This window comes from Ranitomeya variabilis, chromosome 5 (genome assembly GCF_051348905.1).
Source record: "Ranitomeya variabilis isolate aRanVar5 chromosome 5, aRanVar5.hap1, whole genome shotgun sequence".
NCBI classification, from domain to species: domain Eukaryota; kingdom Metazoa; phylum Chordata; class Amphibia; order Anura; family Dendrobatidae; genus Ranitomeya; species Ranitomeya variabilis.
The window spans coordinates 136603643-136892000 of record NC_135236.1 but is presented as its reverse complement, the minus strand read 5'-3'; the positions used below and the strand labels follow the sequence as shown (position 1 = coordinate 136892000).

Below are 288358 nucleotides of genomic sequence, written 5' to 3'. Positions count from 1 at the left end.
GGGAGCAAGACGCGTTTCGAACGCTCACTTGCGTTCTTTATCACAGAAGCTGGAACAACTTTTTTTTCCTTAAGCTGGAGAAATACCAGGGCCTCAAAGGAGAACTGGAGAAGATGTGGAAGGTGAAGGCAACAGTGATTCCAGTGGTGATAGGAGCACTTGGAGCAGTGACCCCTAAGTTGGAAAAAGAGCAACATCTGAGCTCTGTGTCCAGAAAAGTGCAATGCTCGGAACAACTAAGATCCTGCGCAGAACCCTCAACTCCCAGGCCTCTGTTACAGGACCCGAGAATGAGAAAGGACAACGAAGACCACCCCTATTGGGGGCGAGAAGGAAGTATATATATATATATATATATATATATATATATATAAACTCACACATCATATATATGCATGCATTTAATTTAGCTGCTAGGACTTAGCTACATCAAGTTGGAAATACAATGAAACAATAAAGTATAGTAAACAGTCGTCTCATTAATTATCTTAAGACACCTGATAAATGAAGTCGCTTGTTTTCCTTTGTGCGTGTCTTTCTCAATATGTATGGCTGCTATTTTCCCCACTGGGGACAAACTGTTACCCAATTAGCTACTATCTCTCTGGAGGCAATGGTGCTTATTGTAAAATTTCTAAGGATAAATATTTAAAAGGTCTAATAAGAGCTTTCACCTGATTATCTCAAACCTATTATTAGTGTATTGTACCTTTGCTCTTCTGTAGGGGAAATAGGCGCATGCCCGGGTATTTTGCTTTTGTATGGATTTTTTCTGCATCAGGAATTAAAGAATAATGAGTAGGGAATTAGATTTTTTTTTCTAGAAGATTGCTGTCATTGGCCTTGTGCCTCGCCCCTTTAATTTTCCACATGATATGATTTATGAGATGCAAATTTATTTAGTGTTAAAGAAGAGTCTTGGCAGAGGAATTCTCACAACACGCTGCTCATTAATCATCCCCGACAATGAGTGAGAGAGACTCAGGTACACAGTATCCTTTACTTAATTATAGCTTAGTGCCGATAAAGGCTGAGAAGGAGGATGACGGAATTGCTACAAGAATTTAATAGTCTCCTTCCATAAACTCTTTCTTTTCCTAATTTCCTACTTGCACATTTTTGTCTAATGTCATTAATCCACGTGCTTAGCAGTGTGTTCTCGGCTCTCCTGTTATTAAATAGGTCACGGATACAGATAATATATTTTTTTGTTTCTAAAAATAAAACAATTCTGGGATAAAGTGTGGCAGGAGTTATTTTTTTATCAAAAGGTGGGAAAAATATTCTTGCAAAGTCCTCTTTTTATTCTCTTGAACAATAGTGTACCAAATAGTCTGGAGAGCACGAATTATGTTCATCCTGAATGTACATAGGGAAAATAATCACGTTAGTGTTATGTAACACCATCAACTGTTTAATTAGAAAATGAAGAAACTTTCTTCCATGGAGCTGAAGCGAAAAAAAGTATTGTGTATAGTTACATGGAAAGCTCCTTAAAATCAGATCCGGCCAATGGCTCATGTCCCCTATGTTACATAATGACTCGTCTGCTGTAAGGGATATTTTAAAATATTAGTTGGATATATATAAATATAAATTAGCTCCTGGTTCCATTATTACTCAATGTCTGGATACATGCACACATGTCTACACAGCTTCCTTTTGATTTGGTTTAATCATTCTTTGGTGGAGTCGTACTTGGCACCAAACATCTATCTGGTACAAGCCAAAAAAAAACAATTATTAGGGTAGCGTCAACCATATAGATTCTGTCATAGGACATAAGGAGGATGATCCATAATCCTTTCCGATATCCAATGAAAATAAAAATGTCAACAGCATCTTAGATAGAAAAAATGGATTAATCTCTTTGATCACAGATACCGGGCAGACCGTAACGTTTCGACCCTACTGAGTAGATGAGCCTTTTTCAAGCTTTAAGGCTTGACCCATCTATGTTCTCTGGATCTGTGATGAAGTAATAAAGAGGAATCTCTTATAGGATTTTGGTACACACCTGTCTGTTCATACGAATTGAGAAGAAAAATGGACAAAGTTTCAAAACTTATGAAAAAGTAATATCGAAGCAAAAAAATGCAGTGTGAAGTGTGTGACAACTGCTCTTGGCCGTTACTAGACAGGTATGCTCAATGACGGGACTACACCTAAATGTGAAACATCTGAAAGTAGAATTTGGGAGTCATATATCATGGGACCTAAAAATTAATAAATAAAGGATTCATATGTATATTGATGACATGACCTAATAGCTTTATTCTATGTAGAACCCTACTGCTGTGTTAAATTGTGTAACATCTTGAGCCGTATTTTTTTCCCCCTGATCACATTCTGGCTGAACTCAGTCTCAACTTGGACAAAATGTGAACAAATCAGTCAATCAGCAACCACTGATTGACTGCAGCATTCATGTGATGCCCCTGCCAGATGTTGATCCCAGTAGAATGAGGAGTGACACCGGCTACAGGGGAGTTTGCATCAGTTTGGAAGGTTTCGGGTTTTGTCTTACCCAGCTGGTCCATTAATAAGAGGTTGTGTAGCAGTGGATAAGCCTTTTAAATTAATTTATAGTAACTGCCAAACTACCATATGTGATCTTGGTACAGTGATATAGGATCTAGTTTTGGCTTCCATAAATGTGCCACTTTATAGTTTTTGTTCTTTTTCTTTGGAAATGCCACAGTCCAGTAACTGAAAGGTTAATTTGATATATGCATAGGTAAGTGATGACTATGCAATCAGGCAGGAATAGGCCTGTTACAGTGTTGTTTTCTGAAAAATGGAAACAAATGGTAAAGATCAGTGAGATCAACAGAGGGAATATGTATTGGATGACAATGTGTAGAGGATAACATAGGGGCAGACAGATAAAAGATGATAAGAGCATGGTAACTGTAGTATGTTGAGAATTGTTTTTTAGCTTAAAACTGTAAGGGACTCACATACTTTGCACATTCAAGAGCTGACAATTTTTTTCATTTTTTCATCATCATATTCCAAAAGCTAGAACATTTTTCACCAATGTAGCTACATAATTGCATGGCTTGTGCTATTTTGGGATATCTATAAATTATTAATTACATTTTATACATTTTTGGGAGAGTTCAAAAAATAAGAGCAGTTTTGCAATTTTTGGGGTTTAAGAAATAAGTGTCACTGCGGCCACTTAATCTTGGTGCTTAAAGCTGCATATACTAACGCATTGTTTGCCCATGTGTGTGATATAATGGAGTGACAATAGAAAAAGGGGGTGATATGTGCTAAATGCACATAGAGTCTGTGTCACGAGGGTGTCACGTCCCCTTGGAATATCCGGTGTTAGATGGTCACGTCGTGTAATGAATTGCAGGTATTTTTTAGAGATGGTTGGATTTGTGTCCCCTATTAAATGGATTTAGTTTCCTCTGGTGCTGAAGAGGTTTAACAACCCTATCTATGCTGATCAGAAACATGCAGCTCCATTTGAGCTGCTTCTTATCTGGTCATTACCTCTTCCTATAAAAAAACTAGTCAGATTTTCTTGTCCCTGCCTGTGAACGTTTTGTCTTCCTTTGCTGTGGGCTAAAGCTAAGTGGTTGGAGTAGAGTTGTTGTAGTAGAATTCTGTGGTTTTCTGTAATATGTGTGTGTTTATCTACTGGTCCCTGCTCCATTTAGTTTATTCCTCTGTCACTATCCTTCTCCTTATTGTTGGTTAGTGCTTCTGTATGACAGAGGTTTTCTGTTATCCCTGTTTTGTCTGCATCTTTTTACCTCGCATTTCTGTCCTATGCCTCATGGGATGGGGAGGGGACAGATCAGGGTTTATCAAGAGCATAGTAAGATCGGAGACTCAGGCCTCTCTATCTTCAAGAGACCCCTGGGACAGGGAGAGTTAGGATTCCAGTTCCAGGGACAGTTTGAGGCCCCTCCTTCCTTAAAGACCGTCACAGCGTGACAGTCTGTTGGTGAACGTCATAATGGTATAGGTAGTAAAATGGATTGATATTCACCAAAGGAGACCATTCACGCTACTAACATAGGAATGACTCATATTCACAGGTAGGCGTCCATTATCTGTTATTTATTATTATTATTATTATTTATATAGCACCATTAATTCCATAGTGCTGTACATTAGATGGGGTTACATCAAAATACAAATATAACTTACAGTAAACGAAACTAACAATGACAGACTGGTACAGAGGAAAGAGGACCCTGCCCTTGCGGGCTTACATTCTACAGGATTATGGGGAAGGAGACAATAGGTTGAGGGTTGCAGTAGCTCCGATGGTGTTGAGGTGGCCGTGTGGTCATTACAGGTTGCAAGCTTTTTTGAAGAGATGGGTTTTGAGGTTCCATCTGAAGGATCCAAATGTGGTGGATAACCGGACGTGTTGGGGCACAGAATTCCAGAGGATGGGGGATATTTGGGAGAAGTCTGGGAGGCAATTGGGTGAGGAGCGAATAAGTGTGGAGGAGAGAAGGAAGTCTTGGGAGGATCGGAGATTACGTGAGGGAAGATATTGAGAGATTAATTTGGAAATATATGGAGGAAAAAGGTTATGGATGGCTTTGTAGGTCAGTGTTAGTAGTTTAGACTGGTTACGCTGGGAAATTGGGAGCCAGTGAAGGGATTTGCAAAGAGGGGAAGCAGGAGTGTAGCGAGGAGAGAGAGATTAATTAGTTGGGCAGCAGAGTTAAGGACGGACTGGAGGGGTGCAATAGTGTTAGAAGGTAGGCCACAAAGGAGGATGTTGCAGTAGTCGAGATGAAAGATGATTAGGGCATGCACAAGCATTTTGGTAGAGTGAGGGTTGAGGAAAGGACGGATTCTGGAAATATTTTGGAGCTGGAGGCGACAGGAGGTGGCGAGAGCTTGGATGTGCGGTTTGAAGGACAGGGCAGAGTCAAGGGTTACTCCCAGGCAGCAGATTACCGGGACAGGGGAAAGTGTGAATTCATTTATTGTAATAGATAGATCAGATAGGGAAGGTGTGCGAGATGGAGGAAAGATAATTAGTTCAGATTTGTCCACATTGAGTTTGAGGAAGCAAGAGGAAAAGAAGGAAGATATGGCTGATAGACACTCTGGGATTACCTATAACTTTATAGTGTTCACCAACGGATTCTAAGTGCAATTAGTGCATATCACCTTTTTCTTTTGTCGACTTTTGGGGTTTGCATTGTAGATTTCAACTTTACGAAATTTACTGCACAGTATAGATGATATGTTCAATTTATTTCTTAAGTGTTTACTGGTAACATTTTGGGGGAAATACAATTTTTCGATCACCTTTTATTCCATTCTTTGTGGTATGGGATAAAAAAAACAGGTTAAATAGCATTATTAGTTTATAGGTTGGATCAATACTGACATGAAGTTACTAGTTATGTTCTCCTGAGATCAACCCCACGCATATGTGGTGCAGGAACTGGGAATGGAGGGCGGAAAAAATAAACATGCACTAGTTATGTTGACTGACTGATGACTAAAATAAAAAAAAGGATCACATACAAAGAAACATAGGTACTAGTGATGAGCAAATGTGCTCAGATAAGGTGTTAGACACGTGGTTAGCACACAAGTGTCTTCGGCGTGCTCGAAAAATATGTTCGAGTCCCCGTGCCTGCATGTCTCATGGCTTTTAGACAGCAGCAACAAGCCAAGGGTGCACTGAGCCCTTGTGCTTGATTTGAATAGTCATTTTGTGCTGACAGACTCCCTTTAAATTAAGAACTGATTGGTTGATTATATAAAAAAATAATGTAAAAGTTAAATATATTTAAGATATAATTCCTATATAATGTATGGACAAAATCACTATTCAACTCAAGTTGGAGTTGTGATTATAAAGCTGTAAAAATAAATAGAATTAATTTATATTCCTCTTGACATATAAACCCTAATGTCATCATATTATATTACAGTCATCTTTATGCATAAAGAGCATAGAAAGAAGGGATATAATCAATAAATATATACCAGTTGTCAGTAACCCGTGGCTCCTGTGACTCCAAGGTACGTTTCGCCCAATGGCTTTCTTAGTTTCAACAAGTTTTTATTTTTATTTTCAAGATAAATCCAGAAAGCTTTACAACAAAATCCCACGCAGGGGAATATACTTGAATATTATCAAATTCCAGAATAACTTTAATGGTATTTAAACAATACAAATAAACACATAGACAAAGACACGTAAATGGAAAGAACAAGAAGGAAGGGGGGGGAAGTAAGAGATCCATAACTGCATCATGGTGGTACCGATCAAACAATCAATGGTCAGGTATAAGGAGCAAGTCCAATAGAAACCATCGGATATTAGGTTAGCCTCATAGGGATAATGCTAAAATTTGATCAAGATTACTGTTAGGATTCCTTTCAATCCATGGTCTCCACACTTTATAACATGACTCCCAGGAGTCCTCTCTTGTAGCTTGTATTCGTTCACATAGCATGATACTGTTCATCTTGTCAATTACTGGGGAGATAGATAGGGTAGCTGTTTTCCATTTCGCTGCAATGTGCAGCTTAGCAGCAAGAAATAGTTGATTAACTAAATTATGTAGCTTGTTGGAGAAGCCCGGATATCTGGCCCCCAGCAGGAACACTGTTATTTCTAACTGGATCGCTCCACCATACAGCTCTTCTACAATAGATTTGATTTTTGACCAAAAGGCGGACACAACCGGGCAATCCCACCACGTATGCCTCAGATCTCCCAGAGCGCCACATCCTCTGAAACACCGATCCGATATGTTGGAGAAGATAGCATGTAGCCTGCTCGGGACCAGATATGTTCTATGTAGAAGTTTGATAGACGTCTCAACTATAGAAGTCTGGAGACTGCCCTTAGTGAGGGAGCAACAACATTTTTGCCAATCTAATGGGGACATTATCTTATTAAAGTCATTTTCCCACTGTATCATATATTTAAGTTTTACATCTTCTGGTATTGCATTTAGGTTCGAATAGATTAAAGAGATAGCTCCCCCGCCCAGTGGATCACTTAAACATATTTGTTCATAACCTGATGGGCGGTGGGTGGTGTCATGTCCCAGTATCTGTTCAGCAAAATGAAAAATTTGGATGATACGCAATATTTCAGAGCTTGGTGGAGAGTATTTTTGGATGAACTCATGCTTAGTGAGTAGAGTGTTAAATGGTGAGGTAAGCTGTTTGAGGGTAATTAAACCTCTAGATGTCCACCAACTGAAAGGGCAAGGATCAAACCCTGGGGAGAAAGCCGGATTGTGAAAAATATGTGTCATTAAGGAGGACCTGGATTGCAGGGAGTGTTTAAATCTCTCCTTCCTCCACAGCATCAGGGAGTGTGCTGTAAAAGGGGCTGATTTATGAATCCCTTTCGGGAGTCTCTGCAGCGTCCACATGAGGCCAGGAAGGGTAAATGGGGAAAGGAGGTGTGATTCGAGATTCACCCATCTGGGTGTGCTGTGTTTGTCAGCATTAGCACCTATTAGCTGGGCTAGTTGGGCCGCTCTATAATATAAGATGAAGTTGGGTAGGGACAGACCCCCCCGTCTCCTGTTGATAAACATAGTCTTAAGCCTTATTCTAGGCTTCTTCCCCTGCCATATGAATTTAGAAATCGTGTTGTGGATATCTAGCAACGTTTTGGCGGGGAGAGGAATGGGCAAGGATCGAAAAACATACAGAAATCGTGGTAAGGAAACCATCTTAATGGCGTGGAGTCTACCCAACCAGGATAAGGGCATGGATGACCATCTAGTAAGGTCCGATTTGAGGTTAGAGATTAAGGGAGCATAGTTCCATTTAAATAAAGTCGACCTATGGGAAGTTAAATTTATACCGAGATAGGTTAAGTATTGCTCATTTCTGGTAAATTTGAATTGCGCTGTTATGTTGTTTTGTGTGTCCCTGGGAGTGTTAATAAACAGGGCTTCAGATTTATCTACGTTAATCTTGAGGCCTGAGACCAATTCAAATTCATGGAGAGCGACAAAAAGATTTGGGAGTGTAATTATGGGATTGACTAAGGACAAAAGCAGATCATCTGCAAAAAGGCTAGCCTTGTAGTGGTCACCTCTAATTGTAGGTCCATTAATGTTAGGGTTGGTTCTGATAGCTTCCGCCAATGGCTCCATGGCTAGGGCGAATAGAGCTGGGGAAAGTGGGCATCCTTGCCTGGTGCCACGTTGGATGTTAATAGGGGTAGGCTGGTTTGAGGGTAACTTTAGGTAGGCCATGGGGCGGTCATACAGGAGTTTAAGGCAGGAGGTGAAACCACTCGGAAAGCCAAACTTCGCAAGGACTTCGAACAAGTACAACCACGACACCGAGTCAAAAGCCTTCTCTATATCGAGTGCTAACAAGAGTAGGGGCTGTTTGGAGTGGTTAGCTAAATGTATTAAATTAAGGTTCCTCCTAATATTGTCTGGGCCCTGTCTTCTGGGAATGAACCCCACTTGATCCCGGTGAATTAGGGTAGGCAGTATTTTATTTATTCTGGCCGTGATTATAGATGTAAAAATGTTTAAGTCTATGTTTAGTAGTGAAATAGGCCTGTAGTTTTTGAGGTAAAGGTGATCTTTCTTCGGTTTTGGAATCACAGTGACGTGGGCAACGTAAAATTCAGATGGCATTTGGGCTCCATTTAGTAAAGCGTTACAGAAGCTTTGTATATGAGGTATAAGTATGCTGTCAAATTTTTTATAATACTGCGCTGTGAGCCCATCAGGGCCTGGAGCCTTATTTTTTTTTTAATTTTTGATCGTTGTTTTTATTTCTTCAGAGTCGATTGGAGCTTGAAGATGTGCTATATCAGAATTTGGGACTTTAGGTAACCTCAGGTCTTTGAGGAAATTCTGGATGCGAGTTGGAGAAGGAGGCCGTGGGAGGGAGTAAAGATTTTGATAAAATTGGTGAAACGTTTTATATATTGCATCAGGATGGGCAGTGATACGGCCTGAAGAATCTTTAATGTGGGGGATATTATTCAGGAGCTCTCTACTCTTAAGTTTACGGGCCAACATGCTGCTTGGTTTGTTTGCATATTTGTGAAAAGTAGATTTAGTCCAACCAGGGCTCTTTCTGATCTATTTGTTAGAATGGTATTGACCTGTAATTTAGTTTCACGAATTTTCTTAATTAGATAAAGTGAGGGGAGGTTTTGGTTTGCCTGTTCTAATTTTGAGAGTTTATTTTCTAATTGTGATTGTAGCTCGGTCCTTTGCTTTTTTTTGCTAGAGGCAATTTTAATTAGGGTCCCTGTTATAAATTTTTTGTGTGCCATCCACACATTTCCCGGGGACATCTCTTCAGTATTGTTGGTTTGGAAATATAGATTCAGCTCGTCCTTTATGGTAGACAAAACCGATGGGTCTACTAGTAGGGATTCATTCAGTCTCCACCTGAAGAGTCTAGAAGAGGTAATGGCAAAGTTAAATGCAGATAGGACAGCATCGTGGTCTGACCAAGACAATACTATACGTCGGGAGAACAAAACCGAAGGGAGTGTTCTGGAGGACGTGAGATGTAGGTCAATTTTGGAATAGGATTTTTGTGCAGGTGAAAAGTATGTATATCCCCTCTGAGGGCCATTTTGCTCTCGCCAGATATCGGCCAGACATGGGGGATGGGGAAGGAGGGGGAATTACAAAAAAAAAAAAAAGGAGGGGTAGGGAAAAGGGAATTGAATAATGCATTAGTAGGTAATACAACTGTAAATAGACCGAACATTAACTGCTAGGTAGTTAATCTAAATTCAGAGCAGGGCAAAGTTAACAACAGGCCCCATAAACATAACCTAGAGAAACATGAATGATTTTGGGGATATCAAATTTTGAGTTATGCAGATCAGGTAATCTGAGTGTCTTGACTTCTTGTTCTGGGATGGGTTGTCCATTCCCTTGTTGGCCTGGGTTTTCTTTGCGGAAGCGAGGGATGTGGAAGCGAGGGAGTCTCTGAAGATAGTGGAAAACTAGCCTTTACCAAGGCCTGGGTTCCTTCCTCTAGTGACCGGCAGGTATAGAGCTGAGACTTGAAAGTGAAGATAAGAGCGAATGGAAAACCCCACTTGTATTTAACCTGAGCCTCTTGTAGGGAGGTAGTAATTGGCCTGAGGGCCCTTCTTCTGGCCAATGTAGTGGGCGCAATGTCTGCATAAATGTGCACCGAGTCTGGTAGGCCAGGTAAGATAGGTTGGTTTCTAGCCGCCAGCATGATCTGATCACGGGTCTCCTCATAGTGCATCTTTAGTATTACATCTCTGGGCATAGCATTAGATCTTGGCTTACCCAGTGCCCTGTGTATTCTTGTAATATGGAGAAGGGCCGGGTCTAGGTCAGGTAGAAGGGCTGCAAAAAGGGCTGCTGCTGTATCTTTAAGGGCAACCACATGTTCAGGAAGTCCTCTAATTGGAATGTTGCTTCTTCTGGACCTGTTCTCATAATCCTCACATCTCAATTCCAACTCAGTAATACGGTCAGTATGCCGCTTGAGAGTCTCCTGATCTTCCTCCAGCGCGTCAGAGACAACATCCATTTTTTCCTCCAAGTTATTTGTGCGCTGTGCCAGGTCTTGCAACTGGGATGAGATACCCGGCATGGCGGTGGTAAGCTCCTCTCTAAAGGTTTCTTGCAAGGACCTCGTGAGGGCAGCCGTTGAAATCATTGCTTCAGAGCTTGGGGAAGCATCTTCCCGCTCTGCGCCCCCATTACCCTGAGTTGCAGAAGCAGACGGAGGGTTAGTTGCTGCAGCCATTTTGGAGGGGGTGCCGTTCATAAGGAGGTCTGAAATGGTGCGGCCCGTCGGCTGTGCTGCGCCCCCCTTTTTTGGCATTACTGATTGCCCTGCTCTTAGAGTCAGACTGTCCCCGGGAGGGGAATATTTACAATGTTTCGGTCGCTGGAAAGGGTTGAATGGGGTCCGTCGGGTAGCAGAGCTCAGCACAACATGACTGTCATTGCCGTACTCTGCACATGCGCCCCGTCAATAAAGTTTCATCTACTTGCTGATTTCACTTAGTTGCAAGATGAGCCACATGCAGAGGGAGGCCGCATGGGCTGGAAGCTAATGATACTGCTTTTAGTGTGTTCAATCCCGGCTACAACGTCTACTACTTTCTGCTGAATTGAAGTGCCTCGTACTCAGGGCAGCAGTAGGCAATGGGGCAGCAAGAGATAAGGCACAAGTGTAGACTGCCCGCCCAATGGCTTTCTTAAGTGCTATTTATGCACTTTACTTTTAGACATTTTTTGTCTATTAAACCTTTACACCTTACTAACACCATTTGTAAGGGATTCCTTTTACATTTAATCATGTTTTTGGTCAGTTTTCCCAATAGTGATGATAATGCTTAACCTTATTTTCATGTTTTTAATATTGTTATTTAATAAAATTATATTTTTATTCCTTGATTCTTTTTCACATATTTTGTGTAGGTTTGTTACTATTTGTTTGTGAAAATCCTAAACTAATGTTGTTTCATTATAGTGAGTTTGTCTCACATAGGTTGTTTTGATTATTTGAAAAATGTTTGATCAAAATAATCTGATTTAAAAAAAAATTGATAGACCATTGCCAGAATTTTGAGCCAAATGTTTTGCATTGGTAAAAGGTCTGGGCTGCAGGCGGCCGATTTATCAGCAGAACTCTCCTGTGATTCCATGCTGTTGTGATGGATGCAGTATGTGGTTTATCTTGCCATGTAAATTATAAAAAGCCTTCCCTAAAATAGGCATTGTCTAGATGGGAGCATATGTTGATCTATAATGTCTATACACTGTTCAGAATTGAGAGTCCTCAATGGTTGATACCTTTTAATGGCTAACTGAAAAGATGGTAACAAATTGCAAGCTTTCGAGACTACTCCGGTCCATTCATCAGGCATAGACTAATACAAATTCTGAAGAATCACATATTTATGCACAACACAGCACAGAAATAATGCCATAGATAAGACAGGTGACGTGAAGCAAAACTACCATTATAAACAGTTATGTCCATAAATATTGGAGCAGTTCAAAAATAAGAGTCATGGTCAGCTGCAGCCGCAGATGCGTCCCAGCCCATAGACGCCCCCAAGCCGACCAACCTCAGAAGGCATGGGGCGCGCATCCTCCGGGGACGAAATATGGACCCTTTGTACCTCAGAGGGGGACCCGGGCCTACCTGAACTAGGGGAGGGCAGAGACCGGGGTTCCGTGGCAGCTGAGCATGTGGACAAGGAACGAGAGACGTAGGACTTGATTACACCGCACAACTTCAGGTATAGAGAAAGTAAAGTTTACTAAAGTAAAGTCACACAGTACATAAACAAAACATGATGATGTCAGGCTCCCGATTCCACACCTCCAGAAGGGAACCACCCAGTGGACCCCAAGGCACCAACGGATCACCGAGGCACACATAGGCGGGACATCATGACCCAAGCAGGACATCAGGGTACAGGCAAGACATCAGGATACAGACAGGACATCAGGACATCTGGACTCAGGAAAGGCCTCAGGACATCAGGACACAGGCAGGGCATCAGGACACACGAATACTGGATAGACATCTGGGACACTGGCGTGGCAGCCCAGGTCATCGGCTGGGACACTGGCGTGGCAGCCCAGGGCATCAGTTACATCAGGATATCAGACATGGCGGGAGGACATCAGGACATCAGGGAACAGACAGGATAGCAGGACATCAGGGTCCATGAGGTCATCAAGACACAGGCAGGACATCAGGGTACAGACAGGACATCTGGACCCAGGGTCACCGGCAGACATCAGACAGGAGTCGTTCGGGTCTGGACATCTGACACGACCTACAGGCACCACCAGTCATCAGGCTCCAAGCTCCAGACAGCGGTCATCAGGCTCCAGACTGCGGTTGTCAGGCTCCGGGCATCGGACCTAGGAAGGAACTCAAGCGTGATGGTGCAAGAACCGCCATACTGGACGTGAGCCAGACGGGGTTAACACCGCATGGTAGTCAGAGCACAAGGTAGTAGATGCTCAGCAGAAACACCGGTTTCAAGAGACTCAAAGTCACTGGGAGTGAGGCTCCAGATGCAGAGGGATTCCAGGACCATAATCACAGCAGACACAGTTCAGACAGGTTCAGGTACAGGACAGGTACAGGATCAAGGATTCAGGCCTGGATATACCGCCTCCAGGACAGGCGCCAGAACAGGACAAAACAGGAGTCAAGGCAAGGACTTTGGTACCAAAACATAGACAGGATAGGTGCAGAAACACAAACACACATAGCAAAGTTCAGGAGCTTTGTGAGTAGCTTAGGCCCCGCCCATAGGGCAAGGGAACTTTATATAAGAGCTGCCCCTCAGCAATTGGCTGGGGACAGCATTTCAAGTACACATCCTAACCCTGATAAAAGCAGGGGAGGTGTGGCCGTGCACACCCTTAGCACACACAGAAACCATTACAGCACAATCAGTGCAGGAGCTGTGGCTTAGGGCACCAGGCTGTGACTGCAAGCACTGATCCACGTGGAAAGTCATGCACCAGCTGCAAATGACCTCACAACCCGCGGACAGCATCACAGCAGCAACCAGGGACCGCACATGCGGATGGTCCTACAGCAGAAAAGACCTAACCACCATGTACGGCTGCGCAGCAGAGCAGGGAACTGAGAAGGCTCCATCCAGGTAACGGCCAACAGTTTCCCAGCTCAAATTAGGGGAAAAAGAGTTAAGGGTTAAAGCAAACATATGCATTGTCATTGCCGAAAACCAGAAACAGACAGAACGGCATGACAATAAGGAGTGTGAATATTTTCTTGTCCTCTGATGGGGTCTAGTTCTGTTATGATGACCCCACATGGTCTGAGAAGCAAAATCCATAGTTCCTTAGTTGATGTAAAAAGACATAAATCCATGCGACACATTCATTCCTGCACTGAGTGTGTCAAAGGTCATCATCAACTTATATTCACAAATTCTTCTGTCTCTTTGAGATTTTAAGTTACCTTTTAACCCCTAAAGCCCCGAGGGTGGTTTGCACGTTAATGACCGGGCCAATTTTTACAATTCTGACCACTGTCCCTTTATGAGGTTATAACTCTGGAACGCTTCAACGGATCTTGGCGATTCTGGCATTCTTTTCTCATGACATATTGTACTTCATGTTAGTGGTAAAATTTATTCGATATAACTTGCGTTTATTTGAGAAAAAAACGCAAATTTGGCGAAAATTTTGAAAATTTCGCAATTTTCCAACTTTGAATTTTTATGCCCTTAAATCACAGAAATATGTCACGCAAAATACTTAATAAGTAACATTTCCCACATGTCTACTTTACATCAGCACAATTTTGGAACCAAAATTTTTTTTTGTTAGGGAGTTATAAGGGTTAAAATTTGACCAGCAATTTCTCATTTTTACAACATCATTTTTTTTAGGGACCACATCTCATTTGAAGTCATTTTGAGGGGTCTATATGATAGAAAGTACCCAAGTGTGACACCATTCTAAAAACTGCACCCCTCAAGGTGCTCAAAACCACATTCAAGAAGTTTATTAACCCTTCAGGTGTTTCACAGGAATTTTTGGAATGTTTAAATAAAAATGAACATTTAACTTTTTTTCACACAAAATTTATTTCAGCTCCAATTTGTTTTATTTTACCAAGGGTAACAGGAGAAAATGGACCCCCACAGTTGTTGTACAATTTGTCCTAAGTACGCCGATACCCCATATGTGGGGGTAAACCACTGTTTGGGCGCATGGCAGAGCTCGGAATGAAAGGAGCGCCATTTGACTTTTCAATGCAAAATTGACTGGAATTGAGATGGGATGCCATGTTGCGTTTGGAGAGCCCCTGATGTGCCTAAACATTGAAACCCCCCACAAGTGACACCATTTTGGAAAGTAGACCCCCTAAGGAACTTATCTAGATGTGTGGTGACTGAGCACTTGTACTCACCAAGTGCTTCACAGAAGTTTATAATGCAGAGCCGTAAAAATAAAAAATCATATTTTTTCACAAAAATGATCTTTTCGCCCCCAATTTTTTATTTTCCCAAGGGTAAGAGAAGAAATTAGACAACAAAAGTTGTTGTGCAATTTGTCTTGAGTATGCTGATACCCCATATGTGGGTGTAAACCATTGTTTGGGCGCATGGCAGAGCTCGGAAGGGAAGGAGCGCCATTTGACTTTTCAATGCAAAATTGACTGGAATTGAGATGGGACGCCATGTTGCATTTGGAGAGCCCCTGATGTGCCTAAACATTGAAACCCCCCACAAGTGACACCATTTTGGAAAGTAAACCCCTTAAGGAACTTATCTAGATGTGTGGTGAGCACTTTGACCCAACAAGTCCTTCACAGAAGTTTATAGTGTCGAGCCGTAAAAATAAAAAATCATATTTTTTCACAAAAATGATCTTTTCGCCCCCAATTTTTTATTTTCCCAAGGGTAAGAGAAGAAATTAGACCACAAAAGTTGTTGTGCAATTTGTCCTGAGTACGACGATACCCCATATGTGGGGTTAAACCACTGTTTGGGCGCATAGCAGAGCTCGGAAGTGAAGGAGCGCCATTTTACTTTTCAATGCAAAATTGACTGGAATTAAGATGGGACGTCATGTTGCGTTTGGAGAGCCCCTGATGTGCCTAAACATTAAAACCCCCCACAAGTGACACCATTTTGGAAAGTAGACCCCCTATGGAACTTATCTAGATGTGTTTTGAGAGCTTTGAACCCCCAAGTGTTTCACTACAGTTTATAACGCAGAACCGTGAAAATAAAAATTCCTTTTTTTTCACAAAAATGATTTTTTAGCCCCCAGTTTTGTAATTTCACAAGGGTAACAGGATAAATTGGACCCCAAAAGTTGTTGTCCAATTTGTCCTGAGTACGCTGATGCCCCATATGTGGGGGGGAACCACTGTTTGGGTGCATGGCAGAGCTCGGAAGGGAAGGAGACCCATTTGGAATACAGACTTAGATGGATTGGTCTGCAGGCGTCACGTTGCATTTGCAGAGCCCCTGATGTACCCAAACAGTACAAACCCCCCCACAAGTGACCCCATATTGGAAACTAGACCTCCCAAGGAACTTATCTAGATGTGTTGTGAGAACTTTGAACCCCCAAGTGTTCCACTACAGTTTATAACGCAGAGCCATGAAAATTAAAAAAAAAAAAATTTCTCAGAAAAATTATTTTTTAGCCGACAGTTTTCTATTTTCACAAGGGTAACAGGATAAATTGGACCCCAAAAGTTGTTGTCCAATTTGTCCTGAGTACGCTGATACCCCATATGTGGGGGTAACCACTGTTTGGGCGCATGGCAGAGCTCGGAAGGGAAGGAGCGCCATTTGGAAAGCAGACTTAGATGGATTGGTCTGCAGGCGTCACATTGTATTTGCAGAGCCCCTGATGTACCCAAACAGTAGAAACCCCCACAAGTGACCCCATATTGGAAACTACACCTCCCAAGGAACTTTATCTAGATGTGTTTTGAGAACTTTGAACCCCCAAGTGTTTCACTACAGTTTACAACGCAGAGCCGTGAAAATAAAAAAATCTTATTTTTCCCACAAAAATGATTTTTAGCCCCCCATATTTTTATTTTCCCAAGGATAAAAAGAGAACTTGGACCCCAAAAGTTGTCCAATTTGTCTCGAGTACGCTGATACCCCATATGTTGGGGTAAACCCCTTTTTGGGTGCACGGGAGAGCTCGGAAGGGAAGGAGCACTGTTTTACTTTTTCAACGCAGAATTGGCTGGAATTGAGATCGGACACCATGTCGCGTTTGGAGAGCCCCTGATGTGTCTGATCAGTGGAAACTCCCCAATTCTTCCTGAAAACGTAATCCAACAACACCCCTAACCCTAATCCCAACGGTAACCCTAACCACACCCCTAACCCTGACACACCCCTAATTCTAATCCCAACCCTAATCCCAACCGTAAATGTAATCCAAACCCTAACCCTAACTTTAGCCCCAACCCTAACCCTAACTTTAGCCCCAACCCTAACCCTAACTTTAGCGCCAACCCTAGCCCCAACCCTAACCCTAGCCCTAACCCAAACCCTAGCCCCAACCCTAACCCTAGCCCTAACCCTAGCCCTAACCCTAACCCTAGCCCTAACCCTAACCCTAGCCCTAACCCTAGCCCTAGCCCTAACCCTAACCCTAGCCCCAACCCTAACCCTAGCCCTAACCCTAGCCCTAACCCTAGCCCTAACCCTAACCCTAGCCCTAATGGGAAAATGGAAATAAATACATTTTTTTTATTTTATTATTTTTCCCTAACTAAGGGGGTGATGAAGGGGGGTTTCATTTACTTTTATAGCGTTTTTTAGATCGGATTTTTATGATTGGCAGCTGTCACACACTAAAAGACGCTTTTTTATAGCAAAAAAGTTTTTGCGTCTCCACATTTTGAGACCTATAATTTTTCCATATTTTGGTCCACAGAGTCATGTGAGGTCTTGTTTTTTGCGGGACGAGTTGACGTTTTTATTGGTAACATTTTCAGACACGTGACTGTTTTTGATCACTTTTTATTCCGATTTTTGTGAGGCAGAATGACCAAAAACCAGCTATTCATGAATTTCTTTTGGGGGAGGCGTTTATACCATTCCACGTTTGGTAAAATTGATAAAGCAGTTTTATTCAACGGGTCAGTACGATTACAGCGATACCTCATTTATATCATTTTTTTATGTTTTGGCGCTTTTATACGATAAAAGCTATTTTATAGAAAAAATAATTATTTTGGCATCGCTTTATTCTGAGGACTATAACGGTTTTATTTTTTTGCTTATGATGCTGTGTGGTGGCTCGTTTTTTGCGGGACAAGATGACGTTTTCAGCGGTACCATGGTTATTTATATCCGTCTTTTTGATCGTGTGTTATTCCACTTTTTGTTTGGCGATATGATAATAAAGCGTTGTTTTTTGGCTCGTTTTTTTTTTTTTCTTACGGTGTTCACTGAAGGGGTTAACTAGTGGGACAGTTTTATAGATTGGGTCGTTACGGACGCGGCGATACTAAATATGTGTACTTTTATTGTTTTTTTTTCTTTTTAGATAAAGAAATGTATTTATGGGAATAATATTTATTTATTTTTCTTTATTTAGGAATTTTATTTATTTTAATTTTTTTTTACACATGTGGAAATTTTTTTTTTTACTTTTTTACTTTGTCCCAGGGGGCGACATCACAGATCGCCGATCTTACAGTTTGCATAGCACTCTGTGAGATCGGCGATCTCACTCATCGCTGCAGGCTTACAGAGCTGCAGCCTGCTCCTGACCCGGAAGTACTCCCTGCAGGACCCGGATGCAGCCCCGCGGCCATTTTAGATCCGGGGACTGCAGGGAGAAGACGCTCGGTACAAGGTGAGTACATTCCCTTGTACCGATCGTCTCAGGGAAGCCCGCAGGGAGCCCCCTCCCTGCGCGATGCTTCCCTGTACCGCCGGCACACTGCGATCATGTTTGTGTCCGTGACCGCTCCTGGCACATGGTGCCGGATGTCAGCTGCGATAGTCAGCTGACACCCGGCCGCGCTCCCCCCGTGAGCGCGGCCGATCGCTATGACGTACTATCCCGTCGGTGGGAATTAAGGCCCACCCCACCTCGACGGTATAGTACGTCATATGGGATTAAGGGGTTAATACAAGTAATTTGATGTCCATGATGCTATGATTGGGGAGACAAACGTGTATTGCCACAGGTAGATCCATTCTTTTATCTCTTATTGTATGGCTTGTAAGCTGGTATCCTTTTGTAGTAAAGGTTGTAATTTCCGTGCAGCTTCCCTTAGCATCTCAAGATAAAGATCCCCAGTTCACATCAGGACTACAAGATACCAGGTACTTTCAGCTGCATCACATCTAATGTGGTGTACTTAATTATATGTACTAAATGTCCAACTGGGGGTCTGTATGTGGGGGAGACATGGCAAAAGCTTAGAACAAGAATGAATGAAGAATGAATTCTCATCGCCATACAATAAGAGAAAAAAGAATGGATCTACCTGTGGCAATACAATTTTGTCTCCCCAATCATAGCATTATGGACATGAAATTACTTGTATTAAAAGGTAACTTCAAATCTCAAAGAGACAAAAGAATTTGGGAATATACCGTATATACTCGAGTATAAGCCGACCCGAGTATAAGCCCCCTAATTTTGCCACAAAAAGCTGGGAAAACTTATTGACTCGAGTATAAGCCTAGGGTAGGAAATGCAGCAGCTACCGGTAAATTTCAAAAATAAAAATAGATATATAAATGCGCCATACAATTCATTATTGCCCCATAGATGCTCCATACAATTCATTATTGCCCCATAGATGCTCCATACAATTCATTATTGCCCTATAGATGCTCCATACAATTCATTATTGCCCCATAGATGCTCCATACAGTTCATTATTGCCCCATAGATGCTCCATACAATTCATTATTGCCCCATAGATGCTCCATACAATTCATTATTGTCCCATAGATGCTCCATATAATGTGCCATACAATTCATTATTGCCCCATAGATGCTCCATACAATTCATTATTGCCCCATAGATGCTCCAAATAAAACTGTGCCACATTTAATGCTGCTGCTGCTGTAATAAAAAAAAAAAGTGACATACTCACCTCTCTTGCTGCCCGCTGCTCCTCGGCGTCCCATCTCTCCGCACTGACTGTTCAGGCAGAGGGTGGCACGCACACTAGTACGTCATCGCGCCCTCTGACCTCAACAGTCACAGCAAGAGGATGGGAAGACAGAGCGGCGCCCGGCGTGTGGAACGAGGGAAGGTAAATATGAAATACTTACCTGCACCGGCGCAGTCCCTGGCTCCTTCTCCTGGACAGATGGTCTCCGGGCACGGCAGCTTCTAACTCTGTCAGCGGTCACTAGTACCGCTCATTACAAGGAATGAATATGCGGCTCCACCCCTATGGGGGTGGAGTCCATATTCATTACTTTAATGAGCGGTACCATGTGACCACTGAACAGAGGAAGAGCTGCAGCACCCGAAGACCGTGGGACATGCGGGGACCATGTCAGGAACGCCAGGAGTAGGTGAGTATGTGACAGCCTCTCTCCCCCTCACCCGCCGCCGACCATGACTCGAGTATAAGCCGAGAGGGGCACTTTCAGCCCAAAAATTTGGGCTGAAAATCTCGGCTTATACTCGAGTATATACGGTAAGTTGATGATGACCTTTGACACACTCAGTGCAGGAATGAATGTGTTGCATGGATTTGTCTTTTTACATCAACTAAAGAACTAAGGAATTTGCTTCTCAGACCATGTGGGGTCATCATAACAGAACCAGACCCCAATCAGAGGACAAGAAAACATTCACACTCCTTATCTTTGAACTGCTCCAATATTTATATTTAACTGTTTATGGTAGTTCTGCTTCACGTCACCTGTCTTATCTATGGCATTATTTCTGTGCTGTGTTGTGCATACATATGTGATTCTTCAGAATTTATATTAGTCTATGCCTGATGAAGAGGCTGGAGTAGTCTCGAAAGCTTGCAATTTGTTACCATCTTTTCAGTTAGCCGTTAAAAGGTATCAACCCCTGAGGACTCTCAATTCTAAATATTTTTCTATCCATTGGCTAACATCGTACCAAGATATGCATCTTTTCTGTATACACTGTTCAGCATTGATATTGCCTTTCAAGGTGTGTAAGCTGCCCTTGCTATAGGCACTAATGCAGCCCCATTCTATCACAGATGCAGGAACTGTGTGCTAATAACAAGCTGGGTGGTCCCTTTACTATTGAGATTGCAGGACACAGCATTCAAGGTTTCTATTAAATATCTGAGACTTTAAAAAAGGCATGTAGTTGCTAACAGAGGCAACTACCTGCCTGTTGTACCTGGCACTGGTCATTGACAGCTCCTGCCAGAGATTCACCTACTCCCTGTCAACAGAGCAGCAGTTTCTCTTCCTGTTGTTAGTAGTTGTAGGACTACTTGTGTCATGCTGATTGACAGCTGGCTACCTCCAATTAGGTAGTGGAATTCAGCTGTCAATCAACATGACACCAATAGTCCCACCCTGTCAACAGGAAGGGAAACGGCAGCTCTGTTGACAGGAGGTAGCTGAATCTCTGGTAGGAGCAATCAATGACTGGCGTCAGGTAAACAGACAAGTAGTTGCCTCTGTTAGCAACTGCAAGTCTTTTTTCCTAAAGTCCCAGATATCCTCTTTAAGAATTTAAAATTTTGATGCACCTGACCACAGACAGTTTTCCATTTTGCCACAGTTAAATGAACCTTGGCCCAGAGAAGATGGCAGTGTTTCTGGATTATGTAAATATTTGGATAATTCTTTGCATAATAAAGCTATAACTTGCATTTGTGGATTGCACAAAGAAATGTGATCACAGGCAATTATTTATGGAATGGAAGATGGTGGAATATTCAAAATATTTGCTATTTTTCATTGAGGAACATTTGTCTTAAATTGTTTCACAATTTTTAGATGCAGTTGTTCACAAATTGCTGAAATGCTGACCATCTTTGCTTCTGAGAGAATCTGCCTCTCTAACATGCTCTTCTTATACATAGTCATGTGACTTAGCAGAAAATTGACCCTCCAGCTTTGTTCCCTCCATTCCATTTTTCCAGCCTTTTCTTAACCCTACCTTAATTTGTTTGATATTTGTTACCGTCATCAATTTCTAAATGAGATAAAAGGGTTTTGCACTACTATCATTTAATTTTCTATTTTTTTTTTATTACCTAAGCTGTTTTTGTGATCACAAATGAGAAAAGAATATCATTGGTGGGGGCAGGACTAACTTTCAATGAGTGACAGCAGTCTGAGCACACATGCCCATGTGACCCCCCAGGGGCCTGATGAATCATATCTCTTTATCAGGTAATCACAATGCACACAACATGTTCACACTCCAGGCCACAAGGGGAGCTTTTGATCCTATTGATAGGTGACTCCCCTATATATATTGTGGTTTGGAGGGAAAGTGAGTTAGTTCCTGTCAGAGAGAGACAGAGGAGAGAGCAGACCAGACCAACATAGAGTGTCAGAAGGTCTGAAGGGGCCCTGTAGTCTGAAGTACTACAGCCCCTGAAGAATGAGACAGTTGTAGCGCCCCCACTGTCGCAGGGCTGAGGGGTACCCGGTACCGGGCCTCTAAGTCTCTGTTCTGGGGTTGTCACGGTGGCTAGACCCGGTCCGTGACCCTGCTGAGGGGCGTACAATAAAGGTGGAGGGAATGGTGTGCGTGATGGTGATGATGTTGTGGTGGTGCGGTGCAGGTTGCAGTAAATAATGAGGACACCAGGTTGCAGTCTCTTTACCTCTTTACTGAAGGCTTCAGGATCCTCAATCCGGAATACGGTTAACCGGGCTGCGCAAGCCTGGCCGGTCCGATGGCACCTCCAGAGTTCCCTTTGCAGGTGGAAATCTGTGCCTACCTTCTAGCGCTTGTGTGTTGTAGTCCTTCCCTGCTAAGCACCACGGGATAGTCCTCACAACTGTTGTGTCTGTTTCTCGTGTTCCCTCACAACTCGATTCTGATGTTCTTCCACGTCCCCCAGATCTTATGGTTAGGACGCACCCGTATGACGGGGAGGCTCGGAGCTCTTCCGGGACTCTAGCATCGCCCCACTCCTGTTGTTACCCCCCTGTGTCTTCCTAGGTCAATTGGGTGAGACAGCCCGCCTATAACTGACTGTCCTGCCGTAGGTTTGAAGTTTGGCCTGGAGCTCTATACTTCCTCGGTGTTCCGGCCACCGGTTATGCGCCTCAATAGGATGTTGCCTCGTCTTACAGCACGACTCCTACTGGTATTCTCCTTGTTGCGTTGATCTCGTTTCTCACTCAGCACAATGAACCTCGCTTCTTATCCTTTCTTGGGGTACCGCCGCTATATCGTGCAGGCGCAGTCCCGTAACGTTCTTCTCTGTTTGCTAGGCCTCTGCCAGGATCCCACCCCTGGCAGGGACCCCTCTGAATCTTCCCCTACAACATCCTCTCCCACAAGATGTTGCCTGGTTCCAACCCAGTCAGCTTCTGTCTAACTTTCTGCCTAACCCCCAGTTTTACCAGATTGTGAGGAGTGGCCTAATACATAGAACCCTTAGCTCCCCCTGGAGGCCAGACTGTGAAGTATATTGGTGACTGTGATACCTGGTCAGGAGATCTTCTTCAGTGCCATCAGACGTACCATAGCCCCCCTTAGCGGCGGAGCTCCAGTACTGCAACGACCAGGACTCTGGGGCGCTGCACATACAGAAGGAAAGAACATCGTTCAGAGAGCGTGCAGGAGAGCAAAGCACAGGAGAGTGATATGAGGGGAGACCAGCTGCCAACAAGCTGCCTCCCTCTGAAGCGCAGATAACCGGTAGCCGGAATACCGAGGTTGTAAGGGACTCTAAGACTTACAGCAGAGACCGGCAGGACAGCTGAACTGCAAGTTACCTGTCTGCCTTAATACCCAGGAGGCACAGTGAAGCATAGAGCCCGGGTCATGATAAAGATCCTGTAAAAAGGCTCGAGTCACCTGTCATACGGGTTTGTGTCCTATCCTATATAGGGGACAGAGAAGAACTGTGAGGACCTTATCAGAAACCATAGGCAGTAAGGGACTACAACACCACCACGCTAGAGGAAGGCTTTTAACTCCACCTGGTAAAGGGGGAACTCTGGATTTGCTTCCAAGCCGGCTGGACCCTGCCTGTACCTGTGATTTGGTGCCCTGGACTGCGGTTGCCGGAAGCCTACAGTAAACCAGGTGAAGAAACTGCACACCTGTGTCCTTGTCCTCGTTCTTTACTGCACCATTCACCATCCTCATCTATACACCGGGAGCCCTGGGGACATACTTCACCTGTGGGAAGTTATACCATCTAGCTGCCTTAACATCACCCCAGTGGACCCCTCTATGCAGCGTCGGTCCCCACTGACCGAATGCCACAGGTGGTGTCATGAACAAACTCTTTTCACCAAACCACTTTAAAGACTTTCCCCTTTTACATGGGTGCCCAGGGCCACGGACCAGGTCGCTGCCACCATGACATCCCCCTGTGAGTACCGGACCCGGTGCCGAGTACCCCACGGCCCTGGTGGGCGACTCATTTTGGCATCACAAACAGGATGGACCAACCCTGAGAATCGGGTCATGTGCGCCTAAAAGATTGTGTTGTGCTGAGAGACTGTTACTTGTGAATTGCCGCTAAAACTGCCGCCATTATAGCGCCACAAGGAGCACTGGAAAAGAAAAGTGTGCCATCGTGGGCGGGAACTAACTGCGTGGCACGATAATAATGGCTGCCCTCTCCAAATACTTCTGCCCTCTGCGGACTTGCCCATCAGCCAGCGAGATCCGCCTCCTGATCCTGAATGGCGGAAGAGAGAGGAAAAAGAGGCTCTGCCCCCACAGGAGAGAGAGGGAACAAGCGAGCAAAGGAATATAGAGGACGAGATAGCTCATGGCCCAGACACAGAGCGTGAGGTGGAAGCCGAGGACTCCCCCAGCCGCCAGGATGGAAGCCGCCGCGAGCCGTCACCAGAAGTCCTGGAGTTCCTGCAAGCAGAGGTGGAAGAACTCACCGACCAACTCCTGTGGATGCAGCAGAGCACTGTGACCAGGTGGAAGGCAGCACTGGGAGTGAAACTGCAGGAGCAGCGTCCCATCTGGCGGCCCCTGATTCCAGCGGAGGAGACCTGCACTGGAGACACCGAAGCGGCAGGTAAGGAAACTGACCCTGCCCTGGTAGCTGAGGAACTCCTAGAGGGCGCGATAGCCTCACCACCATGCTTTGGATCCAGACGGATTCAGATCCTGAGGGAATGGGACCAGGCCATGAGGATGGATAGCCACATGAGAGCCCCGATCCAGCCCACCAGTATGGCAGGCGAAATATACGCTGAAAAAACAGTGTACCGCTGGGTGAACCCTGGGACAGATCTAATGGGGTTCCTTGGGGCAGAGAGGAGGAAAGGAGAAGTTATGGAGGTCCTCAACTGGGAAGAATACTAGCAGCAGCTGGCCTATGAGTGGGAGAAGGATAAGACGTACCAGGCCAGGCGCAAAGAGTTTGATGAAAAAGATCTGCACGCTAAACCTCAGGCCCGCAAGGACAAACAGACATACCAGGCCCTGCTGAGGCAGGGCACTGTAGTGGCCTTCAAGCTGAAAAGAGGATGGGGGTTCATCAAAGAGCCAGACCTGTACGCTGAGGTATTTGTCAACCGGAAGGATGTAGAATCGCACCTGATGGAGGGACACCCGGACAGGGATCTGTATCCAGGGTACACTGTGACTTACACCCGACATTTTGGTGACAAGGGATGGTATGCCTTAAACGTAAAGAAACGTAGAGACTCTGCTCATAATTTAAAGGGTACCAGACCTAAAATACCAGCAGCGCCACCTAGTGCCCAAGTGGTAACAACTACAACCTTAACTGTGTCCCCAACTTCAAAAGCCATCACTACAACAGTGTGCACAATGACAACCACTGAGACTGTAGCGGCTGTTGTGAATTTGGATTCTGGGCTCCCCCGGTGGCCGCTTGTGGAATTGGATTTGTCATCCTCTTTCCTGTTTCACCTGGTTCCATCAGTAGGGGGTGTCGCTATTTAAGCTCATTTCTCTGGTGGTTTCTTGCCGGTCAACAATGTTATCTGATGCCTCTCAGTGCTTGTTCCTGCTTCTAGACAACTACTAGATAAGTTGGACTTTTGTCCATGTTTCATTTTGCCTATTTGTTCCAGTTCACAGCTGAAGTTTTGTTACTGTGTCTGGAAAGCTCTCGTTGATCAGGGATTGCTACTCTGGCGTTATGAGTTAATGCCAGAGTTTAAGGTAATCTCTGGATGGTGTTTTGTTAGTGTTTTTCTGCTGACCATGAAAGTATACTATCTGTCTTCTGCTATCTAGTAAGCGGACCTCAAATTTGCTAAGACTATTTTCCTGCTGCGTTTGTTGTTTCATCTGAACTCACCGTCATTATATGTGGGGGGCTACTGTCTTCTTTGGAATATTTCTCTAGAGGTGAGCCAGGTCTTATATTTCCCTCTGCTAGCTATTTAGGTCTTAGGCCAGAGCTGGGCATCTAGCTATAAATAGGAAATGCTACCTGGCTATTTCTAGTTGCGCGGCAGGCTTAGTTCATGGTCAGTATAGTTCCATCTTCCGAGAGCTTGTCCCTCTATAGGCTTGCTATGATCTCTGCCTGCAGAGATCATGACAGTTTGACCGGCCAGTAAAGTGTTAAAGACCCAGGTTGAGAAAGGAGAGTTATAAGAAGTCTGCTGGAATTTTTTTTTTTTTTTCCTCCAGTTTGCCTTGCTGCAGTCTTTTTTCTCTCTCTCCTCCTAATCTCTGTATGGCTCTGTGTGCACCTGACAATAATGGATCTTCAGAGTGTAACTGCGGGTTTGAATAATCTCATCATGAAAGTACAAAATTTACAAGATTTTGTGGTACATGCTCCGGTATCTGAGCCGAGAATTCCTTTGCCGGAGTTCTTCACAGGGAATAGAGCTAGCTTCCAGAATTTCCGAAATAATTGTAAGCTTTATTTGTCCCTGAAGTCTCGTTCAGCTGGAGACCCTGCTCAGCAGGTTAGGATTGTGATTTCCTTGCTCAGGGGTGACCCTCAAGATTGGGCCTTCTCATTGCCAGCAGGGGATCCTGCGTTGCGCGATGTGGATGCGTTTTTTCTGGCCTTGGGCTTGCTTTATGAGGAACCTCATTTGGAACTTCAGGCAGAAAAAACTTTGATGGCACTATCTCAGGGGCAAGACGAAGCTGAAGTTTACTGCCAAAAATTCCGTAAATGGTCTGTGCTTACTCAGTGGAATGAGTGCGCCTTGGCGGCAACTTTCAGAGAAGGCCTCTCTGATGCCGTTAAGGATGTTATGGTGGGGTTCCCTGTGCCTGCAGGTCTGAATGAGTCCATGACAATGGCTATTCAGATTGATAGGCGTCTGCGGGAGCGCAAACCGGTGCACCATCTGGCGGTGTCTTTGGAAAAGACGCCAGAAAGTATGCAGTGTGATAGAATTCTGTCCAGGAGCGAGCGACAGAATTTTAGACGGAAGAATGGATTGTGCTTCTATTGTGGGGATTCTACTCATGTTATATCAGCATGCTCTAGGCGTACAAAGAAGCTTGATAAGTCTGTTTCCATTGGCACCATTCAGTCTAAGTTTATTTTGTCTGTAACCCTGATTTGCTCTTTGTCATCCATTGCCACGGACGCCTATGTTGACTCTGGCGCCGCTCTGAGTCTTATGGATTGGTCCTTTGCCAATCGTTGTGGTTTTGATTTAGAGCCTTTGGAGACTCTTATTCCTCTGAAGGGGATTGACTCCACCCCATTGGCTAATAATAAACCACAATACTGGACACAAGTAACCATGCGTATCAATCCGGATCACCAGGAGATTATTCGTTTCCTGGTGCTGTATAATTTACATGACGATTTGGTACTGGGATTGCCATGGTTGCAGTCTCACAACCCAGTCTTGGACTGGAGAGCAATGTCTGTGTTGAGCTGGGGATGTAAGGGTATTCATGGGGACTTACCTTTGGTTTCTATTTCGTCGTCCATTCCCTCTGAAGTCCCTGAGTTCCTCTCTGATTATCAAGACGTCTTTGACGAACCCAAGCTTGGGTCGTTACCTCCGCACCGTGAGTGCGATTGTGCCATAGATTTGATACCGGGTTGCAAATATCCAAAGGGTCGTTTGTTTAATCTGTCTGTGCCGGAACATGCTGCTATGCGGGAATATATAAAGGAGTCTTTGGAAAAGGGACATATTCGTCCATCTTCTTCTCCCTTGGGAGCTGGGTTTTTCTTTGTCTCAAAAAAGGACGGCTCTTTGAGACCATGTATTGATTATCGGCTTCTGAATAAGATCACTGTTAAGTATCAATACCCATTGCCATTGCTTACTGATTTGTTTGCTCGTATAGAGGGTGCTAAGTGGTTCTCTAAAATTGATCTTCGTGGGGCGTATAATTTGGTGCGGATCAGGCAGGGGGATGAGTGGAAGACCGCATTTAATACGCCCGAGGGCCACTTTGAGTATTTGGTCATGCCTTTTGGTCTTTCTAATGCCCCTTCAGTTTTCCAGTCTTTTATGCATGATATTTTCCGCGATTTTCTGGATAAATTTATGATAATATATCTGGATGATATTCTGATTTTTTCTGATGACTGGGACTCTCATGTCCAGCAGGTCAGGAGAGTTTTTCAGGTTCTGCGGTCTAATTCTTTATGTGTGAAGGGGTCTAAGTGCGTTTTTGGGGTCCAGAAAATTTCCTTTTTAGGGTATATTTTTTCTCCCTCTTCCATTGAGATGGATCCCGTCAAGGTGCAAGCTATTTGTGACTGGACTCAGCCCTCCTCTCTTAAGGGTCTTCAGAGATTTTTGGGCTTTGCCAACTTTTACCGCCGATTTATTGCTGGTTTTTCGGATGTCGTTAAACCACTGACTGATTTGACCAGACAAGGCGCTGATGTTGCTAATTGGTCCCCTCATGCTGTAAAGGCCTTTCAGGAGCTTAAGCACCGTTTTGCCTCTGCCCCTGTGTTGCGTCAGCCTGATGTGAATCTGCCTTTTCAGGTTGAGGTTGACGCTTCGGAGATCGGAGCTGGGGCAGTGTTGTCGCAGAAAGGTTCCGACTGCTCCGTCATTAGGCCTTGTGCCTTCTTTTCTCGCACATTTTCGCCCGCAGAGCGGAATTATGATGTTGGGAATCGGGAGCTTTTGGCCATGAAGTGGGCGTTTGAGGAGTGGCGCCATTGGCTAGAGGGGGCTAAGCATCAGGTGGTGGTATTGACTGACCACAAAAATTTGATTTATCTTGAGACTGCCAGGCGCCTGAATCCTAGACAGGCGCGCTGGTCTTTATTTTTTTCTCGCTTTAATTTTGTGGTGTCATACCTACCGGGTTCTAAGAATGTTAAGGCAGATGCCCTTTCTAGGAGTTTTGACCCGGACTCTCCTGGTAATTCTGAACCCACAGGTATCCTTAGGGAGGGAGTAATTTTGTCGGCCGTTTCTCCTGATCTGCGGCGGTCCTTGCAAGAGTTTCAGGCGGATAGACCGGATCGTTGTCCGCCTGATAGACTGTTTGTTCCGGATGATTGGACCAGTAGAGTCATCTCTGAGGTACATTCTTCTGCATTGGCAGGTCATCCCGGAATTTTTGGTACCAGGGATTTGGTGGCAAGATCCTTCTGGTGGCCTTCCCTGTCACGAGATGTGCGAGTCTTTGTGCAGTCATGTGACATTTGTGCTCGGGCCAAGTCTTGTAGTTCTCGGGCTAGCGGACTGCTGTTGCCCTTGCCTATTCCTAAGAGGCCTTGGACACACATCTCGATGGATTTTATTTCAGATCTGCCTGTTTCCCAGAAGATGTCTGTCATCTGGGTGGTCTGTGACCGTTTCTCTAAAATGGTCCATTTGGTTCCTCTGCCCAAGTTGCCTTCTTCTTCTGAGTTGGTTCCTCTGTTTTTTCAGAATGTTGTCCGATTGCACGGTATTCCTGAGAATATTGTTTCTGACAGAGGTACCCAATTTGTGTCTAGATTTTGGCGGGCATTCTGTGCTAGGATGGGCATAGATTTGTCTTTTTCATCTGCTTTTCACCCTCAGACTAATGGCCAGACCGAGCGGACTAATCAGACCCTGGAGACATATCTGAGGTGTTTTGTCTCTGCTGACCAGGATGATTGGGTTGCTTTTTTGCCATTGGCAGAGTTCGCCCTCAATAATCGGGCCAGCTCTTCCACCTTGGTGTCCCCGTTTTTCTGTAATTCGGGGTTTCACCCTCGATTTTCCTCCGGTCAGGTGGAATCCTCGGATTGTCCTGGAGTGGATGCGGTGGTGGAGAGATTGCATCACATCTGGGGGCAGGTTATGGACAATTTGAAGTTGTCCCAGGAGAAGACTCAGCGTTTTGCCAACCGTCATCGTCGTGTTGGTTCTCGGCTTTGTGTTGGAGATTTGGTGTGGTTGTCTTCTCGTTTTGTCCCTATGAGGGTCTCTTCTCCTAAGTTTAAACCTCGGTTCATCGGCCCTTATAGAATATTGGAGATTCTTAATCCTGTTTCTTTCCGTTTGGACCTCCCTGCGTCCTTTTCCATTCATAACGTTTTTCATCGGTCGTTATTGCGCAGGTATGAGGTACCTGTTGTACCTTCAGTTGAGCCTCCTGCTCCGGTGTTGGTTGAGGGTGAGTTGGAGTACGTTGTGGAGAAAATTTTGGACTCTCGTGTTTCCAGACGGAGACTCCAGTATCTGGTCAACTGGAAGGGTTACGGCCAGGAGGATAATTCTTGGGTCAATGCATCTGATGTTCATGCTTCTGATCTTGTTCGTGCCTTCCATAGGGCTCATCCTGGTCGCCCTGGTGGATCTGGTGAGGGTTCGGTGCCCCCTCCTTGAGGGGGGGGTACTGTTGTGAATTTGGATTCTGGGCTCCCCCGGTGGCCGCTTGTGGAATTGGATTTGTCATCCTCTTTCCTGTTTCACCTGGTTCCATCAGTAGGGGGTGTCGCTATTTAAGCTCATTTCTCTGGTGGTTTCTTGCCGGTCAACAATGTTATCTGATGCCTCTCAGTGCTTGTTCCTGCTTCTAGACAACTACTAGATAAGTTGGACTTTTGTCCATGTTTCATTTTGCCTATTTGTTCCAGTTCACAGCTGAAGTTTTGTTACTGTGTCTGGAAAGCTCTCGTTGATCAGGGATTGCTACTCTGGCGTTATGAGTTAATGCCAGAGTTTAAGGTAATCTCTGGATGGTGTTTTGTTAGTGTTTTTCTGCTGACCATGAAAGTATACTATCTGTCTTCTGCTATCTAGTAAGCGGACCTCAAATTTGCTAAGACTATTTTCCTGCTGCGTTTGTTGTTTCATCTGAACTCACCGTCATTATATGTGGGGGGCTACTGTCTTCTTTGGAATATTTCTCTAGAGGTGAGCCAGGTCTTATATTTCCCTCTGCTAGCTATTTAGGTCTTAGGCCAGAGCTGGGCATCTAGCTATAAATAGGAAATGCTACCTGGCTATTTCTAGTTGCGCGGCAGGCTTAGTTCATGGTCAGTATAGTTCCATCTTCCGAGAGCTTGTCCCTCTATAGGCTTGCTATGATCTCTGCCTGCAGAGATCATGACAAGCGGCCACAGCACCAGTTGCCATGCGTACCCAGGCCACGCAAACCCCTATTGCAGGACATGACTTTACTGTACATGAGTACATGACACATGATGTCTACCTGTCACCAGGCGTAACCTTGACCCATGATCTTCCCAGGCCAGGAAGCAATCAACCCCAAGTGTTACCATGGAGACAGCCCAAGTAAATTAAAACAAGAAAATGACTGAATAAGTAAACCGTTTAAGAGTTTTGTTTAACCTGGCAAAGGTTTTGCACTAAGGAGTTCAATTGTTTAAAGGGATCATTTGTTTAAAGACAGTGAGATCATGAACAGTGAGTGATCCAAAAACTTTCCATTGTACATAGTTGGCAGCTATTTAGGTGCTTCCTACTAGTTTTACAAAGAAGCTTCAATGAAACTGTTTGTAATATTGTTGTGAAAGTTGCCTTGTTTTACAGAGACCTGAAGAAAAACCCGTTTGGCGCGGCAGGATTCTGGGTCTAGATACACACCTTGAAGCTCGCCCAAGTCCTACGTTGGGGGTTCATGACGGGTCTCTCGCTTCATTGTTGCTGTTTAAATGATTGACTTGAATGATAAATTGCACTTTTGAAAATGCAACCTCAGTTGATATAGTTGACTAGATGGTGGCCCGATTCTAACGCATCGGGTATTCTAGAATATGCATGTCCACGTAGTATATTGTGCGCAGCCAAGTAGTATATTGGCCAGCCACGTAGTATATTGCCCAGTCACATAGTATATTGCCCAGCCACGTAGTATATTGCCCAGTCACGTAGTATATTGCCCAGCCACGTAGTATATTGCCCAGTCACATAGTATATTAACCAGCCACGTAGTATATTGCCCAGTCACGTAGTATATTGCCCAGCCACGTAGTATACTGCCCAGCCACGTAGTATATTGCCCAGCCACGTAGTATACTGCCCAGCCACGTAGTATATTGCCCAGCCACGTAGTATATTGCCCAGTCACGTAGTATATTGCCCAGCCACGTAGTATACTGCCCAGCCACGTAATATATTGCCCATCCACGTAGTATATTGCCCAGCCACGTAGTATATTGCCAGCCACGTAGTATATTGCCCAGCCACATAGTATATTGCCCAGTCACGTAGTATATTGGCCAGCCACGTAGTATATTGCCCAGGCACATAGTATATTGCACAGCCATGTAGAATATTGCACAGCGACGGAGTATACAGCACAGAGCCACGTAGTATACAGACTTAAAATAACAAATAAACATATACTCACCTTCCGAAGGCCCGTTGAAGTCCTGGCCCTATGTGCGGTGCACGCGGCAGCTTCCGCTCCCAGGGTTGGTATGAGCGCAGGACCTGTGATGACGTCGCGGTCACATGACCGTGACGTCATGGCAGGTCCTTCTCGCATACCATCCTTGGCACTGGAACCTGCCGCTTGCATGGAGCGGTCACCGGAGCGTCGCGAGGAGCGGGAAAGGCGCCGGAAGGTGAGTATATAATGAGTTTGTTGTTTTTTTTATTATTTTTAACATTAGATTTTTTTACTATTGATGCTGCATAGGCAGCATCAATAGTAAAAATTTGGTCACACAGGGTTAATAGCAGCGTTAATGGAGTGCGTTACACCGCGGCATAACGGTCCGTTAGCGCTGCCATTAACCCTGTGTGAGCACTGACTGGAGGGGATTATGGAGCTGGCACTGACTGCGGAGAGGAAGGAGCGGCCATTTTGGTGCCAGACTGTGCCCGTCGCTGATTGGTTGTTGGCTGTTTTGCCGCGACCAATCAGCGAGTTGGATTTCCGTGACAGACAGAGGCCGCGACCAATGAATATCCGTGACAGACAGAAGGACAGACAGAAGGACAGACAGAAAGACGAAATACCCCTTAGACAATTATATAGTAGATAAGGAGATATGCAGAAGAAAGCATAGTAAAATGTTGAATTGGTTGCACTTTGTTTAATAAAGTGATAATATTTGATATAGTCAGAATAGATAGGAAACGTACTCAGAAAGTACTAATGACTTGAAAAATATTTGCACCCTTAAAAGGAATGTTGACTTGTTGCACTCTATGAAAGTGATAATGCTTAATGGTATTAAAGCAGAAAATACTAGTGAGAGATAGTGACTAAGAAGGAAGCCGAAACTTTGCACTTTGACGAAAATGTTTATTGTTGCTAGAATGTGTCAGATAGTCAGAAGAGCTAATGTTTGTCTTTGCACTTGATTAAAAATAAAGATAGTATACGTGTAAGGGTAGTCGCCGTTACATAGCATTAAAAGGTTATTTATATATTTATGTAAATATGTTTTTGCAACGTTCAAGCATCAATTACTCCCATAAAGGGAAGCTCCAGTTTGCATTAATTAACCAGTTTTACATGTTTACAGCATTTAAAAATTTGTATGTCTTTTTGCTAATTTATATTGTTGTTCTACTTTTCCCAGTCCGGGAGTACTGGATTTAATGGGGGGGGGGGGAAGTGATATGCCCCAAGGTCCTGGTCATCACAGTGACATTGCTTTCCTCACGGGGAGAGTGATGTTACGCTTGGAAGCGATGAAGCATATTTCTTTATCAGGTAATCACAATGCACACAACATGTTCACACTCCAGGCCACAAGAGGGAGCTTTTGATCCTATTCCTAGGTGACTCCCCTATATATATTGTGGTTTGGAGGGAAAGTGAGTTAGTTCCTGTCAGAGAGTGACAGAGAAGAGAGCAGACTGACATAGATTGTCAGAAGGTCTGAAGGAACAGTGAGTGTGCAGGAGAGCAAAGCACAGGAGAGTGATATCAGGGGAGACCAGCTGCGAACAAGCTGCCTCCCTCTGAAGTGCAGATAACCGGTAGCCAGAATACCGAGGTTGTAAGGGACTCTAAGACTTACAGCAGAGAACGGCAGGACAGCTGAACTGCAAGTTACCTGTCCGCCTTAATACCCAGGAGGCACAGTGATGCATAGAGCCCGGGTCATGATAGAGATCCTGTAAAAAGGCTTGAGTCACCTGTCATACGGGTTTGTGTCCTATCCTATATGGGGGACAGAGAAGACTTGTGAGGACCTTATCAGAAGCCATAGGCAGTAAGGGACTACAACACCACCGTGCTAGAGGAAGGCTTTTAACTCCACCTGGTAAAGGGGAACTTTGGATTTGCTTCCAAGCCGGCTGGACCCTGCCAGTACCTGTGATCTGGAGCCCTGGACTGCAGTTGCCGGAAGCCTACAGTAAACCAGGTTAATAGACTGAACACCTGTGTCCTAGTCCTTTACTGCACCGTTCACCATCCTCATCTATACACCGGGAGCCCTGGGGACATACTTCACCTGTGGGAAGTTATACCATCTAGCTGCCATAACATCACCCCAGTGAACCCCTCTAAGCAGCGTCGGTCCCCACTGACCGAATTCCACAGGTGGTGTCACAAACAAACTCTATTCACCAAACCCCTTTAAAGACTTTCCTCTTTTACATGGGCGCCCAGGGCCACGGACTGGGTTGCTGCCTCCGAGACATCCTCCTGTGTGAGTACCAGACCCGGTGTCGAGTACCCCACGGCCCTGGCGGGTGACTCACCCATATCACAGATTTCACTCTGCTCTGCTTGGACCTTGCTGAAGCTTTGGAGTGACATTCTTCAGTTGACAAGTGCGTCTTGTTATTAGAAAGCAACTCATAATGCTTTTCAGCTGAAGGGTCTGGCACTTCAAAGCATCAGAAGGGTCCAAGCAGAGTAGGAAAGAGAAGGCTGATGTGAGCTTTCTCATGTGTGGTTCAGACTACGTCTGCTGATTCTTTGGAGAACTAGTCCTGTGTGGTCAGACGGCTGTCCCTTATTGAAAGGTAATAAAAGGAGGGTACGGGGAAGAGGAGAGTCAGCTCCCTGGTTCCGTGGAATGCAGGGAGATCAATTGAAGTCCTCACACGGAGCTGCCTGGAGTCAGATGCAGGAATACAAGGCAAAAATGGAGATGTCCAGCGAGGTAGCAGGTAAACTGTCGTACAGGTAAACTTTTATTGGAACATTAAAACAGTAGCGGTGACTCTGGAGAGTAACCAAACCAATGCGTTTTAGCTAGATAGCCTTACCTATCTAGTTGAAACGCGTTAGTTTGTGTTCTCTCCAGAGACACCTGCTACCTCGCTGGACATCTTCTTTCTTCACTTTATTCAAAGGTAGCCCTGCCCCCACTAATGATGTGCGCCTCTCCTTTTGCCCGATTTCACAGAAGCAGCTCAAGTAAAAAATAAAAAAAAGTATATTAGAAAACTGATTGTTGGGAAGACTTAGGACATATGAACGGATGTTAAATAATATACTAATAATATTGTAAACCCCCTTTAATGTTTTCAAATCAAATAGAAAAATGTCTAAGTTTTACCTTTTGATCTGTGTTTTCTGTCAATTTTTGAATAAAATATGGCTATAAGAGATTTCCAGATCAATTGCATTGTTATTTTTGTTACATTTAACACAGCATCCCAATATTTTTTGGAATTGGGGTGGTACATTTGTTACTAAAACCCAATGTCAGCATTAGTCCGTGTCCCAACAGCTCCACTTCCAACTTGTGGTCATCTGTCAGTATGTCTTCTGTGTTGTGTGTTGGGGGTTGGCTGAATGCTCATTTTGGTAGTTAAGCCAGCCCTTTTCCATACAACACTGATGACGCTAAAATTGTAACGTCGATGAAGATATGGTAATACAAGTATATTAGTAAGTTACATAAGTAAACCCCCCCAAAAAAGTGTAGAAACATGAAGTAAAACAATACATTTTGCAGGGAATGGTCATATATTGCTCTAAGTCATCTTATTGTTTTAAACATAGAACTTAATGAGCAAATTGTCACTGTGGCAAAAGTGTGATACGTGTTGTCTTATCATAGACTAACCCCCCTCGATTGGAGGTGGCTTCCAGTACTTTCAGCAACCGGGCAATTTCGTGCAGAGTACCTCTCCGTTCTGGGTCATAAAAGAGGTTCCAAGATAAAGAGGTAAAAAAAGTACATCATATATATATATATATATATATATATATATATATATATTTTTTACATCCTAAACATGATATTTTATCAAAGCAGTTGTAGGTCAACGCAACTCTACTGCTCGACCTATGGTCTGCAAGTTTTTCACTATCAGGGCTGGATAAAAATGCCTTATGACTCAGTTTATGGGAACAATTTGAACGTAGTAACACCAATAGTCATACTATGTAATAAAACACAATAAAAGGTAGAAAATATAAAGTTATTCAATATTTTCCATCTCAAGACTCCGCCTCCTAGCCACAGGTGTTATAATTGAAACAGGTCCATTATACCTCCACAAAGAAAGAGATTGTTGTCTAAGAAGAGGTTTTCATAGGTACCCATTCAGATGGAGACATTTATTCTCAGCGAGGAAAGGAAAGTGTAGGACCTGGTATAAGAGAGATGCCGTAAAGGTACACATAAAATTGGCCATTTTTATGCGCTAAACGCTCTCATTTTTCATATTTCTAGTGTAGTAATGCAGTTAAATTTTCGTGTTTCATGTTTGCATGTTTCAGCGCTGCAGTGTGCTGCCTTATTTGCTTTACCATCATTTTATAGACATTCATCTTGGCTAACACATAAAATTGACTTGCAACTATTTAACACATGATTAGTTATGGAGATTCTTGTCATGTCACTGCATTGTTACTGTTTTGCTTATAAAAGTCTTAATTTGAATTTTTATTATATTGTTAAAGGGAACTTGTCACCCCTTTTTTTCGATTTGAGATAAAAATATGGTTCAATTGTGCGCCTGAGCTCTGCTTTACAGCAATACCTTTCATATCCCCCAATTCCCAACCATTGCTGGGAATTGGGGGATACGAAAGGTACTGCTGTAAAGCAGAGCTCAGGCACAATTGAACCATATTTTGATCTCAAATCGACAAAAAGGGGTGACAGGTTCCCTTTAATATTTTGAAAATCCACCTTTGGCTTTCAACACTGCCTGAATCCTTCTGGGCATGCCCTTACTCAGTTTCAAGCATGTCTTCCCCGAAATCTAATCCCAGGTCTCTTTTACACGTTTTCAAAGTTGGTGCATACTGGTGGACTCACTTGGGTATGTATACTACATTTTCTGCAACTCTACCTACAAGTGTTCAATTGGGTTGAGGTCTGAGGACTATGGGGGACAATCCAGCATATTTACTTCATTGTTACTGAGCCATTTCTTTGTCATTCTTGTTATATGCTTCGGGTCATTGTCCTGCTGAAACACTATGTTGTTCTCTTCATACTCATAGTACTCAAGTGTACGAAGTAATTCGTCTTGTAGCATACTCACATATAGTTCAGTATTGAGACCACCATCTATCCTGGTCAAGTACTCAACACCTTTAGCTGTGAAACAAGCCCATATCAACAGGTTTCCTCCAATGACCTTGACAGTCCCTTCAATTTGTCCATCCGTTAGCCCCTTTTTCTCTTGTTCATTCCAGACCCATTTACACCCATCAAAGCCTAGTCTATTGACTTTCATCTCATTGCTCCAAATCACCCGTTTCCAATCTTCTACTGTCCACTTTTCGTACTTTTTTGCAAACTCGAGCCAACATTTCTTATGATGATATTGGAGTCAAGGCTTCTTCAGTTTTTTTTGGGTCCACCATCCCAGATTTGTGTAATCTGCATTGCATGTTGCTTGCATGAACTTTTGTGATCTTACTTTTACGAAGCATACGAGCCACCTCCACCGCCATTTCTGTTGTGCCAGAACTGAAAGACCTTGGGATGAGCCTACTTGTTGACTCTAATATTTTTCCTGGACATATACCATTTGGCTTTTGAATGAATGAACTTCATTTCATATTCGTCCAACTGTCATGGCAATCACATGATGCAGTTTGGCAAATGTCTTGGCTGAGAGACCACTATTGATGAGCTGGATGATGCTGTTTCTCTTTTCATGGGAAATCTTCTTCATGGCTGCTCCTCGATTTCAACCCATGACCTTTCGCTTGTGAATCAACCTAATAACACACTGAACTATAAAGAATCCCAGAGTGTCTATCAGCCATATCCTCCTTCTTCTCCTCTTGCTTCCTCAAGCTCAATGTGGACAAATCTGAACTAATTCTCTTTCCTCCATCTCACATATCTTCCCTACCTGATCTATCTATCAAAATAAATGAAATCACACTTTCCCCTGTCCCCAAAATCCGCTGCCTTGGAGTAACTGTGGATTCTGCCCTGTCCTTCAAACCGCACATCCAAGCTCTCGCCACCTCCTGTCACCTCCAGCTCAAAAATATTTCCAGAATCCGTCCTTTCCTCAACCCTCACTCTACCAAAATGCTTGTGCATGCCCTAATCATCTCCCGCCCGACTACTGCAACATCCTCCTCTGTGGCCTACCTTCTAACACTCTCGCACCCCTCCAGTCAGACCTTAACTCTGCTGCCCGACTAATTAATCTCTCTCCTCGCTACACACCTGCTTCACCTCTTTGCAAATCCCTTCACTGGCTCCCAATTTCCCAGCATATACAGTTTAAACTACTAACACTGACCTACAAAGCCGTCCATAACCTTTCTCCTCCGTATATTTCCAAACTAATCTCTCAATATCTTCCCTCATGTAATCTCCGGTCCTCCCAAGACCTCCTTCTCTCCTCCACGCTTATTCGCTCCTCACCCAATCGCCTCCAAGACTTCTCCCAAATATCCCCCATCCTCTGGAATTCTGTGCCCCAACACGTCCGGTTATCCACCACATTTGGATCCTTCAAAAGAAACCTGAAAACCCATCTCTTCAAAGAAGCTAACAACCTGTAATGATCACACAGCCACCTCAACACCATCGGAGCTACTGCAACACCGACCTCCTGTCTCCTTCCTCATTGTCCTGTAGAATGTAAGCCCACAAGGGCAGGGTCCTCTTCCCTCTGTATCAGTCTATCATTGTTTGTTTTGTTTACTGTGAGTGATATTTGTATTTTGATGTAACCCCTTCTCATGTACAGCACCATGGAATTAATGGTGCTATATAAATAAATAAATAATAATAATAATGATGATGGTATTCTCAAGTTCAAAGCATTAATGGATAGTAAGAAAGGAGCCTGAAATTCAAAAGTTCTAAACATTGTTACCCTTTTGCTTGTCAGTGTAAGTCAAAATCTTTATAGGAAAACATATTGTGCACAAATGAGACCAAGATAAAACTATTTGGTAAACCACATCAGTCTACTGTTTGCCGAAAATGGAATGAGGCTTACAAAGAAAAAACACACCTATAGTCAAATATGGTGGAGATTCAACAATGTTTTGCTGCCTCTGCCACTGGATGCCTTGACTGTATGCAACGACGGCGACGATCCATTTGGGTGTCTGCCCTATCAACTTTCCAGACTATATACATAGACTCACTACTCCAGATAAACTGAATTGCTCTGAGGAAGGTCCAAAACTGGATCGAAAACGTTCAGCAATTGATCTGTTTGTCAGGATGTGAAATAGTCTTATCCTTCTTCATAAACCATTGAGTGCCAAGTTTTTCTACACATTAACTGTATGCAAGACATGAAATCTGAAGATTACCAAAAGATTTTGGGTCGCAGTGTAGTGTCATCCTAGGTGATGGGTCTTCTAGCAGAACAATGACCCCAGACAAACTTCAAGAAGCACCCAGAAATTGATGTAAACAAAGCACTTGAGAGTTCTGAAGTGGTCCCATTGACCACCTGTGGAGAGATCTTAAAACTGCTGTTGGGAGAAGGCACCCTTCAAATATGACAGTGGTCCAAAACTCCACTTGGGATCTGTAAGAAGCTTGTTGATTGTTATAGGAAGTGATTTATTGCAGTTATTTATTCCAAAGGGCGTGTAACCAAATTTTAAGAGTGGCAAAAATGTTGTCTGACCCATTTTTGAGGTTTTATGTGTAATTATGTCCAATTTGTCTTTTTTTCTTCTCTTTGTTTGTGTTATTCCAATACACACAAAGGAAATAAACACGTGTATAACAAAACATGTGTAATTGGAATAATTTTCTGGGAGAAATATTTAAAAACGTCACCCTCAACATTCACAATTGTTATGGCACTAGGAACCCCCAAAAACTTATATACCATGTGATATCTAGTGCAGGGCATTGAAGGAACAGAGTATCACTTCTATTATTGGTGGACTTCCTGCACAAATTGAGGTAGGCAAAGTTCACATGTACAGTAATCATCTGTTAGAACAGATCCAGCAGTAATCTGTTGTCAAAAAAGTTGTGCCAACACAACTTATTTTGTTGCTTTTAAAAAAAAATTATTTTAGCTGGATCTGTTTTTTTTTTAACATTGAAGTCTATGGAAAAGGGATCCATTAATCAGCCATTCATTTTTCTTTCAATTGAAAAAGATCTTTTTCTGCTTACTGGATCAGTTTTAAATGGAAAATAACAGAAGTCTAATGTCAAGTTATTGCCAATGACAACGAGCGGCTACCCTATTCCTCGAGCTATGGAAACCCTAGACTATCCCTGTCCCCCGGATTTCTCCTGATGGTGGAGACACTGGGGTCTCGTACCTTGCTATGCTCCTATAATAACACTTATCTGTTCCCTCCCCCATCCAGGGAGGTATGAGGCAGAAGTGTATAGGATAACATAAACCAGTCAGACAGGCGTAAACAGACAGGGATAAAAGAAAACTACAAACATACAAATACACTCACAAAACAACCAAGTGGGAAACAGGGGAGGTGTATGTGCGACAAACCAAATGGAATAGGATAGGGAGAAAAATGCACAAACCAACTACACGCAGAAATCTCCTGAAAATCACTCCAAACACCTGCTACTAACACTGAACTTCTCTTTTAGCTCCAAACCAAGAAGTAGGAAAATTATCACTGAAAAAGAAGGAAGCCAGGAGGTGGGTTTTTAAACCTTCAGGGAGTAACAAACTCAGAATAGCTGACACAATAAAGACAGACAACTCCAGGAGTCCAACTAAGCAGCCACAGAACAATGAAGGCCTGATCTACTAATAGGACGGTGGAGCCGTTCTAACTACCGTCACTGGACACTGTGATCCTCCAACCCCACTCTGTCACGCTATCCCTGTGACATCTATTTAACGGATCCATTTTCCATACACTTCAATGTTAAAAAAAATGGATCTGGCTTCAATCAGTTTTTTAAAAACAAACAAAAATGTTGTCTGCACAACTTTTTTGCTAACGGGTTGCAGCTGGATCTGTGATAATGGATGATTACTGGAAATATGAACATGGCCTTAGTAAAATTTAGTTCTTAGAGCACAGTAGTCTTCGGGTGGGTTCACACTTATGTTGGAGCCTCAGGAGCCATTTCTTGCAAGAGCTTTATACAATAATAAAAACAGAAAAACTGAACTCTGAAAGCCGGTTTCATTGGTAGCCAAACATGTAATATGTAAGGCTGAAAAAAAAGAGCAAAACACACTTGTTCAAGGTCTTGTGGCCATTTAGATAGCACTGACTCTCAACATATATTCTGTAAGTGTTGTAACTGTAATAAAACACATTTACAGAATACTGCCTGATCCTATACAACTCATAATGTTTTTACACCTATATTTACTGCCATATTGTGGAAAGGATACATAAAACAATAGTATTTTGCTTTATTGAGTGCCAGTGCTGTATAAGTAAATTGCCTTTTATAACGTGCAAAACAGAACATATATTGCCGACATCTTAGAAATGTCCTAAAGTGTTTTCCTTCCTTCCATTAAAACACTTGATTAAAAAAGAGCAACTGTTCACCAATCCACAGGAAACCCTAAGAAGCAGGTTTTGAGTTTTCGGAACCAAAAGAATCTCAAGTATGTTATGCATACAAATGTTTAATGACCATCTGGGGTGAGACGAATGTATGAAGGCTTTGAATGAGGTGCCCCCATGAAACTGTGAAATGAATTGCATTCCATGGATGGATAATGTAAATACCGATGGCATCTCAGACTTCTTGTAGACAGCACGTAGCAGAAATATACTGTCTTGTGGGAGACAGGCTTCTGCCCATAAAAGAAAGACAAATATTTCCTGAACGACAAGTACCGTAAATGTACTGGAAATTATGAGATGCATCACATTTGATTTTTTTTAAGTATCTAGTTAGGTTTTACTTCATTCCTGCAGATCTTAGCAAGTCATGACATGTTTCAGTGGCTTTATCAAGGAAAAAAAATTGATGAACTTTTTGACATCTGAATGTGGAATTTAGAGTTTTTGTTGAGAACAAATGCACAAATCTAATTAAAAAGAGGAGAAAATTAAATGTAATCATAAGACAGTAAATTGGTTTTAAGCACAGTTTTTTTTTCAAATAACCAATATTTGTGTTAAATAGTAAAATTAACTTAAATTAACTCACCATACAAATCCAGTGTTTGTTCTGCGCCAGACTAATTTTTAAAAGATTAAAATAGTTCTAAAGGTTGTATTCTATATATATATACACAATATACTTTATTACTAGGTACATCGCTATTGCTCTTTTTCCCTATACGGATGATGGTCACTGTGACAGCCTTTGGGGTATGCATTAGTTTACAGGCATCCAATTCCCTGACATATATTGGTGCTATGTGAATATTATTTGGATTGGGTGCCAAATACTTTATAGGACTTAAAGCGGATTTTTTAAATTTAAATTTCCTTGTGTATAGTACTCCATTTTTTGGTGTTTACATGTACTGTATATTGCCCAGCCACGTAGTATATTGCCCAGTTACGTAGTATATTGCCCAGTGTCATAGTATATTGCCCAGCCACGTAGTATATTGCCCAGTTAAGTAGTATATTGCCCAGTGACGTAGTATACAGCACAGAGCCGCGTAGTATATTGCACAGCGACGTAGTATACAGCACAGAGCCACGTAGTATATTGCCCAGCCACGTAGTATATTGGCCAGTCAGGTAGTATATTGCCCAGCTACGTAGTATATTGCCCAGCCACGTATGTCACAGGTTAAAAAATAAAAAATAAACATATACTCACCTTCCGAGGGCCCATTGTAGTACTGTCGCCTGTGTGCGGTGCACTCGGCAGCTTCCGGTCCCAGGGTTGGTATGAGCGCAGGACCTGCGAAGATGTCGTGGTCACATGACTGTGATGTCATGGCAGGTCCTTCTCGCGCAGGGGCGCAGGACTTGTGATGACGTCGCGGTCACATGACCGTGACATCATGGCAGGTCCTTCTCGCATACCATCCTTGCCACCGAAACCAGATGCTTGGATGGAGCGGTCACCGGAGCGCCGCGAGGAGCGGGAAAGGCGGCGGAAGGTGAGTATATAATGATTTTTTTATTTTTTTTATTTTTTTTAACATTAGATGTTTTTACTATTGACGCTGCATAGGCAACATCAATAGTAAAAACTTGGTCACACAGGGTTAATAGCGGCGGTAACGGAGTGAGTTACCCGCGGCATAACGCGGTCCGTTACCGCTGGCATTAACCCAGTGTGAGCGGTCACTGCGGGGAGTATTGAGCTGGCGCTGGGCACTGACTGCAGGGGAGTAGGGAGGGACTAATCGGACTGTGGCCATCGCTGATTGGTCGCGGCAGCAATGATAGGCAGCTGGCAAGACCAATCAGCGACTTGGATTCCATGACAGACAGAGGCCACAACCAATGAATATCCGGGACAGACAGACAGACGGAAGTACCCCTTAGACAATTATATAGTAGATATACTAGATGGTAGCCTGATTCTAACGCATCAGCTATTCTAGAATATGTGCGTAGTTTATTTATGAAGATTTTAGAATAATACAATGAATACACAGAATTCGGCTAGCCGGGTGCGACCAATTAGCGAAGCATGTTTCAAATCCCACGCCAATTCGTGGCTGAAGTGCGCCTGTTGCTGATTGTTCGCGGCCGGCCACGTAGTATATAGCAGCCCACATAGCATATAACACAGCCATGTAGTATATAACACAGCTCATGTAGTATATTGTTATGATCCTTAGTGGTTGAGGATCACAAATTACTCCAGCTAAGTAACAAACATAGGACAAGCTCTAGGGAGGTGGTAAACTGAACTAACCGCAAAACTGAACCTATCCAAACACACTAGAGGTAGCCGGTGAACGTGCCTAAAAATCCTAGACGTCTCGAGCCAGCCTGAGGAACTAACTACCCCTAGAGAGAAAGAAAGACCTCTCTTGCCTCCAGAGAAATAATCCCCAAAGATATAGAAGCCCCCAACATGTAATAACGGTGAGGTAAGAGGAAGGCACATACACAGGGGTGAAAACAGATTCAGCAAATGAGGCCCACTAATACTAGATAGCAGAAAATAGAAAAGGGGTCTGTGCGGTCAGTAAAAAACCTTTACAAAATATCCACACTGAGATTTCAAGAACCCCCGCACCAACTAACGGCGTGGGGGGAGAAACTCAGTCCCCCAGAGCAACCAGCAAGCGAGGAGATCACATTTTAGCAAGCTGGACAAGAAACATGATGAATGCTGATAATCAAAAAATGAACAAACAAAAACTTAGCTTGTCTTGGAGAGACTGGGAGCAAGGTAGTCACAAGGAATCTGAAGAGCACTGAATACATTGATAGCAGGCAAGGAACTGAGTATCCAGGTGAGCTAAATAGGAAACCAACCAAGGATAACGAACCAGCTGATGCAGCCAACCTGCAGAAAGACAACACTACACAGTACCGCTTCTGACCACTAGAGGGAGCCCAAAAATAGAGTTCACAACAGTATATAACAGCCCAGGCAGCTATATAACACAGCCCACGTAGTGTATAACACAGCCCACGTAGTGTATAACATAGCCACGTAGTATATAACACAGCCCACGTAGTATATTGCACAGCCACGTAGTATATAGCACAGCCCACGTAGTATATTGCACAGCCCACATAGTATATTGCACAGCCATGTAGTATATTGCACAGCCACGTAGTATATTGCACAGCCACATAGTATATTACACAGCCACGTAGTATATTACACAGCCATGTAGTATATTACACAGCCCACGTAGTATATAGCACAGCGACATAGTATATAACACAGTCCATGCAGTATATAACACAGTGTCAGGACTCTGAACATTTTGATTACCTTTTGTGCATTACTGCCCTTTTCCAAGATGGCGTCTTTGGTCTTATGTGCACTGTGTCTTCCTGCTATATAACTCCACCCCAGCTTTTAGTCTGTGCTAGAGTATTGTGCCTTGCATCCAGCTCCTGACGACTCCCTGGCTTTGCACCTGCATCTGCACCTGCTCCTGTGAACCTGTGTGGAGATCCTGCTACTCAGCTCTGAGTTTCTGCTGCATACATCGGTTTCCATGGCTGCTTGTGTTTGTTTCCATCTGCATTTGCTGGACATGTAAGCTGTTGCTGCTCTGCTTAAACCTGAGACTTTTACCCAGGCCTCCCTGGTTGTGCTAAGATATTATTTGAACTGCCTTATAAGCATATCTATCCGTGTTTGGACTACCAAGAACTTATTCGTGTCAAGTATCCTCAAGAATAATTGTGCTTCATAGACTTTCTGCATGATTGCATTATCCTCTGAAGTTTCCTATAGACTGTTAAGCTGCGTTTAATATTTACACCAAGTGTTGTGGACTTGAGTTTCTCTCTGCACCTGTTTGAATCACAGTGTGATAATATAGATTTTACCACTTATAAAACTGTGTCCTGTAGTTGTATTGTTCCATGCAAAGAGTCTCCTGAGTTATCCCTTATAATCTTTACAGGATACTCTAGCCTCAAAAGAGGAGACTTCTGGAACAATGACTGCAGAAAGCAGACTAGAGCAGGTGTTCTCCATAATTAGATCACTGCAGAAAGATGTGGAAGGTCTGCAAAAGAAGTTTGGAAGCTTTGAACACAATCAACAAGTGTTTGGACAAACTTTGGAGGACTTAAGCACCCGCATGGCAGCCCAGGAAAACAAACTTGCTGGCATAGAGTCCCAGTATGGACGGGCTTTTCAGGACATAAGCACGCAAATGGCTGCACAAGCGACTTTACCATCTGGGCAACCGCCACCAGCTAGCCCACCTAAGTTGCCCCCATTCAGATTTAATGGTGATCGCGACCATTTTCGTGGCTTTGTGAATCAATGTATGCTATATTTTGATGTGCATGCTGACCATTTTCCTAATGATAGATCCAAAGTATTGTGTGTAATAATGCTGCTGACCGCACGAGCGCTCGCCTGGGCGAATCCGATGATTGAGTCTCGTGACCCACGGTTAAATAATTTGGACGATTTTTTTGGCCGCTATGGCATTAATGTTTGTTGACCCTAATCGCCGTGCAACTGCTGAATCTGCTTAATTGTCTTTACGCCAGGCTAAACATTCTGTTATTGAGTATGCTACTGAATTCAGGAGATTAGCGGTAGATACTAATTGGGACAGTTATGCACAATTACCTATTTTTAAAAGGGGTCTGTCTAGCATTGTAAAGGATGAATTAGCTCGCTCTGAATCACCACAAGAGCTAGAAACATTTATACAGCATTGTGTGCGCATTGACATTCGCCTTACTGAGCGTAGGCAGGAGAAATTTGCTGCATATAACCATATTTCTAACTTTTCCCTTCCTTCCAAAGAGCCTGCAGGTAAAACATCTCGAGAGGTAGAGGAGGTGCCCATGCAAATTGATTCTGTTCAGAGCATCGCCTTCGAGAAAGTCTTTGTTTCTACTGCGGCCAGTCTGACCACTTTCTAATCACCTGTCCCAAGTGTCCCAAGCGGCCTAACAAGGTGCTAGCAGCAGTAGGGGAGTATAACAACTATGATGATGAATCTGACATCTCTGAATGTAGCCTGCCTTTAAACGCTGTATTCCATTCACTTTCTATGACTTCACCAGCCAAGGAGCTAAATGAAAAGAACTCTCACTTTTCTCTCCCTATTAAGATCCTGTGTACAGGACAGTGGATTTCCAGTGCAGCTATGATTGACTCTGGTGCAGGTGGCAATTTTATGGATATCGCATTTGCCAAGGAACATGGTATTGAAATTCCAATTACCATGGAAACAGTGGATGGGTCACCTTTAATCTCCGGGCCTGTGGATCAGGAGACCGCACCCCTTGAGATTTTGTTGGAGCCTAATCATCAGGAGCAACTCTCTTTCTTCTTAATTTCTTCTCCTCATTTTCCTGTGATTTTAGGCATCCCTTGGCTGCGTTCTCAGAATCCAACTATCAACTGGGAGACCAAGGAGATTATCTTTCCAACAAGGAGCAACTCAGCAGTAACTGAAGCTGTCCCCGAGTCCACAGCTACGGAACCACAGGTACAGGTATTTACTTTACCTTCAGCATATAAAGAGTTCTGACATCTGTGACAAGAAGAATGCAGATCAGCTTCCTCCACACAGGCATTATGACTGTCCCATTGAGTTGCTTCCTGGGGCAGCTATTCCTTTTGGTAATGTATATCCTTTGGCGGCACCTGAGCTTCAAGCCTTAAAGGAGTATATTGATGAAAATCTGGCCAAAGGCTTCATACGTCCTTCATCTTCACCAGCAGGGGCACCTATATTTTTTGTAAAGAAGAAGGATGGGTCCCTGAGACCCTGTGTGGACTATCGAGAGCTCAATAAGGTAACCGTACGGAATCGTTACCCTTTGCCTCTGATTCCCGAATTACTGGAAAGAGTCCGCCATGCTAAGGTGTTCTCTAAACTGGATCTTCGTGGGGCTTATAATTTGGTGCGTATTCGTCCAGGGGATGAGTGGAAGACAGCATTCCGATGCCGGTATGGACACTTTGAATATCTCGTGATGCCCTTTGGGCTTTGTAATGCCCCTGCAACGTTTCAACACCTTGCTAATGACATTTTCAGAGATTTGTTGGACCGGTTTGTGGTGATCTATTTGGACGATATTCTAATCTTTTCTGACTCTCTACAGGAACATGAAGAACATGTCAAAGCTGTTTTAAGACGTCTGAAAGAGAACCATCTGTATATTAAGCCGGAGAAATGCGAGTTCCATCGTTCTGAGATACAGTTCTTAGGTTATATCATCTCTCCCCAGGGGCTGAACATGGAATCTGGTAAGATTCAGGCTATCCTTGACTGGCCGGTACCCAAGAACGTTAAGGAGATGCAGCGTTTTATTGGTTTTGCAAATTTCTACAGACGTTTTATTTGAAATTTTTCTGATATTGTCCGTCCCATTACTTCCTTGACAAAGAAGGAAAAGCCCTTTAAGTGGTCATCACAGGCTCAAGAAGCTTTTGATCGGCTTAAGATCTGTTTCCCCTCAGCACCGCTGTTGATACACCCAGATCCAACACTTTCTTTCATTGTGGAGGTGGACGCTTCTGATAATGCCTTGGGGGCTATTCTCTCCCAAAGAACTGGAGAGAAGGGTCTGCTACATCCTTGTGCTTTCTTTTCCCGTAGACTAACCTCAGCAGAGAAGAATTATGATGTGGGAGACAAGGAATTGCTGGCTATTATTGCGGCTTTCAAGGAATGGAGGCATCATCTGCAAGGAGCTGCACAACAGATCGTAGTGCTTACTGACCATCGCAATTTAGAGTTCCTCAGATCTGCTAAATGTCTTTCTCCTCGTCAGGCTCGTTGGAATTTATTTTTAAATCAATTTAATTTTGTTATCTCGTACCGTCCAGGTTCTCATAATGGGAAGGCTGATGCTTTATCCCGAATCTATGCTGCGGATTCCATACCTGGAGCCCCATCCAAGACCATTCTATCTGATGCCAATTTCATCGGAGTTATCCACGATCAGGACTTGTGGAAAAAGTGCAGGGAGGCTTATGACGGTGATGTATTTATGGCCAACCCACCTGTTGATATTAATCTTGTCTTTAATGGTGGCATGTGGTTCAGAGATCGACGTATCTACGTCCTTGAGGCCGTCCATCTGCAGATTCTCAATTTGGTACATGGCTCCAAGTTGGCTGGTCACAGGGGGGTACAGAAGACACAAGAGTTCCTAAGCCGATTTTTCTGGTGGTCAACTTGCCTGAAGGATACTAAGGACTATGTTCTGTCTTGCGAGGTATGTGCTCGTTATAAGACTCCTCGTGTGGCACCTACGGGTCTCCTGCAACCATTACCTGTTCCGTCCCGCCCTTGGGGGGCTATATCAATGGACTTTATTGTGGAGCTGCCTACATTGGGGGGCATGAATACGATCATGGTAGTAGTTGATCGCCTGACTAAAGCCGCTCATTTTGTTCCATGCACCGGCCTCCCCTCAGCTAAGGATACAGTGAGCTTGGTTATTCAGAATGTCTTCCGGCTGCATGGGGTCCCGGATGAGATCATCTCTGACCGTGGTGTACAGTTCACTTCAAGATTCTGGAAGGGGTTTTGCTCTGCACTCAATATTAATGTCTGTCTCTCTTCCGCTTACCATCCCCAGACAAATGGTCAGACTGAGCGTACCAACCAGATGTTGGAACAATATCTAAGATGCTATGTTAGCTATCTCCAAGATGATTGGTTGGAATTACTGCCGTTAGCCGAATTTTCATACAACAATTCTCAGAGCGCCTCCACTAAGTTCACTCCTTTCTTTGCCAATCTGGGTTATCATCCGTGTATCTTACCTAGGTCTCCGATTAATTCTCCGGTTCCAGCAGTTGAGGAAAGGCTGACTGAGATGAGGCAAAATCTGGAGGTTCTGAAGGAATCCCTGACCATGGCTCAAGAACGTTATAAGAGATCGGCTGATAGATTCCGTAAACCTGCACCCATGTTCAAGGTAGGAGATTCCGTGTGATTATCAACTAAGAATCTGAAGTTAAACGTTCCTTCACAAAAACTTGGACAGAAATTCATTGGCCCTTTCAAGATCAACGGTATTGTGAGCTCTGTGGCCTGCCGTCTGAAGCTGCCTAGGACTATGAAGGTACACGCAGTTTTTCATGTATCTTTACTAAAGCCTGTATCTCCTAATACCTTCCAGGGACATGTTGTGCCACCTCCGCAGCCTGTGGTGATTGATGGGCAAGAACAATTTGTGGTGGAGGAAATTATTGATTCCAGGATTCGCAGGAATCGGCTCCAATATCTTATAAGATGGCAGGGATATCCCCCTGAGGAAGACTCTTGGGAACCTGTGGAAAACATCAATGCCCAACAGAAGATCTCTCGTTTTCATCAAAGATTCCCTGAGAAACCAGGTCCAGGAACATCCTGAGGCCGCTTCTAAGGAGGGAGTAATGTCAGGACTCTGAACATTTTGATTACCTTTTGTGCATTACTGCCCTTTTCCAAGATGGCGTCTTTGGTCTTATGTGCACTGTGTCTTCCTGCTATATAACTCCACCCCAGCCTTTAGTCTGTGCTAGAGTATTCTGCCTTGCACCCAGCTCCTGACGACTCCCTGGCTTTGCACCTGCACCTGCACCTGCTCCTGTGAACCTGTGTGGAGATCCTGCTACTCAGCTCTGAGTTTCTGCTGCATACATCGGTTTCCATGGCTGCTTGTGTTTGTTTCCATCTGCATTTGCTGGACATGTAAGCTGTTGCTGCTCTGCTTAAACCTGAGACTTTTACCCAGGCCTCCCTGGTTGTGCTAAGATATTATTTGAACTGCCTTATAAGCATATCTATCCGTGTTTGGACTACCAAGAACTTATTCGTGTCAAGTATCCTCAAGAATAATTGTGCTTCATAGACTTTCTGCATGATTGCATTATCCTCTGAAGTTTCCTATAGACTGTTAAGCTGCATTTAATATTTACACCAAGTGTTGTGGACTTGAGTTTCTCTCTGCACCTGTTTGAATCACCGTGTGATAATATAGATTTTACCACTTATAAAACTGTGTCCTGTAGTTGTCTTGTTCCATGCAAAGAGTCTCCTGAGTTATCCCTTATAATCTTTACACACAGCCACGTAGTCCCACATAGTATATAGCACAGCCAAGTAGTATATAGCACTGCCACATAGTATATTGCACAGCCACGTAGTATATTGTACAGCCACATAGTATATTGCACAGTCCACGTAGTATATAACACAGCCAACATAGTATATAACACAGCCATGTAGTGTATTACACAGCCCACATAGTATGTAGCACAACCACATAGTATATTGCACAGCCGACGCAGTATATAACACAGCCCATGCAGTATACTACAGCCACGTAATATATTACACAGCCCACATAGTATATTGCACAGCCGACATAGTATATAGCACAGCGACCTAGTATATAACACAGCCCATGCAGTATATAACACAGCCCACGTAGTCCCTTGTAGTATATAGCACAGCCAAGTAGTATATTTCACAGCCACATAGTATATTGCACAGCCATGTAGCATAGTGCACAGTCCTCGTAGTATAAAGCACAGCCCACACAGTATATAGCACAGCCACGTAGTATATAGCACAGCCCACACAGTATATAGCACAGCCACGTAGTATATAACACAGCCCACGCAGTATATTATACAGCCACATAGTATATTACATAGCCAATGTAGTATATAGCACAGCCACATATTATTTTGCACAGCCGACAAAGTATATAACACAGCCCACGCAGTATATAACACTGCCCACGTAGTATATAACACAGCCCAGAATTAAACTAATGCAAAAATTCCCCCCATCCATACTGAGGTCAGGGCATGGATCCCAATTGTACATGAAATGTTATGATCCAGACTGGCACCAAAACTGGCACCTGAAACCGAACCGGCATCTGAAACTGTGCAGGGCAAAAACTGATGTGCCAAACATATGTTAAAGGTCCCATTGCTTAATATATATATGTTTAAGACCTTTTCCGTCAAGAGGCTGTTTTATGATTTTTTTTCTGTCTGTGTGCCTGCTGTAATGCAAATCTTTGGAACTGCTATTTTCAGAGCAGAACATAGTACCTAATTAGTAAAAGAAAATCATGGATGTTGGCCCTTTCTAGATCTACTATCTCCTTTCACTGTATCTTGGCTGCATTTTTTTAGCGACTTACAAGTTATATGTATACAATTTGCTAAACTCTCAGGGTATTATTATTATACATTTTTACAGCGCCATTTATTCCTTGGAGCTTTACATGTGAATACGGGGCAAATATAGACAAATACATTAAACATGAGCTAAAAACAAGGCACACAGGTACATAAGGAGGGAGGACCCTGCCCGCGAGGGCTCACAGTCTGCAGGGGATGGGTGAGGATACACTAGGAGAGGGTAGAGCTGGTTGTGCGGCGGTTCAGTAGGTTGAAGTTCCAGACTATGGGGGAAGCACGGGAGAAGCCTTGAATGCAGTTGTGGGAAGAAGAGATGAGAGGGGAGTAGAAAGGGAGGTCTTGAGAGGATCGGAGGTTGCGTGCAGGTAGGTACCAGGAGACCATGTCACAGATGTATGGAGGAGATAGGTTGTGGATGGCTTTGTATGTCATTGTTAGGGTTTTGAACTGGAGTCTCTGGGTGATAGGAAGCCAGTGAAGGGCTTGGCATAGGGGAGAGGCTGGGGAATAGCAGAAAGACAGGTAGATTAGTCGGGCAGCAGAGTGTAGGATGGATTGGAGTGGTGCCAGAGTGCTAGAGGGGAGTCCAGAGAGTAGGAGGTTGCAGTAGTCAAGGCGGGAGATGATAAGGGCATGCACTAGTGTTTTTGTGGTGTCGCGATCAAGAAATGCGCGGATCCGGGAAATATTTTTGAGTTTGAGACGGCAGGAGGAGGCAAGGGCTTGGATATGTGGCTTGAAAGAGAGGGCAGAGTCAAGAATCACCCCAAGGCACCAGGCATGTGGGACTGGGGAAAGTGAGCAGCAATTGACATAGATGGATAGGTCTGGTGGAGGGGTAGAGTGAGATGGGGGAAAGATGATGAATTCTCTTTTGTCCATGTTCAGTTTCAGAAAGCGAGCAGAAAAGAAGGCTGAAATAGCAGAGACAGAGCAGGATTTTGGTAAGGAGGTGAGGTCAGGTCCGGATAGGTAGATCTGCGTGTCATCGGCGTAAAGATGGTACTGCATACCGTGGGATTCTATGAGCTGTCCAAGGATGAAGGAGTAGATGGAGAAGAGTAGGGGTCCTAGAATGGAGCCTTGAGGAACACCGACTGACAAGGGGCAAAGTGAGGAGGTGGTGTGGGAGAGGGAGACACTGAATGTTCGGTCTGTCAGATATGATGAGATCCAGGATAGGGCCAAGTCTGTGATGCCAAGAGATGAGAGGATCTGTAGCAGAAGGGAGTGGTCCACAGTGTCGAAGGCAGAAGACAGGTCCAGGAGAAGGAGGACAGAGTAGAGTCGCTTACTCCTGGTACTTAGTAGGTCATTGGTGACTTTAGTTAGGGCAGTTAGGGAAGTTTCGGTTGAGTGATGGGGGTATTGTATACATCTGGAGAAAATGGATAGATACGCCAATGTTCAAAGTGTAAAATTTAAGACATGTAATACCACTTTCCAAAATATCTCGAAACAGCCCCAAAACAGCCGGAAATTCCCCCAAACGTCTACTTTTTGCTAAGCCTAGTTCAAAGGATTGCTTAGGTAAAACCAAGACTGTTGGCAAATATATTACACCATATTTTGCATCCAAGAATCCTGTAGTAAAGATTTTAAATTGGGCACTGGTCTAGGAAAAAGGCTAGGGGAGGACTGTACTTTTCTGCTCTCGGGATGATATTGAGAAATAGAGGTCTATTGTACCATAAAATTCAGTGTAAAAAAGATAAATCTACATAGAGGAATCATACAAACAATGACTAGGGCAGACATGCAAAAATAAGAGTCAACTGTAGTGCACCAAGTATGTCCAAGAGAGAATCAAAATTAATTAATTAATTAATTGTCTTGCAGAAAATTGTCATACAAACTATATTTTATTAAGAGGAGCCAATTTAATATAATAAATCACATACAGTTTACATAAATATAAAAAAGGGTTAATGGAGTAATCAAAGCTCATTTTTCATCATAGCATACGACAAGGTTTGATCATCACCAGAGACTTCTTAATACCCAAGACAATCATTTAAGCCCAACAAGTGTCAATATCAGTCCATGGAGAGCAATAAACCTAATGAAACTATCCATACTATGGGAAAATAATATACACCAAAGCAATGGAAGAAGAGTAGTACATGAATACTGAGACAGAGCAAAAAAAAATGAGGCAGCATACCTGTGATTTTAGGGTGATTTAATAGCCCATTGTAAGTTTTGCTTAAAAAAATGTGAACCTTTCTCAAACAGCAAACAAGTGTATTAAGGCCCCGTCTCACATAGCGAGATCGCTAGCGAGATCGCTGCTGAGTCACAAGTTTTGTGACGCAACAGCGACCTCCATAGCGATCTCGCTATGTGTGACACGTACCAGCGATCAGGCCCCTGCTGCGAGATCGCTGGTCGTGTCGGAATGGCCTGGACCTTTTTTTGGTCGTTGAGGCCCCGCTGACATCGCTGAATCGGTGTGTGTGACACCGATCCAGCGATGTCTTCACTGGTAACCAGGGTAAACATCGGGTTACTAAGCGCAGGGCCGCGCTTAGTAACCCGATGTTTACCCTGGTTACCAGCGTAAATGTAAAAAAAAACAAACCGTACATACTCACCGTCTGATGTCCGTCAGGTCCCTTGCCGTCTGCTTCCTGCTCTGACTGAGTGCCGCCGTACAGTGAGAGCGCAGCGGTGACGTCACTGCTGTGCTCTCACTGTACGGCGGCAGTCAGAGCAGGAAGCAGACGGCAAGGGACCTGGACACCGAAAGGCGAGTATGTACTGTTTGTTTTTTTTTGGTAACCAGGGTAAACATCGGGTTACTAAGCGCGGCCCTGCGCTTAGTAACCCGATGTTTACCCTGGTTACCCGGGTGCTGCAGGGGGACTTCGGCATCGTTGAAGACAGTTTCAACGATGCCGAAGTCGTTCCCCTGATCGTTGGTCGCTGGGGAGAGCGGTCTGTGTGACAGCTCCCCAGCGACCACACAGCGACTTACCAACGATCACGGCCAGGTCGTATCGCTGGTCGTGATCGTTGGTAAATCGCTTAGTGAGACGGGGCCTTAAGTCACATCTTATAGGGGAAGAAATTATAATTATTATTTAAAGATGACACATTTCCTTTGTATTTTAGGCAAACCAAAAATATTTATTTCATCTTAAATTTGCTTAACTGTTCACAATATTAGTAATTTTGGCCAGGGGTGCCCAAACTTTTACATGCCACTGTAGATAGATAGATAGATAGATAGATAGATAGATAGATAGATAGATAGATAGATAGATAGATAGACATATAAATAGATATTTTGTTAGGAATCGGATCATAAAAGGGACAAACCATGTTTAATATCTTGATAAAAACACTGGTGAGTAACCCATAAATCGGGGAGGATGAGGTTTAAGGGATATACAGCTGCTGGTAGAGAAAATGGAACTATGTGCTGGTCCATTGAAATATATAAAAATAGAGATATATGTCCACTACCTCGCTAAGGCAGATAAACTATATTAGTAAAAGATGGCTGAAAGTAAAGGCTCTTTGTGGTGCCAATAACTGCCATAGATATTGTGTGTATACAAGAGTAGCTGTTCACGATTGGCTTCACACCAACGCATAAAGTATGTGTGTTGTAATTAGTGTAGATGCTATACTTATAATAATACAGGTCTGGGGTGTTTTTCCCATGATGGGGTAAAAATTAAAACTCAGATAAGGTAGGCACATAAAAAATGAAGGAGCGTGGATATAACATAGGCTAATTAAATAATTACAATAATTTATACAACCTCCGTATAGCCATTAAGTAATGTGCAATGTCTATAATTCATGTATGCACCAGAATGATAGTCCAAGTAGACTGAAGGTGCCCCATACTAATGACTCTGCATATGCAACAAATAAAAACTAATCAATACAATTCTTTGAATTGTTAACATTTTTCTCACTGCAGAATATCAGCATAATTTTCCTAGTCTATGCTTTTTAGCCAGGTGACAATGAGATACATCTTCCACGAACAGAGTGGGAGTTGTGTTTGGCAATGGCACACCTAAGAATATTGGATTTTCTTTCGATGTTCTTAGGTGGGCTGCTAAACAAACCATCCACTCTGTTCTTTGAGGATCAACCTCTTTGCCACACTGCTAATGCCCAAAATTGGCAGATAAAAAAGAAATCTAGAAGCTTCTATGGGCTAGCCACCTACAGCATGCCTGGGATTGCTTGATCATGCAAGATGATGTTCATGAAAACCTGTTTCCCGTGGAGAGCTTTTTAAAGCTTTTGCTTTGATTGTTCATCCTTTCATGGGTGAAGATAACAGAACTCATTGATTCCATGCCCGACCTGGTTCAGACTATGAAAAATCAAGTAGTGGAATAACTAAGTTTTAATATATTTATTTGGCATTTGTATCACATGGATACTATGAAAGAAAATAATGGCCCAGATTAATTATTCCCTTTCCTCCTGTTTTTTGTCTAGTTTTGCGACATGTTTGTTTGCACTCAATTTATTATTCTATTTGAACAATTTGCACCATTTTTTTAAGTCTATTTCATGCAGTATGTGCTTGCCTGTTTTTTTTTTCTGCTTTCTAGATGGAGTTTAGCGATTCCGGATGTTTTAGCCCTGATTCACTAATTGCGACTTTATAAAAAGATGCCAAATTTGGTCTATCATTATTCCATCTCCAGCCCCCTCCATATCGTTTCATGCATGTTTTTCAAAAGTTGCATCTTTTTGCGACATTTTGAAAAACATGCACAAAAATGGTTAGTGGCAGGAAAGAAGCTCTTCTTTGACTTTGTGCCAAATTCATGAACTGCTTGCGCCAATTTGATAAGTTTGGAACAATAAACAGCAGCAAATATACTGCAAGACAAGCAAAAAAGAAAAGTGACATTTTTAGAAAAAGTACATAATGAATCAGGACCAATGCCTGAAAATAGGGGTGTATTTTTAAAAATTATTATTTATGTAAGATTTATGCAAGGTTTGTGAACGAGTGTTTTTTGTGTTACTCTTCTCGAATTGTATATTATAAGGAAAAGTACTTTGATCATTGTTGTAGTTTTCAACTACTGTTTTTCTTGTAAAATTCTCTTCTCTTTAATAAAAATTATATTTACCCACAAAAATTATTATTTAAACCATGATTGAGCATCTGTCACGATTCCTAGAGTGTACCCTCTGGGCAGGCATACCAACCCACCCTGAGCAAAGCTGACCTTGTGAGACCGACCCCTATACAGGGAGTGTCAGGGGCAGGCCCAGAGGGGTAGAGTACCACGACAGCTGGTACCAGGGGGCTGGCTAGTAGGAGGCGGAGGAGGCAAAGAGAAACCGTAGGCAGACAAGGGACACAGAGGAACGGAGCTAGGGACTACAGAAAAACAGAACATGGAGGTGGGAAGCAGAGACGGAGGAGCGGAGTCTGAGGAACCGAGGCCAGAGGAGACTGGACCGGAACCAAGACCACCAAAGCCCAGGAGAAGACGAGCGCTGTAAGAGAGGAAGGTAGAGCTGGGATTAGGTCAGAGCCGAGAATGCACAGAGGAGCAAAACGATAGACAAGGGGATTGCAGGAAGCACACTGGGTTTTGGAGAGAGCAGAGTGGGAGCACAGTGGGAGCAGAAGTGAGCAGAGCGCGCATCGGTACCTGAGTTATAAAGAAGCACCCATAGTGGTACCAAGACTGGCCCCAAGACAGACGCTAGCACAATAATCAGGCGCTTCCTCATGCAGGAAGCAGCCTGATATACCTGTACTCGCCAACACGCAAGGAGAGCACTTCCGGGTCAGGATCTTCTGGCAGCACAAAGCGCTGTGGAAGCGGCTTAAGCTGCCCAGTGCGCGTGTGCGGGCGGCGAGGCTGAGAAGCAGGAAGTACAGGAGAGACGCTAGCTAGGAGGCCCCTAGTCAGCGGCACGCCGGGGAGAGAGGTGAGTATGACGGGACCGGGGTATTGGTGCCGTAACAGCGTCACGTTAAGGCCACATTGACACATTCAGTATTTGGTCAGTTTTTTTTTCCTCAGTATTTATAAGCTAAGATCAGGAGCGGAATAATCAGAGGAAAAGTATAATAGAAACACGTCACCACTCTTGTCTTTATCACCCACTTCTAATTTTGGCTTACAGATACTGAAGTAAAATACTGACCAAATACTGAATGTGTGAACGTGGCTTAAGAGAAAAGCTTTTGATCTACAGTTATTGTGAGAGCTCAGAGTATAGTGTTTTACAGGACTCAGGGAGCACTATTTACTTGTACACTGTGTTCCAAATTATTATGCAAATTGGATTTAAGTGTCTTAAAGATTTAATTGTTTTGTTTTTCAAATAAACTCGTGGATGGTATTGTGTCTCAGAGCTCAATGAATCACTGAAATCAATCTTAAACACATGTGATAATTAGTTTTCCAGGTGATTCTAATTAAAGGAAAACTGCTCAAAAATGATGTTCCACATTATTATGCAGGTCACAGGTTTCAAGCAATATGGGAAATAAAAAGGATCTCTCTGCTGCTGAAAAGCGTTAAATAGTGCAATGCCTTGGACAAGGTATGAAAAAATTAGATATTTCACGAAACCTTAAGAGTGATCATCATACTCTGATGAGATTTGTGACTGAAACAGAGCACAGACAGAGTTCATGCAAATAAAAGCATAATGAGGAAGTTTTCTGGCAGACAAATTCATTGGATTAAGAGAGCAGTTGCCAAAATACAATTACAAAGCAGCAAACAGTTATTTGAAGCTGCTGGTGTGTCTGGAGTCCCTAGAACCTCAAGGTGTAGGATCCTTCAAAGGCTTGCTGTGGTGCATAAACCTACTATTCAGCCACTCCTAAACAGTGTTCACAAGCAGAAACGGTTGCAGTGGGCCCAGACATACATGAAGACTAATTTTCAAGCAGTCTTGTTTACTGATGAGTGTCGAGCAACTCTGGACGGTCCAGATGGATGGAGTAGTGGATGGTTGTTGGATGGCCACCATGTCCCAACAAGGCTGCGACGTCAGCAAGGAGGTGGAGGAGTCATGTTTTGGGCCGGAATCATGGAGAAACAGCTGGTAGGGCCCTTTAAGGTTCCTGAAGGTGTGAAAATGACCTCTGCAAAGTATATAGAGTTTCTGACTGACAACTTTCTTCCATGGTATAAAAAGCAGAAATGTGCCTTCAGGAACAAAATCATCTTCATGCATGACAATGAATACCTCTGAGTAATTGGCTGCTATGGGCATAAAAGGAGATAAACTCATGGTGTGGCCACCATCTTCCACTGACCTCAGCCCTATAGAGAACCTTTGGAGTATCATCAAACAAAAGATCTATGAGGGTGGGAGGCAGTTCACATCAAAACAGCAGCTCTGGGAGGCTATTCTGACTTCATGCAAAGAAATACAAGCAGAAACTCTCCATAAACTCACAAGTTCAATGGATGCAGGAATTGTGAAGGTGATATCAATGAAGGGCTCCTATGTTAACATGTAACTTGGCCTGTTAGGAGGTTTTGGAGTTAAATAGCTTTTTTGTTCCGTGAATGTGACCTCCTAATGCTGCAAATTCCACAAATGAGCATTTTCAGTTCTTTAAACCATATCAAATGTTTAGAAATACTGTACCAGTTATGACTTGTATTGTTCAAGATTATTGTACTTGTTTTTATTATGTATACCCCTCCTCACTTGTAAAGCGCCATGGAATAAATGGCGCTATAACAATAAATAATAATAATAATAATAATAATAAATACTACTGTGCCTAATAATTTGGAACAGTGCATTTTGAGTTTTTATTCATTTTGGAGATTATACTGTTATCATTGGGAGGTTTCTTCAATAAAATTCGATGTATAATCTAACGGGTGATGACTTTTATTAGACTGACTGTCATTTGCACTGACCATTTAGGAAAATCCGAGAAAAATGTCATTTGCATAATAATTTGGAACATAGTGTAAAGGCAAAAAAACAAGTATTAAACTCTAGGAAAACCTGAGATACATGATGTTTGCTACCATAAAGCCCACATATATAGATGTCATAGGCGATACACTGGAGCTCTTGTGACCAGAGGAAAAAAAACAATATCTACATGGTTCTTAAAAAGAAAAAGTAGAAGCAGAGCAAGAGAATTTAATAAACTACAAAAAAAGGTGAAAAACCCATAGGCCACTTAGTGTGGCTAATAGTATAGTAACATAGTTAGGCTGGTTTCACATTTGCGGATGGAGGTGCTGCGGAGGGCAGATCTTCACAGAGGACGTACACAGCCCTCTGCAGCACCTCCATCCGCAAATGTGAAAACCAGCCGTAGCAAGGCCGAAAAAAGACATTTGTCCATCCAGTTCAGCCTACACTCCGTCAGAATAAATCCCCAGATCTGTGTCAATCTAAAGAACCTAATAACTGAAAGATACTATATTGTTACGCTCCAGGAGGAAATCCAGGCCTCTCTTGAACTCCTCGACTGAGTTCGCCATCACCACCTCCTCAGGCAAGGAATTCCAGATTCTCACTGCCCTAACAGTAAAGAAAAGAATCCTCTTCTATGTTGGTGGAAAAACCTTCTCTCCTCCAGATGCAGAGAATGCCCCCTGTGACCGTCACATTCCTTGGTATAAACAGATCCCCGGAGAGATATTTGTATTGTCCCGTTATATATTTATACATGGTTATTAGATCGTCCCTCAGTTGTCTTTTTTCTAGACTAAATAATCCTAATTTTGCTGATCTCTCTGGGTATTGTAGTTCCCCCATCCCCTTTATTAATTTTGTTGCCCTCCTTTGTACTCGCTCTAGTTCTATTATATCCTTCCTGAGCACTGGTGCCCAAAACTATACACAGTACTCCATGTGCGGTCTAACCAGGGATTTTTACAGAGGCAGTATAATGTTCTCATCATGTGTATCCAGACCTCTTTTAATGCATCCCATGATCCTGTTTGCCTCGGCAGCCGCTGCCTGACACTGGCTGCTCCAGGTAAGTTTATCATTAACTAGGATCCCCAATTCCTTCTCCATGTCAGATTTACCCAGTGGTTTTCAGTCTTCTTCCCATGTTTATAACCTTGCATTTTTTGTTGTTAAACCGCATCTGCCACCTTTCGGCCCAAATTTCCAACTTATCCAGATCCGTCTATAGCAGAATACTATCTTCTCATGTATTGACTGCTTTACATAGTTTTGTATCATCTGCAAATATTGATATTTTACTGTGTAAACCTTCTACCAGATCGTTAATAAATATGTTGAAGAGAATAGGTCCCAACACGGACCCCTGCGGTACCCCACTGGTCACAGCGACCCAGTTAGAGAATATACCATTTATAACCACCCTCTGCTTTCTATCACTAAGCCAGTTGCTTACCCATTCACACACATTTTCCCCCAGACCCAGCACTCTCATTTTGTGTACTAACCTCTTTTGTGGCACGGTATCAAACGCTTTGGAAAAATCAAGATACAGCGCCCCACTTTCAGTTTTTGAATTTCCACCAAAAAACCCAATAAATTTAATTCAACTTCACAATTGTGTTCCACTTGCTGTTGATTCTTCACCAAAAATTTACATTTGGTATCTTTATGTTTGAAGCATGATATGTGGGAAAAGGTTGAAAAGTTCCAGGGCGCCGAATACTTTCGCAAGGAACTGTATGCCATGTCCAATGACTCACCTTGGTCCTAGCTTTCATCTAACCATGTCTCGGTTATTCCCACTATGTCATAGATACCTGTAGATATTTCTGCTTCTAGTTCTTCCATCTTGTTTGTCAGGCTTCTGGCATTTGTGAGCATGCATTTTAGAGGATTTTGTTTTGTTCCAATCTCCTCCCTGTGGATTGTTTTGGAAATTTTCTTACCTCCCTTCCCAGTATGTTGTCTTGGGTCTTCTTTGCAGCACCTCATATTCTTCATAAGAATATTTTCTGGCTTTATGCTCAAGTCTAATGTTTTTCTTCCCGTCCCCTCTTCTTCTGGTTTAATGCCCTCCTGATGAGTGTAGCGAGTCTTCTGGCAAATGTGTGTTTCCCAGGCTTGTTGAGGTGTAGTCCGTCTCTGGCGAGGAGTCCGTCGTACAGGTAGTTTACACCGTGGTCCAGGAATCCAAATTCTTGTTGACTGCACCATCGTCTTAGCCAGTTGTTTGCATCAAGAATCATGTTCCATCTCCTGGTGCCATGCCCATCTACTGGAAGGATAGAAGAAAAAACCTGTGCATCCAGTTCCTTTACTTTTTTCCCTAACTCTTCAAAGTCTTAAGTGATCATGTAGACGATGGGAGGTTTGTGTAGCAGAGATGGCTGCTCTCTGTGATGTAACCCAGAGTATTTTCTCTAGTGCATGAAAGCACTACGAGGTTCATTTGTTCCATCTGGGACCGGGTAACGGGTAGCTGTGAGAGATGGGCGGGTATAGCTAGCCACATACCTCACCTCTGAGTGTGGTTACAGCCTATATAATGGAGGCTGGTGTTTGTCACATAGTCTGTATGTTGGGAGGGAGAAGGCCTATTGTGTGTTTGGCTCCAGACCGAGCCTGAATACTGGACGCTACCCCAGCCTGTGTGCCTACAGGCCTGGCGGAGCAGAGCCCTGCTGTGGACATTTTGTATTTTGTTTGCCTGAGTTAAAGGCTATTTGTTTTCTGTTTGGCTTCTGGGTTTATGAAGTAATAAACCCACATGAACTTTTAAAGTAACAAGCTTCCTGATTTCCTCCTGTCGCACCCAAGTGAGTAAAACCCCTACAGCCACGTTCAGTATTTGGTCAGTATTTTGCCTCAGTATTTGTAAGCTAAAATCAGGAGTGGATGATAAATCCAGATGTGGTGACATATTTCTATTATACTTTTCCTCTGATTGTTCCACTCCTGATTATGGCTTACAAATACTGATACAAAATACTGACCAAATACTGAATGTGTGACCTTGGCTTTAGACTGGGTTCATACACTTTTTTTTTAATAGATCTGTTTCAAACTACCTTGAAAAAAAATCCTTTTAAAACATATAAAGTACCCCTCTATTAATTTGTACAGGAAATCCACTTTTGTCGCTTAAAAATTATTTTTTTTTTGTTGCTCTTAAAAAAAAATGTTTCCGTTAAAGTAAAAACTCCTCAAATGAGTGGTTCCTGCTAGAACAACTACAGTAATTTGGCCATAATTATCATTTTTGATCTTTTGAAGTCACATCTCTTTTTTTGTCATGTAGTATTCAATGAGGTTTATTAAGCCAAATTCATCAAAATGGTACAAAGAGGTAATGAATTTTGCACAGACTAAAAAAGTTCTATATGTCTGTCTTTAACTTGGTTTATGACTTTTTAACTCAATATATGGCAAAATGTGAGACAAAATTCCAGAATAGCATAAAATTATTCGGTAGTGGGATGGAGTACACCTATGACAAAATTTGAAACTGGGTTGAGCCTAAATTTTGCAACTTTTCAGAGCTTTTACGCCAGAATTCTAGTATGAAAACTTTGGTGCATCAGACCCAGAGTTTTTTGAGGTGATCAAAAAGATGAGTTTTCTACTAGAAACTGCTTCAGAAAACTGTCTTGGTGTATGTGCACACTATCTTTTTGCTTAGTTTTCTGAGATACTAAATGAAAACTCTTCAAATCCTTAAAAATGCAGAACTCCTAAAAAGAAATCTGGAATTTCTGCTCAGTTTCCACTTCAAAAACTCAGTGTGCACATGCCCGTTGGAGGGTTTTTTTTTTCCTAAAACTGTTTTTGGGAAAACATTTTTTTTTACATTATTTCTTTTTTTTTGTAGCCTTTTGCTAGGACAGTTACTAGTTTGGAGAGGATTAGCCTTTTTAAAGTGTCATGCATTCTATGTTTCCCACCAAATGTTTTTCAAAACCTGAAGCAGAAAAACACGTTCAAAACACTAAGCATATAAACCGCAAATGTTTGTATTTTTCTAGTGGACCCGAAGCATATGCTCATCAGAAAATTCTGTGCGCATATATCCCAAAGGTTTTTTCTTCTTTTAGATGAAATCTGAACGTTTTTGCTATTTTTGAAACTGTATTCTGTAAAAGCACTTACGAGATAAAGGCCTGTGATATTATAATTTCTGATTCCAGGCACCTATCTTATCACTTTACCATCAAGATATACATGAGAATGTCTGAGAAGTGACAAGTCAAGTATCACCCACCAAACACAGACAGCTTGTAAAGCACACTGTCCATGCAGTTGTCAGCTGATGAGTGATAGATAGGCAAAGTGCCAATATCTTCCTTCAGCTAGAGGTAGTGCTACAAGTTAATCTGTTTGCAATTGTAAATTTCTGGATTGTACATTGTTAACCCTTTCATACAAGATTTTTGGCAAATCAGATGCAGTTTAGTCATTTTTGGTAAATTTGCATAAACTAATATATATATATTTCAACAATAACCGACATATCATAGACACCTATTCACATCCAATAAAGGATGAATGTCCAAGTAATACCAGGATCCTGGGACAACTCCCTTAAACGATAGAACCTATAGAGACCAATAGAGTATAATGCCCAAAAAAAATACAATAATGTACATAATGTAGTGACAAAAACAATTCATTTTATTAGTACATACAAAAGATCATAAAAACACAGTAGAATGGTAGAAACTTGGTGATGACAAAGTACAAAGACATGGCAGTACCAAAGAGAAAGTTCCAAGCAATCCAAAAAGGGGGATATAGACCAAAAAGGAAAGTGTCAGACCTCACTTCAAAGGCCCTGACACATACAGTATACAGATATGTATCCCAGAGACGGCGTGCAAGAGAGCCGACATTATCATAGGTAAGAAGACATTATATAGTCAATTGTAAACAGGCCCATGTGCCAACGTCCCCTAGTAAAGTGCCAAGTGCATATGGTCAATATTCTCAATGGTGCTTACCCATATGGAAGAGGTACCTGCCAAGTACGTAGCCCCGACGTACGTTTCGCTTTTATTAGCTTCCTCGGGAGGCTTGTGTGAGGTTGCCATGATGAGGGGATCTTTATACTGAGCAGTTAATAGACGGCGCCGCTCTATGTCGCGCATGTGAGGCGGTTCCCAAGCCGCAATACGTAACATCCGGCCATCCCAGCGCTGAGGGGAGGGGAGAAAAACACTCCGTGACGTCGGTGTTCCCCACAGCGCTGATAGGATGCCATCTGAGAACGTGTGCAAAGCCCGGGTCCACCGCGCATGCGCGCACCGCGATCGCCATTTTTGCTACTGGCATAAGCCAGGGCAAGCAGGCCGTGGATAGATGGACAGGGGGCAGGAATATCAGACACAAGTAAAGGACCCAGAGGGCGAAGTAAGTATAAAGCAATTAGAGAATGCAAAAAAGGATGTTAATTAAATGCCCTCATAAGAAGATGTATAGACAGAAAAAGAGAGAAAATGTGCCGCACCTGCACATATTGCAGACGCCAACTTTACAGATCACTGTAAAACACCACAGACGGCAAGACCAGCCTGCACCCTCAGATCACCCAAGTGCACAGATAGATATATAATAATGCATTTACAATAATAAAATCAGTAACAGTAATGATGCATAAAATATGTGCAATGGTGATAAGGAAGTGGATCCTTCGTTTTATTGGTCCATAATCATGCGCTTGAAGGAAATGGATCTGGAAATAAACCAATGTAGTCTTGCGGCCCATTCCACAGCCAGAGATAGATCCCTCCAAAAGAAACATCTCAACAAAAGTTTCAAAACATATATACTGCAAATAAAAAAGATTAAAATAAGTGACTGCAACCAAATAAAAACAAGAGAGACTCAGAAAAAAAAGAAAAGAAATAAAAACTGAAAAATAAATAGAACCTCAGCAATAAAGGTACCACAATAGGACTATAAGAAAGGCACAAATGAAAGTTTCTCGTTCAACCCGTATGGTGACATAGTGCCCAGGGACACTATCCAGCGACATTCCATCTGAGCCAGGATTTTCTTGAGGTCACCCCCTCTGATGCCCATGTGTACCCTGTCAATACCACGGACCCTAAAGGTCCGCGGGTCACAATTATGGCACAGCCTGAAATGTCGCGGGATAGTCTTCAGTAGAGATAAGTCAGTGACCTCCCTGGCAGCCCTAATGTCCCTCACATGTTCCCTAACTCGGATACGGAGCTCACGGGAAGTAAGGCCGATGTAAATTAAATTACATGCACATACAGCGTAGTAAATGACATAGCTAGTACTACATGACACATAGCAGGTAATCCGGTAGTCCCTACCTCCATCCGCAGATGTAAAATTAGTGGCTCGTGTTATGTTATTGCAGGCCACACATGATCCACAAGGGTAGCATCCCCACCTTTTTTGGCCTGCTCCAAAGGGATCAGGTGGTCGCGCCACATAGTGACTCCTAACCAACTGATCCCTGAGGTTACGACCTCTCCTTGCAGTTAGGAGTGGTCGATCAGGTAGAAACTGTTTAAGAACTTTATCCGTTTGTAGAACAGGCCAGTGTTTCTCCATAATTTGTCGAATCCTACCCCACTGGTTGTTGAATGTTAGAATACACCTCAATGGTGGATTCCCTGCATCAGGACGATAACTCTTACCGAGGAGTTGGCGGCGAGGAGTCCCCCTAGCACGTGCGTATCCCTTCTTGATAGTCCTAGTGCTATAGCCCCGATCAAGGAACCTCTGTTTGAGGTCCCGAGCCTGGCCCTCAAAGGCAACATCCGTGGAGCAAATACGCTTCATCCGCAAAAACTGGCCTGTAGGGACTGCTCGAATGGTTGATGTCATATGTGCGGATGTAGCATGAAGTAATGAGTTAACTGACGTCTCTTTACGGAACACATCAGTATGAATGCTACCATCCGCACAGGACATAATTTTGATGTCCCAAAAATCAATTACCTCTACAGTCGTTTTATACGTTAGTTAGTTTGATGTTTCTATTGTTGCGATTTAGTCCACGGATGAAGTCCAAGAAGCCAGACTCGGGACCCTGCCAGATGATGAACACAGCTTTTGTATGTACTAATAAAATGAATTGTTTTTGTCACTACATTATGTACATTATTGTATTTTTTTGGGGCGTTATACTCTATTGGTCTCTATAGGTTCTAATATATATATATATATATATATATATATATATATATATATATATATATATATACTAGATGGTGGCCCGATTCTAACGCATCGGGTATTCTAGAATATGCATGTCCACGTAGTATATTGCACAGCCCGCGTAGTATATAGCACAGCCCACGTAGTATATTGCACAGCCCACGTAGTATATTGCACAGCCCACGTAGTATATTGCCCAGCCACGTAGTATATTGCCCAACCACGTAGTATATTGCCCAGTGACGTAGTATACAGCACAGAGCCACGTAGTGTATTGCACAGCGACGTAGTATACAGCACAGAGCCACATAGTATATTGCACAGCGATGTAGTATACAGCACAGAGCCACGTAGTATATTGCCCAGTGACATAGTATATTGCCCAGTGACGTAGTATATTGCTCAGCCACATAGTATATTGCCCAGTGACGTAGTATACAGCACAGAGCCACATAGTATATTGCACAGCGATGTAGTATACAGCACAGAGCCACGTAGTGTATTGCACAGCGACGTAGTATACAGCACAGAGCCACGTAGTATAATGCCCAACCACGTAGTATATTGCCCAGTGACGTAGTATACAGCACAGAGCCACGTAGTGTATTGCACAGCGACGTAGTATACAGCACAGAGCCACATAGTATATTGCACAGCGATGTAGTATACAGCACAGAGCCACGTAGTATATTGCCCAGTGAAGTAGTATACAGCACAGAGCCACGTAGTATATTGCCCAGCCACGTACTATATTGGCCAGTCACGTAGTATATTGCCCAGCTACATAGTAAATTGCCCAGCCACGTATGTCACAGGTTAAAAAATAAAAAATAAACATATACTCACTTTCCGAGGGTACCCTTGTAGTTCTGTCGCCTGTGTGCGGTGCAGGTGGCAGCTTCCGGTCCCAGGGTGTGATGACGTCGCGGTCACATGACCGTGACGTCATGGCAGGTCCTTCTCGCACAGGCGCACAGGACTTGTGATGACGTCGCGGTCACATGACCGTAACATCATAGAAGGTCCTTCTCGTCATGGAAGATCCTTGCCACCGGAAACTGCTGCTTGCATGGAGCGGTCACCGGAGAGTCGCGAGGAGCGGGAAAGGCGGCGTAGGTGAGTATATAATGATTTTTTTATTTTTTTCATTATTTTTAACATTAGATCTTTTTACTATTGATGCTACATAGGCAGCATCAATAGTAAAAACTTGGTGACACAGGGTTAATAGCGGCGGTAACGGAGTGAGTTACCCGCGGCATAACGCGGTCCGTTACCGCTGGCATTAACCCTGTGTGAGCGGTGACTGCGAGGACTATGGAGCGGGCGCCAGGCAATGACTGCAGGGGAGTAGGGAGGGACTAATCGGACTGTGGCCGTCGCTGATTGGTCGCGGTAGCCATGACAGGCAGCTGGCGAGACCAATCAGCGACTTGGATTCCATGAAAGACAGAGGCCGCGACCAATGAATATCCGTGACAGACAGAAAGAAAGACAGACAGACAGACAGACAGAAGGACAGACAGAAAGATGGAAGTGACCCTTAGACAATTATATAGTAGACTAGATGGTGGCCCGATTCTAACGCATGGGGTATTCTAGAATATGTATGCGTAGTGTATAGCACAGCCCACATAGGATATAGCAATGTGGGCATCATATCCCTGTTAAAAAAAAAGAGATAAAATAAAAAATAGTTATATACTCACCTTCCGGGCAATATACTACGTGACTGGGCAATATACTACGTAACTGGCCAATATACTACATCACTGGGCAATATACTACATCACTGGGCAATATACTACATGGCTGGGCAATATACTACGTGGCTGGGCAATATACTACGTGACTGGGCAATATACTACATCACTGGGCAATATACTACATCACTGGGCAATATACTACATGGCTGGGCAATATACTACATGGCTGGGCAATATACTACGTGGCTGGGCAATATACTACGTGACTGGACAATATACTACGAGGCTGGGCAATATACTACGTGGACATGCATATTCTAGAATACCCGATGCGTCTGTCTGTCACGGTTATTCGTTCGCTGATTGGTCTCCCCAGCTGCCTGTCATGGCTGCCGCGACCAATCAGCGACGGGCACAGTCCGGAAGAAAATGGCCGCTCCTTCCTCCCCGCAGTCAGTGCCCGCTCCGTACTCCCCTCCAGTCAGCGCTCACACAGGATTAATGGCAGCGTTAACCGACCGCACTATGCCGCGGTCGGTTAACGCTGCTATTTACCCTGTGTGACCAACGTTTTACTATTGATGCTGCCTATGCGGCGTCAATAGTAAACATATCTAATGTTAAAAATAATCATTAAAAAAAAAAAATCGTTATATACTCACCGTCCGTCGGCCCCTCGGATCCACAACAGGCCTTCCCTGCTCGCGACGCTCCGGTAACCGGTCCATTCTGCGATCTCGCGAGATGATGACGTAGCGGTCTCGCGAGACCGCTACATCATCATCTCGTGAGACCGCAATGCAATCTTCAGACCGGAGAGCGCGAGGAGCGATAACCGGCTGCTTCAATCCTGAGGCTCCGCAAGGTGAGTATATAACTATTTTTATTTTATTTTTATTTTTTAACAGGGATATGATGCATACTACGTGGCTCGGCAATATACTACGTGACTGGGCAGTATACTATGTGGCTGGGCAATATACTATGTGGCTGGGCACTATACTATGTGGCTAGGCACTATACTACGTGGCTGGGCATTATACTATGTGGCTGGGCACTATACTATGTCACTGGGCACTATACTACATGACTGGGCAGTATACTATGTGGCTGGGCACTATACTACGTGGCTGGGCAATATATTATGTGGCTGGGCACTACACTACGCCATTGGGCAATATACTACGTGACTGGGCAATATACTATGTGGCTGGCCAATAAACTACGTGACTGGGCAGTATACTATGTGGCTGGCCAATATACTACATGGCTGGGCAGTATACTACGTGACTGGGCAGTATACTATGTGGCTGGGCAATATACTACGTGGCTGGGCAATAGCATATTCTAGAATACCCGATGTGTTAGAATCGGGCCACCATCTAATACTGCGGGGGCTGTGCAATATACTACATGGGCAGTGTGATATACTGCGGGGGCTGTGCGATATACTACATGGGCACTGTTATATACTGCATGGGCTGTGCTATATACTACGTGCCCTGTGTTATATACTGTGTGGCCTGTTATATACTACGTCACCTGTGTTATATACTACGTGGCTGCTATATACTGCGTGGGCTGTGTTATATAGTATGTGGGCTGTGTTATATACTGCGTGGCCTGTATTAGCGCATCAGGTATTCTAGAATATGTATTATAGCCCGATTCTAACGCATCGGGTATTCTAGAATATGTATGTAGTTTATTTATGAAGATTTTAGAATAATACATTGAATACACAGGATTCGGCCGGCTGCGACCAATTAGCGAAGCGTGGTTCAAATCCCGCGCCAATTCGCAGCTGGACTACGCCTGTTGCTGATTGTTCGCAGCCGGCCATCTATATATATAATTGTCTAAGGGTCACTTCCGTCTGTCTGTCCTGGAAATCCCACGTCTCTGATTGGTCGAGGCCGCTAGGCCTCGACCAATCAGCGACGGGCACAGTCCGGCCAAGAATTAGTCCCTCCCTACTTCCGTCCAGTCAGTGCCCAGTGCCCGCTCCATACTCCCCTCCAGTCAGCGATCACACAGGGTTAATGGCAGCGTTAACGGACCGCGTTATGCCGCGGGTAACGCACTCCGCTAACGCTGCTATTAACCATGTGTGACCAACTTTTTACTATTGATGCTGCCTATGCAGCATCAATAGTAAAAAAATCTAATGTTAAAAATAATAAAAAACAAAAAACCTGCAATTCTCACCTTCTGTTGTCCGCCGATGTGCGCGCGGCTGCCGCCAGCTTCCGTTTCCAGAGATGCATTGCAAAATTACCCAGATGACTTAGCGGTCTCGCGAGACTACGTCACTGGGCAATATACTACGTGACTGGGCAATATACTATGTGGCTGGCCAATAAACTATGTGACTGGGCAGTATGCTATGTGGCTGGGCAATATACTACGTGGCTGGGCAATATACTACGTGACTGGGCAGTATACTATGTGGCTGGGCAATATACTACGTGGCTGGGCAATATACTACGTGGCTGGGCAATAGCATATTCTAGAATACCGATGCGTTAGAATCGGGCCACCATCTAATACTGCGGGGGCTGTGCAATATACTACATGGGCAGTGTGATATACTGCGGGGGCTGTGCTATATACTACATGGGCGCTGTTATATACTGCGTGGGCTGTGCTATATACTACGTGCCCTGTGTTATATACTGCGTGGCCTGTTATATACTATGTCGCCTGTGTTATATACTGCGTGGCTGCTATATACTGCGTGGGCTGTATTATATAGTATGTGGGCTGTGTTATATACTGCGTGGCCTGTATTAGCGCATCGGGTATTCTAGAATATGTATGTATAGCCCGATTCTAACGCATCGGGTATTCTAGAATATGTATGTAGTTTATTTATGAAGATTTTAGAATAATACATTGAATACACAGGATTCGTCCGGCTGCGACCAATTAGCAAAGTGTGGTTCAAATCCCGTGCCAATTCGCAGCTGGACTACGCCTGTCGCTGATTGTTCGCGGCCGGCCATGTAGTATATAACAGCCCACATAGTAAATAGCACAGCCACATAGTATATTGTACAGCCACGTAGTATATTGCACAGACAGGAAGTATATAGCACAGCCACGTAGTATATAGCCCAGCCACGTAGTATATAGCCCAGCCACTTAGTATATTGCCCAGCCATGTAGTATATTGCCCAGTGACGTAGTATATTGCCCAGTGACGTAGTATACAGCACAGAGCCACGCAGTATATTGCACAGCGATGTAGTTTATTGCCCAGCCACTTAGTATATTAGTATATTGCCCAGTGACGTAGTATATTGCCCAGTGACGTAGTATATTGCCCAGCCACGTATTATACAGCACAGAGCCACGTAGTATATTGCACAGGAACGTAGTATACAGCACAGAGCCACGTAGTATATTGCCCAGCCACGTACTATATTGCCCAGCCACGTAGTATATTGCCTAGCTACGTAGTAGATTGCCCAGCCACGTATGTCACAGGTTAAAAAATAAAAAATAAACAATAAACATACTCACCTTCCGATCCGAGGGCCCCTTGTAGTTCTAACATATTTACCTTACTTGTAGTTCTGTCGCCTGTGCGCAGTACAGGCGGCAGCTTCCGGTCCCAGGGTGTGATGACGTCGCGGTCACATGACCGTGACGTCATGGCAGGTCCTGCTCGCGCAGGCGCGCAGGGCCTGTGATGACGTCGTGGTCACATGACGGTGACGTCATGGCAGGTCCTTCTGCCATACGATCCTTGGTACCGGAACCTGCCGCTTGCACAAAGCGGTTACCGGTGGGTGGAGAGGAGCGGGAAAGGCAGCAGAAGGTGAGTATATAATGATATTCTAGAATATGCATGTATGACCCACGCAGTATATAACACTGGCACATAGTATATAACACAGCCCATGTAGTATATAGCAGTGTGAGCACCATATCCCTGTTAAAAAAAAAAAAGAAGTTATATACACACCCTCCGTCGTCCAGCGAAGCTGTCCCGATGCGTGAGACCGCTACGTCATCATCTCGCGAGATCGCAGCATGGACCGGTTACCGGAGCGTCGCGAGCAGGGAAGGCCTGTTGTGGATCCGAGGGGCCGACGGACGGTGAGTATATAACGATTTTTTAATGATTATTTTTAACATTAGATATGTTTACTATTGACGCCCCATAGGCAGCATCAATAGTAAAACGTTGGTCACACAGGGTTAATAGCAGCGTTAACCGACCGCGGCATAGCGCAGTCGGTTAACGCTGCCATTAACCCTGTGTGAGCGCTGACTGGAGGGGAGTACGGAGCGGGAACTGACTGCGGGGAGGAAGGAGCGGCCTTTTTCTTCCGGACTGTGCCCGTCGCTGATTGGTCGCGGCAGCCATGACAGGCAGCTGGCGAGACCAATCAGCGAACGAATAACCGTGACAGACAAGACGCATCGGGTATACATCCTGATAGACACAATTCTTACCTTTAAAACACATAAATATATACAGAGCTGTATGTTTTATAGCCTCCACTTGTTTATATTGTGAATCTTTCACTTATACTTACTGGCGGTGTGTGCTCCTATGTGAGCTTCCTGCTTTGATGTTGCTGTGGAGACGCGTCGCTGTTGGCGCCTGGTCCGCCCCCTTGTTCTGACGCGTCGAGCTGGGGAGTGGTCAGACGTCACGTGACGCTGACTAGCAGTGACGTCATGCGGGTTTGCCGACGGTAGAGCTATGAATATTTTCATTATATATTAAACTATTGCTATTTTTAGCAAAGTTACAGTTAATAAGTGTCATCTCATGAAGAAATTTATTTGTCTTTGAGATGTTATGCTTTTTTATAGTGAGGATTATTATATGCTGCATGACTTCTTTATATTTATGTCTTTAATGAATGTTCACATATGTATACTTTATTTAGAAAAGTTGTCTTCACTTGGTATTAATTATAACAATATATTCTTCGTGTTCCCTATATACATTTTGTTAGAGTAAATATATATGTCTGTTCTTATTGATAATGTATTTAGATACATGATTATATTATAGCACTTTTATAGCACCACTTATGGCACTTTTATGGTAGTATTTATGGTATTAATATAGCACTATTGTAGTGGATATTTCTGTATAGTGACTTTACTTGTATCCTTTCAGTGAGCAATCACTTTTAAAGCACTTTTGTTGGTCCTGATAGGCACACTCCTTACCCTTTTAATATATATATATATTGAGCTGCATGCTTTATAGTCTTCACTTATTTGTTTATTTTGAGAATCTTCCACCGATACTTACTGGCGCAGTGTGCGCTTACGTGGGTCTCCTGCTTTGATGTTGCTGTGGAGACGCGTCGTTGTTGGCGCCTGGTCCGCCCCCTTGCTCTGACGCGTCGAGCTGGGGAGTGGTCAGACGTCACGTGGCGCTGACCAGCAGTGACGTCACACGGGATTGCCGGCGGAAGCGCCGCCATTAGAATGCCACCAATGTGGATGTAATTTGGGTTATTTAAGCAACTAGTAACACACGAGTAGTAAGCATTTTCCCTTAGACGAAGCAATACGCGAAACGCGCGTCGGGCTGCTGCTACCATCATAGAGGTAATACCCCAAGCTATTTTTCTTTTCATATATGCCACTTGGCAAAGTCTTTTATATGTGTACCAGCTGTGCTTTTTTTAGGCCACTATTTTTGCACTTTAAGCCTGATATTTATTTTCCATGAAATATACTTATGGTATGTGAAGGATTATATCCTCTTTCTAAAGGTTACCATACTATATTATATAGGATTAGGTTTATTTATATACACGTTTTTTCTGGAATATTTATTAAAGCACATAGCCACTTTGTGGCAAGACACAATATCATTAATAAGCTTGGGTGTATATATACTTATATTCATATGCGCATAGTACCCCTAACTATTTCTATGAAGGGAAGTACATTTTTATGGACTTAATTAGATCTGAATCCTGCGCATTGTTTGTATAGAATTCCTGATCATTAAGTTGTTATTTATGTAAACACTATTGTATCATCTTACCTCTTTGGTGGTTCTTATTTGCATATTCTCTGCCTCCTTTTTAATTGATTTTGTATGTATGTCTTTAATAAAGTTCTGTGATTTTATGGCTATATAGCTTCCAGATTCTCTTTTTTGATGTTTATACTGATTTGAAGTTATGCCATTTAGCTAGGCAGGTTTTTTCCTTCCTTTTGATGCCATGTAGTATATAGCAGTGTGAGCACCATATCCCTGTTAAAAAAACAAAAAGAAGTTATATACACACCCTCCGTCGTCCAGCGAAGCTGTCCCGATGCGTGAGACCGCTACGTCATCATCTTGCGAGATCGCAGCATGGACCGGTTACCGGAGCGTCGCGAGCAGGTAAGGCCTGTTGTGGATCCGAGGGGCCGACGGATGGTGAGTATATAACGATTTTTTAATGATTATTTTTAACATTAGATATGTTTACTATTGACGCCCCATAGGCAGCATCAATAGTAAAACGTTGGTCACACAGGGTTAATAGCAGCGTTAACCGACCGCGGCATAGCGCAGTCGGTTAACGCTGCCATTAACCCTGTGTGAGCGCTGACTGGAGGGGAGTACGGAGCGGGAACTGACTGCGGGGAGGAAGGAGCGGCCTTTTTCTTCCGGACTGTGCCCGTCGCTGATTGGTCGCGGCAGCCATGACAGGCAGCTGGCGAGACCAATCAGCGAACGAATAACCGTGACAGACAGACGCATCGGGTATTCTAGAATATGCATGTCCACGTAGTATATTGCCCAGCCACGTAGTATATTGCCCAGCCACGTAGTAAAATGCACAGCCCACGTAGTATAATGCACAGCCCACGTAGTATATTGCCCAGCGACGTAGTATATTGCCCAGTCACGTAGTATATTGCCCAGTCACGTAGTATATTGCCCAGCCACGTAGTATATTGCCCAGCCACTTAGTATATTGCCCAGTGATGTAGTATATTGCCCAGTGATGTAGTATATTGCCCAGTCACGTAGTATATTGCCCGGAAGGTGAGTATATAACTATTTTTTATTTTATTTCTTTTTTTTAACAGGGATATGATGCCCACATTGCTATATACTACGTGGGCTGTGCTATACACTACGCATACATATTCTAGAATACCCGATGCGTTAGAATCGGGCCACCATCTAGTTGATTATAAAAGGCCAGTGTAAAAACCTACTATTACTTGTTTGTTTAGTTCATATTTTATAGAACGAGGATTTAACTACTGTACTGTTCTTCTTAAACACTTCATAAATGACATGTTACATGATATAATACAAAAAAAATTGTTCCATGTATAAATAGGTGGTAAAAATATTGGTTCTTTTAATCTTGTTTTTAACACATAATTAGGATGAGACTGTATTTAGAAAATCACACTTGAGGATCTGATCACCTTTTTTCTTTTGGTTTGTTTAATGCATTCAGCTTGAAAATGCTGAGCAAGTTGTGTTATGATGATTAAGATGTATTTATTCTGGCACTTCGGTATTTGTGTTTTGTGTTTCTTTATTGTTGCATATAAATGTTGAATTCAATAAGTTGTAATTTGAAAAGAAAAAAGGAAGAGACTCACATAAGCATAAAATCAAATGATTCAAGGCTTTAAAAAAAAAAAAAAAAAAAAAATTTGATAGGTCCCAATTTGAATCCGTGTACAAATATAAACAAGGACACAAGTAAGGCTAGTTTCACATTTGCGGTTGAGTCCGCAGCGTCTTGTCTGCAGCCGCATGCAAAAACGCATGCCAACGCATTTATCCGCATCAGCTTACGCATGAAGGCAAAAAAACGCTGCATTTGCACTTTTTATGCGCATGGGTTCGATATTTCCAGGAGGGCGTGTCTCAATGGGCGTGTCTAAATCAGTTCCTGGACATGCGCAGTCCGAAGTACGCAAGGGCAGCAAACGCATGCGTATGCAAATACATGCGTACGCATGCGTTCCCATAGACAGTAATGCTTTTTTTGACGCACTCATCCACATGCGCACCCTGTGCATATTTGACAGAAATTTGCCGCCTCAAAAATTGCAACATGGTGCGTTAACCGCACCCCGCCGCGAAAACATGCATGCATAAGCAAACACAGGCAACCACATGCAAACGCATGAACCTGCATCCACAATGTAAAAGATATGAAATCAAGACGCATACATCAATTGCGTATTCAAATTTTGAATTTGATTTTTCCAAAACAAAGAAACAGCCTTGTGACATACAAAATGAAAGCCAGTACCGGCTTTTTTTTTTACACGAATATGGATCCCAGGGCCTGAAGGAGAGTCTCCTCTCCTCCAGACCCTGGGAACTATCAGGGACCGCTCCCTGCACCATATGCTGCGGACTTCAGAGCTCTGCACCTGCCGTACCCGGCGTATAAGGAGACCCCCAACTTTTGAGAAGATTTTCAAGGGTTAAAAAGTCGTCTTGTACGCAGTAAAATACAGTTTTGTTTTTTTAACCAAGCATTGGGGAAAAATTATGGAATCAACTCAATTCTGAGGAAAAAATTATGGAATCATGAAAAACAAACAAACAAAAAAAAAACCCACTCCAAAACATCACTAGTATTTTGTTGCACCACCTCTGGCTTTTATAACAGCTTGCAGTCTCTGATACATGGACTTAATGAGTGTCAAACAGTTCTCTTCATCAATCTGGCTCCAACTTTCTCTGATTGCTGTTGCTACATCAGCTTTGCAGGTTGGAGCCTTATCATGGACCATTTTCTTCAACTTCCATCAAAGATTTTCAATTGGATTGAGATCCGGACTATTTGCAGGCCATGACATTGACCTTATGCATCATTTTTCAAGGAATGTTTGCACAGTTTTTGCTCTACGGCAGGATGCATTATCATCTTGAAAAATGATTTCATCATCCCCAAACATCCTTTCAATTGATGGGATAAGAAAAGTGTCCTAAATATCAACATAAACTTGTGCATTTGTTGAAGATGTAATGACAGCCATCTCCCCAATGCCTTTACCTGACATGCAGCCCCATATCATCAATGAATGTGGAAATTTGCATGCTCTCTTCAGGAAGTCATCTTTATAAATCTCATTGGATCAGCACTAGTGATGAGCGAGTATACTCACGCTCGGGTGACCTCCGAGTATTTGTTAGTGTTCGGAGATTTCGTTTTCAGCACAGCAGCTGTTAGGGGTCAAGTTCCCACCTCTGCACAGGGGGAATCTCAGGTCATCTCCGCTGCGGTCTCCCATTCTTCTCTTGCCGCAGTGGTGGCTGCTCAGCGGAGACGTCGGTCCCAGCATCTCGCTCAATCTGACTCTGTGAAGAGGATTACTGCTGCTTTTCCAGCTTCTGCCATTGAAGTCAGTGCTGGGCAGCGGCGAGCAGACGCTTTTGGGACTAAGTCCTGCTTTTCTCCTTCTGAGCATGCCCAGGGTAAGATCTCTCATTGGAGATCGAGGGTCAGATGCTTGGATACTGCAGCAAAGCCCATTGGTCCTCCAGGAAGGTCCCGAAGGTGCTCAGGCTTTGTGGCAGCTTCTCATTGGTCCTTCTAGGAAGGTCTTGTTCTGGCTGCAGCTATAAAAGGCTTGCATGGCCGCACGGCCATGCGCTAGTATCTTTCTAAGTTATGTTCTTTGCGCCAGTGTGGTCATGTAAGATTGTGTTCAGGGACCCGGCTGAAATAAGCCCCTAGAATGCTGGCACCTCCGGCGAGGAGTTTGTGTGTTTGTGTGTATTCAGGGACCTGGCTGAAATAAGCCCCTAGAATGCTGGCACCTCCGGCTAGGAGTTTTGTGTGCATGCATGACCACTGACTGCTCTCTGTTGGGCAGTTAGCCTGTGCTCCTGTGAAGTATAACAGAGCGCAGTGCTTTGCTTTCATGGCTGTTCTGTGAGTTAACAGAGCTAGCCAATACCGCCATATAGTGCTGCCATTTGCTAGCAGCAGGTTTTCCTGCACGGTGAACCCTGGGCTGCGAACGCATCAATAACAATAAAAAACTATATTTTCTCGGTGCGTTCCGCTAGCCCTAACAGAAGCTGAATGATTTACAGCTATCAGCCAGGCTGAGTACATGTGGGGGTTGCCTGGTTGCTAGGTAATCCCCACATGTAATCAAGCTGGCTAATAGCTGTAAATCATGCTGCTGAGGTGATGAAAACTTAATCTCCGAGCAGTCATAAATACTCGCTAGACCACCCGAGTGTGCGCGGGAAAACCCGAGCAACGAGCACACTCGCTCATCGCTTAACGGCACCAAACAAAAGTTCCAGCATCATTACCTTGCCCAATGCAAATTCATGATTCATCACTGAATATGACTTTCATCCAGTCATCCACAGTCCACGATTGCTTTTCCTTTGCCCATTGTAACCTTGTTTTCTGTTTACGTGTTAATGATGACTTTCGTTTAGCTTTTCTGTATATAAATCCCATTTCCTTTAGGCGGTTTCTTACAGTTCGGTCACAGACATTGACTCCAGTTTCCACCCATTTGTTCCTCATTTGTTTTAATGTGCATTTCCTGTTTTGGAGACATATTGCTTTAAGTTTCTGGTCTTGACGCTTTGATGTCTTCCTTGGTCTACCAGTATGTTTGCCTTTAACAACCTTCCCATGTTGTTTGTATTTGGTCCAGATTTTAGACACAGCTCACTGTGAAAAACCAACATCTTTTGCAACATTGTGTGATGATTTACCTTCTTTTAAGAGTTTGATAATCCTCTCCTTTGTTTCAATTGACATCTCTCGTGTTGGACCATGATTCATGTCAGTCCTCTTTGTGCAACAGCTCTCCAAGGTGTGATCACTGCATTTTAGATGCAGACTAATGAGCAGATCTACACTATGTGCAGAATTATTAGGCAAGTTGTATTTTGATCACATGATACTTTTTATACATGTTGTCCTACTCCAAGCTGTTCAGGCTTGAGAGCCAACTACCAATTAAGTAAATCAGGTGATGTGCATCTCTGTAATGAGGAGGGGTGTTGTCTAATGACATTAAAACCCTATATAAGGTGTGCTTAATTATTAGGCAACTTCCTTTCCTTTGGCAAAATGGGTCAGAAGAGAGATTTGAGGGGCTCTGAAAAGTCCAAAATTGTGAGCTGTCTTGCAGAGGGATGCAGCAGTCTTGAAATTGGCAAACTTTTGAAGCGTGATCACCGAACAATCAAACGTTTCATGGCAAATAGCCAACAGGGTTGCAGGACAGCATAGAGGGCGGCAGGACTTTATGTCCCTCTTCTTTAATATATAGGCACTCCTTCTCTACAAGCAAGCATGTCCCCTGAAGAGTTGGCTTGGACGAAACGCGTAGGGACAAATTTATAAGGGAGAGTGCAGGGTTTCCTATGTACAGGGGTAGCTGTGGACTGCCCTTGTAAGGGCAGGAGCTTTGGGGGATAGACTATTGACAGCCCCATAGGGATTGATATAGGGACTGTCATCCCTTCGTATCCTGGATGTCTACCTAACAGGGGATCATCCGGTGCTCCGTTGCCCTCGTTGTGGAATTGGTGAGACCGTTCCTTATTTATTTTCATATTTATTAAATATCAGCAGGCACTGTTTACAATACATGCTATGACTGTCTTTTTTGGTCTTATGCGACTGAGTGCAGGAGATTTGCTGTGATCACATTGATATTGGTGACACAGCTTTTTCATTTTTTCTGCCTCAGTAATTAGGATTCTGGCTGTTGTTATTACAGTCGAGTTCCTTTTTATCCTCTATAGGGCTCACTAGTCTCTAATATCCATTACGTCATATGGTAGAGACATAGCCCTATTTTTCACTTGGGTGATTTGTTTTTTAGGCTACTTTTTAGTATTAAAAGTTACGTTTTATTAGTCCTTTTTGCTGTATTGGTAAATAGCCAACAGGGTTGCAAGAAGCGCGTGGGCCAAAAAAAGGCGCAAAATAACGGCCCATGAATTGAGGAAAATCAAGTGTGAAGCTGCCAAGATGCCATTTGCCACCAGTTTTGCCATATTGCAGAGCTGCAACATTACTGGAGTAACAAAAAGCACAAGGTGTGCGATACACAGGGCCATGGCCAAGGTAAGGAAGGCTGAAAAACGACCTGAAAAACCACCACCTTGAACAAGAAACATAAGATAAAACGTCAAGACTGGGCCAAGAAATATTTTAAGACTGACTTTTCAAAGGTTTTATGGACTGATGAAATGAGAGTGACTCTTGATGGGCCAGAGGCTGGATCAGTAAAGGGCAGAGAGCTTCACTCCGACTCAGAGGCAAGCAAGGTGGAGGTGGGGTACTGGTATGGGCTGGTATAATCAAAGATGAACTTGTGGGACCTTTTCGGGTTGAGGATGGAGTGAAGCTCAACTCCCAGACCTACTGCCAGTTTCTGGAAGACAACTTCTTAAAGCAGTGGTACAGGAAGAAGTCGGTATTGTTCAAGAAAAACATAATTTTCATGCAGGACAATGGTCCATCACATGCCTCCAACTACTCCGCAGTGTGGCTGGCCAGTAAAGGTCTCAAAGAAGACAAAATAATGACATGGCCCCCTTGTTCACCTGATCTGAACCCCATAGAGAACCTGTAGTCCCTCATAAAATGTGAGATCTACAGGGAGGGAAAACAGTACACCTCTCGGAACAGTGTCTGGGAGGCTGTGGTGGCTGCTGCACGCAATGTGGATCTAGACAGATCAAGCAACTGACAGAATCTATGGATGGAAGGCTGTTGAGTGTAATCATAAAGAAAGGTGGCTATATTGGTCACTAATTTTGGAGGGTTTTGTATTTGCATGTCAGAAATGTTTATTTCTAAATTTGGTGCAGTTATATTGGTTTACCTGGTGAAAATAAACAAGTGAGATGGGACTATATTTGGTTTTTATTAAGTTGCCTAATAATTCTACACAGTAATAGTTACCTGCACAAACAGATATCCTCCTAAGATAGCCAAATCTAAAAAAAAAAACACTCCAACTTCCAAAAATATTAAGCTTTGATATTTATGAGTCTTTTGGGTTGAATGAGAACATAGTTGTTGATCAATAATAAAAATAATCCTCTAAAATACAACTTGCCTAATAATTCTGCACACAGTGTAATTTGATGCAGGTGTTATTTTTGGGTATGAAAATTTACAGGGTGATTCCATAATTTTTTCCTCAGAATTGAGTAATTCTATAATTTTTCCCCTATGCTTGGTTAAAAATAAGTAACCATTACTGACTACCACATTTTTTGTTCTTGATTTCTTTTAGCGTTTCTTAAAGCCAGAAAGTTGCCATTTGAAATTACTTTAGTTTTGTGTCATGTCTGTGATCTGCTCTTTTTCTACAAAATTAAACCACTGAATGAACATCCTCCAAGGCCGGTGATTCCATAATTTTGGCCAGAGGTTGTAGAACTAAGTAACAGCACGGGTGAAAAACACTTGGGTATACTAATAGCTCACAGACTGCACGAGTTAACAGTGTGATGCAGCAGCAAAAAAGGCAAACACAGTTCTAGGATGTATTAAAAGAAGCAATTATCCCCATCTACTCCTCCTTGGTCAGGCCTCATCTTGAATACTTTGGAAAGTTCTGAGCACCACATTTTAAAACAGACATTGAAAAACTGGAGAAAGTTCAGAGAAGAGCTATCAGAATGATGAGCGGACTGCAAAGTATGTCCTACAATGAACGGTTAAAGAATCTGGGAATGTTTAGCTTGCAAAAAAGAAGGCTATTTGGAGACTTAGGCCCCATACACACGTTCAGGAATTGATGCAGAAAATTCCTGGGAAAATCCTGACATTTCTGCCGGTTTTCTGCATGAAAACCGCATGCGTTTTTTAATGCGTTTTTTTTGCGCAGTTTTGACGAGTTTTTGACGCGTTTTTGACGCGTTTTTGTCGCGGTTTTTCCCAAACATTTCCCAATGCATTAGACAGTGGAAAAAACGCGAAAAAACCGCAAAATTAATGAGCATGTCCGGATTTTTACCGCAATGCGTTTTTCATGCGGAAAAACGCACATCATGTGCACAGAAATTGCGGATTTCATTAAAAATGATAGGATGCTTAATGTATGCAGATTATTTGCGGTTTTATAGCGTTTTTATAGCGCAAAAACGCTAAAAAACCGCAAATAATCTGCACTGTGTGAACATAGCCTTAATATCTGTCTACAAATATCTGAGGACATGTCACAGTGTAGAGGGAGCATCCTTATTCTCATTTGCACATGGAAACACGAGAATCAATGAAATTAAACTGAAAAGGAGAAGATACAGATTAGTTATTAGAAAACTTTTTGACAGTGAGGGTGATCAATAAGTGGAACAGGCTGCCACATGAGGTGGCGAGTTCTCTTTCATTGGAAGTCATCAGACAGACATCTGTCTGAAATGGGTTAGTGACTTCTGCATTGAGCAGGGTGGTTGGACACGATGACCCTGGAGGTCCCTTCCAACTCTACCATTCTATGATACTAAATAGTCATTTACTCCAAAATTTAACCAGTGAAAACTATAGCTCATTACACATAAAAAAGCCTACATACAGAAAGAACGTTATGGTATCAAAATTATAGTGACAAAAATTTTTTAATGCAAAATTAGCAAAGAAAAAAGTATGTAATTTTGTTCTTTATTGTGATCATATTTATCCACAGAATATAGATACCATTACAAATATACCTACCGGTGAACTGTTGGACACAGACCAAAAAGGGCTCCTGTGCAAGAACAATATATGGGCCCTTTACAATTCAATAGCTCTTCAGAATGCACAATTCCACCTGCTTTGAAGGTGGTAGTGGCCCCCCTTACCTCTTGGGTCCCGGCACAGGTTACAACAATGGTATGTGCACTCCTGTAATGATAAAAGGGGTTTATAAAAATAAAATATAGAATTGGTGATTTTTAGTTTATTGTTCCTCCTAGAGTGTAATAATAAGTGATCAAAACATTGCATCTACCACTCAATGGCAGCAATGAAAACTACAGCTTGTCAAGAAAAAAAAAAATCAAGTCCCCATAAAGCTTTGCTGATAGAAAATTGTGAAATTTCTGGCTCTCGGAATATGGTGACTCAAACAAATATTTTTTCTCAAAGTGTAATAATTGTACAAAAACACAAAAGCTAATAAAATATCAATCTAATTCCTGTGGGTTTCTTTTATCAACACTATGTGTGCAGCACAGTGTATAGTGAAAAATTTCAAATGCAAGAAAACTGTGGAAGAATTGCTGTGTTGTTTTTATTCCTTTCCATAAAGAATAATTTATTTTTTTTTAAATATGTTATGTACCCCAATATGATGACATTGATGGACACAACTTAAAAAAAAATAAACACAAGCTATCGTATACATACATAAATAATCCAGCACTTCATATTCACTGGGGCCAAGGACGTACAATCCCAAACCTTCCCCATATATCAGAGCGGCATATTGCCAGGTGAAATACTCCAAACTACAATTTTTCCACCAAAGAAATAGAGTACAGATATCACCAACACATCAACTTAGAAAAAAATTCATTTTTATTAAGCATTTAATATAATAGCATACAAAAAACAAATATCTATTCTAGAGGAACAACAGTTGAGCACTCAAAGGGATGAACACTGCTACCATATGTAAGACTTGGTATAGCATATGTCAATATATCATATAAGGGAGAATTCCGTTACTGCTGGTGCTTCAATATAGAAAAAATCCGGCTCTCATCATAATAATACAACAAGGAACATCACCCTGATCTCAATGGTATCCAGCATATATATCTCTGACATCAGTGCTTACCCATTGTAGGTCTGAAGAGGTGCAGTGGTCCACCCTGTGGCCCCTGACGCGCGTTTCGCGTTTGATGGCTTTCTCAAAGGGGATATGTGAACTTAGTCCTGCAACTACCTCACCTTTTATATCAATATGGCCCACTGATTAGGAGACGGCGCATGCGCCCGCGTTCTCACGCACGTATAACCGGTCACCTCCCATCGGCGTCATCTCACAGTGCGCATGCGGGTGAAAATACACCCGATGACGTCAAAGGCATGCGCACTGTGTATATTGTCGCCTGGTGGATGCCGTACGGAGCGAGACGCGGCGCGCAGGCGCACTGTCAGCAGCTCATACTTCGAAAAGAAAAAAGCTAGGGAGAGGGTAAGATCCCAGGATATCTATATATTGGTAAATGCGCGGTACGCTGAAAAAACGATCCCCATTCTACATTTAAAGGTGTAATCACATCATAAATGACTTCCATAAATACATTATGTAAAAATAGACTACATGCGCGCACATATTGTCACCAAAATAGAGGTATGCTATATAAAATGGGACACACTGTTTGACTGGAGTAAAAGAAAAAGACAAAAAATCTCAAAATATATAAAAATATTAATAAACACGAATAAGGAATCAGTATTCCCTTTTCTCCATCCCAAAGTTTTACTATGACATAATATCTATTATATAGAATGTCATTTTGTAGAATTAAAATATCATGTGCTCACGCCTTACCAAAAAGCATTAAATAGATAGCGAAGAGTCCCAAAATATAAGTGTAAAAACAAGTGTGCAGAGACCTAGTCTAAATTATCGACATTTTTCTCTCCCAAATGTCAAGGGATAAACGACAACTACGTCAGTGACAAGCAATAGCAATAAAAAATGCATGAATTGCATATAAGTCATTAAAAAAACGTGATACTGTGACTAGAAGAATATATAGTGTAAAACAATTAATATTGTGTACAACAGTATTATATAATATAGATGCAGAAGTCCACAAAAAAAACTATTTAAAGTGCAAATTGATAGATGAAATATATTAGTGTACCCAAGACGAAGGATTGAGTACAACCTATTTAAAGTGACAAGTGCATAAAATACAAAAAGAGCTCTCTCCCGCTACCCATAATGACTAATATGTAAACCTCCCACACAAACATTTCTCTCCAAAACACTGACGATATGTTCTTTTTCTCCTCCCATTCAGGACTCTTCAAAGGAAAAAGGCAGCTTTCTATGTCCCATATATGCTCAAGACAAAGAATACACTAAAAGGACAAACAAGACAAAGGTTAAAATATTGAGCAACAGGTAAGTAACAACAACATCTCTATCTAAATATGATAAATCTATATCTTAGACTTTCATAGACTGTGTGGGGAACAGGACATACAAAAGGTCCCGGCTACAACCATCACAAAAAAGGTGCAAACGTCAATTTTTCATTTAGCCCTCTTGGTGATAGGGTGTCCAGGATGGTGATCCACCTGCACTCACGTTGGGCAAGGGTCTGCTTGAGGTTCCCCCCTCTAACCCCACCGTGAATGCAGTCAATGCCTCTAACCTTCAGGCCCCTAGGATCGGATCCATGGAATTCCCTAAAATGTTTAGGTAATGTTTTTAAATTAGATATATCCACCTCCTCCTTAGCAGCCATAATCTCACGTACATGCTCACGAACCCTAACCCTGAACTCCCTAGAGGTCAGTCCAACATATATGAGGGAGCAGGGACATGTGGCGTAATAGATCACATATGAAGTCCCACATGAAATCCGATCACGGATTTTGAATTCCCTGCTCCCATCAGATGTCATAAAAGTATCACATCTTAAGATATTGGGACATGATACGCATGAGCCACAGGGGGAACACCCATTCCTTGGGCCACTGGAATTGAATAACCTTTTCTCCTTTGCCACATAATGGCTTCTTACTAGATGATCACGTAAGTTTTTGCTCCTCCTCTGTGTCATGCGTGGTACCCTGGGTATATGGGCTGCCAGGGTTGAGTCCGTGAGCAGCACTGGCCAATGTTTTTTTAGAATTCCATGGATCCGACTCCACTGACAGTTAGACGTTGAAATATAGCTGATCTCATAGTCACTTACTTTATCCCCTTTCTTAGATGGCTTCAAAAGCTCACTTCTATCTAGATTGCGAGCACGTTTATATCCAGCCTTTATACTACGAGCACTATATCCCCTAGACTTAAATCTCTCTGCCAAGATCGTGGACTGTTTCTCAAATTGTGTGATGGTCGAGCAGATCCGCTTGTTCCTAAGATACTGGCCAACTGGGATGGCTTTAATTGTAGAATAGCTGTGTGCTGAGGAGGCATGTAGGAGCGAGTTAACAGACGTATCTTTTCTATATAGATCTGTTTCTATTCTCCCATCCTCCCCGACAAACAAGCTAATGTCCAAGAAATCAATGTGGTTTTTATGAAAATTATAAGTAAATTTCAAATTAAAAGAATTGCTATTAAGGTACCGCATGAAATTAGATAGGCTGGTCTCGTCACCTTCCCAAATCATCAACACATCATCAATATAACGAAACCAGCCCATCACTGGGTCAGCGGCCTGTGCCCCATCGCCCTGGAAAACCTGCCTCTCCCATAGGCCGAGAAACAGGTTTGCATACGCCGGGGCACAGGCCGCGCCCATTGCGGTACCTTGTACCTGCAGAAAAAAACGGTCTTTAAAAACAAAAAAATTGTGTGTCAAAATAAATTCTAAAAGATCCAAAATAAAATCAGATAAATGGCCATCCCAGTTGGCCGTCTCAAGGAAAAATCGGGCCGCTCTTAACCCATCAGAGTGTCTTATTGATGTATATAATGACTCGATATCAATAGTCACCAACAACATATTCTCATCAATTGAAACTCCATCGATCTTGGTGAGAACATCTGTTGTGTCTCTGACATAGGAGGGGAGGGTTTCCACCAAAGGTTTAAGGTAAAAATCAATGAATTTACATATATTATCACTCAACCCTCCTATGCCAGAGACTATTGGGCGTCCAGGGGGATTTACCTTATCCTTATGTATTTTAGGCAAAAAATACAATGTTGCCACTTTAGGAAATTTTGGTAGCAAGCCATCCAGGACCTTTTTGGGGACAATGCCAGACTCATAGGCATAGTTGAGAATCAATTCCAATTCTGCCTGAAATTTTACCATGGGATTCTGTGGAAGCATGCGATAAATATCCTTATTTTTCAATTGACGAAAAGCCTCTTTTTCATATTTTTCAATCGGCCAGATCACGACATTCCCTCCCTTGTCTGCCGGTTTTATCACCACCTTGTCAAGTGCTTGTAGTTCACCCAAGGCTTGTCTCTGTCTCCTAGTAAAGGTACCTTCACACGAAGCGACGCTGCAGCGATAGCGACAACGATGTCGATCGCTGCAGCGTCGCTGTTTGGTCGCTGGAGAGCTGTCACACAGACCGCTCTCCAGCGATCAACTATGCCGAGGTCCCCTGGTAACCAGGGTAAACATCGGGTAACTAAGCGCAGGGCCGCGCTTAGTAACCCGATGTTTATCCTGGTTACCAGCGTAAAATCTAAAAAAAACAAACAGCACATACTTACATTCACGTCCCCCTGCGTCCACTTCCTGACTGACTGAGCGCCGTACAGTGAGAGCAGAGCGGTGACGTCACCGCTGTGCTGCTTTCACTTTCACTTTGCGGCGCTGAGTCAGAGGAGGAAGCAGACTGCAGGGGACGCAATGTGAGTATGTACTGTTTGTTTTTTTTACATTTTACGCTAGTAACCAGGGTAAACATCGGGTAACTAAGCGCGGCCCTGCGCTTAGTAACCCGATGTTTACCCTGGTTACCAGTGTAAAATATCGCTGGTATCGTTGCTTTTGCTTTCAAACACAACGATACACAGCGATCGGACGACCAAATAAAGTTCTGGACTTTATTCAGCGACCAGCGACATCACAGCAGGATCCTGATCGCTGCTGCGTGTCAAACGAAACGATATCGCTAGCGAGGACGCTGCAACGTCACGGATTGCTAGCGATATCGTTATAATGTCGTTTCGTGTGAAGGTACCTTAAGATTGTCATTATTTATTTTATGTGACAGTCCTTTTAAATCCTCTGCAACCAATCTGCAGAAGATTTCTACCTGAGGGCAGACAGACAAGGAAGGGAACGTACGCGATCTGGGCACGATTGAAGAGGGGAAAGAAATACCTTGATTGTCACTCTGTTGTTCATTCAATAGATCCTCAAGCGCAGCCAGTGCTTGTTGTTCAATAGTATTCATAGGGCCCAATTGTGCATTTGTCTGGTTATGGAGTTTCTTTAACACAAGCTTGCGACACAGGAGATGGACATCCTTCAGGGCTGTGAAAAAATCAAAGCCATTACGTGGCACAAAATTTAACCCTAATTTGAAATCAATGTGGTTTTTATGAAAATTATAAGTAAATTTCAAATTAAAAGAATTGCTATTAAGGTACCGCATGAAATTAGATAGGCTGGTCTCGTCACCTTCCCAAATCATCAACACATCATCAATATAACGAAACCAGCCCATCACTGGGTCAGCGGCCTGTGCCCCATCGCCCTGGAAAACCTGCCTCTCCCATAGGCCGAGAAACAGGTTTGCATACGCCGGGGCACAGGCCGCGCCCATTGCGGTACCTTGTACCTGCAGAAAAAAACGGTCTTTAAAAACAAAAAAATTGTGTGTCAAAATAAATTCTAAAAGATCCAAAATAAAATCAGATAAATGGCCATCCCAGTTGGCCGTCTCAAGGAAAAATCGGGCCGCTCTTAACCCATCAGAGTGTCTTATTGATGTATATAATGACTCGATATCAATAGTCACCAACAACATATTCTCATCAATTGAAACTCCATCGATCTTGGTGAGAACATCTGTTGTGTCTCTGACATAGGAGGGGAGGGTTTCCACCAAAGGTTTAAGGTAAAAATCAATGAATTTACATATATTATCACTCAACCCTCCTATGCCAGAGACTATTGGGCGTCCAGGGGGATTTACCTTATCCTTATGTATTTTAGGCAAAAAATACAATGTTGCCACTTTAGGAAATTTTGGTAGCAAGCCATCCAGGACCTTTTTGGGGACAATGCCAGACTCATAGGCATAGTTGAGAATCAATTCCAATTCTGCCTGAAATTTTACCATGGGATTCTGTGGAAGCATGCGATAAATATCCTTATTTTTCAATTGACGAAAAGCCTCTTTTTCATATTTTTCAATCGGCCAGATCACGACATTCCCTCCCTTGTCTGCCGGTTTTATCACCACCTTGTCAAGTGCTTGTAGTTCACCCAAGGCTTGTCTCTGTCTCCTAGTAAGATTGTCATTATTTATTTTATGTGACAGTCCTTTTAAATCCTCTGCAACCAATCTGCAGAAGATTTCTACCTGAGGGCAGACAGACAAGGAAGGGAACGTACGCGATCTGGGCACGATTGAAGAGGGGAAAGAAATACCTTGATTGTCACTCTGTTGTTCATTCAATAGATCCTCAAGCGCAGCCAGTGCTTGTTGTTCAATAGTATTCATAGGGCCCAATTGTGCATTTGTCTGGTTATGGAGTTTCTTTAACACAAGCTTGCGACACAGGAGATGGACATCCTTCAGGGCTGTGAAAAAATCAAAGCCATTACGTGGCACAAAATTTAACCCTAATTTGAGCAATTCGCACTGAGTCTCAGAAAGGGGATATGATGATAAATTTATTACCTCCAAGTTCGTACTTTTTGCCCTTCGCTCATACGTTGAGGGAAAATTTTGTTTCCTCTTATTGCTGGTGGGATTTCTTTTAGGATATCTGGAGTTCCCATATCCATCTTTCGTAGATGTTTTAGTGCTTTCAGAGGCAATACTAGATTCATCCGCTGAAGTAAGGGAAGAAATTGAACCAGATCTCATCTGGAATTTGGGACGATGGCCAGTGTAATTTCTTTGCCATCTATATACTTTATTTTCTTGAAAATCAAGATTATCCCTATGAAGTTTTTTAGCTTTTGTTTCCCCAATTTCTTTTTCCCATACAGAGAACTCCTTTTCTAAATCCGCATTAAGTCTATCCAGTGCATCTGGGGTTAAATCCCCCTTAATGGAAGATTGTAATGCATCTATTTCTTTCTCTATCTCCCCAAGTTTGTTTTCATCTAGCTTTATCAGAAGTTCTATAAAGCCTCGAGAGCATTTAGTCGCAGTCTCCTCCCATTCTTTTTTAAACCTATGCAAACCTGTTTCTCGGCCTATGGGAGAGGCAGGTTTTCCAGGGCGATGGGGCACAGGCCGCTGACCCAGTGATGGGCTGGTTTCGTTATATTGATGATGTGTTGATGATTTGGGAAGGTGACGAGACCAGCCTATCTAATTTCATGCGGTACCTTAATAGCAATTCTTTTAATTTGAAATTTACTTATAATTTTCATAAAAACCACATTGATTTCTTGGACATTAGCTTGTTTGTCGGGGAGGATGGGAGAATAGAAACAGATCTATATAGAAAAGATACGTCTGTTAACTCGCTCCTACATGCCTCCTCAGCACACAGCTATTCTACAATTAAAGCCATCCCAGTTGGCCAGTATCTTAGGAACAAGCGGATCTGCTCGACCATCACACGATTTGAGAAACAGTCCACGATCTTGGCAGAGAGATTTAAGTCTAGGGGATATAGTGCTCGTAGTATAAAGGCTGGATATAAACATGCTCGCAATCTAGATAGAAGTGAGCTTTTGAAGCCATCTAAGAAAGGGGATAAAGTAAGTGACTATGAGATCAGCTATATTTCAACGTCTAACTGTCAGTGGAGTCGGATCCATGGAATTCTAAAAAAACATTGGCCAGTGCTGCTCACGGACTCAACCCTGGCAGCCCATATACCCAGGGTACCACGCATGACACAGAGGAGGAGCAAAAACTTACGTGATCATCTAGTAAGAAGCCATTATGTGGCAAAGGAGAAAAGGTTATTCAATTCCAGTGGCCCAAGGAATGGGTGTTCCCCCTGTGGCTCATGCGTATCATGTCCCAATATCTTAAGATGTGATACTTTTATGACATCTGATGGGAGCAGGGAATTCAAAATCCGTGATCGGATTTCATGTGGGACTTCATATGTGATCTATTACGCCACATGTCCCTGCTCCCTCATATATGTTGGACTGACCTCTAGGGAGTTCAGGGTTAGGGTTCGTGAGCATGTACGTGAGATTATGGCTGCTAAGGAGGAGGTGGATATATCTAATTTAAAAACATTACCTAAACATTTTAGGGAATTCCATGGATCCGATCCTAGGGGCCTGAAGGTTAGAGGCATTGACTGCATTCACGGTGGGGTTAGAGGGGGGAACCTCAAGCAGACCCTTGCCCAACGTGAGTGCAGGTGGATCACCATCCTGGACACCCTATCACCAAGAGGGCTAAATGAAAAATTGACGTTTGCACCTTTTTTGTGATGGTTGTAGCTGGGACCTTTTGTATGTCCTGTTCCCCACACAGTCTATGAAAGTCTAAGATATAGATTTATCATATTTAGATAGAGATGTTGTTGTTACTTACCTGTTGCTCAATATTTTAACCTTTGTCTTGTTTGTCCTTTTAGTGTATTCTTTGTCTTGAGCATATATGGGACATAGAAAGCTGCCTTTTTCCTTTGAAGAGTCCTGAATGGGAGGAGAAAAAGAACATATCGTCAGTGTTTTGGAGAGAAATGTTTGTGTGGGAGGTTTACATATTAGTCATTATGGGTAGCGGGAGAGAGCTCTTTTTGTATTTTATGCACTTGTCACTTTAAATAGGTTGTACTCAATCCTTCGTCTTGGGTACACTAATATATTTCATCTATCAATTTGCACTTTAAATAGTTTTTTTTGTGGACTTCTGCATCTATATTATATAATACTGTTGTACACAATATTAATTGTTTTACACTATATATTCTTCTAGTCACAGTATCACGTTTTTTTAATGACTTATATGCAATTCATGCATTTTTTATTGCTATTGCTTGTCACTGACGTAGTTGTCGTTTATCCCTTGACATTTGGGAGAGAAAAATGTCGATAATTTAGACTAGGTCTCTGCACACTTGTTTTTACACTTATATTTTGGGACTCTTCGCTATCTATTTAATGCTTTTTGGTAAGGCGTGAGCACATGATATTTTAATTCTACAAAATGACATTCTATATAATAGATATTATGTCATAGTAAAACTTTGGGATGGAGAAAAGGGAATACTGATTCCTTATTCGTGTTTATTAATATTTTTATATATTTTGAGATTTTTTGTCTTTTTCTTTTACTCCAGTCAAACAGTGTGTCCCATTTTATATAGCATACCTCTATTTTGGTGACAATATGTGCGCGCATGTAGTCTATTTTTACATAATGTATTTATGGAAGTCATTTATGATGTGATTACACCTTTAAATGTAGAATGGGGATCGTTTTTTCAGCGTACCGCGCATTTACCAATATATAGATATCCTGGGATCTTACCCTCTCCCTAGCTTTTTTCTTTTCGAAGTATGAGCTGCTGACAGTGCGCCTGCGCGCCGCGTCTCGCTCCGTACGGCATCCACCAGGCGACAATATACACAGTGCGCATGCCTTTGACGTCATCGGGTGTATTTTCACCCGCATGCGCACTGTGAGATGACGCCGATGGGAGGTGACCGGTTATACGTGCGTGAGAACGCGGGCGCATGCGCCGTCTCCTAATCAGTGGGCCATATTGATATAAAAGGTGAGGTAGTTGCAGGACTAAGTTCACATATCCCCTTTGAGAAAGCCATCAAACGCGAAACGCGCGTCAGGGGCCACAGGGTGGACCACTGCACCTCTTCAGACCTACAATGGGTAAGCACTGATGTCAGAGATATATATGCTGGATACCATTGAGATCAGGGTGATGTTCCTTGTTGTATTATTATGATGAGAGCCGGATATTTTCTATATTGAAGCACCAGCAGTAACGGAATTCTCCCTTATATGATATATTGACATATGCTATACCAAGTCTTACATATGGTAGCAGTGTTCCTCCCTTTGAGTGCTCAACTGTTGTTCCTCTAGATATTTGTTTTTTGTATGCTATTATATTAAATGCTTAATAAAAATGAATTTTTTTCTAAGTTGATGTGTTGGTGATATCTGTACTCTATTTCTTTGGTGGAAAAACAAGCTATCGTATGACTAGATCGCTGAAAAAAAAAACAATCAATAAAAAAGTGAAAAAAACTATCATAAAAGAGAAAACTGTGACGACAATGGGTTAAGTAGATACTTACATTCTTGAAGGAAAAAAACAAAAAACAAGAACAATGCTTGAATATGATTGTTTAGCTTTTGAATGTGATTTTCCAATCTTATTCCTTTTAGAACTATATGAATGCATTGATGCATAGTTATTATCATTCCCCGTGTCAATAAGATGTGTCCCCTCATGCACAGTGACACCATCTGCAGCAAGTTGATGCTGCCGCTCTCTGGAGATGGTCTGAGGATTGTCCTTGACTGATCTCACCATTCTTCTTCTCTGCCTTTCTGATGTTTTTCTTGGCCTGCCACTTCTGGCCTTAACAAGAACTGTACCTGTGTTCTTCCATTTCCTTACTATGTTCCTCACAGTGGAAATTGACAGGTTAAATCTCTGAGACAGCTTTTTGTATCCTTCCCCTGAACAACTATGTTGAATAATCTTTGTTTTCAGATCATTTGACAGTTGTTTTGAGGAGCCCATGATGCCACTCTTCAGAGGAGATTCAAACAGGAGAACAACTTGCAAGTGGCCACTTTAAGTAGCTTTTCTCATGATTGCATACACCTAGCTATGAAGTTCAAAGCTCAATGAGGTTACAAAACCAAAAAAAAGTGCTTTAGTAAGTCAGTAAAAAGTAGGTAGGAGTATTTAAAACAAGAAAATGATAAGGGTGCCCATACTTATGCACCTGTCAAATTTTGTTTGAATGCAGATTGCACATTTTCTGTTAGTACAATAAACCTCATTTCAAGGCAGAAACATTACTGTGTCCAACAGTTATTAGATATATGAAACTGAAATAGCTGTTGCAAAAAAAAACATTTTTATAAAACATTAAGCTTAAGATTAATAGGGGTGCCCAAACTTTTTCATATGACTGTATATAGCGCCAACATATTCCGCAGCGCTTTACAGTTTAACAGTTTCAAACACAACAGTCATAGGTAACAATGTTAACAATACAATAATAAAGCAAAATAAGACGACCCTGCTCGTGAGAGTTTACAATCTACAATGAGGTGGGGGAGATACAAAGTACAGGTCTGTATTTACAATGATGTATTTAAAATGATGGTCCAGCCATCTTCAGGGGGTGGGGGATAGATGGAAGTAGTGAATAGGCTACACGCACACAAATATAAAATGACTTTGATTAGTTTGATTAGTTAATGTGGTAGGCCGCTCTGAACAAATGTGTTCTGAGCGAGCGCCTAAAACTATGCAAATTGTGGATGGTCTTAATATCTTGGGGTAGAGCATTCCATAGGATTGGCGCAGCACGGGAGAAGTCTTGGAGTCAGGAGTGGGAGGTACGAGCAAAACTCGTGTTTGTCGTTTGTGGTGATGTATAAGCTTGCTTAAAAATCATTTGCAGCACATCATCCTGTGTGAACAGGTAATATGCTGCCGATAACATGATGTTCTATACACAAAGGACAATCATATGAACGTTGCGCGTTTCACGATAATCTTGTACTGTAAACAGGCTGCCAGTCACCTGATGAATTAGCAAAACGCTCATTCATGTTTTAGCTTACTGGTAAATCAAAATTCTTGGCGGTGCATCGACTTGTGTAAATAGGACTTGTGCTGACGAGAACAATGAACTACTGATTGTTCAGTGCGCATCGCTTACCCCACTCTGTCTGTGTAACCTGGCTGTTAAACAACTGAGTGGGAAATATGTACCGATCGGCGGTCGTTTAGTGCCGACAGTCGGTCCCCGTGTAAACAGACTCATGTGGGCAGAGTTTATAAGCCATCATGACTAGGTAAGACATGATAACATCGTGTACATTTTCATGTCTGCCATCTATTTTTAGCAGCAGTGAAAAAAAAGGATTTCCCTACTTAAAAATACCATAACTTCTAAGGACAGCACCAACACTAGAACAATGGATGATAGAAACAATACATACAGTGCCTACAAGTAGTATTCAACCCCCTGCAGATTTAGCAGGTTTAATAAGATGCAAATAAGTTAGAGCCTTCAAACTTCAAACAAGAGCAGGATTTATTAACAGATGCATAAATCTTACAAACCAAAAAGTTTTGTTGCTCAGTTAAATTTTTATAAATTTTAAACATAAAAGTATGGGTCAATTATTATTCAACCCCTAGGTTTAATATTTTGTGGAATAACCTTTGTTTGAAATTACAGCTAATAATCGTCTTTTATAAGACCTGATCAGGCGGACACAGGTCTCTGGAGTTATCTTGGCCCACTCCTCCATGCAGATCTTCTCCAAGTTATCTAGGTTCTTTGGGTGTCTCATGTGGACTTTAATCTTGAGCTCCTTCCACAAGTTTTCAATTGGGTTAAGGTCAGGAGACTGACTAGGCCACTGCAACACCTTGATTTTTTGCCTCTTGAACCAGGCCTTGGTTTTCTTGGCTGTGTGCTTTGGGTCGTTGTCTTGTTGGAAGATGAAATGACGACCCTTCTTAAGATTCTTGATGGAGGAGCGGAGGTTCTTGGCCAAAATCTCCAGGTAGGCCGTGCTATCCATCTTCACATGGATGCGGACCAGATGGCCAGGCCCCTTGGCTGAGAAACAGCCCCACAGCATGATGCTGCCACCACCATGCTTGACTGTAGGGATGGTATTCTTGGGGTCGTATGCAGTGCCATCCAGTCTCCAAACGTCACGTGTGTGGTTGGCACCAAAGATCTCGATCTTGGTCTCATCAGACCAGAGAACCTTGAACCAGTCAGTCTCAGAGTCCTCCAAGTGATCATGAGCAAACTGTAGACGAGCCTTGACATGACGCTTTGAAAGTAAAGGTACCTTACGGGCTCGTCTGGAACGGAGACCATTGCGGTGGAGTACGTTACTTATGGTATTGACTGAAACCAATGTCCCCACTGCCATGAGATCTTCCCAGAGCTCCTTCCTTGTTGTCCTTGGGTTAGCCTTGACTCTTCGGACAAGCCTGGCCTCGGCACGGGAGGAAACTTTCAAAGGCTGTCCAGGCTGTGGAAGGCTAACAGTAGTTCCATAAGCCTTCCACTTCCGGATGATGCTCCCAACAGTGGAGACAGGTAGGCCCAACTCCTTGGAAAGGGTTTTCTACCCCTTGCCAGCCTTGTGACCCTCCACGATCTTGTCTCTGATGGCCTTGGAATGCTCCTTTGTTTTTCCCATGTTGACCATGTATGAGTGCTGTTCACAAGTTTGGGGAGGGTCTTAAATAGTCAGAAAAGGCTGGAAAAACAGATAATTAATCCAAACATGTGAAGCTCATTGTTCTTTGTGCCTGAACTACTTCTTAATACTTTAGGGGAACCAAACAGAATTCTGGTGGGTTGAGGGGTTGAATAATAAATGACCCTCTGAAAAGACTTTTCACAATTTAAAAAAAAAATAAACAAAGAAATAACATTCTTTTTTGCTGCAGTGCATTTTACACTTCCAGGCTGATCTACAGTCCAAATGTCACAATGCCAAGTTAATTCCAAATGTGTAAACCTGCTAAATCTGCAGGGGGTTGAATACTACTTGTAGGCACTGTATGTAGATGAAACATACATAATTATAGAGGGCCTACAGAATTGTATGAAAATTCTACCCTAGAAGAATATGCACCATATGAAAAGTAGACTATGCCGAATGTGACACCAAATATGTGGGCAATGCAGAGGAGCAGGAGATAATATATAGGTTTGTAGCAAGAAATGCAATATAAATTGTATTTTAATATTGAGATGGGTTTTCCACCTTTAAAAGAAATATTGGGAGATTATTTTGGGCTTCATTAGCAAATGGACACATTCTTGTCTATGTTTACCCCTTAGGCTACGTTCACATTTGCGTTGTGCGCCGCAGCGTCGGCGCCGCAGCGCACAACGCAAACAAAAATGCGGCAAAACGCACGCTAAAACGCTGCGTTTTGCGCCGCATGCGTCATTTTTGGCCGAAAGTTGGACGCAAAAAAAATGCAACTTGATGCGTTTCTTGCGTCCAACGCTTGAGGCCATGCGGCGCGAAACGCAGCACAACGCATGTCCATGCGCCCCCATGTTAAATATAGGGGCGCATGACGCATGCGGCGCCGCTGCGGCGCCCGACGCTGCGGCGCTGACCGCAAATGTGAACGTAGCCTTAGGCCCTTTTAGGGCGGAGACTCATCATAATGGCAGATATTGGAGTCTCATGAAAACTACTTCTGTCCTCTAGTCTTTCCCTGAGGATGGAGACAGTAACCTCTATTTTGGGGTGCTTACATCAAAAGGTTATCGATTGGTATGAAAAAAGTTTACAAAAATGAAAAGTAAAGGGGATGCATCGATATAGTGCAGTTAAGAGTATCTGAAGAATACAGAAAATTAGGCTTGGCAGACCCCAATTGTATGTGATACGAGTCAAGAAAACTTGGGTCAGTTTAAGCAGTGTCAACAGCTGTAAGTGGCAAAATAAGTAAAATGGTCATGAAAAGAGGATACTACTGCGGTCGTTTTGTGGATCCAGAGTGGGAAGCAATGGAGTGTGGGAAGGCCAGTACGATGGTGAGAATACACAGCTGGAAATGGACTTATCACTGCTAAGAGAAGAACAAGGAGAGGTATTGGAAAATGAAATGCAGTGACAAGAACATTTTATACACACAGGACTTAAATTCTGTTGTCGTGATTCAAGCGGCCCAGAACTCTACGTTTTGTAAAAAAAAAAATCTAATAGTGCTCTACAATCCTCTAAAATGGTCAATGTTGGGGTTAAATGCACTCCCATAGCTGTGCCATAAGGAGAACAGGGAAGTAGAGTAAACTTTAGGACAGGGGTCCTTATCCAGTCTTTGGAAAGAGGAGAGTCTACAGACTGATAGAGGATTATATGTATTAGATCAATGACTTTGCTCAGAAAGTGTGGATTACGGGACGTGCTTACTGGCAATGAAGCACGGGATCCTGAATCTGATCACCCAGCCAGAACAAGTCACACAACACAGGATAAGCATTGGGCTAGTTTTCCCAAAATGCAAAGACAGAAAATTTCCTGCTGCAGACGTAGACAGAATCAGCATAGTACGTGAGATTTTAAAAAATCTAATGAAAGTGCTGAGAACTATATCTGCAGAGTAAATTGACCCGATCTGTGGGATTGACACCCGCTCCATGTAAATTTATGAGGTGCAAAGCAAAGGGTGAGATATACAGCTGTCCCACTTGTTCTTCACTGATATCAGTGGTAAATGCCTGTGGGACTAACGCTCTCGGAGAGACGCTATTTGGGATCATAACCTGATGGGATCAACATAGACCCCCACCAACTGGATCAGGATTTCCTAATTGGAAACAAAATCCTAGTGCTACAAAAAGGAAAATTAATTCTAATTAGTTCACTAGACGCCTTGATGAACCTTCTCATTTAGCTGTGCACAGGGCTATATAAAATAATAATTTAATAATGATTTTATTTCTATAGTGCAAGCATATTCCGCAGCACTTTACAATTTCTTTATGACTTGCGTCACTACGGGTCCGTCGCTAAGCGGCGGCGCGACGTACGTTGTGAAAATTTGTCACGACGTGGGCAGCGGATGCAGTTTTTCAACGCATCCGCTGCCCATTCTAAGGTCCAGGTAGGAGGGGGCAGAGTTCCGGCCGCGCATGTGCGGTAGGAAATGGCGGATCCGACGTACGAAAAAACGTTAAATGAACGTTTTTTCGTGCCGACGGTCCGCAAAAACATGATGCATCCAGTGTACGACGGATGGCCATCCATCTCGACCCGTCGGCAATACAAGTCGATGGGCAAAAAACGCATCCTGCGGGCACATTTGCAGGATCCGTTTTTTCCCCAAAACGACGCATTGCGACGGACGTCACACGACGCAAGTGTGAAAGTAGCTGGTATGTGTACAGACAATAAAGACATTAAAAAGTAACACAAAATGCAACACACACCAAGGCTGAGGTTCCTGGTTGCAGGCAAACAATGTATATGGAAAGGGGGGACAAAATAGGTAAAAAGTGCTTGTCATGTATAGTCCAGCCATCTTTAAAATAAAGAGGGGTTTTCATATAAAGCTGCATGATCCGGTTATCAGTCAGTGTCCAAGTGCCGTTATTTGGTGAATGGAGGATGTGGAGGCAGATGGGTAGGAGGGACCAGATTCTGAGGAAAAATGACAAGGAGGAACAGGGGAGAGTAAGATTAGTGAAGTGAGGTGAGGGGATAGGCCTGCCTAAAGAGATGTGTTTTCACAGCACAATTAAAAATGTGGGGGCTAAGGATTAATTGGCTTGCCTGGGGTAGTTTATATGCATAGTAATGTTGTAGGTGGAGGTGGTGTAGGTCCTTTGCAGCATCACAGCCAGGCGTAGGTAGGAGAAAGGGACAGTCAGGTATTCGGTCACACCTTTCTTTAACCCCTTTACCCCCAAGGGTGGTTTGCATGTTAATGACCATGCCACTTTTTACAATTCTGACCACTGTCCCTTTATGAGGTTATAACTCTGGAACGCTTCAACGGATCCCAGTGATTCTGACATTGTTTTCTCGTGACATATTGTACTTCATGATAGTGGTAAAATTTCTTTGATATTACCTGCGTTTATTTGTGAAAAAAATGGAAATTTGGCGAAAATTTTGAAAATTTTGCAATTTTCCAACTTTTAATTTTTATGCAATTAAATCACAGATACGTCACACAAAATACTTAATAAGTAACATTTCCCACATGTCTACTTTACATCAGCACAATTTTGGAACCAAAATTTTTTTTGTTAGGGAGTTATAAGGGTTAAAAGTTGACCAGCAATTTCTCATTTTTACAACACCATTTTTTTTTAGAGACCACATCTCATTTGAAGTCATTTTGAGGGGTCTATATGTTAGAAAATAACCAAGTGTGACACCATTCTAAAAACTGCACCCCTCAAGGTGCTCAAAACCACATTCAATAAGTTTATTAACCCTTCAGGTGTTTCACAGGAATTTTTGGAATGTTTAAATAAAAATTAACATTTAACTTTTTCACAAAAAATTTAATTCAGCTCCAATTTGTTTTATTTTACCAAGGGTAACAGGAGAAAATGGACCTCAAAAGTTGTTGTACAATTAAACCACTGTTTGGGCGCATGGCAGAGCTCGGAAGGGAAGGAGCCCCGTTGACTTTTCAATGCAAAATTGACAGGAATTGAGATGGCACGCCATGTTGCGTTTGGAGAGCCACTGATGTGCCTAAACAATGAAACCCCCCACAAGTGACACCATTTTGGAAAGTAGACCCCCTAAGGAACTTATCTAGATGTGTGGTGAGCACTTTGACCCACCAAGTGCTTCACAGAAGTTCATAATCCAGAGCCGTAAAAATAAAAAAAACATTTTTTCACAAAAAATGATCTTTTCACCCACAATTTTTTATTTTCCCAAGGGTAAGAGAAGAAATTGGACCCCAAAAGTTGTTGTACAATTTGTCCTGAGTACGCTGATACCCCATATGTGGGGGTAAACCACTGTTTGGACGCATGGGAGAGCTCGGAAGGGAAGGAGCACCGTTTAACTTTTCAATGCAAAATTGACAGGAATTGAGATGGGACGCCATGTTGCGTTTGGAGACCCCTGATGTGCCTAAACATTGAAACCCCCCACAAGTGACACCATTTTGGAAAGTAGACCCCCTAAGGAACTCATCTAGATGTGTTGTGAGAGCTTTGAACCCCAAGTGTTTCACTACAGTTTATAACGCAGAAACGTGAAAATAAAAAAAAAAATGTTTTTCCACAAAAATTATTTTTTAGCCCCCAGTTTTGCATTTTTCCAAGGGTAACAGTTGAAATTAGACCCCAAAAGTTGTTGTCCAATTTGTCCTGAGTACGCTGATACCCCATATGTGGGGGGGGGGACCACCGTTTGAGCGCATGGCAGAGCTCGGAAGGGAAGGAACGTCATTTGGAATGCAGACTTAGATTGTCTGCAGGCGTCACATTGCGTTTGCAGAGCCCCTAATGTACCTAAACAGTAGAAACCCCCCACAAGTGACCCTATATTGGAAACTAGACCCCCAAGGAACTTATCTAGATGTGTTATGAGAACTTTGAACCCCCAAGTGTTTCACTACAGTTTATAACGCAGAGCAGTGAAAATAAAAAATCTTTTTTTTTCCGCAAAAATTATATTTTAGCCCCCAGTTTTGTATTTTCCCAAGGGTAACAGGAGAAATTGGACCCCAAAAGTTGTTGTCCAATGTGCCCTGAGTACGCTGATACTCCACATGTTGGGGTAAACCCCTGTTTGGGCGCACGGGAGAGCTCAGAAGGGAAGGAGCACTGTTTTACTTTTTCAACGCAGAATTGGCTGGAATTGAGATCGGACGCCATGTCACGTTTGGAGAGCCCCTGATGTGCCTAAACAGTGGAAACCCCCCAATTATAACTGAAACCCTAATCCAAACACATACCTAACCCAATGGTAACCTTAACCACACCCCTAACCCTGACACACCCCTAACCCTAATCCCAACCCTATTCCCAACCGTAAATGTAATCCAAACCCTAACTCTAACTTTAGCCCCAACCCTAATCCCAACCGTAAATGTAATCCAAACCCTAACTCTAACTTTAGCCCCAACCCTAACTTTAGCCCCAACCCTAACTGTAGCCTTAACCCTAGCCCCAACCCTAACCCTAGCCTTAACCCTAGCCCCAACCCTAACCCTAGCCCTAACCCTAGACCTAGCCCTAATGGGAAAATGGAAATAAATACATTTTTTTAAATTTTTTAATATTTCGCTAAGGGGGTGAAAAAATAATTATTTTTGCATCGCTTTATTCTGAGGACTATAACGTTTTTATTTTTTCTTTGTTGACGCTGTATGGCAGCTCGTTTTTTGCGGGACAAGATGACGTTTTTAGCGGTACCATGGTTATTTATATCCGTCTTTTTGATCGCGTGTTATTCCACTGTTTGTTTGGCGGTATGATAATAAAGCGTTGTTTTTTGCCTCGTTTTATTTCTTTTTTTTTTACGGTGTTCACTGAAGGGGTTAACTAGTGGGACAGTTTTATAGGTCGGGTCGTTACGGACGCGGCGATACTAAATATGTGTACTTTTATTGTTTTTTTAATTTAGATATTTTTTTTACACATGTGAATATTTTATTTTTTTACACTATAACATTGCCCCAGGGGAGGGGCATCATGTTATAGTGTAAGATCGCCGATCTGACACTTTGCTGTGCACTGTGTCAGATCGGCGATCTGACGTGCACAGCTCCTGGAGGCTTCCCGGCGCCTGCTCTGAGCAGGCGCAGTGAAGCCACATCCCTGCAGGACCCGGATGCCACGGCCATCTTGGATCTGGGCCTGCTGCAGGGAGGAGGTAAAAGACCCTCGGAGCAACGCGATCACATCACGTTGCTCCAGGGGTCTCAGGGAAGCACGCAGGGAGCCCCCTGCCTGCGCGATGCTTCCCTATACCGCCGGAACACTGCGATCATGTTTGATCGCAGTGTGCCGGGGGTTATTGTGCCTGGGGCGGTCCGTGACTGCTCCTGGCACATAGTGCGGGATGCCAGCTGCGATAGTCAGCTGACACCAGGCCCCGATCGGCCGCGCTCCCCCGTGAGCGCGGCTGATCGGTGATGACGTACTATCCTGTCGGTGGTCATACGGGCCCACCTCGACAGGATAGTACGTCTAATGTCAGAAAGGGGTTAAAGGGAACCTGTCACCTGAATTTAGCGGGACCAGTTTTGGGTCATATGGGCGGGGTTTTCGGGTGTTTGATTCACCCTTTCCTTACCCGCTGGCTGCATGCTGGCCGCAATATTGGATTGAAGTTCATTCTCTGTCCTCCGGAGTACACGCCTGCGCAAGGCAAGATTGCCTTCTCTCTGTAGAAGTAATTTATGCAAATCACTTCCCTGTTTAGGTAACATTACTTTTTCAATACCTGCAAACGTTAAAACATCTGGATTGCTTTCGTTACATTCTCTAATATGCTGAATCAACCTGGGAACTCCCTTTCCTGAACGAATAGATTTATAATGTTCCCTGAAACGTATATATAATTTCCGTATGGTTTTACCAATACAAAATCTTTTGCAGGGACAGAAAACAACATAAACCACATATTCGGTTTTGCAAGTAATAAGTTGTTTCACATTGTGAGCACAAGGGCCAATATTCAGAACAGCATCCTGAATATGAAAACGGCAATACTGACATTGCCCACACCGATGATTCCCTTTGGGGATTGCATGTTCTAACCAAGTAGATTTTTCCTTTACTATGCGATTGTGGAATAACATATCTCTCACCCTCTTCACTCGTCTATTAGAGATAAGTGGTCCTCCTGCCGCTTTACTTGCTAACTCTCTATCTCTCTCTAACACATGCCAATGCTTTCTTATTATTGATCTAATCTCCCTGTCCATCGAACTATATTGGAAACAAAAAGTGAAGCGTTGTTGGGGCATTTTAGTTGATTGCTTCATACTAGGGTAAGGCTGAGAATTCAACCGCTCCATAGTATTCAGCAAAATCTCATCAGGATAACCTCTTTCTTTTAAACGTTGACATAGTTCTTTGGATTGAACCTCAAAACCCTTTTGGGTATTATTCACCCTTTTAGTTCTCAACAGTTGGCTATAAGGCAGTGATCTCTCAATGTGGGGAGGGTGAAAGCTGTCAAAGTGCAGAAGCGAATTGACAGCAGTGGGTTTACGGAAAATAGACGTACATAATCCATCTTCTTTAATGTCCACCAAGACATCCAAAAACTCAATTTTTTTGCCCCCAAAATTATAAGTAAAGGACATACCCATAGTGTTACTACCATTCAAAAAATCAACAAAACGTGAGAATTGATTTTCAGTACCATCCCATATCAGGAACACGTCATCGACGTATCTCAAGTACAGCTTGATGTGCTTCAAAAAGATGTTAAGATCAGAGTAAACATAGTCCTCTTCAAACACTGCCATGAACAAATTAGCAAAAGTACATGCAGCCGGGGTCCCCATGGCAGTCCCAGTGGTCTGTCTATACCAAGTATCAAGAAAGATGAAAATGTTGTGAGTGAGAATAAACTGGTGACCCTCACAAACAAAATCTATGTAACATGGACTTTTATCAGTTGTCTCTAAAATACGTCTGACAGCTCTAATACCTAAATCCTGAGGGATATTGGTGTATAGACTGACCACATCAATGGATGCCAAGGAGAACCCCGGCTGCCACTCAAAATTCTGCACATGGTTCAAAAAGGACTTAGTGTCTCTGATATAGGATGGGATGTCCCTTAACAGGAGGCGTAGCAGCCAATCGATATACTGGGATAGGGGCTCTGTGAGCGAACCTATCCCAGAAACGATGGGCCTCCCAGGTGGGAGAGTGGTGGATTTATGGATTTTTGGGAGATAGTACCAGTGAGGTTTTGTGGGAAATTGAGGAAGCAACCTTTCGGCTTTCCTTTGTGTAATAACTTTATCTTCTACCGCTCTCCTCAAAAAGGTGCAGAATTCTCCTTTAAATTTCTGCGTCAAATCTCCCTGTAATTTTACATAAGTAGTGGTATCTGATAGCTGTCGATTTGCTTCCGCCAGATAAGCCTCTCTCTACAACAGTACAGTTTTGCCCCCTTTATCCGCTGGACGTATGATGACATCCGTCCAGCTAGCCACATCTTGTGTGTGGAAAGACATGTCACACTTTAATAATGATGCCACTTTGAAATTGGAATGGGAAAATATTATGAAAAGTTCCCAAGATTTGTTGAACTTGGTTCTAAAATCCAATATACAGAATTACGAAGTGGTTAGTGCTGACATATCTAAGACACAAGCAGAACTGAAAAGCAGGCTCACAGAAAGCCAATGGGCAGCATTTAATAAAAAGCTGGACACCAGACTTATTTTGATACAGACGGACATTAAAGCAAAAAAACGGGACAAGTTTTTACTAGAAAAATGATTATGATTCTGGAAATATTTTTTCCTGGAATAAAATCAATAACAAAAATAGAGAGAACAAGGAGACACGTACTTATGTTGGAGGTTATAAGCAGAAAAAACGCAATTTCAGAAAACGTAATTTGCTAGAAAGGACTATTTGACCACTGAGTCAGATTCCAGCCTCAGTGAAGGATGCACCAATAATGCAGGTTCTTCAGAAGATATAACTTCGGAGTATCCTACCACCTCTTCACTCCCTTTAGGAGGAAAATCCGGAGGGGGAAACAGACGCCGGTTCCAGATGGCGTCAAAAAAGGAAGTTTGTCTCTTGGAGACAGGGACACTGATAAATGAAAAACCTGATGACTACGTGGTCAATTTGACACAACGTAATCTAGAACCGGCACATCTGACAGTACTATCAAAAGGTCTTAATTTCTGTGTACCTGAGAGTTTTGATTTTTCTACTTTTCAAATTGACCTTTTTAAAGCAACTAGAAAAAAATCATCTTTATAAATCTTTTCTTTCTAATTCGGCAAGTTCTACTATCTTGGAAGGTGAAAAACCATGTCATGTTGGACCTCTGGGCTTCATGGCAGGCAATCAAGAAGAAGTTCTGGCTGACAGTCGAGAGGATGCTATGCTCCTCCTGAGTATGGCCAATACCCCAATGAAGACTGAGGGTCTGAAATCGATCGAAGATGGTCCCTTTATAGGTGGAGTCCCCTCCACATATATGCCACACACCTCCCCTGGAAACATGGTCGACTTGTTTCAGACCTTAGTGTTGAAAGACATGGAAGCTTTGTTATATAAAAAGACACCATCGAATCTCACTGGTATTGAAAAGAACGCATTGGAAGATATGGCTAGCTGGACGGATGTCATCATGCGTCCAGCGGATAAAGGGGGCAAAACTGTATTGTTGTCGAGAGAGGCTTATCTGGCGGAAGCAAATTGACAGCTATCAGATACCACTACTTATGTTAAATTACAGGGAGATTTGACGCAGAAATTTAAAGAATTGTGCACCTTTTTGAGGAGAGCGGTAGAAGATAAAGTTATTACACAAAGGAAAGCCGAAAGGTTGCTTCCTCAATTTCCCACAAAACCTCACTGGTACTATCTCCCAAATATCCATAAATCCACCACTGTCCCACCTGAGAGGCCCATCGTTTCTGGGATAGGTTCGCTCACAGAGCCCCTATCCCAGTATATCGATTGGCTTCTACGCCTCCTGTTAAGGGACATCCCATCCTATATCAGAGACACTAAGTCCTTTTTGAACCATTGAACCATGTGCAGAATTTTGAGTGGCAGCCGGGGTTCTCCTTGGCATCCATTGATGTGGTCAGTCTATACACCAATATCCCTCAGGATTTAGGTATTAGAGCTGTCAGACGTATTTTAGAGACAACTGATAAAAGTCCATGTTACATAGATTTTGTTTGTGAGGGTCACCAGTTTATTCTCACTCACATTTTCATCTTTCTTGATACTTGGTATAGACAGACCACTGGGACTGCCATGGGGACCCCGGCTGCATGTACTTTTGCTAATTTGTTCATGGCAGTGTTTGAAGAGGACTATGTTTACTCTGATCTTAACATCTTTTTGAAGCACATCAAGCTGTACTTGAGATACGTCGATGACGTGTTCCTGATATGGGATGGTACTGAAAATCAATTCTCACGTTTTGTTGATTTCTTGAATGGTAGTAACACTATGGGTATGTCCTTTACTTATAATTTTGGGGGCAAAAAACTTGAGTTTTTGGATGTCTTGGTGGACATTAAAGAAGATGGATTATGTACGTCTATTTTCCGTAAACCCACTGCTGTCAATTCGCTTCTGCACTTTGACAGCTTTCACCCTCCCCACATTAAGAGATCACTGCCTTATAGCCAACTGTTGAGAACTAAAAGGGTGAATAATACCCAAAAGGGTTTCGAGGTTCAATCCAAAGAACTATGTCAACGTTTAAAAGAAAGAGGTTATCCTGATGAGATTTTGCTGAATACTATGGAGCGGTTGAATTCTCAGCCTTACCCTAGTATGAAGCAATCAACTAAAATGCCCCAACAACGCTTCACTTTTTGTTTCCAATATAGTTCGATGGACAGGGAGATTAGATCAATAATAAGAAAGCATTGGCATGTGTTGGAGAGAGATAGAGAGTTAGCAAGTAAAGCGGCAGGAGGACCACTTATCTCTAATAGACGAGGGAAGAGGGTGAGAGATATGTTAGTCCACAATCGCATAGTGAAGGAAAAATCTACTTGGTTAGAACATGTAATCCCCAAAGGGAATCATCGGTGTGGGCAATGTCAGTATTGCCGTTTTCATATTCAGGATGCTGTTCTGAATATTGGCCCTTGTGCTCACAATGTGAAACAACTTATTACTTGCAAAACCGAATATGTGGTTTATGTTGTTTTCTGTCCCTGCAAAAGATTTTATATTGGTAAAACCATACGGAAATTATATATACGTTTCAGGGAACATTATAAATCTATTTGTTCAGGAAAGGGAGTTCCCAGGTTGATTCAGCATATTAGAGAATGTCACGAAAGCAATCCAGATGTTTTAACGTTTGCAGGTATTGAAAAAGTAATGTTACCTAAACAGGGAGGTGATTTGCATAAATTACTTCTACAGAGAGAGGCCAAATGGATTATGAAAACACGAGCAACAAGGCCAGCTGGTCTAAATGACAGAATTGACATGTCAGTCTTTCTATGATCAAGGTGTCAAAGGCTCCTGTAATTGTGGTAATTTAGCTAAACTGTCATTCTACATAGTAGGTGGTATAACTTTCTAGAAGACTCATTGCATTATTGAATGTTTTAATTTTGTTTATTCATTCTATTTTTTCTGTTCTCTTTTTTTCTTTTGTTTTGTTGAATTATGATCCTGTTTATTGTTATGAAGTCTATATAGTCTGGTAATTCCCGCATAATATGTTTTCTTTCCCTCTCCGCTTGACATATATGTCCGGTTCAGATTGCCTGCAAGCTTATATACTTGCTTAGCGGACAGGTGAAACTTGACATAATAGGGAAAGAGTAATGAATAATGAGACGTTCATATTAATAGTCATGCTGTCAACGTTTAAGATTACTGGCCGCTCCACATTGTTGTTTTTTTGCGACTGCTGTAGAGATATGTATGAAGTTTCTTTCTATGTTGTTGTTTTTAATTGTATTTTATTTTGCACCTGTCATGTTTTGATGTTGATTGGATCTGGCGCAAGAGGAGGCGGTGGCTACACACTGATATCCCCGGGCGTCATTTCCTCTCAGCATGGACCCGTAGAAGCGCCGTGTGTGGCGTGAAACGGCCGTCGTCCTCTTCTGCTCACCTCACTTTTTGTTCACTCCCCCGTGCCGTGAAGATTTGTACCGTATGCTTCAATAAAGACAAGCTTTTACCACAGGATCGGTGAGTGTTGCCGCGTTACGTTCTTTGACTGTTACATACTTAAGCTGGATGTGCGTCCGAGGACGTACATTCAATTGAAGTGTATTGTAGTGCACAGACCCATCGAGTCTGCGCACGGCAATACATGCTGCCAATCAGAGACCAGCAGCTGACATTGGCGTACACTTGACCGAGTGTACATGGCAGTGACGCCATGCGCTTCTGTCGCTTGCATGCTGAAGTCAGCTGCTGGCTGCAGAAGTGGACGCCACCCGGTGGGCGAGCAGAGGGAAGGTTTTTTAAAAATCAGTAAATAAACAGTGGCCATAGTACTATGTGAATGACCATGGGCTGTGAATTATACCACATGGATGGCTATGGGCTGTGCATTATACTACATGGCGAATAATGGGGAACAGTGTACTACATAGATGACTATGGGCTGTGCAGTAAACTACATGTACAGTGCCTTGCGAAAGTATTCGTCCCCCTGGAACTTTTCAACCTTTTCCCACATATCATGCTTGAAACATAAAGATAGTAAATATAGGAAAACTGACTGAACAGCAATCTAGTCTGAACTGGTGCATAACCAAAAAAAGACATATAGTAAATAGATCAATGGCTGCACTCAATTTTACTGTACTAAAGCAAGGAAATGTGCGATACATGAAAAGTGAATAGCATAATGGCTTGTGAAATCTATGAAAAAACACATGAGATGCTTAGCACAAGATTTGGCCAAAAATTGTGAGCCCATCCACCAAACGTCAAGGTAATCTCAGATCGGATGGGTACCTGAGCTAACTGCCTAGTGTGAACACTTACCTATGGCTAATAACATGGTAAAGCCTGCATTTATAGGAAGGTCGGAACTGTGTTTGGATGTAATTAAAATCACAGCATGGTGAAGGGCGAGGCGATCAAGTCAGAAAAAATAGTACATAGTAAATATAGGAAAACTGACTGAACAACAATCTAGTCTGAACTGGTGCATAACCAAAAAAAGACATATAGTAAATAGATCAATGGCTGCACTCAATTGTTCACACTAGGCAGAGAGGTCAGGTACCCATCCGATCTGAGATTACCTTGACGTTTGGTGGATGGGCTCACAATTTTTGGCCAAATCTTGTGGTAAGCATCTCATGTGTTTTTTCATAGATTTCACAATCTATTATGCTATTCACATTTCATGTATCGCACATTTCCTTGCTTTAGTACAGTAAAATTGAGTGCAGCCATTGATCTATTTACTATGTTTTTTTTTGGTTATGCACCAGTTCAGACTAGATTGCTGTTCAGTCAGTTTTCCTATATTTACTATGTACTATTTTTTCTGACTTGAACGCCCCGCCCTTCACCATGCTGTGATTTTAATTACATCCAAACACAGTTGGTTCCGACCTTCCTATAAATGCAGGCTTTACCATGTTATTAGCCATAGGTAAGTGTTCACACTAGGCAGAGAGGTCAGGTACCCATCCGATCTGAGATTACCTTGACGTTTGGTGGATGGGCTCACAATTTTTGGCCAAATCTTGTGCTAAGCATCTCATGTGTTTTTTCATAGATTTCACAAGCCATTATGCTATTCACATTTCATGTATCGCACATTTCCTTGCTTTAGTATAGTAAAATTGAGTGCAGCCATTGATCTATTTGAAACATAAAGATACCAAATGTAAATTTTTGCTGAAGAATCAACAACAAGTGGAACACAATTGTGAATTTGAACGAAATGTATTGGTTATTTTAAATTTTTATGGAAATTCAAAAACTGAAAAGTGTGGCGTGCAATATTATTCGGCCCCTTTAACTTAATACTTTGTTGCGCCACCTTTTGCTGCGATTACAGCTGCAAGTCGCTTGGGGTATGTCTCTATCAGTTTTGTACATCGAGAGACTGAAATTCTTGCCCATTCTTCCTTGGCAAACAGCTCGAGCTCAGTGTGGTTTGATGGAGATCCTTTGTGAACAGCAGTTTTCAGCTCTTTCCACAGATTCCCGATTGGATTGAAGTCTGGACTTTGACTTGGCCATTCTAACACCTGGATACGTTTATTTGTGAACCATTCCATTGTAGATTTTGCTTTAGGTTTGGGATCCTTATCTTGTTGGAAGACAAATCTCCGTCCCAGTCTCAGGTCTTTTGCATACTCCAACAGGTTTTCTTCAAGAACGGTCCTGTATTTGGCTCCATCCATCTTCCCATCAATTTTATCCATCTTCCCTGTCCCTGCTGAAGAAAAGCAGGCCCAAACCATGATGCTGCCACCACCATGTTTGACAGTGGGGATGGTGCGTTCAGGGTGATGAGCTGTGTTGCCTTTAAGCCAAACATATCGTTTGGCATTGTTGCTCCGACCAGAGCACCTTCTTCCACATGTTTGGTGTGTCTCCCAGGTGGCTTGTTGCAAGCTTTAAACAACACTTTTTATGGATATCTTTGAGAAATGGCTTTCTTCTTGCCACTCTTCCATAAAGGCCAGAATTGTGCAGGGTACGACTGATTGTTGTCCTATGGACAGACTGCCTCACCTCAGCTGTAGATCTCTGCAGTTCATCTAGAGTGAGCATGGGCCTCTTGGCTGCATCTCTGATCAGTCTTCTCCTTGTTTGAGATAAAAGTTTAGAGGGACGGCCAGGTCTTGGTAGATTTGGTGAGGAAGTCTGTCCATAGGACAACAATCAGTGGCAGAGATCTCTGCGGTTCATCCAGAGTGATCATGGGCCTCTTGGCTGCATCTCTGATCAGTCTTCTCCTTGTTTGAGATGAAAATTTAGAGGGACGGCCGGGTCTTGGTAGATTTGCAGTGGTATGATACTCCTTCCATTTCAATATGATCGCTTGCACAGTGCTCCTTGGGATGTTTAAAGTTTTGTAAATAATTTTGTATCCTAATCCGGCTTTAAACTTCTCCACAACAGTATCACGGAACTGCCTCTTGTATTTCTTGGTCTTCATGATGCTCTCTGTGCTTCAAACAGAACCCTAAAGACTATCACAAAGCAGGTGCATTTATACAGGTACCCTGCAGGGGTACAGTCTGATGGGAAATTGGGGTTGGCAAAACGGACCGATTAGCTACCCGAAAAGACATCGGCTTAGGTAGCATTACTAATGGGATAGCGTGCCATTGGGCGAAGGTAGCAGACATGAAAATGCCCTCAGCCCCGGAGTCCACGCAAGCTGCGTTGTGAGAGTAGCTGAGCCAAACGTCAGAGAAACCCCAAAAGCCAACTTGGGTGACCCCTCAACAGGAACTAGTGAACCTCTCCCCAAGGCCACTTGACATTTTGACTCTGACGCTTGGTACACTTATTGGCAAGGTGACCGACTTGCCCACAGGCAAAACAAGTCGGCTGCAGACGTACAGAGCGCGGGAGATTGGCTCCACTCGGGAGACCTCCATAGGCTCTACAGCAGGGGTCCCCAACCTTTCTTACCTTGAGAGCCACATTCCGCTATGAAAGTTGGTGGAGAGCCACAATGCAGATAGTCATAGAAAAACCTAGAGAAGGCACAAATAATAACATGCAGATTTTCACTTTCACTCTATCCTTATGATGTATTTTACATTATTGTTATGCAAATTGCTTAGTCAAGGAGGACTTGAACTCTAGTGCCACCTATTGGAAGTAGCAATCTTAAAAGTCAATACCCTTTAACAGTCCCATAAGATGCTTCATATATTATTGGCCCCATAAGATGCTTCATATATTATTGGCCCCATATACTGCTCCATATGGAATTGGCCCCATATACTGCTCCATATGGAATTGGCCCCATAAGATGCTCCATATAGAATTGGCCGCATAAGATGCTTCCTATTAAATTGGCCCCATAAGATGCTCCCTATAGAATTGGACCCATAAGATGCTCCCTATTAAATTGGCCCCATAAGATGCTCCATATAGAATTGGCCCCATAAGATGCTCCATATAGAATTGGCCCCATAAGATGCTCTATATTTAATTGACCCCATAAGATGCTCCAAATTAAATTGGCCCCATAAGATGCTCCATATTAAATTGGCCCCATAAGATGCTCCATATTAAATTGGCCCCATAAGATGCTCCCTATATTACTGGCCCCATAAGATGCTCCATATAGAATTGGCCCCATAAGATGATCACTATAGAATTGGCCCCATAAGATGCTCCCTATTAAATTGGCCCCATAAGATGCTCCCTATATTACTGGCCCCATAAGATGCTCCCTATATTACTGGCCCCATAAAATGCTCCCTATATTACTGGCCCCATAAGATGCTCCCTATATTACTGGCCCCATATAATGCTCCATATATGGGCCCCTTCTGATGGTCCCCATATATTGCTCCAAATATAAAAAAAAAATGAAATACCTCTCGTTGCTGCTCTGCTCTGGACTCCTCAGCGTCTTCCTGCTCTCTGTGCTGTGACTGCTCAGGCAGAGGGCGCACACTGGTGACGTCATCGCATCCTCTGACCTGAAAGTCACAGTCAGAGGATGGAAGACGCTGCAGCGCTGGAACCGGGAGAGGTATCGCAAGTGCCAGGGCCCGGAGCAGGCGGGGGCCGGCACCATAGCACGCCAGTGTCCCCGACGGTGAGCGGGCCCCCTACCTGCTCAGGGCCCGGCACTTGCCCGGGTGCTGACGCTGGTCCTGGGCGGGTATTACAGGCAGCGGGGCGGCTCCCTGGGGACTTTTTTTCTGTGACTGTAGGCGAGCCACATGTCAGGAGCAGGCGAGCCACATTTGGCTCGTGAGCTACGGGTTGGGGACCCCTGCTCTACAGGGTTGTCAACCAGAGTTGGGGGACACATGGGATTGGCAAAGTTTGGAAGCAACTGAACCCTGGGTTTAGTATGAGCTCGCTCTAAGCCACAGATCAATGTGGGTGGCCACAGATATTAATTCCTCCAGGGTAGTCGGAATCTCCCTAGTGGCCAAAGCATCCCTGACATGCTCTGCTAATCCCTTCCAGAAGATAGGTATTAGGACCTTATCAGGCCACTCCAACTCGGCAGCCAAGGTACGAAGCCAAGAGTAGGAGTGCGTTATCATGAGTAACTTGTGGCCCCAAAAAACCCTCTTTCAGGGCACCCAGAAAACAAGAGGCGTTAAAGATCAGGTGATCTCGTCCCCATAATGGCGCAGCCCACTCCAACGCCCTGCCTGACAAAAGGAAAATTAGGGTATGTGCACACGTTGCGGATTTTGCTGCAGGGTGAAATCTAGACTTGCACAATCAGTAGTCACCATAGGCTTAGCTGGAGAGGCAGCAGTAACTACACATCCAGCAGGAGCCTGGGCAAGGCGCTGGGGCCGGAGTCTATGCTGAGCAGTCATCCCAGCGGACGAGCCTGACCCGGACACCACTGCACCAGACAAGGCTTGGGATCTATCCCGTGCAGCGGGACAATCCGGGCGCCTAACACTATAGACCGGGATGGTGGCTACTGATATATGGCAAAGAGGCACATAATACTCTGAACCAGGAGCGAACACAACAGTGGTGCAGCCTGCTCAAGGGCCCAAGAGGGAAGGGGCCACAGGCAGAGAGCCCCTGTTCTACTGAGACCCCCATGTCTGACAGAAGCCAGGGCCCAGAACAGGGGGAGCAAGTGGGCGTCACAGAAGTGGTGGAGAAGGGGGCAACTAGGCACAGTCTCCATTTGTGCTCTATTTCCCCACTGTTATGCCATAGGGCACCGGTCCCCTCACGCTCCGCCGGTGGTGACGGCCCGGAGCAGCACACGCCCCGCGCACACCTCACCTACAGCTGATAACAACATTCACCACAAGCGCTCGCTTATCCCCGCCTCCGCAGAATGCTGATTGGCTAAGCTGCGCGTCTATCACGCCCCTGTTTAAGACCCGCCCCTCCTCTTGTCTCCTGTCACTTGTGTTAGCCAATTGCCCGAGGCGAAGGGACAGATGACGTCATCGGTTGCCAAGAGGAATCCAACGTGCGAGCTGTCAAGGCTAGCGACCTCATTTCTCTCCCTCCTTATCCCGTGACGGCTGCGTTGTTTATCTGTGGCCTTTCTAAAGACGGGACGTGTACTGTGACAGGACGACGTGATCTCCCTTCTGCCTGCTCTGGCTTCTGGGCTGCCGGTGACGTCATCAACCGGGCCTTTGGCGCGGAGTGATCCGCCCTCTTCAGACCCCCGAGTTCCAGGAGGTGAAGCGGCTGTGGCGGAGTGTCACCAAGAAGAAACTATCTAGTGTGGTGGTGAGAGTGGACGAAAAGGAGTCCGCTGAGAGCCGAGCGCTGCAGGTGAGGGCCGTGCGGAGGCAGTGCGGGGTGTGTACCAGCGGAGGAGGACCGGAGCCAGCGCCGGAGGCAGTGACAGCAGCAGCAGCAGCAGCAGCAGCACACTGGTGAGTGCGGAGTGTCGGGCGCTGCTCAGGTGCTGTCATTTGTTTATATAGCCTGGAGCTCTAGTTTCTGCTCACCGGGGGAAGTAATTCCGTTCCCTGTTATGGCAGCAGACCCCCACCATCCAGGGGCCGTAAACTTGCTGTGGTGGGTTCCCACACTTTATTGCCCATATGTGGTGCCCCCTGTGCCCGCTCAGCTGTCACCTACATATGTGGCTGTGACAGCGGAGATTAGATACCTACGGATACACCTCACTGTGACAGCGGAGATTAGATACCCTCGGATACACCTCGCTGTGACAGCGGAGATTAGATACCCACAGATACACCTCACTGTGACAGCGGAGATTAGATACCCACGGATACACCTCACTGTGACAGCGGAGATTAGATACCCACAGATACACCTCACTGTGACAGCGGAGATTAGATACCCACGGATACACCTCACTGTGACAGCGGAGATTAGATACCCACGGATACACCTCACTGTGACAGCGGAGATTAGATACCCACAGATACACCTCACTGTGACAGCGGAGATTAGATACCCACGGATACACCTCACTGTGACAGCGGAGATTAGATACCCACACATACACCTCACTGTGACAGCGGAGATTAGATACCCACGGATACACCTCACTGTGACAGCGGAGATTAGATACCCACGGATACACCTCACTGTGACAGCGGAGATTAGATACCCACAGATACACCTCACTGTGACAGCGGAGATTAGATACCCACAGATACACCTCACTGTGACAGCGGAGATTAGATACTCACAGATACACCTCACTGTGACAGCGGAGATTAGATACCCACAGATACACCTCACTGTGACAGCGGAGATTAGATACCCACGGATACACTTCTCTGTGACAGCGGAGATTAGATACCCATGGATACACCTCACTGTGACAGCGGAGATTAGATACCCTCGGATACACCTCACTGTGAGATACAACTTTGTGCTGTGCAGTACGTTCCTCATCAGTGTACACTGTGCCTGCATGGCTCCGCCGCCTGCTGGGGCGAGATGTGACGTGACATCGGGTGTGGAGGTCCACAATGTTTCTGGGGTCCGCATAGTCACCCACTGTCAGCGTAAGACCCCCGTGGCTGCTGGTAGCACCGTACACGTCGGTAATGTCACTTTCTGGGTGTTGTGTTGATACCTGTCAGCTCTTACTGACTCCTGGAGGAGTGTCGGACAGTCTGTGGGATTGTGTCCCCCCAGGACTAGAGCTGCAGTCCGTCGTGACGTCCCCACGTCATGGCTTCTAACTGCGATTGTGTTGGATTGAAAGACGGCGTCTCTTAATGATAATTGTTCTTTTAAGAACATTCAGGAGGACTTGTCCTAGAGGGGAAATAAGACCACTCGTCGTGCGTGGTTACATTGCTGGAACCAGGTTTTGTCTGAGATGTGAGTGGTATGATCGGCACCGATGTCACTGGGACACGTGATAGATCCAGTCTCTGTCCGGCTTATGCCCATATGGCCCCATTCAGACATCCGTGAGTCCCGTGCGTGGTCCATCACATAGAACATCTACCCATTATACTATATGGAGCTGTCCACATATCTGGGTTTTTTCACTGACCACGTGTCCATTTTTGATCCAGGTCCCTGATTAAATTTACCTATACAAGTCTATGACTCCACACAAATCCCTGATACCAGACGCTGCCATCCACATGCTGTCCATTTTTATCACTACAGATTTATATATTTTTTTTATTTTTTGTGTACCAGGCGACTGAATTAGTCCTTATGTATTTGCCATTTATTTACGGTACTATTCGAGGTGTTGTCTCCTAGTTGGGCAACCCCTTCTTAAATACTATGTTCTTCACCCTAAAAGAAAAATACCATATACTCCCCTCTGCTCTGGCGCCCTTCATTGATGTCTCCAGGCGCTAGTGTAGCATTATCATTGGCCACTAATGGCCTGTGGCGCTCACTCTTTCGTTGGATTCTTCCGAGGGACGTGTGGGCTCTGCAGCCTGTTAGTGGCCGCTGATGGGTTGCAGTGCTCACGTGACATAACAATGTTATGTCAGCTCTGTGTGGAAGGTGAGTATACCGGTATATCATATTTTTATTTTCTATGGGGCACTATTGGATTTAAGAAGTTCCTGAAAATGTCTAAATTGTTGCTCTATTTTGGTTGGAAAAAATGATAAATTGGCAAACCAGCCCCATCTGCACTTTTAAAAGAGGCTTAGAAAGTTGAAGCAACTGCTGGCGACTGTTTCGCAGATCGTTTTTCAGTTTGTCATTCAGTCGCTTTGTACAAAGCATTTATTGTGCCGGTTCTGTTCCAGGCTGTAAGCAGTCTATGCGCCTCCATATGGCTTCACGTTGCATCTAGGGCAAAATACCTCGGTATTTCGGCATATTATGGGACATGCAACTGTTTTGGGTTTTTTTTTCAGGCACTCTGTATAAATCAATGAGAAAAGCCTCCCTGTGAAATGAGAGACTCCTAGAAATACAGTAAGGACCTTTCCATTGCTGTAGGTGGTATATTACGTGTCCATAATACAGCTGTACACATGAGCCCTGGAGACCTTGTGAATGTGCCTCCATGTAATCTGATTTCTATCATACACTACTCCGATCTCCAGTACTTTTCCATAATATCAGTAGCCTATCCGGTCCTGATCGCATCCCGTTTATGGCCTCTGCTTGATGAATTTGCCAGGAAAAGCTCCCAAATTCCGGTATGCCATACTGTGGCAATCGTCACCCTAAGCTGCCATGTAAAATAATGTGTAAGTATTGTATTCTTATATTGCTGTATGGAATAATGTCGTCTATTCCATTAATGCATACCTTCTTCTTTTGTTATAACCCACTGGTGGCGAACAGGACAATATTGTCCTCCATAGGGTTCTGGACAATAGTATCTTCTTAGCCTCCATCTTGACGTGTATTTCAGGAGCTCAATCCTGAAAGCGGGCAAACAACGTGTTGTGAACATTTTGCTATTGTGTTGTTCATCTCTTGGTAACCAAGTATGTTTTTTGGGAAATGTTTTAACATTTCGGACCAGAATCGTCAAAAGCGTTTGCAAAAAAGTGCATCATTTGTGCAGATAGTAGAGGGTTAATGCAGGCTCACATTTGCTCTTGCAGCATCTGTCTCAGTCGCGGCGGTATTCAGAGTCTCATTAATAATGTGACCGCCAAACAAACGGTTTAATTGGGTGACTGTGCTCCCAATGCTACCTTGTGTAGTCACCTAGAGGTGCATCCAGATGTTCTCCTCTCCATCACTACCACAGTCACGTCTTTGGGGACAACGGCGGGTAAACACGTTTGATAAACAGATTTAATAGCTGGGCTCAAATGAAGAAGCTTCCATTATGACGCTTGTGGGTTAACCCTGTGGTGACAGCATAATAGTCGTGGTTTGGTGATCGGATAGTCAAAATGCCCTTTGGAAGTTATTTTCTTGTCTGAGAAAAGGTCTCCACTTTGGGACATCGGTATAAACATTTTCCACTATTTCCTAAAAAGTTGCTGTGTGATAAATAAAGTACCGGTAGTGTAGTAATCCCTTTTAGGCCTCTTCGGTAGGTGTCTATAGGGATGAACTGACAAACGTCAATGCCCCAGGAATTAAGCTTCTTCCATTTTGGTCCTCAACATGCCAGGTCCTTTGTTCTCAAGGGACAAAAGCCACTGTTGGGGGGTCTGGCAGCAGCTTATTGCCCATTCACCCTGGCCAAGTGTCATGTGCTTGGGGTCAGGAGTCGTTGCTGTGTTCAGATGACAGCTCTCCGAGGTGTATGATTAGCATTCATATTGTATGTAATAATCAGTTTGGTGTATAAAGTAATTGTTGTGGGCTTGGGCATTCGCCTTATTCTATCACAAGCACAGAGCCCCGTTGATTATAATGGTGGGTTCTGGCTGGTTTCAGTTTTTGTGTCCTAAAATGGATAGGGAAGCAGAACGCACAACCTCAGGTGTGAACAGAGTCCAGGGCTGGATCTACACATTAACAGTAATAGCACATTTTATTATTTTTCAGGTTTGTATTTTTTTAAGAACCAAATCTAGGAATATTTATCTTAAAACATTTTATATAAAAGAACTCAAAGGGGTTGTCCACCATTGAGATGATAATTATTTTTGTTGGCCTCTCAGTTTTTTTGTTTTTCTAATGTTTGTAGTCCTATAGAGAAGCATATGGGAAAAAAACTGCAGCGCATGCAGTCTGTAATAGTAATAAAAGAGCACACCTGTATATGGAGGAATCAGGCAAGAGAGTACCTGTGTATGGAGGAATTAGGCAAGAGTGCTGCGAGCACCCCTGTAAATGGAGGAATCGGGCAAGAGCGCCCCTGTATATGGAGGAATCAGGCGAGAGTGCTGCGAGCACCCCTGTAAATGGAGGAATCGGGCAAGAGCACCCCTGTATATGGAGGAATCAGGCAAGAGTGCTGCGAGCACCCCTGTAAATGGAGGAATCGGGCAAGAGCGCCGCTGTATATGGAGGAATCAGGCAAGAGTGCTGCGAGCACCCCTGTATATGGAGGAATCAGGCAAGAGTGCTGCGAGCACCCCTGTATACGGAGGAATCAGGCAAGAGTGCTGCGAGCACCCCTGTAAATGGAGGAATCGGGCAAGAGTGCTGCGAGCACCCCTGTAAATGGAGGAATCGGGCAAGAGCGCCCCTGTATATGGAGGAATCAGGCAAGAGTGCTGCAAGCACCCCTGTAAATGGAGGAATCGGGCAAGAGCGCACCTGCATATGGAGGAATCAGGCAAGAACGCCCCTGTATATGGAGGAATCAGGCAAGAGCGCCCCTGTATATGGAGGAATCAGGCAAGAGTGCTGCGAGCACCCCTGTAAATGGAGGAATTGGGCAAGAGCGCCCCTGTATATGGAGGAATCAGGCAAGAGTGCTGCAAGCACCCCTGTAAATGGAGGAATCGGGCAAGAGCGCACCTGTATATGGAGGAATCAGGCAAGAGCGCACCTGTATATGGAGGAATCAGGCAAGAGCGCCCCTGTATATGGAGGAATCAGGCAAGAGCGCCCCTGTATATGGAGGAATCAGGCAAGAGTGCTGCGAGCACCCCTGTAAATGGAGGAATCGGGCAAGAGCGCCCCTGTATATGGAGGAATCAGTCAAGAGTGCTACGAGCACCCCTGTAAATGGAGCAATCGGGCAAGAGCGCCCCTGTATATGGAGGAATCAGCCCTATATATAAAACTTAACTTTTAATAAATAGCATATAAAATAAACAACTCAACTGACACAAACAAAAAGGGGTGCTCCTGTGAAACCGTGCTCAAGTAATAAAAATTGGTTAGATCTCACCAATAGTAGTAGAGCGGAATGCCTCTCCAAAGTTGGTGTACGTATGGTCACCAACACAGACCTCTCAGTGTCCTTAACCGGAGGTCCGTCGTCCATATAAAGGGAAAGGGGCTGGATACAGGGTGTGTACTGCCTTCCCTGTATGTCTTGCTCCAGCTCCTGTCCTGACAAGGACAGGCCCCAAGTGGTCCCTAACTATAGACTCCACCAACCCATGGACCATACCCAATTCTCCCGACGCGTTTCATGTCCAGTATCGGGCACTCATCAGGGGAGTAGAAATGCCAGTCAAAACTAGCCAATAGTCCAGTCAAAATGCAGTAGAGAGTCCTTTTTAGGAGATCCGCCTTCCCGTTCCCGCTTAATCTAGGGGCTATTTAAGCTCACATTGAGTGCAGGGGGAAAAGGATTGCCACCATCTACACAGATAGGAACAGGGGTACCCAACCACTTCGGGTTCCTCATATGTTTTGAAAAGGATCTCCTAAAAAGGACTCTCTACTACTATTGGTGAGATCTAACCAATTTTTATTACTTGAGCACGGTTTCACACGAGCACCCTTTTTGTTTGTGTCAGTTGAGTTGTTTATTTTATATGCTATTTATTAAAAGTTAAGTTTTATATGTAGGGCTATCCTCCTTGCTCTTATATACTCTGATCCTGAGGATATATTAATGGTGGTGATTACCTCACACTATAGCTTAGTATATGGAGGAATCAGGCAAGAGTGCTGCGAGCACCCCTGTAAATGGAGGAATCGGGCAAGTGCGCACCTGTATATGGAGGAATCAGGCAAGAGCGCATCGGTATATTGAGGAATCAGGCAAGAGCGCACCTGTATATGGAGGAATTGGGCAAGAGCGCACCGGTATATTGAGGAATCAGGCAAGAGCACACCTGTATATGGAGGAATCGGGCAAGAGCGCACCTGTATATGGAGGAATCAGGCAAGAGTGCTGCGAGCACCCCAATATATGGAGGAATCGGGCAAGAGTGCTGTGAGCACCCCTGTATATGGAGTGATCAGGCTAGAGCGCCCCTGTATATGGAGGAAACAGGCAAGAGCGCCCCTGTATATGGAGGAATAAGGCATGAGTGCCCCTGTGTATGGAGGAATCGGGCGAGAGCACCCCTGTATATGGAGGAATCAGGCGAGAGCGCCCCTGTATATGGAGGAATCAGGCGAGAGCGCCCCTGTATATGGAGGAATCAGGCGAGAGCGCCCCTGTATATGGAGGAATCAGGCAAGAGCGTCCCTGTATATGGAAGAATCGGGCAAGAGTGCCCCTGTATATGGAGGAATCTGGCGAGAACGCTTTCAGCCAAATGATTGTCCAATAGCTGTTTGTTGTGTATGCAGACTTTATTTCCCAGAGACCCTGTGAAATGTCAACATTTAAATATGATTAGTTGCAATGGGCAACTGGCCCATTTTTTTCTCTACACCGGTTTGGCTGAATATCCCCCTTTGTATGTGTAGCGCCCCCCCCCCCCCCCCCACTGCCGCAGGGCCGAAGGGTACCCGGTACCGGGCCTGTGAGTCTCTGCTCTGGGGTTGTCACGGTGGCTAGACCCGGTCCGTGACCCTGCTGAGGGGCGTACAGTGATAGATGTAGATAGTGGTGGTGGTGAAGCTGTAGTGGTGCGGTGCAGTATATAACGAGGACACCAGGTTGCAGTCTCTTTACCTCTTTACTGAAGATCTCTGGGTCCTCAGTCCGGAATCCGGATAACCAGGCTGCGCAAGTCCTGCCGGTCCAATGGCACCTCCAGAGTTCTCTTAGCAGGTGGAAATCTGTGCCTTCCTTCTAGCGCTATGTGTTGCGGTCCTTCCCTGCTGTGCTTACAGAAAGTCCCCACAACTGTTGTCTGTTTCTTAAGTTCCCTCACAACTCGATTAGATGATGTTCTGCTAATCCTCCGTCCCTCCCTGGTGTTCTGGTTGGGACGGCACCCATTTGACGGGTAGGCTCGGAGCTCTTCCGGGACCCTAGAGTCGCCCCTCTCCACAAGTTGCCCCCCAAGACTGCATAGGTGATTTAGGTGAGACAGCCCGCCTTAGACTGACTGTCCTGCCGCTGTTTAGAGTATCGCTTGAAGCTGGATGTTGTAATACTCCCTCGGCGTTCCGGCCACCGGTAGTGCGCCTCAGTAGGGTGTTGCCTCGGTCTTACGGCACGACCCCTACTGGTATTCTCCTTATTGCCTTGATCTCGTTTCTCACTCAGCACAATCTATCTCGCTTCTGGTCCTTCCTTGGGCACCGCCGCTATCCTGAGCAGGCACGGTCCCGTTACGTTCGTTCAAGTTGCCAAGCCTCTGTCAGGATCCCACCCCTGACAGAGACCCTACTGTATCTTCCCCCACAACACCCTCTGCCACAAGGTGTTGCCTGGTTCCAACCCAGTCAGCTTTCTGACTAACTTCCTGCCTGACCCCCAGTTTACCCACTATGGTGGGGAGTGGCCTAGTGAATAGAACCCTTAGCTCCCCCCGGAGGCCCGGCTGTGAAATGTATTGGTGTCTGTGATACCTGATCAGATGAACTCCTTCAGTGCCATCAGACGCACCATAGCTCCCCATAGTGGCGGAGCCACAGTACTGCAACGACCAGGACTCTGGGGCGCTGCATATGTACACTTTATAATAATTTGTTATACACTTTAAAGTCTGCCTACATGTTTGTTTTAATTTTTTTAACTAATAAAATGCTGTGAAACAAGTGATGTGCATGGAGACTCTATGGCCATACTTGGAGGTCATGTGATTGTTGCGGCTTTGTTGTAATAGAAATCCGTGATGCCAGTCTGAACACAGCCTGACTGCTTTGATGTGGACTAGGAGGGCATTTGAAATGCAATGACATTGATGGATGATACTATAGTGATATATTTGCAAGTATTAGAAATAGTACCGTAATTCAGTGCCTCTTCCCTTCTCCTTATCCATTCCTGTCTGTCTTTTTTCCTTCTTATATTTGTTTAGCCATCATCTAATGGATTACAAGTCTGAGCTATCATGCAGTGGAATCAATCATTCTTACTTATGGTGTATTTTGTACTTGAAACTCTCGCAAATGTCTTTTTTCTATTTTGGCATTGTGTTTTAACTGATGTCTAGAATGTTACCGTATCGTTATCTGGATTGATGTTTGTAATTGTTTAAATATAAACTTTAATAAAAAATTTACAGTTATAAAAAAAAAAAAAAAATAGTAATTCCGTTCTAATAAATAAAATGTCACATCAAGAGTAAGGCTACGTTCACATTTGCGTTGTGCGCCGCAGCGTCGGCGCCGCAGCGCACAACGCAAACAAAAACGCGGCAAAACGCACGCTAAAACGCTGCGTTTTGCGCCGCATGCGTCGTTTTTGCCCGCAAGTTGGACGCAAAAAAAATGCAACTTGAAGCGTTTCTTGCGTCCAACGCTTGCGGCCATGCGGCGCAAAACGCAGCACAACGCATGTCCATGCGCCCCCATGTTAAGTATAGGGGCGCATGACGCATGCGGCGCCGCTGCGGCGCCCGACGCTGCGGCGCTGACCGCAAATGTGAACGTAGCCTAAGACGAGCACTGACTGCCACATAGTGATTAGTCTACATGAAGCACAGTAGTCATGGTATAGTATCCAGGCTACCACGTGTACTGTATATACGACTGTCGCCCTATTATTAATTGGCTCCTGGATGACCAGTATAGCCTAAAAATATTGTAATACGAGATCATCAAGTATTGTAATATGAGAACATACCGATACAAAACCAGTGAGTGGTTCCAAAGCGTTACCCCAAAATAGGAAAATAAGGAAAGCAAATAGACAACTGATGCAGCTAAAGCCTGTTGTCACAGAAAGAGCTACTGGAAGTTGTGTCCTATGTAGAAATCCTGGTGTAGCTGTCCTCTCCTGACGTCAAGAAGAGCGGCCTGTACTGTAGAGCCTCCGGACAGCCAGTCTGTGCATGCACTTTGGTTAGCTAGTAATATTCTCTCTCAATATGTTTAAACAGTGGGGGTGCACTCAGATTTCCACATTACTGGTCTCGTATATCTAGGGGTCTGAGAGTTTCCACAAAGGATGTGATAGGTGGTGTCTACATCCTGTCATAGTCTGACTTCCTGTCTATACTGGGGAGCATGTACTGGACCGGTAGTCAGACTAGAGGTCACATGACAGAGCTGGAAGAGAGGAAAGATGTTGGGATGAAACATGACACAGCTAGATTAAAGCTGGCGAATAAGCATTATATGTGCAAAAACTTTATTACATGCCGACTAGTCTCACAGAAGAGGATTGGGAGAAGCCCAGGAGTCTAGTATGTATGTGGCGGGAAGTATGCAAATCGCATACATGTGGACATGGGATCGACCACCCATAAGGAGAATGCAGGGGAGTCGTGACACCCTGCACATTACGTGCTGACAATTTGGCACATCTAGTGATTGCGGAGCATTCTTTTGAGACCGGACAGACTGTTTAACCTACGTCTTCTGCTGTTTTGCCGATCCCAAACTCCTTTGCCAGCGACTTCAGTGTTGCAGTTGCACATGAGCATTGGTGCATTGTGTGTAATGCAGGATTTGTCAGTGACACTTACGGTAAAACACTTTTTTTTTGCCGCATGGTGGAGCCAACATACATTACAAGCCCATTAAGCCACAGGGACAAAGTCATCATGGATTCTCATTCCCACAATCCGCGTTTTCACCAGTTCACTGTCGTGGACACGTATCCGAAGGTGCTTTGTGGTTATAACGATCTTACTGAGGCTTGGTACTGAGAAGTAATGTGCTTTCTTGTTCTGAAGCCCAGCTACCTTCATTAACCCTTCCCACCACAGCTAATGTTTGTTTTTACAATAACGTTTTTCCTCTTATTCTTGTAAGAACCATAACATTGTTGTTGACATAGGATGAGCTTGCTTTTTTGTGGAACAAGTTGTCATTTTGTCAGAGGAGTGTTAGAGTACTAAAGCTGTCAGGATCCAGCTTTTTTTTTTTTTTTCCTGTGCATTTTGCCACTGTAGATTCACTATTGAAAATCCATAATGATCATGTCCCATGTGGACAGTCCCTCAGGGTTATGCTGCATGTTTTCTTAAAGACATTTGTGCTTATGGTTCTCTCTCTATTAAGTCTGGGTTAAAGAGATTTTTCACGTCCTAAGAATATTTTTTTTTTCTTTACTAACTCAAAAAAAACCCCAAACTCCAAACTCTGACGTACAGCGAGTCCCAAGTCACATAATGTGGCTGTTGGCACCGCGGCACGTCATCCTGGTAAATTTTAGTTATATTTTGTGACCGTAGGGATGTATTTTTGGGGTTATGTTACTACTTTGCTGGTGGAAAATCATCAGTGTTATAAATTATTGGCGTTGTGAATGAGATCTCACTAAATCTCATCCATGTGCTGCGGAGGATATCTGACCGAGGCTGTCGATAATTTCAGCCAGTCTTCACCATTTCTACAGCAGATGTGGCTTGTTGGAAATGATAAACTTTTATATGTTGGATTTTGCATGGGGGTGAGAGTCAGAGAAGTGATAATATATGTGAAGTAGATTCCACTTTTTTTTAATCTTTAATATTAATTCACCCACCCCAAAAGCTGAGAATCCAAGTAAGGTTTCTGTGACTGCGCTTGCACTTGAGTAGCGTACATAGTAGATGTAAATGAAATAAATACATATAATCCAGGCATCCGCTGCAGAATATCTGATGCTTATTCTTCTGCTTTCTAGACATGCTGCAATCTCTCTTCCCTCGTAATGTATTAGAAAGAACGGGATAGATGCTAAAAAGTATGAGATGGAAGTAAAAATAGTCCCTGCCGTGTATATATAGCTTATTTGCTTGGCTCACGTAGCGTGTTAGAGGAGGAACCAGGGAGTTAAGTGTTTTTTCCACCCTTTATTTGTGCACCAGTGGCACGTGTGTGTTCAGTAAATAGACGTCCGTGCCAGAGGCCCGCCTCAGATTAGAAGGGCTGGCACGCATCCTATAGGAATTTTTTTTCTTCTAAACTGGATGCTGTTTATAGTTTTACTGTAGCAGATATAGTATCCAATGAATGAGTAAAATATAGCAGCCATTCAAAATAACCACCCAAATAGATGTGCTCACTGTACTATGAAGGACTATTTCTGGCTGTCATATTCCCTGGGTTCCCCTTCAGTCAGCACCAGATGATGCAGGATGTTTTTAGCCTTGGAAATTCCAGCGCATTACATTCTCTTTCGATAAGAGATCATCGTAAAGTTTATTTTAATTTGCCTTTCTTTGGCCAAAGGTAAGGCGCTCGATATCTTCCGATAATGCACACATCACGACAGGTACTTGTAACGGCACCAGCCCCTGCTAGCCTCACACTGCAGAATTGTGGGGAACCTGGAAAACGTACACTCTGAAGAAGAAAAAAACACAGCGTAAATTTACCTGCGATGCAAAATTATTTACCCCTTAGTGACCCGGCCAAATTTTTAAAATCTGACCACTGTCACTTGTGGTAACAACTCAGGAATGCTTCAACACATCCCAGTGATTTGGAGAAATGTTTTTTTCGTAACACATTGTACTTTATGATAGTGGTAAATTTAGGTCGATATGTTTTGTCTATTTATAAAAAAAATATCAGAAATTTGACAAAAATGTTAAAAAAAATTGCAATTTTCAAACTTTGATTATCCCTTTAGTCCAGATAGTCATACCACAGAAAAACATTAATAAATAATATTTCCCTTATGTCTGCTTTAATTTGGCACCGTTTGTGAAATGTTAGTTTATTTTGTTACTATTTTAGGAGGTTTAAAAATGAAGCAGCAATTTTTCATTTTTTCCAAGTAAATTGACAAAACATTTTTTTAGAAACTTATCCAGGTTTGAAGTGACTTTGAGGTTGGTCCTATATGTATTGGACCCCCCCCCCCCCCAAAAAAAAAATAAAAAAAAAATGATATTTTAAAAACGGCACCCATTGACATTTTGAAAACTGCTGTCACGTAGTTTATTTACCCTTCAGATGATTTTCAGGAATTAATAATGTAAAGTGACATGAGAGAAATGAGAAAGTGTATTTTTACCATCTAAATGTCAGTAACTTCTGAACAGGCCACTATAGCTACAGACTCTAACCACTATTTGGTTGTGAATTGCCATGGTAACAGGAGCACACAATCAACATCTCAGGGTGCCAAGGGGGATAAAGAGGAAGCCCCCACACTCTGTTAACCATCTAGATGCTGTAATCTTTATTGACAGCAGCATTTAAGGGGTTAACCTGCGATTTCTGAGGCTGGTGACTCAGATAAACGTATCCTCAGAAGCAGAGGTGACTCTTGGTCTTCCTTTCCTGGGGCGGTCCTCATGTGAGCCAGTTTCTTTGTAGCGCTTGATGGTTTTTGCAACTGCACTTGGGGACACTTTCAAAGTTTTCCCAATTTTTCGGACTGACTGACCTTCATTTCTTAAAGTAATGATGGCCACTCGTTTTTCTTTACTTAGCTGCTTTTTTCTTGCCATAATACAAATTCTAACAGTCTATTCAGTAGGACTATCAGCTGTGTATCCACCAGACTTCTGCACAACACAACTGATAGTCCCAACCCAATTTATAAGGCAAGAAATCCCACTTATTAAACCTGACAGGGCACACCTGTGAAGTGAAAACCATTCCCGGTGACTACCTCTTGAAGCTCATCAAGAGAATGCCAAGAGTGTGCAAAGCAGTCATCAAAGCAAAAGGTGGCTACTTTGGAGAACATAGAATCTAAGACATAATTTCAGTTGTTTCACACTTTTTTGTTAAGTATATAATTCCACTTGTGTTAATTCATAGTTTTGATGCCTTCAGTGTGAATTTACAATTTTCATAGTCATGAAAAATCTTTAAATGAGAAAGTGTGTCCAAACTTTTGCTCTGTACTGTATGTATGATAAATTTGGAATAGCAGACTGTTTAGCAGACAACTATATGCATAGCCATGTAAGGGGACGTTTCACTGTATTTTTGTAACCCCTTAGAGACCACCAGTACGTCGTTTTACTGACCTGTGATATAAGAGAATAGTATCCCCAGATGGGTGACAATCCAGCAGCTGTCGGCTGTACACTACAACATGCTGCATCAGCCAAGATCAGTGTTGGCACCGACTATGGTTGTTTAACTCCTTAAATGCAGTCAATAGTGACTACAGGATCTAGATGACTAACAGAGTACAGTGGTTACCTCTTTAACCCCGTTGGCACCATGAGATCTTGATCGCGTGGTCCTGATACTTACCATGGCAGTTCACGGCCAAATACTGGCCTTAGAGTCTGCCAGCTATAGAGGCCTGTTCTCAAATTCTCAAAATTTAGGTGGTAAAAATAAAGTTTTTCATTTCTGTTATGCCACTTTGTATTAATTACGAACCTGAATGGTTAATAAGCTACATGAAAGCAATTTTGAATACATTGAGGGGCGCTTTTTTTTTAATAATAGTATCAATTTTGGGGTTTTCCAATATATATGACCCCCAAAGTCACTTGAAAACTGAATAAGTCCCTATAAAAATAATGAAATGAAAAATTACTGCTACATTTTTAAACATTCTAAAATGCTAACATAAAACAATGTTTTATAAATGGTGCTGGTGTAAAACCGATATGAGAGAAATGTTACGGTATTTTATTGTTTATGTATGGTATAACTATCTGGATTAAAGGGATAATCATTTAAAGTTCGGAAATTGCAATTTTGTTTGTCACGTTTCTGATATTTGTGTAAATAAACACAAAACATATTAACCTAAATTTACCATTGTCATAAAGTATAATGTGTCACGAAAAAAATAATTTCAGCATCTCTGGGATATGTTGAAGCATTCCAGAGTTATTACTGTATAAAGAGACACATGTCAAATTAAAAAAAAAAAAAAAAAGCCCTTCAGTAAGGGATTAAAGTACCTCCTACAATTCGTTCTGCTCTACTGATTATGGAACAGTTTTTTCTTTTTCTTCTGTGTCCCTCTGTTCTAGTGTTATGCCCCCTGGCAAAAAAGATGGAAATTTCCCCTTCAATGGACTGGGCGTGTACCAAAGAACTCGGCCAATCAAAATACAGCCGCACCCACAGAGGTGTTCTTTGATAAGCTCCCAGTTTGTTGAAGGGAAAATTAGCATCTTTATTACTAGGGGGCATAACATTAGGGTATGTTTCCACGGTCAGTAAACGCTGCTTGTTTGACGCTGCAGCGTCAAACAAGCAGCGTCCAGATGTTCCAGCATAGTGGAGGGGATTTTATGAAATCCCGTCTCCACTATGCGTGGAAACCCGCACGCGGCGGCCCTGCGACTCCGGACATGCTGCGCATCTTTTCAGAACGCAGCATGTCCGCACACCTTTGCGGGGACGCAGCGTCCCCGCAAGGCATATCACAGGGCCCTATGGCGAGGGGTGCGATGATCCCGGATGTGTACTGTACACATCCGGCACCATCGCGTCCCATTAAGGGGGCGGGGCTTAGCGCCGAGCGGCTTCGCCGCTGCGGCGATCCCGCCGGCGAAACGGACCGTGGAGACGTACCCTTAGAACGCAGGGGTGCAGAAGAAATAGCGGAACTGTTCCGGAATCAGTGGAGCAGCAGAAATTGGAGGAGTTACTCAGGTTAAGTATAAAGAAATCCAATTTAAATTCTCCTTTAAAAATAGTTAATCAATATTGAAAACCTGGAAATCCCAGCGGCGTGCCACTTTTTCAGTTAGGGAGGATGTCAGGTCTTGGACATTTAATATATAATACAGAAGACATGTAGAATCGCCACCATGGAACACATTCTAACACCTCCCTTAGATCCGTAGCTATGAGGACTTTTGGCTCAAGTGGATGACCTTGGTTCTGATCGAGAATAACTTCTCTGAGTAATGAAGTGATCGGTTGCTTCAGTTCTCTGGCTCCTCAGGTCATTGGGCATCACGGTGACTGTAAAGTTCTGCATGCCACAGACTAAATCTGCTTGAAATGGAAAACTATCATCCACTACCTGTGAAGAGTAATAATGTCATCTGTCTCCAAAGCGTACTTTATTCCTGAGGAAATGCCGAAAACGTCTTGAGCCTCTGCACCTGCACAAGGGGCACGTTATAGTCGCATGCTCGCCTGTGGTTTGCAGTTGTTAATTCCTGTTTCGTTTGCAGCTTGTCTCTTCTCTTATCTCTTACCAGAATACAAGTACTGATCCTCGTTAGTCTTTACAGTAAATTGATACCAGTTCTTTTGGTCTTTTCTTCGTTCTGTTCTAGGGTTATGGTTAATACTGAAATACCGTAATCTGCTTCTACACGAATATAATGATTTACAAAATTTCCTGCTCTTTGTTTTGGTGTCTGTAAATTTCAGTTTTCTAACAGACACAACATGCCGTGTCCACACCACCAAATGGTTCAGGTTTTGTCACTATTGGGTGCCAGCCTGAAAATGATGATATTTTTTACAATTGCGAGATTGGACCTGTTGCATTGATTGGCACTAATCTTTAGATTTGAAGCTATGTGAGCAATAACAAATTGTATTGTGGTACTGTGTTAGCCAGAAAAATCGATGTGAATACTTTTCTGCCCAATGTGAGCAAAAACACATGTGGAAGTTCTTATTGTTGGACCTTCTCCCTTTGTATCCCAACCACATAGAGCTGAAAGTGAGCACAGAAGAATTAATGGGATTTGATTCTAAAATCTCTGGCAAAATATTAGAGTTGGATAGATTGGGATTACGCACTCTGCAGATTTTCAACATGATGGGTCTGGAATCTGTTGTAGATGTGACAAAATGCTCCTGTCCAGTTTAGGAAACAACATAAAATAAGTCTGCTCTCTAGATAAGGCCAATAATAGGGGTAGAAGGTGATTTTTACCGTGTGGTCCGAGTGTGAATCACACTTCTGTCCTAGAGAGGACGGTGATTGCAGAATCCCAATGCGCCAATTGCTCGAGATGATCATCACAAATAATCCATGTTTCCCTCGGCTCCTTTTGTGTGAATAGATTTTTTTCATATTCCATAGAATATAAAATCTGCCACCAGCGATCTGTGACCAGCCACCGGCAGATTTGGCTTGTTCATAAACATCATGTGGTAGTGGTATTGGTCACATGTAATAGCGCCATTACATTCCCAAACATTACTAGCTGTGAGTCCATAGTCGCTTTGTAGTCCTAATCTGAAGGAGATAGCCCTGTAAATAGTCTGTGGTTCTGTTCTCAGGTCCTCGTTCTTGTTGCAAACTCATGAGTGGAGTGTTTGCTCCGGTTCCACTGAGGTGTCAGTAAGAAGAGAAGGGAAATCTGGAGTCTGCGATGATCATAGCTTTCTGCACTCTAAGTTTATGCTTGGAGTTTTATAAGAGTATAAATTGCAATATTTCTTACCCTTGAAATTTGTACAAAAAAATGGAATGTCTTATTGGCGATGTCGACTAATGTCGCAGTGGTCATAATAAAGCCAAGTCCGCACATTATTGGGTCGATTTACTATGATTGTCATCTCTTTGAGGAAGATGCCAGATTTTGTAGTGTAGTGCGTAATGCCCACCCTACCTCTAATGATTACACACTGGTTGAAAAGTGATAGCCAGTAGTTCCATGATTACCACCACTAGTGCTGTTTGAGGCCATGGCTCCCCAGCATCACCATTGATCAGTTTCACCAAATGGGGGGAAAAAAATTCCCAAGTGACCTCTGACATTAGTTGCTGTATTCTTCCTTTCTCCTTTAGGGTATGTATCCATGTAGCAGAAAACGCAGTACTTTTTTACAGAGGCAGCAAAAAATCTGCAACGTAAATTGATCTCCACAGCGTATTAATGTTTCCCACGGATGTCCATGCGTATTTTACTCTCTGCATTGCAACTTTTTAACAACCATATCTGAAGCGGTAGTCGGCACTGTGGGTTGTGCTGTGGCATGTCCATTGCTGTCCAAAAGCCATTTTGGGAGGTTTAGAGGTGAAATCATGGAATCCTAACCTAATAGACATATTGTTGCTAACGAATGCCGTTCTTTTGAGCGCATTTACACTTGTGTTTTAACTGGTGTAATTGCATTACTAAATCTTTCCAATAGCCGTGTGCACAGGGCAGAAAATGCCAGAATGCAATCAGATTTCTTTCTCTGAGGACTGCTCTTCTCCACTCGCAGCTGGTGTTCTGTGGTTGAAAACGCAACTCATAAAATTGGAAAACAAATGTCCTGGGACGACACGAGATAAAAATCTGTTGCAATGAGAGTAGGACTATGAGGCTACTTTCCCACATAACAATTATGTTTTGGAATCAGATGCTACTTAAAAATGTTCTTACGGAGCCCTCATCTTGGAAAAGTATAAATATGTTGAAGACTTACAGAAATCTGGAGCATTTGAAATGGATTACATATTAATTAAATTTCTCAGAAAACTGGAATATTTCTTCTGGGGTCCTGTTTTATATACGCTCTACTTGTAGTGGCGCTGTTTCAGCAGTGTTGAGAGACTGCTGTTCCCAGTGGGTGACGTGACATTGTTGTGTCACATGCCAGTAGTCTATCTGTGACTGCAGCTGATCAATATTTTGTCAGGATGGACGTCCGCTCTGATGACATGATAAAGGCTGCAGCTGATGAGCGACCGCGCATTGGCTGCAATCGGCACGTGATACACGTCACATCACTCTCCGGGAAAAGTGGCACCACTCCTGGTGAGTGGACATTGTTTTTTTAGCGTTCTGAACTGATTAACTGTGGTTGTCCAGTGGTTGATAACCCCTTTTAATATACATATTATAATCTTGAGAAAATGGTGATGCGCTTCAGGATATTGACCAGACATTGTCTTGTTCAAACCTTCATCGATGGGCATTAATTGTTACAGTTGTCAGTGGTCCTTACCAAATAACAAGTCCACATTGCTTACTGCTGTGGTAAAACTGTCCTCCTACCCTCACCTTCCCCATGGTTCTTTAAGACTCACTCAGACGTCAGTGAGATTTTACCATCAGTTTTTCTCATATGAAAAAATAAATAAATATAGAATATTGATAGATTTCTCAAGCTTTTCCTTTTTTTTGTGAAAAACAGACAGAATGAGGATGGCATCTGAGTGCTGTTCTATTTTTTCACGGATCCTTAGAATTGGGGAACTGTGACTTGGCTCAAAATCGGACATACAGGTGCCTCTCACAAAATTAGAATATCATCAAAAAGTTGCAATCCGTAGTTATCAACATTAACAGAAATTAACACTTGAAATAGATCACTGTTTGTAATGACTCTGTATAATATATGAGCTTCACTTTTTGTAGTGAAGAAACAATATAAATAAACTTTTTGATACACTAATTTTGTGAGGTGTGTGTGTGTGTGTGTGTGTGTATGTATATGTGTATATATATATATATATATATATATATTTATTTATAGACAGAGATTAGATAGACACAAAAAGGCTTTGTGTGTGTGTAGTTTACTGTACATGTTGTTGTTTTTTTTTTTTTACATAATAATAGTAATAATCTTTATTTATTTAGCGCCAACATATTCTGCAGCACTTTACAATTAAGCACTAAATAAATTCCTTTCGGAAATAAAAAGGCATGGGATCCACCATGTCCTTTGAAAAGCCAGCAAATCGTTTGCTGCTTACAGTAAAATCAAAGCGTGACCTGATAGAATAGATATATATATGGTGCACATAGTGCAGTGCGTGTGCAGCTTACTGTACATGTAGTTAATAAATGATTATTTTTCTGAAAAAAATAGTGTGGGCTCCCTCATAATGTTCCAAACCAGCAGAGGGAAAGCGGTCAGCTGGGTGCAGATGTTTATAGCCTGGGAAAGGGATAATACCCAGCTCACAGCTGTATACTTAGCTTTTACTGGTTATTAAAATGGAGGACCCCCAAAAAACAAAAATGATTTAGGGGCCTCCTATAATAAATGGCAAAGGCTAGGCAGACAGTTTTGGGCTGATATTAATAACCTAGGAAGGGGCCCTTAATATCATCCCACACCTGTCCTGCCTAGCCTTTGCTGGTTATTACTAAACAATTTATTTAGTAGTAAAATACATGTACAGTAAGCTGCATTCGCTGTACTAATTATATATGTGACTGACATATTTATATCTATCTATTCTTTGTTTATATGTCTATTCGGTCTATTCTATTCTGTCGGGTCTTGCTGTGATTTTACTGTACGCGGCAGATAAATTGCTAGCTTTTCAAAGGACATTGCTGTGTGTAAAAATCGGATGGCACTCGCATGGTCCAAGTGCTGTGCGATATATTTTTTTTTTCTCGCACCCATTAACTTCTATTGCCGAATATGATCCGATTACAATTGCAGCATGCTGCAAATTTTATTTTTTTCCTCAGTCCGATCGTGATCTGATCCGAGCTGAAAAAGAAATCGCAGATTAACATACAATGATAGAATAACATTGGTCTGAATGCAATCCGATTTTTATTCGATTGCATTCGTCTGATTTCATTGCAAGTGGGAATGAGCCCTTAATGTCGATAGTGTGCAAGTTTCTGTTCCACTACAAGACCTCAGTCTTCACTGCTTCTTTTACACATACTGTGGTTTTGCGGCCCCAATAAATTTCTATGGGGCCGCAATAATTTCACGGTGCGCCGTAGGGCCATGAGGGCCTTATAGGCCGTGAAAAAAGATTGAGCCTGCTTGATCTTTTTCACGGCTTACGGACAAGGCCCCCTTTGAACATCAGTGGGGCCGCAAAAACAACAGATGCTTGCACCGTGACTTCCGGTTTTGTGGAATGCCTTTTTTTTTTCCAATACTTTTTCCATAGTATTGGAAACCCGAAAAACGGCGATCCGTAAGTTTTTTGCTGTCCGTTATTGCGGCAGACCATGAAAATTGCGCGATAAGGCCCGCAATAACGGGCGGCAAAAAACCCAGTAAGTGTAAAAGAAGCTTAAGATGTATTTTATAAAAAGGAAAAATGCTCCAAATCTACAGTGCTCCCGCACAAAGCCGTATTGTGATTGTGTCTGTTAGATGACAGTTTTATCACAGTTAGTGAAATATTAGAGAGATTTGTAGATCTTCAGGTGCAATGCGCACTGATGAGTGTTTGTACCATTATTTTCAGTCATCCTATTACCATTTATCTAGTCCATATGCCTTACCAAGACACCAAGACATATGGATCCTGTAGGGTGGTCCTTTGCTGAAGACTCTCTAAATGAGCTAGTGACAAAAGCAATTAACAGTACTAACTAAAAAATACTAATTACTGAAAAATAAGAATATGGCAACTCTTTTCATCAGAGAATGTTTTACTGGGGTCTTGGAAGCCAGACCTCTATATTAAAGAGCCCCCTCTCACAATAGAAATCTAGTCCATAAAGATAGCTGCTATTCTGCCATGCTCCAGACAGCCAAGTATGGCTCCCACAGCCGTTCATCTGATTGACCACCATGCGATACTGAATATGCAGCAGCCACTGACAGAGACATGACTGGCAAAATTAGCTGGTTCCGAGACATAATGGGAGATTCACTAACATGGAAGTTTTATATTCTCTTGCAGTTTTAGTAAGATAGGTATACATATTAGTCCATTAACCAGTTTTCAAAAGAACACATTCAGCTATGATAGACACACCACTACCGTTAGCCATCTAATATTATGTCATATTGATTTGTATGGGAAGTAGTTTACGTCCATGCACTTAAGCATGTTTATATGGGGTTTCTCTTTTTAGGTTTTTCATCAGACATATTATTTATGATTTTCATATTGATATGTATGGTATAAGCCACTTGTGGCCTGTTTAACATTCATTGTATAGGTGTCAATATATAGGCATCAGTGCACTTTACACGAGATCTGTTTTTAGAACGTAGGTACTTTTACATGTTTTTTGATTATGTATATTGGTTTCAGGTTTTTATCCATTTGATATAAATACAATGATTTGTTTTTGAACTTTAAACATTTTGTGGCCTGTCTAATATTTTGGGGGGCCTTTGTGAGTCCAGTTTTAGTAAGATGCATCACACCAGTCTGGCACCCCTTATTCCAGCAGGCTTTTGTCTGTGCTTGGCTGTTATGGGCATTAATTTGCAATTTTTGGCAACTTCTGGTGCAAATTGTAATAAATCCAAGGTAAAGCTGTAGTTCACCCCTCTCCCTTTCTTCTCACTGTGGATGCGTCTGATTGCGCTTTTCTGGGTTTACATTGCACATAGACACATACTGGCAGGAAACTAAAGAATGAAATATAATGTACAATTAAACTAATGTATCAAGCAGTGAGCTTTTATACCAGAATTAACCAGGTTATTAATTTAATTATTTTCTATGGTTTTTGTGATCTGATATCTTTCATATTTTACAATAAGGTTAGATACCAATCATGACCAAGTCTATCACTTCTTGTCTGAAGTTCTAGATTGCAGATTAGTGCTGCTGTTCTTGGCTCGCCGATAATTGCCCAAACGTATCCATTGGAGTAAGTAATGTCACCGATATCACTCACTGACAACAAGTAAAGGGAAGGTGACTGTGCGAGATTTACAGGCAGTAAAGTCACTTTCTTCTTGCCGCTGAGCTGGATTCTCTGTGCGCTAATAATAACTGTTTATATTAATGAAAAGTGGTAATGCAGCAGTGGCGGTGATTCTGTGTCAGGGCATTGGCACCACAACGTCCTGGAACTAGGGTGGAATCCAGGACCCTCTGGGGCCTCTCGGGATATCTTCTGCCGAGCAAGAAGTATTCATGTAACTTCTAATGAACTGCAAAGCCTGAGATATGTTAACTGTATGTAGTGCACTTCCCGGGTAATGACCTTGAGTGACGAACCCTCACTACCGCACATTATGAAACCCGAGGATAGAGGACACACAAGTTCAACTAGCATTGCTTTTTTGGTTCTGTCTTGTCATCTGTCACTTAAGAGAACCACAGGTAAAAACCCTGGTGCACATCATCTGCTCAGCCTAGTTCACACGGATCACGTTCATTGCAGATTTTGTGCACGGACAATGCCCTACACCCGGGAGCGTGAGAGATTAGAAATCCGCAGCACGTTATCATGGATTTCCCACTTTTGTAATGTATCATTTGCGCAACAATATCCGCATCCGTATTTGGCTAATCTTTTTCCCCAGCTGCAACATTTAGCGTGCACATGCTTTAAGGCAGTGTGTACACATTTAGTAGTTGCAGCAGATTTTTCTGCTGCAAAAAACAGTGCTGGCATGAAAAAAGCCACAGTTTTTGCCACGTTTTGACTTGTGATTTTGATGTCTTTTACTTACGGTACATTTTTGTTCCCGTTCACTCAAATATGTGAAAAAAATGCAGCAAAAAAACTGAAAGAATTGACCTACTGCAGATTTGAAAATTAATCAAATCTGCAAGTAAAAAAAACAAGCAGCATGTGCAGGAGATTTCAGAAATCTCAATCGCTTTGCTTTGCTGGCTCAGACTCCTATTTGCTTATACATTATGTGAAACCAACATTAGGCCTCAAATATCCATTTTCTTATTTTTTTTTTCCTCGTATGTGAAATAAAAAGATGAACCGATTTTCGGCAGTGTTTTGGATTAGATTCTCGTCAGTGCTTTAGTCAGTGGGTCCGTTTTTACGGTCTGTGCTCTGTCCGTGAAAAGCACAGAATGTGTACAGGATTCATGGACGTTTCAAAGCGGCGTTAACGTTAGTTCTTTTGCTGTATAGAACAGAAAACTCAATTATTGGGCTTCTGTTTCTAGAGCAGCGCATTGTGGGAGATCAGATGACGTCCATGTATCACTTTCCATGTAGAGATGGTGAAGCATAAAGTGGCCGCGGGTCTCCGGACCTAACCTTGACAGCCTTGTCATGCTTGGGTGATTAAACCCACGGTGGGTCCATGCTCGGGCAGTGATACAGAGTTACAGCTGAATTCAAATGTCTGTCATGTTGGTGTGATCTCTCTCTTTGATTGGATAGTACCTGTTTTGGAGCGGATTTTATCAGGAACCTCTATAAAGACACATTAAACGTTTTATTGCCCATCAGATATATAAATACTAGGGATGAGAGAATAGCTTCGGATAACTCCTTATCCAAATAGCTATAGCGCTTACCGAATAACTGCATCGGGAACCCGGATACCTGCAGCGCTCCCAAAAATCCGGTGTTCGGCGCCGCAGCTACATGTGTCGCAGCTCTGTGACATTCACAACACATGTATGGCGAACCTGTGTGTTGGTGTAGTGAACTTTGCAATTTACTTGTTTTAAAATAACAGATTTTTTTTCTTCATTTTAATGGTTACCTCTAATGGCCTAGGGCTAGACTGTGCAGTGCTTCCAAGTTCTTTCTAATAGACCTTGTAAGATACTGCACTGAAGCTGACTGAGCACACTGGAGGAATGGCTTTAGTGCCGCTGCAATTTGGATGCTACAGGGTCACAGCTGCCCTGTATAGCACAATCACAAGCTCACAGTTAGGGCCCGTGCCATGACAATTCTACAGCTTCAGACTGTGAATCAAACAGAAGTGCCTGTCCCTTATCAATCATGGAGCCAGGAGGATGGGGAGTGGTGTGCTCATGAATGAATTAGCAATCATGGAGCCAGGAGGATGGGGAGTGGTGTGCTCATGATTGGACTATCAGTCATGGAGCCAGGAGGCTGAGGAGTGGTGTGCTCATGAATGGACTATCAATCATGGAGCCAGGAGGCTGAGGAGTGGTGTGCTCATGAATGGACTATCAATCATGGAGCCAGGAGGCTGAGGAGTGGTGTGCTCATGAATGGACTATCAGTCATGGAGCCAGGAGGCTGAGGAGTGGTGTGCTCATGAATGGACTATCAATCATGGAGCCAGGAGGCTGAGGAGTGGTGTGCTCATGAATGGACTATCATTCATGGAGCCAGGAGGCTGGGGAGTGGTGTGCTCATGAATGGGCTATCAATCATGGAGCCAGGAGGCTGGGCAGTGGTGTGCTCATAAACTAACGAGATTGGAATTACCTATAATGGAGAGGGTCAACACATGTGCACTGCTATAGGAATTGGGCAAGCATGCTGTTTCCATGATTACCATAGAAGTGAATAGGGGGCTCTTTGGAAGTGTACAGTCACCTTTCCTGCACTTCGGAGGGATGAGGGTTGGGGTCTCAAAGGTGAGATGTATGGCAGATCCCAGAAGTAAGAATGTCATGAAAGGCCCAAATAGACTGTCTCCTAGAACATGTAGAATGCTTATAGGGCAGGACCAGGGTTAATACCTGTCATTAGGAATAAGAAGCTGCTCTCTTGGATTATTAAAAATGTACCATAATCAATGTGTTGGTTTTCTTTCCTCTGAAAATAGGTGCTGCTGGTATCTTTGATAGATATTCTCTATCAAGAACTGCCATCCCGCTCAGGTCACCCCCACTTTCCACACTTATAGCAACATACAGGCCATTAACACCCAGAAACCTCCATCTCATGTCCTGATTCTGCTCTGAAGCATTACAATGAAACCCTGCAAAGTGCCCTGGATGAAGCTGCACCTCCTATACATAGAACAACTTGGCACAGACAGCGACAACCGTGGCACACGCTGCAAACACGTTTCCTGCAGCGGTGCTCCAGGTGCGCCGAACGTCTGTGGAGAAAATCTAATCTACCCAAAGATTTCATCCATTATAAGTTCATGCTAAAAACATACCACTCTGCCCTTCACCTCTCCAAACAAACCTATTTCAACACTCTCATCATCTCACTATCCAATAACCCTAAATGTCTCTTTGACACTTTCCAGTCCCTACTCAACCCAAGAGTGCAGGCCGCAACCACGGATCTCCGATCTGACGATCTGGCCAATTACTTCAAAGAAAAATTGACCACATTCGACAGGAAATCATCTCCCAATCTCTTCATACCATGCACTGTCCTCCCTCCCCCACTGCATCTAGTTCACTCTCTGACTTTGAACCAGTTACAGAAGAAGAAGTAATCAGGCTCCTTGCATCTTCTCGCCCAACCACTTGCACCAGTGACCCCATTCTGTCACATCTCCTCCAGTCCCTTTCCCCGGCTGTCACCTCTCACCTAACAAAAATATTCAACCTTTCTCTCACTTCCGGTATTTTTCCATCCTCATTTAAGCATGCCATTGCCATCATACATCCATTACTTAAAAAACCATCCCTCGATCAAAACTGTGCCGCTAATTATAGACCTGTCTCTAATCTTCCCTTCATTTCCAAACTCCTCGAACGCCTGGTCCACTCCCGTCTTACCCGCTATCTCTCAGATAACTCTCTTCTCGACCCTCTTCAATCTGGTTTCCGCTCTTTACACTCTACTGAAACTGCCCTCACTAAAGTCTCTAATGACCTATTAACAGCTAAATCTAATGGTCACTACTCCATGCTAATTCTCTTGGATCTCTCTGCAGCATTCGATACTGTGGATCATCAGCTCCTCCTCACTATGCTCCGCTCCATCGTCCTCAAGGACACCGTTCTCTCCTGGTTCTCCTCCTATCTCTCTGACCGATCCTTCACTGTATCTTTTGCTGGTTCCTCCTCCTCTCACCTTCCCCTTACTGTTGGGGTTCCTCAAGGATCAGTCCTAGGCCCCCTCCTCTTCTCTTTGTATACTGCCCCTATTGGACAAACAATCAGTAGATTTGTTTTCCAGTACCATCTCTATGCTGACGACACCCAATTATACACCTCTTCTCCTGTTAACACGCCGACCTTTTTAGAAAACACCAGTGATTGTCTTACCGCTGTTTCTAACATCATGTCCTCCCTCTATCTGAAACTGAACTGTCAAAAACTGAACTCCTCGTGTTCTCTCCCTCTATTAACCTACCTTTGCCTGACATTGCCATCTCTGTGTGCGGTTCCACCATTACTCCATAGCAACATTCCCGCTGCCTTGGGGTCATACTTGATTCGGAGCTTTCATTCACTCCCCACATCCGATCACTGGCTCGCTCTTATCTGCATCTCAAAAACATTTCTAGAATTCGCCCTTTTCTTACCTTCGACTCTGCAAAACTCTTACTGTTTCACTTATTCATTCTCGTCTGGACTATTGTAACTCTCTACTAATCGGCCTCCCTCTTACCAAACTCTCCCCGCTCCAATCTGTCCAGAATGCTGCTGCCAGGATCATAGTCCTCACCAACCGTTACACCGATGCCTCTACCTTGTGCCAGTCATTACACTGGCTCAGGGCCGCCATCAGGGCATTACAGCCGTGACTGGCGTATGGGGCCCGGTGGGCAGAGGGGGCCGTCTCTTCTGCTCACCGGGCCCCTACCGGCAGCCGCAGGCTGAACCGGGCCCTTAGCGGCGGCTGGCGCTGCAGCTGTTTAAAGCTATTGACGTGCGGGCCCGCGCCCGCACGTCAATGGTTAACAGCCACCAGCCAATCTGAGGCTGGCAGCTGACGTCAGCCGCAGCGTGCATGTTGCCAGCGTCTGACGTCATTGTCAGTCGCCGGCGAGTGCACGCTTCAGCTGCGTGGAGAGAGCAGGAGCGCGGCAGGTAAGCAGAACTTTTTTTTTTTTTCTATTGAGAGCGGCGATCCAGGGGGCCCAGGGCAGAACGCTGGACACAGGGGGGCAGAACTCTGGACACAGGGGGGCAGAACGCTGGACACAGGGGGGCAGAACGCTGGACACAGGGGGGCAGAACGCTGGACACAGGGGGGCAGAACGCTGGACACAGGGGGGCAGAACGCTGGACACAGGGGGGCAGAACGCTGGACACAGGGGGGCAGAACGCTGGACACAGGGGGGCAGAACGCTGGACACAGGGGGGCAGGACGCTGGACACAGGGGGGCAGGACGCTGCCGGACACAGGGGGGCAGGACGCTGCCGGACACAGGGGGGCAGGACGCTGCCGGACACAGGGGGGCAGGACGCTGCCGGACACTGGGGGGCAGGACGCTGCCGGACACTGGGGCAGGACGCTGCCGGACACTGGGGCGGCATGATTGGAGATACGGGCATGATTGGAGACAGATGGGGCAGGATGGATACGATGGAGACAGATGGGGCAGGATGGGGAAATCATATGGGGCAGAATGGGAGAACATATGGCTGACGCCAGGAATGAGACACACGGGGGCTAGGATGGCGAATATTATTACCATAGGGACTAATTTAGGGATATTATTACTGCAGTGATGTATTTATTTTATTTTTTGAGGACACTGTTCTAAATGAGGGGGCGGTCCTGTTACTGTGCAGAGTGACACTATGTCGCCTTCTTCATGTGGTGTAATGTAGAAGTTGGGAAAATTAAGTAATGTGTTCTGCAAGCGGAACTCGAGATAACGGTGTTATTTCCTGCAGAAATGAGTCCTGGCTGGATGAAGTGATGGCGGTCTCTGCGGGATGAAAGATGAAGGACTTCACCTAGTGACGTCACTGGTGAGTCAATGTTACCTATGCACTGTATACTATATACAGAGGTCCTGTGTATAATGTCACCAGTGATCGCTGTATTATCTGTACACAGACACTGCATACTAAGTACAGATCTCCTGTGTATAATGGCACTGATGGTGATAGTATTGTGGGTTGTTGTTTTTTTTTATTACTGATCAGTATTGTAGTATTCAGTCACTATGTGGTGGTAATATGTGGTCTGGTCATGGTGTTATGGTATTTGTTCCTTGTATTTGATATTATTCGATCACTGTGGTGGTAATATGTCATCTGGTCATGGTGTGGCGGTATTTGTGCCTTGTAGATAGTATTATAGATCACTGTGGTGGTAATATGTCATCTGCTCATGGTGTGGTATTTGTTCCTTGTATGTGGTATTATAGGTAATTTTAAAAATTGAAAAATAAATAAAAATATACCTAAATTGTATTGCATATTTTAACAAATATTTAATAGGTTACAGTAGAGTAGGGCCCAGCCAAAAGTGTCTACCTTGTCATTTTGGTGGCTTAAAAAATCTTTTGGCCAAAACAAAAGCTGCCGGCTATATGTGTGATCTGCTGATGGGAACGGTCAATGTGTCATAGGTGAGAAGTGGAATTTTTCCAAGAGAGAGCAGTGAGACTGTGGACAGTTTGAGGGGTGGAGCGTGGAGGCGGGGCTGGGGTGGAGCCTGGGCGGAGTCTCAAGGGGGCCCTGAAAATTTTGCCAGTATGGGGCCCCGAAATTTCTAGTGGCAGCCCTGCACTGGCTACCCATCCACTCTAGAATCCAGTACAAAACTACTACCCTCATCCACAAAGCACTCCATGGCTCAGCAGCACCCTACATTTCCTCTCTGGTCTCAGTCTACCAACCTACCCGTGCCCTCCGCACCGCAAATAACCTCAGGTTAGCATCCTCAATAATCAGAACCTCCCACTCCCGTCTCCAAGACTTTACACGTGCTGCGCCGATTCTTTGGAATGCACTACCTAGGTTAATACGATTAATCCCCAATCCCCACAGTTTTAAGAGCGCCCTAAAAACGCATTTGTTCAGGTTGGCCTACCACCTCAACGCATTAACCTAACTATCCCTGTGTGGCCCATTCAAAAAAAAAAAAAAAACCCCCAAAAAAACTTAAACCATAATCAGGTTCCTCGCATCATGTTCTCATACACTTTATGCAGTTGATAGCCTCTGTGTCTGTACTGCTACATACTTAGGCAGTTAACTGGTTCATGCAGCTTTACATGAACACCCGAGCCTTACACTATGGCTGGTCCGAACAACGAAAGCAATTGTTACCATCCACCTCTCGTGTCTCCCCTTTTCCTCATAGTTTGTAAGCTTGCGAGCAGGGCCCTCATTCCTACTGGTATCTATTTTGAACTGTGATTTCTGTTATGCTGTAATGTCTATTGTCTGTACAAGTCCCCTCTATAATTTGTAAAGCGCTGCGGAATATGTTGGCGCTATATAAATAAAATTATTATTAATTATTATTATTATTATTATCTTTGTGCAGTTCTATTCACTTGAATGTGCAGTAATCAAAATCGGGTTTTTCTAATCTCTAATGATAAACCATTTTTTTTTTTTAAAAAAGGTATATTATTTTTTTCATGAATCACATGTAATTTCAATGAGAACATATCCTTAGCCAGTGTGTTTTTAGATAAGATTCCACTATTAACAGTCCAAATGGCAAGTGTGAAAAATCTCCTAGCCTGGAATACATGGGATTCCTCCTGGGTCAGGACACACGGACGGGGGCTGTTATCCTACAGTGCTGATGAGTCTTCTTTGTTGTTGCAGTTGTCAATGTTCATTGGTGTAGCACATTATTGGGGACACCAGGTATTTACAGGGGGGGTTACACCACTTTTGTCTTGTGTGGCTTGGGTATGGCTTCCTTTTGGGGCTATCAGGGTTATATTACCTTGAAGAAAACACCAGCTGCAATGTGGTCTGACTGAGAAGTGTTTGACCTCTGGTGACATTGACGATGTTACTTTCTCCAAGTGTTCAAGGCACGTATTTCTTAAATGTCATTGCACTCTATGTATGGATTTTATTCTGACGTTCTAAAATTGCTGATGACCTCACAGTCTTTACAAATGCAGCAGAGCTGGTTTTCTTCAAACACTATAGCCCAGATTCATGTTCTTTTTCTTTCTTTTATTTGTCTTGTAATCGTTGTTGTTTTTTGCAACAAATTCTTTCAAATGGCGCATGCGGTTCATGAGTTTTATGCAAAGTTAAAAATGGTTTTATAATCTTGTCCTCATCCTTTTTACTTTTTTGCACAATAAAAGCTGCAAGTTTCTCAAAATAACGCAACAATTGGTGTGAAACATCCACTACATTTTATAGCTCAAGCAAAGATATGTTTTCCTAAAAAATCATGACCACTCTACGTTAAAAGACCGCAGTGCCAGCTCCAGGTTTTCGTTGGCCCCATATAGTCCTCCATACAGAATGATGGGCCCCATATATTGCTCCATACAGAATAATGGGCCCCATATATTGCTGCATACAGAATGAGCCCCATATAATTCTCCATACAGAATAATGTGCCCTATATATTGCTCTATACAGAATAATGCGCCCCATATATTTCTCCATACAGTATAAGGGCCCCATGTATTGCTCCATACAGAATAATGTGCCCCATATATTGCTCCATACAGAATAATGCGCCCCATATATTGCTCCATACAGAATAATGCGCCCCATATATTGCTCCATACAGTATAATGGGCCCCATATATTGCTCCATACAGTATAATGGTCCCAATATATTGCTCCATACAGTATAATAGGACCCATATATTGCTCCATACAGTATAATGGGCCCCATATATTGCTCCATACAGAATGAGCCCCATATATTGCTCCATACAGAATAATGAGCCCCATATATTGCTCCATACAGAATAATGGGCCCCATATATTGCTCCATACAGTATTATGGGCACCATATAATGCTCCATACATACTGTTGGGCCCCATATATTGCTCCATACAGAATAGTGGGCCCCATATATTGCTCCATACAGTATAATGGGCCCCATATATTGCTCCATACAGAATAATGGGCCCCATATATGCTCCATACAGACTAATGGGCCCCATATATTGCTCCATACAGTATAATGGGCCCCATATATTGCTCCATACAGAATAATGGGCCCCATATATTGCTCCATACAGTATTATGGGCACCATATAATCCTCCATACAGAATAATGGGCCCCATATATTGCTCCATACAGAATAATGGGCCCCATATAATGCTCCATACAGTATTATGGGCACCATATAATGCTCCATACAGAATAATGGGCCCAGTATATTGCTCCATACAGAATAATGGGCCCCATATATCGCTCCATATAGTACAATGGGCCCCCATATATTCCTCCATACAGAATAGTGGGCCCCATATATTGCTCCATACAGTATAATGGCCCCATATATTGCTCCATACAGAACCATGGGCCCCATATATTGCTCCATACAGTATAATGACCCCATGTTTTGCTCCATACAGAATAATGGGCCCCATATATTGCTCCATACAGTATTATGGGCACCATATAATGCTCCATACAGTATTATGGGCACCATATAATGCTCCATACAGAATAATGGGCCCCATATATTGCTCCATACAGAATAATGGGACCCATATATTGCTCCATACAGAATAATGGGACCCATATATTGCTCCATACAGTACAATGGGCCCCCATATATTCCTCCATACAGAATAGTGGGCCCCATATATTGCTCCATACAGTATAATGGCCCCATGTATTGCTCCATACAGAACCATGGGCCCCATATATTGCTCCATACAGTATAATGGCCCCATGTTTTGCTCCATACAGAATAATGGGCCCCATGTTTTGCTCCATACAGAATAATGGGCCCCATATATTGATCCATACAATATATATTGGTCCCATACACTATATAATGGCCCCATATATTACCTTGACTCTTGGGCCCCATAGTGTTCTGGTGTCCCACATGGCGAATGGGGCCCCCCAGTTCGTCCAGGGCCCCAGTACTTGCCCAGGTATATTGGGTGGTGACACTGGCCCTGAAAAACTCTTTGGCCTCATTTTTGATATTTGATATGCTTTTATTTCTCATAGAATTCTATGGAGAGCTTGAAAGGGAAATGTAAATAATTGCGTTTTTACATTCAGAATTATGGTGTTTCTGTATTAAAATTGCTTTGCGCACACAATAAAAAATGCAGGAAAGGAGGAACCGTATCCAAAAAGTAAATTGTGTAATTTGTTGCGAACCCCTGCAGAAAGCAAACCGAAAAGGGAAACTGCATATTTGGTACTCGAGAGCGGACTTCTAAGGTATGGCTTCACCCAACACGAATTCAACAGAAAAAAAAATCTGCCACATACGGTATTTGGTCGAATCTCATCCACTTTGCTGCTCTGTACTACGCTGTGTTGGAATATTTGTCCCATGTAAAAATATTCTTTGTGGTCGTTCTTCTAGTTTGTAATTTGCAGAACTGGGGACAACATACAGGAAGGCAGGAGATTGGCAGTAAAGCTGGTAAAATCAGTTTTGGCACATTCAGTATTCTACAGTGATCTGATAAACGGGAATGATGTAACATTTACACCAAGGTTGCTTAGATTTTTGTGTTATAGATGATGGAAATGATTCTTTACACAGACTCGAACATTTTCATTACGATTAGACAGTGCTAAGTTTCGCAGCTTCTTATACTTTGTGCCTTTCTTGTAGATTGATCTATTACTTATACGTACACAGAACAAAATTTGGAACTAGCAGGTTTTTTTTGTTAATTTTCTTAAAGAACGTAGACACATCAAAAGGAATGCTTCAGGCCGACAACTTCCTATTTCCTAGCCCTATCTTTGCTGATGCAGGTGAAATGAAAGCCGTCAGTCAGTGCTATCTCAGCTGTTACCGGCCGACCATCAATATTCATTGCTTCAGCTGCTATTGCTCCTCAAATGGGAAGCAGAGAGCGAGAGAGAAAAGGGGACGGCAGTGCACGGTGAGAACGCCTGTCCTCTCCTCCCTGGGTGACAGCTTCCAGCACTTGGACCTTCCTGCGGGTCAGCAGATCATCGCTGCCTGTATCTGCAGATCTCCAGAAGCTGGCAGGATCTCCCTCTGGGCACCATTCTGTAGGTACAGATGTTTGCTCACCTCGTGAGTAAATACTACAATATTTCCCTGTAACTGTGCTGTGAGTCTGTGTTTAGCTATAGGACTCCTAAATAAATGTAGCTGGCGGTTTCCTATTTGATCAGGTGCCAGTGCAGATGGCATGTTACCGTACTTCTCTTATATTGTAGAGTAGTGATATCAGCGGCTGGCCTCCCTACCCCGGTGTCATCTGTCTGTGTCGGTGTGGTGTCGGTGACAGTGGCACTGCCTCTTGTCTAATGGCACGGTGTATTTATTACCCGGGGGTAACCTTCTTTGTGCTGTAAACTTTTTGTTAGTGTAACATTAGTGAGAGGACTGACCAGATTCTCACAGATTAAGGAAAAAGCACATACCGCACTTTAGTAATGCAAAAAGATTTTTATTTCCATGTGCAAGCAGTGAGCAGACAGGTAATCAAACTTTAAGGTGCAGGGGATTGAGAAACATACGTTTCGACCCTGTCCGAGGTCTTTGTCACAAAGTCGCTATATGGCAAGTGAGTCAGGGTGATGCTGAGCCAAAGTCATGTCCAGTTGCCAATTCTCCACCTCTACATAACACACTTTGTTTTGTTTTTTTGCATTTGTATAGAATAGTGTAATTAACTTTACTATGCTATGCAGCCAAAAATAAAGGTGTACTGGCATCGTCCAGAGGCTACATTTTTGGCCTCCCATCAGGTGGATAGGGCCTATGGCATGGGGACGTATGCCTGAGAGCTTTCCTGGTGCAGATGCAAAATAAAGTGCACAGAGGTAGGTGTCTGTATGTATGTATGTGTATATATCGTCTTATGAAGTGTTTCTTTACACTAAATATGTGTGTGGGCTGTGGTGTCCTACCCTACCACAGCTCTCTTTGGGATCCAGCTCCGTTTTGCCCCTCATCTGAGTGATGACGATGCTCTGCAGGCTCTCTCGGTCACACTGCGGTTTGCGTGACCTGGAATTGGCGTTTACAATGTAGGTCTATGGAGCGTCAGAACAAGGCCCCATAGACTTACCTTGTAAAAGCGACTTCCAGTTCCCGCATAGCGAGTCCGATAAGTCTAAAGAGCGGTGATGTCTCTGAAAAGAGGAGCAGAACGCTGCTGGGTCCCGGATAATGCAGTAGGCAAGTATGTTTTAACACACTGACACTACACATACTCACATGTTTAGTATAAAAAAACATTTAATAAGAGTGCTTATTTAATGTCCATCTGTAAAAATGGACGAAAAAAAAGTTTAATTGGCTTTCTGAATGGTATACCGGCCCCTAAAGTCTGAAATAGTTCTATCTAGTCTGTAGACTTCTTTATTTTAACATATACAACATGAAGATTATCTTTATGTGAATAGTTGGCAGAATATCCTAAAATGGGTTCATTTGATTAACATGTCCATCAATCGCGTACATGCTCTATCCAAGATTTTCACAGACTATAATGCACATGTGTTCCATGGGGCTATGCGCCTGTCAATGTAAGTACACAAGAAATCAGGGAGATATGTCAGGGAGATATGTCCATTCTTGATCTGAGTAGGAACCAAAAGGAAGAAGAACAAACAAACTTAAAGTAACATTTAATGTTAATCACTTAAAAGTATGTACAGTACACGTGTGTATGTGTGTGTGTATATATATATATATATATATATATATATTACTTACACACTGCTCAAAAAAATAAAGGGAACACTAAAATCCCACATCCTAGATATCTCTGAATGAAATATTCCACTTGCAAATTTTTATTCATTGCATAGTGGAATGTGTTCAGAACAATAAAACATAACATTTATCAATGTAAATCAAAATGAATATCCCATGGAGGTCTGGATTTGGATTGATACTCAAAATCAAAGTGTAGAATCAAATTACAGGCTGATCCCACTTCAGTGAAAATGCCTCATGACAAGGAAATGATGCTCAGTAGTGTGTGTGGCCTCCACGTGCCTATATGACCTCTCTAATGTACAACGCCTGGGCATGCTCCTGATGAGGAGGCAGATGTTTTTCTGAGGGATCTCTTCCCAGACCTGGATTAAAGCGTCTGCCAACTCCTGGACAGTCTGGTGCAACGTGATGTTGATGGATGGAGCGAGACATGATGTCCCAGATGTGCTCAATCGGATACAGGTCTGGGGAATGGGCTGGCCAGTCCATAGCTTCAATGCCTTCATCTTGCAGGAACTGCTGACACACCAGCCACATGAGGTCTGGCATTGTCCTGCAATAGGAGGAACCCAGGGCCAACCGCACCAGTATATGGTCTCGCAAGGGGTCTAAGGATCTCATCTCGGTACCTAATGGCAGTCAGGCTACCTATGGTGAGCACATGGAGGGCTGTGTGGCCCTCCAAAGAAATGCCACCCCACACCATTACTGACCCACTGCCAAACCGGTTATGCTGAAGGATGTTGCTGGCAGCAGATAGTTCTCCACGGCGTCTCCAGACTCTGTCACGTTTGTCACATGTGCTCAGTGTGAACCTGCTTTCATCTGTGAAGAGCACAGGGTGCCAGTGGCGAATTTACCAATCCTGCTGTTCTGTGGCAAATGCCAAGCGTCCTGCACAGTGTTGGGCTGTGAGCACAACCCCCATCTGTGGAAGTCTGGCACTCAGACCTTCTTCATGGAGTCCGTACAGACACATGCACATTTGTGGCCTGCTGGAGGTCATTTTGCAGGGCTCTGGCAGTGCTTCTCCTGTTTTTCCTTGCACAAAGGTGGAGGTAGTGGTCCTGCTGCTGGGTTGTTGCCCTCCTACGGCCCCCTCCACGTCTGCTGGTGTACTGGCCTGTCTCCTGATAGTGCCTCCAGCCTCTGGACACCACGCTGACAGACACGGCAAACCTTCTTGCTACAGCTTGCATTGATGTGCCATCCTGGATGAGCTGCACTACCTGAGCCACTTGTGTGGGTTGTAGAGTCTGTCTAATGCTACCGCGAGTGTGAAAGCACAACCAGCATTCAAAAGTGACAAAACACCAGCCAGAAAGCATTGGTACTGGGATGTGGTCTGTGGTCCCCACCTGCAGAACCACTCCGTTATTGAGTGTGTCTTGATAATTGCCAATAATTTCCATCTGTTGTCTATTCCATTTTCTCAACAGCATGTGAAATTGATTGTCAACCAGTGTTGCTTCCTAATTGGACAGTTTGATTTCACAGAAGTTTGATTTACTTGGAGTTATATTCTGTTGTTTAAGTGTTCCCTTTATTTTTTTTGACGGAGGGGGGAAACGCATCAAGACAAGTGGATCTGAGCACATTGATAAAATTGTTCCCTTTTTTCACGTATGAGGGAAATAAAATGAAGGCCTGAATGAGGCCTAAAAAGAGCATTTAGTTTTGTTTCTGCCAGAAACCACCACTCTTGCCCACTTCTGGTGTTGTAAGTGCTGTATTCACTTGAATGGTGCTTCTCTATTTTACAATTTATTTTATTTATTTATTTATTTATTTATTTATTTTTAGCGTTTTTGGAGAGTTTGGTCCATGTTCTCAGATCTGGGAGAAGGGGTTAAGCTTTCACCTATAAATAAAGGGAAGTTTTAAAGACATGGAAAAAAGAAGAGGCAGAGGTGGCATTAAAATTGCCGGTGGGATGAGATGCAGACGCTGGCTACTCTTGGCTGTTCTTTTCAAGCGTTTCCTGAGTCCATTTTGGCAGTGCCAGATCTTTGACTGCTCTCCTGTATAAATATTGTAGCTGTACTTTTGTATTTGGTTGTGTTGACAATTATGAATGTGGTTGCTTTATAATGTGAATACTTCAGTTGGCTTTCATACATGGCCAAATTGACATGTGAATGGATTCCTGATCTAGCGATCTGATAAGGCTGCATTCACACATGTCATGTTATCTGCTGTTTTATGAGTAAGGATAAAGGGTTAACACATGGGAGAAGATGTGCTGTTTGAAGGAGGAGCAATTAGTTTATAACTTGAAGTGCAACTTCATTTTTAGTGGAGCTCTTTTTTTCAGGATAATCACTGGCAGCTCATGCAGTTCTATATGGACTTATAGGACCTGTCATTTGCCATAAATATGTACCGTATTTTCTTACCTGGTGTCAGTCCACTTTACTCCTGAATATGGTTTTTCTTGTGCCTCTGTCTGAGATGTGCCCCCCACTTCACTGTATATAAGTACTAGTCTTAATGGCCAAAGGGGCATGGACCTCAAGCTGAGGCTCATAGAGAAGAATTCATGACCCATGCCCACTTGGCTAACGATACAATATTTGCATACAGGAATGAGGGGGTCACACCTTGTGCCTGCATTAAATAGTGATATTTATACCAGTTAAAACATGTTTTACATATTTTAAAGCGTGTTAGAAGTCCTCTTTAAAGGGAATCTGAGAGCAGTATGATCTAGGGGCAGAGAAACCAATTCCAGTGATGTCCCTCTTACTGAGCTTCTATCTGTAGCTTTGATTAAAATCACTGTTTTATCTGCTGCAGATCTAGCAGTTCTCAGGATGCTGAGCTCTGTATAACCCCACTCACATCATTGATTGGCAGCTTTCTGTCTATGCACAGTGAACACAGCTGCCTATCAGTGGTGGGGGCGAGGTTATATAGAGCTCATGAATAATGAGGACTAACTACATGGCAGCATGTGTCATTTACTAATGAACTCCTACTGATAAAACTGTGATTTTTATCAAAAGTACAGTAAGCAGCCCAGTAAGGATCTGTTTAAACAAACCATGCATAGGCTGTAAATGACTGCTAATAGGTAACTATTTACAGATCACCATTCATTTAAAAGCCTGTTTACACAAGCAGACCATGATAAACGATGCTCCCTGAATGATCTGTAATGGATCGTTCTGTGCACATAATCTGCTATTGTTCTCGATGTTCTTCCGGGACCGATCACTTTTGAGCCTGTTTATAAATGATTTCATCTGATGAAAGAGCATTTTGCTCGTTCATCGGGTGATCGTCAACCTGTTTACACTGCAAGATTATCATGAAATGAGCCTTTATCATGAATGAGTGTTTCTATAATCTTGCAGTATAAATGCATATTAAAGGGAACCTGTCATGTTGAAAATGGTATGTGGCCTGCAGGCAGGATGTCACAGAGCAGGAGGAGCTGATCAGATGGACACACTTTTATGTTGGAAAAGGATTTAGTGAATCTTGAATTTTATTAATTGAAATCCCTGGTGTTTGCATATGTATAATTCCAGTGGACGTTCTGATCAGTGATTGACAGTCTTCATTGTGCATGCAGAGATATTTTTTTTATTATTGTAGCAACATTTATTCCATGGCGCTTTACATGTGGAAAGGGGTATACATAATAAAAAACAAGTACAGTAATCTTTAACAATGCAAGTCACGACTAGTACATGAGGAGAGAGGACCCTGCGCACGAGGGCTCACAATCCACAAGGGATGGGTGAGGATACTATGGGCAAGGGCAGAGCTGGTCGTGCAATGGTTTGCTGTATCGTTGTTACTGCAGTCTTGTCGGAAGAGGTAGGTCCTCAGGTTCCTTTTGAAGGTTTCGATGGTAGGTGAGAGTCTGATATGTTGTGGTAGAGAGTTCCAGAGTAGGGGGATGCACGGGAGAAAGCTTGTATGCGATTGTGGGAAGAGGAGATAAGAGGGAAGTAGAGAAGGAGATCTTGTGAGGATCGGAGGTTGCGTGTAGGTAAGTATTGGGAGACAAGGTCACAGATGTATGGAGGTGACAGGTTGTGGATGGCTTTGTATATCATGGTTAGGGTTTTGAACTGGAGTCTTAGAGAAGTGGGGGAGCCAGTGAAGGGATTGACAGAGAGGAGAGGCTGGGGAATAGCGGGGAGACAGGTGGATTAGTCAGCAGCAGAGCTTAGGATAGATTGGAGGGGCATGTGAGTGTTAAAGGGGAGGCCACAAAGTAGGAGGTTGCAGTAGTCAAGGCGGGAGATGATGAGGGCATGCACTAGAGTTTTTGCAGATTCTAGGTTGAGGAATGTATGGATCAGGGAAATATTTTTGAGTTGAAGTCGGCAGGAAGTGGAAAGGGCTTGGATATGAGGTTTGAAGGAGAGATCAGAGTCCAGGATTACCCTGAGGCAGCGAGCTTGTGGGACTGGGGAGAGTGAGCAGCCATTTACTTTAATGGATCGGTCTTTTGGGAAAGTCAAGTGAGATGGGGAAAAATTATGAATTCTGTTTTGTCCATATAAAGTTTTAGAAATCTAATGGAGAAGGAGGATGAAATAGCGGACAGACATTCTGGGATTTTGGTTAGTAGGGTGGTGATATCTAGTCCAGACAGGTACATCTGTGTGTCATCATCATAGATAGAGGTGATACTGCAAGCTGTGAGATTCTATTAGCTTGCCCAGGCTGCACTTATAAATGGAGAAGAGCAGGGACCCTAGGACTGAACCTTGCGGGACTCTGACAGATAGGGGACGAGGTGAGGAGGTGGTGTGTGAGTGGGAGACACTGGATGTCCGGTCTGTTAGGTATGACAAGATCCAGCATAGGGCCAAGTCTGTGATGCCAAGAGATGATAGGGTCTGTAGTAATAGGGAGTGGTCCACTGTGTCAAAGGCAGAGGACAGGAGGAGGACAGAGTAGTGTCGCTTGGCTTTGGCAGTCAGTAGGTCATTGGTGACTTTGTTATGGCAGTTTGAGTAGAGTGATGCGGTCAGAAGCCAGATTTTAAGCGGTCGAAGAGGGAGCAGGAGGACAGTTCGAAATGGCTGTGTTGTTCCAGTAGTTTTGATGCATAGGGGAGAAGTGATATGGGGCGATAGCTAGATACAGAGGATGGGTCAAGAGAGGGCTTTTTAAGGATGGGTGTGATTGAGGCATGTTTGAAGCATGAGGGGAAAAACTGACAAGCGGATAGCTGTCAATCGCTGAGTAGAAGCTCCCACTGGACTCCTATACATAAAAACACCAGAGATCTTAATGAATAAAATACAAGTCCTTTTGAATCAAACCTATATATCATTCTGCTCAGCTTCTCCTCTACAATTATGTTCACAGGCCAGACTGCATGTGCAATGTGACAGGTTACCTTGAAATGATACATCACAGGAACCATGGTCTCTACATCATGATACTCTCAGATTGTGGCAAAAACATGGTGACAGATTCCCTTTAACCCCTTCCCGACCCATGACGCCTATGTGGCGTCATGGAATGATCGCATCCCTGCAGATCGGGTGAAAGGGTTAATTCCTATTTTACCCGATCTGCAGGGAGAGGGGGAGTTGTACTTCAGCCTAGGGGGGGTGGCTTTGCCCCCACGTGGCTACGATCGCTCTGATTGGCTGTTGAAAGTGCAACAGCCAATCAGAGCAATTTGCAATATTTCACCTATGAAAATGGTGAAATATTGCAATCCAGCCATGGCCGATGCTGCAATAGCATCTGCCATGGCTGGAAATCATGTTCTGGCCCCCCCCACCGCCCCCGATCTCCTCCCCAGTCCTCCGTTCTGTCCGGTACCCCCCTCCGCCCCCCTGTTCGCTCCCCCGTGCTCCTGTCCGCTCCCCCGTGCTCCTGTCCGCTCCCCCCGTCCTCCGATCCCCCCCCCTGTGCTCCGATCCACCCCCCCACCACCCCCTCATACTTACCGATCCTCCCGAAGTCGGTCCGTCTTCTCCCTGGGCGCCGCCATCTTCCAAGATGGCGGGCGCATGCTCAGTGCGCCCGCCGAATCTGCAGGGTGGCAGATTCGTTACAAGTACATTTTGATCGCTGTGGTAGGTTCTACCACAGCGATCAAAATAATAAATAAACCCCCCCCTTTATCACCCCCATAGGTAGGGACAATAATAAAATAAAGAAAATATTTTTTTTTCTTTTTCCACTAGGGTTAGGGTTAGAACTAGGGTTAGAACTAGGGGTAGGGTTAGGGGTAGGGTTAGGGTTACGGGTAGGGTTAGGGTTAGGGGTAGGGTTATGGCATGTGCACACAGAGCGGATCGGCCGCGGATCCGCAGCGGATCGGAAGCGGATCCGCAGCGGATCCGCAGCGGATCCGCAGCGGATCGGCCGCGGATCCGCAGCGGATCGGCCGCGGATCCGCAGCGGATCGGCAGCGGATCGGCAGCGGATCCGCAGCGGATCCGCAGCGGATCGGCCGTGGATCGGCAGCGGATCGGCCGCGGATCCGCAGCGGATCCGCAGCGGATCGGCCGCGGATCGGCAGCGGATCGGCAGCGGATCCGCAGCGGATCGGCAGCGGATCGGCCGCGGATCCACAGCGGATCGGCAGCGGATCGGCAGCGGATCCGCAGCGGATCCGCAGCGGATCGGCCGCGGATCCGCAGCGGATTGGCAGCGGATTGGCAGCGGATCCGCAGCGGATTGGCAGCGGATTGGCCGCGGATCCGCAGCGGATTGGCCGCTGTGAATTCGAAGCAGTTTTCCATCAGGTTTACAGAACCATGTACACCTAAGGAAAACCAAATCCGCTGTGCCCATGGTGCGGAAAATTCCGTGCAGAAACGCTGCATTGTATTTTCCGCAGCATGTCAATTCTTTGTGCGGATTCCGCAGCGTTTTACACCTGTTCCTCAATAGGAATCCGCAGGTGAAATCCGCACAAAAAAACACTGGAAATCTGCTGTAAATCCGCAGGCAAAACGCAGTGCCTTTTACCTGCAGATTTTTCAAAAATCGTGCGGAAAAATCTCACACGAATCCGCAACGTGGGCACATAGCCTTAGGGTTAGGGTTGGAATTAGAGTTAGGATTGGAATTAGGGCTAGGGTTTGAAATAGGGTTAAGATTAGGCTTGTGGTTAGGGTTACGGATAGGGTTAGGGGTGTGTTGGGGTTACAGTTGTGGTTAGGGTTGGGATTAGGGTTAGGGTTGGGATTAGGGTTAGGATTAGGGTTGGAATTAGGGTTACGGTTGTGTTGCGGTTAGGGTTGTGGTTAGGGGTGTGTTGGGGTTAGGGTTGTGATTAGGGTTATGGCTACAGTTGGGATTAGGATTAGGGGTGTGTTGGGGTTAGTGTTGAAGTTAGAATTGAGGGGTTTCCACTGTTTAGGCACATCAGGGGTCTCCAAACGCAACATGGCGCCACCATTGATTCCAGCCAATCTTGCGTTCAAAAAGTCAAATGGTGCTCCCGCCCTTCCAAGCCCCGACGTGCGCCCAAACAGTGGTTTACCCCCACATTTGGGGTACCAGCGTACTCAGGACAAACTGGGCAACAACTGTTGGGGTCCAATTTCTCCTGTTACCCTTGCAAAAATAAAAAATTACTTGCTAAAACATAATTTTTGAGGAAAGAACAATTATTTTTTATTTTCACGGCTCTGCGTTATAAACTTCTGTGAAGCACTTGGGGGTTGAAAGTGCTCACCACACATCTAGATAAGTTCCCTTGGGGGTCTAGTTTCCAAAATGGAGTCACTTGTGGGGAGTTCCTACTGTTTAGGCACATCAGGGACTCTGCAAACGCAACCTGATGCCCGCAGAGCATTCCATCAAAGTCTGCATTTCAAAACGTCACTACTTCCCTTCTGAACCCCGACGTGTGCCAAAACAGTGGTTTACCCCCACATATGTGGTATCAGCGTACTCAGGAGAAACTGGACAACAACTTTTGGGGTCCAATTTCTCCTGTTACTCTTGCAAAAATAAAAAAATTCTGGGCTAAAAAAATATTTTTGAGGAAAGGAAACACATTTTTTATTTTCACGGCTCTGCGTTATAAACTTCTGTGAAGCACTTGGGGGTTCAAAGTGCTCACTACACATCTAGATAAGTTCCCTTGGGGGTCTAGTTTCCAAAATGGAGTCAATTGTGGGGAGTTCCTACTGTTTAGGCACATCAGGGGCTCTGCAAACGCAACCTGACGCCCGCAGAGCATTCCATCAAAGTCTGCATTTCAAAACGTCACTACTTCCCTTCCGAACCCCGACGTGTGCCAAAACAGTGGTTTACCCCCACATATGGGGTATCAGCGTACTCAGGAGAAACTGGACAACAACTTTTGGGGTCCAATTTCTCCTATTACCCTTGGGAAAATAAAAAATTGTGGGCTAAAAAATCATTTTTGAGAAAAGAAAAATTATTTTTTATTTTCATGGCTCTGCGTTATAAACTTCTGTGAAGCACTTGGGGGTTCAAAGTGCTCACCACACATCTAGATTAGTTCCTTGGGAGGTCTAGTTTCCAAAATGGGGTCACTTGTGCGGGAGCTCCAATGTTTAGGCACACAGGGGCTCTCCAAACGCGACATGGTGTCCGCTAATGATTGGAGCTAATTTTCCATTCAAAAAGCCAAATGGCGTGCCTTCCCTTCCGAGCCCTGCCGTGCGCCCAAACAGTGGTTTACCCCCACATATGGGGTATCATCGTACTCAGGACAAACTGGACAACAACATTTGGGGTCCAATTTCTCCTATTACCCTTGGGAAAATAAAAAATTCTGGGCTAAAAATCATTTTTGAGGAAAGAAAAATTATTTTTTTATTTTCACGGCTCTGCGTTATAAACTTCTGTGAAGCACCTGGGGGTTATAAGTGCTCACTATGCATCTAGATAAGTTCCTTGGGGGGTCTAGTTTCCAAAATGGGGTCACTTGTAGGGGAGCTCCAATGTTTAGGCACACAGGGGCTCTCCAAACGCGACATGGTGTCCGCTAACGATGGAGATAATTTTTCATTCAAAAAGTCAAATGGCGCTCCTTCCCTTCCGAGCCTTACCATGTGCCCAAACAGTGGTTTACGCCCACATGTGAGGTATTGGTGTACTCAGGAGAAATTACCCAACAAAATTTAGGATCCATTTTATCCTGTTGCCCATGTGAAAATGAAAAAATTGAGGCTAAAATAATTTTTTTGTGAAAAAAAAGTACTTTTTCATTTTTACGGATCAATTTGTGAAGCACCTGGGGGTTTAAAGTGCTCACTATGCTTCTAGATAAGTTCCTTGGGGGGTCTAGTTTCCAAAATGTGGTCACTTGTGGGGGAGCTCCAATGTTAAGGCACACGGGGGCTCTCCAAACGCGACATGGTGTCCGCTAAAGATTGGAGCCAATTTTTCATTCAAAAAGTCAAATGGCGCTCCTTCCCTTCCGAGCCCTGCCGTGCGCCCAAACAGTGGTTTACCCCCACATATGAGGTATCAGCGTACTCAGGACAAATTGGACAACAACGTTCGTGGTCCAGTTTCTCCTTTTACCCTTGGGAAAATAAAAAATTGTTGCTAAAAGATCATTTTTGTGACTAAAAAGTTAAATGTTCATTTTTTACTTCCATGTTGCTTCTGCTGCTGTGAAACACCTGAAGGGTTAATAAACTTCTTGAATGTGGTTTTGAGCACCTTGAGGGGTGCAGTTTTTAGAATGGTGTCACTTTTGGGTATTTTCAGCCATATAGAACCCTCAAACTGACTTCAAATGTGAGGTGGTCCCTAAAAAAAATGGTTTTGTAAATTTTGTTGTAAAAATGAGAAATCACTGGTCAAATTTTAACCCTTATAACTTCCTAGCAAAAAAAAAATTTGTTTCCAAAATTGTGCTGATGTAAAGTAGACATGTGGGAAATGTTATTTATTATCTATTTTGTGTCACATAACTCTCTGGTTTAACAGAATAAAAATTCAAAATGTGAAAATTGCGAAATTTTCAAAATTTTTGCCAAATTTCCGTTTTTTTCACAAATAAACTCAGAAATTATCGACCTAAATTTACCACTAACATGAAGCCCAATATGTCACGAAAAAACAATCTCAGAATCGCTAGGATCCGTTGAAGCGTTCCTGAGTTATTACCTCATAAAGGGACACTGGTCAGAATTGCAAAAAACGGCAAGGTCATGAAGGGGTTAAAGAAAATGTTAACACTTGCCTTTCAGCGACTGATGTGCAAAAGATATTAATTTACAAAAGCTTCCCCCTTTTTGTTTAATTTTGATTAATTTACTCAGTCATGCAAACTAATACAGTAGGAAACCACGTTTGAAGGGGTAGATGTCAATATATTGGGTCCTTGCTCTGTTGGCACATAAGAGACATCTACCCCTGCTTAGCATACTGCAGTTGTCTGCAGAAAAGTCCTTAGTAGCAGATCTGTTCCTTGCCGCTATTCTCAGGTCATCTTGTCGAATCCCCCTAAAATACCTCTTGTCATCAGACCAATGTTAAATTGTAAATTGAAAAGAAGGAAAGTTCATAGGCCTGACCTAATAAGTATTCGGTAGTCTCTAGTTTTGGACATTTTACAAGACAGGTTAACTGTGTCTTGTGTGTATTGCATTGCTTCCCTCATTCGGTTACACCTGCCTAGAGCCGCGTCTCTGCTGTGCCCATACTACAAGACAGGCTCACAGGTGCCCGGTCTGTGCCGAAGGAGGACGAGTTCTGGAAAATATGGTCACCGCTCGTTATATAGGTACGCTTCTTCATTGGAAGATTTCCCACCTTCGCTTTCATGTGGAGAGGCAAAAAATAAGAAAATAAGTAAAAACTGGCTAGATAGGACTATATAAGACGACATACTTTTCAAACCTTCTTGTTCCTCATCTCAGTGCTGTCCTTATTAAGAGTATAGTTGCGCCAGTCCCACATGCGTCATTTTTATCATCTCAAAACCAAAAAGGAAACACTTGACTAGTATAACATGGGTGCTAAATGAGTAATCAATCGAAAACCACCCCACAAAATGAAATTGCCTAATGATAAGCACACCTGTGATATAAAAAAAAAAAGAAAACAATTAAAAACAAAGCATCGTATAGTAACTAAATGATCCCCAACATGGTAACCTTCAAAGATGACAATCAGAAATGAATGAAGTAAATATAATATGAATGACCGAGTGTAAGGTCCACAATAGTACAATTAGATACAGATCGATAGTAGTAATCAATCAGAAAAAACATGGGTCCGTGATATAAAGGCGCCATATAAAGGACTGATTAACAATAAACATATACTAGTACTAATAAATGTCCCACCTGAAAATATGAAAGACCAAAAAAAGAGGCCATACCATTATCATCTGGAGTCCATAAGTGTGCGATCTAGTGTGCCAAGCAATACGGTGTCAGTGGGGATGAGCACAACTTGCCACCTGCACTGATCCTGAGCCCAGTGGCCAGCTGTCCTCTCCACGTTCTCTTCCTTTAGCGTCACATTGGAACAGATACAACTGTTATTTTCCATTGTCTCAGATGTGGACGAGCTGCACCAAGTGGCATAAAACAAAGGCTCAACAACTTTGTAGCAATAACCTTGTTGATGACCTTCCTATAGACTCTTAAGGATTAGTGATGAGCGAGTGTACTTGTTGCTCGGGTGACCTCCCGAGTATTTGTTAGGGTGCGTGTCCACGTTCAGGATGGCCGGCGGTATCGTCGGAGCGGCAAAGCCGCTTGGCGCTAAGCCCCGCCCCCTTCTGGGACGCGATGATGCCGCAAGGAACACGGACATGCTGCGATCTGAAAAGACGCGCAGCATGTCCGGAGTCGCAGGGCCGCCGCGTGCGTGTTTCCACGCATAGTGGACACGGGATTTCAAAAAATCCCCTCCACTATGCTGGAACATCTGGACGCTGCGTGTTTGACGCTGCGGCCCCACGCAGCGTCAAACACGCAGCGTTAACTGACCGTGGACACACACCCTTAGTGTTCGGAGATTTTTCATCACCTCAGCTGAATGATTTACAGCTATTAGCCAGCTTGATTACATGTGGGGATTCCCTAGCAACCAGGCAACCCCCACATGTACTCCTGGCTAATAGCTGTAAATCATTCAGCTGAGGCGATGAAAACTTATGGTAATCTCCGAACACTAAGGCCATGTTCACACGTTCCTGATTTCCCTGCTGTTTTTGTGCACTAAAAACCGCAGCTCTTGGCAGAAAACGCAGGTGCGGTTTTTGGTGCGTTTTTTGATGCGGTTTTTAGTGCGTTTTTTTTATGCAGTTTTCTCTGCAGATTGTCTGTGTTTTACACAAATAAAGCTTTAACTGCAGTGGGGAAAAAAAAAAAAAAGAAATGATGTCATTTCCTTGTCCAACCCTTTTCTTCTTCCATCCTCCATTTTGGGACTAAACACCAAAATGAGTGGACGTGTTTTGAATGACAGTGCTCCGCAGAGTGCTGAGCGTAGGCCAGATCACAGCCCGCGGATCCAGCTCTATCCAGCTATTTAAGTGCCACGTATTTAAGGCTACGTTCACATTTGCGTTGTGCGCCGCAGCGTCGGCGACGCAACGCACAACGCAAACAAAAACGCAGCAAAACGCATGCACAACGCTGCGTTTTGCGCCGCATGCGTCCTTTTTTTGGTTGATTTTGGACGCAGCAAAAATGCAACTTGCTGCGTCCTCTGCGCCCGGACGCGTGCGCCGCATGCGTCGCAAAACGCAAGTGCAACGCATGTCCATGCGCCCCCATGTTAAATATAGGGGCGCATGACGCATGCGGCGGCGCCCGACGCTGCGGCGCAGACCGCAAATGTGAACGTAGACTTAGTGCCACGTATCACGTATTTCAGTGCCACGTATTTAAGTGCAACGTATTTAAGTGCCACGTATCACGTATTTCAGTGCCACGTATCACGTATTTAAGTGCCACGTATTTCAGTTGCACGTATTTTTGCTATTGTAAGGTGGCATTAATCCCGGTTAATAATGGAGAGGCGTCAATAAGACGCCTATCCATTATTAATGCTATTAAAATGATCAAAAAAAATATAGGCCCCCCCCCCCCAAAAAAAAAAAAAAAAAAAAAATTACATAGGGTCCCCCTATATTTTTAGGCCAGAAAGGCTAGGCAGACTGCTGCGGGCCAATATTTGTGGCCTAGGAAGGGGTTAAAATACCCATGGCTGTTCCCAGGCCATGAATATGAAGCCCACAGCTGTCTGCGTAGCCTTTCTGGCTCAGAAATAAAGGGAGAGCCCCCCCCCAAAAAAAGTGTTGGGGTCCCCCTATATTTTTAGGCCAGAAAGGCTACGCAGACAGCCGTGGGCTTATATTCATAGCCTAGGAAAGGGGCCATGGATATTTGCCCCCCCCTGGCTACAAATATAAGCCCGCAGCCGCCCCAGAAAAGGCGCATCAAAATGATGTGCCAATTCCGGCACTTAGCCCCTCTCTTCCCACTCCCTGTAGCGGTGAGATATGGGGTAATGAGGGGTTAATGCCACCTTGCTATTGTAAGGTGGCATTAAGCCCGGTTAATAATGGAGAGGCGTCAATAAGACGCCTATCCATTATTAATCCAATGAAAGGGTTAAAAAAAAAAAAAACACAAACACTAGAAAAAAATTATTTTAATGAAATAAAGACACCCACTTTTTGACCATATTTTATTGTACGCTCAATCCGTCCTGAAGACCCTCGACCTGAAAAAGACGCAAAATAAAAAAACAAATTCATACTCCCTGGCCCTGTCCGCAGAAATCCATCGAGGGTCCCACGAAGATCTTCCATGGAGAACAGACACATCCAGAGATATGTCTGCTCTCCACGGCTGCAGCAACACACTGACAGGAGCCATAGTTCCTGTCGGTGTGTCACTGCGCATGCGCGAGTGAGTTTACCGGCGGTCATTGACCCCGGCACTCTCGCTTAACGGCAGTGCTGCGTGGGAAAGTTCAACGCAGCTGTACTGCCGTTAACCGAGACGCCGGAGCCATTGAACTCCGGAACAGTACGCGATACACTGCTAGGAGCTTCGCTCCTGGCAGTGTATCGCCGGAGAGCAGCTGATCGGCGTGGGACACTCGTTTTATGGATTCTGCGGACAGGGAGTATGGATTTGATTTTTTATTTTGGGATTTTTTCTAGGGGATCGAGGGCTTCGCCTACCAGTGTGCAGTTGGTGAGTATATACTCTGTGTTATATGTTGTATGTACTGTGTGTCATGTATGTGTATTGTGTGTGTTTTGTGTAACTTTACAACTGCGCTAAGTCGCCGGACACAGGGACAACTCTCCCATCCTAATACCGGATGGGAGTAGTAGTCCCATACGGCGACTTAGCACAATGGTGGCACTAGCGTCGCATGGGGACACACACACCATACACACACACACACATACACATATACACACACACACACATACACACACACACACACATACACACACACACACACACACACACACACACACATAGACACACACACACACACATACCAAATCTATCAAACGGCCGACATCGATCCCCATGCGACGGTATGCCTCCATGTCTCTTCGGAACACACTCCGCCCACGCACTTCCGCCCGCTTCCCCGCACTTCCTGCTGCAGCGGTTTCTCCACCCATAACCGCAATAAAACCCGCAGATATATTTTTGATCTGCGGGTTTTACTGCGGGTTTAACCTCACAATGGAGGTCTATGGGTGCAGAACCGCTGCAGTTCCGCACAAAGAAGTGACATGGTCCTTCTTTTTTACCGCAGCTATTCAGCGCGGCTTTTTTAGTGAATTTCAGGATCATGTGCACAGCGTTTCCTGTTTTCCATAGGGTTACATTGTACTGTACCCTGCATGGAAAACAGCTGCGGACCCGCAGCGGCAAAATCGCTGCGGTTCCGCGGTAAAAAACGCATTGTGTGAACATGGCCTTACAAATACGAGTAACGAGTATATTCGCTCATCACTATTAAGGATACATTTATCATTTGCAACCGTTGAAAAGCTCACAAAATTGGTTGCTAATGTACTCCAGTCCCCCCATCCTAGAGTAATCCTATGTACGCTAGAATTTAATTTTTAAAGTTTAAATTTTGCAAAATGTGCGACTTTTTACAGCAAGAAAGCTACAAGAACGGTTAAAGACCGAAAGACTTTTTTTTTTTTTTTTTTTTTTACTTTATGCCAAATTCATGACTCTCGTGTGCCACATCGATGAATTTGATGACAGACCCCTCAGCAAATGCTACAAGGAAAAATAAAAGTTGTCTTAACAAAACCCCCACAAATGATGACTCTAGCCCCATTTGTCCATTAGTTTGCTGCACACTAGTGAGGTTTTTTTTTTTTGGAATACATGTAGAAGCACGGGGCTTTTGATCTGGTCCTCCACCAAATCTTGATTTACCTACAGGCATTGGTTGGGACACTTTACCTGCTCATTACTAAGGTCGGATTTTCATGTGGCTGAAGGCCCGATCTGATAAAATTTGGCCATAGTTTGGTATCTAACTAGATAGGAAAGACATATATCTTGGTATCGTGTTAGCCAGTAGTTAGAAAAATATTGAAATATCTAACTATATACATTTTTTGCACACTGACATTTTTTGTTGACCATCAGTAGTCGTAGTTTGGCCGACCTTTTCTGATTGTCGCTCTGCTGGATCAGGCCAGAAATATTCCCCTTTCTGCCAGTCATTATTCCGTGTGTAGCACTTAATAATGGCTACTTTGATGTAAGAGCTTTTTTTTTTTCTTCTTCTTCTTTTTTTTTTTTTTTTTTTTATACGTTTATGATCATTAATGGGTCATAGAGCTGTGCACTTCAAAAGCGTGCAGCTCTAATTGGAAAGCTTGCAGGAATGCAGTCATCTGTCCTGTTCATCTTCACAGCTGAACTCTTCCTGCATTTAGTTCACTAAGCTCAGAACGGAGTAGATGGAGGAGGAGATGTCATCCATTTGTGTGATCACATGGCCTTTATACAAGATTTAAAAAAAAATTAAAAAAATCATCATAAGTGGTGTAAATGGGCGGTGTCCGGTGGCTTGCCATTCGTACTTGTTTACCTTCTTTTTTTAGTAATACTTTTCTTATATACAGAATATTTAAAACTCTAATGAGTGATTATTCCAGAAATTATGAGCCGGATCTCATTGAAATTTCTAGCTGAATCTAATTATACTCTATAGCAGTTAAAAGCTAATAGTTAAAGGGGCTGTGTCCACTCCTGGACATCCTCCTAATTAATGGGACCATTAATTCATACTCTCTACATGGATCAGCATTGCTTCTGAAATCGACATCTGGCTGGGCTGTCACTTGAACACTGCAGCCAATCGGCATCCACTGACTGTTGATTTAGTAGTGCATGACCCCTTTAAAATCGTTCAGATATCGCAGTTAGAAACCGCATCTCAAGTGTATCATGGTTTTACAAAGATTATTTGTGTTTTTTACTGGTGGCACTCATTTATGTTTCACCTGTCAAACCCGTGCCCAACCCACGCATTGCAAAACCATGGAAAATCATGGTATGGTAGTACGTATGGCATGGAATTGAGATTCGCAAGTTCTGTTGTGGATTCCACTCTCAAACTAGGTGTGCTAGTCCCACATGGAAAAGGTAGACTGTGTGGGCATCTGCAGCACATCAAACTCTCATTTCCATCAGAAAGTAGAAAGCTAACTTTTAATTTGCAGAATAATCAACTGTAAACTCTACCCTGTAGGCATAACCTTATACTTGTCTATAATAACCAGGAACAGCGCCCCTGGAGGCCACATGCTTTTTACTAGTAGTGGTTTATCCAGTCCTCAGTAATTGCACATTCAGTTCTACAGTTTGGTCCTTTTTATGTGAGCAGTGTGAACACATGCGGGATGTCAGTCCGGAACTCTCATGGCTTGTAATGCAATTATGGTGAAGTGATAAACATCTGCAACAGATACTCTTGAGTGGTGTGCCAAACAAGCTAAGACAAGTTGGCATTACTGGCATCCGACAAGTGAGCTGGTACACTGAATGTATCACTGTATAGTTATGTAATCCTCACTGCCAATCTCTGGTGCAGAACTTTTCTCTTAGTTCATTTAGTTTTCTTGCTATTTTTACAGGTTTGGTAATCTGTAAGACTTGCCCGTAGTGGTCCTCGCCCGTGGTGGTCCTCGCCCATGGTGGACCTCGCCCGTAGTGGTCCTCGCCCGTAGTGGTCCTCGCCCGTAGTGGTCCTCGCCCGTAGTGGTCCTCGCCCGTAGTGGGCCTCTGCTGGCACCACAGTGGAAAGCGTTTCTACCTACATTGCATTTCTTATTTGTGCATGTACCGTACATTCCTTTTTTTTTTTTTTAATATTAAGGGGTTAAATACACCATTGCTTCAACATTTTCCGTTCCAATGCTTCCCACGGGTCTTTGTTTGCTGTGTGAAAATGGTGTGCTGACTCACGTGACCACTGCAGTCAATCACTGGCCTCTGTGGTTGCACTGTTGAGGCTGCAGCAATCATGTGTGTAAGCGGCATGTCATCTCTGTACCAAGTAACAGTGGTGAGTTTTCATACAATGTATCGGGTAACTTTTATGAATATTTTGGTGAGTGACGATGGACATAAATCTGCAATTATACATTCAACTTTAAATAAAAATAAACAAAATTAAATTCTTTAGTCCGATTAGCACTTAAAGGTGCGATCCTCTAATCGCCTCTCCATTATTGTTGAGATAGTTCTGTTCTGGGTTGGGCAGCCTGTGAAGGTAGGGCCTTATAGGCTCACATACATTAAAGGGAAGCGATCATCAGAAAATAACCTATTACTTAAATCAGATAAATAAGCTTTTTGTTTTAAATAAGTTTTTACGTTACTCATTTTTTTTATTTTTTTTTTTATAATTGGGCAATGTTTTTTTTTAATCTAATAGCACACAATCTGTATAAAAATAATAGTAATCTTGCAGTTTTCACACTGGCCACAGTGGCTTGTTTGGACTCCTACTTTCTGATCTTACAGGATGTGTCTCCAGCACGATCTTTATCATCAGAGGCAAACATTAAAAAACCTATATAAATGAGGTATCGCTGTAACTGTACTGACTGGAAGAATAAAGCTGCCTTATCAATGTTACCACACGCGGAACTGTATATAAAAAAATAAATAATAATCTTGAATTGCTTGTTTTTGTTCTTTCTACCTCCCAAAAATCGGAATAGAAAGCAATCAAAAAAAGTCAATGCGCCCGAAAATGGTACCAATAAAAATGTCAATTCGTCCCGCAAAAAAGTTGTCACATGGCTCTGTGGGACACAAGACCCGAAGAATAAAATCGCCTAATCACTTATACCGCACGAGGAACGTCGTAAAAAATAAATAAAACCAATTCTTCACCTGCTGTTGATTTTTCTATTCTGCCTCCCAAAGATCGCAGTAAGGTTCGGCTCACATTTAAACTACGCTTACATCGGGGCTTCCATGTAATTCTCTGAAATACGTGATTCAGATGGAACATCTGACATTATATTCACTCTAATGAGGCAGATGGAGGCACTGTGAACGCCAAAGGGCCTGTGATGTGGCGGTGTCCGTCTTTTTAGGCGATCATAAAAGTGCCTTCGACCGCAGTTTTGTGCACTCCTGAAAACGACACAGTTGAACAGAGGCCAGACGGAGTCCAGAATAACTCTGCTGCCTCATTATATATTGAATGGATCCCTCGGGGATTTCATCTGTCACATCACTCAGAGATTTAGATGGAAGCCACAAAGTAAGTGATTAGCGTAGAGCGCCAAATAAATGTGATCCTAAATGTTATGTAAATGTTCCCATATTTCAGCTTCAACTCAATCCACAAAAAAAACAAGTCCCCACTCAGGTCTGTCATCTGTTAACGTAAATATAGGGGGCTTCCACGTTACTAGTAGAACAAAGTGTTTGGAAAAGCTAAATGGCTCCTCGCTCCCCGAAAGAAATTCAGCAAATTCTCCACTCCCAAACCTAAATGCCCACTCTCCCTTCTGAGCCACTTATGCATCCTTAAACTAAATTTAGCGTCCACATGTTTGGGATTTCTGTAGTGATGAGAGCCCGCCTAATTTACAGGTGCATGTCTCCAGAAGCATGGGCTGGGCATAACATACTGGTGACTACAACATACTATGCACGGCAGTGTACGGTCACTACAATAGCAGATTAGCAATTTTCACTCAGCAGCATCCACTGCTGCTTGTTTCTGGAAAATGCCCATGGAGTCAGAATTGTCACTACACTTGTAGATTTCCAAAGGGATATAATTTCCAAAATGGGGTCACTTGAGGGGGGATTCTGCTTTTTTAGCATGGAGTCAGCAAACTATTCTAGAAAAAGCTGCGCTCCACAAAGTAAATAGCGCACCGTCCCTCCCAAGTCTTGCTGTGTAGCTAAGACGTGTGCTAGATGAATTCATTGAGAGGTGTAGTTTGTAAAATGATGATTAATAGATATTGGCGTGCACTCTGAGTTTCATTAGTGGAGGTGCCAATTGAGGGGATTGGTGAAATCCCTCGTAGACCATGTAAAATAAATATCAATTGCACACTTCTTAAAAATAAGAGCAACCTTTGAAAAGGACGAGTTGGCCGAAACACGATGATATTCTTATTTTTTACTTTTAATAAAATAAAGCTTGTTTGCATTCAAAAGGAGTGTTCAATTGATATTTATTTTACATGGTTTGTAAAATGATGTCATTTATAAAGGGGTGCTGCTGTTCTGGCACCTCAGGGTCTTTACCAGTGTGACATGGCACAATCAAACCAGTCCAGCAAAATCTGTACTCCAATATGGCGCTTCTTCCCTTCTGAGCTTTGCACTGTGGCTGAAAAGTTTTCAACCACATATGGGATATTAGTGTACTCAGGAGAAATTGCACAACAAATTGTGGAGTCCATTTTTTTCTGTTGCCCTTGTGAAAATACAAAATTTGGGGCTAAAAAACATTTTTTGTGAGAAAAATATATTTTTTATTTTCACGGCTTAATGTTATAAATGTCTGTGAAGTACCTGGGGGTAGAAGATGATCCCCACAAATCTAGATAAGTTCCCTGAGGGGTCTAGTTTCCAAAATGGTGTCACTTGTGGGGGGTTTCCACTGTTTATGCACATCAGGGGCTCTCCAAACGCGACATGGTGTCCGCTAATTATTCCAGCAAATTTTGCTTTCAAATGGCGCTCCTTCCCTTCCAAGCTCTGCCATGCGACCAAACAGTAGTTTTCCTCCACATATTGGGTATCAACATGCTCAGGAGAAATTGCTCAGCAAATTATATGGTCCACCATCTCCTGTTACTCTTGTGAAAGTAAAAAAAAAAAAAAAAAATTGGGTCTAAAGGAAATTTTTTTTGTGAAAAAAATTAAATGTTCATTTTTTCTTTCCACCATTAATTCCTGTGAAGCAACTAAACTTCTAGAATGTGATTTTGAGCATCTTGAGCCGTGCAGTTTTTAGAATGGTGACACTTTCGGTATTTTCAGTCAATACCCCTCAAAGTCACTTCAAATGTGATGTGGTCCTTTAAAAAAATAAATAAATAAATTAAAAAAAAATGGATTTGTAAATTTTGTTGTAAAAATTAAAAATCGCTGGTCAACTTTTAACTCTTCTAACTTTCTAACAAAAAAAATGTTTAAAAAATTGTGCTGATGTAGAGTAGACATGTGGGAACTGTTATTTATTAACTATTGTGTGACACGTCTCTCTGATTTTAAGGTCGTAAAATTAAGTTTGAAAATTGATACATTTTTGCCAGTTTTTTTTTTTGCAAATAAATGTAAATGTTACCACTACCATGAAGTACAATGTCACAAAAAAAATTATCAGAATCACTGGGATCCATTGAAGCATTTCAGCATTTTGATCTCATAAAGTGACAGTGCTCAGAATTTAAGAAAATAGACCTGATCAGGAAGGTGAAAACAGGCTTCGGGGTGAAGGGGTTAAACCCATAATAAAAATAAATAAATAAGGCATTCTCCTGAAATGCCTCATTAAGTAAATAATTATATCTCCATGACATAATTCTAGAAATCGGTATTGTGCCATGTTTCTTCTGTAATTCCTACTAGAAGATTTTTTCATAAATTGACAACTGGGTGTTACCAGTTGAAGGTGAAGGTGTGTCCCTGCACTCTCACACCGTCCAATCAGTGGAGGCTGATACCTGCATAGGGACGCCCCCCTTTTACAAGGGTAAAGGTACTGCCCAGATGAATAAGGGGTACAACCAGAGTTGTAGAAAACCTGCTCCAGAGCTATTATTGACAGACAATACAACTTTTCACTAAACGAAACCCGTCCCTAGAGCCCGGTCCACTGTCGTCTAGTAACAAGCCTCTAACTACAATTGTATGATTGTAAAGACTACAGCACAGTAGAACAATGCATCTAAACCTATAATTTCCTACGTGGGGGTAAAGGAAGTGACATCTGCACTGAGCATAGATGTGATACACATCAGCAGGTGTAAGATTTCTAGCACAACCCCCTCACTGGAAAACAAATAAACTATTTTCCCCACTTTCAAATGCCCCCTCTCTTCCCACCTGTCTTGCTTCTGTTGGTCCCAAGTCTCGTGGTGATCTGGTGGTCTCCTTCTGTACTTTTCTGTGCTGTTGGAAGACATTAGATGACTGAAATACCTTCCCTTTTTCCCACTATGGTTCTGATCTCCTAGTTGTTTAAGAATATACACTTACGGTACTTCTGTGAATTAGCCTTGGGTAATATTCACGGTTTCTTCTGCGGAGTCATTTATTTTATTTTATGTACCGTATATTTTAGAGCATAGTTCCTGCATTTGTGACTAGGATGACTCTAGGATATGAGAATTAACGTTTTGTGAAAAGGAGAACTGTAGAATGCTAATGTGAGTGCCTGGACTTCCAAACTAATATTTATCTCCGATTATTGCATAGCTTTACTGTATGGCTTGGAGCAGAACACATTAGATGTGATAGGAGAAGATATCTGCCGGCGCACACGGTAGACAGTCAGATCCTTAAACGTATTCAGCTTGCAAGTCCGGAATAGCCTGCTTGTGTTTGATGTCTGACAGCCTTAAGTGGAATGTGTAGTTTTTAGGTCTGCTATTTTCTCTGTCTGAATTTAATAAGCTAACAAACCATTCTGTGGCTTTGAAGCGAACAGCATGTTGGCAGGACTTTTCTGTAAACCCTGCACTTTACAGCAAATGTAGTGGAAGTGTGACTGGATCTGTTTTGAAACCTGACACGGAGATTACTCATACAGAGATGTCTTTGAGACGCTCATTTATTTCCCGCTTGCGGAATGGGAGAGGCCGAGGTGCCGTCTTGACCATACAAATTGCACACAAGTTGTCCTTGGACAGATCAGTGAGATGTGTGATTCTTTCACAGTGTCATCTAGTCCAATCTCCTCAAGCAGTTTTACAGAGATTAAAGACTTTAGTGTTTAGCTTCAGGCTTGTCTGGCCTGGCAAATGCTTTCTGGGTCCAGAGAAAAACTCTCCTTAGGCTACGTTCACATTAGCGTTAAGCTAATGTGCGTCGGGTTTGCGTCGGCGACGCAGCGGCGACGCATGCGTCATGCGCCCCCTATACTTAACATGGGGGACGCATGCGTTTTTTTTTGTTGCGTTGTGCCACACATGCGTCTTTTTTGCCGCAAGCGTCGGACCAAGAAAACGCAACAAGTTGCATTTTTCTTGCGTCCGATTTTCGACAAAAACCGACGCATGCGTCGCAAAACGCAGCGTTTTTGCGTGCGTTTTGCCGCGTTTTTGCGTGCGTTGTGCGTTGCGTCGCCGACGCAGCGGCGCACAACGCTAGTGTGAACGTAGCCTTACTGATGCCTTTTCTGATACCTACATGTAGATCGTGAACCCTCCATGTTTCCTGTGTTATTTTCTGTATGAATTGAGATGGACATTATTAACTGTAGCTCTCCTCATTTGTCACTGGTTTTCTTCACTGTTTTTTTGTAATGTGTTAACCAAGTATGGTAAATCTCCCCAAAATCCATAAGAAAGTAGTGGTGAAACCCTTTAGTGATCCTCCAGCTAGGCCATCGATATCTGATCGGGGGAGGTGCGATCAGCTGTTAGGTACATGCCCACGATCAGTAAATGCTGCGTACTTATGCAGCGTCCAACCCTCACCGACCAGCTGCTATATCATAGTGGATGGGATTTCAAGAAATCCCATGCCCACTATGCGCCCAGAGATGCCCATGAATCACTCGCGGAGACTGACATGCATCGCGTCTCTCTAGACCGCAGCATGTCAGCTTTCACCCATACAATGTATTGGTCATGGTTGATCCGCACGGTTCAGTGAATTCTTTCGGATTCACCTGCGTTCAATAGCCGGCAGCTCTTTGGACGCAGCGAACATGCGCTACATCCAAAATGCTGCCCCTTCCAGATCTTAGGCACATAGCCTTACACCCGAGGGTGCCGGGTGTCGCACCTCCTCCAACCAGGTATTGATGGACTAGCCTAAAGATAAATAAATCAATAAAAAAGTAGTGGCCAAACTCTTTAAGCCAAAAGTTTGTGTATGGTCACATGGGGCGAATATGCTGCAGATTTTCTGTCCAAATTTTCAGTGCAATATATCAGCAGCAGATTTCATTACCTGTAAAGTCGAATCTACAGTTGTGGCCAAAATATTGACACCCCTGCAATTCTGTCAGATAATACTCAGTTTCTTCCTGAAAATGATAGCAAACACAAATTCTTTGGTATTATCTTCATTTAATTTGTCTTAAATGAAAAAACACAAAAGAGAATGAAGAAAAAGCAAAACATTGATCATTTCACACAAAACTCCAAAAATGGGCCAGACAAAAGTATTGGCACCCTCAGCCTAATACTTGGTTGCACAACCTTTAGCCAAAATAACTGCGACCAACCGCTTCCGGTAACCATCAATTAGTTTCTTACAATGCTCTGCTGGAATTTTAGACCATTCTTCTTTGGCAAACTGCTCCAGGTCCCTGATATTTGAAGGGTGCCTTCTCCAAACTGCCATTTTTAGATCTTTCCACAGGTGTTCTATGGTATTCAGGTCTGGACTCATTGCTGGCCACCTTTAGAAGTCTCCAGTGCTTCCTCTCAAACCATTTTCTAGTGCTTTTTGAAGTGTGTTTTGGGTCATTGTCCTGCTGGAAGACCCATGACCTCTGAGGGAGACCCAGCTTTCTCACACTGGGCCCTACATTATGCTGCAAAATGTGTTGGTTGTCTTCAGACTTCATAATGCCATGCACACGGTCAAGCAGTCCAGTGCCAGAGGCAGCAAAGCAACCCCAAAACATCAGGGAACCTCCGCCATGTTTGACTGTAGGGACCGTGTTCTTTTCTTTGAATGCCTCTTTTTTTTCTCCTGTAAACTCTGTTGATGCCTTTGCCCAAAAAGCTCTACTTTTGTCTCATCTGACCAGAGAACATTCTTCCAAAACATTTTGGGCTTTTTCAGGTAAGTTTTGGCAAACTCCAGCCTGGCTTTTTTATGTCTTGGGGTAAGAAGTGGGGTCTTCCTGGGACTCCTACCATACAGTCCCTTTTCATTCAGACACCGACGGATAGTACGGGTTGACACTGTTGTACCCTCGGACTGCAGGGCAGCTTGAACTTGTTTGGATGTTAGTCGAGGTTCTTTATCCAACATCCGCACAATCTTGCGTTGAAATCTCTTGTCAATTTTTCTTTTCCGTCCACATGTAGGGAGGTTAGCCACAGTGCCATGGGCTTTTAACTTCTTGATGACACTGCGCACGGTAGACACAGGAACATTCAGGTCTTTGGAGATGGACTTGTAGCCTTGAGATTGCTCATGCTTCCTCACAATTTGGTTTCTCAAGTCCTCAGACAGTTCTTTGGTCTTCTTTCTTTTCTCCATGCTCAATGTGGTACACACAAGGACACAGGACAGAGGTTGAGTCAACTTTAATCCATGTCAACTGGCTGCAAGTGTGATTTAGTTATTGCCAACACCTGTTAGGGTATGTGTCCACGGTCAGTAAACGCTGCTTGTTTGACGCTGCGCAGAGCTGCAGCGTCAAACACGCAGCGTCCAGATGTTCCAGCATAGTGGAGGGGATTTTATGAAATCCCGTGTCCACTATGCGTGGAAACACGCATCCGACTTCCCTGCGACTCTGGACATGCTGCGCGTCTTTTCAGATCGCAGCATGTCCGTGCTACCTGCGGCGACGCTGCGTCGCCACAAGTAATATCACAGGGCGCTATGCGAGGGTGCGATGATCCCGGATGTGTACAGTTAACACATCCGGCATCATCGCGTCCCAGAAAGGGGGCGGGGCTTAGCGCCGAGCGGCTTTGCCGCTCCGGCGACACCGCCGGCCATCCTGACCGTGGACACATACCCTTAGGTGCCACAGGTAAGTTACAGGTGCTGTTAATTACAGAAATTAGAGGAGCATCACATGATTTTTCGAACAGTGCCAATACTTTTGTCCACCCCCTTTTTTATGTTTGGTGTGGAATTATATCCAATTTGGCTTTAGGACAATTCTTTTTGTGTTTTTTGTTTTTTTTTATTTAAGACAAATTAAATGAAGATAATAATAACAAAGAATTTGTGTTTGCAATCATTTTCAGGAAGAAACTGAGTATTATCTGACAGAATTGCAGGGGTGTCAATACTTTTGGCCACAACTGTATACATGGCAATTTACTAGAATGGTAAAAGAGGATATTTTTCATCATTTCCATCCAATGAATAAAAATTCATTTATTGTAAATCCTTAAAAAGTGTCTCACAGAATTTTATTTGCAGAGCATGGAGGGAAATCCAGCAGCAAATATACATGTAACTCCTGACGAAGTTTTCTGCTGATTTTATATCCCATGGTTTACATAAAAGTATTTTCATTTCATGTGCTGTCTATGTGGACCGCTCATGGACTGCACACAGATTAATGCAAATCGTGGTTGATTTTCCACATGAAGCTTAGGTCCACGTGGAACATGAGCACTAGGCTGGTATAAATTATGGCACAGACTAGTTTATATAAATAATTATAATTAGTGGCCCCTATCCCCGACCTCTCCGCTGATGAGTGGACGGAGCCAGTAACATCCACAAATTGTGCTCTTGACTGGTCTGAGAAATGCAACACCCGCGTATACTTGGCACTCATATAGGAAAGTGACATCCGATTGAGGCCTCATCCTGTGTTGTTCACGGATGGCACTCGTCCCTGTGAAAGTCTATGTGGTCCGTTTGAAAAAATCAAGACATGTACGATTTTGATCCGAGGGTCAGATCAAGATAACCAATGCAAGACTATGGGTCCATGAAAAAAATCTTACATTGCTAGGATAACATCGGAGTGGGGTCTGATTGTCACGTGAAAGAAAAGGGTGAACATTTTTTCTTTTTTTTTTTCCTCCACAGACAAAATAAACTGACACTCAGACCTCACTTTTAATCAAGTGGACCGCGCTCAGGGGTGCGTGTACTATAGTAATGGACAGTAGGAGGCTAACAATACTATACGATAAAATGGTACTTGGATCGCTTACTCAATGCATGGACCTGCTGTAAATGACATACGAATCAATTGTCATAGATGTATATGCCCGTATCGGCTATGCAGAAGGTGCTTACTGTGATTGCTGCGCTATTCCAGCGTCCTGAGTGGATCCCGACCTGGAGTCCGCTGTGAGGTAAGATGCGGCGTCTGTGCAGGGCGGGGGGGTTGTTGAGGGAGGACTCAGCAGCTGTAGCGGTACCTGGGAGCCCCGGCCGAGGCGTCCCTGGTAACCGCGAGGAGAAAAAAGATGGCCGCTAGCGCCGGCTCACTGGTGCCTACAAAGTGACGTCACTAAGGTACGGAGCGGCGTTGGAGCCAAAAAGGTGGCGACAAACCAACGCGTTTCGAAGGTGCTCGGCCTTCTTCGTCAGAAGAAGCTGCTGAGTCCTCCCTCAACAACCCCCCCGCCCTGCACAGACGCCGCATCTTACCTCACAGCGGACTCCAGGTCGGGATCCACTCAGGACGCTGGAATAGCGCAGCAATCACAGTAAGCACCTTCTGCATAGCCGATACGGGCATATACATCTATGACAATTGATTCGTATGTCATTTACAGCAGGTCCATGCATTGAGTAAGCGATCTAAGTACCATTTTATCGTATAGTATTGTTAGCCTCCTACTGTCCATTACTATAGTACACGCACCCCTGAGCGCGGTCCACTTTATTCGCATTGCGATAATCTATTACCCACATTTCCTTCCCAGGATAGGCACAGATCCTGTGTGGTTCCAGCAGCTAGGGGTTTTCTATTCCACTGCCCACTCTCCCTGTCTCCCTTGTGGCGAGCGCCATAGTGTGTGTAGTTCTCTCTCACTTTTAATCAATTCTGATCAAAATAATCTGTCCTTTTTTCTCATACGTGACAAAAACTGACTTCTGAATGATGCCTTACCGTGACCTTTCATTACACGTTTATGGTACCACAGTACTTAGTGCTTACTCTACTACTAGAGTATTCTGGCATTTTGCAGCAGCAGGAAAGCAAGTCTTTTAAGGGATATTCCCATTTGCAAGATCAAACCCCAGTATGTAGTAGGTGTAATTAGATTAGCAAGTACTTCCAATTAGAAATGTAGTATAGTTTTTCTGATTCTTTTTCCTCATGTGCAAGCATTGCAGGACCTTAGGTATCCATGGTTACGGCCACTGACAGTTGCTAGTTGCTTGTGGTCGTAATCATGGATACCTAAGGTCCTGCAGTGCCTGCACATGAGGAAAGCAACATGGCGAATCAGAACTACACTACATTTCTAATTTCAGGTATTTGCTAATATTATTACACCTACTACATATTGGGGTAGGATCTTGGAGATGGGAATACCCCTTTAAGTTACATTTCTTAAGTAGCATAAAATATTATGGCTCTGATCAAATTCGGCCTTCTGTGCAATTTTAATAGGAGCTGCTGTATTATATTCATATAGTAATGAAAACTTATAGTTTGTGATTACATGGCAGTCATTTGCCCCTTCTCACCAAGAATCCTACAAATATTTAGATTTTTTGGATGGTCAGATCACTAAACGTCGATGGTCGCATAGCATTTCCATTGATAGCCAGATGTGATTTTCTAATGCAACACGTTGCTGTAGAGCGGAGTTTATTCTCTCTATATAAGTATATATAAGTAAGTATATATAAGTAATGTCAGTGCATTCTGATTCATAGTATAATGGGAATAGTAGTGCCTTTCCTATACAAGGGCCCATATTTGTGTTTTATTTGGGGGGATCTCATCTGTTGCTATACAGGAAGAATCTCCTCTATCTATATACCGACATATAGTCAAAGAAAAACAAGCAAACTCCTCTGAATCCTCTGATCGTGCTCACAATGGTAAGATCAGTCCTGCTTGTATACAGAATGGCCTTCTGGAAACGGACACCCACAAAGGATCACCGAAAAGAAGCCTGAGTAGTGTTTTACCAGAGGAGCTGCGTTGTAATCTGAAGACCATTGAGACCAGCATATTCCCATTGATCCATTTGTACAGCGATGCTTACACTTGATAAATTGGTAAAAGTCATACAAGAGCATAAAGCACTCGGTGCCGCCCAGCATTATTATAGCATGGTGGCAAGTGTCTCCCATTAGTTTCTTTCTGCTGAGGCAGGAACCTCCATGTGCTGGAGATACACTGTGGCAAATAAGAACACAATCTCTAGACCCCCTTGAAAGCCCCTTCATATTTTTTAATTTCCCTAAATTATACAGTAAAATGTTTCTAATTAATACTGGTACATGACTGTCTGTCTGGGTAGATAGCTTTTTCCTTCCTCAGACGGCATGTTCTGCTGTAGAATATTCTTCTTGCAGTGAGACACAAATAAATGTTGGTTGTAGTCAGAGCCGAGAGGACCGGGGAGATAGATGCATCTGTCGGGCGGTTTATGATTCGCATCAAATCGATGCTGTGTTTTACCTCCCCCTCTGGGGGCGCTGCAGGGAAGCAGAACATTGACTACACTTTGAATGATCCCAATATTTTAGGATTTCTCAACAATGAGCTATTTACAGAGTGGTCAGCCCCTTTTACAAACCTGACCTCACTTTGTGTCCCACATACGCAGGGTCTCTTTTGCACATCAGACTGAAGTTAATGGAGGTGTCACCATCTTGGGCTCCTTGTTTAAAAGGGTTGTCCATCTTGTACATCTTGACTGCCCTCTTTGCTCTTCCTACAGTCTTGAATAGTTGGGTCTCTATTAAAGGGTTATTCTGGGGAGATCCAATGGCATTGGTGAGGGCTAGATGGGAGAGGTGTGGGTGATATCTCCACTAAGGAGTGTGAGGATGTGCTAGAATCGACCGGACTGGTCTCAATACGGCGCAAAACTGTTTTTCACACACAGTCTACAAAGCTCCAAAAGTATGCTATAGAATAGGCTTTCAAACTAATGACTGCTGGCCACGTTGTAGAGAGAAGGGTGCAGACTTAATACGTATGAGTTGGTCATGCTCTCCACTAGTCGGGCTGTGGGAAAGTTTTGGTTGGTTGGTGATTGAGGCTTATAACATTAGAATGGCTCTTAGCGCAAAATCCTATGTTAGATTTGGTGGGGGACACTGGCGGTTCTTGCCAAGCGCAGTTGACCTTGGCCAAAATATTCTTTCAAAAGAAGAAGGTGTATTGCCAAGCATTAGCAATGTCCTTCCTCAGTAGAGGAAGTGGTTCAGGGCGTGAACAATACCATTTTAAAAGGTCTACAGTATATCTACAGGGGTGCAATTGCCAAGTTTGGACAACAATGGGGTGACTGGATTAGATGCCCAGCCGGAGGCTATGGCAAGTGATGTTGTCTTCAATCTGTTGGTGCTATGAGAAGTTTCTAATAACTGTCGTAGCTGGGAATATGCAATACCCGATACCTTATCCTACGGTTTTAGCCTTTCTTAATTTTGCTTGTCTATTTCTCATTGTACACCTCAAAAGCAAAATGGGGTTTTTTGGTCTGAAACATGTATGAATATTGCTTTATTTCCTTTCTACTCATTTACTTGGATTATATAAGGTTCTAATCATTGTACACTGTTCTGCTGTAAATTATTACATTGGTTTCAATAAGAGTTCCTTGATTTAAAAAAAAAAAAAAAAAAAGGGGGAGGTATCCCGTTAGGAAGAAATGACCACTGATTGGTGCTAAGTTCTGGTTGGGTGGGGGGCCTGACCTGTTGTCATAATGTAGCAGCAGTGTGCGGGATCGCGTTTGCATCCTTTCCCTATGGCACCGCAGCAGTGCTCTTCTCCTGCAGTCGTGTGTGCACACTGGTGCCCCATTCTCTACAGCACAAAAGTGCCCTGTTTTGGCAATCGGTGGTGGTCTCCATAGTCAGAATACCACTAGTGATGAACGAGTATACTCGTTGCTCGGGTGGTCTCCGAGTATTTGACTGCTCGGAGATTACGTTTTCATCGCCTCAGCAGCATGATTTACAGCTATTAGCCAGCTTGATTACATGTGAGGATTCCCTAGCAACCAGGCAACCCCCACATGTACTCAGCCTGGCGAGTTGCTGTAAATCATTCAGCTGCCGTGATGAAAACTAAATTTCCGAGCACTAAAAAATACTCAGACACCACCCGAGAGTGCTTGGGAAAACCCGAGCAACGAGTACACTCGCTCATCACTAAATATCGCCAATCTACGTGTTATCACCTATACTGTAGCAGAATAGCCCTTTAGCTCTAATAATTCCCCAACAGACCACCAGCGTGAAGGTACGCTTAAATAGAGAATATATTATTTGCTTTCTATTTTAGCCTTGTTTTGAATTCTGGGGTGTTTTACCAATTTTTTTTTTCTTGCATCTCATGACATACTGGAAGACAGATATTTTATGTAAAAGTCCCAGTCGCTTGTGCCGTCCTCCTATAGATAGATATATGGTGGATATTACCATTCTGGGACATTGTGGCATGAAAGCTTGGTGGGGCTATAACAAGCAGTCACCCGTAATGAATCAGGCGATCCGCAGAGCACTTTTGGGTACAATTCTGCATATTCCAAGTTGTTGTTGTTTTTTTTTTCTTTCTGTGGCTTCAAAGCAATCTCCTCTTCCAAATAGAAATAAATGTATTGAGTGCAGCCTGAAGAACGGAGACGTTTGCAGCATCTTTACATGAGCTGTACATAGCTGGAAACTTGATGGGCTTACCGTACTTTTTTTTACTGCTGCTTTGAAGTCACATTCCACTTGTACACCACAGGGAGAAAGGGAGAAAGGGTGTCTGTGCCGCTGACACGCACACGCTCATTTATGTATAGACATGTTTGGCCAGCATACTTTTCGGGGGAATACTACAAGGGTTACTGGGCAAGCAGTGTGTCTGCGGCTGGCACACTCTCAGTAGCAAGTGGCACACCCTGGTGGAACATGTATAGAGGGATATTAGACATGCTGTGACATAGGAGGAAGGGTGCTGGCTGGTTTGGTGATGGGCAGCAGTATGTCTCCCCGGCAGCCCGGCAGTGTCAGTGGTTTCCAGCATGGCCCTACTTTATAGGAAGATGTGAAGCAATACTGATGGAAATGATTACAGTGGAGGCTGCGGTATGGCGTTCTCTCTGGCTCTGGTGCTGACAACCTGCTGACTTTCATATGTAGGCTCAGCAGGAGGTGAAAAGGTTGACAGAGTGCATCTTGGCTAATCTCTCCAATGATTAACCATTACCTGGTTATTTCTTTATCATCGTACATACGGTAGATCCTTTCATGTAGGATGCTATAAGTATACTGTATATTTCCAGATAGTTGCCTTTTCCTTTATTTTACTCCCTTATATAGCGCCATTATTTCCATACATTATTATTAGCGATAAGCGAACGTGCTCTGATAAGGTGTTATCCTCCATGCTCGTGTGCTAACCGAGTGACTTCAGAGCGCTCGAGTAATATGTTCGATTCCCCGCGCCTTCATGTCTCGCTGCTGATCGACAGCCACAACACATGCAGGGATTGCCTAACAAACAGTCCCATGTGGTGATGTAGCTGTCGAATAGCTGCAGGGACTTCAACATATTTTCTGAGCATGCCAAGCACACTAGGTTAGCACACGAGCATGCTCTGATGACCCCTTATCCGAGCACGTTCACTCATCACTAATTGTTATCACTGTCCCCATTGGGGCTCACAGTCTAAATTCCCTATCAGTATGGTTTTGGAGTGTGGGTGGAAACCGGAGAACCTGGAGGAAACCCACACAAACAAGGGGAGAACACACGGACTCCTTGTAGATGTTGTCCTTGGTGGGATTTCAACACAGGACCCCAGCGCTGCAAAGCAACAGTGCTTATCACTGAGCCACCGTGCTGCTCCCGTGTATATTTTTTTACTTAAGAAGTTTTTTATTGAAGGGTATAATGTTCATATCCACAAACTATGCAATACAATAATCAATGTTTTGGTATACAATGTAACATCTCTTGGGCATTATATAAGTAAAACATGTAAAATTACAGTCAGGATCCATGAGATCAATAAAATCAATAGTATTTCACAGTTGAAAAGAAAAGGACCTTCATTTTTAACTTATTTTGTTTCCAACATTTTTTAACACCAAAATAAAGATAATAGAACAAACAAATAACTGTACATTCTTAGAATTACTTTAATCTCCTGATAACAATTGTTAAGTGTATTGTCGCTTCAGTCACACCCTAACCTGATCTCCATACCGAATCGGGGGATCTCCTGCCAATATCCTATTAATATACCATGGGGACTGCTCAAAGCAAGCTATAAGATGGGTTCTCATCTCCTCAGAGAACAAATCAATAAAACTCTCCCAAGTATCAAAAAAACGGGACACCATGTAATTTTCCCCCAGCTGCGCCTCTATCCATTCCATACGAAACACATGTTTTAATTTATTTAAGAACATAGTCAGCGTAGGAGGTTCCGCCGTTATCCATTGTTGTAAGATACATTTTTTCCCCACCATGGACACTATAGATATCAGACGTTTGGCCCCTCTTGTAATTCTAGATCCCTCCCCCAGCCATATTCCCAATATCGCCCACTCTGGCGTACAAGGCATATAATTTAGGAGATGGTCCAAACAAAAGTTTTTCACCTCACTCCAAAACCCCATAATCACCGCACAATCCCAAAACTGGTGGTAAAGGTCAGCCCCAGGAACCTCACATTTCAAACAATTAGCCGATTGGGATAAGCCCATGAGAAACGAACGGTGTGGGGATACATATGTGCCATGGTACAATCTAAGCAACATTTCCCTGTAAGAAGAGGCCGGTAAAGCCTTCCAAGCATAAGACATTGCCTTGAGGATATGTCCTAAAGTTAAATCTGGAAAACGAGTAAGCCATCGTGGAAGGCCTGTTTTTCGTTTGGTATAGTCCATTTCCCCTCTCAACAAGCTATAGAATCTGGAAGTAGAGTGAAATAATAAAGACCCATTTCGTAAGATGGTGTCTAATGGGTTCTCCCAATCAAGCTCCGATAACCGTTCTCCTACCCCTGTAGCATAGACCTCCAAGATTGCACAATTCGCAAGACAACCCATTGACAAAGGGAGGTATCTCCGAGAATGTGTCCAGGAGTGTGGTCTACGTGTCGCAAAATCCATTATAGAACCCACCGTCACCGCCCGAAACCTAGTGCTCCAATTCTCCACCCCACGTCTTAATCCCACATCTCGATTCCCAAATATAGGCAAGAAAAGTGAGGAATGTGCATTAAGTAAAAATTTATGGCGTAACTTATGCCATATCGTCCACATCACCATTAACAAAGGATTATCCATCACTGAGGAGGGTAACAATTCCTTATGTGTATGTAGGAGATATAACAAGTTGGTATGAGGTATCAAATTCTGGTCTAACTGAGTGTTAGTGTATATAGAAGTATCTTGAATCCAATCTTTAAGATAACGAAGCAACGCCGCTAGGTTATAATTCTCCAAATTTGGAAAATTAATGCCTCCGTTCGAGGTGCGCTGTTCCAATATAGCCATGCTAATAGCATGATGCTTCTTTCCCCAGATGAAAGTGCGAAACATAGTATTTATTAGCCGCAAGTCACTAGAGGAAAGCAATATTGGAAGAGACTGTATGAAATATAAAATCTGCGGGATAACTACCATTTTTAACAAATATGCCCGACCTAAATATGTAAGCGTTAAATGCCGCCATCCTTCTAGTTCCCTTTTGATTTTTTGGATAAGAGGAAAGAGGTTACTTCTCTGGAGATCATGAGGATTCCTAGTTATAAGAACCCCTAAATAAGGCAAAGCTTCCCTGCACCATTCGAAGGTATACAATCCTGCCCACGGTGGTTTGCGCGCAGCACGTAAATTAAGTGCCTTAGATTTAGTTGGATTAATCGAATATCCAGACATAGTCCCCAATTTAATCATAAGGGCCATAATTTCAGGAAGGGCCTCCTCTGGGTTGGCAATGTATAGCAAGATGTCATCAGCAAATGCCGTGAGCTTAAGGCTCAGTCTCCCAACCCGTATCCCTTTAAACAATGGCAGGGACTCCAAAGCACGTATAAGAGGGTCAAGGGCAAGGTTGAATAAAATGGGGGAAAGTGGGCAACCCTGACGAGTGCCTCTAGTTAGTTCCACCCCCTCTGTTAATTGTTGGTTAACTATAATTTTGGACGTAGGTGAATTATATAATAATCTGATCAGAGCCGCAAATCTCTCACCGAATCCCTGCTTTTCTAACACCGCATGTATCCAATGCCACTCAACACTATCAAACGCAGCCTCTGCGTCCAGGCTCAGCAAGATGTTGGGAGAGTTCTCATTTCTAGCTGAAACTATGGTGGCCGCAATTGCCGTTCGAATAGCAATAGTCGAGTGTCTGTTTCGGGTGAAACCATATTGATTGGGCGACAAAATCTCAGTAAGAAACGTCTGTATTCTATTAGCCATAATCTTTGCCAACAATTTATAATCCAGATTTAACAAGGATATGGGCCTGTATGATGTTATCTGCGTTGGGCTCCTACCTGGCTTTAAAATTAGGGAAGTTATTGCAGAATTAAAAGAAGTTGGGGATGCGCCCCCATGCAAATAATGATTGAATAGATCCTTGAGGAGAGGAACTATATCAGGAGAGAGCAATTTGTAATATTCTGCAGGTAAACCATCCGGTCCTGGTGACTTATAGTTTGCCATTGCTTTAATAGCAGAGCTTATTTCCATTAGTGTGATAGGCACCTCTAGAGTTGCACGCTGAGAGTCTGTCAACATAGGTAATTGCAATGAATTTAAAAAATGTGTTATGGAGGAGATGTCCCCTCCCCGTGTGGAGTAGAGAGCCATATAATGAGCATGAACCGCCTGTAATATGTCCTTGCTATTAGTCAGGTGGGACCCTGATATGGGGTCCACTAAGAGCGGAATTTTCTGTCTAGGACCTTTTGGATTTGCCAACCTAGCCAGTAAGGTTCCTATTTTGTTACCCCATCTAAAGAAATGTTGTCTAGTAAAGTCTACTTTCTGTTGGGCTATCTTAGTCAAATGTGCATTTAACAACGATAAAGCATCTTGCCATTGTGACCAATCCTCTGGAACATTAGATCCCAGGTACCGTCTATAGGCCAATATGGCCAATCCCTGGAGGTCTTTCGTTTCTTGTCCCGCTTTACGCTTTTTCCCTGCCACATATGCGATAATTCTCCCTCTCATAACTGCCTTGCCCGTCTCCCACATGAGAACAGAATCATCCCAGTGCTGTATATTATCATCCACAAAATTACCCCACTCTTGTTTGAGGAATGTCTCAAACTCTCTGCTTTTAGACAAGTAGGCTGGGAATCTCCATGAGCCCGGCTGACGCAGATCACGCCTACAACGAAGGAGTAAAGTGATAGGAGTATGATCTGAAATCCCAGCATCCCCTATAACTGCTTCCAACACCTCCGACAAAAGAGACTCCCCTACCAGAAACATGTCAATACGTGAGAGGGACTTATGTGCCTTAGAAATGCAGGTATAGTCCCTTTCCGTCGGATGCAGTACTCGCCATATGTCTACCACAGGAGTGTCGCGCATGAGATTAGTCAAGCCAGGTCCCGGACCAAAGTAAGGAGTGGGCAAGGCCACAGACCTATCTAATTGCGGATCTAGCACAGCATTCAGGTCACCCCCCACCACCAAGTTAGGCAAGTCCATTGTTAAAATCATCTGGGAGACAGATGCGAAAAAGGCAGCATTGTCAACATTGGGGGCATAAATATTTAACAACGAGTAAGGGATATCTTCAATAATCACTTTCATAAGAAGGAACCTACTCTGAGGATCAGTCACCACGTCCCCCGGAGTCACCCGCAAATGTCTAGCAAAGGCTATGGCCACTCCCCGCTTTTTTGAAGAGTATGAGGTAGCATAAGTCTGACCCAACCAGTTATCTTTCAAATGTAATATATCCCTATGTGACCAGTGGGTTTCCTGCAAAAATATAATATCTGGCTTAGCTCGTTTGAGTGCCTGTAATACACGACGCCGTTTTACCGGCGAGTTGAGGCCCGCTACATTCCATGATAAAATTTTTAAAGGATTACCTGTCTCATTTCGGCCAGACATGCGCGAAGTTGTCATCATGGTGGATAGAAGTGACGTAGAGGCAGAACATTTCCAATGTATAGGAGCACATAGGGTTTTGGAGTCCCAGCAGCTCCGCCACCCTCTAGAGTAAATAGGTGTGTGACATCATTAGCAACAATACACTTATGCAAGAATGTAACAACCAGATTCTTATTTCCATACAAAATTAATTTTAACCAAAATATAGTCAATATCACTACGTAACTCATATTTCTTGTCATTTTGACTTATTAAAGAAAGATCTATTGGTTTCTCATCTAGTCTCACCCCAGATGTGAGAATGTGTTTTCAAGTGTCTGGGGGAGCAAGGTCTCGTCTCAGCTGATCTAAAGCAATCTTAGGGTCATCAAATAACTTTGACTCTGTACCCAGTGTTACTCGAAGCCTGGCCGGGTAAGCCAAAGCAAAACGGACCCCTTGATCAATAAGAAACCGACAAACCGGGCCAAACTCTTTTCTACGTCGGGAAACAGCCGCTGAGAAATCCTGAAACACCAGGATCTTTGTCCCTTGGATAGTAACATCTCTAAGGTTTCTGGCTGCTGCTAAGACTCTCTCCTTGTCATGATAGTGGAAGTATTTAGTAATAACCGGGCGAGGTCTCGCACCAGACTCTCTCCTCTCTGGTCCCACCCGGTGTGCCCTCTCAATTTGTCTAGAAGAACCAGGCTCCAGCTGAAGGGCCTCCATTAGGTCAACCGTTAAGAACCGAATAAGATCCGCACCCTTGCAACTCTCAGGAATGCCAATAAACCTAAGGTTGGATCTCCTGCTACGATTCTCAAGGTCCTCAACCTTATCTAACAAAGAACCAATGAGAATCTTTTGTGCCTCCACCGTAGTTTGAGTATTCACTACAGTGTCCTCCATATCGCTAATCCGCTGTTCAGCTTCTGTAATCCGAGATGTATTTGCCGACACAGCAGTCACTGTTGCCTCAAGGGCCTTATTCCAAGTTTCAAATTTTTTGTCAAAATATGGGAGAAGAATTTTTGATACTGCTTGAGCCGTGTATATTTTTTAATCATATGTGAATTGGGAGCGCTGTGTAATGTGGTGCACGTGTAGCAGAGCCAAATGAAAGCTCTACAGGCTAAGGAGAAAGCTCTGTAAATTCAGAATGTCCATGATCCAGTGCTAGTAGACCGTCCGTCCCTATGTTTGCTTTCTCCCAGTCAGCTGCCAGTTAGATTCCAGCGCTCCCCTGTTGTGAAGGTCAGATGTCTGGAGACCTCACTGGTGAATTGTGTAACAGCTGCACCACTTCTCTGGAGTCCAGGATTATCTCCTTTGATCAGATTCAGGTGCAGACGTATAGGACCACTTGTGCAGGGCAGCTGATGTACAGGTGCACATCTCTGCCTGCCAGAATGACTACTAACCTTTAAATCTAGGGACTTTCTGCAGCAATGACCAAATCCACTGGAAACCACAAAAAAAGTGAAGAATGAAAATGACAGCCTGAGATGATAAAACACACCGCTTTCTACGCCGTTTCAGGTGTAATTTCTTACTCCATTATTTTTTGGGAGCCATAGCCAGAAGAGGATACAATAGGAAGAAGTGCAAAGTCCTTCCATTCATATTTCCCATTTATTTTTCTATTTTTTTTTTATATCTGTGTCAGGTTTAAATAAAAAAACCTGGGGCATCGATGGCTCACAGGGCGAGAATTACATAGAATTTCATTGGCGACGTATTGTTATTGGTAGTTAGAGTAGTTACTGTTATATAATAGGTAGTTTATAAGCACTAGTGAATTGACATACACAATTTGCTATTTTTGCATTACTTAGACATGATATTGCATTGCAATTATTTGTATTTTATGTTATAATTGATCGTAACAAATGCAAATGTGTGTATTGTATGATTTATTCTGAATTGATAAACGAACTTAAAAAAACAAAAACAAAAAATACCCCTGTGATTCCAGGCTAGATGTATGTCTACACTTAGTACGGTAGATTTGTTTCCAATTAATCTGTGCCATGCAAAAATAAAACTATTCAGATACATGGCTGCAAAAAAAGAAAGAAATCTAATATGAAAACAATACAGTAAAACATTCATTGTGCTTTATTAAAGGGAGTCTGTCAACACAGAACAATTGTTCAAGCCAAGTACAGGCGTACGTGTGTGTGTGTGTGTAAATATATATATATATATATATATATATATATATATATATATATATATACGTATACATATACATATACATACATACACACATACACACACGGTTTCCAAAAACCCATGGCATTGTGTTTGCATGCTTGCAATACAACAACAGTCATGTTGGTTTTTGGTGATGGGGAAGTTATAGGGTTTCCTGATGAGGAAACTACAATATTTTCCTCTGAAGAATCCTGAACGCTGCCTATTGCCTACATGTAGACACTGCAGGGCACAAGTGGCCTCGATTCATCATTTGTGGAGGGGTTTTAATGTGTTTTTTTGTATTGCCTTGTGGTATTAGTTGCAGTATTCAACTTCTTCAAAATTGCTCATGAATTTGGAGCAAAGTCAAAATGGTCTTTTTTTTCTGTCCTGAGCTTTTTTTTTTTTTTATTACTCCAAAAGTTGCACATTGTGTAAAATGGCACCAAAATACTGACATATTCGACAATCTATCAGAAGAGGACTGAAGTGGAGTTGTGTCCATTTTTTAAATTTTTTAAAAAGTCATAATTGATAAATCAGGTGAAAACATCTGGAATCTGCCCACAAGGCGTAAAACAAAAAACAACAAAACTGCACATATAAAATAGACTTAAAAAAAGGTGCAAATAGAATAATGAATTGGGTGCAGATGAAAAACAGGCGCAAGAGACACAAAACGCGTCAAAAAAGCGAGTGCAACGGGAATGATGAATCTGGGCCCAAGTGTCCAACTGCTTTCTAGTACTGAATCACCACACTGGGAAAATATAGCTGGACATGACGAATTTCACACTCCGGTTTTATTTTATTTGTTGATTAGTTACGAGTAGTGATGAGCGTATATACTCGTTACTCGAGATTTCTCGAGCATGCTTGGGGGTCCTCCGAGTATTTTTTAGTGCTCGGAGATTTAGTTTTTCTTAACGCAGCTGAATGATTTACCGGTACATCTGTTAGCCAGCTTGATTACATGTGGGGATTTCATAGCAACATGTACTTATGCTGGCTAACAGATGTAAATCATTCAGCTGTGGCAAGAAAAACTAAATCTCCGAGCACTAAAAAATACTCTGAGGACCCCCGAGCGTGCTCGAGAAATCTCGAGTAACGAGTATATTCGCTCATCACTAGTTACGAATAGTTGATGATTTACTGCATTTCTAAGTGTGACATTAAAAATGTATTTCCGCTTAATTAAGGGGAAAAAAAGATGATAAATTACTTTTTCTTTTAATTTTTTATTTTTTTTAAATTTCTTTAAGACAGTCATTTTACTACTGGTAAGAAAGCGGGTGCCCACAGTGTATAGACGGATTGCCCAAACCAGTCAGTATCTTATACATTCATTGTATAGAAAAAGCCTCTAACTCTTATTCCAACCCTGCGGTTTATTATGATTTTATTATGATTTTTTGTCGTCTGTAGTAATGGTTAGGAAAATAGATCTCATTACTTTAATCATCAGGGGAAGACCTTTCACCTAAGTTTCCAATTATGAGGTTCGATTGAAGTTGTAGTACAGAAATGATGAATGTATATCACACCCACTTCTTTGGACTGGTGGATACATCTGTGCAATGCGTGGAATTTTTCTTTTCTTTCTGTGTGTTTTTGGTAGGCAGAAAGTGAAGTGGGTGCAGAGACAGAAGTGAAAGAGCAGTGTCATGGATGTGTTTGTGCAGGTTCCACTCTAATACTTATCTCTATTTTACGCTTTCCATTTCTGTGGTACTTCAGCAACCTTGAGGCTTCACTGCAAATAAAGGTGTGACTGACACCTCGTACTATTCTACTTCTGAAAATACAATGGCCACCAATGTATAAGCAAATGAATAAAAAAAAAAAATAGATCCTGAACTTCAAAGAATACAAGCGCAGTACGTTCATTTATCCATCCAGACACGTGTACCGTGGTCTTCTGACTCCCACTCATCGGCGATCATCTGAGGCCAGGCTTTCAACTGATGTAAAAAAAAAAAAAAAAGTTGCCTTCCGCTATGTTTTTTTTTTTTCTTTTTAACTAGTTACACTCCCTGACAGAAGTTATGTCGCTTATCCATGTTATGTAAATAAAAGCTTATAACGCTATAAGCTTATGTCGCCTGGTCATATAATGCACCCAATCCTAGTTTACATCCTCACCTGTGTTCAGTAAATGATCGGTTAATTAGTGTGTGTGTATAAAAGGAAACCCAGCACCCCAGACCTTCACTTGAACTGCAACTTGAGCTCTGACAACATGCCAAAAATCCACCATGCGACCAAAGCCTGGATTATCAAGAGGCTGAAGACCAGATCCACTGCAGAGGTGGCTGGCACCTTTAATGTGTCTCAGCGTCAAGTACAAAGAATTAAAAAAAGATTTGAAGAGACTGGAGATGTGTTTGACAAGCCCAGGTACGGCAGGCTCCACAAGACAACTGCTAAGGAGGAACGTTTGTTGGTTAGAAAATCCAAAGCAAGACCCTCTTCCACTGCAGCAGAGCTCCAACAGGCCTGGTCACCTCAAGTCCCTGTGTCAACTAGAACAGTTTGTAGGATTCTGTCTCGAAATGGCCTTCATGGTCGAATCAGTGCCCAGAAACCAGCACTAACCAAAAGGCAAATAAAAAACCGTGTGGCATTTGCAGAGTCCCACAGCCTGCTAAACAGATGGACACTGTAAAAGTGGCAGAAGGTGGATTTCTCTGATGAATCTTCAGTAGAATTACACCACAGCTGCTGCAAATACTGCAGGAGACCTACTGGAGCCCGTATGGATCCAAAATACACCCAGAAAACAGTTAAATTTGGTGGTGGAAAAATCATGGTCTGGGGTTACATTCTGTATGGGGGTGTGCAAAACATTTGCAAGGTGGAAGGCAATATCAATAGCCTAAAATATCAAGAAGTATTAGCTACCTCTTATATTCCAAATCATAAAAGGTCAAATTCTGCAGCAGGATGGTGCTCGATCTCATACATCCATCTCTACAACAAGGTTCCTCCAGGCAAAAAATTTCAAGGTGCTCAAGGACTGGCCAGCCCAGTCACCAGACATGAACATCATTGAGCATGTTTGGGGTAGGATGAAAGAGGAAGCTTAGAAGACAAAACCAAAGAATCTAGATGAACTCTGGGAGGCATGTAAGACTGCATTCTTTGCTATTCCTGATGACTTCATTAATAAAGTGTATGAATCATTGTTGAACCGCATGGATGCAGTCCTTCAAGCTCATGGAAGTCACACACAATATTAAATGTGACTCTAATAGCACCACAACTTCATTCACCAATGTTATGCAACATATATTTGTATTTTAAGTTAATTATTTGTTTGAATATCACATTACTTTCTGTGGGCGACAAAACTTTTGTCTTGCCAAAATCTGACCATTCTGTGTCCATTAACTGATCAATTTTTCCTGATTGATGCCAATTTATTTTCTTAACCTAAACAACATTTCGGAGGGTTTCAGCTTTTAAAAGAATAATTTATACAACCAATGGATGAATTTAACGTCCAGTTATAAGCTTTTATTTACATAACATGGATAAGCGACATAACTTCTGTCAGGGAGTGTAGTAATACAAAACTGGTGAGCTGCAGCAACTGATTCTTCAATGTAAAACTTTGGACGCCGTTTAAAGAGCTATTTCTATCTCCAAGATCCGATCCCAATATGTAATAGGTGTAATAGTAAGAATATTAGCAAATACCTCCAACTAGAAATGTAGTATAGTTCTTCTGATTCGCTATGTCACTTATCTGATGTAGTGCATTGCAGTATCTTGGGTATCCATGGTTATGACTACTAAGATCTCACTGTCACTATATGAGTTATCATAACCATGGATACCTAAGATACTGCAATGCCCTGCACATGGAATAAGTGACATAGCGAATCAGAAGAACTGTACTACATTTCTAGTTGGAGGTATTTGCTAATATTCTTACTATTACACCTATTACATATTAGGACAGGATCTTGGAGATGGGAATGCACAATCCTTTCCTTTACTGTTGGGTAATCTTTTTAGCTCACTGAGCGGACACAGGCTCCCTAGCAGCTTAGTTGAACACTGTTGCTTCACTCTTCCATTTCCTATAGTCCCATAGAAAATGGATGGATGGAGTGGAGGGGCACAAGCATGACATCTACGCAATTCAGATGGAGTTCTGCAGTGTGTGTTATTGGGAACTGTGGGGTTCCCAACAGTTGGACCCATGGCTATCAACAATGTACCCTATTTTAGGGGATGACTTTACTTGGGATAATCCCTTTAATAGAAAGTTGCAGAAAATGGTTTTATAAAGATAACTCTACCATGGTCAGGTTTCTTTTGAAGGTTGCAACTTTCCTTGCAGCTTGCTTTCCCATAGGCAAACCCCTGCTTTTTTTTTTTTTTTTGCCTTGAGTTGCTGTTGCCCTCCCGTCATCATGTAACCCCCAACGTTACCATCAGCAAACACTGATATATCTATAGTTCACTTTACATTTTGGTGTAGTTTTCCTGAATGAGTATAATTTACCATTCTTATCGTAGAGAGGTGTACTCCCACCAACTGATATGATTTTATGACTGCACAGAGTTAATTTTCCATAGTGGTTTTCTTTTGGGTGCAGAATGAAGGTTCAATGTCTCGACCTTAGTTAGAGAATATGTCATGAAGTATTTGCTACCTAATTTGAGAGCAGCATGATGTAGGGGCAGAGACTTGGAATCCAGCGATGTGCTCAGTAGCGTAGCTACCGGGGGGGCATAGGGGACAGTCACCCCGGCCCCCGCGCTCTGTGGGGGCCCACCCGGAGCTACGCTATTGTAACTGAATCAGCGTGCACAGCTAGATTCTGGTACAACTGACCGCATTGATGAGAGAAGGAACGTTGCGCTCCCTCTCCCATCATCCCCCTCTCCGTGTCTGACGTCCCTGAAGAGAGGTGAGTATTGTTTATTTTTTATGGAGGTGCATTATACTATAGAGGCCTAATGGGCTGCATTATATTAGAGTCTGCCTATGGGGGGCAGCATTATATTACAGTCTGCCTGGGGGGTGCATTATACTATATAGAGTCTGGCTATGGGGACCTGCTTTATACTATAGAGTCTGCCTATAGGGAGGAGCATTATACCATATAGAGTCTGCCTATGGGGAGTGCATTATACTATATAAAGTCTGCCTATGGAGAGTGCATTATACTATATAGAGTCTGCCTATGGGGAGTGCATTATGCTATATAGAGTCTGCCTATGGGGAGTGCATTATACTATATAGAGTCTGCCTATGGAGATTGCATTATACTATATAGAGTCTGCCTATGGGGAGTGCATTATACTATATAGAGTCTGCCTATGGAGAGTGCATTATACTATATAGAGTCTGCCTATGGGGAGTGCATTATGCTATATAGAGTCTGCCTATGGGGAGTGCATTATACTATATGGAGTCTGCCTATGGAGATTGAATTATACTATATAGAGTCTGCCTATGGGGAGTTCATTATGCTATATAGATTCTTATGGGGACTGCATTATACTATATAGAGTCTGCCTATGGGTAGTGCATTATATTACATTGAGGGCTATCTAGGGGGCCATCATACAGTGTGGAGAATTACAGTGACGAGGCCATCATACAGTGTTGGAGCCATCACATAGTTTGGGGGATACTAAGAGGTCAGTATATACACAGTGAGGGGGCTTTATACTTTGTTTAGGGGAGCTGTACAGGGAGGAGATTCGGGACATTATTAAATGTAAAGTGGACACTTATTGTTATACGGGAACTTGGGTTACTGTGACTATCAAAGGGGCACACAGAGGGCAATATTACTTTCTAGAGGACAAAATGTGGACACTGTTTTCTAGGGCACTTTCACCCGGCATTACTATATTCTAGAGCGGGGGTGGGGAATCTTTTTTGTACTAAGCCATTTGGATATTTATACCATCCTTTCGGGGGCCGTACAAACTCTGCCCACAAAGTACATCCTGACTCTGGCACTGGTTTCAGGACGTAATCTTTCATTGCATGCCCTTCAGTGTTCAGTAGTGGACACTGCATGTGTGTGCTAACAGAGCAAGAAGAAATTAATGAGCTGGTTGTAATCAAATTACACCTCCCTGCCCAAGAATGCAGTCCCTGAGAATCTGCTCGGGGGCCTGATAAAAGGTCATCGAGGGCCGTATATGGCCCTGGGGCCTGAGGTTTCCCATCCATGTTCTAAACAGTTGCTTAAGAATTTAGAGGGCACAGAATCACACAATAGGTGTAGTAAAAGGGTCACATGCGGCTCAGTATTGGGGGATCAGCAGGATAAGGTTTTTATGCAGGTTTTGAATAGATGGTGACGGTGCTGATAATATGAGGTGTGAAACGTGTCTGTGTTGTATTCTGTGCAGCCGAGTCCTGACTGGAGAAGTCGTCATGTCAGTCTGGGCCAGATGGAAAAGATGGGAAAGTGAACGATTCCTTCAGAAAGAACGTCAGCGGTAAGTTATTATCTGTAACTGTGCAGTAATCACTTATCTGTTCTGTTGGACTGGTATCTACCACTGACCATATGGTGGTAATATCCATGTTGGTCTTTATATAGAGATTATTTTCAGTAACAGCGCGGTCATCTGCTGAGGTTCTCCTACATCTACTATTAGGGTGCGTCACCCTGTTGTAATCAAGGTTATCTGGTTAGGGGCCCACTCAGAAGTCCCCCGCCCCCCTCGAACCAAAATCCTAGCTACGCCTCTGGATGTGCCACTTACTGGGCTGCTTGCTGTAGTTTTGGTAATCTCCTCCTGATTTACAAAGTGATGAGTGGATTAGTAAACCTGCTGCCATGTAGTCCAACCCCACCTTCACCACTGGTTGGCAGCTTTCTGTTACAATGTGCATAGGCATAAACCTGCCTATCAGTGATGTGGGCGGAGCTATAAAGAGCTCCGCATTCAGAGCACTAACTGATCTGCTACAGATAATGCTGTGATTTTTTAAAATTAAAAAAAAATATGCAGCCCTTAGCCCAGTAAGTGACACATTGCTGGAATACATCAAGCTGCTCTCAGATTAGGTAGCAGAAACCTGCTGACAGCTTTCCTTTAATGTTTATTGGAAAGGGAGGGGGTAGTCCATAATTAAAAAGAAAGAGGTCTGCTGTTTTCCAAGGAACGGTACTGTATTGGGTACATCAGCCCATTCTATACCTGGCGCTGCCCATGGACCAGAGTGGCACTGTTTCTGCAGAGAGCAACCCTGCTGTATAATCACAGATATACAAGTCCTTCATGGTCCCGCTCATCATGGTGGCTGTGTGGTGGTAGTATTGTATATTGCTGGTCAGATTGTAATATTTGCTCAGATTTATACATTTCTTGGTTTCCTTTCATTTATCTTCTTTGCTTTGTTCTGCACTTTTCGGCGCGGTTCACAAGCGCTGTCACATTAATGCTAGGTGTTATATTTTACCCCTTATCATTCGCTCGCTAAAGTCATTTAGTGCTTGAAAGATTTCTTCATTTCAGTGGGGTTTCGTCAGCAGCCAAACTGAGGGGTTGTTAATTGGCTTGTTAGTGTATGTGTGAAAACTGGCATGGTCGTGAGCAGAATCCTTGACGATTTCTCGGGGAGGCTTCGGAATTTGACAAGAAGCGATATCCAAGAGAAACGATGTAGATCTGATGTTTACAATCTGCTCCTCGTGTCCATAGACTCGCTGTGCTCGTCCTTTACTCCTTATTCTGTCATTGTTCTATTAGCATGTATCTCTTGGATAAATAATTGGACAGAGCAGCACAAGATAAATGCAGAATCAAAGGGCTAAGTTCATTATCTGCATTATGGTAAGACCTCTTCTGGTTGCTATAGGGAATTTATTTTTTTTTTGCCTTACCTGTAATATCGTTTATCTTTTACGGCCCCAGGGTGTTATGGACTGGTGATTTAGGAGCGACATGCGACTAGCTCTGAGCAGGTGGTAACTATACCGACCGCAGTTCCTGATCTTAACACAGACACTAGCAGTAGCCGTGGGATGTTCCTGTCACTCCCTGGACACCTCGTCACAGCCGGAGAACTAGCTACCCCTAAAGGTAGAAACAAGAAAGCTATCTTGCCTCAGAGAAAATCCCCAAAGGACAGACAGCCCCCCACAAATAATGACTGTGAGAGGAGAAGGAAATGACATACATAGAATGAAACAAGATTCAGCAAAGGAGGCCACTTCTAGCTAGATGGATAGTACAGGACAGAACACTGTGCGGTCAGTAATAAAAACTAGAAAAAGTCCACCGCAGAGAAATGCAAAAATCTCCACACCTGACTAAAGGTGTGGAGGGCAAAATCTGCTGCCCAGAGCTTCCAGCTTAGCTGAATAGATCTATACTGATAAGCTGGACAAATGAGCAAAACATAGAATGTGCTGAACAATAAGTCCACAACAAGAGGACTGCAAAAGGACAAGCAAGGACTTATCTTTGCTGAACAGGTCAGAGTGTCAGGGAAATCCAAAAGAGCCGAGACTCCAAGCAGGAACAATTGACAACTGGCATTGATTGAGGGATAAGGCCAGACTAAAATAGCTGAGACAGAAAGATGATCAGTGGAAGCAGCTGCTGATGCTAAATCCAAGAAGCAGCCATACCACTCAAAACCACCGGAGGGAGCCCAAGAGCAGAACTCACAAAAGTGCTACTTACAACCACCGGAGGGAGCCCAAGAGCGGAATTCACAACACCGGGACCATGATTGGGGGGTGGGCCTAATGGCTACACTGACCGGGGGTAATTATCATCTGTGTGATGTGTGTATTGTACAGCATTAGGGTCACACCACTGTATGTTCTCTCATCCGAGAAATCCGTCCGATTATCCGAATCAGAGTTTGATCACAGTGTAATCAGATTTTCTTAGAAGTGGAAAAGAAAAAATAAAATGTATCCATCTTCTCCAATTCTGTCAAATTGAACTGCGTTGTCATCAGAGTTCGATCTGTTTTTTTTTTTTTCTTTGACGCACACATTGACTTGCCGAGAGCAATATGATTTACGGACACAAATCGTTCATGCTGTGATTTTATTCCTTTTGACAGCCTTGGTCTGAGGAAAAAAATTGGACATGTGCACAGCCCCGTAGAATAACATGGGTAGGAGTGCGATCCGTCAAAACGGGTGCACAAGCCCTCAAAAACAATTCTGGTGTGGAGTAGGCGCCTAAAGAGCACCTGTTACCGGGTCAGAAGAAGATCCGTTTTTGTCCTCCTTTATTCCCGCTTCTCCCCGTTCCATTTTTTGTTTTTGTAAAATCTGCCACACAGGTCCAGAGATAGGGGGCTTTCTATTTAGTGCTAATGTATCTGGTCTTTTTTGAGGTGGCGTGGCTCATAAGATTCTTACTATGTCCGTTTTCTCCGGCCTCCGGAAAAACAATTTTCGACAGGGTCGGCGAAAAACGGATGAAACGTGAGGCTAATACAAGTCTATGAAAAAAAACAAAAAAAAAACGGATCCGGCGGCAACTTTTGCCAGATCCCTTTTTTTTTCAAAATTCGCCAGATTGTGACTGGCTGCCAAAAACCTAGACTGGTGTGCACAGTTCCAGTCTTGATGAATATGTTGCAAACTCTGCTAGGACATGATGTAACACCCCTTGTATAACCCACAGTGAGCGGAGTGGGCGACACCTGTCTGTAAGGGTTTCCAGGTGGGATTCGGCAGATTCTTTTCTGTTTTGAACTGAAATAGTTAAGACAAGCGCTGCAAAGAATAAATTCTCACCAGACATTGTCCACATGTCTCCCGCAGCTTTACATCTGCTTACAGTCTGCGAAACATCACACACTTTGCATGATAAATAATTCTAGGCAGCAGCATGCAAATGAACTGATGAGCTCTGGCACTTTTCTTTCCTGCTTCAACTTTGGGGCTACCTCAGAGCTTACAATGGAGGGATGTGCAGTGAGGGGGGCTGCATTCGGGGAGCTCCAGCTGTGAACAGGCCCAGATCTCTAGATCCTCTGATATACAGCCTTCAGTACACTGCTGATTGATGACTGTCACACAGATGCTTGTAAAGGAAATATAGGTCACGCTTCTTTTCTCTTCTGTATTCAAAATTATTCCAATAAGTCATATTTTACGCCAAAACTAAGTCATTTGTTACTCCATATAATTGCGCTTCTTTTTTTTTTTTTCTTAAATGTATATTTCTTAAGCACGGCAGGTGTCATGGCAATGTTTAATTATTCTTTTTTTTATTTTTAAGAAAAAAATATGTGTTTTATGCATGTTCTGCTTCCTTTCAATTCACTAGTAATTGCTTTTGCTTATGTAACCACTTTACCTGCTGTTTTATAGTTATATTTAGCTTCATTATTGTATGTGGTCCCTATGTGTGTGTGTGGCGGGTTAACTCTTTTTTTGACTTTTTCAGCATCTACTCTGCAAAAAACTTCATATTAATTTCCATTTCCAAATTGCTCTTCTAGGTTTTTGGCTAAGAAATAGAAGCCTTGGGCTGCACGGGAAAGCAATTACAGAAAGCTGCTGACCATGCGTTAGGATTCAGGAGACTGCCGCCTTTCTGGATTAGAACATTTATTGTGGATTGTGAAAGGGAAAGAAAGTGACAATGGGGAGGAAGAAAATACAGATTACGCGGATAATGGACGAACGGAATAGACAGGTACTGAATACAAAGGAGATGTTCTATTCGTACACATACCTACACACACACATACACACATACACACTGTACATACATACATACAGTACATACATGCATTCATGTATACATATCATACACACACACATACATTCTCCACAAAAATTACATTTCAGTAACCTTAAGCAAAGGAGTTTTTGCAGTTTTCATCCATAAAGTGTGTAATATATCTCTACTATCAGACTACAGGATGTGAAGTGAAAGTGCTGACATTATATGCTGGCCGGGCCCTGATAACTTGGGCTATTGAATGTTGTATCCTAGCTTTTCATTAACAGTGTACAACGAGATTTCCTGAGCTTTATCTCCAATTCAATGCAGACAGTAATAAAAAAGTGTAATTGGAATTATACTCAAAATCAAAGTGGAAAATCAAACTACAGGCTGATCCAACTTCAGTGGAAATGCCTCACGACAAGGAAATGATGCTCCCTAGTGTTTGTGGCCTCCACGTGCCTGGATGACCTCCTTACAATGCTCGACAATGCCTCTGGTTAGGCAAAGGATGTTTTCCTGAGGGATCGCCTCCCAGACCTGGATTCAAGCATCAGTCAACTCCTGGACAGTCTGTGGTGCAATGTAGCATTGGTGGATGGAACGAGACATGATGTCCCAGATGTGCTCAATTGGATTCAGGTCTGGGGAATGGACAGGCCAGTCCATACCATCAATTCTTTCATCATGTAGGAACTGCTGACACACTTCAGCCACATGAGGCCTAGCATGTTGTCATGCATCAGAAGGAACCCAGGGCCAACCACACCAGCATATGGTCTCACAAGGGGTCTGAGGATCTCATCTCGGTACCTAATGGCAGTTGAGGTACCTCTGGCGAGCACATGGAGGGCTGTGCGGCCCTCCAAAGAAATGCCCCACCACACCGTTACTGACCCACAGTCAAACCGGTCTTTCTGGAGTATGTTGCAGGCAGCTGAACATTCTCCACGGCATCTCCAGACTAAGTCATGTCTGTCACATGTGCCTAGTGTGAACCTGCTCTCATTCGTGAAGAGCACAGGGCGCAAATGTCGAATCTGCCAATCTTGGTGTTTTCTGGCAAATGCCAATCGCCCTGCACTGTTGGGCTGTAAACACAACACCCACTTGTAGACGTCAGTCTCTCATACCACCCTCATGGAGTCTGTTTCTGACAGTTCGTGCAGACACTTTGATGTAGGTGGCCTGCTGGAGGTCATTTTGCAGGACTCTGGCACTGCTCCTCTAGTTCCTGCTTGCAAAGGAGGAGGTAGCGGTCCTGCTGCTGGGTTGTTGCCCTTCTAGAGCCCCCTCCACGACTCTTGGTGTACTGGCCTGTCTCCTGGTATCTGCTCCATGATCTGGACTAGAGATGACTGACACTCTATCACAACAGCTGCACCCTGAACTAAGTGATGCATCGCTGGAATCGAGGTCTCTGTCCCTACATCAGGCTGCTGTCAGATTACATTGCAAAACCTGCTGACAAATTCCCTTTAACAATGATCAGACCATTATGAAAAGTATTATTGCCGCCTCTACTATTGAGAACATGCATTTTCTGTTGGTTAATTGGTTGTTTCTAAAGCCAGGATAATAGTTTCCTTTTCTTTTATTTCCTCTTTCTTGCCTACTTTTCTTTATTCTTCCCTTCTTTTCCATGTTTTTCTTTTCCCTTTTTTTTTTTACTTTCTCCTTTTTAGGCCAAATTCACATTAGGTGTTTTTGCAGCGTTTTTTTTAATGCGTTTTTTCATGCAAATTTTCAGCTGTTTTACAGTACCAGCAAGTCTATGAGATTTCCGAATCTCATGCACACAGCTTTTTTTTTTTGTCAGGATTTTGTGCTTTGCATGTTTTTTTGCAGAATGGAGCATGTCACTTCTTTCAGGATTTTTTTTCAGCATGCTTCAACCAATGGCATGAATGGATGGTGAAAAAATGCACCAAAAACACAGGTATCAGGTTATGCTGGGTTTTTTTTATGGCAAAACCTTATTTTATTGAATAGGGCTTTTTTTTCAACACTAAACTTTACCAGCATGAACAAAAGACAAATCTAGCATGCCGAAACCGCAGCAAAACACACAAGAAAAAACAAGAAAACATGCTTTTTTTTCTACAGCTTCTTTCCTGCCAAGAGATCAGGTTTTTCTGCAGAAGAAAACACAGAAAAAATGTGTAGTGTGAACTTACCCGTAATGATTCCTCATTCTGTTGTAGGATAATTTCTGACATGGATAATTTTTTTTTTTTTTATTTTCCTTTTTGTCTACAGGTGACATTTACCAAAAGGAAATTTGGGTTAATGAAGAAGGCCTACGAGCTCAGTGTATTATGTGACTGTGAAATTGCACTGATTATTTTTAATGGCTCTAACAAGCTGTTTCAGTATGCGAGCACTGACATGGATAAAGTCCTCCTGAAATACACAGAATACAATGAACCACATGAGAGCAGAACCAACTCTGACATTGTGGAGGTAAGGCTGCCGCCTGGTGATGGAAGCACTGGTTGTTCAGGGCTGGACTAGCTGCCATTATACATGCCGACAGCCACAGCACAGAGGAGAACAACATTATAGTTGCCACGGCTATGGCTCTGTTCTTGCACTTCATGTTCTCTCTGCTGGATGCTTTGCTGTGCCATGTGCTAGTTTCATACCAATTGCTGTACGTTGTTAAAGAGTAATGGCATTAGTCTCAACCAGGCAGATGATAGCTCTACATGAAAACTTTTGTGACAGGTCCTCTTTGAATATTCTCTAATGACGTGTATATACATTTTTTATGTATAGGAAAGCATAGTCTGCAACATTTTGCTATATAAAAGAAGAAAAAAAAAAAGCATTTTACAGCAGGAGTCAATGGCTGAGGTGTGCCTACAGTGGCATATGTTATGTTAGCGATACTCCTTAACATATTCCACCAATGGAAAAGAAAGAAAAATGAATGCGGACAGACCCTGGTATAGTAACCCCTGAGAGTTTGGGTGCTCTATTTGGGATGTAGAACATCATGGTAGATCAGCCACTCCCTATCCTTGTAGTCAACCAGCAGATTCATGTTGATCATTGCGCTGGTTAGAATTGTCTCTGCACATTTTTATGTTCAATCTCTTTTTATTAAAGTCAAGTTGAACAAATAAGTGTATAACAAAGACCTATTGCAATATAACATTTGGTCATACAAGACCATCATCCAACAGTAAGATAATTCTCTTATATGGAAGAAATATATATAAATAACCTATTATTGAAGAGTTAACTATAACTAAGCAGATGAAAATTTCAATATGCTTCTATGATAACAAAAGAAGAACTCGTAAAAGGATTCCGCTAAGTAGAGGGAATAATATAAAGGAAAAAGAAGGGGGGAAGGGAAGAGGGAAAATAAGCATAAGAATACATGAAAGTAACTCACTTTATAGTCCATCGCACAGCAGCCAGCACCAATCCTGGCCTGACCTGACGGGTCTCACACCACTTAATGAAATAGTCTATGAAAGTCCGATGAATCCTGAAACAAGATCCAAAACACTCCATGTTCCCCTAAATGTGTCATAAATGCCAGTGCATTCAGCAGAAAGTTCTTCCATTCTGCAGATATTAGCCATTTCAATATACCACTCCGTTATAGTAGGTATTTGAGACCATTTCCACTGCGCGAGCAGCCGTTGAGCAAAAGCGTCATATGTCTGTGTTTGGACAACTTATTGAGGAAGGTAGAATAGAAAGAAGGGCAATGGAAGGACCATTCTCAACCCTACCCCCGTAATTAAATGATAATCATAGAATACTTTTTCCCGAATGGGTTAATTTTTTGAATTCACACCATATATTAAGCATGGAACGTTGTTCAAGTTCCCAGCGCCAACATGTATCAGGGACAGATAGAAAAATGACGTGTAATTTTGGTGGATAAAGATACCACCTCGTAAGGATTTACGGTAATTATTTTTCTTCCTGAGCAGAGCAAGCAACAGTTTGTGGGTGAATAAAAATCCTTTCTCCGAATCTGATGGAGATATAGCTACCCCTATTTCCTGCTCCCAAGTTTGTCTCTGCACATTTTTGATACTTGTTTCTATAATTTTTCTTGTCTGCATTTTCCAAAGGACAGCACTTAAGTGTGATCTACAGTGTCAGACTAAGAGTAACAAATTCATATAGCCCATATCCGTCATTGCCCAAAGTGTGTCCTGGTAGAAGAATAGTTACTCCAAAGGGCATAAAGTAAACTGGTGACATTCAAGTTTTATTTTTCTGATGGAACGTTTTCTTACATTTGACAAGCTGATGACAAGTTACATTGAATTTAGTGGTATTTTTAAAATGTTGCATAACTAGTATGGTGTCAGTAGTATACAATAGTGATATTTAATATCTATGATTGTGTTTTTGTTTAAATTACATTTCATAATGCATGTAGAAATAACTGCAGTTTTGATGGTCAGTGACTCTAAGAAACCTTGTAATCTATCTTACCAGAGAAATATAATGCTTCCCTGATGCCTCCTGAAGTCCTCAGTCACTCAAACAAACCAAGACAGATGGGCTGATTTGCAAGCTGCCAAAACAATAAGAAATCAGGTTTCACCTTCTATTATACCGTTTAGAGAGAAAAGGTCAGAAGGAATGAGAAGCGCTTGGCACAATGATAGTGCTAGAATGAGCTGAAGCTTTCAGCAAATGTTTCACTTCAAGGCAGGATTCAGAGCCACACAGCTCAGTACTGCTGTATACTGTTTCTTATTCTGTGGTTGCTTCTGTCCATTGGCCACAGAGCAGGAATCCATCTGTGTGTGCTGTGTATAGGAGACATCATAGCAGCCAACCCACTATCTCAGAGTGACCTGATAATTAGAGAGCCTGCAGAGGAGAACACTGGTGACAAATGTGGGGTGCAACTCAAACGACTATTTAGTCTGAAAACTTACCTGAAGTGACAGATACATTCTTATTGTGTTTATACAAACGTTTTATTGAGAAAAGCATTAAAAAAACCAAAAACAAACAGAACCGAAATGTAGCCACGATTGTTTACAAAGGAATGTCTGACTACTTCATTTCTCAACAAAAAGGCAGAACACAATGTGTAAATGGGATTTCCACCTGAAAAAAAAACAACAAAAAAACAAATGCTAGTATAGAGCACGTTCTTCCTTTTGTTTCTGCAAGTTAGACATTCTTCCTTTTCTCTCTCTCTCTATCTATATATATATATTATAATGGAGGAGCTACGGTAACACATTTATTGAAACGACTGTAAAATCGGCATCAGTGAGTATTGTGGTCTTATGTGATAAAACCACAGTTTTTATTTCTTGTTGTCCCAGCTTTAGAAACTAGAAAATAAACCACTTTGTGTGAACTTTTGTTCTTCTTGCTGTAAATTTCAGGACAAACCAGTGGTGACATTTCTTTGCATACTTTTTTTTAAGGTTGTTAAAGGGGTTGTCCACTACTTGCTCAATCTCTTTTTAAATGAAATAAGAGCTGTTCATGCGCTCCCACATCCACATTCATTCCTCAGCCACCTCACCCATCCCACAGTTTTCTGGGAGCTCTTGTTCCCTCAATAAGTGGGGATCCCATATGTTGACCTATAAACGGTATACATTATATTAACTTGGGTGGTTTTGGATTTGATATTCATGGCCCATCCTTAGAGTAGGTTGAAAATATCAGATCAATGGGGATTCAACACCTTACCCTTCCACATGGCTGTGAAAGTACCTAATGCCTCAATTCATCTTTGCCTTTGCACCTGATTTTTGTCTAGTTTTGTGTGTTTGGCATTTTTTTTGCACCCAATTTATTCTATTTGCTCCTTTTCCGAAGACTATTTTTGGTTTGCTTCTGTTTTTTTTTTTTTTTTTTTTTAAACGTTTTGTTTTCCGCTTCGTGGGCAGAGTTTACCAATTCCAGATGTTTTTGCCACCTTCATCAATTGCAACTTTTTAAAGTCATATAATTTGGTACAATGTCACTCCAGTCCCCACATTGGTATACATTTTGAGTATACTGTTGTTTTGGCGCAATTTTTGAGGCCCAAATGCAACTTTTTTGCTCTAAAAAAGTCACATAAACAGTTCAGGACAGGAAAACAGCGAGTTTTTGATCTTGCCAAATTCATAAACCATTTTGATGAATTTGGTGCCAAAAATTGCAACTAATACCACAAGAAGAAAAAACAAAGTGACGTATAAAAAAGAAGAAAAAAGCAAATGATGAATGTGGGCCATAGTGTACAGAGCTGGAACTATTCCTTTAATTTCTAAACTAAAGTCTGTCAATTGTCAGACATTTAGCCCCGAGACATGGATGTAGGATTTACTATTATAATTTGTTTTATTTTGCTTACTTATGTAAGACATTCTCATCACTGTCCCAATGGGGCTTGCTATCTTGATTCCCTAATTGTATGTCTTTTAAGGAAAAGGGAGTACCCGGAGGAAGCCCACACAAACAAGGAGAGAACATGCAGACTCCTTGCAGATGTTGTCCTTGGTGGGATTTGAACCATGCTACCAGTTCAGTGCTAACCACTGAGCCACCCTGCTCCCATAGAACCACTATCCCGTTACTCTGCTGCTTTTGAAGCTTACAATCTAATTTCCTTCTAACACACGTAGCCCACGTGCCAATGCCGTTCTATAAAGCAGCCAGTTATCCAGCTGGCGTGTGTTGGTTTTCTTCCTCAATCCAAAGTGCCTGGTTAAAACCCACAAAGGCATGATTAGCCTATAGAACGCTCACTCGAGTTATGACTTGGCGATAAACCTGCTCTTTGCTTTATTCAAAATAAATTGAAAATGGGCGAATCTTTGCCTGGATTACTTAGACCTCGCATAAGCATTAATTTCAGTGAATGAGTTAATGCTTGAAAATATAGTCGTGGTTTTTACTCAGTCTCCTGGTGAGCAGCAGAGAATATTTGTAGTGTAATAATTGTACACTATCTGGTGTGATCAGATTGCAATCTTGCCCATACGTGAAATTTAGGCCAGGGGGTGAAGGCTTAGTAAAAAGGAATTGTTTTTTCTTTTTTTTTTTTTATAAAGGAAATCTGTCAGTAAGATCAGCCTTTCTAAGCCCTCATTGAAAGTTGAATGTATTGATACCTTGATATCTGCAATCAGATGTGTTGTAAGAAAAGCGTGGATTTATCAGGAATATGTGAATGAGCTGATCTATGGGCCCGGACAGTGATCTGCTTGAGAATCTGCCTCCATTGTAAATATAAGGGGCAGTTACCAGTTTGATGGCTGCTCTCTGCTCTCCTGATCTCACTGCAGAGCTGTGTGTGTGATTTCACTCGGCTCTAGCTTCCAGGCAGACAGGGTTACAGCAGAGCTGTGAGAGCTGCAGAAAATGTGTTTGTAAAGAGATAAAGTTCAGTTCTGCTGTTCTTTGTTAGTTACATGTCTCGCACTGATAACTCCTCCTTTTATTAAAATAAGCTCTGCAGACAAATTGTCAGGGAGATCTATGTCCGGCCCATAGATCTTAACCGCTCATTTACATATAAGAAAAACGTGGCTTTCTCTGGAATAAGACATCGGATCTCCGATATAAAGGTATCATTTTATTCAGCTTCCTATGACCTGCATGCCCATATAGACGGCTTCGGAGGGTTGATCCCACTGACAGGTTCTCTTTAAATACAGAAGCAGCACTCATCATGTTTTCACAGGCATTTTGCAATTTTTCCCCATTTTAAGATGAGACCTCCTCTTAAATAACGGGGTTAGTGGTGCATTATATAGTTTGTGGAGTGAGGCACTGATGACGGGCTTCAATGCCGGCGTTATTGATGATCACAGATTCATTTTGAGTGTACACAGGAGCCTGCACCAACGTAGAATTGACACAATGAGCATCTGATGTCTGTGCTCATGTAAGACTTCCTCGTGTGGCTCTCCCCGAATTCTTGTGCTTATGAAGTGTTTTCACAGATGTTTTTAAGCTTCTGTAGAAATGCATTAGATTACACAGAGCGCTGTAAAAACGGGTCATTCTGGTGGCCAAATAAAACATAATACTGAAGTTTGGTGTCTGGCAGCTCTCATTTAATCATACGAGCCAGATCAATATTATTCAAGCTGTTAGAGCAAATTATAAAGCGCCCGTGTTTCAGGAAGCCCAATTTCTTTTGCAGATGTGCTTCATAACTAGGAGGGCAATGCATCTGGCAGGTTTATATGACAATTGAATACTTGACTAAATGAGTTTTGGCAAGACCCTTCCGTGCCAGGAGAAATGAGATCAGTGGTTTTCTGAGCTATGTCTTGAAGACAAATTGCAGTGTGTTTTTTGGCCTCGTCTTTAGATGAAGCGTTGCCTGTCTGTTTCAAACACTTCATTGGAAGAAAGTCAATGTCTTTTGGAGCTGTCTTGTTTTGTTGGATGGGCTATTAGCAGGCTAACATATAATTAATAGGTATTTAGGGTAAGCGGTTTTTGTTCCTCCCAATATGCAGGAGTGTGTCTATCAGGTAATACATTGAGGCCTGAGCGCTTTGGCCAATAACATACCGTATGTACATTAATTATTTGTAGGAGCTAAAGCACTGGAATGTAAAGTTTCTACGTAATCATTTGTAGCTGGGAGATAAATGTGTAAAGATTTATATATTCAGAAGATGTAAAGGAAATTGGGGGCAATAAAAAAGATGTTAGTGTAATACAGTAAGAAAATTGCTTGGAAACAGTATTAGCAAGTGGTGATTGCCCCCTACTAGCCAATCTCAACAATGAACTTTTTGGTATCCTAAAAATACAGTAATCATCCAATGTCCACCTGCACAAACACCCTGTGTAACGTGAAGGTCATCCATGTTTATGGATCCGCTGAATGAAAACCTCAATGAACACAAACTATAAAAAGCTCTGCGCACAGGAGTTCCACAGGGCAATCCCTGCAGACAGACTGATCTCTCCTTTATCAGGTTTAAGGATAATGCCTTAAAGTCTGCGTAATCTTGAGGAGCATTTTGAGGGCAAGGACAGCAGCAGCTCTGAACATTCAGTAAGCCGGTGGCTGGAAGTAATCTGCTTGCAGAATGGAGACGTGACACAATAATGCCATGTCGTCTTTCTCAGTCATGTCCACTCTCCACTATCCTCAGTGTTATATTGGTGCAGACATGATAGTGGCAGAATTTGGCCAGATGTGGAGCTAAAGGTGAGCTCGAGCAATCCAGGCCAACTTCAGTGCAGTGCTTACAAGCTCTAATGGAAAGAGCTTGTAAGCCCTGCACATTTCACCACTTCTGCAGTCTAGGGAACCTAGGCAATGAGCAGTTAATACATTAAAATTGCTTGATTCTTGAGACTGGATAGTATTTTTAACCCTTTCCCGATGTTTGCCATACATGAAATGGGGCATTCTGTGGAGCTGTTATTTTGGCACTCTTCTTGAACCCAGTATTGCAGACTATAGAACATTGCAAGTTCCCTTCCCCTAGTGAAAAAGATAAGTATAAAAAAACAACAACTTTAAAACTCAAATCACCCCCTCAGTGAAAATAGACATTAAAAAAATAAACAGTCTTCATTGCTGTGTCCATAAAAGTCTGATTTATCAAATCTTATACAAATATACAATTATTCAACCACTTAACCCAATGCTGTAAGGACCATTAAAGCCCCCACACCACCCAAAAACAAAACAAAATCTTGACTTGCCGTTTTTTGATCACCGAACGAAAAGTAAGCCGTAACAAATCGTCAGAACACCATATGAACTCCAAAATGGCATCAATCAGGCCATCAAGACTAACACAACTCAATGGAGATACAAATTTTACAGATCTCACATTTGAAAAATTGGGAAATATTAAAAAAAAAAAAAAAAAAAAAAAAAGATTGGCAACGCCATACTTGTACTGATCTGGAAAATAAAAAGTTAAGGCCCTTGGAAAAATCATAAACAAAATTTGGCTGTCATAGGGAGAGGCTAAGAGGTTAATTTCAAAGTTTCTTATTTTCTACAAGAATTTTGCAATTTTAACCATTAAAGAACTTGGGAATAATGCCTTGCTGCTTTGCTTTTTCATCCAGTAAAACTCATGGAACTTGTTGTGGAGCCGCCGAATTGAAACTTAAATGCCGCTCAGCTTACATAGGACTGCTTAGTTTGGCTTTTTAAGCACAAGGACAACCTGGACAATTTGTAAACAAGATCTAGAAATTGGAGAGAAATGCAAACACTATTACATAGTTGACTTGTTTTTAATTATTATGCAAAGATTAGGTATTATTGACATTACGTCATGTACCTTTTCTAGTTAAATTGTAATAACCATTTTATTTTGTGACTCAGGAGCTTACTTTGCAGACGTTTAGAGCATTTTTCCGATAGAATAGTGATCAGAGGTTGATGGGAATTCACAATGTGTTCGTTTTCAAGTATATTTTAGTAGAATCGAGGGAGCATGCTAGTGTTGTTGTGCACCTCCCAGTCCATTCTCTTGTAAACCACTTTCACCTGGCATTGTAATGACTTGGGCAATGTTGGCATTTTTCTTTTAGGGTATGTTCCCACGGTCAGTAAATGGGATGTACCCAACCTGCAGCATCCATATGTTACAGCATAGTGGATAGGATTTCAAGAAATCCCATATCCACTATGCGTCCAGAGATGCCGTGGATCACCCGTGGAGACAGACATGTAGCGCGTCTTTCCAGACCGCAGCATGTCTATTTATCTTGCAGAGACGCTCAGTCTCCGCAAGATAAATCTCACCCATACAATATATTGGGCGCGGTAATTCTGCACGGTTCAATGAACATATGCAGAATCACCTGCATTCAAAAGCCGGCAGCGCTTTGGACGGAGCGGACATGTGCTGCCGATTACTGACCGTGGGGACATAGCCTTACACATGACAGAGGTTATTAGTGATCCCCAGAAACAAAGAGTTAAACCACAGCTAGTTAACATAGTTATGACTTACCTGATATGTTACAGGTGATAGGAGATTACCAATCGCAGGGAAATGGAACATACCACAATTATTTTAGTAAATGTACCCACCAGAAGCTTACCAAAGCAATAACTAATGTACTTATCAGCAACGGTTGAGCTATTTGAAAACTGCAGCAGCCACATTTTGACGACTACGTCTGGTCTTAACTCTTGACATGCTGAAATTTGTTGTCCCCAAGCCATCCAAAATAGTAGTGGTGGGGGGCGTGGCTATGTAGTCCAGGAGAAAGGACGCACCTCTGGAGAGCTCCGGTCATCCTGAACAATCCTGCCATAAATTCCCCTGTTTCACCGGCTCCACCGGCTGGAGAGGAGCCCTTAAGATCCCAAGAGACCGGTGACCCCTGAAATCGGCGGTTTTGGAGCCCGGAGACGTCGGGAAGTGAAGTGGCCTGGACAGGCAGTGTGATCCCCAAGCTGCGGCGGCCATCTTGGGCGCGTGTTCCATTGCACAGGGACGCGGCGCCGGCGGTTGCTGAACCTGGACATATCCCCCTTGGAGAGAGCGGGCACCTGCGCTGGGACGGGAGCGCTGTGGAACACTGCAATACAGGTGCTGGGTCCGGAGCGGCGGGCGGCACCCGGGAGGCGGCGGCCATTACTGCAGCGTGCTCTCCAGCAGCAAGGAGAGTGACGCTCCATGATAAGACAGCGGTACAATCTGGGAGGTGAGCACATCATAGCAATAATAAAGGGGTAGTGCGGTATGTGCCCTGGAAAATTGGGCTCTGCACCCCCCTTGTCTGACAAGCCCCTATTTGTACCATAAACTTTGGAGGAATTAACCCCTCCCTACCTGCTGTGCTGCCTGGGGAGGCTGTGGGCTGCTCTGGGACGTTGTGCCTATTAAACCCTGTGCTGCTGTTTCTATGAACATCTGAAAGGTCCCTTGCCTAACTGATGATCTTCCTGGAAGCCATCTCAGTATTTAATATTGGCAGATCAGTTATTGAAGAATAGATCAGCTATAACTATATGTGTGATCCTTCTGTGGGGTCCTTCTGCTAACCGCCATGCAACACTCTAAAGGAACGGGGGCTGCTGAGAAATTAAAGAAATATTCCAGAGAAAGCACCCCTGATAATGTGCGCACTCTCAGAAATAATCCCACGCAGCACCAACGCAAAAATTGTCCACCTGACAGTAATGAGGTGGGAGAACAGGACGAACTAACTCTCAAACAAGCCTCTGAGCTACTGATGCAGGCCATTTCCCTCACTAGATCCTCTCTTACTGAGAAAATAGAGGACGTACATACTGAAGTTGGTCGCTTGCGACATGACATGCAGGCTATGAGAGGGCGCATCTCGGAGGTTGAAACAAGAGTGTCTCAGATAGAGGACACCATTACCCCTATGGAAGCTAAGTTATCAAAGGCCTCCGGGTCCGTGAACGCTTGGAAACAAAAGGCAGATGACTTGGAAAACAGACTGCGCCGTAATAATATTCGAATAATTGGCTTGCCGGAGCGCACGGAGGGTCAGCAGCCTGAACAATTTCTAGAAGACTGGCTGAAAACCTCCCTAGGAGATGGATTCTCCTCAACGTTTTCTGTGGAGAGGGCCCATAGAGTACCAACGAGGCCTCTCCCTGCTGGAGCCCCACCCCGGCCTTTCTTGGCGCGTCTTCTCAATTGCAGGGACAGAGATGCAATACTCCGCCTGGCGAGGCAGAAGGGCCCTATTAAATTCAATAACGCCACTATATCAATTTTCCCGGATTTCTCTATGGAGCTCCAAAAGCAGCGAGTTCGATTTGTGGAAGTTAAGAAGCGGCTCAGGGATAAAAGCATCCTCTATTCCATGCTCTACCCGGCTCGGCTCCGTGTTGTCCATGAAGGCTCTTCCCTGTTTTTTACAGATCCGGCAGAGGTAACCGAATGGTTACGTACATACAAGGTGTCTAATGTGCCGGACTCCTGAGTAATCTCTCTTATCCAATGGCAATACAAATGGAGCTCTCCGTACAGGGTGTTGAGTTTACCAACAATACCGAACGCTGGTTCCAGTGAGGGTATCCCCTTTTCTGATTGACTGTAGGAGTGAAGGATTAAACTCCTCTACTGTTCAAGTTTTATTTTATTTGGGTTTTTACACCAGTTTTGACCTTTTGATGTGTTTAATAGTCGCCATTGATTATTCTGTGCTCTGCGTGGTGTTCCTGATCTCTACACAAGCTATGGTGTATAATATTCTTTTTCTCAAGTATAACTATGGGATCTGAGATTGTGTATATGACTTGGAATGTGCGGGGAATTAAGACTCCCCGTAAAAAAATCAAGGTATTTTCACAAATTAAGCGATATCACCCCCATGTTGTAGCACTTGTCGAGACACATCTGACCAGGGACACCGCTAAGTGTACACAAAAGCCGTGGGTGCAGTGGTCCCTCCATGCATTTCATACCAGTTACTCAAGAGGGGTTTCTCTGCTAATCCATAGAAGTGTTAGATGGGAGGCCAGGGAGGCAAGACGAGATCCCGAAGGTCGCTTCGTTTTTGTACACGCCTTTATTAATACTCGGGAATACGTAATACTGTGTATTTATAACCCACCCCCAGCTAATTTATCGGTTCTCCGTATGGCAATGGGATTCTCCCTAAATTATCCTGACGCTAGTATTATTTGTATGGGAGATTTTAACTTAGTCATGGATAGTTCCTTGGATAGATTGAGACTGGGGGATGGGATATCTGGAGGCCCTTCTGTTCAATCTTCTTCTCCGTTGGCACTGTTTATGGGTGGTAGCGGATGGCTGGACCTATGGAGAATTCGTCACCCTGGGATAAAGGATTACACTTGCCATTCATCAACTAGGCGGTCTCTGTCTCGTATAGACTACATATTTGGGTCTAGCGATATGGCGTTATGGGTAGATAGTATTGAGCATGGCAATAGGGCGATATCGGACCACAGTCCAGTTATTCTTAAACTTAAATATGGTCGATCAAATAATTTTATACCTTGGAAATTGAATCCCTTCTGGCTGAAAATAATAGATTCTAGCGATAGAACGGTAGATCAGTTGAACTGTTTTATCCTCACCCACCCAGATCCCCCAAGTCTTGGTCTGTTCTGGGATACTTTAAAAGCATATCTAAGGGGATGTCTGTCCTCCACTATTTCCTACATTAAAAGAATAACGGCGGGAGGGGATGATGAGATGGAGCGACAGTTAAAGGAATCCGAGGCCGCCTATGTAGCCAACCAAACTAGTGGCAACAGGGTAGCTTGGCTCACTTCCCAAAGGCTATATACCCAACATATGGACACAAAATCCAAACGTAAATTGTTTTTTACCCGTCAATCATATTTCGAATTGGGGAATCAAGCCAGTAAACTATTGGCCTTTTTAGTACGCCAACATAACACATCCAATACAGTATTGCAGATTCGGGCACCTGATGGTTCATTGGTTTCTTCTACTGAGGAGATCCTCCAGTGTTTTCATGATTACTATAAATCTTTATACAAGTCTAATAGTGGTTTGGGTGTTCCTGAATGTGTAGACTATTTATCGGACATAGCATTCCCTTCATTAAGTCCAATTCAGCAAGCCTTTATGGAAGCTGAGTTTACTTTGGAGGAGGTTGAGCAAGCTATAATGGACATGGCCACCGGGAAGGCCCCTGGACCTGATGGGTTCCCTATTGAGCTGTATAAGAAATATCGAGGTCAATTGGCACCACTTTTATTGAAAGTACTCAAGAGTATATGGGAGGGAGAGACAATGCCCGAAACATTCTATGATGCAAACATTATTGTACTTAAAAAAGAAGGAAAGGATCCGCTGGAGTGTGGATCGTATCGCCCCATATCACTGGTAAACGTAGATTACAAAATTTTCACTAAAATATTGGCCACTAGACTAAATACACTCATATTGGACCTTATACACCCAGATCAAACTGGCTTTATGCCCGGGGAAAGTACTTCTATCAATATCAGGCGAGTCCAATCGGTGATTCAATACAGCTCTCTAGAGCCAGACAATAGTTGGGCGCTGGCATCGCTGGATACGGCCAAGGCATTTGACTCCCTCGAGTGGCCTTTCCTCTCCGCGTGTCTGCAGAAATATGGTTTTGGAGAGAAATTTATTAGGGGGATAGACACGCTGTATAAGAATCCCAGGGCGCGTGTAATCGTGAATAATTCCATCTCTGAATCTTTTGCATTACATAGGGGAACCCGACAGGGGTGCCCTCTATCCCCAGCTCTCTTCGCCCTTGCGATAGAGGCTTTAGCAATACGCATAAGATCTTCCACCGATATTAAAGGAATAAATATTGCAGATCGTACAGATACCATTGGCCTATATGCTGATGATATGATAATATTTATGGATAAAACAGAAGAAACTCTACCACAAGTGATAACAACCATAGATAAATTTAGCAAATTTTCCGGCCTATATATAAATTGGGATAAATCTGCCCTGATGCCTCTATCTCATACTTTGGCTCCCTGCCTCGGGATTCCCACTTCGCTACCTGTGGCTTCCAACTTCAAATATCTGGGTATTCATATGTCTCAATACAGTCGGTTAGACCTACAACAAAACATTTACCCATTGCTGGATTTGGTCAAGTCTAAATTTATAACCTGGAGTAGACTCCCCCTTTCTGTCGCAGGCCGCATTAATTTAATTAAGATGATACTGCTTCCCAAACTCAATTACTGCTTTCAACATAGTGCTGTACCAATACCCAAATCATTTTTTGCAAAATTAAACTCCTTAATCACATCCTTTATATGGGGAAAGGCCAGACCCAAACTCAAACTATCTATTTTACAGAGACCAAAAAAGGGGGGTGGGGCGGCTCTGCCAGACCTCTATTTGTACTACCTTGCCGGACAGGCTAAGGCGATAAGTAAATGGATGCCTGATAGCTCCCTACCTAATTCTGAGAGTCATTTAATCCATTCTGCCCGGATTGATTGCCCACTGGGATTTTTAGAGATGGAGAAAGTTGGTACTTGTCGTTTGTTACCTATGCTCCGGCTGGCGAGATTGATATGGAGACAAATAAAAAGAATTATTAAATTTACAGATGTCATAGCCGAGATGCCACTGTGGAACAATGGTTATATACCTGAATTACTAAACCACCCATCCACTGATTTCTGGGTCTCCCATGGTGTTCTCTCGGTGAGTGATATACATAACCAGGGGATTTTTGTAACCTTTGAACAACTACGAAATAATTACAACATCCCTAGGTCTCAATTCTTTAGGTATTTACAGCTGAGGTCAGCTTTTCAATCATATGTACGAAATGTGGGTACGGGTCGGGCGATCTCTTCTTTGCCTTTAATAGGTATCCTCAAATCGCAGGGTCCTCAAGGACTTATATCCTCTCTATACACATATCTATTATCCATGGGAGATGGGTCGGTCATCGACTCTGTCAAGGGGAAATGGGAGGAACTCCTTCCCGATGTACTGGGAGAGGATTGGGAGGATATTCTTGAATCTTCATCTAAAGTTTCCCCTTCAATCAATAATAGAATGACCCAATTATATATCATATATCAGGCCTATTTAACCCCGACGCGTCTCTTTAAAATGGGCCGCTTACATTCGTCGGATTGTTTGCGATGTCATGTGCCCGATGCTGATTTTGTTCATATGATTTGGAGGTGCCCTGTAGTCCTTCATTATTGGAGAGAGGTGACGACATTATTAACATCGTTATTGTCGATCCCTGTCCCACTTGAACCGTTAACCTGTCTGTTCGGGGTGTGGGATACGGAGACCTGGGATCATCACACTGGGATCTTTCTCCGAGAGACGCTCTTTTTGGCAAGGAAGGTATTGGCGTTAAGATGGATGGGTGGCTCCCCCCCGACCCTTAGAGTTTGGATCGATCTGGTGAATTCAATTATCCCATATGAAAAAACAATGTATCAGAATAGAGGATGTCCAGGTAAATTCGAGAAGATATGGGGCAAATGGAACTCCTCCTGTCATACTCTATAGTTTGCACTGACTAGACATCTACATAGGAGGGTGGGCTTGTGGTTTTTTGGGGACATTGCTCATAGAGCAGGATTTAAATCTGTTTTCTTTTGGCGACTTACTGTTACTGTTAGTGGTTAAAGTTGTTAAGTTGTATAATAGGTATTTTTCTTATAAGAATCTAATGATTTACCATGCACATCTCATTATTTTGTAACTTCTGATATGACGTTATTCTACAACTATCTGTATGTCACGGTATAATTGATGATAATTGCAAATGTGTGCATTGTTTGTTTATACTGAATTAATAAACGAATTTAAAAAAAAAAAATAGTAGTGGTGGGTGCTCTAGTAAACAGTCTAGTTAAGACACAAGCAAAGTTCACTTTAATTTAATATCTGCTAGGTGCCTGTTCCAGATCCATACTTTGCTTCCCTTACCCCTTCCTGCTAGACTCTGTTGAGCTCCACAAATGACCCGGCATGATCCCATGTGAGCATCTGCCCGGGCCTATATAAGGCTCACCAAGACACACACCTGTGTTTTGGTATTAATACTTCAGTGTTGCTAGACTTTGGCTTTTTCTGCACAACTTGACCTACACAGCTGCTAGCTGCAGTCTCTTGGACATCTCCCCCCTACCCGCCTATGGTCTTGGTCTCTTGAACATCTGCCCCCTACCCGCCTATGGTCTTGGTCTCTTGAACATCTGCCCCCTACCCGCCTATGGTCTTGGTCTCTTGGACATCTTCCCCCTACCTGCCTGTGGTCTTGGTCTCTTGGACGTCTCCCCCTACCTGCCTGTGGTCTCCTGACGCCTCCCGCCTACCTGCCTGGATGTCTTCCACCTGTCTGCCATTTTCTGCATTCCGCCTACTTGTTTGTGGTCTCCTGTCCCTTGGCTGTATGTATTCCACGTGCCCCACCTATCGGCTGCACTGACTCCTGTGGGCCGTGTGCCCACCCAGACCTTGGGCTTGCAGGATCCACCTCACCTGGTGAGTCTAACATGATCTTGGAATAATCATAAGTTCCACAACTGGATGTGCTAAAAATAATGTTCCTGTGCTGAGATAATCTTATAAATGTGCCCCTGCTGTGTACTGTGTAATGGCCGTGTCTGATCGTACAAAGTTGCTGTAGTTCATGGTCTGAACATATCACAGCTCCTGACTAGGCGAGGAAGCAAAAGAGAGGATACATACAGGACAGCATGGGATTCTTTCTGTTGGGTAAAACAAGTTTTCAAACAGGCAGGGAAATGTTTTTACTTACAGAAAGCTGCAGCTGTGATCCCCTGCTGGTCCTGCCTGTATACTCTTTTTCTTCCTCCCGTGCCCAGGAGATGTGGGTCGATATGCTCCTGCACGGTCAGACACAGCCATTACACAGTGCAAAATTTATAGATTATCTCAGCACGGGAGCAGTTTGGTTTTTTTTAACACAACCATTCGTGGAACTTATTTTTATTCCAAGATCTATTAATTTAATTGCTTTGAGAGCCCAGCTAGCGCTGACGTTTATGAGCAGTCATGATCTCGCAGCATTTGGGTTGATCTGACAGGGGACCTCATCGGGACCGGATTGGATCAGATCCCAATGATGTTAACCCTTTGCTATCTGCTCGATGCCGCTATACTTGCCTCTCCAATCTGATCACATCACGGGGGATCCCACGCTGTCCCGGCAGCCATAGGTCATGTGATGACTTCTGGGTCTGCCAGCTACAGTGGCTTGTTAGACTCAGCCAGCAGCTGAGCCTAACAAGCGATCTGCCTGTATAACTATGTCAGGTCTCATACAATGCAATACATGTGTATTGTATTCTATGAGACCAATGATCAGAGAAATAAAAATTGAAGTCCCATAAGTAAAAAAGTAAAAAAAAAAAAAGTTTTAAAACTAGTAAAAAATAATCACAAAATAAATAAAGTAAAAATATTAAACCAATAAATACATATACGGTATTTATGTAAAAACAAAAAAGTACACATATTTGGTATCACCGCTTCCATAACGGGCCAACCTAAAGTGCACAGCGTAAAAAAAGAAAAAAGAAAAGCGCAAAAACCTTTGCATTTTCATCATGTCGCCAAACAAAAAGTGGAATAAAACACGATAAAGTCAAATCGAAATAAAAATGGTAGCGATGAAAAACTTCATCTTGTCCCGCAAAAATATTTATTTTTTTCTATAAAAGTTTTTATTGTAAAAGCGGCAAAACGTAAAAAACTATATAAATGAGGTATCGCTGTAATCGTACTGACTTGAAGAATAAAACTGCCTTATCAATTTTATCACACATGGAACGGCAATAAAAAAAAAAACTCCTAAAAAATCAATTCCTGAATTGCTGGTGTTTGATCATTCTGTCTCCCAAAAATCAGAATTATCATTATTATTTGTTATAGTGCCATTTATTCCATGCTGTTTTACACGTGAGGAGGGGTATACTTAATAAAAAACAATTACAGTAATCTTAAACCATAAAAGTCATGACTGGTAGAGAAGATGAGAGGACCCTGCCCGTGATTGCTCACAATCTACAAATAGAAAGCAATCGAAAAATGTCATGTGCCCGAAAATTGTACCAATAAAAACTTCAACTTGCCATGCAAAAAACAAGCCGTCACATGACTCTGTAGGCCGAAATATGGAAAAATTATATTTTCTCAAAATATGGGGATGCTAAAACTAGTTTTTGCAATAGAAAGCGTCTTTTAGTATGTGACAGCAGCCAAACATAAAAACCCGATATAAATCTGGTATCGCTATAATCGCACTGACCTGAAAAATTAAATTCGCCTAATCATTTATACCGCACGAGAAACGGCGTAAAAAAATAAATAAAGCCAATTCTTCACTTGCTGTTGAGTTGTTAATTTTGCCTCACAAAGATTGCAGTAATGCTCGGCTCATTTATCCTTCGCTCTGCGCTGAGCGCTTACATCAGGGCTTCCATGTAAATCTCTGAAATACATGATTCAGATGGTACCCCCTATAATGAGGCAGATAGAGGCACTGTGGATGCCGTCTGACCTGCCATCCGATGGTGTCCGTCTTTTTAGTCATACATAAAAGGGCGGTCCGCCAGTTTTGTGCAGCTCTGAAAAGGAAATATAGGAGGTTTCTATGTTACTGGTAGTACAAAGGCTCAGGATAAGAGAAATGGCTCCTCGCCACCTTAATAGAAATTCAGCAAATTCTGCGCTCCCAAATTCAAATGCCCCCCTCCTTTCTGAGCCCCAGTGTGCTTAATCCACATTCAACGTCCACACGATTGGCATTTTTGTAGTGATGAGAGCCCACCTAATTTACGGGTGCATGTCTCCAGAAGCATGAGCTGGGCATACTGGTGACTACAGCGTACTGGTCACTACAGCGTACTGGTCACTACAGCGTACTGGTCACTACAACGGCAGGTTTTACATATTCACACAGCAACATCCACTGCTGCTTGTTTCTGGAAAACACCTATGGAGTCAAAATTGTCACTACATCTGTATATAAATTCCCAAAGTGGTGTAATTTCCAAAACGGGGTCACTTGAGGGGGAATTCTGCTTTTCTGGCATTTAGGGGCTCTGTATATGGAGTCCGGAAACTATTCTATAATATTTTGTTCTCCAAGAGACAAATAGCGCTCCATCCCTCATTAGTCTCTCTGTGTGGCTAAGCCGTACTGTACCTCCACATATGGGGGATTGCCAAGTTCAGCAGGAATTGTGTGACACATTTTGGTGCCATTTGTACCCATTTCCCAGTGTGAAAATGTAAAATCTAGGGCTAAAATAATGTTTTGTGGTAAAAATGTAATTATTTTGTCTTCACTGCCCAATGGTATCAAATTCTGTGACCCATTTGTTGGTGTCAATATGATCACTGCACCCCTAGATGAACTCGTTGAGAGGTGTAGTTTGTAAAATGGGGTCACTTATGGGGGGTTCTGCTGCTCTGGCACCTCAGGGCTCTGCCAATGTGACATGGCACCCTCAAACCAGTAAAGCAAAATCTGCACTGTATTTTGGTGCTCCTGCCCTTCTGAGTATTGCGCTGTGCCTCAAAGTAGTATTTGACCACTTATGAGGTATTGTACTCAGGAGAAATTGCATAACAAATTGTACTGTTCGATTACTATTACTCCTTTTGAAAATTGCAAACTTGGGGTCAAAGCAAAATTGTAGTGGAAAAAATAATAATATTTCATTTGCTCAAATCTCAAATTTATACAAGTTTGTGAATTGCCTGCTGGTTAGACATACTCACTACTCCCCTAGATGAATTCCTTGAGAGGTGTAGTTTACAAAATGGGGTCACCTGTGGGAGTTTCTGCTGTTTTGGCATGTCAGGGGGTCTCTTCAATTGTGACATGGTATCTGCAACCTATTGCAGCCAAAATAGCCCTCATTTTCTTTCCAGCCTTACTATGGCGCCCAAGCAGTTGTTTTTCAACAAATATGGGGTACCTGCGTACTTTGGAAAAATTGCAAAACAAATTTTGTCATCCCTTTTCTCCTGTTGCCATTGTGAAAAATTTTTTAAAAATGGGGCTGAAACAACATTTTTGTTTGTAATATGTGTTTTTTAATTTTCCCGTCTCAACATTATAAAATTCTGTGAAGCCCCTGAGCTTTCAAGGTGCTCACCACACATCTAGATAAGTCCTTGAGGGGTCTAGTTTCCAAAATGGAGTAATTTGTGGTGGATTTCCACTGTTTAGGCACCTTTTCCAAAAGCGACATGGCGTCCGCTATTAATTCAAGCCAATTAAGTATTCCAAAAGTCAAATAGCACTCCTTCCCTTCCGAGCCCTGCCGTGTGCCCAAACTGTAGTTTTCCTCCACATGTGGTACTGACGTTCTCAGGAGAAATCGCACAACAAATTTTAGGGTGCATTTTCTTGTGTTACTCTTGTGAAAATAAAAAATTTGTCGCTAAGTAACATTTTCGTGGGAAAAAGTTAAATGTTCCATTAATTCTTGTGAAGCATCTGAAGGGTTAATAATCTTCTTGAATGTGTTTTTTTATTTAGAATGGTGTCACTTTTGGGTATTTTCTGTCATATGGGCCCCTCAAAGTCACTTTAAATTTGATGTGGAATTGTACATTTTATGGAAAAATGTGAAATTGCTGATCAACTTTTAACCCTTCTAACTTCGTAACAAAAAAAAAAAAAAGGTTTAAAAAAATTGTGCTGTTGTAAAGTAGACATGTGGGAAATGTTATCTATGAACTGTTTTGTTTGACATATCTCTCTGGGTTAAGGGCATAAAGATTAAAAGTTTGAAAATTGTGAAATTTTCCAAAGTTTCTCCAAATTTCCAATATTTTCAGAGATAAACGCAAGTCATATCGAACAAATTTTACCACTATCGTGAAGTACAATATGTCACGAAAAAAACATTCTCGGAATCCGTGGGATACGTTGAAGCGTTCTTACTACAACATAAAGTGACACTGGTCAGAATTGTAAAAATTGTCCCGTCATGAAGGCGAAAGTGGACTCTTGCGTGAAAGGGTTAAAATGTACTTTGGTCTGTGGCCATTACTATACCTAAAGGGGTTTCCCCACAGACAATCACAGTGATTATTGTTCTGAAGGATCTGGTTCAAATTTGAGCCCGGCCTTGTGTCTGGGGTCATATAGACCCCATGGTACCAAAGCAGTAACTTTTTTTTTCATGGTTCCACAGTAGGGATATAGAAGGTACGGTAGTCACCATGTACATAGCATATTGAAACCCTTTCAGAATGATTAGTAAACCAATATCGCTTACTCCAAGTATATGCAAGATTTCATACATATTTTCTGAGACTATCTAGAAAGAATGTTATTTCTTCCAATGTTTTCCTAGAAAAAAAAACAGGTTTTACATAAATAAATGTACTTGGTAGGTGAACTTTCTGTTTATTAAGTTAGTAATTAGTGTTCCTCCCGGTGACTCAGGCGTTCCTGCTGCCACTGTGGAGCCTGAGGTTTCGTCCTCTGGACCGGTCTCCATGCTGTAGGATGTCAGCCTTTTTGTTTTTCTAGCATGGATCCTTTCTTTACCCTCAATGCAAGTATGTGCCCCCAAGTAACATGCATGGAATACTTGTTATGTAGGAGTGCAGAGAACACAGAGCTGTTCCTGGTTAGATACAGATGGTAATCATATGCTTAAGTTACAAATACATTCATGTTGGCCCTGTGCACATTCTCATTGGGGGCTCGCCACAAATTGTGGTGTTTTTTTTTACGAAAAGAATATCACTACATGCTGCTCTAGATTTTTTCATAGAAATGTATGATGCCCAATTCCAAGTCAGTGGGGTCTGATGGCTGCTTTTGATGTCTGTCATGATGCATCTGGTATGAAAACAAATGTAACAATTCTAGTATTTTAGAATGAATCCTCCCATGGCTACATGCACCATAGAACCAAATACTTTCCTAACTGGGCATGAATTCTAGCGCTGATCATTTTACAGTTGCCATCATTTCTGGGAGCATTTAAGTCTACCCCACAACCCTCCCAAGAGCGCCACCAGCCCTTCTGAGTATGCCTGGATGCATCCCGAAATGCCCACTTTTGGGCTGGATTTACATGATACCCATCCCATTTTAGTCCAGTGTTCCCTGCAAACTGAAACCTCTGCAACAAATCCCAGGTGTGACTACACCAGAAATATCAGCTCATGGCTGTCTGGTTACTTGTTGAGCACTATACACACATGGGATAAAGCTGAAATACTGACAAACCGGCTAGCTGACATCTTTTGGTGCAGCCAACAGATTTTACAACTGACTAGTCTATAGGTGGACTACATGTACTTAATTCACACAGTCCCATTCTACAAAAACACGAGTTACTTTTAGTGCTAACATTAATATTATTTATTATGCGTTGCTTATATAGTTCTGTTAATTCTACAGCGCTTTACAAACAATCATCGCTGTCCACAATCTACATTCCCTATTAGTATGAAGAGCCCAGAGGAGACCCACGGAAACATGGGGACACCATGCAAACTCCTTGCAGATGTCGTCCTGCCAGGACCCCAGCGCTGCAAAGCAACAGTGCTAACCACTGAGCCATCATACTAGGCTACAGAAATCATAGAATTTAATCACCACAAAAACAGAGATGCTTCATGTGATATGGCTGTAAAGACGACTCTTGTGTCCAAGCAAGCCTTCAAGATGATTTGTTACCTGGTATAGATCTGAGATTCCTCTTTAGTACATAGTGAATATTTCTCCGGTGCTTTGGCTACTAAGTTTAATCCTCTTCCAAGTCCTCTAATTTCAGGCAGACTTGGCATTGGACAGAGAATATTGGCCTGGTGGTGCATGGCAAGGGAAGGGTTAGATATTAGTTACAGCGTTCATCCGTACAAAGTAACAAGGTTTTCTACAGAAACATGAATACCCATCTAGTCCTGCTAGTTTCCTGGTAACGCTCAGAAGAGGAGCACTTACCTTCAGTAAATGGCCTTTTGACGTCAGCGCTGTCTTCCTGTTAGAATTACAAGTGGATGTTTTCTCATTCTCAATTTTTGCTGCACTGATTAGTTCTAGTAACTATTACTCACATATAGAGCGTCTAATTGAATGTGCAGCCATTTAGTAAAAACGTCTTGACCTTGTAGGAAAACAGGGCAGATGTTGTTTTCTTCTGATTTGGATGGTGGGACGTTCTCGGTATATATATGTGCTCAATAGATATAGATTGACCTAGATATATGTCAATGAACAGTCGGCAACAAAAGTTTTGCAACTGATGTAAATTTTGGTTTTCAGAGTTTTGTTGCTTCAGTTTTTATAGTGGTAATTTGCATTAACTCTAGATCATTTATCACATGGTTGAGAACGTTGAAGCGGGAGAGGTTCAATTGCCGTAAAGAAGGCTTCTGGTCACCCTAGAAAGTCAAGTAAGTGCCTGGACCATTTTATAAAGAGGTTTCCGCTACGGGATCAGTTAAACACAAATGCAGAGCTTGCTCAGGAATTGCAGCAGGCAGGTGTCAGTGCATTTGCATGCATGGTGAGGTGAAGGATTTTGGAAACTGACCTGGTTTCAAGAAGGGCATCAATGAAGTCACTTATCTCCTTGAAAAACATTAAAGACAGGCTGACATTCTTCAGGAATTACAGTGATTCCACTTTTAAATACGGGGGTTGAGTTATTTTCTCTGATGAAGCCCCCTTAAGACTGTTTAGAACATATGGCAGCACTCCCCTTTTTTTTTCTCCAATCATGCGCTCATAAGTCTTGTGTCATGCCAACAATAATGTATCCTGAGACCATTAATATGTATGGTTGCTTGTCATCCAAGGGAGGAGTCTCACTCACAATTTTGCCTAAGAACATTGACATGAATAAAGAATGTTCTCTATCTATCCTCCAAGATAAACTCCCAAGACCAAGGATCAATTTGGTAAGGCCTCTTTCACAGTTCCGTCTTGAGATGGCCATCATAATGCGTCAGAGCGACGTATCGACGGACGTTGTAAAAAGATTGCCAAACGGATGTAACGCATCCAGTAACCTGACGGATGCATCAAATTTGTTAGTACCTGAATTTCACTGTATAAAATTCTCGAGAGAGGTGAAAAATGATTCCAGGCATGCTCAGAATGAAAAAACGTGGTATGTCACTGGATTCCTGTGTTTGACAGTCAGCGACGGATCCTGCGTCCATAGGCTTCCATTATAGCCAACGACGGGCAGCGCAGGGCCCGTCACTGAGCGATTTTCCGACTTGCAGAAAAAACATTCCTCTGAACGTTTTCTCCGCACGATGGACCACTATTTTCGGACGGATCCAGTGCACGACTGATGAAAAGGATGGCCATCCATCACAATCCGTCGCGAATACAAGCCTATGGGGAAAAACAGGATCCTGCAGAAAAATTTGCAGGATCCTGTTTTTTCAAAACTCGATGAATTTCGATGGGAGGAAAAAGACGGAAGTGTGAAAGAGGCCATAGGAGCAATTTGATGATGAACAATGCTTTTCCAGCAAGATGGAGACTGTCACGTGGCAAAAGTGATAACTAAGGGACTCCATAAAAAAAAAAAAAAAATAACCGTAAGTTTGGCTCCATGGCCAGAAAACTGCCCAGATCTCAATCCCATTGAGAACCTGTGTTTAATCCTCCAAAGGCGAGAGAACATACAAAAGCACAGAAGTTGTGGTAGACTCCAAGCATTGATCAGTCAAGATTTGCCCAAAAGCTGATCTCTTGCATGCCAGAGTGAAAGGCAGAAGTCTTGAAATATAAAGGTGCATAAATTTGATGGGGTTTTTTCTGTAAAAGTTTAAAAACTTATAAACAGCTGACTAAAAAAATCTAACACCTCCTGAAGCAGCAAACTTTGTGAAAACCAAAACTAGTATCCATTTCAAAACTTTTGGTCACGACTGTACTTTATGGCCAGTATAGCTCATGTTGCTTATAATGCTTATTCTATTAGTTGTCTTGACGATTATATTTTTTTAATTGACTCAAATCTCTTTCCAGTCCATGTTTGGCATCTTACACTTGGTCGCATTCGGGCTCTTGTAATGTTTTAAGGTATACAGATCTCCTAGAAACCTTTAAATCTCTGTGAGGCCCTAATCCGCCTCCACCCCCTCACTTTCATAAAGGTTTCTCACAAAATCATTTCTTTAATGCTGTGACACAGATCGCATGGCCAAAGATCGCTTTGTGTGCTGCTGCTACAATATGCTGTGGAGCAGGTGAATGGGGTTGCATTGTGATCCCTATCATGAAAAGCATAGCTTTAAAAATCCAACTGGTTATGACCTTTCACAACTTGTCGCATTCCCCTTGGAGTCACAATGTAACTGCATTCACTTGCATTATGCTGTGATGTAACAGGAGATTCATGCTGTCTGAAATACAGAGAGATATCTACGGACGATAACTGCTTAATTTCAGATGTGTATGTTTTAATCTGCATAATGCAAGTGTAATGTAGCGGCAGCACCGTATGCAGTGAAACAGCAGTGGCCCAAGCAAGTTGAAAACCAAACGTTGCTTTAATGTGTTACTTCACACAGTCCATTAGAATACATAGTACACTGCTTTAGTTTGCAGTCCCTAAACAGGCCTGACTTCCCTTTGTCCAGTTTCCCTGGGCGACCGCACAGCGGGACCAAGACTTTTTACTCACGCAGTGCACAGCACGCTGTATCCTCCGGATCGCATCCATGTAAACAAATGACAGCCCGTGACGCAGGGTGTCAGTCTCTTTTGTTCCACTTGCCCCTGTTTTGCCTCACACAGTGAGTGCTCTGCAGACAACTGATCTATCTGCTTCCCAGACCAACACTGACACACCTCCCCCACTAATGCATGCTTTTTAATCAGTCACTGCTTCACCATTCTAATCATAGGTACACCTGTGACTGCAATATGCCCTCATGGCCTCACTTTGCCTCCGTGCGCATTCTGGAGAGCACAAACAGCGCCCCCTAGCTGTAACAGGGGTCACTGCCTCACACAAGTTAGAATCAAGTAGGTTGCATCTATTCATGGCCGATACCTGTCAAATGGCATTTTTTAAATCCGAGTCCCTATAGCCTCTGTTTTTTAATCTCCAAATAATGTTAACATTAATTGCAGATTAATTATTAACATAAATAAATATAAACCATACTAGTTCTGTGAGTAATAACAATCTAATCACTTTTTCAACACAATACGGTCCCCAGTATTATGAGGTTGTACGAATCATCAAAAAATATCTACCCATTGTCAATCAAGATTCCAAACTCTATAATAGACTGAATAACACAGATATCAGGTATGTGGCTAAAAGAGCACCGACATTGGGATCCATTTTATCCCCAAGCTTATTTCAGTACAACCATAAAAAAACTGCAGATACCTGTCTCTCTCTAAAAGTCTTTTATTTTTCAAATGTGGTATCACAAAACGTATTTCTTGTAGTCATGCACACAAATCCAATAGTTTTGTATGCTCAACTACAGGTCAGACCTTTAATATAAAACATTTTATCAACTGCAGTACCACAGGCATTATTTATCTGATAAGACTGCACATTATGTCGTCTAATATGTAGGATAATGCCATTGGACCATTAAAAAAGCATATTAGAAGACGCTTGTCAGATGCGGTTAGTAACACTGCTATCAGCATCTCTGCGGTATTGCGTCACTTTGCACAGCTACCATAAAGGTGATCGATTCAGCTTTGATTTTGAAGGTATAGAGAGGGTATACAGGTTAGAGGCCGCAACTTTAAAGGGAATCTGTCACCCCACAAATCGTATATGAGCGAAGGCCACCGGCATCAGGGGCTTATCTGCAGCATTCTCCTCTGCCCATTAAGAGCGGTGAAATATTCACTAGCGTTGGTGAATCTGGACCAATATGTGTGTTCATACGCTCATTTTTAACAACCACAAAAATGTTGCACTTACTGACAAAGTTACAGTGTAGACTTAACACCCCACCATTCAGACATCTGTTGTCACATACATATTGCAGCCAGAACATGAACCTGTTATAGTCTGAGGCCATTTACTTGTCTGTTAGGAACCGAGGGCCTGCAAAAAAAAAAGAGACCTTTCCACTGATCGGAGTCTTTGCTCACACTGGGCAATTCAAGTCTATGGGGAAACTTGGACAGCGCACCTGTTAGATCCTAGTAATATGATTTTTTTTTTTTTTTTTTAACCGACCTGATGTTTCTCTTAAGAAACCATCACGGTTTTTGCATTTGAGAAAAAACTGCTGGTAAAATAGGACACACTGACCAAATGTTGGTGAATATCTTATCCAGCAAACTGCAGAAAATGGATCCATTTTTTTCTACGTATGAGAGAAACAATTGACAACTGAATGAGGCTGTACTTTTTAACAATCCTATTAGATATTTTATGAGACTTGGGCTACTTTCACACATCAGGTTTTTTGTTTCAGGCACAATCCGTCAAGTGTTGAAAAAAAAAACGGATCTGGGTTTTTTTTTACGCCGGATCCGTTTTTTTCTCATAGAGTTGTATTAGCGCCGGATTGCACCTGATGGCCAGACGTTTCATCTGTTTGTTTCCGGATCCGTCCAAATAGTCGTTTCCGGCGGACGGAGAAAACGTCCATAGGAACGTTTTTTTTGTCCGGCGAAAAAAAGTGCACAGTGTCGGAGCCGGCCAAAAATGTGTGAAACGGAGATGTGAAATGATGAATCCGGCCTCCGTATCCGTTTTTCCAAGCATTTCCCACGCAAATCATGCACATTTTTTTTCTCTCCCTCTCCCTCTCTCTCTCCCTCTCTCCCTCTCTTTCTCTCTCTCTCTCCCTCCCCCCTCGGGTTAAAAAATAAAAATCTAATTTTTAAAAAAATTGCCTGATTCTGCCTGAAACAAAAAAACTGATGTGTGAAAGTAGCCTAAAATGATCATCATGAAACAGATGATTCTTATCCCTGGAAACATTCTTCATGCCCCATGAAAACGCATTAAGCAATGTGCAGTCCTATGTAAAAGAAAATGAACCATAATACAGAATGATATGATAAATTCATAGGCCTTTGTAACTTCTGATTAGGTTTGCTAATCATACATACGGGATGCTTTGCCACTTGGCAGAGTGTGAATTTGGTCATTTAATTAGACCTGACATCTGGGTTTTCTCGGTTAGAAACCAAATTCCTGCGGTAAAGCTAAATAGCCATATTCTCTGTGCCCTTACATCGCAAAACCCTTTCAACAGGATATCTTTCCCTCCATCTTTAGTTGCCAGTGGTTGACATTTAGCAGCCATGTGCCATCCCCTGACATCACCATTCAGTAGTAGGAGTTGTGCTGGACCTTCCCTATGATGAGCTCAGATGCCGCCATTTCATCAGTGTGGGATTTTGAAATTATTTTTTAATGTTAAAAATGTGAACTCCTGTTATTGTAAATAAAAAATGATAGGTAGGTGGCGGCCATGTGTTGTCCTGTTTTTTTTTTTTTCGTTTATAAACTTGCATATTAGAATACACATCAGTGTCACCATACAGGGGATAATGAGCACAGCAGTGTCACCGTACTGGGGATAATGTGCACAGCAGTGTCACCATACTGGGGATAATGTGCACAGCAGTGTCACCATACTGGGGATAATGTGCACAGCAGTGTCACCATACGGGGGGATAATGTGCACAGCAGTGTCACCATACTGGGGATAATGTGCACAGCAGTGTCACCATACGGGGGGATAATGTGCACAGCAGTGTCACCATACGGGGGGATAATGTGCACAGCAGTGTCACCATACTGGGGATAATGTGCACAGCAGTGTTACCGTACGGGGGATAATGTGCACAGCAGTGTCATCTTATGGGGTTGATGCGCACAGCATTGTCACCATACGGGGGGATAATGTGCACAGCAGTGTCACCGTACGGGGGGATAATGTGCACAGCAGTGTCACCGTACGGGGGGATAATGTGCACAGCAGTGTCACCGTACGGGGGGGATAATGTGCACAGCAGTGTCACCGTACGGGGGATAATGTGCACAGCAGTGTCACTGTATGGGGGATAATGTGCACAGCAGTGTCGGAGTACGGGGGATAATGTGCACAGCAGTGTCAGCGTACGGGGGATAATGTGCACAGCACTGTCACCGTACGGGGTTGATGCGCATAGCATTGTCACCCTACGGGATTGATAGCCACAGCATTGTCACCATACGGGGATGATGAGCACAGCAGTGTTACCGGGGCTGATGCACATAGCGGTGTTGCCATACAGGGATAATTCACACAGGAGTGTTACCGTATGGAGATAATGCACACAGCAGTGTTACCAGGGTTGATGTATGGGGATAATGCACACAGCGGTGTTACCGGGGCTGATGCATGTGGATGATGCATATAGCGGTGTTGCCAGGGTTGATGCACATAGCGGTGTTACTGTAAGGGGATAATGCACGCAGCGGTGTTACCGAAAGGGGATAATGCACGCAGCGGTGTTTCCGTAAGGGGACAATGCATGCAGCGGTGTTACCAGGGTTGATGCATGGGGATGATGCACATAGCAGTGTTACCATAAAGGGATTATGCACATAGCGGTGTTACTTTATGGGGATAATGCACACAGCGGTGTTACCGGGGTTGATGCACATAGTGGTGTTGCCATAAGGGGATAATGCACACAACGGTGTTACTGTAATGGGATAGTGCACACAGCGGTGTTACTGTATGGGGATAATGCACACAGCGGTGTTACTGTATGGGGATGATGCACATAGCGGTGTTACTGTATGGGGATGGTGCACACAGTGGTGTTACTGTATGGGGATCATGCACACAGTGGTGGGATGATGCACATAGCGGTGTTACTGTATGGGGATGATGGACATAGCGGTGTTACTGTATGGGGATGATGCACACAGTGTTGGGATGATGCACATAGCGGTGTTACTGTATGGGGATGATGCACATAGCGGTGTTACTGTATGGGGATAATGCACACAGTGGTGTTACTGTATGGGGATAATGCACACAGCGGTGTTACTGTATGGGGATGATGCACATAGCGGTGTTACTGTATGGGGATGATGCACACAGTGGTGTTACTGTATGGGGATGATGCACACAGTGATGGGATGATGCACATAGCGGTGTTACTGTATGGGGATGGTGCACATAGCGGTGTTACTGTATGGGGATGGTGCACATAGCGGTGTTACTGTATGGGGATGATGCACACAGCGATGTTACTGTATGGGGATGATGCACACAGTGGTGTTACTGTATGGGGATGATGCACATAGCGGTGTTACTGTATGGGGATAATGCTCACAGTGGTGTTACTGTATGGGGATAATGCACACAGCGGTGTTACTGTATGGAGATGATGCACATAGCGGTGTTACTGTATGGGGATGATGCACACAGCGGTGTTACTGTATGGGGATGGTACACATAGCGGTGTTACTGTATGGGGATGGTGCACATAGCGGTGTTACTGTATGGGGATAGTGCACACAGCGGTGTTACTGTATGGGGATGATGCACACAGTGGTGTTACTGTATGGGGATGATGCACATAGCGGTGTTACTGTATGGGGATGATGCACACAGTGGTGTTACTGTATGGGGATGATGCACACAGTGGTGTTATTGTATGGGGGTGATGCACACAGTGGTGTTACTGTATGGGGATAATGCACACAGCGGTGTTACTGTATGGGGATGATGCACATAGCGGTGTTACTGTATGGGGATGGTGCACACAGTGGTGTTACTGTATGGGGATAATGCACACAGCGGTGTTACTGTATGGGGATGGTGCACACAACGGTGTTACTGTATGGGAGATAATGCACACAGCGGTGTTACTGTGTGGGGATAATGCACACAGCGGTGTTACTGTATGGGGATGATGCACACAGCGGTGTTACTGTGTGGGGATGATGCACACAGCGGTGTTACTGTATGGGGATGATGCACACAGTGGTGTTACTGTATGGGGATGATGCACACAGTGGTGTTACTGTATGGGGGTGATACACACAGCGGTGTTACTGTATGGGGATGTGCACACAGCGGTGTTACTGTATGGGGATGATGCACACAGCGGTGTTACTGTATGGGGATAATGCACACAGCGGTGTTACTGTATGGGGATGTGCACACAGCGGTGTTACTGTATGGGGGATAATGCACACAGCGGTGTTACTGTATGGGGATAATGCACACAGCGGTGTTACTGTATGGGGATGTGCACACAGCGGTGTTACTGTATGGGGGATAATGCACACAGCGGTGTTACTGTGTGGGGATAATGCACACAGCGGTGTTACTGTATGGGGATGATGCACACAGCAGTGTTACTGTATGGGGATAATGCACACGGCGGTGTCACTGTATGGGGATGGTGCACACGGCGGTGTTACTGTATGGGGATAATGCACACGGCGGTGTTACTGTATGGGGATAATGCACACAGCGGTGTCACTGTATGGGGATGGTGCACACGGCGGTGTTACTGTATGGGGATAATGCACATAGCGGTGTTACTGTATGGGGATGGTGCACACAGTGGTGTTACTGTATGGGGATGATGCACACAGTGGTGGGATGATGCACACAGCGGTGTTACTGTATGGGGATAATGCACACAGCGGTGTTACTGTATGGGGATGGTGCACACAACGGTGTTACTGTATGGGGGATAATGCACACAGCGGTGTTACTGTGTGGGGATAATGCACACAGCGGTGTTACTGTATGGGGATGATGCACACAGCGGTGTTACTGTGTGGGGATAATGCACACAGCGGTGTTACTGCATGGGGATGATGCACACAGCGGTGTTACTGTATGGGGATGATGCACACAGTGGTGTTACTGTATGGGGATGATGCACACAGTGGTGTTACTGTATGGGGGTGATACACACAGCGGTGTTACTGTATGGGGATGTGCACACAGCGGTGTTACTGTATGGGGATGATGCACACAGCGGTGTTACTGTATGGGGATAATGCACACAGCGGTGTTACTGTATGGGGATGTGCACACAGCGGTGTTACTGTATGGGGGATAATGCACACAGCGGTGTTACTGTATGGGGATAATGCACACAGCGGTGTTACTGTATGGGGATGTGCACACAGCGGTGTTACTGTATGGGGGATAATGCACACAGCGGTGTTACTGTGTGGGGATAATGCACACAGCGGTGTTACTGTATGGGGATGATGCACACAGCAGTGTTACTGTATGGGGATAATGCACACGGCGGTGTCACTGTATGGGGATAATGCACACGGCGGTGTCACTGTATGGGGATGGTGCACACGGCGGTGTTACTGTATGGGGATAATGCACACGGCGGTGTTACTGTATGGGGATAATGCACACGGCGGTGTCACTGTATGGGGATGGTGCACACGGCGGTGTTACTGTATGGGGATAATGCACACGGCGGTGTTACTGTATGGGGATAATGCACACAGCGGTGTTACTGTATGGGGATGTGCACACAGCGGTGTTACTGTATGGGGGATAATGCACACAGCGGTGTTACTGTATGGGGATAATGCACACAGCGGTGTTACTGTATGGGGATGTGCACACAGCGGTGTTACTGTATGGGGGATAATGCACACAGCGGTGTTACTGTGTGGGGATAATGCACACAGCGGTGTTACTGTATGGGGATGATGCACACAGCAGTGTTACTGTATGGGGATAATGCACACGGCGGTGTCACTGTATGGGGATAATGCACACGGCGGTGTCACTGTATGGGGATGGTGCACACGGCGGTGTTACTGTATGGGGATAATGCACACGGCGGTGTTACTGTATGGGGATAATGCACACGGCGGTGTCACTGTATGGGGATGGTGCACACGGCGGTGTTACTGTATGGGGATAATGCACACGGCGGTGTTACTGTATGGGGATGGTGCACACGGCAGTGTTACTGTATGGGGATAATGCACACGGCGGTGTTACTGTATGGGGATGGTGCACACGGCGGTGTTACTGTATGGGGATAATGCACACGGCGGTGTCACTGTATGGGGATGGTGCACACGGCGGTGTTACTGTATGGGGATAATGCACACGGCGGTGTTACTGTATGGGGATGGTGCACACGGCAGTGTTACTGTATGGGGATAGTGCACACAGCGGTGTTACTGTATGGGGATAGTGCACACAGCGGTGTTACTGTATGGGGATAATGCACACAGTGGTGTTACTGTATGGTGATGGTGCACACGGCGGTGTTACTGTATGGGGATAGTGCTCTGCTGTTGGACCTATAGCCGCTGCCTTGTCCCCCACCCTGGTAGTTCTACCGTTATGCACTGCTGTTGGCTGTACATGACCTGAGATCAGGGCCGTCAGTCTTGCCGCAGTCCATCTGCAGTTACGCACCTGTGGCCCAGATATATTTTATACACCTGACTTCCCCTTTAATTACTGCATTGTCCTCTAAAATTGTCCCCATCTCCAGTGTCCTCCGGCGGCCATCATCTTATCTGTGTGAATGTTTTCCCTGTGAAATGCTGGGAGTAGCTGTGACCTTTCTGTCCCGTCCTGAGGGGGAGCCTGCTATCATCTGTGAGAATTCGGGGCCGGCTCCTGTCACACGCGGCTCCTTGTCCTTGTAGGCTGTTGATTTCTTGTTTCTTTTGTGGTGGTGCTGCTGTGTAGATAAAGCTGTGAGCATCAGATGCAATAATATTTGTATTGTCATTTTTAGCTCGCGGAGTCTCCGATAGGTAAATTTGCCCCTGACTGTTTACACACTGGATAGAAATGTAGGATTTTTTTTCCAAGTTCTCAACAAATGAGCCCGAGGGTAATAAGTGCTTCATTAGAGACATTGTAGTTCTTCTGTTGGAAGTATAACGGCCTCACATGAGAGCTGTGAGCTAAATGCTGGTCTGTCGATTGTCCCTTTTTACCAGAGCTGAACCAGGCCATAAACCACTGCTGATCGCCTACATCAGAGGTGTCAAACTGCATTCCTCGAGGGCCGCAAACAGGTCATGTTTTCAGGATTTCCTTGTATTGCACAGGTGATAATTTAATCACCTGCACAGAATGATTCCAGCACCTTGTGGAATGCTAAGGAAATCTTGAAAACACTCATGGTTTGAGGTCCTTGAGGAATGCAGTTTGACACCCCTGGCCTACATAGTGACAGCAGATAAACCCCATAACATAGGATGATGTGTTGCCAATAATGATGTTTTTTTTGTTTTTTGGTTGTGTTTTTTTTAAGCCCACACTAAAGATATCACACTTGACCAACAAACCTTTTTGCTTAATCTTCAGGTGATTGCCAGTCCATTAAATGGCCCAATTTTCACCAATGAAGGTTCCTAGGAACACTTGTAATCCAATTATTGGCTTACCTAAAGGGTCGGGTCCCACAACAGTTTTCTCCACATCCAAAAAAAACCAGGTCGAATTACTTTGAAGAGATTGACATCAAATTTTCTCGAAGGTGGAGAGAAAAAATAAATACATAAAAGGTTCTCCGCCTTCTCAATTCTATTAGGCCGGCGTCACACTCAGTGTATGAAAATACGGTCCGTATTTTACGGCCGTAATACGCAAAAATGTTCCAAAAATAGTGATCCACATGTCATCCGTAGGCAGAGTGTGTCAGCGTATTTTGCGCATGGCATCCTCCGTATGTAATCCGTATGGCATCCGTACTGCGATATTTTCTCGCAGGCTTGCAAAACCGACATCTAATGGATTTATGTGCTCAAATGTTCGTTAAAACATATATACAGTATGTATATATATATACAGTTATATGAAAAAGTTTGGGCACCCCTATTAATCTTAAGCTTAATGTTTTATAAAAATTGTTTTTTTTGCAACAGCTATTTCAGTTTCATATATCTAATAACTGTTGGACACAGTAATGTTTCTGCCTTAAAATGAGGTTTATTGTACTAACAGAAATTGTGCAATCTGCATTCAAACAAAATTTGACAGGTGCATAAACATGGGCACCCTTATCATTTTCTTGTTTAACATACTCCTACCTACTTTTTACTGACTTACTAAAGCAGTTTGTTTGGTTTTGTAACCTCATTGAGCTTTGAACTTCGTAGCCAGGTGTATGCAATCATGAGAAAAGTCTGAGGATTGTCCTTGACTGATCTCACCATTCTTCTTCTCTGCCTTTCTGATGTTTTTCTTGGCCTGCCACTTCTGGCCTTAACAAGAACTGTACCTGTGTTCTTCCATTTCCTTACTATGTTCCTCACAGTGGAAATTAACAGGTTAAATCTCTGAGACAGCTTTTTGTATCCTTCCCCTGAACAACTATGTTGAATAATCTTTGTTTTCAGATCATTTGACAGTTGTTTTGAGGAGCCCATGATGCCACTCTTCAGAGGAGATTCAAACAGGAGAACAACTTGCAAGTGGCCACTTTAAGTAGCTTTTCTCATGATTGCATACACCTGGCTATGAAGTTCAAAGCTCAATGAGGTTACAAAACCAAAAAAAGTGCTTTAGTAAGTCAGTAAAAAGTAGGTAGGAGTATTTTAAACAAGAAAATGATAAGGGTGCCCATACTTATGCACCTGTCAAATTTTGTTTGAATGCAGATTGCACATTTTCTGTTAGTACAATAAACCTCATTTCAAGGCAGAAACATTACTGTGTCCAACAGTTATTAGATATATGAAACTGAAATAGCTGTTGCAAAAAAAACAATTTTTATAAAACATTAAGCTTAAGATTAATAGGGGTGCCCAAACTTTTTCATATAACTGTGTGTGTGTGTGTATATATATACTGTATTTATATTTAATTCAGCGTGAGATATGTGAAAAGCCGGTAATTCAATTGCCGGCTTTTCATTTCTCCTTCCCAAACCCGACAGGATATGAGACATGGTTTACATACAGTAAACCATCTCATATCCCTTTTTTTTTTGCGTATTCCACACTACTAATGTTAGTAGTGTGTATGTGCAAAATTTGGGCGCTGTAGCTTGTAAAATAAAGGGTTAAATGGCGGAAAAAATTGGCGTGGGCTCCCGCGCAATTTTCTCCTCCAGAATGGTAAAGCCAGTGACTGAGGACATATATTAGTAGCCTAGAGAGGGTCCATGGTTATTGCCCCCCCCCTGGCTACAAACATCTGCCCCCAGCCACCCCAGAAAAGGCACATCTGGAAGATGCGCCTATTCTGGGACTTGGCCACTCTCTTCCCGCTCCCGTGTAGCGGTGGGATATGGGGTAATGAATGGTTAATGTCATCTTGCTATTGTAAGGTGACATTAAGCCAGATTAATAATGGAGAGGCGTCAATTATGACACCTATCCATTATTAATCCAATAGTACGAAATGGTTAATAAAACACACACATTATTTAAAAGTATTTTAATGAAATAAAGACACAGGGTGTTGTAATATTTTATTATACTGGTAATCCACCTGAAGACCCTCGTTCTGTAACAAAGGAAAAAAAAAAACAACAATATCTCATACCTTCCGTCGCTCAGATCAAGTCCCACGAAGTAAATCCATCTGAAGGGGTTAAATCATTTTACAGCCAGGAGCTCTGCTAAAGCATTGCTCGTGCCTGTAAAACCCCCGGGAATGAATGGATTGCAGGGGAATGACCTGTAGTTACCTTGAGTTGCGGTGATGCGCCCTCTGCTGGATGTCCTCATGAACTGGAGCCTTGGAAAAGTTCCCACGCTCGAGTTCATATGAGGACATCCAGCAGAGGGCGCCTCACCGCAACTCAAGGTAACTACAGGTCACCCTGCTTTCAGTCCCCGGGGGTTTTACAGGCATGAGCACTGCTTTAGCAGAGCTCCTGGCTCGTTGCTTGGGCTCCTGGCTACCGCTGGAGTCCATCAGCGATGGCTGGTTTCCTAGCACAGGAGCACGTGTTTATAAGCACTTTTCGAGTTTGTAAGCGCTGCTCTGCAGCTGCTTGGATCCAGGCCGTGTCCGTGCCTCTTCACCCCAGCAGTTTCTGCTTGCGGCACAAGACAAGGCACAGATCAGGCCAGCCGCTAGTCCGAATTTCCAGTTTTTTAAGGCTTTGCGCTTCTGATGAAAGAAGAGACCATGTGTTCAATGTCCTGTATATAAACATTTCACTGTATTTGGAAAGTTAAAAAGAGCGAATGAAAAAACCCCAATTTGTCTTCATTATGAGCGTGGCTGTCACACCAGAGATGCCTGACGGAACTGCTAAGATGTTCACAATGTGCCTGGCATTAGGCAGGCTTTCCTGCACAGTTGGGGTTAACAATAACAAGCAGATAAAGTGACCACAGATTACTGACAGCTTGGGAAGGTTTTGGAGGAGAGCAACATCCGACCTTCAAAGACTGAAACAACAGCTCCATGTATGGCTACGGCGGCGCTCTTACCCACCGGATTGGCCGCGCCACACTCGGAGCAGTGACAGGTGCTGGAGAAAGCTACACCTGTTCCTTCATGTGCTGATGTAGCGAGGTCTGCGAGACGCACAACACATGCCAAAGTAATGCGAGATGGGCTTGCAGTGCATTTTAGCTAATGATCACCACCAATCTGCCACAAATTAACCAATTACACCGTATTATTGTAGAAAAAAATGCTTCACCTCCTTGTAAAGCGAGCGAAGCAAAGCGCTTTGTGCTCTGAAGCAAATCCACAGCAGATTTTCACTCTCATACATTACATTTTATTACAAAGAAGAATGAGATGAATGCTGGCAGAGCGATAAAGCCCATGGCAGATCAGACGGTTAGTATCTGCACAATGGAGCGCGTTATATCCATGTATATGCAGAGTCTTGTGCGGACCGCTGAGTTGGTACATTGGTGTGAAACATTAGGCCATATGGCTGATGCCAAGTGCTCTGGGCGAGGCCACCGATGGGTATTATCTGGTCCAGGAGTCAGTGCAGACATGGAAATTCCCTGGTGTAGCCCAGCGTGCCGGCTGTACATGACGGTGGTACAGACCTAACCGTGCAAACCTCCTATACCGCCTCTGCTAAACTTGTGTTACTACGTACAGCGCGACAATAAGTTGTATTCCTAAATCATAGTGCATCATAGCGCACCGTATACAAGGTAATATGTACAGTGTGTGCTGCTACTATACATTATATCATGGCAGGAGTGTATCATAGCATGCATAATATAACGTATTGTATAACATTGAATTACCATGAATGCTACTGCAATAAGTTCGATTTTAAAAATGTGTAACTGTACTTACTGTATATTACTATGATACAAAGATGTGATAAAATGTTAAGATGTACTACAAGGAGGTGTTATATTATAAAGTTTGATATATCTATTGTGTGATTTTTATTTTTGCACTTATTTTCCCACAATGCTCATTGTTAAAGAAGTTGTATGAAGTATAGAAGTTATTATCTATCAGTAGGATAGGGAAAAACTCGTTAGTTGCTTGGGATATCGGCGCCGACAGTCCTGGAGAGAATGAAGCAGTGATGCACATTTTCTACCTCCGCTCAGTTTTGTTTTTTTCTATACGTCCATGTGACATTCGTGAGACATCTGTCTTTAAATATCAAAAGTTGACAGTGTGTATGATCAAATACAGTTTCCGAGGTTAATAATGGCAATAAATCTGTAAGAATCAGATACTGCTGCACAGATTCGTGTAAGATCCAACCTTTTTTTTAGGCACCTATAGACTTGAATGGGCAAGTGTCCTCTAGGACTTGGAAGAGAACACTACATGTGATGTTTGTTGACACGGACACTGTCATCTGAGGAGCCTTATGAATCCTGTTTTTTACTCGGACAGCGCTTGTCCGTATAACATATTCATCTGTATGAACCCTTAAGGGGTTATCCAGGGCTTTTTTTTATAATGTACTTGTTATGAATTAACGTGCAGGTAGTTGCTACCTATGTTGGTGTTGTGCTTAGTGCCGATATTTGCCGGCTCAGAGCGATCATAGACTGGTTCTGTCGGTGATTCGGCAGCTTCTGCTGACATCACATCTATAGAGCAGCAGTTTCTTTTCTGCTCTGCTCTGTTGACAGGACGTGGCTGTCGGCGTCATGCTGATTGACAGGCGGCTCCCTGCTGCCTAACTGCGGGAAGCTGACTGTCAGTCAGCATGACGTCGGCGGTCTTTCCCCGTCGACAGAGCAGCCCGGAAGAAAAGCTACTCTGTTAACATGGACCTGTTGATTCGCTGGCACCACTCTGAGCTGGCACCGGGTACAGAAGGCAAGTAGTTACCAACTACCTGCCTGTTAGTTTTTAATAATTAAAAGTGGTTATCCAGGATTTTTTAAGGAGAAATTTTACTTCTAGGACTTAGTAACACATACTAATTTGATTACTCAGAGCAGATCCTGATCTTTATATGTCTATGCTGATCAGTATTTGGTCAGTATTTGTCCTCAGTGTTTATAAACCAAAACCAGGAGTGGGTGATGAATACAGAAGTGGAGATGTGCTTCTATTATTCCACTCCTGATTTTGACTTACAAATACCGATGTAAAATACTGACCAAATACTGAAGGTGTGAACATGACCTAAGGGTCCACTCACAAAGTAAAAACATATCGGAAAAATCCAACATATATTTTAAGTGGAAACTCAGCCAGTCCTGTGAGCTTCTGGCCTGGATTTGCAGTTTTAATGGCCCCATCGATTGGGGTTCATCTGCGTACCTCAGTCTATCTGGTGCACTTATTTGGGTGGAGATGTCGCTTATTGAAGCAGTTACGGAAACATCATTGGAAAAACGAGCCACTGTATGAATAGTAATGGAGGTTTCATATTTAACACAATGAGACATGTTATGTAGGAGTTTTTCCAATATTGGCACAGAACAGACATTTCCAGCCAAAATACATTGGAAAAAAACTCCTTGTGAACATACCCTATAGGTGAGCGTGCAGCTCCCACACAGTTGGGCATTGGAACTCTTGCTGCCCATCTTTACTATTAGCATTTAATGCCATTTTGCCCATGCATAGGTTTGTTGTTTTTTTTGCTTGTATCTTTCTGTGTACATATTGTTTATGCTCAGTAATAAATACTGACTCTCACATCTCGAGGTAGTATATGCCTTCTATCCCCAGATGGCGTCTTTTACAGCCATGGTGCGGGTGGCTGGCTTGTCACTGTGGCACTAATGCAGGAAAAGTCTGGTGAATCCGTCTTCACAACCAATGAAGTCATTATTGAGGTGTAATGGACCCATTTTGATCTTGAAGGGCAGACCTCCATTAGACCCAAAGTCTGAATATTCAGTTAGTGCAGTTTGTTAGTGAATTTTCCAATTGTGTTTCAGACTCTCAAAAAGAAAGGCTTAGATGGTTGTGAGAGCCCAGATGCTGAGAGATACTTTGAGGAGGAGACATTCAGCAAACTAAATGAAGATAGTGATTTTGTTTTCAAGCGAGACCCTGTAAGTATTGTTTTACCCTTCTTCCCTTCCTTGTATGTGTTGATCCTTTTTATTGACTTTACTGTCTAGGCACTGAACAAGAAGGAGCACCGAGGGTGCGACAGCCCGGACCCAGACAGCTCTTATGTCCTTACACCCCACACGGAGGAAAAGTACAAAAAAATTAACGAGGAATTTGATAATATGATGCGCAATCATAAGATCTCTGTGAGTACAAGAGTTCTATTTATTTCCTGGCAAACAGTGTATTCACCCCATAGTGGTCTGCCAGAATAGAGAGATCATGTATTACACTCCATTCACTTCTATGGGAGAATACTGCCATACAACATCCAATAGGGCAGAGGTGTCAAACTGCATTCCTCGAGGGCCGCCAACAGGTCATGTTTTCAGGATTTCCTTGTATTGCACAGGTGATAATTTAATCACCTGCACAGAATGATTCCAGCACCTTGTGGAATGCTAAGGAAATCCTGAAAACATGACCTGTTGGCGGCCCTCGAGGAATGCAGTTTGACACCTCTGCAATAGGGCACGTAGAAAAAGGAGTCATATGAACGTATGAATAAAACTTTGGGACAGCTCCTTGATATTGGACCCAACCCAGTTTCTACTATTTATGACCTACCAGAGACCACAAGCTTAACTTAGGTAGTCAAGGTGCAGAGAACGTAACCCTAAAAAATCTACACCCTAAATGTCAAATTGGCTTCATCTGCTGTTTTAACGTGTGTGTGTGTAGATGTGTGTGTATATAGGCGTGTGTAGATGTATCTGTATAGATGCGTGTGTATATGTGTCTGTATATACATACATATATATGTATGTATGTATATATATATATATATATATGTGTGTGTGTGAACAATTTCCAAAATTTTGACAAGACTGCGTTTTATAGAACATTTTTTAACCCAGGTTAATAGTATAACTTTCATTATAAAATCTTCAGTTTACTCAAATTATTTGATGCCCAATGAGTACCCCCCACATCTGGTATTGTGTATGACTTCCATGATACTTAATGACCACACCAAGTCTTCTAGGCATGGGATGAACAGGTTCGCTACGTATAGCTACATCTATTGTAATTTTGGAAAAGTGCATGTCTACCAAGTAGCATCTTCTCTTTCAATATCAAGCAGTGATTTGTGAATCCATGATGCCCTCAGTGAAATGTAGCTCCCGACACCATCAGTTCTCGCGCGACCCAACATAAGGACACTGTAAATGCCATTCATTGAGAAAAATTATTTTTTGAAAAATGCCTGGTGCCTATAGTGAAACCGGGTGGTGGCATTGTCCGTATGTGGGGCTGCATGAGTGCTTCTGGTGTCGGGAGGTATCATGAATTCAGAGATGTATTGAAAGAGAAGATGCTACCATCACTCCGTGCACTTCTCCAACAAGACAATGGTCCAAAACAGACATCTGTTGAATTTCTGAAGAACAGGATGAAAGCGATTCCATGGCTGAGTACGGGGCGAGCTATCCATGTCAGTCTGGTATAGCTGTAATACAAGTCAGACATTGCCTGGTATATGGTGGAGGGGACACAGCTCTCGCTACAGTCATTGGGGCTATAATACAAGCCACAGCGCCTAGTGAAAAGTGGAGCGGACACCCCAAGGTTAGTCTGCTGATCGGAGGGGATCCCACCCTCTGCCTGTCTGGGATCTGGTAAGACAAGGCCATCAGTTTTGTAGTCCCAGAAAAATCTTTTTAAATCTGAGCACAAGTCTCCCAGAGAATTGTACTCCTTCTGTTGGTGCCATGTATTCTGGCTGTTTTCTGTGCCTTGGTGTGTACTTTTCAGCTCTCTCCAGGAATACAATTATTTCCATAAACAGATGGGCTTTCTTGCAATCTGTCAACCTGTTGCTGAAAATGTGACTCTGTTTTTGCCAGCGATTTGTCTTTTTTTCCTTACTTTGTTTTGCACTCTTGCTTCTTTATTAATATGTTATATTTCACCACTCCGATGTCAAGGCCAAAACCAGGATATGAAAGGAGGCCGTGTAACTTTGCCAGGGGAGGATTTCAAACACTGTTGATGCAAATGCTGAATTGATTAGAAATAGAAAGAGCTCTTACAACATTAGTGGCTCAAGAGCTCGCACTTGTCACATTTTGCTTGGATAAGATACCAATCTGTTGTGAAGTTTGAGCAATGATTGTGCAGCTTCAGTGCAAACGTCTATTTCCTCCTTAAAAGATTATCCTGGCAAAGGAAGAAAATGTCCTATGGGAGCTGTTAAAAGAAAAATAAACTGATATTGGCCTGCCAGCACCAACCATGATCTGCTGACACAGGTGGTGACTTTAGCAGCACATTATCTGAAAAACATCCATTGACTCACTGCTCAAGTCACCTGACCGCTGCAGCCAGTCACAGGCCACAGCGGTCCAGCTACTGGCGTAAAGGTGACGTTCTCCTGTTCCTGTGTCAGTGCCTTGGTTTCTGAGGTGTGCCGGTAGCTTAGTGCCACTTTAAAAGAAAAAAAAAATCCAAATAAATAGGGTAATAGGGCGCGTCAAAAAATATTAGAAAAACCTACAGAGAAAAATTAAGTACTGAGCCCAAAAATAAAAATTACAATGTTTATTAATGATAATTTAATTTTTTTTTTGGAAAAGTATATAGAACATGGAGATTGGAACAGAGATAACTGCCTGCATTAGGACTATCCAGATAGTGTCATATATGTTATGTCCACTGATGATACAAGTATGATGAGAGCGGTGTTACTGCAAAACAGCATATATAGATGAAATATCAATATAGAAGTAAGATATCCTTGTTATGTCCAGAAAAAGAGATTAATGTGAATGAATTAGAATCATGTCTTCTTACCATCAATATTATGATGCAATATGTTGGTTTTTAAGTGCACTGCACTTTATTTCCTTTTGAAGCATATTTACTACCAATTATTCTGAAATATCCTGTTTAGTATTTATTGCACGGCAAGGATATCTTCTATATTGATATTTAATCTATATATGCTGTTTTGCAGTAACACCGCTCTCATCATATTTGTATCATCAGTGGTCATGACAACCTATATGTCACTATGTGGATAGTCCTAATGCAGCCAGTTATCTCTGTTCCCATATCCATGTTATATATACATTTTAAAAAATGTTTTATAAAAATTATCATTAATAAACATTGTAAGTTTTATTTTTGGGCTCAGTACTTCTTTTTCTCTGTAGGCTTTTCTAGTGGCACTTTTAGTTTATTTTAGTTTACTATTTACAGCTCCAAGCCCCTGGGGAACTTTTTTTTCTTTTTGACTGGACAACCCCTTCAATATATTTGTTCCATTTATCTTCTAATTGTTTTCTCTGGGGTGATCTACTTTTTATTTTGTCCTTGCTGTAATATAAATCAACTGTGTTTGCACAAGGGTAAACAAGAAGAGTTGCAGTTTACAGCATGGGGGAAAGTCAGAGTCGCTGCTAGAGCTTGTAGAGAGCCGAGAGTTGGATTTTAAATTGCTTATAACTACTTTATTGAGCAGGAGAAAGAAGACTCTTACATGTCATCACGCAGGAGACATTCATTTTGCGTTTCTATTTGGTTCCCTCTTCTAGTGCAGATGAGTTATGAAGTGCAGAGGGGAAGAGTCTAGGCTGCTCTTCTTTTTTAGGCAAGGGAAACTAAAGTGGGTCTTCACCTGGCCATACACATTAGATAGCTATCTGCCAAATGATCACTTGGTCCACTGCTTTCTTTATGGACTGGACTCCCCCATACACAGGAACGCTCTGCTCGGCCGAACGCTCTTGTGTCCTATCCCCAAAAACAAAACATCAGCCCTTGAAATTCAGCAGGCCAGATCCTTCTCTCCCCAACATCATCTGGCGATGGACAGTCAGGAGACCCCCACACACACGTTAGATGGTTTGCTGATTCCACAAAATGTGGCGGGTTTGGCCGATTTCTATCGAATGTGACTGAGACCTTTTACATATCAGATGCTGTCTGCCAAATGCACATTCTGTCAACAGCTATTTCTCTCTGCTCAGCCACAACTATGTAAACTTCACTAGGAGAAATGCATATTTCAGTGGGAAGTGGAGGAATGGCTGGTGCCGGAAGTGGAGGAATGGCTGGTGCCGGAAGTGGAGGAATGGCTGGTGCCGGAAGTGGAGGAATGGCTGGTGCCGGAAGTGGAGGAATGGCTGGTGCCGGAAGTGGAGGAATGGCTGATGCCGGAAGTGGAGGAATGGCTGGTGCCGGAAGTGGAGGAATGGCTGGTGCCGGAAGGGAAGGAGGAATGGCTGGTGCCGGAAGGGAAGGAGGAATGGCTGGTGCCGAAAGTGGAGGCATGGCTGGTGCCGGAAGTGGAGGCATGGCTGGTGCCGGAAGTGGAGGAATGGCTGGAGCCGGAAGTGGAGGAATGGCTGGAGCTGGAAGTGGAGGCATGGCTGGTGCCGGAAGTGGAGGCATGGCTGGTGCCGGAAGTGGAGGAATGGCTGGAGCCGGAAGTGGAGGAATGGCTGGAGCTGGAAGTGGAGGCATGGCTGGTGCCGGAAGTGGAGGCATGGCTGGAGCCGGAAGTGGAGGAATGGCTGGAGCTGGAAGTGGAGGAATGGCTGGAGCCGGAAGTGGAGGAATGGCTGGTGCCAGAAGTGGAGGCATGGCTGGTGCCGGAAGTGGAGGCATGGCTGGAGCCGGAAGTGGAGGAATGGCTGGAGCTGGAAGTGGAGGAATGGCTGGAGCTGGAAGTGGAGGAATGGCTGGAGCTGGAAGTGGAGGAATGGCTGGAGCTGGAAGTGGAGGAATGGCTGGAGCTGGAAGTGGAGGAATGGCTGGTGCCGGAAGAGGAGGAATGGCTGATGCCGGAAGTGGAGGCATGGCTGGTGCCGGAAGTGGAGGTATGGCTGGAGCCGGAAGTGGAGGCATGGCTGGTGCCGGAAGTGGCGGAATGGCTGGAGCCGGAAGTGGAGGAATGGCTGGTGCCGGAAGTGGAGGAATGGCTGGAGCCGGAAGTGGAGGAATGGCTGGTGCCGGAAGTGGAGGAATGGCTGGTGCCGGAAGTGGAGGAATGGCTGGTGCCGGAAGTGGAGGCATGGCTGGTACCGGAAGTGGAGGCATGGCTGGTGCCGGAAGTGGAGGCATGGCTGGTGCCGGAAGTGGAGGAATGGCTGGTGCCGGAAGAGCAGGCATGGCTGGTGCCGGAAGTGGAGGCATGGCTGGTGCCGGAAGTGGAGGCATGGCTGGTGCCGGAAGTGGAGGAATGGCTGGAGCCGGAAGTGGAGGAATGGCTGGTGCCGGAAGAGGAGGAATGGCTGGTGCCGGAAGAGGAGGAATGGCTGGTGCCGGAAGTGGAGGCATGGCTGGTGCCGGAAGTGGAGGCATGGCTGGTGCCGGAAGTGGAGGAATGGCTGGAGCCGGAAGTGGAGGAATGGCTGGAGCTGGAAGTGGAGGAATGGCTGGTGCCGGAAGTGGAGGAATGGCTGATGCCGGAAGTGGAGGCATGGCTGGTGCCGGAAGTGGAGGTATGGCTGGAGCCGGAAGTGGAGGCATGGCTGGTGCCGGAAGTGGCGGAATGGCTGGAGCCGGAAGTGGAGGCATGGCTGGTGCCGGAAGTGGAGGCATGGCTGGTGCCGGAAGTGGAGGCATGGCTGGTGCCGGAAGTGGAGGCATGGCTGGTGCCGGAAGTGGAGGCATGGCTGGTGCCAGAACAGTCTCCCATTAGAACATTGTTTTTTAATTTGGAGTCCAATCCCACCAAATTGTAAGCAGGCTTTTCTGTTGCGTATGGCCAACTAAATAGATTTGTCGTTTAGTAGTCAACTTAATAATTTCTACTTTAAGCCTGTGTTCACATAATAAGTTAAATATGATTTTTTTTCCCCCCCAAAAAAACCCCTCATAGAAACATCCCAATTTTACAGCGTTTCTGGAAAACTGTGACACAAAATGTATCGAGAAAACATTGTTTGAACACAGCTTTATAGTCTTGCATTCTGGTCAGTTCGAGGCTTTTCTCTGCCCGTCGGTACAATCGTTAAATAATACACTGCCAATAAGTTGTATACCTCTTATTTACAAGCGACCCTTCTAACCAAAAGACCCCAGCCATTCACTAAAGAGCAACTAAACTTCAGTTTTTTATTATTATTTTTCTTTTTTAGTCATGCAAAGTTATGAATTTGATAAATTTCTTTATGGAATTTGCCTTTATTCCCCTAAACAAAAATGTTATTCAATTCACATCTAAACCGATTTTTCCCGTCTATCTGCCAGACTTTATCTGCATTGATACCAGCTGACAAGCACCAACACTCAGGGGAGGAGACCAGTGCCGACCTGTCACTGCCGTCATCTGTACTCCACATGAATACATTCTGATATCAGAGCTGCTGAAGGCAGGAAAATAGACTGGGGAAAAGCCGGGATTAGGATGTCACTAACATGCATTTTTTTAAAGGACTGTAGACAAATCCCCAAACTAAAAGTTGCAAAAACTGTTTAACTCTCCATGCTGGACAAAATTATTGCATTAAAAAATGTTTTAAAAAGTACTTTTTTTTTTAAGATTATTAGATTTACTGTAGGTAGAACCCCATCCATCTCCCCCTTGTGTGCAGCGGTCTGATATTGGGGTCTGCATTGAGCTGCTGCAGTAAGAGGAATGTCAGCCAGTGATAAAAGGAAAGTTGTGTTCAGTGCGGAATGATTTCTGCTGCTTATCTCCTCCTACACCGATTATATACTACATTACACGTCCCACTTGTCACCTTTTACCTTGATACATACCAGCCCAGGGCTCCTTTTTGCCTTTTTTATTTTTTTTTGTGATGAAAAACCAGACACTGCTACTTAAAGATACAATGGCGTACCCTTGGAAGAAGCAGTTACTCTAGACTGAGATCCCAGAAATGTAGCAAAAAAATTGGTATAAACTTCTGTGCTTAAGTTGTAATTCAAGTGACATAATGAAAATTATATTATATAAATGTTTGCATGTGTAATGCTCATAATCACATAGTTTTTATGTATCCGTACACAAAAATAAGCGGCTGATGTAAGTGCCCTGTATAGTGGTCATACTCCTACTATACACCGCTAATGTGCCCATTGTATTACTGCATCTTAATGATGGAGACCTGAGGGGACTGGTGCTTTTATTTTAATTAAGAAACCTGTTAGAGGGATAGTCTGGTTAAAAAAAGTAGCTCTCATCACCTATTCACAGAATAGGTGGAAACTTCAAGATTGGTGGTCTTCTGACTTCTGAGGTCCCCCACCGAGTGCATGAACAGGGTACTGTTATCTCTCATCTGAATGGAGAAGCCGTTCTCCATCCCTTCTCTATGGGACTGCTAGGGGCAAGTACAGAGCTCTGCTTTCTCTGGAAGTCCCGTAGAGAATGAATGGAGCAGCCGGCAAACATCATCCCGCCTCTACATTCAGACTGGAGACAAAATTACCCTGTTCTGGTGGTCGGTGGGGATCTCGGTGGTCGGGAACCCACTGATCTAGAAGTCATTACCTATCCTGTGGATTATTATCTGCAGAAAACCTTAAAGGGAACCTGTCACCAGTTTTGTCATATAACAACTAAAACTATAATCTTAATCCGCACCTGTGCTGCAGTCCTTAAATGCCTTTATAACCCCCTGACTACCCCTGTATACCCCCTAAACCCTGTGTATGATCTGTGCCCTATGGAAATCCAGTCGGTCCTATCCGATGGGCATGGTTTCGGGCCTCTCTATCCCTCCCCCCCCAGCTGCTGCTCGCCATCCTCCTTCTTTAATTGATGTGGTCAACGCCTTGTGTCATCCACATTGCCAGGTAAAATCTTGCACACAGAAATCGCAGCTTGAGCCTTCACATTATGGTTTGCCCTACTGCGGGTGCACGTGCACTCATGTTTTCGGCTCTGCCCAGAATAGGGCAAAGCATAGTGCACAGGTGCGAGCCGCGATTTCTGTGCGCAGGCGCAAGATTTCACCCAGCAATGTGGATGATGCGAGGTGTCGTCCACGGCAATTAAAGAAGGTCAACAATGAGCAGCAGCCAGGGGAAGGGATGGAGAAGCCCAAATCCACGCCCATCAGACCGATTGGATTTCCATACAGCGCGGGAGAACTTTAAAAAGGTTTTTGGGGTATTATACAGGGGCTGTAAAGGGGTTATATAGGTATTGATGGACTGCAGCACAGGCGCTGATTAAGGTGATTGTTTTAGTTGTTATATGACAAGGTTCCCTTTAACTCCAAATGTCGCTATGGGGATTTGTAGGTTTATTAAGTCGATATGTAAAAATGATCCCTGTACACAGTAGCGGTTGACGTTTTGGCTTTTGCGGACCTTATCCTTGGCCCGGAGTTAACGTGCTCGTGATACGTAGAGGTTGTCACGTGTCTTGTCACAGACGGAGGCTTTGGCCCAGCATGAAGCAGACGGAGTCTTGTGCTCCAAACTGGGACATGGGGCATTTTCTGCCATTCAGAAGCATGCCAGCTAATGCCGGACCAACACTACAGTCTGGACGCTAACTTATTACTAAACCTCCAAAACTTCATTGCGACATTCAGAGTGCAAGCTTCTATTGGGAACGTACCCTACCACTGAGCATCCTCAGAACTGATAACAATCCTGTGCAAATATAACAACCCATATAAAATACACATAAACCAATCAGGCAGATATTAAAGAGGTATCGAGTAAGAAGTTATTGCCCGTCCACACAATAAGTAGACATTCCAGTCTGCAGATCATCTGAGGGTCCTCTGTGGCAGCCATAGCACACATCAACATCTTTTCTGACTTTATAATTAGTGCACTATATAAAAAAGTGACATTTTAAAAAGATAAACAAATAGTAAAAATTAAATCTGGTCCAGGTAGTAAAAATGGCTTTTATCCGCTGTAGTGGAAATAATTCAAGCCAGCAATTTAATTTTAATAAATAATGTAACTATGTAGCCCTGTCTTTTGCAAGAAAGTGTCAGAATCAGTGACCCTAAGTAAATATAATAGCTATTTGTACTAATTATGTTTTTTTTTTTAGCACTGCTATATAATAATGAAGTTGGTAGAAAGCTTCAGTGTTTACTTACAGCAGATACATGTTTTCCTAAGGGTGGATTTAGTGACTAGCCTACCCGCAGCATTGAATCACCACCAATCGACAACATAGAAGCCGTTTGGCAGTCTTTTACTTACGCCGACCACACTTCCATGATCATTCAGTGTGCATAGACTGTCATTGTACTTGACAAACACGTCTTGTTTAAAGGGAATCTATCACCAGGTTCTTGCCTCCTAATCTGAGAGCAGCATAACGTAGAGACAGACCCTGATTCCAGTGATGTGTCACTTATGGGGCTGCTAAGGGTATGTGCACACGGATCCGCAGCGTTTCTGCAGCTGCGGGTCCGCAGCAGTGTCCCATAAGTTTCCAGTTCAATGTAAACCTATGGGAAACAAAAAACGCCGTGCACATGCTGCGGAAAAACGCGCAGAAACGCAGCAGTTTACATTCCGCAGCATGTCACTTCTTTCTGCGGATTCCACAGCGGTTTTACAGCTGCCCCTATGGAAAACCACAGTTGTAAAACCTCAGTAAAAACCGCGGTAAATCCACGATACATCTGCAGAAAAACGCAGCATTTTTGCCCTGCAGATTTATCAAATCCGCTGCAGAAAAATCCGCAGTGGACAAGAATACGTGTGCACATACCCTTAGTGTAGTTTTAATAAAATCCCTGTTTCATCAGCAGGAGATTATCACTAGAGGATTAGTAGACCTGCTGCCAGGTAGTCCTCTATATTCATGAGCTCTGTATAACCCAGTCATTGATTGGCAGCTTTTTGCCTATGCACAGTGTACACAGAAAGCTGCCAATCAGTGGTGTGGGTGGGGTTATACACAGCTCAGCATTCAGAGAACTGGTACATCTGCAGCAGATAAAACAGTGATTGTATCAAGTAAACAAGGACGTATTGTCTTTTGTGTAGCAGCAAATACCTGTGTATGTGAATACTTTGCGCCAACCCATTCTTATTTTCAGTGATTGTATCAAAACTGCAGCAAACAGTCCAGTAAGTGGCGCATCCTTAGGATCAGGGTCTTTGCAGCTACAATATGCGGCTCCTAGATGGGGTAACAAAATCTGGTGACAGATCCCTTTCAGCAAACTTGAAAAAAAATGTGTCCAACAATTAAGGATTTTGCTCATTAATCAGGTGACTGATGGTTGTTAACACTTGTTGATTGTTAGGGAACAATAGCCAAAGAATTCTCGTTCCTGATATTCGGCCTGTGTAAATACACCCTTAGGCTGCTTTCACATGACTGTATAAAAAAATCATCCAAATTTCATCTATAAATTTCAAATCTTTTTTTTTTCCTGATCTGTCATCATATCCATTTTACACAGTAGAAGTTATTAAACATTTCCAAGACTAAATGCAGTTTCCTATATTAAAGAATTGCAATGTGTCCGTAAAAATCAGACGCTACAGGGCGGTCCAGGGATATTGCTGGGGATTTGCCACAGACTCCTATACTTACATTGCAAATTCAAAGAATATTTCCAACAAATCGGCAACGTCTGATAGTGAAGTTCTCCAAGCTGCGTTCTGTAATGAGAAACTAACCAGTGTCCATCTTATGGCCGGGACACATTTCTGTCCACGGAAATTATACAGTGGAGGTTCCCAGTAAGCAGAGATCTGGAAAACGACAGGAATTGATGCAGAATCAAAATTGAAAGAACATTCTTGTGTGATGCCCCTTTAACATTGCACATCCGTCCTGCTGTACGACGGTCCGACACACTGCTGGTGCACCACTTCCTCGATGATAATCAGCCGCTACATTATAGTCCTATTATCTATTGTTTACTGTTTACAATAAACATGTACAGTAAGTGCCGCAGACGGAGCCCACACATTTCCTGCTATCTGTCCTGTTTGGTACAGCGTGTACTGGTGAAAATATGATCCATCCATAATTCATGTTCATTTCAGCCTATAATATGTGCAGTTAGACTTATGTGTATGATTCATGGACAAAATAAACATTCTAAAAGTAATCTTGTCTTGTCTATTTGCAGCCTGGACTGCAGCAGCAGAATTTCTCCATGTCCGTGACTGTCCCAGTGAGCAACCCCAACACCTTGCCCTACAGTTCTCCGGGAAACACGCTCGTCACTGCTTCATTAGCTGCCAGCACCTCATTAACAGACACGGGCATGCTGTCCCCACCTCAGGCATCGCTGCATCGAAATGTGGTCTCTCCAGGGGTGTCACAGAGGCCCCCAAGCACTGGGAATGCAGGTAACCTTGTCTCATCTTTGTCAGTGTGCCCACCTGTGATACAGGGGTCCAAGGAGATGAAATACATGGGGCTGCTTGCTCTACTCTCCAACCGCAGAGCGTCTGTATTTCTGCAGGCAGCGAGGTGGTCACGGGTGATTTCCTGTTTTCAGGTAACTAAATATCAGATTAGTGTAGTAAGACACAAAAATAGATTTTAACACCTTTTGCTCTGTAGAATAATGATTTTGTTAGCAAATTAGCACATTTTTTTTTCTCCATGACATGGTCAAGAGCAGAGCATCAGAACTGGGCTTCCGTGCAGGGATCCTGCACATCTCTCCGCTTCCTTGGCCTGTGGAAGTATATCATGGGGTGAGGAGGGGGTCAGGAATCTGTAGTCGCGCCTGTAGATTTTCAGGTGTTGTGTATGATTAAGGTAACTTTATGTATTAGGCTGAATTCAGACATATGTGGATCATGGTCTTAATATGAACTGTTATTTTTCAGACCAGCCGCAGTCATCTTACCCGAAATCAACAACCTCCTAGTTACCTATGCATAGCCAGGAGAAGGTTGAGTTCAGGTCACCGGCGATCGGTCCGGAAAATTATGATCTGTAGTTAGCGTGATAATCAAACGTCTGATTTCAGCCTTAGACTTAAGTCATCCGGGCCGCTGATCATGTAATGTGTTTTGGGTCCTACAGACGCCGTGCACATACAATGATGGCAGAAAAAAAATTGGGCATGTTACATTTTAAATCCCTTTTTTTTTTTTTTTCTTTTCAGGTTATATTAGCGGCTTGCTCCTCTCTGACCAATGGAAACACATGCCTTGCTCACTCAAGCGTGCATGTGTATGGGGGTCAGGAGGGGTAGCTGTTAGTGGGATGAACATTTGGCCCAACAGCTGCTGAATATGTATGGCCGGCTATCAACCAAGATATGTTTTAGATCATGTCAGAATAATTTTAGAATAATGGAGATGTCTCAAAAATCCAAAAATGATGTTTCCTCTAAATCTTTGGTAAATCTCCTAGTGTTCTTGAACACAAGTTGTGAATAGATGATGGTGGAATTTAGTCAAACATATGGCGCCTTTTGGATTATTGCATGTTTTGTGTCTCGGGCTTAGTTTGTTTTCCGGCATGTAAATTCACTCTGCCTTCTTTATTACTTAACCTTTTTTTTTTTTTTTTTTTGGCAGGTGTGATGTTGTGTTCATCTGACATCATTGTGCCAAATGGCGCTGGTGCCAGTCCAGTAGGTGAGTGCGGGAAAAATTATGTTTAAAACATAATAACCTTGCGCCTGCGCAATAAAGCTAAACAAAAAAAATAACGTTGCACTGTCCCAAAATGGTTTTCATTTTTTTCATTGTCTCGACTGCTCTATCTGATGGAAAGGCAGTTAGGCCTCGGCTACACTGAGACTTTCTATAGTGCTACTGATTACAGCTGCGGCCCAAAGAAATCCGGTACTTTACATTGGGTGCAATGTTGTGGACTGCAGTTGTTCCTCCATAGCTAAAATCACTTGGTACTGCAGAGAGTCTCAGTGTGGCCCGGACCCTAATCTGATCCTTATGAGGCAACTGCTTGTCAGATGCACCATTAAAAACTGATATCCAAGGGTTTTTTTACTCATTATTTTGCATAATTTCCGGTGCAACTGATCTGCAAGGACTTCTGATAGGTGTAGGGTGTGCAGAGGATGGCATCAGACCTGGGCATGTGGAATTAGGAGTCTAGCAGTGACTTTAAGGTCTCTCTGTCCAGGATAAGGAGACTAATAAAATATCATTTATAGTATTGTTGGGGGTGGCCCTGTTACAGAATTGACATTGAGCCTCCACTGGTTGTAGATGCAGCAGATAATCCAGTGTTGTGGGTGTTGTTTTACAAAATCTCTTCCACGCACTGAGGATTTTACATCTGGAGTCTGTCATGTCAGTTTGTGATTTATTTTTTTTCCCCTTAGATTTGCCAAAGTGTAAGTGTCCCCTTTGGACGTACCCTTAGGCGTTGGCTTCTGTCCTATAGCTCCCATTTTCTTCTTCTTTATGTACTAATATAATAGACATTAGCAACTTGCATCAGATCTGAGGAATTGAAGCAAAGAGGAACTGGTCCTGGAAAGTCTTGGGAAACTCAAAAAATGTGTGTTAAATTGAAAATAGCAGAGTAGTAATTTCAAAGAATTTGTGGCCATGTGCTGTCATTCACTCAGTGCTGAGTTTTATCAGGGATAGCTCCTATAATATATCTCTAGTTTATCTACATGTTCTGGGCCCCACACGAGTCATTTCTGGAGGCTAGTACATAAAAGTGGAGCCTTACATTGGCTGAACAATCTTTATTAGTGATGGACATTATGATTGGAAACTTTGAGGGAAGACCTGAAAAATCCCATGGCCTCCATTTAGTAACCATAAAGTAGATCTAAATACATCTATACAAATATAATGAACACAGGGTAAATATGCCAATTTGAACATAAGGATAGCAGAAAACCTAAATCCCCTAAGTTGGAGATGTAAGTGTGCACAGTGAAATGAAAGAGACTCATCAGGTAATGAAAGAACCAGACCCGACGCGCGTTTTGCATATGTTTATTTACACATTCACTTTTCATCACTTTTGCACTTGCAACCAATGCACTTTCTCACTTGCATGCTTCACTTATTATTTAATATTTTTTTTACACTTGCATGCTTTTTCACATTTTACATTTTTTTCACTATGCATAGAGATTTAACTTTTATCGATTAATCATAATTCTCTACTCATCCATTTTTTCACTTTTATATGTACCTTTTTATTGTCACTTATATAATTGATATTGTGTATTATACACTATATTTAGCACTACAGTTGTAATTCAATCGTATTATGTTGCCACTTTCATATTTAAACATACTTGCTCCACGTCGTATTATATTTTGTTCTTATTTATGTCTATGTAGATCTTCCTCATTCTATGTGCCCTCATAAACACTAATTTGGTGATCACTTGAGCGTTTCCATAGTTATTTGTTTTGCATCCAGTAAGTGCACTGATGTATCTCATACCAAACGTTCATGTGATTGTGAGCTTGCCGATCACATGACGGCTGTGTTTTCAGTCACATGGCTGTGACACCTCCGGACAACCAATAAATGTGCTGCTGTTTTTGGATAGGGAAATTACACCATTAGTCACACGTGACGTTTGATCATGTGGCTGACATATCGCCAGTCACGTGATCGAATACATAAAAGAATAACTCATATTACTGGCCACTTAATCATTACATGACTGATCACATGCTTCCTTTTTCTGACGATTTGATTGGTGAATTCCTTTCTGTTTATATCTTACTGGTTGATGGGTGGGCCATATGTAGATGGCTTTTGACATCACTTCCGCTCTCCAAACGATAATATATCATTTATCATGTGTGACAACTTGGTCATATTACAAACAGTTTCTGATTGGATTTCAGAGCCTTAAATAGTCTGGTTTTGCCATCTATCATCACCCCTTGATGAAGCTAGCTGCGAAACGCACGTCGAGTGCAATTCTTTCATTAACTGATGAGGCTTTTATGCCAATTTGCACACTTACATCTCCCACTTATGGGATTTATACTCTTGTCATTTTGTGATACTTTACTCTGACATAATGTGTCTGTCTATTATTTATACTAACTTGTATCTGTCTGTAATATTGGGATAACATTTTGTATATTTTGTTATACCACTATACTTACCTCTGGCATCTACCATTCAGTATTAAGCCTGTTTCTATTAAAATATCAGATTTGTATCATGCTGCATACACAAAGCTATGCTCACCAGCTTTGATTATCTTGTGTCGTACAGTTAAAAAAATAAAAATAAATTAAAACTATATTTCCAATAAAACCTTTATTTTACTGAGTATAGTGTTGCCTTACCTTCATAAAGTAGATCTAGCAAAGAAGCCATATAGTAACAGATTTCTGCTTATTGTGTATCAGCCAGTTTGCCCTTTTTGCCATGAAGTGTCTGTGACGTCAGTGTAGTCTGAATAGATTTGCCCGTATATCCTGTCTAGGTCTAGCAGATACTGACTTGATGTATTTGTCAATACATAGAAACCCAGACTCATATTGTAGGGTGTGTAAAATCTTTTAGATGGTGGCGCAGAGTGTCACAGCTATTATAAATTCCTATACCAACAAACCTCCACAAATAAAGAAACAAATGAATCTGCAATAATATACACCTAGGTGTATACAGGTACGCGCTGAAAAAATAGCAAAAAGAGATGAAAACTACATGTGTCCTTTAAAATGAATGACCACTTATAAAATGTCCCACTGTGTTGTGGTCTAATACCTGGATCGAGGATCCCGTCTCTACTCGGAGGTTAGTTAGTGGTGGCTTGCTGCCGGCCGGGGCAGCCACCTGTTCACTACATGTTTTTTGCCTGAAAACATCCGGAACTACAGGAGTAACGCTACAGTCTTCTAATCATCAATGGAGGTAGGAAGACCTTTTATGCACTAACTCCTCGGTTATATGAAGTGAGCATATCGGGGGTATACCCGTATTGATCCAGGTATTAGACCACAACACAGTGGGACATTTTATAAGTGGTCATTCATTTTAAAGGACACATGTAGTTTTCATCTCTTTTTGCTATTTTTTTCAGCGCGTACCTGTATACACCTAGGTGTATATTATTGCAGATTCATATTGTAGGGTATCCAGGAACCATATCTCGGCCCTCCCCTTGAGAAAGCGAGCAGTATTGGAGCGAAACGCGCGTCGGGGTGGCACTCCATTCATTATGACTCCAGTATTGGATAAGAGGATTATTACGTGGCATTCCCATGTTAATTGTTACGCCAGCTGGCACTTTATGGAGACTTCCCATGGGTTTTTCCGCATGCTGATCTGAACCCCAGATCTATTATTTGCTATATGTCAGTATACGAGCCTGTTTGGGCATTATTTGTGGATCGGGGGCTTAAAGCAACACAATTGTATGGTCTTTTTGTGGGTGCTTATGTGATGCTTATGGCAAAGTTACTGACTATTATTATGGGTACAGTACTGGATGTCAGTTTATGGTGTCCACATTTCATGTAATTTTATGTGTGATTTTTGTTTGATTTTTTTTTTCAATAAAATTTTGTATATTTACAATTTTTAAACGAAATATCAATGCTCCTGTGTCCTCCTGTTTGGTACTTGATGTATTTGTGTAGTGCAGCAGATAACTTATATGGCGTTGCTGTATAATTACCCTTCTTACTTCTATAGAAAGAAAGGGGAGAGTCACGTTATCAATGTGTCGGCCTGTATCTGAGTCACTGCTTTTTCTTTTTTTAATCATTCGTCTCCTGATTCTATTAAAATACCGAGCGCGCGGTATTATTTTATCCTCTACATTTATTACTTGGAGCTGTTTTCATTCGTACGCTGCCCTCTTCCCATTTCTTCCTTTTTGGAAGATGACCATGATAAATATTTAATGGTGTGAGCATTGCTTTATCCTCTGCAGTAATAAGAGCATTATTATTGGCAGTGTTCCTCTAGACCGAATTCAAAGAGGGAAATATGACCCGTATTGATTCACCTTTTTTTTTTTTCTTCCTCTCTCTCTAAAAGCAATCGCAAAATAATCCTGTTTTCTGGAGTGTGCAAATATTGTCTGCGAATTGAGATACTGATTTGGCTTTTATCGTAAGTCATATTGCACGACTCGTTAAAGGGTTGATTGTGACTTGTAGGATCGCTGCTTCCAACAGGTGGCGCTATAGAGTTAAGTCCTCTTTTTCTCAGAAGAGGCAATTTGCATACAAATATTTCCAGATTTTTTTTTGTGTGTTGCAACTATCTTAATATTTTCTTATCTGTTTGGAAGGATACAAATTATAATTCTAAGTTGGTATTTTGAAGAAAAGTTTATTTTCGCACTCCTACAAAACATACTCAATTGCTTTACATGAGAAATTGTTTTGCCGGTTATATAACTGCATTTATATTTTCAACATGGTTGACACAGCTGCTACAATAGATCTCATATTAAAACCGTTCCAGGTACATTTGGCCTGAAATTCTCTGTCTTTAGAGGGACACGGATTAGCCCTTTTGAACAGGGCTACTCTGCGTTCAGATACCCCCAATATCTGCTGCCGATTCTGAACTAAACGAAAGTCTGGCTTTTCCGAGCTGTTTTTTTTCCCTGCGAACATACCCAAATTCTGCCCCATTCCTGTTGTAGTATGGGGTTTTTGCTGAGCATGGCATAAAATCACTTCAAACCTACATGATTAAATTGATGACACTAGTAGGAAATCCCCAGGAAGCTTTGTATAGTAGGAAAGGGGTAGTAACGACACTGATCATGGCTAGACTGCTTATAACAGATGTTATAATTATAGCAGAACGTTCTAGAAAGTTCTAAAAGTATCCTAGTAGTATATGTTGCAGCATCGCCCAAATATTCCCAAAGTAAGGACATCACTGTGAAAGGATGGGACATGTGGCCAAATGATCAGACTGGCCATGCGCATTAGATGGCTGTCAGTCAAACAATAGACTCTCCTGTGTTCTCTATGAAAGAGCTGCTGCCAGAATTATCTGGCCGTGACTTATGTCCTCACCTAACAAAAGGATCAAGTAAATTGAATTCCAATTGCCTGATCTTGTTGCCTCTTGACATAATCTGTTAGGGAACAGTCGAGAGGTTCTTATACAAATTAGATGGCCGGCTAATCCTACTGAAATCAACAGGTTTTGTCCGACTTTTATGTTTTGTAGAGGCCTTAAAGGGGTATTTCTTATCTCTACATTTATGATCAGTACTACAAATGATGGTCCCAGTAATCTTGAGAAAGGGGTCTTGAAGCTGCGTCCTGTCAGTAGAGAGGTGGTCAGAATCTCCATTTAGTTTTAACGGAATTCCGATCACCTTACCTGCTTTCTGTGATGGGGCCATGTTCTCGGGAAAGATGCAGGCCCCATTACTGACACCCTCATCTACTATTACATTGATGGGGTATCCTGTGGATATGGAACAATTGTATGAGCTAGGAATACTCCTTTAAATCTGCTCGGAAAACAGTGACACACTTAGAAAAATATAAGATCACATGGAAGGATTCTCATAAACCAGAAAGATGGATTCACAATTTTCTACACTGTATAGTCTGATGTGCACATTTGGGGGTTATTAGGATCTTAATCAGCCTGATTTCCGGACTGGGTTGTGTTCTTCTTGTCATCTTTGCTCCACCACCGCCTGATTACATGTTACACCTCACAGTATGCGGACCCCGGTATGTGTAGCCAGATGTCCTCAGCTAGCAGCGTGTCAGTATATTAGGATTTCTGCTACGTCCTCATGGTGCGGTCGGCCAGCCTTCATTTCCCTCGGCCAGTGCCATCCACACAGGACTGCCAGTTCTGCTGGATAATTGCCTTCTGTTATGACAGCAAAATGGGATTGAATCAGACATCATTAACAGCAGAAGTGACTGGCCGCAGCTCACAGATTCTGCTCCCCAGTTGGTGCCTGATTAAATTTGTAGCCGGGCGGCAGGAGAGCGCTGTTGTGTGACATCAGTGTGAAGGATAATGAAAGTATTTGCCCCTTGTTTAAAGCCAAGGATGAGTTAGAAAAGTAAAAATGTGTCCTGAACCATCAGATTGTAACCTCAGAAACCATGAATAAGACAGAAGTGGTGGATTGGGGAAGCACAGATACCAGTTCACTAGTAAGAAAAATAGAAAATAGATTTTGCAAAATGTAAAACTACTGGAAACATGTACTGTATCACCAAATCATTGCCATCTCATTTAAAGCTACGGTATATATTCTGCAAATAATATCATTGCAATTGTGTGACCCATCTCTGCAGCATGACCTTGCATTATGGGACTGCATGGCGTAGTGTTTAAACTTGCTATGTGCCATGCATACATCAAAGGTGTCGGTAGGTTCCATAGTATGTTATCATATAGTTTTTTAACAATCTGACTTTTCTATTCACTCACCCTGTACAATATACATGTACATGTATAATATATTTTTAAATGTATAGAGGCCCATTGGCCACATATGCCACAGTATAGCTATACAGAGGGCAAAATCTTAATGTGCATTTACACTGAAAGATACAGTAATCGCAAGAGAGCATTCTCAAAAATGCTGCCGAAGAATGATCTTTATGCTTGTTCAATCAGATGAAATGATCTTTTATGCGGCGCAAAAGATCATTGTTCTCGCCAGTGCTGTGGAGTCGGTAAGCCAAACCTCCGACTCCTGAGTTAACCTGACTCCTCAGCACTGGTCACTACTGAGCATGTACATAAAGTGCAGCACAGATTCATCTCATCTACGACCCCACAGCCCTGGTCACTACTGAGCATGTGCATAAAGTGCAGCACAGATTCATCTCATCTCCTACCCCACAGCACTGGTCATTACTGAGCATGTACATAAAGTGCAGCACAGATTCATCTCATCTACGACCCCACAGCACTGGTCACTACTGAGCATGTGCATAAAGTGCAGCACAGATTCATCTCATCTCCTACCCCACAGCACTGGTCATTACTGAGCATGTACATAAAGTGCAGCACAGATTCATCTCATCTACGACCCCACACACTGGTCACTATTGAGCATGTGCATAAAGTGCAGCACAGATTCATCTCATCTACGACTCCACAGCACTGGTCACTACTGAGCATGTACATAAAGTGCAACACAGATTCATCTCATCTACGACCCTACAGCACTGGTCACTACTGAGCATGTACATAAAGTGCAGCACAGATTCATCTCATCTACGACCCCACAGCACTGGTCACTACTGAGCATGTACATAAAGTGCAGCACAGATTCATCTCATCTACGACCCCACAGCACTGGTCACTACAGAGCATGTACATAAAGTGCAGCACAGATTCATGTTATCTACGACCTCACAGCACTGGTCACTACTGAGCATGTACATGAAGTGCAGCACAGATTCATCTCATCTACGACCCCACAGCACTGGTCACTACTGAGCATGTACATGAAGTGCAGCACTGATTCATCTCATCTAAACGCCGAGATCCTTGGATCAGGAACAGAACAGACATTTATAGGACATTTCATACCTTTCCCAAATTATGAAAGCAACATTTACAGCACATCCTGTATCCTTTAAATCTGTTCATGCTGTGAAATTCTTTATTTTCCTCTGTCTATTTTAGGTAATGGGTTTGTTAACCCAAGAGCTTCACCGAGCCTTCTAGGACCGTCCGGTGGCAACGGATTAGGAAAAGTCATGCCCACAAAGTCTCCACCACCTCCAGGGGGCAATTTGGGAATAAATAGAAAGCCTGACTTGCGAGTAGTCATACCTCCTTCTAGCAAAGGAATGATGCCCCCTTTGGTGAGTTTCAGACTATTACCAATTATGTAATAGTAGCAATTATCTTAATTAATGGAGTTTTATCATGGAATCCTAAAAGAACATGGTACTATAGAGCACAGAAATGATTATGTATGGTTAAGTACACTTCTGAACATGTTATTTTTGCTGGCGAAGCAACCAGTCATCGATTATAAAGGGGTTATCCAGGACTGAACAATTGGTGGCTTATATCAGTCATAAATATCAGTCTTTTAGTAGAGGCTGTGCCTGGTGTTACAGATTGGGCTAATTCGCTTGTACTATACAAAATTCTGTAGAAAACAGTGATCCCGGACACAGCCATTCCTAAACCTATGGAGCTATGCCTGGTAAACAATGGAGTGGACACAATGAGAGTCTGACCCCCAGCAATTGTTTTTAATCCTAGAAGAAAAACATTTTCTGAATAAAAAAAATTGAAGTACGGTAATTTACTACAGAATAAAAAAAAAAGTGAAAATGGAGTCAGTGCTCCTCATTTTTTTTTTTCATTTAGACCAGGAGTGATTGCAGCCCTGACTGAAGACTGTGCAATATTTTTTTTTCATAGTATTAGAGAATAAAATATCTGGAGATTTAAAGGGGTTGTCTGAGACTAAGTGTGTGAACACCTTTGTGTTTTTCTGCAGAAAAATCTGCAAATACTCAAATGTTGACAGGCTAAGTGCTGTGTAAAATGCACATGGTTTTTGTGCGTTTTTTCATGCATTTTTGTGTTCATTTTTGTTGCGTATTTGCGTGTTGTTTTTCTCATTCATTCCAATGTGTGAGTAATGCTGCAAAAACACTGAATTTATTGACACACTGCGGAGTTGAAAAAAACACTTAGGTTCAGATTGCTAGAATATATAAACAGCGTGTGCATGAGATGTAAAAAAAAATGTCTCTTTTTTTCTGTGTTCTGCATTGGGGACTTATATACGGCATTGCAGAGTGCTGTATATAAGGGTGTACAGGCGCTGGCCCTACATTATATGGGGAAAAACCTGGTTCCCTTTAAGTGCAGAAAAATAAACAAAAATAAGTGTTTTATGCCAAGTGTGAACATTTCATGAAAACTCATGCCCACTGTGCCTTGCAGCTGCCATTGTACGGGTGGGTTTTGGGTGCATTCTTTTCCATATAGATTTCTTTGAGGAGCCTGAAAACAATGTGTTATAAAGTCGTTTGAATTATTTAGTGCTGAATCCCAGCGTTTCTGCACTAGAAAAACACTATCAAATCTGCCCCAAAATACATAAAAAGGGGGAAAACACAAGAATCTGAGCAGACTGGTGTTGGCTATTTTGATGCACACTATAAAAACCAGTGAGGAAAAATAGCGTTTTCCCAAAGCAGAACATTACTAGTCATCATTATCAGTTGAGTGGGGGTCCGACACCAGGTACCCTCAGCTGTCAGCAGGTTCTGCGGGCACAGGAAGTACAGTGATTGGATGAGCACAGCTCTGGACGCAGTGGCCATTCAAAGGTACTTCAGCTCAGCTCCCATTGAAGTGAATGTGATCGGAGCTCCGGTACACAGAGTACACTGGTCATCTGCCTCTGGACATTATACATTTGTACCAATTAGGAGGGGATGGTGATGCTAATATGGCTTGTTATTTCCAGTGGTGCGGGGTTGTAGCACTTGGCGTGTAGCCAGTGAGGCGCAGCACCAGACTGTATCCATGGTGCACCAAAAGGGAACCGAGAAAAAGAAAAATATGAAGGCTGTGTAGGTGGGCTGCCAATGACGTTACTGAGGATGCAGTAATTACAATAACTACCTTTTTATTTAGGATCAAAATCACAAACCAGTTTTCGGCTCTGGTCAGATCACCTGATATAGGCTCCGGTCTGGAGGCGAAGACCGGAATGTGATTTTGATCCTAAATAAAAAGGTACTTATTTTAATTACTGCATTTCCAAATCACCTACATACCTCTTTTGCATTTTTACTGCAAATTTTTGGCAGACTCCAGATCGGCTAACAGTTGATCATTGGGGTCCTGGTTATGGGACCCCAGCAATGTAATCCTGATGATCCATCCTAAAGATAAGGTCATCGATATCGTGGTCCTGGACAACTGCTTTAATATGGAAAAAAACCTATAGAGTAGTTACTACTTGCCTTCTATTTTAGGGGAAAAAAATCTTAACAGTTCTTTTCTGGGCAACCATGGAGTCGTAATTAGATTTCTTGTGTCCTGTGTGGACCTCTGCTCCTCACAGTGTAATGGAAGCTTTCTAGCACATCCTGATCGCTAACTAATAAATCTCAGCGATCATTATTTATTGATTATTGATTAGCTGGTTAGTCGGCCATCCATGCTGGCGCTTTGTCCGGCGTCTCCTGCAGTTTAGTTGTGGGTGTAGCAGGAGAAGAGGTGAGGAATGGTCAGGTCTGCCCGCCATCGTTCGCACGCCATATCCTCTGTAATTCTAATTTTCCTCCTTCACATACAGACTGAAGAAGATGAGTTGGACTTGGTGAGTTACGTGTGCCTGGTGGATGTATCTCCATACATACGGGGTCACTCATGTTCCCTTTGACATTCCTGAAGCTTTGGGGATGGGGGGACATTCCCAACAATTGCTGACTTATAAGGACAAGTGATTTCCTGCAGAAGAATGGAAAGCTTTATATTCAAAGGGAACATTGGCTGTGCGTTTCACATTGTGTGCTGTGCCTGGAACATGATCACATCACACAATAGCCGCTCGCCACCACCATTATCTGTGTAGCGCTAATCTTCGGGCGGCTGTCTGCTTCCTCAGCCTTACAGCCAGGTTACATCATCCTGGGTGAGGTCATTCTTTGACGGAGCTGTGAATGATCTCATCTTCTTCAGGAGCTGTATGCAGACAGCAGCGAGCCCCATCGAGTCCTCCTCACACCTATTTACACACTGAATGCCACTGGCAAGGGTCGGAGCCCTAATTAATATTTTATAGAAATGAGACGGCCACATTGACCCACTTTCTGCACATCACTGGGATGCTCTGACGCTTCCACATTTTCTCATGTCATTAATTTGCTTTATGAATAATACCCCAAATATAAATGATTTGCTATTTACAAACACTGATGGCTTCCCAACACATTCTCACCCATTTCACATGCTATGATGCATGTATATCTGTGCCTGTTACATGCGAGCTATGATGCCTGCATGCATTTTTTTTATTATTTTTTCCTCCATCGCAATTTGGGTTATTTATTTAATTATTCAAAACTGGAGCAAAGCAAGTGCTTGTACATTGTGTTTGAACCTGTGGCCGCTTTATTCTTCCCTCCATCATCAGTGTTGTGTTAGTTCGGGAGATAATGATTTTCAATCCGCTTTACAGCACTGCCCCCTGCTGGTTATAGCATGCAGTAACGTGCACAATACTAGTTACCAAGCACTTGTTACCTTGGATATTTTGTCACTTCATTTTGTACATATTTACTTCCATTGTTCTGTTATTTTATTTCAATCTTGCATGTTTATTCCAATGATTTCTGGTTTATTCACAGAATACCCAAAGGATAAGTAGCTCCCAGTCTACACAGCCCTTGGCTACTCCAGTTGTGTCTGTGACGACTCCAAGTTTGGCCACACAAGGCCTGGTGTATTCTGCCATGCCAACTACCTACAATACTGGTAAGGCTAAGTGCACTCGTTTATGTGTATTTCTCTTGTCTGAACATCCTAAACTGTTCATATTTTACTTTGTGGACCACAGACTGAAGGGTTACAAGTCTGCTTAGATTTTTTTAAGTCAACGTGGGCATAAACCACTCTGCCATAAGTCTATATTATGGGGGTGTTCCCAAACAACAAGTTATCTCCTATAGGGAATCATAGGGGATAAGTTGCTGATCAGTGGGGTCTGGCTTTTCTAACCCACAGTGATCCCGAGATTGAGCCTCATCAGCCCTGTCCTGAGTGGAGCCAAGGTGCACTTGCTTGGCCTCCGCTCCATTCTTTGTCTGGAACTACCGGGTTAAAAACAAGGACAACACTCCACTATTTCCAGCAGTCCCGTAGACAATGAGTTCAATTCCATTCTGGAGCTAAAATGTCGTGATCCCGGGATCACTAGCAGGCCAGACAGTTGGACCTGCATCGATAAGAAAGATATCCCCCGTACCGTGGATAGGGAATGACACAAAATTCTTGGTACCCCTCTGTTGAACTAAACCTACAATGGTCACTGAAATAGCTTGAAACTGAGTAAAGTCATTTTCAGTTTAAGTGTACCGGATATCAGATGACTGAAATCAGACGTTGCTTTTTAATTGTGGCTCACAATAAAAATAAATTAAAAAATAGTGAAAATGGCCTGGACATAAATGATAATACCCCTAGAATAGATTGGAAATAATTTGACCATAGGGATATGTTAAACTAAGGTGTGTCCTGTTGCGTTCCGGTCGGCGGGCGCGTCAAAACAACACATCCGCATACATCCGCATGTCCTGCATACCCAATGTTAAAGATAGGTACGCAGGACGCATGCAGAAGTAGGCGGAGCTTAGCGGAGGACATACGCAGCCCTCCGCAAAGCCCCCGAACGCTAATGTGAACTCGGCCTTAGTAACATCACAGGTTTCTGCAAACTTGTATTCAGTCGTCATATTTTTTTATTTTTTTTTTTAAACTTTTGAACCCCCCCAATTCTAACTCCAACCCCGACTGCAAAGAATGGAAAAAATATAAAAATATATATTTACTGTATATTATCATTTTTATATAACTAAGGGGCTGACAAAAGGAGAATTTGATTTACTATTTTTTTCTTTGATCATTGTGATCAAAAGGAACCAATAGGAAAAATTCCCTATTGTGGCCGGGCCGGCAGATCTTGGCGTGCGCATACACCCGTTTTTTTTTTTTTTTTAACAGGAAGATGATGCCGAGGTCCGGGGGCATAATTTCCATCTCTTCTCTGACATGTGTATCATGACAGAAGAGAGAGGAATGATTTTACATAGTTACATAGTTACATAGTTATTAAGGTTGAAGGAAGACTTTAAGTCCATCTAGTTCAACCCATAGCCTAACCTAACATGCCCTAACATGTTGATCCAGGGGAAGGCAAAAAAAACCCATGTGGCAAAGAGTAACTCCACCATGGGGAAAAAAATTCCTTCCCGACTCCACATACGGCAATCAGACTAGTTCCCTGGATCAACGCCTTATCAAGGAATCTAGTGTATATACCCTGTAACATTATACTTTTCCAGAAAGGTATCCAGTCCCCTCTTAAATTTAATTAATGAATCACTCATCACAACATCATACGGCAGAGAGTTCCATAGTCTCACTGCTCTTACAGTAAAGAATCCGCGTCTGTTATTATGCTTAAACCTTCTTTCCTCCAGACGTAGAGGATGCCCCCTTGTCCCTGTCTCAGGTCTATGATTAAAAAGATCATCAGAAAGGTCTTTGCACTGTCCCCTCATATATTTATACATTAAAATAAGATCACCCCTTAGTCTTCGTTTTTCCAAACTAAATAGCCCCAAGTGTAATAACCTATCTTGGTATGGCAGACTCCCCAGTCCTCTAATAACCTTGGTCGCTCTTCTCTGCACCCGCTCCAGTTCAGCTATGTCTTTCTTATACACCGGAGACCAGAACTGTGCACAGTATTCTAAGTGTGGTCGAACTAGTGACTTGTATAGAGGTAAAATTATGTTCTCCTCATGAGCATCTATGCCTCTTTTAATACATCCCATTATTTTATTTGCCTTTGTAGCAGCTGCCTGACACTGGCCACTGAATATGAGTTTGTCATCCACCCATACACCCAGGTCTTTTTCATTGACGGTTTTGCCCAGAGTTTTAGAATTAAGCACATAGTTATACATCTTATTACTTCTACCCAAGTGCATGACCTTACATTTATCCCCATTAAAGCTCATTTGCCATTTATCAGCCCAAGCTTCTAGTTTACATAAATCATCCTGTAATATAAAATTGTCCTCCCCTGTATTGATTACCCTGCAGAGTTTAGTGTCATCTGCAAATATTGAAATTCTACTCTGAATGCCCCCTACAAGGTCATTAATAAATATGTTAAAAAGAAGAGGGCCCAATACTGACCCCTGTGGTACCCCACTGCTAACCGTGACCCAGTCCGAGTGTGCTCCATTAATAACCACCCTTTGTTTCCTATCCCTGAGCCAGCTCTCAACCCACTTACACATATTTTCCCCTATCCCCATTACTCTCATTTTATGCATGCCTTTTAGCAGCGGGCACAGTTTTTTTTTTGTTTTTTTTTTCTCTCTTTTTTTTTTTAGTGATCGGGAACTGGAAAATCCAGTCCTGATCATGTTCTCCATGAACCCCCTGGAGATTTTCCGACTCTGATGGTGGTGCTACAGGCTTATTCCAGATCGCCGTTTTAATGCATATCGGTGGTCATTAAAAGGGGTCAAAATGTTTCTGTTGCACAACAATTCAAAGCAAAGTCTGATTCTCATTAGTTGATCTTCAAATTGAAGTTTAAATGGAAAATTACTTGTCAGTTTCAAGTTATTTCAATGACCATTGTGGGTTTTTCTTAATTTTTGTGAGAGCTGTATAAGAAAACTAAAAATAAGAGACCACTAAGAAATGTTCAGTTTGTCTGATTTTTCTCTTTATAGGTATATTTTTGAGTAAAATGTAAAATGTTCTTTTATTCTATAAACTACTGACAACATGTCTCCAAATTTCCAAGCAATAATTTTTGTATTATTTTTCTGACAAAGAAAAATGGTCAAAATTAAAACAAAACCCCAGTGCTTTCAGACCTTAAATAATGCAAAGAAAACAAGTTCATAATCATTTACAAACAACAATACTAATGTATTAGCTCAGGAATAGTTCAGAAATCAATATTTTGTGGAATAACCATGATTTTTAATCACAGCTTTCACGCGTGTTGGCATGCTTTCCACCAGTCTTTCACACTGATTCTGATTTACAAAAATGGAAGCAGTTCTTCTTTGTTTGATGGCTTGTGACTATCCATCATCCTCTTGATTACATTCCAGAGGTTTTCAATAGGGTTCTGGTCTGGAGATTGGGCTGCCCATGACAGGGTTTTGATGTGGTGGTCTCTTAATTTTTGCCAGAGCTGTATATTGCTCATAATTTTTCTTGTACAGTTCCTATGCGTCTCAATGGTAACAGACCATCACAGTTTTGGCATACTGCAATATTTAAAGGGGTTGTCCACTGGTCTTTTCTTAGTGTAAGTCATCAATATCGGATTGGTGGGGGTCCAGCGCACTGCACCCTAATCAGTCTGCTGCTTGCAGCTGCGGTGGCACCCGAGTGTAATGCACTTCAGTAGGAGCTGCAGTACTTGAGAACAGCCATTATATAGAGTTGGTTCTGTGCTTTTCTGGCCTTGTACATTGTTTGGATCTGGCTGTGGCCAAAGATGCAAGGGTAGATCATCATTATCGAAGTATTGGACAACCCCTTTAAGTTAGTCGTACAATTCTTTCAGTGTTTATTGGCCCATGTAATTTATAATGAGTGATGGTTGAATACGTGATTAAGCTAAGATGTTTGGACCACTTTTATATAATGATTTTAGGAATGTTTTCTCTTTTTGTTCTGTGAACCCAGGGACAAAGGGAAACATTCTTAAACACATTTTGAAATTTAGAGCAATTAGGAGCACTGTCCAAAGACGACTCAATATTGCGTACTAGACACCCATTGTGTCTATCTCTGTCCCATCAGCTAGATCAGGGAGCTGCTACATGTGAGCCGCTCTAGCACACCATGGTCATCCATGTATATTATATGTAGTGTCCGCTAATATATAGCAGAATGAAAGCTCCCCAACAATAACCACTTTCAGGAGCCAGCTTCTGGGATCACCTGATCGCTGGGAGGACTTTCTGTGAGCTGTTGTGTATATGTGTAAACCCCTGCAGAGCCCGGCTTCACCAGTTTGCATATGATCTATGATTTTCAGAGCAGCCTCGGATCTCCTGACCCTAACTTGGGCATGTGTGACACTGCTGAGTTTGGGCTTGGAGACAAGCGGCAAGTCTAGAAATTGCCGTCCATGTGTGGACCATGAAGCTCTAAAGTCAGAAGCCGAACTTTGTCTGCAGAATGCACAACCCCACATAGACCAGCACCATGTGCACAGTGTAAATGACCGCTGACCTGCAACATGCATGGTGGTCATGTAAGGGACTGTGCGGCTTGTCCCCTTGTTACTTCGGCTGCCTTTCCTTACAATATCTGCATTATTTTTCAAAGCACAAATGAGATTATATGAATAAACTAGTATAAAGTATTGATGTTTGTGAAGTTCCTTGTAAAGTTCTAAGACGATTGTTGTTGTCTTTGTTGCACAGATTACACTCTCACCAGTGCGGACCTGTCTGTTCTTCAGGGGTTTAACTCCCCAGGAATGCTGCCTATCGGACAGGTGTCTGCCTGGCAGCAGCACCACCTAGGACCAGCGGCCCTCAGCTCTCTTGTGTGAGTGTCTGCAGACAGCGGATGATGTCATGGAAGTATTCATTGTCTGCTATGGGACATCCTCTTTTGAATTCCTCAATGTGTTAAATAGAATGTATTAAAAAAAAAAAAAAAAACATACTTGCCATCCGGATTGGCAGCACTCTTCTGCGCTGAGTGCTGTGTTCTCTGGAGATTTCATGGCACCGTTTGTCATGTAGGCCTTGCAACCCACCGGACACCTCTGATGGGCTGCAGCCATCACAGTTCCATCAAAGCAAACCGGGAACTGGAACGGCTGCAGCCCATCAGAGGCCACAAGGCACTCAGCGCACAATCCGGAAGGTATGAATTTTTTTTATTTTATTCACATTAGGGGCATTCAAAAAGGGTTGTCTTTTAGACAACAATCACCTTTAGGTGTATGAAAATTCACCCGTGTTTATCCGTATTGCCACCTGTGTGCCCATTTTATACGTTCATGTGACATGCATTATTATACCGCAACAGATATGTGATCAAATATGTTTTCCTAGGTTACTAATAGCAAAGTGTCTGTAAAAGTTGGATGCTATATGGATGATCGCATGGGATCCAATTTTGTTTTTTATTTTTTTGCTCACCCATAGAGTTTAATGGACGAGTCTCATCCAGAATTCCCTTCCACACATAGAAATTAGGGCTGTGGGTAAGAAACTGTAATCTGAACAGCCCTTTTTAACTACGTTAGTCAGTGTGCTGTTTGATTTTTTTTTTTTGTTTGTTTTTTTTTAAGACCGCACACATCCATATAATACGCTCGTCTGAACTAGCCATTGAGCTGGTTATAAATGTATTATTATTTCTGTTAAGGATGGGTTTCAATCACACTGTTAATCTTGCAGATCCCCTTTAAGACACACCCGTGTTGAAAAAAGATGCATCAGGATGCACTTATTATGAAAAAAATGTATTAACAGGACACGCACATATGGCAGGCTATGATGAGGATCTAGGAAGAAATATGGCTCTGTGACTAACTGGACTATTGTGTGCGTTACAAATAGGATGTAAGCTGGGCCTTATCGGAAAAAGACCGAAACCCATAAATTTATACATTTACATCTAGGAGCCATTTAATGAGAACTACAGTTATGCTCGTGCCTACAAATGTCAGGAGCATATGCATGCAGAGAAAGGGGCCATCCAGTTTAAAGAAATTATACTTCATAGAGTTGTCTCACTAAGTACATTTTAATGAAAACATCTTGGAATAATAATAAGTTCCATAATTTGATGTGTTAAAAAAAAAAAAAAATGTTCCTGTGCTCAGAACCTTATAAATGTGTACTGTGTAATGGCCGTGTCTGACCGTGCAGTAACACGGTCTGATCATACCACAGCTCCTGGGCAGGGGACGAAACAAAAAGTTTGGGCAGGGAAATGTTTTACATCACAGAAAGCAGCAGCTGTGATCTCGTGCAGTCCTGTCTGTATCTTCTCTTTTCCTTCCTCCCCTGCCCACGAGCTGTGGTCTGATCATACCACAGCTCCTGTACGGTCAGACACGGCCATTACACAGTACACAGCAGGGACACATTTATAAGATTATCTCAGCAACTGCTTACACAGGGACATGGTCTGATCATACCACAGCTCCTGTACGGTCAGACACGGCCATTACACAGTACACAGCAGGGACACATTTATAAGATTATCTCAGCAACTGCTTACACAGGGACATGGTCTGATCATACCACAGCTCCTGTACGGTCAGACACGGCCATTACACAGTACACAGCAGGGACACATTTATAAGATTTTCTCAGCACAGGGACATTTTTTAATAACACATCCAATTGTGGAAATTATTATTATTCCAAGATCTATTGATTAAAATGTATTTTGATCTTAGGACCCACCCCTCCTTTCTGAGATCGGTAAGTTACACAACTTACTAACATACATTGTAAGATGCCCCAAACTTCTCCAGTCTGCTTTAAATACCACCAACTAGATTTAGCCTAACGCTAGAAATTGTTCCTGCAATTCCCCATCTCAGTCGTCACTGATCAGATTGTTGGCACATATTTTAGGTGGAGCGCCTCCTTAGATGTTATTAGTGTTGCTTTATCACATGTAGTTACAATATAATTTATAATATATCTCGATGGTTCTCTCTTCTGCTGGTGGCCTGTTCAGTGGTTCATCATATAACCAGTCTCTATATTCTGTCTACAGGGCCAGTGGGCAATTATCTCAGGGTTCGAATTTATCCGTCAATACGAACCAAAATGTCAACATAAAGTCAGAGCCAATATCCCCTCCACGTGACCGAGTCACGTCGTTCACTCAGCAGCAACAACAGCATCACCAACACCAGGGCCGTCCAGAAATGGGGCGATCACCCGTGGACAGCCTAAGCAGCTCCAGCAGCTCCTACGACGGAAGCGACCGCGAGGACGTCCGAAACGATTTCCATTCCGCAGTTGGTATGGGGCGGAATGCTAATAATGAGGACAGAGACAGCCCCTCCATGAAGCGCATGAGAATGGATGCCTGGGTGACATAGAGATCGCTTTCCCTCTTCTGTTGCTGAGTCCCCGGCATATCACAAGACTTTTCCAGAGGATGCAGAACCCTTATATATAAGCAAATCTATATATCTACATATAGAGAGAAAGAAGTATGTCACACACGCACAAGGGGCCATCTTTTGTGTGTTTCTGTGAGCTCGCTTGTGTTTCTCACAAATCAATCAGGTACCTGCTGCAATGACTGAACACAGACCTACAACTTTATCGGGCAATGTGGCACGTGGCGTTTTGAAAACAAACAAACAAAAAAATCCTTTTTTGGAGGAAAAAAAATAAATAAAACCTTCTGTGTGTCTAGTACCGTACCACATTGAGACTGCAGTAGTAAAGGGGTGTTAGACAGGGTTGGGGGTAGTCAGGTGCATCTCCCCGTAGTGCAGTGCCGTGTTGTACCACCCTTTACCACCTCAGCCGACTCTCTTATTAAAATGGGTCCAGAGGGAAAAAAATAACAATGCAGTTAGTGTTTTTTGGCCCAGATGAGTTAATGACGTGGCTTTGTAGCAGGAATGAAAGCAGGAAACTAAAGAAAGCAATACTGTACATGACAATGTTTTACCCCCCACACACACACACCATGCCTAGATCCCCCAAAAAGGAGTACATGAAGGGCTCAAGCCACACAATCTACTTTTGCACGTGCAACACAAAAAGCAAATGCACCAGGGAAGAGAAAACTGGGGGTCCTACACCTAAATTGTGTGACTTACAGAATAAATAAATATTGGGGGCAAGCATGAGAATTTTTTTTTTTTTTTTTTAAAGATCTATACGCCTACAGGAGGCATTAAAAAGTAATATATTAAGTTATGATTTGGATCTGTTTCAGAGCATTTCTTTTTACATTCATACCTTGAAGATAGATAAAGTGATTTTAGCTTGTGTATATTTTATATTATTAAGGAAAAAAAAAAAAAAGAAACCAATACCCTAATGAATTAATGACTATATATAAAGTTCTATACTTTTGAACATGTTCTGCAATGAATTATTTATATAAACCAAAGCTGTATGTTTGAGCTTCTTTTGTAGACTATATAGCTCTAAACATTTATTTCATGATTTTTATAGTTTTTTGTGTTTTTTTTTTGTTTTTCCCTTTTTTTTGCTTTTACTTGTAAAACTAAAAGTAAAAAAAAAAAGATTAATAATGCAACAACTACAGAGAGAGAAACAAGCCATGCTATACATATATATACTTGTATGTGTAAATTAAACTTTGAGCCAAACTTGTTATTTGTATATAGCATCCTAACTATTTCACCACAGGGTGTAAGTACCAATGTATTGTATGTTCACCAAATGAAATGTATCACAATCGGACTGCTGCCAACTTGAACAGAAAAAGGCAATATTCTAGTAGAAGAGTATTCAGTGTGTAATGTACAGTTTTGTCAGATATGCTGTATTCCCCTTTGGGTATTAATTGCTAGTACTGTTACCGCACAGCTCCTGTCTTTTCTGAGAGTTGTCTGAGATTTTGTTTTTGTGCTATTCACAGTGGCGTGGTTTATTATCTATTTTTCTAATCGAAATCGGTTCGCTGATGAAAGCAGCAATGTGGCAAATGGACATCAAAAATGGTGTAAAAATCGAAACATGCCTTATTAAGCAATGTCATGGGAGTGTGCAATAGCCACACAAAGGATGCAGTTTTTCTGAAAAACCAAAAAAAAATCATCCTTTTTTTCTGGTATTCTAAAACATTTTATAGCTTATTCTGTAAGCTTCCTCTTCACAGTAATTCTCCAATGTTATAGGTTGCAATGGACCCCAGATAGAGGAAAAGTCCTATAAAATATTTCAAAATTTATTGTAATATTTAACCTAGTGGTTACTATAAGTTTAAGGCCACATTCACACTATCAGTATTTGGTCAGTATTTTACATCAGTATTTGTAAGCCGAAACCAGGAGTGGGTGATAAATACAGAAGTGGTGACGTGTTTCTATTGTACTTTTCCACTCCTGATTTTGGCTTACAAATAAATACTGATGTAAAATACTGGCCAAATACTGATCGAACATTTCCCCCTCTTCAAAAAAAAACAAAAAAAACCATAAATTCACTGTAGTTGTTGTCTTGTGCAAAGTCATTTGGTAAAAAGCCACAAGTGTGCCCATAGGGCTGTTACTGAGCTCTCCACAGATCGGCCCTAGAAAATGCTTGGTTAAAGAAATGTCTCAGTAGTGATTTTCCCTGAACCAATGACCTACAGTTAAACCTAAAATGTATGTTATTGCTTCTATGTTGTTCTCTTTATACATTTTGTTTGTGGCCTTTGGATGTATTTTTATCTCATCCATAAAGAAAGTGTGAAAAAGTCTATGAGGCCGACTTGTTAAGACTAGCGTCGTACACTCCTCCTGAGGTAGCGTGGTGGGGTAAGAGGCGCCAAATTTATTAAGAGGCATGTGCACCTCGCCAGAAATGATACTCCAGTCAGGGATTGGAGTAGGGTACACTACTACAGTGGTGTAACTTATCATGAATTTGGCGGGAGGGAGTCGCCATACCTTGTCCTGCCCATGCTCCTCCCACTTTGATGATTCTGGTTGGTTTTGGCGTGCAAAGTGACAAAAATCCTACTTTTCCAACTGTTCAAAGTGTTTTGTGGCATAACCACTTTGATGATTTTAGAGTATGTGCACATGACACGCATTCAGGAACTGCCTGAAAAAGCGCAAAAGATAAAATGACAAAAGCAAAGAACACATGCACAACAAGGTCAAAACTATTTGCTGGGCAAATGTTTCCTCGTTTTTTATCTTCTTTAACCTCTTCATGCTTGTGACTGATCTATTCTTGTGACTGCTTCTTGGAAGCCGCCACAATCTTCTAAATGAAAAAGAGAAAAAAAGACTGTGGCACAGCCGCCGCAATAATGACATCAAAGGAGGCACGTTAGGGAAAACACTGCCGCCATTTTTCTACAGTGTATTCCTATAGCAAAAGGGAAGCTGCTATGCTGGCATCTAAGGCGCCATGTGCACATCCCGGCACTGGTGGTAAAGCCGACAGAGTAGTGTAATGTGTGCGCTGCCCTTACACCAAGTGTCTAATGACCTGTAGACGAGATGCAGCTCATACTAGTAGTAGGAACCACTGTTTGGCTGAGATGTCGTTTTTAATTGATTGGTAATGTCTTTTAACCATAGTACTGCGTGTGAAAGTGGTTTTCAGGAGTAACTTAATCTTTAATACGTAATATATTTACAGTGAGGAAAATGAGTATTTGATTCACTGCCGGTTTTGCACGTTTTCTCACCTACAAAGAATGCTATACATATTATAGTATATTCATCTTCTTAATTACAAACAGACCGGTAGGACTCTGGAGATGTTATGTATAAAAGATTTAATTAGTTTTTAATATTTTTAGTTTATTTTGTCACAATCAGAAGTTGAACCTACAGAGAGAAAATGTAAAGGAAATATTTGCATTTCTTCTGTATTTTGGACCCTATCTTGGTTTAGGCTTAAAAACACTGATGCAAAATACTAGCCAAGTTACTGCCGTATAAAAGTTGCCTAACAATAATTTTGAAACCTCGTTTTTTGGTTACAATATATTGGCTACATGTCACTATCCTAAAACGTGATGAAAAAAGCAAATATCCATTCAACATACTAAAGGCTTTGTTGTACTCTAAATTCCCCCATCCATACTTTCACATTGGGTTCAGCACCCTTTCATTGTTGTTCCCGTCAGGGTTTGTATCCAAACCCCCAGCAAAATGGGATTCGGGCATATGACGTCTACGGGGCTAAAGACTATGATGGTGCCGACAGAGTGAACATGTGCTATGTCGTGCATCATCTTCAGACATATATGTCTACTGGAGACTGACACCCAGTCTACTACATCGGAGTGCCCGCCTTCACACCCGAAAGTGATGCACAACAGAGCACAAGTTACCTCTCTCAACACCATTATAGTCTGTGTCGCCGTCGGCGACAAATCCCGTTTTACGGGAGGTTCGGACGCAAGCCCCAACGGGTCAAACGAACGGGTGCCTGAAAGCAATGTGAAAGCACCCTATGGGCGCCTCTCGACTCTTATCAAGCAGATTATGTTGGGGGCGAGAAGGATCAAGCAGTTGGAATGCAATCACCCAATCCTTTTGTTCTCTTGACCTATAAGCTGTTTTCATATGATTCTTCCAATGCTGTACCCGTACAGAATATACTCCGCTAAGCCGGGTGTTCCCGTGTATGGGGGAGTCAGGAGAGATCACTGGGTTGGCCGTCACTATCTGACATGATCATACTGTGGATTTTTCTGATTCGTAATTCAGTGCGCAATGTGCCGTCCGTTTTTATATGGAGTCACATACAGGTTGTAAACTCAGGGATTCCGCACAAATACAGGAGAACATCTCATCTGATGGTGCACGTGCTGTATTAGGGAATGTGCACATGGCGCCTTGTTGATGCCAGCTTAGTCTTGCCAGAGGAAGACTCTTGAGGACAAGCCAGCTTCGTTTGTCCCACACTTTTTCTGGTGTCTTTTCTATATTTTTTTTTTTTTACATAGAAATTATTCCAAGTGTAAGCCACCCAAGGAATGTTAAAGTTGGCTCCTCTTTTAAGCTGCTTCCTGGATTTCAGTGTGTGAAGATGTTTAAAGAAGATCAAAGAGATTGGACATATAAACAGCAAGTAGTTTAGACATTGCAATGTATATGTTCATTCTTTCTATGGTTTTTTTTTAGCATTTTTTGTAGGCGGATGTCTGGCTTAATCCACCTCAAAAAGAAGCTGTGCACATACCCTTACATAGGCGTTTTTTCTTGCAAGCCTCATAGACGCATCATGTAGACACATCCATGTGGACTGGAACCATAGGGATTCCCTGCTTTACAGGAATTGCAAACTGCAGAATCTGCTGCGGTGCTTTCTGCCAGGCAGCTTTCAAGAAGGCGTAATATGTGATTATTGTCTCCTCAGTGTAACTGATGGCTACTAGAGATGAGCGAGCATGCTCGGGTGCTATCAAAGTGTCTTCGGGGTGCTCAAAAAATATATTAGAGTCCCCACGGCTTCATGCCTTGCAGATGTTCAACAACCGCAACACATGCAGGGATTGCCTAACAGCAGCGAGACATGCAGCCGCGGGAACTCTTAACGTATTATTCGAGCACGCAGAAGACACTCGGTTCGCACCCGAGCATGCTCGCTCATCACTAATGGATTGGCTAGAGAATGGACCCCGCTCTTACTCCATCTTTCCACCCTCCCTATGTTCTGACAGTGCCACACCACAGGGTACATGATGATGATTTGCCACATTGCTGTATCTAAAGTGTCCGACAATGACGGGTGATGGAGATGACGCATTTGTACAGGGCCGTTACGTGATGGACTCCTTACTCTTCTTGTGAGTGCAATTATACACAGTGAGACTTTTCCCCCTTTACTGTCTATTATCTTGTGTGCCTTAAGAAAATGGCTGAGCTGACTGTATTCTTGTCCTATGCAGATGATTCCTATTTCGAGCAGTGACCTACTCGCCGATGAGCTGCTTTTATGGGCCAGAGATCAAACCGTATTTCCGTGAAAGCTTTGTATTTTATGTCAAGAACTTCATGCACTGTATTCAGTATAATATGATGGGCGGCATCACATCTGGGATATTCACATTATTTTACATTCACTGGTAGGACTTGGAAACGAGCGAGTTCATTGCAAAGCTGAATTTATGTACAATAGTGAAGTGACTTGTTCCTGTACATTTCCATCAATTGGAATATTCTGGGCAGTAAGGCTCTGTTCACACTAAATTCAGGCATGAAGTATGGTGAGCATGATTGGAGAGAGCAGAACATATTCTCCAAAAGTATGCAGCCAAACAATTGTACATGTCTCGCAAAAAACGCAATGTATATTTGGTATACATTTATCCATAAGCGTAGCTCATGCAATCAAAAAGCTGTAGGTGTGTATGATTAACGTGCGTGGAATGTGTGTATATAATATATATTACACGCACTCTCGCTCATGCAGCCCTTAGGGCTATCTATCAGCAGATATTTGCTATGTGATGTGAGAGCACCACAATGTAGGGACAGAGACCCTGATTCCATTGATATTACTTACTGACCTGTGTTTTGCAGTTACACAGCAAAAACCTGCTGACAAATTCCCTTTAAACATGGTGTGAATAGAGCCTGAATTGCATGTCTTAAAAAATCTGACGGTCAGTTCTCAAACACCTCTACCTTGTTTGTATATTATTCCACAGAAAGTCCCTGTGTACAGTCTGTCAGTAGAGTATACTAATGTTTTATGAAATTCTCTGCTATCCCTTTAGAGTGTGTTAAAGGGCTCATCCCCCTTTCAACAAACGTTTGCCCATATGTTCAGTTACTTGTAAAAATAACCTTTTTCTCACCTTTTCTGGGTCCAGCAACAATCTCGGTTGTTTGGCTGCAGTGGTGATGTGACATTAATCGCACTGCAGGCAATCACTGAGTGCAGTGATTCAGCCGATGTAGATGGTGTGAGCCGCTGAGCTCAGCAATTAACTGTAGCAGTGACACTGTCGATAGCGCTACAGCCAAACAGAGCGTGGCAGCAGTGGAGACGCCGTGCTGGACCCAGGGACGGTGAGTAAAGCAAAGTTTGATTGTTTTTTTTTACTGTAACGAAGTATATGTGCAAAAGTTTATTGAAAGTGGAAAACTGCTTTAAATATTTCCATATCAATCTTGTACCCATTGCTCTCCAGCTGTTGTAGAACTACAAGTCTCATCATTTGGTCAGTTGTATAAACACCTAGGTAAATGCCATGAGAAAGTTATATACATTTTGGAGCCAGCATGCTAATTGTTGGCTACCAAAGCTGGGCATAGGTATAACGTTTGATCTATGTTAGATATTTGTGTATATTGGGAAGCTCATCCTTTCTACCATGATTACATGGGAAAAATACTTACAGGGTGGGCCATTTACATGGATACACCTGGGTGGGCCATTTACATGGATACACCTGGGTGGGCCATTTACATGGATACACCTGGGTGGGCCACGTATATGGATACACCTAAATAAAATGGGAATGGTTGGTGAGATCAGCTTCCTGTTTGTGGCACATTAGTATGTGGGAGGGGGAAAACTTTTCAAGATGGGTGGTAGCCATGGTGGCCATTTTGTAGTCCCACCCAGGTGTATCCATATAAATGGCCCACCCTGTAGAATGAAATCCTAAAATGATACTCTTCTCACTGATCCCCCACTACTACCATTTCCACCTGCTTGGGATGACGCGCTGTCATTGACTTGTGACCATTGCAGCCAATTACTGGCAACACCAGTGACCTTAGTATAACTGACCCATCACCACTGTAGCCAGTGATTGGCTGCAGTGGTCACGTCTGTATTGGAGCAGAACAAAGACCAAATGGGGATCAGTAAGGTGAATATTACCACATTTAATATGTTACAGCAGTTTAAGCATTAAACATGGGTAGTTAGAACAAAACAAAGGGCTGTAGAATGCATACCTCTGGAATACAAGCATTATACAAGTCTTTGTATTGTTCCAATGCATCTCAAGCTCGAAATGAAGCAAGTTTCCAAATAGTCATAAAATTAAAAATCTCTCAGCAATTTGTGTTGACTGCGTCCATTCAAACCCAGGGGAGACGATAGGTCCTAAATGCAGATAAAGGCTACATTCACACGTTCAGTATTTGTCAGCCAGAATCAGGAGTGGACCAATCGGAGGAAAAGTCTAATAGAAACATATGCACCACTTCTGTATTTATCACCCACTGGTTTTTGCTTATAAATACTGATGTGAAATACTGCCCAAATACTGAACGTGGCCTTATACCTTCTGTGTAATGTAACCCTCAGTCATGTGTTACTTTACTCCCTCTGTTCAATGTTCCAATATCTATAGCGTAGCCAGCGTCAGGCCTGATGGAAGGGGACAGAGCGTCTTAGGCACGTGCAGGAGTTATTTTACACATTGTACCCTGTAAACAGCAATTATATTGGCAACAGTGTATTATTAGCCTTCCATTACAAAAAAAAAGTGATTTTGTACAGCGGTTAGAACTATGAATATATATTAAAATGCAGGGAATTTTCACTTTATTCTAAAATAATGGTGTTGATGATACACAGAGCCTATGATGATGGGCTACACAATTTCATGGACTGGATCAAACAGGTCTTTAGACAATTCCTGATTAAAATCTTTTAAGGCCAGCGTAACATGGCTGTTAGGCCTCCTTCACATGTCAGTGTCTCCCATACGTGTGGTGACACACACAAAGACTCATTCAAGTGAATGTCAGTGTGTTTCCACGGACCGTGTATCCATGGGCAAAACACGCGGACTTGTCAGTTTTTATCAGTGTGACATGTACCGGTGCCTAGGAATCGGTGGTACTGTTCTCGCTGATTCCCGGTGCTGGGTGCTGAAGACAACTCTCATCATTGTCCCTTACTCTGCCTGTGATCATGGGACAATGTTGAGAGCTGTATTCAGCTCCCGCCGTCTTACATCGAGGATGAATTTAAGAATAAAATTAAAAAATCACATTATACTCACATAATTCCCTGAAGCTATTGCCCCCTGTAAACAAACAAAACTATCCCTCACCTGTCTGAGGTTGAAAGAATCCAGAGTGTCCCCCACCGTAATCCATCTGTGCGACAGCATGAATGGTGGCCTGACTCGCTGCAGCTTGATTTCTCACGGTGAACTGTGCTGATCTCGCTGAGGTCAGCGCAGTTCCTGGGCCGCTCTCGCTGCAGCGAGTCATGCTCCCCAGCTCTTCAGTGTGACCAGTCGCCTCAGGCTAGTATTCTACATCAGTATGTGTAAGCCAAAACCAGGAGTGGGTGATAAATACAGAAGTGGTGACGTGTCACTATTATACTTTTCCTCTGATTGTTCCACTCCTGGTTTTGGCTTACAAATGATGAGGTAAAATACTGACCAAATCCTGAGCGTGTGAATGTGGCCTTTAATCTGCAGCCATATTATCCCTATGTGATGCTGACATAACTGGTCCGGCATCAATGCATCCAGAGTGGTTCTTCCACTTTCCCCAGACCATTTCTAGTCTTGTCATATGTTACTTACTGTTATATTATGTTAATGGTTGTACAATAGCTGGATGACTTTGGATTGCCAGCAGTGACGATATTTGGCACCTCGTACAGACTACTCGTGATTTAATGTGGCAAAAGAGAGAACGTGACATTTCCGTCTAATCCATCGCCTCGTTCTTTTTGACACGTCCCATATCTGCACACAAGAAATACATAGTAAACATGGAACTTTTAATGTTTTTACCAATTTACAGCGGCTGGGAAACCATTCAATGCCATCCAGATTCCTTATGTAGATCACAAAGCAAACCTTCATGAACCGCGACCGTGATCTGTTTGCATTAATATTGTCACCAATTCATTGTCGGCGGTTTGCAGGCTATAATATAAATGGCGACAGAAGCTGGACTTTGTCGCAGTCACTTTAGGGTAAAGGGAATTAAAATATTGAACTTGTGAGAATTGACTTCATGGGTGTGTTATTTTATCTTTATTATACATAATGGATATATTTGTGACTTTTGTTGAATGGTTATAAAGAGAATAGAGATTGTACAATATTTGTATCCTGCATTCACTGAAGTAAATATATTGGCTTTTATTGTGCACTCCATCCTGGATTGTGTCGTCTTTCCAACGGTGCGAGCTTCCTGCAAACAGGAGCGCCAATTGCAATGGCAGTCATGTTTTATTATACACCCCGATATGTAATATGGTTTTATATTTGGTGCCGGAAACTCGGATCCCATGATGTATACGGTAAGTGACAAACATCTCTGTAAAAAAAAAAAAAAAAAAAATATATATATATATATATATATATATATATATATATATATATATATATATATATTTAACTCTTTGCACCAACATCCAAAATTTCAGTAAATATTTTTCTGGAAAATTGGGCTTCTCTGAAAGGGTCAGTATCCATGGGATAATGGGATATAAGGGAGTTAAAAATTAAGAATTGCAGCTAGAATTCCCAGCCTGATCGCAGGGATAGTGATCCTAACAAACAGCATCATATATGGCTGTAATGCTGTTTAGGTCATGCGAGTGGGTCAGAAATGATGGCTCCTAACACAAATGGGCACATATGGCCTTGTGAATTAGCCCGTAGGCCTCTCAGATGTGCATTTTCATGTACGTTGTTCTGTGTTTTTCACAAATAGAGCAAATGCCTATTAAAGTCTATGGGGCTGTTCACATATCTGTGTTTTTTTTCTGGACTGTGTATTGTTTCGTTTTATCAGCTTCTAGGATCAAAATGATGGGTTCATGCAGAGCAGTGCGATCTGTGTGCTGCCCGTGATTAACATTGCAATGGATAGGAAAGAGTTGCAATTTTATATATATTTTTTTTATATATATGTAAAAATTCCTGATGGTAAAGCTGACACACTGACACTGATAAAACATGTACCGTTTTTCTTTTTTTTCTTTCTTTCGGGAAAAATCACTAATGTCTGAATGAGGTCTCAGGCTGCTTTCAGGGGTCTCGGCTCCACCCAACAAAACTTGGGTTACTGTCGGATGCTCGTCAGAAAGCAACGTAAGAGATGTCCTCTACAAATGATTCCTGCTCCTAATTACCAACACAATTGTACAGGAATATATACATCTGTTAAAGATGACCTTCAATAAATATTTGTATTCTTTATGGAATAACTGAAACATTTTCTTAGCAGGCTGCATTGTGCTGCCCTTGTTTTTTCTCCTAAAAATGTCAGAATAAATTGACAATGGGTGTTGCCCCTGTGCACCCTTAGGCCACGTTCACACGTTCAGTATTTGGTTAGTATTTTACATCAGTATTTGTAAACCAAAACTAGAAGTGGATGAAAAAATACACAAATTATGTAATTGTTTCTATTATATTTTCCCTCTCATTGTCCTACTCCTTATTTTCTCATGCAAATATCAATGTAAAAACTGACCATATGAACGTGGTCTTACACACTCTAATTCAGGGGTCTCAAACACGTGGCCCCTGACCCTCTATTGTCCAGACCTCGGGGATCTGAGACAATCGCGTCCAGTGAGTCCCGGGCCTCTGCCATCAGCGTTTGGACGCACAATCAGTTAAAATGTATTGTGGCGCAGAGACCAGCTCTCTGCACCGCAGTGCCAGACAATCCGAGGCCAGCAGCTGATGTCGGTGTCCCGGCGCTGCCACACGTGACCTCATTGTTAAGCATCCTGGCTGTGGAGGACAAAGAGGATGATGTTCACCGAGGAAGCGATGTCAGGTTAGAATATTTTTTTTTATGTGTACCTAAAGAGCGCAGAATGGGGGACATTACTACTAGGGGATGATACAGGAAAGATGTATCTTTGTACCGTCTTAGCCAGTAGTTGGAAAAATACTTAGAATTGAGAGTCCTCAGTGGTTGATACCTTTTAATGGCTAACTGAATAGATGGTAACAAATTGCAAATGGCAGGACTTATGAGAGACTACGGAACCACTTTTTGCATGTTTGCTACATCATAAAGAGTAAAGTCCACGGGCAATTTGAAACTCTGAGGAAAACACTTACAGAAGACAGAGCAATAATTACAGCAATACTACAACAAACTACGGACCTTTTTGATTCATAACAAGGAAAAGAAACTAGACAGATTGCGCCTAAATTCAGGACTGTATACAAACAGATGCTAAACAAAGCCAAAACCTGACAACTTGGACAACCACTCCATTCCAGGCACAAAAGCATCTAACTCTGTCATTAATCTCTTAGATTATAAACCCAACAAAGTGGAGCTGGCCGTGCTTGCCAGATGACTCTCATATTGTCCTACTAAGGCCCTGGATAAAACAACTCTGCAGTGATATGGAACATTTCAGTGATACAGAAGATTCAGAAAACACTCGGACTGAAGGAAAAGGGATCCTAACAACCAAGAAGAGGTCAGACTGGACACGTCCACCTGGCCACAACCCCCATTTGGATAAATATATAGACTCCTTCACACATTTGATAAAATCCACCATCATGGATACTAACAGGAGACAAGCATCCAACATCAGTGCCCAGGAGAGAAAGGCTGTACAGTACATGGAGTTATTTGAAAAGGCCGGCGCACATAGGACGCCTCCACCTGACTGACGCTGGCCGGCCTGCACCAGCGTCAGAGAAGACTGCTCACCAATGCCTGGGATTCTCTTCACCACCGACGCTGGACGAGACCCGACCCATCTCAGCTCTTCATCCTCCCGACCTCCCCCCCAATCTCGGACCTGCGTGAGTCCCAAGATGATTTTTTTAACGTATATACAGCAGTTGCACGTATATATTGTGTATAGACTGCTATATATACATTATGTAGGTGATACTGCTGTATATAATTACTGTACCACTATAATGTATGTATAGCAGTCTATATCTTATATAGGTGACACTGCTACTGATGCTTATATACTTTATATAGGTGATACTGCAGTGTGTGTGTGTGTGTATATATACACACACACACACGTATGTATACAAATATATGTACATGTATACACAGCAGTATCACCTATATAATGTATATACACATCAGTAGCAGTGTCACCTATATAAGATGTAGACTGCTATACATACATTATATAGGTGGTATAGTGATTATATACATCAGTATCACCTATATAATGTATATATAGTAATCTATACACATGGGCAATACCGCTACTGATGTGTATATAGGTGATACTGCTATGTATATATGTCGTTATATAGGCGATACTGGTGTGTGTATATACACACAAACACGTACATATATACACAACAGTATCACCTATATATAATGTATATACACATCGGTAGCAGTATCGCCTATATAATGTGTATCCAACATTTGCAGTATCACCTGTAAAATGAATAGACTACTGTATATACGTTGTATAGGTGGTACTGCTGTGTATAGTCGCACTATCTGTGTCTAATATATATATTTTTATTTTTTTCAGTTTAATCTATATAGTGTGTTTACAGCAGTCACAGTATCACATACAATATATAGGTGATACTACAACTATACACATCAGTCGCAGTATCAACTATATATTGTATATACAGTCAGCAGCCGCGGTGTCTCCTATGTACATCAGCCTCGGTGTCTCCCATGTGATGTATGCATCATAATATAGTATAATGCTGTCCTAATTACCGTATATTGTAGAGATGTGTGTGTATATAGAGAGAGAGAGTGTAGAGATGTTTGTATTGTGTAGAGATGTTTATATAGCATGGTGCTATGTATATAGTGTGGAATTCACACTATATATACACTGCTGCCACATCTCTACACTATATAATATATACACCGCTCTATATTCCTTAACACGGTATATAATATGCCGCTGTGTATAGAATAGATTGTAGTATACCGTATAAACTCGTGTATAAGCCGAGTTTTTCAGCATATTTTTTTTGTGCTGAAAACACCCCCCTCAGCTTATACACGAGTCATTGTCCCAAAAAAACGGAGCGGGAGCAGCGGGTCACAGAGGCAGGAGCCAGCGGCTGGCAGTGAATATTCATTTCTCTTATAGCATTCACAGCCACAGCCGCCGGCTTCCAGCACACGTCCCACTTACCTTCCCTGCGCACCCTCGCTGCATCTCGCTCCGGCGCCAGCAGCTCTTCAGGCTGAGCGATCACGTGTCTTCCGCTCATTAAGGTAATGAGTATTCACCCCTCTCCACTCCCATAGGCGTGGGTAAATATTCATTACCTTAATGAATGGGGGACCCGTGATCACCCGGCCACAGGAGCTGCTGGCACCAGAATGGATGCTGCAAGGGCATGCAGGGAAGGTAAGTAGGATGTGTGTTTTTTTGGTTTTTTTATCGGAACCATGCATACATGAACAATGAAGGAGCCATGCATACAAGGACGGGGATAAGGAGCCATGCATACAAAAATGGGAATAAGAGGCTCACGCATACAAGGACATGGATAATTGTGTGGCAACGTTTCGGATCCATAACTGCACATTTCTCTGATATGGAAGTGAAATGTTGCCACATGGACTAATAAAGAGTATAAAAAAAAAATCTGTTCCATTTTCTTCCACAAAAGTGGTACGATTCTCTTATCACTTGCTGTCCGTGTGCAGTCGTTTTTTTTTTCTCAGCAGATGTTGCAGTCTGATACACGGCGAGTCAGACCATTGAGGAGATGGAGAAATTAATTTCTCCGTCTCCTCCACAACTGTGCTGCGAGAGCATTGGAGCACGGACACTTGGCTCACGCTCACAGCAAAGCAAGAGCCAAGTATCATTGGCAGATCACATCCGATGCCATATGCTAGTGTTATTCCACCCTAATGAGCACCTGTGTTAAAGGGAACCTGTCACCCCCCCCCCCCCAGGCGTTTTTAACTAAAAGAGCTACCTTGTGCAGCACAAATGCTGCATTCTGTGAAGGTGGCTCTTAGTTCGGGTACCTTCCAACGCTGAAATAATCATTTTTAGAATTTGCCTGTCATACCTGTAGTTTGTCAGGGGGGCAGGTCTTTCCCCCCCTGACACAAACGCCTCCCAGCCATCACTCAGTACTCTGGGCGCCGCCTCCTCTTCCTTCATTAGCGTCCCCAGCGCCTGCGCTGTAAGTTTTTTTTCGGGCATGCGCAGTTTGCGCTGCCCTTCAAATTTCCAGCGCAGGCGCTGGGGATGCTAATGAAGGAACAGGAGGCGGTGCCCGGTTCCGGAGCAGAGACTGCTGGGCGGCAGGAGGAGCGCTGGTCCCCTGTGAGGGAGATGGCACCTCTGCTGTGAGTCCTCTGCAGAGCGGTCACTGGGCGCTGTGCTCCTCAGTCCTCTGCCATCCTCTGGGCTCTCCTCGTCCCCAGGGTGTCCCCGGCGCCTGCCTGCGGTGTAAAGAGCACCATGTAAATGGACCTGTGGTCGA

The 288358-nt window shown here is 43.0% G+C and overlaps 1 protein-coding gene and 1 long non-coding RNA gene across 10 annotated transcripts; one reads left to right on the top strand and one right to left on the bottom strand.

The window, feature by feature from the left end:
- The first annotated feature begins 115198 nt into the window (after nucleotides 1–115198).
- Nucleotides 115199–283072, top strand: MEF2A (myocyte enhancer factor 2A). Of its 9 annotated transcripts, XM_077263377.1 has the most exons (13): nucleotides 115204–115668; nucleotides 195479–195568; nucleotides 199554–199750; nucleotides 202043–202246; nucleotides 241518–241634; nucleotides 241704–241841; nucleotides 252720–252942; nucleotides 254131–254190; nucleotides 262163–262344; nucleotides 264813–264836; nucleotides 265867–265993; nucleotides 270709–270835; nucleotides 273035–283072. In XM_077263377.1, the coding sequence occupies exons 3-13, from the start codon at nucleotides 199697–199699 to the stop codon at nucleotides 273363–273365; spliced, it is 1587 nt and encodes a 528-aa protein (XP_077119492.1). In that variant the 5' UTR covers nucleotides 115204–115668; nucleotides 195479–195568; nucleotides 199554–199696; the 3' UTR covers nucleotides 273366–283072. The 9 variants fall into 9 exon arrangements, with proteins under 9 accessions (XP_077119500.1, XP_077119494.1, XP_077119497.1 ...); XM_077263379.1 differs by lacking the exon at nucleotides 195479–195568 and having other exon boundaries at nucleotides 115201–115668; XM_077263382.1 differs by lacking the exon at nucleotides 241518–241634 and having other exon boundaries at nucleotides 115201–115668.
- On the bottom strand, nucleotides 204799–227020 carry LOC143775354 (uncharacterized). Its single transcript, XR_013215630.1, has 3 exons — nucleotides 226887–227020; nucleotides 223916–224043; nucleotides 204799–204877 (listed from the first exon to the last, which is right to left on the bottom strand). It is a non-coding gene; the product is annotated as an uncharacterized LOC143775354 (long non-coding RNA).
- Nucleotides 283073–288358: the final 5286 nt, after the last annotated feature.

Excerpts from the sequence above, each read along its gene's own strand:
- MEF2A (XM_077263379.1), top strand. The coding sequence starts at position 199,697 with ATGGGGAGGAAGAAAATACAGATTACGCGGATAATGGACGAACGGAAT. Across the intron at positions 254,191-262,162 it reads CGCTGGTGCCAGTCCAGTAG|GTAATGGGTTTGTTAACCCA; the intron begins GTGAGTGCGGGA and ends TGTCTATTTTAG. Across the intron at positions 265,994-270,708 it reads GCCAACTACCTACAATACTG|ATTACACTCTCACCAGTGCG; the intron begins GTAAGGCTAAGT and ends TTTGTTGCACAG.